We start from the raw sequence: 288,358 nt of genomic DNA, 5'->3' as shown, positions 1-288,358 counted from the left end.
TACTTTAAAAGGAATTAATATTTCAGTCTCCATTTAAGTGTTTTTTCTCCTTCCTATACAGGGGAAATTGAAGAAATAAATAAATAATGCCGGAGTCGGAAGTTTCAAAATCCAGGAGTCGCAGTCGGCAATTTTCCTTCCGACTCCGCAGCCCTGGTCTGATCAATACTGACAGGACATCCAGGGGAAGTCGTTCTGCTCTGTCTCACACCTTTCTAAATATCCAGGGACAGAGGTGCCTACAATGGGGGGGGGGGGGGGGGGGGGGGGGTGCGCCATCAAACATTTGGGGGGGGGGATTTTAAAAAAATTTAAAATTTATTTATTTAAATTTATTTATCAATTTATTTTTAATTCAATTATTTTATTTTTTTTTATTCTGTTTATATTTTATTTCATTTTATTTAGTTGACGTGTGTGTTATTGGTGTAGAACAGAACTTTTCTAATAAAATATTAATAATAATTAAAAATAAATAAATAAATTAAAAATATTTAAAAAAAATTAATTAATTAAAAATATTTTTAAAAAATAAATAAATAAAAAATATTTTTTAAAAAATAAATTAATTAAAAATATTTTTAAAAATAAATAAAATAAAAAAGAGAGCTAAAAATAAAAATGAGAAAGAGGGTTGAGAAAAATTTTGGGGGGAATTTGCGCCATTGAACTATGGGGGGGGGGATGGGCATCCCTGTCCGGGGAAGTCCTGACACCCCTCTTGAAATCATCAATTGTCACCCGCTTCAGGTGGCGGAGACGCCTTGTAGAATTATTATTATGTGAGTAGAATTAATGTTGAAAAGATGTTCTTTAAACTGTTTTCATTTACTTGCAGCACCGTCGGAAATCGTGATCTTGCCTAACTCACGCAGTGCTCAGATTCCTATTCCGACTAAAGATGCGTTATCTATTATTGAAGAGAAAAAGCCTGGACTGCTTCGTCGTTGCTTCCAAGCAACTTGCATGTGTTCCAATAAACAGTTACGGTAAATTTGTTGATTTTAATGGCTGTAGCTGCAGTATATTATAAAGTAAATTATAAAAGTCGTTCCAAGCCCGTCACTGGGGGGGGGGGGGGGGGTCAAGTTTTAACTATGCAAAAAAGCGTATTAATGAATGCAGTTTTGCCAAAAAGAAACTTGAATTCAAATAAAAACACTTGAAGTCTATAAAATGTATATAAATCTATTTTAGACATACATTTTAGCTTTTCTTGCCGTCCAGGCAGAATATTAAAGACTGAAACTCTGATTAGAGACATTGGATAGGCAATGACATTTTAATACCTATATTAGGCCTCGAGATTCCACATAAATAAGTAGTATTTAGAACTGTTGAATTCCTGTAAGTTGTTCTTGAAATTGAGTAAATTAATTTGAATTCAAGATGTCATTATTATTATTATTATTATTATTTTTTTTTTGATGTAAATTATTCTTGTGTGTATTCTGCATAGGTTTAGAGTGGAATTAAAAGTTCTGAGCGATTTTTCTTTTTAAATTATTTCAGACTAGCGGTACCCGCACTGCTTTGCCCGTAGTAGGAAATAAAAAGGTCATTTAGTTTGCTTGTATATTGACAAATAATGAATGATGAATTTCTCGCCAATTTGCTATGTTCATTTTCTCGCCTGTTTTATGGTAATTTGCTCGTACACGTTATGATAATTTGCTCTACCATGTTATGATAATTTGCTCTACCATGTTATGATAATTTACTCGTCCATGGTATGATAATTTTCTCGGTAAAATGTTCTTAAAATTGGAATAGAAAAAGAACAAAATCGAATTTTCGAAAATCGGTTAGAGGTGCCCACCCCTATGTTACTCCTTGGGTTTCCTGATTCTACGAATGGAATGGAATGGAAATGGCCAAGTAATTTGCACTCGTCACATAATGATTGGTGATTTTCTAGAATAGGTAATACGAGTCATATCCATGAAAAAACGAATGCTGATTAGTATGATTTAATAAAGATGTAATGGCCGATAGCCACCAATACACTTATCATAAAAATTACTTACAGCGTATAACGTACTGTATTTTTATCAATCTTAACCTTAAGTGATGGGAATTAGCAATCTGGTGAAGTTTTGCTGTTTAAGTTCATCTGCCAAGGTGTTTTTTCCCAAAGGAACGGTGATCTTCTACTGTAAACTTGTTTCAAATGTCAAGTCTGCTTGAGTTAAGCCCTGAAAAATACATGAATAAAATCAAACCGCAGACGATCTGTAACTATGACGACGAAAATTTCGCTCTCTAAATAAATATTAAAAACAACAGCCGTCATCATAATTTTATGTCGTCGGGCCCTTCTCCCCACCCCCAAAGAAAAGAAAAGGCAGAAAAGAAAAAAATGGGTGCAGAAAAGAAGAAAAAAAAAAGGTTGTGGGGGGGGAAAAGGAAAAAAATCAAAGCTGCTTACTAGAAAACAGTTAACTCCATTGAAGTGCTACACAGTAAATTTTACTTAATCTTTACGTTTTGTCTTATTCGAATTCCCCCCCCCCCCCCATTTTCTTATCCGTCAGTGTCGTCGCCTCCTCCCCTTGGACCTGGACCCCAGTTTCCGACTAGGCTGCCATAGCATCTCGTCGGGCCTTATTATAATTTGAAAAATCAGAGCAACATTAAGTTTGCTCAAGTGAGGATAATAAGCAATTCGTGATTGTTAAAAAATAATATGGCAATTTTAACTCGCATGAGTTTCGAAAGAATTTTAGCAGTTTTTTAGGACTTGAAGATGACTCAAAAACTGACAACACGGAAAACGTTCTCACTCTATATTTGCTACTATATAGGTACGTTAAACTGAAACATAAGAGCTCTTGTACGCGTAATTGACGGCAGTAGTCTTCCACATGTTTTGTGGGCAGGACAACTTTCGCTTGAACGACGATATACCCTTAGAAGCCTGTTTTAAGCTATAGTGCCATTTGAAGGTGAAGTTCTTATTTTGGTAAAATTTAATGGCTATACCTTGTATTTCATGTATTTTTTTTTTAATATTTTTTTTTTCAGGCATAACAAAGAAGAATTTGAGGATGTTTATGTGGCTTACAACCCTTCTTTCAAATTGAATGCATATGTGGAGCATAACAGCAGCGCATTACATTAAATTCTAAGATTTAAATGTTTGAAAATCTATTTGAATTTAGACATTGTTGCTCGGTTTCTGTGTTACTTAAACAAAATCTTAAACAGATGTTTTGAAAAACTATGAAAGCACCAATCTATAAAGAAATGTATTTTATTGTTAATTTTTTACATGCATTTTACAAACGCTGTATGAATAAAACCGTTTTTTCAGCTTTTCTTCTCAGCACATGCCAAATTTTTCATATTTTGCTTCTTTTCTTCAGAGACTGAAAGGAAAAATATTTTATTTTTAAAATATGAACTCGGAAAATATTATATTAAATTGATTACTCTTAATTTGGTTGTTCCTCATAGCCATAAACCTAGTCAGAAATCGTGAAACTTCAGAGGATAAAACAGTGTTCTTAAAGCTTTTCGTTAGAGAAATTGCTTGTACTGTACGTTCTAAGCGACAGAAGAAAACTCATTAAACAGCTCATTCAAGTATAATCAAGATTGTTTTTACGTGTACAGTCGTCCCTCGCTACTTCGCGCTTCAACTTTCGCGGCTTCACTACATCGCGGTTTTTCTAGGTTTTTTTTTTTTTTTTTTTCAAATATAGTAAATAGCCTTTTTTATGCGCTCGTGTAAACTTTTTTCTACAAAAGAATAACAAAGTATATGTCTTTTAAGTGAGGTAAGCTTTTAAGTAAGGTCTGAGGGGTTAGTTGTACTAGTTGAGGGAGTGGAGGTATAAAATCGCCGAAGAAAGTGTAGGAAATCCCATTTTAACCGTTAAGCACCAACTGGAAAGTATAAATCACTGTATTATCACTAGGGGATAAATACATCTGCAAATGGTGTTCAACAATGTACTAGCTTTTTAAGTTGTACACGTAAATGTAGAGGAAGACGGGGGCACCTACGGTCACTAACGGGCAATTGATTCTTTATCGAACAAGTTGAGGTTTTTTCATAGATTAGTAGTAGTGTATAAGAACTGCGTGTGTGTGTGTAGTTTATTTCTCAATAATTAACAATGTGATATCTATTATTTCTAACATATCTATTTTTCCCATATTTTGTGCAATATATTAAGTAATAGAAATATAATGGTGGCTAAGGGCGCTGTTTCATGTCTAGGGGTCTCTTAACTATGATAAAACAAATTTAAATCGCTGTAAGTAAGTTTTATGCGCTCTAATTAGAAAAATATATACAGAATCCTACTTCGCGGAAATTCAGATATCGCGGTCAAGTCTGGAACGAGGGTTGACTGTAATCCTATTTATTCTGAGTTTCAAAAAAGCTCCATACGCTCATGAAAAGCGTGCGGGTAGCCATTACTAATGAAAATGAAATCATTTTTTAAAAATACAGAATGGTGTTTGGAAAAGAAAATAAGCTTTTATGCGCTGAGCATGCTGCATTACATTTTGTGAATGTAATTATGTTTTTAAAAAATATGAACATATAAACCTAGTTTATGACCAAAAGCAACAGCATCAAAATCCGCATCGCTCCTGCGCAGTGTGTACCTAAATGAAATACTCAACACACTGCACAAGTGAGGAATGTTCATAGCTATTAACACACTACACAAGTGAGGAATGTTCATGGCTATTTAACAGTTGTTTAATTCTTTCTTGTCTTTAGTTAAGCCTTGTTTTACGTTTATTAAATAAGTAAAAGTACTTTTTTTTTCTCTTCTATCTTTTCCAAAACGAACTGAACTAAAAAATAAGAAAATACTGAACTAAGATGATTGATGAAACTTTAAAAAACAGAAGTACATTTTTTATGATTTTTCTTTTCGTTCTTAAATTGGATTTTGGTTGGGTAAAAAACTAACAGTTCAAAGCTTTAAAAACAATTGAAAATTAATAAGTTTTGCGATGGATGTTGAAATACTTTCTTAAGGTTCAACCAAGGTGTGAGGGGAAGTTCATGAACTTTAATTTTTTTCTTTTTTAACTTGTTATTTCTTGACTGAACTCTTAACAATTGGTTTCGTATACTTTTACAATTTCGATATTTACTGGGGTTTTTTTACTATTACTTTGTCTTTTAAATACTCATCACCCCCCCCCCCCCCATTGCATCTCACGAATATTATCGTCCATTGAGGAACCAAATCGCCCCTAGGTTGGGAATCACTGGTCTATGGAGATGTTAAATCAGTAACTTTGAAAACGTATTTTTCATTAAAGTTATAATTAGTACGAAATACTAACTTATTTCTTCTTTTTACTCCTACACTTCCGCTGAACTTTGACTTCTTCGATACAGGAATGCTTTGGCTGATCTTTGACTTCATCGGTACCAGAATTATCCACTAAATGTTTTCTTTCTGTTGAGTATTTGCATTTAGCACTTACATCTCTCTGTTTATGGCTAAAACCAAGAACATGATAAACTATCGTTAACATGAAAACGAAACCAGAGAGGAGGATCACAAACACGTATAAAATTTCTTCTGACGTCCTGAAAGAGAAAAGAAAGGTCGAAATGAACATCTTCAACGAATAATTAACATTTTCACACTATGTCAACGCTTATTGAATACTAGTAGCTCGGCGTTGTTCATGGCAGTGTTTAAAGAGGTTAAATGGGGAAAAAATCGCAAAAGTTACATTTGGCAAAACCAAAGTAACAAAAACTTCAAAATCAAATGTATACAAAACTGCATACATTGATGAGATTTTTTTTCTACTTCACCCTCTCCCCCCCCCCCCAAAAAAAAAGGGAAAAGAAAATTTGAATTTTTGTCAACTTGAATTCAAAATATGTGGTTTGCAATCACTAGTGTGTGTGTGTACAGGCTGTGTGTCTGTGTTGCCGCGTGTGTGTATGTAGGCGTTAGTGTGTGTGTGTGTGTAAGTAGGCTTGGGTAGTAATGTGTGTGTGCACGCGTGTGTGTACGTGTGTAAGCATGCGTGTGTATGTGCAGCCGTGTATGTGTATGTAGGTGTGTCTGGGGCATACCTATACTCATGGGCCACCGGCCATGAGTGATCACGTTCGCGGAGGTCGGTTGACAGTGGAGTTCGCAGAGTTAAGCTTTTTGTTTAAGTTAAGCCTTGGATGAACGCAAACGATTTGTAACTATGGCAACGAAAATGTCCTCTTAATAAATATTAAAACAACGAGTTAACGGCTAGACTTATTCTCGTTCTCATGGTAATCTGAAAACTCGAAGAAATTCCTGATTGGTAAAAAAAAAAGTTCAGTAAATGTTATGATACCGATAAATAAGACAGTGAAATATATACCAAAAAGGAAATATGAAGTTTTAAAAAATTCTAATCAAGCGACTAACCTTTCAAATTTCTTAGGTACCAAATACGTATATTGGCTGAAAGTACCTTTAATTCTACAGGGCATCCCAAAGAAAAATACATACGGACATACTGAAAATGTCCTTAATATAGGGTGAGGCAAGAAGAGCGAGTGCTTTTAAAAATAGCCATAAAATCTTGATCTTTCTCCTTAAAAAAATATTGACATACCTGAATTCATATTGAATTGGTATTTGTTAAACTTAAATATGGAAAGCAAATATTTTTCTCGTGTTTTTATTCACGATCACTGATGCGTTTCTGAGAATACAAGTCAATATGGACAATTGGCTTCTTTCAAATTAACACGTTTTCAGTTTTGACAACATTCACGGGAATAGTAGTTTTCTTCAAGTCTTCCAAAATATGGAGCTTTATTTCGTATATACGTGTTGTGACAGGGATAACTTAGAAAAACAAAAATGGATCTGTTTATAGGCTTTTCATAGATTTCCGAGCTTCTAAAAACGGACTCTATAAGCAATTCCAAGGAACTTGCATGGATATTTCCATTAGATTATATAATACAGTCCATAAAAAGCCTTTTTAGAATAAAGAAAACAGTGTCTAAACATTCTCTTTAGAATGAGGACAACAGTAATTAAAAATGTCGTAATAGCCAAAGTATTGATTCCGAAAAAAATCCCCGTTAAAATGAGGTACTGTTCACCTCTGAGAAGTTGAGCTACGGCCTTGAGCAAGTCCATTTCTTTCAAGGGAGAGCAAACAGTAATAAGAAGAGGAATTTTTAGCACAGAGTTAGGGCTACCATCAAGCCTTTTGACCTTCAGCTGTTTTTCCTTACACATATTTCAGCAAATGGAATCGTTTAATCCGCCGGCCAACGGAGCTCAACTTGCCAGAGGCGGAGTACTGTCTGATCGCGGATTGTATGGAAAGACAAACAAATGGACAAATCTATTATTTTTTAGGGATGTCAGGTTTATAGATGTATGTTGGCCTCTAGATTAATCAGTATCATTCAAATGCGCGGATCACGTGCATCAAAACTTCTACCCCCTCCCCCTCCCCATTCAGATAGACTCATCTGAACTGGACGTGAGCGAATTCCATACAATCCACGGTTGGACTGTAAATGTTTCCTAAATAACGTCAACGGTCCCTCCAAAAAATCCCCATCCGAATATGAACCACTTTGAAAAAGAAAAACTTCCTAAAACTCCTCATTAGAATAAGGAGAGGAGTCCCTAAAAAACTCCTATGGCATCTCGACACTAATGGCCTTAAAATCCTTATTAGAATAAAAACAAGTTTCTAAGTAAAAGCTCACATCCCTCAAAATCTCCACTCAAATAAGGCCCTACTCCTCATTAGAGTAGGGCAACAGTTTAAAAATCTCTGATAGAACATGAGCAACATTTCTTGAAGGAATTCCAACAATCCTGCAAAACATTCTCACTAAAATAAAGACAACAGTCTTTTAAAAACTTTATTAAATAGGCGCAAAACTTTCTAAATAACTTCAACAATTTCCTTAAAACTCTCCATTAAAACATGGAGAATGTACAGTTTGTCTATACAACGACATTTTATCTAATCCTCATTGGAATTTGTACAACAAGTCATAAAAATCCTCATTGAAATACGGACGTTATTCGCTAAAAATCTGTCCAAGATAAGGACAATAGTTCGTAAATAATCTCAGCGGTCCCTCTAAAAGTTCTAGTTATAATAAGGATTACAAAAATATGTCTTAGGAAACGGTCAACATAACCTAGTAAATTATTTAAAAATATTTTATTTTTAATCTGAAGACTATTTTTGTAAGCTTGATTCGCACTAATAACAAGAAGTTCCGTCTAGAACTAGACGAGCCTACTTTCCCGTATACCCATACTACTTTCTAGTACCTGATCAATATTCTCAAAAATAGCTAAAATCGCAAATTTTTTCAAACATATTTTTTTTAATATTTTAAGCTGATTTCTAGGAATAAAATATTCCTTACTTTTCTTCAAAAAAACGAACAAATAAAATAGCAGCACCTTTTAAACAAAGCAGCTAATACACTTCTTTCCATTAAAAAATTTTTTTAACAGCTTTCAAAACGAAAAAATAATAATAAGTTCATTAAAATAAATACATCTTATAAAAAAAAATCGTTTCTTTTTCCCCTGTTGCCGAAAATAATTTTTTAAACGAATTAATGCACTTACCAAAATAAAAAAAAAACAATAAAATGTCAACTTAAAGAAATAATTTTCATTGTCAAAAAAAAAAAAAAAAAATCGTCTGCGCATATTTTTCGAGTTTATTCACCGAAAACTAAATACCTAAATTAAAACTTTAGCGTGAAAATAAAAACAAATCATATCAACAATAATTATTTCACAGTTAAAACCACAGCAGCGGAGTCGGAGTCGGAGTCAATCTCATTTTGGGATAAAAGAGTCGGAGTCGAATATCCAAGAATCGGAGTCAGTCATTTGTCCTCCGTGTATAAATGTTTGCCAAAGCTACGAAGTCAGAGTCGAAGTCGGGGAGTCGGAGTCCGATTAATTGTCGGGAACAGGAGTCAGAGTCGGTGTCAGGTCCCCCTAAATTCTCGGAGTCGGAGTCGGGAGTAGGTCGTCAAGAGCTATTTCCAACAAAGTTTGTTTGAAGTAAATCCGCCTTCAAGTACGTAATCTGCATTGACTTTCAGTTTCCCCGTAGGCGCTAATATTAAGGGATTTGAACTGTTAAAAATTGAACGGAAAATTGTTCAAATCAAAAAGATATCTTATATACAAGTTTTTTATCAAAAGCTTTTTCCTACAAAGTTTGTTTGAAGCAAATTCGCCTCACAGTTCGGAATTGCTTTGAATTTCCCCGTAGGCGCTAATGTTAAGTTTTTTTTGAACTGTTCAAAATTGAACAAAAAATAGTTCAAATCAAAAAGTGAAATATGGGAATGAGGTGTCCTCGCCGAGATCTTTCGAACAAAAAAAAGTTTGTTCGAATCGGACTATTCATTCAAAAGTTATTAGGGGGGGACAGACAGACAGACCGACAGACAGACCGACAGACAGACAGACCGACAGACAGACAGACCGACAGACAGACAGACCGACAGACATTTTTCCCCATCTCAATACCCTACTTTCCAATTTTTAATTTTTCAATATTTATTTAATTATTTTATTTATTTTTGACTTTTTTTTGTTTTTCACGATATTTTTAAGATGCATTAAGCCTTTTTTCATGCTTTTTTCTTCTTTTTCTGACTTTTACTGGGAAAGTATTAGGCTAAAAAGGGCGAAATAAAATAAGTATATATGATTTTTTGATTACGACACTCAAAACTTGCAGTTAATTTTTAATATCTCTGTGTTTAGGTTATTTCTAAGCAGTCAGTAATGCTTAAATTTAAAATTCAGAGAAGAACTATAGGTGGTTTTGTAAAAGTGATTCGTATAAAACTGTACGCGGCGTATTTCCTCTCTCAAATTTTCAATTTTTTTTTCTTTGAATTCTTTAGAAATAAACTAAGTATAAAGACAATGCGACTGACTGCAATTTTTGAATGTTGTATTCAAAAAATCATACATTTATTTTATTTCATACCGTTTAGTGCGAACCAAGCTTATAGAAATAGTTTTAGATTTAGAAAATGTTATTTTAAAATTTTTTTAATGCTGTTCCTTTTGAAATTTATTTCAGGAAATTTAAAACATATTTACCTGTTACCTAGGCTTGCCAGATTTCTGAAATGCTCAACTGGGACACCATGATATCCCTCCTCCAGTGTCGAGAATGTTCAAAAGAGTACACACCCTAGACTGTTTTTTAAAGAGTTTTATTGGGAAGTTCATCCTCAATGTTATGAATAAATAAATGGTTACTAATTATAAACCTAAAACAGGGGTAGTGCGCTAATGGCATCAGTGAATGGCATTTCATCACTTGTGATGTCATGTGCAGAGAAGCGTAAAAAATGAAATTGAATCTGCGCACCCATTGAAAAAAAACTGTTAAAAAATACTAAACTGTCAAGTTATTTAAAAAGTGGTCAAATCCTATGTTTAAGCATGTTTTTTCAAAAAGAAATACTTTTAAAATTTCGGAAACCCCCATTGAAAAGGCATAAAACCTGACTTTAGCTAATAGCTAAGGAGAGGCAACATCCCACTATTCACAGAATACTTTCTGGTGTTACTATTAAAAAGAGAAATGTATTAGCTTGAATTCGATACCAAATTCAGCTTAATTGGTTGAAAAATACAGAAGGTGACTCCGAAACATGATAAAAAATCGAATTTTTAAAAAACTTCCCCAAAGCTTAATTTTTTTCAAAAAATTTTTAAAAATTAATTTGAGCTTTTCTCATTTGTATCTATTTGTTTAAAAAAATATGGAGAAAATCCGAAACATGACGGCACGGCCGACTATTTTATTTATACAATTTGACGTGGAATGATCCACATACAAATCAAGTTTCCCGATACAAATTTTTAAAAAAGTCTAATCACCGAAACTTTTATATTGACTTTAGTTGGCAGAATATGATCAGATTTGCTCTCGCTGGCAGACGAAAAATTTCAGTTCATTAAAAGTAAGCACATCAAAAAGGTAATTTCTATCGAAGTTTTCAAAAATAGTGTGTTTTTTAGAATCAACAGTTTAAAAATAATTAATTATCAACTTTTGTGAAAATTGGGCTGAATCAAACGTTAGGTGCAATAAAAAAAAACCTACTATGACGTAATAACACTTTTCAGAAAAATATTTCGAGCACTTGCGAGAAGATCATACAAGGAATCAGGTTACTCGATATATACAAATCAAATAACTGCAACTAATTTTGGGAAACTTAATAACATTTGGGAATAATAATAGAGAAATGTTTATATTCGCTGCATTTATCTCCATGAAATGTTTTAGTTTATAACTTATTCAAAACTTGAAAGCAATATCAAAATGTAAATTTAATATTTTAACGAACAATATAGAACAAAGCATAGATGATAAGAACAAGAACATTACTATATAACTATAGTTGGAAATTATTTCAGACACGTGTTTCACAGTTACAATAAATCCCAGAGTTCATCGCAAAAAAAAAAAAAAAAAAAAAGTGAAAATATGTTGGAAGAACACCCGGATTTTTACATTTAAAAGCACGAAAGAATTTTTTCTATTACTAAATTCAGGAACAGAGAGAGAGAGAGAGAGAGCGCAGGAGAATCCAAGCTTAATTAACGAAGTATTTTATGTGGAAACATTTAAATATTATTGTATGTAATTGAAGGAAAGTATATTTAAAATAGATTTTATATAATATAGGAATAAAAATACTTACAGTTCGGTCATCGAAAATTTTTTTAAAAGCAGTCGTTAGAATTTCTGGGGAAAACGAAACAACACAAGAACAAAACTACAAAAACGATTCCACGACGAGTTTGATTTATTCTGTTGCCAGTAATAAAATGAAACCTTAAAATAAAATATTATTGTTTTTCTTTTTATTTTTTTGTAAGATAAAAATTCGCAACTCCAGCGCTCGAATACGCTACCTTGCGGTGATTTACAAAATTAAAGAAAAAGGTAAAACAATGCGTTCCACGTGTGTCTGTTGGTAAACATAGGCAGTTTGTTATGTATAATTTGTTTGTTTGTCTGTTTGTATTTATTAACGCATTCGATGCGTCTTAGATTGCTTTCAGCTACAGAAATTGTTTCGTTCCTCAATAGTATTCTTATAGCTTCTCAAAATAACGTTAGTTTTCCTTATTTCCTTCTAAAAAGTGAGTTGATTGTTAAATGGTGAAAGCGTAAACACAAGAAAACTCTGGAAAAACAAACTTGAAACGTTATACCAGCTAAAAAATTTTATTGTTTTGTGTGAATTTGTAAGAATTTGTTTTTTTTTTTAATTTTAAATTAATTTAACTAACCATATTTTACAGCAGCATTTAGTTGGAATGGACACTATGCAAAATATTTTCCTGAATATATTATCGTAGAACGAAATGAAAAATGTTTAACAGAGAAAGAATTTACTTTATTTCTTACATTCTTAGCTGAAAGATTTCGCCAAATTTGTTCAAGGTTATAGTTTTAGTATTGTGCGAGCAAAGAACCCTTGGCGAGATTTCGCATGTCAGTTAAACCATTTTTATTTTTTATCATGAGTGGAATAATATGGTAGAAAGAGTACAGAATTCGATAAGAAAAAAAGAAATAATGGTAGATCAATTAAAAAGAAAACTACCACCATATATCAGTGAGAATTTTGTTGATGATTTGCATAGCATGACATAATTAAATCATAACTCAGAAATTAGAAACATACGAAGCAGAAAATTTTAAAATAAACGATTCGGCAATTTGAGAAAAATAACTCAGCTACAAATACAAAACAATTAGCGCTAGCCAAGCAAGGCAAAGAAGTATCGTCTTCTTTTGATAATAATTCGTAATGTCATATTAAATTTTCTAGCATTAATTGTTATTCTTGTCAGGACACAATTATTATTTAGTTTTATCAAGGATTGATAAATATCGAATTCAACATCGTGGAAATGGCTGCTTAGAACTACAAACTACGTAAATTGCATTATTTTTTGACGTTTAGTAATGCTTCTTGAATTTTCATTTCTTTCTACGTGGGCCAGAATATCCACAAGACTTTGAAAATTAATTAAAAAGAATAAAGCGAAAAAATCGTGCATACGAACAAAATTTACTAGGCTAATGAGAATTTTCTACGCTACGGCATGCGTTTGTTTTACCTTTTTCATCCGCCATTAGACAGCGGCTGCAGTGCCCCCTATAGTTTATTGGAGTTGCGAATAGGCGGGCTCTTTTTAGACTACTTTCCGAGTAAAAATCGGAGAAAGAAAAGAAAAGCATGACAGAAGGCTTTTTGTATCTTTAAAATACAGCTAAAAAAAGTCAAAAATAAATAAAATCTATATATATATATATAAATGAATGTTTGTCTATATGTCATCCATGAACTCAAAAACTACCCGGCAGATTTGGCTGAAACTTTCACCGTTTGTTATTTTTGGTACTAGGAATGCTTATAGACCAGTTCGAAAAAAATCTGATCGATAGTTCCTTTTTTATTCCAATTTAAGTCACAATCCATTGGATAAATACGAATAAAATTATCGGCTGCAGAAATGAATTCGCGTGATAGATCTCATTGATAAGAAGTTCGCTGTGGCCATTTTTCTTGAGTTTGAACAAATAAATTCTTTCTTTATTGTTTTATGGCTTTTCATGCAACGGGGGGATTTAAAACTTTTTATATTTGATATTTTTAGCGATTGATTGATCTTGCAAACTGCGTGAGTACAAAATTTGAGTGTAGTCACGGCTTCACTTGATACCTGGACCGATTATTATGAAAATTGCTGTATTTTTCCACTGAGAAGGTGCATAATATGCTCATTGAAACCACTCGCCACCAGGTGGTACTGCAGAGTAGCAACTTCTGCCCCGTTCAACCGATTGTCATGAAAATCAGTATAATGATGTATTTTTTTGTTGGCGTAGCAACGCGCGTCGGGTACAGCTAGTAATTAAATAAATATCGAAAAATTTAAAATTGGAAAGTATCAGGGTTGTTTGGTTTAAACCACGTTGGTTTAAACCATGGTTTTAACCATGGTTTAAACCAATTGTTTTTTTTTTTTAACCATGCGGTTTTTTTAAAAAATGTTTTGTTTTTTTTTAAAAGCCAAAAAAAAAAAAATCCATTTTACAGGTTTACATTGATTTCCCCACACATATTGAAAAATGTAAAATTCCATTTATGCTAAGTTCCTAGCTAAGTTGCAGAGATAAATACTAAAATTGCAAAGTTGCTTCTTCAAAATGTATTACAAGCTTTAATCGAAAAAAAATATTAATATATTTTTTATTTCATGTATGTGCCATAAAGCAGATTTCAGTCAACTTCCATCATTATGCTTAATTTGCATGATTAGTTAAGATTTACTAAGGATTGAATCTTTTATTGTAGATGCAATCCATTATATTGCTCACTCCTGTTGCAGGGGTGTGACATTTTTGCCCATTTATATGCACTTTCCTGGAATTTTAACTTTGACTTGTAAGGTAATCAACAGTTTAACTTAATATTTGCACCTAAAAATTAAGATTTGTTCTGCAGGTGAACACAAATAATATTTTTTGAATCAAATTAAAAAAAAAATGTTTATACTTCATATTATGATACATAATATTTCCTTATATTATAATGTAGGAAGATTAAAAGACAAATTTTTAAATTCCCAGAACAAAATGCAAATGTATGTGTAAAAATTGATTGAAAAATATATAAATCTTCACATATAAACTACACTCTCCATTAGTGTTTTTTTTTTTTTTTTTTGGATTCTTTGTGCTCAAAAGATTTTGATTGGTTATACACCTATGCTGCTTTATGACTATTGGGTGCAGATAATTCTTAGTTTTTTCCCCCCTTTTATTCATTGGAATTGGGATTTTGGTATTTGCTTTGCCTTAGCTAACCTGTGCAGTTTACAAAAGTTACTTACTCATATTGTTTTAAAAAGAATGTCTATGCATACTAATATGTTAATCAAGTCAAACATTTCAATCAATATTTCCCCGAAGAAAGCTATTTTAATTATTTAATTTAGTTACAAGATTTTGTTCTAATCTCTTTAATTAATCAAGAAATTAGGTTTAATGTGACTATTGAATAACTGTTAATTACATGGAACCTTAATTACCGTCCGAAAATTAATTGTTTTTCTCGCAAATAGTATTTAAACCAAAAAAAAACCGGTTTAAACCAAAAAAACCTGGTTTAAACCAAAAAACGGTTTTTTTGGGGGGGGGGGGTTGAAAAAAAAACGGTTTTTTTTACCAATCCTGGAAAGTATGGTAAAGAGGTGTAGAAAATGTGTCTGTCGATCTGTTTGTCGAATCCCTCCCCCATAATAACTTTTGAGTGAAGGGTCCGATTTGTATAAACTTTTCTTTGTTCGAAAGATGTTGGCGAGGACACCTCATTCCCATATTTCACTTTTTGGTTTGAACAGTTTTTCGTACAATTTTGTACAGTGCAAAAAAATTAACATAAGCGACTACGGGAAATTCAAGGCAAATATGAATCCTGCACATAGAGGCGAATTTGCTTCAAATATTTTTTGTAGGTAAAAGCTTTCGATGAAGAACATGTATAGAAAATATTTTTCAGATTTGAACAATTTTCCGTTCAATTTTGAACACTTAAAATCTCTTAACATTAGCGTCTACGACCAAACTAAAAGTATAGATGCCGAACTTAGAGGCGTATTTACTTCAAACAAATTTTGTTGGAAATAGCTCTTGATGACTAACTTCCGACACCGACTCCTAGAATTTTAGCGCAGTAGACTCTGACTCCAGTACCCGAAAACTAGTCGGACTACTCCCCGACTCTGACTCCGTAGCTTTCGTAAAAATTTAGACACTGAGGTAAAAGGACTGACTCCGGCTCTTGGAATTTTAAACTCGGAGTCTTCGACTCCGACTCCTTTGTCCCAAAATAAGTCCAACTCCGACTCCGCAAATATTGACAAGGTGTCGGACTTTGGGAGAAGATGACCGATTCTGGCTCTAAGTCTTTGAATTAAAAACTTTCGAATCTCAACTCTGACTTTTACCCAAAAATGAGATTGAATCCGACTCCGTAGCCATGGTTTTTACTGTGAAATAACTATTATTGATATGATATGTTTTTATTTTTGCTGTAAAGTTTTAATTTATGCATTTAGTTTTTGGCGAAGAAATTCGTAGTCCTTTATATATGCATAAAGATATGAGCAGACGTTTTTTTTATTGTGAAAATTATTTCTTCAAGTTGACATTTTTATTGTTTTTTACTTATTTCAAAAGTACATTTTTTCGTTTTTTAATTATTTTTTCGGCAACAGAGGGAAAAACAAACGATTTTTTCTTTTGAACAAGTTTATTGTTTTTATTACTATTATTATTATTATTTTCTTCATTTCTAAAAGCAACTACAGAATTTTTTTTTTTTAATGAAAAAAATATATATTGGATGCTTTGTTTAAAAGGTGCTACTACTCTATTTGTTCATTTATTTATTTTTCTGCATCTACTTCTTTAGGTAAATAAAGCATATTTTATTTCTAGAAAACAGTTTAAAATGTTAAAACGTTATACTACTTAAAATAATTTGCGATATTAGCTGATTTTGAAAATATTGATCACATAGTACTTGAAAGTTGATATTGGTGTACGGGAAAGTAGGCTCGTTTAGTTCTGGACGGAACTTCTTGTTTAATTTCAGAAATCAATTCAATTTGATTTAAGTAATTTTCTCAACAAATGAAATGTTTTGAAATAGTATTTTTTCCATTAAATTTAAACGTACATTTGCTTTTCTTGATACACTAAATATTTTACTCATTTCAATTTAATTTTTCAATAGTGTTTCCACATTTGTGTTACGTACATGAGCATATCAATCACAATGTAATTATGCTTCTTTCCTCAAACTAATGCTACTGCTACATTTAAGGTATTTCAATTCATTGATAATATTTGTTGATATTTCCTAGTGATTCAAATCACTTAAAAATAAATGTAAGAAAAAAATATTTTTTCTGACTGTCCTCTTTCTTTTCATACTATTTTGTTGTTGTTTTTTTTTTTTCAATTGTTTTATTTAATGATTTACATTTTCGCCTCTTTTTGATCACATTTCATTATTCATCGTCGAGCGATGAAATTATTTTCAGAATTCGTAAGGAGTATGAAGCTGTGCAACTCATAACATTGTATGAATGACTCCCCCCCCCCGTGGATTGCGCGCGTGTAGCCCATTTAAGGTGATCATATATTTTATCGTCAACTTGAGGACATGTCTCTAAATCTAAGGATAATTAGGAGATGCTAGAAATTAAGCTGAAAGACAATGAAAGAAATGTAACCTATTACGATTATGATTACGAGCCTGAAAAAAAAAAGGGGGATTACATATACAATTACGATTACAATCCTCAGCCAAAACGTAATTACGATTACAGCGACGATTAGATCATGTAAAAAGTGTAATCGATTACAATTATGATATGCCGATTACGATTACAGATTTGTGGGGGGGGGGGGAAATACCACATACACAGAGATATTTATATACTTGTATATGTACATTATTTTCATGGCACATTTGTGGTAACAACGTCATAGCTTTGTGGTTTTTGATTTACTAATATTGTAGAGATGACCAGGTCTTATTTATTGCACGAGCACCGGGGGCTCGTGCAATAGGCAGGACATTTCTCAGGAGCCGAAAATTGTTCCGTAATATCGTCTTTTTTTTTTTTATTGTATGCCAACATAAATAAGCATTTTACAGTAGGAAATTAAACTGACTTTTTCCATTTCGCATGTCTTAAATTGAAATTTTCAAAAAATGTCAAAAGAAAAAAAAAATAAGGACAATCAAATGCATAAGAGCACTAGCACGCTTTATAAGGGTTTTGTGGCACCTGACTGGCATCACGGTGGTGACGGTTCTAATCCAGTCGCGCTTTAAAAAAATTTGGCGAAAGGATCTGAAAGCATGTTGTTTGTGCATTTGACATAGTTTTCTTTCCCAGGCGGCAGCTTCGTTCGTTTGCCTACCATTGACAGATGAAAAGGAAAATTGATGACCAATTCTAAAATCTGGGGAGAGGGAGACGTTCCTGTCAAAGGCACGTACGGGCTATTATGATAATGATTACGATTACACAGAACTGTAACCGATTACGCGGATTATAATTACGTAATCGACGATTACTCCAAGCCTGATAGTATACATAGAGTATTATGACTATACGAATAAATACGCATATTTTACTCTACTAAAGAAAGCCTGCCTCAGAGGGATGGATTAGGAGGTCTAAAACTGTATTTTTGGGTCTTTTACTTCGAAAAGTTGTAAAGGGGAAATTAATACTCTATTTGCAGTCGAACAAACTTCGCTTATGACACCTGCCTTTCGTTTTGTGTTCTCAAATTTTTGTTATGACCCCTTAAAAACCACAAACCGGTCCTACCTTGTTGCAAATATGAAATCGTAACCTGTAAAGCAGATTTATACATATTTTCCGCATTATTTATTCATATTTTTTAGATTCATTGCTTGTTATAAATTGAATTACTAAGGTGGTACTAATTTCACACTTATAATAATATTATTCCACAGGCCACGAAATATTATCTAAACGTTCTAAGTTCAAATCTAGTAGCAAATTTGGAGACAAAAACAAATCTTTAATCTGTAAAACGCTTTATGTTTTAATAGTGTTAACACATTTTTGAGGATAACACGGTAAAAATATTTAATTTTTTTATTTATAGTCCCTGTCATTCAGTCATTATTGTCATTTTCATAGACAGCTCGCACAAGGGGGGGGGGAGACTGCCTCACTTCCAAAAGTAACAGGGGCTTTTCCCCCTCACTTTTCAGAGTTAACACTAAAAATCGATTGAAAAATGATTTTTCACAGGGTTAATTGAGTTTTTCCACCAAAGTAATAACTAAAAATTCTGAATAACAAACTTTTCTCATCTTGTTTCATAAAAATGGAACTTTGTATTCGAAGGAGGAAGTCTGGTGGTTTGCGTGACCGTCCACCCGATTTTTGAAGCCATTTTCCGCATTTTTTGGAGGTCAGAGAATCATAAATGTTAAAAGCCTTTAATACAACCCAATTTTCCAAAAAAAAAAAAAAAACAGCTTCAGGGGCCACACTTTTTTACCCTATCCCTTCCCTACACACTTTTTCTGACCACCCACTTTTTTCGTGCACCAGCCGCCTATGGCATTTTTCATCTGTATTATCATTCAGTTTATGCCAATACAGGTGATGCGTATTGTGTACAATATCCGCTAGGTGGCAAGCTGTCAGTAATCTTTACTTATCACTAAACTCTTTTTTAGAGATGTTACTATTTTCTACCAACAGAGGGCAGTAGTTTCCACTTTCGCAAACTGTATCAATCGGCTTTTGTAAATAGGAATCTTGTGAACTTCGCTAATGTCTGTAGAGTGAATGAAAACGGTCTCATGTTAGTGCAGCTAATTTGTGGTTTGATTTGAAAAAACTCTGATAAGCATTCCACTAACTACTTCGGAAGTTGTAAACAAACAATGCCTGGATTATGATGCCGTAAGTTCTTGATTTAAGAAAAATAATTTACCACATACGCTTTTCTTATTATCATACTATGATGATCAAATCTGGTTACATTTTTTTTAGCGTATTGTGAGATAGAAGGCGTGTTTGTGAATTGGGTCATGTTTATATTTCTCTTAATATGGTAATCATGTAAAGAAATCGTAAAGACCGTAAAAAAGATCTCTTTTTCGTCCAATTATACAATTGTTCTCTGATTCTTCTAAATGAAAACAAATAGCTCGTTTTCCTCTTTCCCTTTTTACAAGTATTTTAAAAGTCATTTGATGCACCTATACACCGGATTATTGTTATTTTAAATTCATGTATTTCCTGTGTTAGAAATTTTATTCTATGATTAGATCGTTGTATTTAAATCTTCCTGTAAATTTAAGTTGTGGACAAAGAATAACGCAAATGAAGAATAATATTAGCCATAAAATGTCAGTTTAATTCTGAAAATTGATTGCAAGTAAATTCAAACAAAATTGAAAGTAAATCGAATATAACTTTGATAAAGCTTTGTAGTTTACTATCGACTTTTTTCTGTATAGTGTGCTGTAAAATAAATTGATAGAGATCTTGTTGTGATCTTGCAGAAAGCGCCAACATTTATCAAAATAATTTGCCAGACAGATGTACATTATACACTCATCCCAGTTCATTTAATATGAAGAAATATGAAAAAATTTTAACAATGATATCACTTATGTAAGTAGGTTGTGTGATTGCATGTAAAGTTTAACTCCAATAATAATCGTTTGACTGGAAATGTTTAACTGTTAGAAAAATCACTCTAATGAGAAGAAAAAAAGAAAAATCACCAGAGCTTTATAAATTGTGATCAAAGGACTATTACATTTGTTGTTTTATGTAAATAATTAACTTGGGTAAGCTTTTTTATCCTTTATTAAAAATGTACAATTCATTTAATCTTATTGTTAATCCAGTTTATTTAATGTTTTTTTGTTGGAGAAATATCTGCATGCATTTATGTATTTAAATCAAATGTGATAGCTCAAGTCTATTATTACATTTATTGCTAATTTTTTCATTCAGGAATAAAAATTGGCCTGTATTGTTAGTTTTCCAAAAAGGACAATATTACTGAACATTCAAATTAAATCTTTTTCTTGAAATTAATTTTCAAACCAATGAGAGGTAAAACAACGAACATAAATTTTCGTAACTATGATATATTGAATTCAAGTTTTATTCTGAATAGTAATCCTTTTTAGGAAATGTATTTTTAAATATTTTTTTCAAGTACTAGCAAATATAACCTTTGATATTCTTTCTGAATAGCGCATTCATTGATATTTTATCTCAATATAATCTGTATTTATCTCGTGTTGTGTTCAAAAGCATGTCATTGAATTTTGAAGTTTAATCTGGAAACAAATTAATAATAATATTGTAATGTGAAAGTAAACAATTTTGCATGGAAAAAGCTTTCAAAAATACTTTCAGACTGATGTCGTAAATCAGAGAAAGCTTCAGAAACCTGAATCATTTGATATTCTTCAGAATCCACCAACTTTGCTTGCTAGTGTTCTGCCTTGAAATCAATTGAGCTTTATCAATAAATACTCTTAAAAATTCATATTTTTGACAGTAATTAAAAAGCTTGCCCCATCAACCAACTTCACTTCATTCTCCAGGGTGCTCCGTACATACTCTGGTGGTTTAACCGGTTGAATAGGGCTTTTTTTTATCCATGCCAGGTTGCTGAATAACCCCTTATTACAGGTATCGATTTGGATTGGGAATTTTTCGGACTTAGTGACTATGGAAACATTTAACGTGTGCTGATAACCATTAACGAGCGCAGAGGATTTTCAACCAAGCGGGCATTAAACCTCAGACCCTCCAGTTTCGAGTCCACTTTACCAATTAGGTCACCACAACCCCACCAACCAACTGCAAAGTATATAATAAAAGTAGAGAGAGAGAAAAAAATGATATTTCATGCATTAGTAGAATCATAATTCATGCTCATACCATACAACTTTTGTAGCTCATTCAAGTTGAAATCATAGGGTCATGAAGGGATAAAATTAAAATATTGTTTATTTCCTTCCATTTTTTTTGTCTCCCAGCTGCTGCAAAATTTATCTGAAATAAAAATATGTTTCCCACGGTAGTCCTCAAACAAAGAATAAAAAAAAATTTTCTCTGTAAATGCTGATTATGTACAATTTTTTGGAGGAAAAATAATGAAAACATCCTCTTCCTCATAACAAAAAAAAATACTTTAATTGCTCCCTTAGTTGCATTATCCTTTATGTTCTGGGAATGTTCATTAAATTTACACACACACAAAAAAAGATGAATTTATACAATGAATCAGATTTTAGTTAATTATAGCTTAAATAAAACCAATTTTACAATTTAAAAGTTACAAACTTACTGTAATAGTTAGGATTCTGAAAATTAATTTTTGCTGTTGAAAAGCAGCAAGCACTTATATTATTCCTGGGTAGGGCAAGGGGAACGCAGCCTTTCATACCTTCAGTGGCTTGATAAAATGAGTACCAATCATGCTTGGGAACTAAACACTGTGGGTTCTGCATATGAATGACCATCTGACTGGAACATCTGCATTGCACCCCAGAGCACTCGGTCTTCTAAACCAAAAGTAGGCCTTGGCCCCTCGGGGCTGAGTGTAGTTCTTTTTAAAAGCACTTAATTTTGCAAGCCGTAACTTTTGCAAAATAAAGATATTAGTGATTTTGCAAGGGGAAAATTTCCTAATTTTACGTAAACAAAGTCTAAAATTGAAAAATCCCAAAACTACCTAAATAGAACCGCTTTTTGCATACAGCCATTTTTATTATTGAATCATGAGATAAATTGCAAATAAAGGTGCTTCCTCTTAACAGTTTCATAACCAGGGCTGTGGAGTCAAAGCGTTGGAGTCGGACTGATTTTGGGGTAAAGGAGTCGGAGTCATTCGAGCCTCCTGTCAAGAAAAGTTTTTTGACTAAGCAAAAAAAAAGAAAAAATCCCTCAAGTTACAGCTGTTAAAAATTGAAAGCACGGGATTTGATCAGCATCTGTTTGTTAAACATTAAAGGAGAGCAAATCAATCCTGTTCAATTTTTTTTTTAAATGGGATTTTTAAGTAATCTCACTTTAGAAATCGCAACTATTGGATAATTTGATTTTCAAATTGAATTTCTAACGTTGTATACATCTTAGGTTTACAATAAAATACAAGGTGAAAATTTCATAAAAGGGAATTAATGTTTCAATCTCTGTTTTGGGGTTTTCTCCCCTTTCCCATGAGGAAGGGGTATTTGGGGAAATAAATAAATAAATAATAAAAAATTCAGAGTCGGACGTTTCAAAATCTAGGAGACAGAGTCAGCAATTTTTCTTCCGACTCCGCAGCCCTGTTCAAAACATTATGATTCTTAAAATTTTTGAATGGAGAACAAGAATGAAACTTACTCTACTGGTCCCACAGACCACTAAAACTTATGTTCTGCTGGTTAGATGGATGTTTTTGTGGTCTCAGATTAACAGATCACTGTAAATTTTGAGCCCTGCAACAGGTTTCATCTTTCAAAACACCAAAAGTTATCCAAATTTATTAAATCATCATGCAACCATTAATTTTGGATAGGATGTGATTTTTATGGATTGTTAAATATATTGTTTCAATAGTAACTTAGTTTTTTTTGGTTGTTATTGGTTTGTCTCGGGTGTTTATACATAGGTGTGATATACACACACATTAAATGGCCAGGCGTTAAATATTTTCAATTAATAATGTTATTAATATAATTCTGGCCTGCACAAAAATGTATACACATTTTTCTTTTAGTCAGGAAAGTGAGAAGTAATACTTCTTGATGTATAGATAAAATAAATTACATCTTATTGCTTCCTGCTTTATCAAATTTAATTGTTTTCATGTGGGACATTAGGGTTTCTGGAGGGGTGGGCGTGGGTCTTGGCGCAGACTGCGGCATTGAAACTTTTATAAAGTGCGTGGTCAAAAGAAGTGAGGGGGCTAGGGGACTGATTTTTTTTCTCAAAATTAGGTTTTATTATTGGATTTTAACACTACTAGTTAAAAGACCTCTAAAAATATGGAACATAGCATCAAAAACTAAGATGGATGTTCAATGTAAATTACCTACTTCCAATTAAAAGTTCTATCCTTATGAAATAATATGAGAAAAGTCCATTTATTTATAATTCTTATTTTCATGAAATTTTTCAGTCCACCCTGTAAAAAATTACTTTTTAATAGATTATTAATTTTTAGCTCTAAAAAGCAAAAATTGAATATTAATGTATTGTGAAAAAAACATGAAATTGTAAGATTAATTCATGAGTCCATGACTTTGTGCTAGAAATTACAAAATTTAAAATTTTCCTGGATAGAAAAAAAAACTCCCCCCCCACCTCAATTTACCCTTTCTTTTCCACCAATTCTCATCTCTGGTTTGAATCTATCTTTACTATTAATAAAGCCGAAAGTCTGGATGTCTGTTACATGCACAGCTCCTGACCGTTCGGCCAGTTTTCATGAAATTTGGCACAGAATTTGTTCGTGGCATAGGGGTGAGCACCTCAAAGCGATTTTCCAAAAATTCGATTTTGTTCTTTTTCTATTCCAATTTTAAGATTATTTTACCGAGCAAATAACACAACATGGATGGGTAAATTACCAAATTATCATAACGTGGAACTGTAACGTGATCGAGCAAATTGGCGAGAAATTCATCATCCATTACTTGTAAATATGCAGGCGAACCAAATGACCTTTTAATTTTCTACTACGGGCAAAGCCGTGCGGGTACCGCGAGTATAAAAATAAAACCGCTTTTAGTACTCTCGGATGTTCGTCGATTTCAATTTTCTGGTCATCCTGAGCTTTCTGTTGATAAAAATCAGAAATGTACTGTAATTGAAACTCATATTAGCTCTCACAGTTTGTCGGGTATATTTGAGCTAAAAATAACTCGCGAGCAAAGCATTTCCGTTCATTGATAAAGACGTGAGACAATCAAGTATTCATCCCTTATTTAATTAATGCGTTCTGGAACATATGCGAGGTAGAGAATTAAGAGACTGAACAATTAACGGCACGTTTTCTTCGTTAAGTTTAGATAACAAAAATGTTACAAAAAGTTTTATTTGAAGAATAGCATTTTTTTCTTCTTTGGTATGTGCTGTGTGATTCAGAAAAGGAAATAAAATCCTTTATTTCTCGCTGTTAACCTCTTAGAACAAACTAGGTGCCGTGGTTAGAGACGAGGGGTGACGCGAAGTATCCATGTTATCAATGTATGTACGTTAGTTAGCTTTGCCAAATAAGGTCATTGACTTATCAGGCCTAACTGATGATAAAGCGTTATGAACGCGCAGTTTTAAATAACCAGGCAAACGTTATTACAGAAGACTAATGAGTACCTGACCTTATTTTTCTGTAAGTTTTGCTTCAACATGGTTAAGTGTAGGTTACTGTAATAAAAAAGTTGTATATTGTTCTTGTAGCCTAATTCATGTAGTCGACAAATTCGCAAAGGTGAATGTCGTTATGAACCCTCATTTTTTTCCCTGTGATTTGACTACCTAAAAGAGTATTATTGGCCGTTTAGGCCGTGCTTAGCTTTCTTAGCACTCCGATGTCGTTATAATGTGACACCGGAGTACCTGGTGTTGAATATGATCACTTGCTGCATATAATATGCACGAGCTGTGCGTATAAATGACAAAATAAAAATAAAATAGTGAATGATTTAGCAGTTGGGGGCAGGGTTGGCAAAAACCCGGGTTTTTTTAAAAAAGCCCATGAACCCAGGGTTTTTTAAATAAAACCCAAAAAAACCCAATTAAAGCTGGGTTTTTAAAAAGAAATGTGGTTTTTTTTTTGTCTTTTTTTAGGGAAAATGTAGGGTACTTGTAGCATATTGTAGCGTAAGTATATGAACAAAGCACAAGAATTGTCTTGGGGTAAAAAAAGCTGGAAAACTAGTTAAAAATCAGCGTTTTCTGAAGAAGAGTATGAAAGACGACGAAACCCAAGAATGGTGAAGTTTCAGATTTTTTAGTTTCCATGATTACCAACAGTTAAGGCAAAATTACTTCTTGAGTGATAAAATCTATTGTTCGTTTTTAATTACTACTATTTTTTTTTTGCATTTTACTTTATTGTATTTAATTTTTTTATGCAAAACTACTGTAGAACCTCAAGTAGTTTAAATCCCTATTTCCTGAATTCCAGCTTAATCAAGACATTTCTTTGAATTTTATGTTGCCTGTTTTTCTATTTCTGTGTACAGATTACGAAATATTAAACAATTTTTGGAAGATAATGAAAATACTGTACATCCTATTCTGTTTTCTGTCCGACCATTTGTAAAACCTGTTAATTTCTGAAAAAATATAACTTGTTAATTCGAAATTTGTGACGTGTTGGGTTGAAGAAAATAATTTACATGAAGGCCTTTTAACTAGATTAGTTTCCTCTGTACAATCTACAAATATTGAGAAAACCAGACGTGACAGGACTTAGTCAAGATAATTTGAGTTATTTATTGACCAGTTAAAGATAAAAGTTAAATATATATTTTTTAAATCTTTGAAGTATTTTTAATGCCGTTAAGAGTTAAGAAATACTATTAAAGTTCAAAATTCATTTTTTATGTCCATTGTCTGTGGTGAAGAACAAATAAAATAGAAGTTTAAATTGTAAAAGTATTTAAATTAATTACTTTTTTTAAAAACTTCTCAAAAAATTTAAAAAAACCCAAAAGTGGGCTAAATAATGGGTTTTTTTAAATGGGTTTTTTCAAAAAAACCCATTGGGTCCAATCCGGCCAACCCTGGTTGGGGGGGGGGGGGGGCATCAAAGAAGATGATGGATCTCTCTCCTTTCCGTGGAAGCAAAGATGGAATTTTCGATAATGTTTCTGAGGTCATCGAATGTTATTTAACATAATTAAAGACTATTTCATTTCGTCTTAGTTTGATAGTACTTTTTTGGCGTTTTTGTCTTTGTGTGAAGTTATTTCTGCCCAGTTTTCCTTATTATGGCCCATGATCCTAATGAGACCAAATCGCTCATCGTTGCTAAAACTACTGAAAAGCATAACTGAAACTGGAATTTTCACTTGGTTTTATTTTTTCTTAGTTATATGAATAATCTAATGAATATGTAAAAGCTGCATAAATTCAATCATACAGGAATGAGATATTAGGTTTTAAACCTTAAGGGGTAGTTTTGCACATACACACGTACTTCACATAATAAAATTCTAATTCTTCAAAGGGTGTCGCGAGTCGAAAAAGTTTGAGAACCCCTGTCTTAGAGCATTTTTTTCACTCCTTTATTTAGAAAATTTTTATTTCTTGCAATGCTGCTTTTTAATCTTAAATTTTAATTTGGATTAATTTGCCTCTCAGAATTATTCCACTTTATTTCTGTTTTTAAATACATGAACAAAACTACAATTTGCCGGACTGAAATTAGAACATTAGTAAGTTCTGACCGTAGTTTTCGAGCTAGCAGTATTTCCACATCACCTTTTCAATTCTGAAAAATCCAATTTGAGGAATGCTGTTCAAATTATATGATACGATAATGTAAAAAGCTGATAAGTCTGTAGCAATACAATAATTAAAATGATTATTCTTTGGAATCCTGTTTTATCGAATCTGTGTAGAAAGAATTAAAAAAGAGAAGATCAAACTGATCTTGAAATAAGCTATCCTATGCTATCAGGATCCGCGATCCTTTTGATTTTAGAGGTCAAGTTTGAAGTTCTTTTTATTATTATTTTTTAATGGCAACGTCAAGCGTGAATGTTCGAACAGAATCGTGTATTTTGGGAGATGGCAAAATAAAAAGTTTGAATGTAATCAGGACATTCAATGAAGATTAATTTTTTTTAAAAAAGGGGAGAGGAACAACACTTGGGTTGATCTTAATTCGAATCAGTTTGATTTTGTTTTGTAATAACGCTACGGAATGATGAACAGAAGTGAAATGTGAGCTCAAAGAAGTAATGTGTTAAGATTAGAAAAGTGTATCTGTAATGTAAGGTATAGCTCTTGTGTGTGTGACAAGACTGACGAGTTAATTTCTGCTCGGGGAGGAACAGAAGAAATTCTTTCATTGGCATATGGCCGAAAACAATCCTTGTTTTGAGAAAGAACAAACTGGCTTTTCTCCTCCTTATTTTAACTATGGACCCCCCCTCCCAACATCGATGACTCACCCCCTCAAATGTTACCCAACACTCCCTCCCCCTTTAATGAGATTAAAATCCCTTCAACACTCCCCTAAAAATTAAATACCCATGGTGCAGTCTGCGCCATGACCTCCCCCTCCCCTCACCCTCTCACTTGGGCACCATTGCGGAAGGGAAAAGGTAGGCTTTTTGACTGAAGATTAAAAAAATTCTAAGAAGTATACCTCAATCAAAGAAAAGATGCAATGCAGGGGCGCTCCGAACTTAAAACTTTTGGGACGGGTGGGGACATTTTAAATCATCCAAATGAGACACCGAATTTTGCCGAGTGATAAGTTAAGAACACACACTGTAGATACCACCTGCATCACATGAAGCACCATTATAAAAATATTTAAAAAATTGTAATTGTGCAATGCTCCCTCAGATAAAATTTTCCGAATAAGGAAAATTTTTGAGAGATAAAAGTGACGTCATGTGACCTTCTCCCATAGGGGCGTCCCTAATGCAATTTCAATCTGGAATTAATCTACCTTTGTAAATACCATTGACTTCCGATAAACCGGAATGATCCCGGATAATCCAATTAGTAAGTTTTGCTTATCTTTTTTTTTGGGGGGGGGGGAATAAAGGGGTTCAAGATGCTGTAAAAGTATTTATTTTCGAGTGCCTTAATTTTCGCTAAAACTTTCGCGAATTTCATACTAACAAAACCGAAAGTTGAAAAATATCTCACGAGGTTTGAATTTTTGCGATTACGAAGGGATTTGCGAAAATAAAAGCCTCTGTGCTTTTACAGCAGGGGTGTCCCCCTCCTCCCAAGAACAAGGGCGCACCCCCTAAATATTGCGAAGACCTCTCCAAAAAGCAACCCCCCCCCCACAAAAAATATGAAAAATACCCCTGACAACACCCCCAAAAATTTTCAATGGTGCAGTCTGCGCCGTGATACCCTACCCCCTCTTAAGTGGGTACCCCTTTTTACAGTATATTGTACAATTATGCAGAACGATATTAATTAATCAAAAGAAGAATCATAAAAAATTAGTGAGAATTTTTAATATTTATTTGCATTTACTACTACACTTAGTCCTCCCCCCCCCCCCTACACGCGCAAGGGTACTCCTTTCCTTTTTTTCCAGAGCGGTGTGTCCCGAATAATCCAATTCCGGTTAATCGAGGGTCTACAAGAAGCATTTTTAGCATCATTTATTAAATTTCAATTTTCCTGAGTGATATTTACTGATCATGATCGTGATGTGGTTACTTTGCTGATTACTTGCTGCTTTACGACTCAGTTTTCTGGCATTTTTCGAATTTAGAGAGATCTCATTTTATCTTTTGTGCCCAAATGGTTTTTGAAGAGCAAAAGGTCAGTGCTCTTGTGAGAAGACAAATGAGTTGCCATAAAATGCTAGTTTATTACTCGGCTCTGGCGTGCCAAAATCGATGGGGATTTCTGGGTAGCAAGAAACTGCTAGTTACGGCTGAAAAGAAAATTTCTCTTGAGAAATATTGTTGTTAAAGTTCGTATGTAGTTAAGTGTTTATGAATGTTTCAACGATAAATTACTTTTGTTTTTATGCACCTCAAATTTGCATACTGCCAGTGCTGTAGTTGGAAAGAAACGCAGGGGGGGGGGGGGGGTATTATTATAGAAAGAATCCAAGTTTAATGTAAATTGATTTCATTCAAACCACCTTTTTAAACAAAAATTTAAAAAATTGTATTTCCTTCTGTTCTGATGATATATAGAAAAAAGTATTGAATTTGTGAAATTTTTCGAATTTTAACGGATTTGGACGTTTTGAAGCGTGCTGAGTCCATTTTCACAATTTTTTAAAATCTAAAGCTTCGGCTAAGTAGTTCTTTTTTTTTTTTTGAACGAAAATCCGTCGAACACGACATCTACTCCATACAGAGGAGTGTTCCCCCAAATATTTTTTCTCCAACTACCGTGCTTCATACAGTATTATTACTGATTGTTTGAGTTTTATAATTTTTTTTATCATTATGTGGTATGGGAAAACATGGGGAAAATAAGAAACTTAAAACATATGATTACACAAAAACTGTGAGTGGTGGAAAAATTCTAAGTGGATATTTGAAATCAACGTCAAAAATTTCCCTAGGAATAATATAAATGTAGCAAAACCTTTGTTTACCAGTGTAATTATTACTGACCCAGGCAACGCGACACATTTTTTCCTATAAATAAGCTGAACAGATAAACTAAGTATTGTTACATGCAATATACCCACAGCCTGGTTCAGGGGCGTGCACATAAATTTTAGGGCCGTACAAATGACCTTTACGGGCCCCCTCCATCTTGCTTACCCCTACGTCCCTCTATATATTTCGCCCCTCATTTCTGAAATATCGTGCACCCTTCTGACTCGCCCCCCTCCCCGTGCACGCCCCTGGCCTGGTCAAAACACCCAGAAGCTACCGTCTCTCAAGGATGGATACAAGGGAGGGGCGATCGCATCGCCCCTCCCTTTAGGGACCCCGCCCCGGCAAATTTTCCGAAATGAAGTCTTAACGCAAATGTGGGCCATATTTGACGACGTTAAAGAAAGAAATGGGGTTCGAATCCGAATTAGAATTTCCTTCTCGGAAATTTTCTGCTCCATCATATTAAACTTGATGATTTATAACTGCAACACAACAAATGTTTGCTTTCATTTTATTTTCAATTTCGAGAAATTATGGTATTTTTATTGAACTTTGTTTCTCGCAAGATTTTGTATGTTTAAATAAATAAAGTTTTTGTAAGGAGGAAAATTCAGTAGAATTTAAATGTATCAATATCAAACTGTTTACACTAAAACACCAAACCTTTTACTTTTTTTTTTTTATATTAAAAACGCTCTTTATAGTCTGACATCAAAGTTTCACTCAATTTATAATTTCATATCTGGTTATTTTAATTGCATTTCAGTGTTGAACTTTTTTATATTTTGATTTTATTATTGATTTTCATTAATCTCTAACTATGTAATTGTTATTTAAAATTTGCTTTTTCGTAAAATTTCAGAACTCCTTTTTCCTCGATATTTTGGAAGCACGTTTTTTTTTTTTTTTTTTTTTTATGAATAAAGTAGGCGCTAGTTTCACACTTTCTTGTACGAAAATAATCCCTAATTCCAGAATATTCAGCTTTTTTTTTTTTTTTTTCGAAATTTGTGCTATTTATGTCAAATTTCAATATAATGCCTGATTTACACACAACGCGGGCTTTATTTTTGTTAACCTACAAATCGTTTTTACATGCTGAAATTCCTCCCGTTTTGTTTTTCTAAACATCGTTTAGCACGAATTGGGAGAAAATAAAATCATTCGACTGAAACCAGAGATTTTTGAAAGAACTAGTGAATGAATTTAAAATAAATTATGCTTGAAACTTCCTCAAATAAATAGCTGAATAAACTTTAGAAGTAAACAAATGGGCTACTGGAATATCTATCGTAAATGCTGTAAATTGACCGATTCTGAAATAAATGGGATTATTTATAAGTATTGTAAGAGCTAAAAAAATTTTTTTCCCTAAATCAACGCAACGAAACTTCGTTATTTTGAATTCAATCATCTGCTAGCCATTTCAAAAATAATGGTATATTCAGGTCAACTGCTGAAAAATAAATTTAGATTGCAAAGATGCGGACAGTGGAACTGTGGGATCTTACGGCATAATTGGATCAGATAAGGTGATCTTTCAACGAACGCAAACGATTTGTAACCATGGGCGACGAAAATTTGTCCTCTTAATAAAACAACGAGCTAGATCTATTCTCGCCGTCATGGTAATCTGAAAAATCAGAGCAGCGTCAACCTCGGTCAAGTAAACGTAATAAACAAATCGTGATTGTTCAAAAAAAAAAAAAAAAAAAAACGCGCATTTTATAGTTGAAAGTAATGTATGAGTGTCAACAAATTTTTTCTAACATGAAAGTTATTCCTAATTTTAATTAGCGGTTTCATTTGAACAGCAAAATTTATTATTACCGAATTTTCGGCGAAATTTATCGCAAAACGGATTTTTCTTCAAGTACATCACGTAATAAATCTTGGTTCAGAGTTTTATTATTTCTTGTCTGTTTTGTTAATTTGCTATTTTTACTATTGAAGTTGACTGCTGTCTATTCTCGTTTCTTTAATCGGATATCTTTACATCCAATCATTCTTATGCATTGAAAAGATGGTTCCTTAAAACCCCGAAACACACTTTTAAAGTTCTGAAAATTGTGCGTTTGGACTTTTTTTTCTTTCTTTGAATTTGTTGATTAAGTTGCCAATTTTGCGTTTTGTAGTTAAAAAATCAGCTAATTTTTTATGTAAACGTTCTTCAAAAAAAAAAAAAAAAACTATCTTTTTTTCTTCTAAAATTAGAAACTAATCCCACATCAAACCATTTCCTTTTCCTCTTCTGAATAAAACTCGAGAAGAATTAGTTCCTTTATTTTTTGAAGAATCCATCGTAAGTCAATAAAAAAAATTGAGTTACTTTTGATAAAGCTACACCGTTAAAGCAAATATATTGATTTTTAACTTAAATGAGGGAATTCACTTAATAAGAAGCTAGTTCTAAAAATACATCGAATTAATTTATGACGAAGCTTTGAAATGTAAAGGCTGAAAACGTGTTCATTTCGAAAGTTAAAAACTGACGACATTAAAAGTTTTGAAATTAAATTGACAGATCTTTGAATTGCTCTGTTTTAGATGAACTGGTCTTGTAAAAACGTTTTTCTTTCTTCTAGATCTTATTAAACTTACTGTTCTCGCGGTTATTAATTTTCTTTGAATATACAGTGAAATCCCGTTACAATGAACATCAAGGGACCGCTAATTTTGTTCGTTGTAACGGGAATTTCGTTGTAACGGTATTCAAACAATGTATTGGATATTAAATTGGTACCGAAAGTTTGTTTCGTTGAAACGGAAATTTCATTGTAATGGTATTCGTTGTAACGGAATTTCACTGTGTATAAAATATATTTTTTTTTTTGTTTTCATTGAACTTGATTGGTTATTTGCTGTTTGCCCTCTTAGTTCATTTTTAGTTGCTATGCGTTGCTATTCAGTACCATAAACGCGGGCTGCATTTCCATTAGGGTCCTTCTTTGTCCCAAATAGAGAAAAATATTCAATTTTCTCTGTCAAACTTTAGGAAGTAATTTTTCAACATATTTTGACCGAAACCGCTAGAGAGCATCCCCAAGCTCTCTTTAACATGTACCAAACAGTTCCATGCTTTGTTCAAGAAGCAGCACTAGTGGTTCTGCTTTTCTTGTGCTACCGTGTCTTCATAACCTCTCAAACTTTTCCATGTAGAAGCACTTCTACATCAGCTAAGAGTTTTTCTAATACCTCTTCCTGAGCACTATTTAATACTCTATGCCGTAGTATAATTGCACTTCTCATTTGTGTTAAGGTTTTTATTTAGAAATTTGACAATGACAACGTATCCCTTAACTTAAAAATTACGACCTACTTTGACCCAGCATAAAAACTTGAAAAAATCCGTCAGCGGGATTTGAAAAAGTAAAGAATAGCTAAAAGTAAGACTCTAAACAGGAGAAACACAAGAAAACACCTGGAATTCTTGGCAACGGATAAAGAGAGATATTGCAAACCATCAAGTTTTGGCGGTGGCCGACAGTTTAGTGTCCTTTGTTTTACGAATGGCGTTCGGTTAATAAAATTATTCAGTTTCTGAAACTAATGAAAAGATAACCGTTCTCGACTGGCAATTTCCGAAACAATAACTAAGTATGCACACATTTAAAATAAAAAAAATATATTCTCTTTAAAAAAAAAACAAGGTGTGACTCAAATTTCTTTTAAAATGTATTTTTCTTTCAAATAGTTTTTGGTACGAATATACGTCTATCTTAGATTATAGTTAGTTCTATAATGATTTTAATTAGGGAAAACCACTTTGGACCAAAATAACCTGAACGCAAGGAAAACACTGGCACAAATAAAAATCAATAATAAAGCATAAAAATACTTGGAAATAAAATTATCACTATTCAAAAATTAAATTAAGAGAACTCTAGGTGTGTAAAACAAGTTTCCACAACTTGGAAATATGAGTAGCCATAAAAATATTGAGAAAAGATGAAGAAGGTTCCAAAATGTAGGCCAAAGTATCCCGCCTTTACGGTAGTGTTAACGTTCTACTACCACTAGTGAATGAGTAAAACAACTCCAGTAAAACCTGTCTACAACGATGCTGTTGGGACCTAAAAAAATATCGTAATAGACAGGTTATCGTTATAGACAGTTTGATTATTCATGCTGAGGCTTTTGCTGGGGCCAAAAAAAAAAAAAAATGTTATAGACAGGCTATCGTTATAGACAGTATCGTTATACACAGGTTTCACTGTATAGTTAATGTTAACGAATCAAGCAAAGGCGAATAACTTTACTTTTATAATAACTCAACATGATATAAGCACCATGTAACAAACAATTGTTACACAGCATCTTTGTGCGTTGAATCCTAAATTATAATTAAACAATTCTGGAAATAATGTTCCATCTTCCTTTTTTTTTATTCTCTTTTTTGTGTCGGGCCATAAATCTGTAGTTGGGGGTAAACGTAACCTGGCAGCATTGAAGGCTACGCAGATTCTGATCACTGCTTTACGACGCTGCCTGGTTAGGTTTGCCCCAACCAATGGGTATTAAATAAATTGTTTACTATTCGATTCTGAGCACAACTGTAAAGCCCAGATTTGCTGATTGTGCAAACAATTTGAGTGATACTGAATTTCAACCATAGCCTCTCCCCCTTCCACTGCTCCAGTAATGTCCAGTATGTTATTAAAGCGGTATCGCTACGCTATTGCTACCAAATGAAAATATCTAACATGGGTTTAATGTCTCTGGATTGGAGATACTCAACTCTAAAGTTCAAGGCCGAAAAGTAATTATTCTTTGTATTCGTTTCGTGGAAAGACATTTTCTATTTCAGTATTATTTTACATCTAAGTTCCAAAGTTATTGTCTGGAACATTTATTTCTTTTGAAATCCCGTGAGAACTTTTCCAGTTATCTCTTAAGGCAACTTTGCAGCTTTCTTTGTCGCTCCTTTGTTGAGTCCGGTACTTATTTCTAACCGCAATGAATCTAGAGCTTATCAAGCCGAAGTGTGTTATCTCATTTCTACTTTAGTTTTTTCTTATGCATAGCGTGTATTTTATCTCTTGGGCATCTGTTCAAAATTTAGTTGATCTTGTTGAGTATTACTACGTTCGGGACTGCGGTCGGAACCGCGAAAAATTTGTGTTCTTGGGTTTGGCAGCAGTAGCGTACCGAGGGGTTGGCAGGAGTGGCTCTCGCCAGGGGCGCAGCAGCAAGGGGGCGGCATTTCGACTGATTAAAAAAAATTTTTTTTTCAGAGTTTTTTTTATTATAGAATTTAAAAAATGTTTTAATAATTAAAAAAAAAAAAACTCGCAAGAAAAAGAGCTAGAGGGAGTACATATAATCTACTGAGAAGGAACATTGGGCATCATTGAAAACAATTCTAAAAAAGAAAAGAAAAAAAATTATAATGCTGCCTCCTATTGTCAAATCAATAAATCAAAATGTTCCAAAAAAAAAAAAAAAAAAATTGGAAGGTCACGATGACTTTTCACGTGGGCGACCCTGGGAGGGGGCGCAATTTTTTTTAGTTCGCCAGGGGCGCCAGACCCCTATAGTTACGCTACTGCTTGGCTGTGGTGTTCCCATAGGGTATACTCCATATACGCCGTATACTCTCAAACATTTTTTAGGCATATTTTAGGCATACCCTCAAGCTTCATAAATTTTCATATTATGACATATTATGTATATGATCACATACACAAATTGTACGTAATGGATTACTGGGAGTAATGCCCAGAAAAATTGATGGGAACATCACTGGTTCTCGGTAGCGGAAGTACTTTTTTCTGTGGTATAGACAGTATCGTTCAAGCAATCTGACATTTTTAAGACTAGATGTTTGTCTCCCCCTTTTCTCTCCTAAAAAAGAGAAAAATGTTAAGTACTATAATCAGTGGTGTACCTAGCATGGGTGACACCCGGGGCGGCAATTTGTTTTGTCATCCTCCGCCCCCTTATAAACGCAAAAAGGAAAAAATAATAATAAATAATAATATTTTACGTAAATATGAAATTCATACAATTTTCAGTCTCAGTATTGAAAATATGAAACTAATCCTGAGTATAGTATTCACTCCATGATGTGGGGTGGAAGAGAAGGGGGATTCGGTGGGCTTTCCCCGGAAATATTTCAATTGTAGTCTTAAAAATGCATTTTAGCTTCATATTTTTTAAAACTTTGTAATTCCACCTTGGTTGTTACCCTCCAGATGGTGACACCCGGGGTAGATTGCCCCCCTCCCCCGTAGCGACACCACTGACTTTAATATCTAACAAAGTTGGTATTGAAGTAATAAAGAAACAGAGGAAGATGTCTTCCCCCCACCAGAAGATGTCTTCCTCCTTCGAAAATCACTTTCCAATTTCTTAATGTTACGTCGACATACGTTTCATAACTGATGGTTGCCATATTTCTAGAATTTATTTTAAACCCACAATAGGTTTTCAGTTTGCTGTCTAGCTTCCGAAACTCCCAAGCAGGGGAACAAAGACGCAGACTGTTTTATGCGACCAACAAACCATATGCGCGAAAAAGCGACGTATTATTTTTCTCCTGCTATTCGCGAAGCATTACTGCTACTTCCTACAACCTATACACTGCGCATCTGGAGTTGTCATTTTCAACTAAATAATATAACATTCATTTTATTCTTAGATTTGGTTTCATTTTATTCATGGATTTTTTCTTCCCTTTCCGTTTTACGCTTTCGGAGTTTGGTTCTGTTCTAGTTTTGAAGCTCGGTCTTGTCAAATCCAGGTTCATAGTATTTATTCAGATCCGAGCATTTTTCTGAGTTTTATAAAATGAGCAGAATGAGGTTGTTCAGTCATTTTCTTACGCATCGAAAAGAAGACATTACTGTAAACAACAATAATGTCTTTTACCTACTGTAGTCTTTTTTTTTTTTTTTTTTTGAATTAAAAAAAAATAAAAAAAATAAATCGATAGCTTTTATTACAAATTCAAACAGTTAATAATTGTGGTTTTATAAATGGTTGTATGTTCAGCTATTTAACTGAAGAATTGAACAAAAAAAGAATAGAACGAAAAACACTTTTTGTGTGTGTGTGTGTGTGTGTGTGTTGTTATTTTATGAGGTGGGAAAAGTGGGGGACGCTATCAAAATCATGATTGAGAACTGGTTTTCGAAAGAGAGCTGGATCATATCTACGAAAGAGAGCAGTTGTACTTTTTTCTTTTTAAATTGACTGTGCAAAATCCCCCCCATCCCCCTTGTAATTCCAAAATAGTGTTTTATCTACGAAAGTAGAGGGAAAAAGACCCCCTCCCCCCCAAGATTTTTGGTTTGGACATTTTTGGAAGGAACTCATTCATGCGCTGTGTAGCATGGAAGATTTATTTGCTCTACATGGAAGAGTGGAGTAAAAAATGCTGGTGGAATTAAAAAGTTTCCCGGCACTCCCATTTAACATTTTGCAGTAACAATGGAGCGAAAACATCAAGATACTGTCAACTGTGACTACTTTGAAATTTCGTTGTTTGCCTTTTTGCGAAAATGCTTTTCCTCGAAATTATATATTTCGGCGTAGAATAGTATATTGAAAATGTGTTGGATTTTCATCAGTGTTCATTTCAGTAGAAGTAGAATATGAATTTTGCTTTTAACATCGGTTGAAAAACCTGGAAAAAGTGATTAAAATCCGCCATTTTTAAAAGTCTTCCAGTTTTTTGAAGATTATTTGTTGAACCCGTTTTCCTCGGAATTTGAAGAAAACTTATTGCATTTTAAATTCCAAATGGTTTTGCTATAACGAGCGTAAGAGGTTTTTTCGTTTTGTGAGATGGCGTCACCACAGTCATTCTGATTGGCTCAAAAAAATTTCGCCACGACTCGCTTTTCTGCTGCTCATCCATCTTTTTATTTCAATAGTTTTACGTTTTACATAAAACTTTTATCTAGTAACACGTCAAAACTTTTTTTTTGTTTGGTGTGACCATCATAAAATAACTCAACCTTAAACTATCGCCCTGGGACCGAAGGGCTCAATAAATGCTTTGCTGCTATGCGTTACAGTGTTTCATGCAGATAAAATAGCTATTATTGACATTTTCTTTGTGACGCTTGCTTTTTTTTTCGATTAGTTTTGATTTTATAACTTTAAGAATAGCGAATATTAATAAATAAATTCGTAATACGTAACTTTAAAAAATGTAAAAAAAATTTTTTTGATATGTTTATGTTTAATTTAATTTGTTAAATTAGTTGACTCCGCATGAAAGTTTTCCTTGTCCTTTATATCTGCAAGAGGACATTTGATTCATCAAAGAGCAGTTTATCCTTCACCAACTTGGCTATGTTTGTAAAGTTTGAGGCTTCATTTTTGAGGTCGATAGGAAAGTCGTTTTTGTTTTGTCTACGTACTTCAATTCTTAAGTCATTCTGGGCATGATGCCCATTTTTGTTGAATCACTATTTGATTTGTGTTTTCCTAAAGGTGTTTTTGAATGGCTTTCACTTCTTTTTCCTTCCTGGCGCTCGAGCAGCTTGTGCACTGTGCAGTGTTCTAAATGTCAACATTCGATTTAACTAGACTTGTGCGTGAAGTTTCACTGTTTTTGTTTTGCATTTTTGAAATGGGCTGTGGAATTTTGATTCATTGATGACACACACACACACAAAAAAAAAAAAACTATTGCGATAACGAGTTTATTTTAATTTATGAAAAACAGGAAAAAAAAAACTACTCTGAACGAATTCAATAAAATACCCATGTTAATGACTACATCAGTCGTTAAAAATCTTCGATGGAATTGAAGTAAGTTTTCAAGTAACATCAGCAATTCCTTCAAAAATCCCGTTCATGACAAGGAAAATAGTTCCGAAAAATCTCGTTTTAGAATGGGAAAATTTCCAAATTAAAGTAAGTAGTGCTTCTCAACCCCCCCTCAAATCCCCATTCAAATGAAAAAGGCATCTGTCCTTTAAAATCCTCATCAATGTAAGCAACGACTCCTAAACTTCAAAAGTCCCCCTTAATATCCCAAATAAAATAAGAGCAACTGTAAAAGTTTCTGTTAAACTTAAATAAAATATGGCCTTTGTTGACTTTATGTCTGTTGCAGAAAGCAGGTATTAAGTTATGAGAACAGAAACGTCATTATAATTTTGTTTTTTTAATCCTATGTTTGTCGGAAAAGCCCCGAAATGTGTGTAAAAAACAATTTTTATTTAATGACACGTTGGCAAAACGCAACAGTGAAATTGAAATCATTGCACAATGCACATATCGTCGCCTCAGAGCAACCGTTAAGACAGCTATCGCAGAAACAACAGTAAGGTATCCCACTTGCTCTGAAGCCACAATAGTTTTTTGCATTGTAATTTTTTGCTCGTCAACAAAAATGAAAAGTCAGCTGATGAACGTGATGAATTGGAATTACAGCATAGCGTCAGATTGTAGGAAAAATAGTTATAACTCAAGTTATAATGAGCTCAGAAACACATTTCCTCTTTCACAGAAAAAAAATCGCTCTTTCGATTCGTTAATGAAAAATAAGCTTGTAAATTTGTTTCCACCAAGAATGTAAAGTGCCTCTTTAATTAATGTTTTCGCTAATTAAAATCCTTCAAAGATGAGACTGGACGAATTGTATTCCTTGGAAAATTTCGTTTTTTTGGTACCTGCCTTGACCCCACAATCCTTGTTCTCGAGGAGATAGTGTGACATGCATTATGTTTGTTTAAAAGGATTTTTAGGTATAAAAAATTTAGGTATGTTATGGTATTTAAATAAATAAATAAATGCAGGCTCTGTTTTTTTCATTTGAAGCTGAGAAAACTAGATAAAATATTGCAATGAAGGAGAGGGAGAGAAATAAATCGTGCCCTGTGTGAGAAACTGCTGTTTCTTTCATCCAGAAAAACAAAATTGGTGAGGCCGGAAAGAGAATTGAAATTATCAGCAATAGCACTTCTAAAAGGGTCAATTTCCTCTTTTTCCGAGTTCACTTCGTGGGGTTGATTAAACGTTGTGTTATTTAATAACCAGACGCTTTACTCATGCGTTTCAACCCCAAAGACTGCGAAAGTGGAAGTGCTTTTTTCCCTTTCCCTCTCTTCATTTGGCAGACGATTTTTAGAATTGCTCGTGAAAGTCAAGGCCGATCGTGAGGTTGGTCGGTTAGCCGAACAATTTATGGCTCGTATATTTTCTTCTATCTTTTAGTGCCAAGAATTTCTTAGAAAAGAGCGATGGTTTCTATGCAGAGAAAAAAAGAGGAAAAGAAGTCATTTGTAGTAATTTGCACTCTAAATTCATTTATTTTATTTATTTTCTTGAAAGAAATGCGTTGAAAGTGTGAATTGCCTTTTTTACCTTCCCTCTTTTTCTAGTTCTGATTCTTTCTAATTTATCTCACATATATAGCACAACTTCATAGCTACTTGTTGCTTTCATTGTGAAATGGCTTAATTGAATTTTCAGGGATGAATCTAGGGGCGTGGTCGGAGGCAGGCCCATCATTTTTAAATTTTCCTAGTTTGGGGGAAGGGAGGGGAACGGGCTGTGTTCAATATTTTTTGGGGGAAAAATAACTTAATTTACGTTTAAAAAAAGAGAAAACGATTTTCAAAATGTTTCTAAAATCTGGGTGGGGGGGGAGAGGGGTGTCAACTGGACTCTCCCTGATCAACTCCCCCAAAACCTTTTAAGCCATATTGCTAATCCTAGAAATGGCAATTAAGACCAAACCCTTCCCCCTCCAGAAGGGGAATTCTGATTGCATTTGTGATAATATTAATTTATTGGATAAATTAACTGTAAAGAAAGCAAAAATGGAGTTCAGACCTTCCAACTTCTGGCTTATGAGTTACGATGATATTTTTATTATTATTTTGCTACTGATGCACAAATATTAAATTGTTTTTCTTTTCTATATCTTGCCACAATTCATAAGTTGTCGAGGGAAATAAATGAGGGATGGACTTATTTGTATTTTTATCGGTGCTGATGTATTTCTACGTTTTTAATAATAGCGAGTACATTAAATCTCACGAATAACATCTTTATCAATAAACATGCACTTACTATTGGTAACGCGGAGGACAGAGGCAGAGCTGTGGAGTCGGTGTGTATGGGGGGGGGGAGAGCCTGGCTCCGACTCTTTCACCCCGCAATCAGTCCAACACCGACTCTTGACTCCACAGCCATAGCAGATTGCGGACTCGTAGGGAAAACGACAGACTCTGACTCTGGAATTTCGAAGTCTTTGACTCCCGACTCTGACTCCTTTACCGCAAAATCAAGCCGACTCCATGACTCCGACGCCGCAGTCGTGGATACAGAGGAGGAGGGTGGGAATGCTTGTTTGTCTTGTGTAATATTGGTAATGATGTCATCTTATCTGCATTTAAGAAAAAACGAGTGTTCAAAACTCTCAGCATATGAAGTTAAGTAAATGACCACACCTTATTGAAGGTCAGTCCTGAAAACCAGAACCGTTCCTTTTTGTCTTTTTCTTGAATACTAAAAGTAAACAACGTGCGGAGAAACATTTCTTTTAAACCTCAAAAAATTTTCTAAATTGATTTTTACACCAGTTAGTTTTGAAAAATCTTCCGTTGAAAATTTTCGAAAAACATTCTTGGAAATCACATTAATATATCCGCCGCCTGCCCTGTCTAGTGGTCAGAGAATTCTAACTGTGACAGGAAGGTCAGGGTTCGAATCCCGGTCTCGGGCATGGGTACTTTCTCTCTCCTGTATTTATCCTTTCTTTGTGTGAATGTGTTGTTATGCTGTAAATGGTTAACTACCCAATAAACGGGTCCTTATGGCATGTGTGTACTGTAGAAGTCGGACTTCACACCAAATTACGGTACAGTTGGAAAAGTGAAGCAGCGCACCCCAAATTGCCAGCCTAGCTGGCACACGACAACCATAACAACATTATCAATATACCCGTTTCTTTTTTCATATTCCAACCATTGTTTGTTTTGCATTGATAAAAATTTATCCTTTACTTGGCAAACAATGCTTGGCGTAAGTTCTTTTCCTGGGCGGTCCCACCTCTGTTGTGACATCCATTTAGATTACTTAATAACTAAAATTAAACGGACACTCGAAAGTACTCGCATGTGTCACATTTTCCCGCCTTTTTTCTTCTTTCCATGTGACGTCGGTGTCTGCTTATGTTCACCATTTACGGCGTGATGTCATACTTGAGGGATTACAAGTGCTTGCGCTTAAACGAACTGGAAACTTCAGTGTTGCGATGCGGACGCACTTGAGCTTGACATCAGCGCCCTTGTTGGCAGTGGATGTTCAGTGTTTTTCTATGCATATCTGTTAAAACGAGATGAGCGTCAATTCTACTTATTTATTTTTTCAACCATTGGGTTTTGAACCGTTTGAAATTGATGGCGCGTATACTAGATGGTTACTTTCCTGATGATTCCGAATTGACAAATTAAGATATTGTTTCCCGCCTTGTTTCTTTCTTTCTTATTAGTCCATCAGAGACAGGACCAACGAGAGGCCATGTCAGCCTTGTCGGAAACTAGGAGCCGGGGCCTTGAGGGGGGGGGGGCGCGGCGACCCTGACGCAGAAAAAAAAAAAAAAAAAAAGGAAAGGAAGGAAGAAAGAAAGAAAAAAAAAGGGGGGGGGGGAAAACTCTGAATTAGAAAAAACGTAAAAATTTAGTAAAATTTACTTTTTTGATATTTTCTGTTGTGGCACTTAAAAGAGTTAATTGTTTTCTAGTAACCAGTTTTGATCCCCCTCCCTTTTCCTTCTTTTTTCCCCTTTTCTTATTCCCCCTTTTTATATTCTTCCATCCCCCCCTTTTTTCTTCTTTTCTCCCCTTTCCTTTCTTTTTTTTTCTTCTTTTTTCTTTTATTGGGGGGGGGGGGGGGGAGGGCTCGGTGACATAACTGACAAGGGGCCCGCCTTGGCTCTTTGCGCTCTGATCATCGATTTACATTTGGCCTAAGAGAGATATGTGCTGAAGTTTCCTGTTGCTCGAAATTCTGTTACGCTTCAAAATTTTGTAATGTTTTAAATGTACTTCACACTCATAATCACCACGGTATTGTCTAGAGATGTTCAAGGGGGTCAGTCCAGGCCCGAGTGAGGACGGGGGGGGGGATTGATGGGTGGCCCGTCATTTAGGTTCAGAAGGGGTCAAGTGACCTTCCCTTCGCTTTGAGAAATCAGTGAAAATTTCCATAAATCGCAGCTTGAAAAGAATAGTGACACAAAACACAAAAAAAGTTTTTTCAGGAGATTATTTTTTAAGTTGTTGCGATTTATAATTCATTGTTCTTTCATTCATAACAATTCCTAGTTACTGTAATGCCCCTTAAAAATGAATAATACTATTCTTTTTGTTTATTCCATGAAGTTTTTGTGCTAATCTTTTATGGTTTCTAGAAATTTTAATCAAAATTAGGTCAAATTAGGTTTTAATCAAAGTTGCCATCTACCGGCAATTTTGCTATTTATGACTTGTGTCTTTAATCTATGCAAAAGATCAATTTTTTAAAATTATTTTCAATTAAAAATCTAATTTTCGGAATTTTTTGAGTTGTGTCACTCTTCTTTTCAAACGACGATATGTGGGCGTGGTTTTTGCTTTTTTTTAAATCTGCATTGAGTATATTTCCTCTGACCTCTCCCTCTGAAAAATTTCAAATGATGTGCCTGGGCGATATCACCGTAATTGAATTTCGGTGGTGTTGGCATGGGTCAGTCTCTCCCCACCCCCAAGTTTTGTTCATAGATATGTCCTCATGAAACATTTCAATACATGAAACCTATTTTTGTGTTTGAAGAATTGATGATTTTTTTTTTGATAGACTTTATATTGTTAGTGGTTACCACCTATAATCCTTTGCTTTAATTCGTATTGCAAATCCTAATGTGTCAATAGGCATATTTTTTTGACCACCCCTCCCCCATCAGAAGGATACTCTGGTTGCGCTAGTGGTGTTACAGAACAGCATTAAATCTTTTGTACGAATTTAAACAAAATGGATCAAATTTACGTTTTTTTCATTGACTAATTTTAAACGAAAATGTCGCAACGAGAGGAATCTTTCAATTTTTTTTATGGTTATATCATTGTGGCGGGAAACTTTTTTATATTTAGCTTAATTAAATACGTGGACAAGCAATTAATTTTTTTTTTACTCCTATTAAATTCTGTTAGAAAGTTGCCTTTTTGAAAATATCCATTGCCAAGTGTTATCTTTACACCACAGTTTCCCAGACTGTGGTCCGCCGTCCCCCGGGGGTCCGCGGTGCTATCCAGCTAAAATGTCAAATATAATTGAGATTGAAAGACGAGTAACGATATTTTAATTCAAAAAAAGAAAAAAAAAAGCACATTTATGAGGAATAAAAAAAGTTCTTGCTAGGTACGTGCAGAACGAAGCGCTCCCCCCCCCCATTTAAGCGCATTTTTATAGCTGGGCTTGCATAACTGAAAATAAAAAAGTAAGAAATGTAAACCAGACAAGAGCTCGTAAAAATATACATACGAATGAATATAAATACATTTGAAGGAAAAAAAGCCTAAAAATAGGTTAGAAAAAAATAGATTTAACTGTGTCAAATCATTTTTTTTTTTGCATGCACCGGAAAAGGGGGGGGGGGGGGCTGCGAAGTTCGTAATTTTTTCGGAAGGGGTCTGCGTAGGTCTGAAGTTTGGGTACCTCTGCTCTACATCATCTTATTATGCGACTTTGAAAGTCCGAAATCTGATTTTTTTTACCAATTTTCCAAAAAGAGATAAAATAGCTGAAGTTGCTACATTCACGCATTCCATTTCTTCTGACTGAAAATGTGGCTGCTACAAGAATACCTACGTGCTCAGATAAAACACCTGCAAAAACATAAAATGTGATAAGGAATATTTTATCGAAGATTTCAGAGTCGGTCGGCAAAAATTATAACTTCTTGTTGCAACGGAGTAAGATGTTACTCTTTTGAGTTCCTGGAATATTTTAAAAATACCAAGGTCAGTAATTTTTTTATTAACCCCCACTTCTCCTTTTTGAATGACGTGCTATATTTTCAAATAGGTTCATTACTTCAGAAATATAGATGTGTGTTATAGATTTTGTGCTACTTTTTCAATACGAAAATGCGCGCGTGTGTGTGTGTGTGTTTTTTTTTGTGTTAGTTTTTTTTTCTTTTGGTTTTTAACCCAATTTTTATTTATTGTAAACCCTCTGTGTTTTTGAATTTTAATTTTTAGTCCGAAAAAAATATTTCCCTTAAACAAAAGTTTCTAATGATTCACGATTATGGAGAAAAGATACCGTTGTAAAGGTTTTGCACTTATCACGCATCGATCAATCATAGTTTTCTTCTTTTTGTTTTATTTTTTCAAGTAAATTATTATCAATTTTAATGGGCAAAAAAATAAAGATTTTGTTTTAGGTAGTTAGTGTTGGACGGAGCATCTGTATTTAAAAGACTTTAAACGTACATTTTTTATTTTTGGAAAGACATCCTTGTTATAATTGTTTTGTTTAGTAAATTGTATGTTTGAAAAATATTTTTAGCTGCAGAATTTTCTGAAGAGTTTTGCACATTATAACACCATTTTTCTTTGTTGACTATTTTAATCGGGTATTTGAATTTCTTGTTAAGAATGCAAATGTTTATTGCAATAGTTGTTCAGATCATCTAATCTAAACAAATGCTGTGTGTCCTTACAATTCTGAAGTTAGCTTTTCGAAAGAAGGCGATGAATAAGGCTCCATTCATTGAAAAATGAAATGTTTCTCTTCTAATTGACGGACAACAGTGGAAAAAGTTAGAGAACTCTTGTAGTAAATCTTCTGTCAACTTTCTTAAAAAACGGAAAATGGGGAGGGGGAGAACAATGTCATATCCACCTGCTCCTAGTTTTTTTTTTTTTTTTTCAAAAATTGTTTTGTGTAAATTCAAACTTTTATTGAAAGAACAAAAAGATTGTAAAATATTTCTTAAGCTAAAGCCCTTCGTGGTGTACCCCCATGTAAGGTTTCATAAGGATTGCGTGTGCACAGGGGGGGGGGGGGAGGGACAACTGTTGGCCCGGGCCCAAGCCTGAAGGGGGCCCGAGATTTTCAAAAAGAGGGTGAAATATATGTTGGACATAAGGCATGGAGGGGGGCCGTAAAAGTCATTTGTGACGGGCCCCAAAATTTCTGTGCACACCCCTACGCTCACATCCTCCTGATAATCGGCTTTTATGGCTAAACATATCTTATTTTTGTATCATATACCAGGCAGTCAACAGGTAATTTTACCTGCTAACATCAAATTATGCATCCCTACGTCGATTATTTACTCGATTTTGCAAAATCAAGTTGGCAAATCATTCTCAGGGACATGAAAGGCTGTTCTCATGGTTTATTGCCATCAAAATGACGTTTATGACACTTCCTTCTCATTTACTGGGAGTTATTCGTTCGTCTTGCGCAACGGGTGTCTTACGGAGGTTACGCCGCTAATTGGGATTGGGAAAGGCTTCAATTGCTACTCGACGATATTTTGTAGCTGAATTCTGGTGGAGTCATTGGAGTCGGCCTTGGCTCGTCTGGTTGGTATTCGTGGATTAGTGTTCGAGTTATATTATACACTTTGTGGATGTGTCTAGCGGATAGTGCAAAAAGCTTTTAGTCTGCCACTCAGTATGTCTAGACGAGGGCAAATCTCGGCATTTGGTTTGTTTATTTACATTGAAATCAGTGTTATAAATTATTTTAATATTTTCTTCAGCCGAATTTGTTACCTTTGGGAACGGTGCAAGCAAATGTTTTCTCTTTAATCGAAGCCACAAACTGTCACGGTGCACAGTGGGGCGAAAATGCCAAAAAGGACTTTTAAATGTTTTTTCCCCTTATATTAAACCAATTGAGCATTAATAAATTTGTACAGGCCTACCTCTTAGGCAATCAGAACTGGAATTTTAGATCCCTTCGTCCACTACAAAGTTGAAGGGAGCTTTTAGAAAGTTGAAGAACCATTAGTGCAGGAATTTACAAAATTGCTTTTAAGCAGTCTATTATTTTTTTTCTCATAAAAGGTGGGTATATTTAATTTTTCTCGTGTCCAACGACAGTAATAGGAAGTAAAAAAAAATGAGTAATTGAATTCTTAAACCGAAAATCGGTTTTGAACAGCACCGAAAATTTGGGAATTCAAGGTTATTTTTTTCAAAACACTCTACAAAAAATGTCCTTTTAGAAATGACTATTAAATGGTCTGTAGAAAGACGCTGAAAAGGAATTAGCTGCGTAAACCTGCGAACTTTGGACCCTGAGCCCAAACAAATCGAAGAAACTCCATAATAACATGCATGTGTAAACAAACAAGCGAGAGAGGTTTTAAAACATTTTAAAGCGCTTTTTGGCGTTTTCGCCCCGCTGTGGGGTGCCCTGAAGTCACATTTTTGGGAATGCGGGACTTCGCAATTTGCGGAATGGAACTTGGAATACTGCCCATTGCTGAAAATTTTGCCGAATAAAACTCCAAATTTCGCCGAATGATGATGATTTCACCGAATGAAACTCCAAATTTTGCCGAATCGTCAGACAAAATTTGTCGAATAAGGATATTTTTGCAAGGTCATGGTGACCTCCCATCGGGGCGCACCTGCAAACTGTTAAGAACAGAATTTTCGACTTTTTTATTCAGAAACATTTTGTGCCTTCAAATAGATCTGCCTCATATCAAAATCTCGATCATAAAAGCAGACCGCTTAGAAATTTCAATCGTAGAAACAAGATTCAAAGAATGTTGATTACGAGACATTTCGCAATTCAAATAAACTGAAGTAGACGTTGCAGTCTCTGACTAATGGCTGCTGAAAGAGGTACAAAACAAACAAATTCAGTTCTTTTAAAAACTGCTGTTAAGCTTAGTTAATACAATGGCGTCGCTACGGGGGAGGAGGGGGGCGCACCCCGGCTGACACCCGTCTGGGGGGTGACACCCAAAATGGAATTGCAAGTTTTAAAAAATATGACGCTAAAATGCATTTTTAAGACTACAAATTTGAAAATTTTCCGGGGAATAAACCCCCGCACCCCACATTTATTTGTTTTTTGTACTACCTACCTTAGAATTTCGTTATAACACAAATGTTGTTTCTGTAATCGGTATGAATTTCATGTTTTCACAAAATTTGAATTTTGTTTTCTTTCGCGTTTGTAGGAGGGGGGGGGGGGTGACACCACAAATTACCGCCTCGGGTGTCACCTATATTAGGTATGCCACTGGTTAATGACTGTAATTTTTCTTAGTGTTTATGGGGTTTCTCATTTGTATTCTTTTGAAATGGATTTTTCAAATCCATTTGTTATTTACACCAAAGGAGGAGTGGAATGTTTTCCCTCTTTAGGCTGTTTTCTTAATTTGCCCCAAAAGTGGCGTTTTCAAGTTTTAGAACTATGAGTGGGCTCCACGTAAAGATCTCAAATGCCAAAACAATTTTCACACACCCACCAAAAAAAAAAAAAAAAAAAAACTCGTACTTGATAATACAAATCTTAACCCTCTTCTTCCAAAAAAAATTTGGAGAGGGGATTGTGGCAACTCTGAATCAGAGCCGTAAAATATATCTACTTTTTTTTAACAAAAATTTGATATACAGTCAAACCTTGATATCTCGAACCTCCTTATTTCGAAACACTTAATGTCTCGAAACAAAAAATTTTCCCAGCATTTTCTATAAAAACTCCTATGTATTTTCCATAGTTATCTCGAAATTTATTTTTCGAAACCCTTGATGTGCCGAAATTTTTGCACAGAAGCAAGTTTTAATTGTCGTTTTGCTTTGGCAATGTTTGTAGTAAAACCAGTTTCAGGGACAATTGCTTAAAGTTTTCATCCCTTTTCTTGGAAATTTTGTGAATAGGGGGATTGGGGCAAGATAATAGGGGAGTGTCGGTATGAAGGAGGTGCTGTGTTTTTCCTAGAGTTTAGAATCTTTGCGCATTTCTCTCGAACACGTTGTCCATTTTGAGGAAAGGGTTTCGATTTTTGTCCGTCAGTTTTCAAGCGAAAACGGAAAATGCGTTCCTCATTTTCATCATTCAGCTTTTTTAACTCCTACAAAATGACTGCTGAGAGCTTTTTGAATGTGAGGTTACTGGTTAAAGATAAAATTAGAATTTTAAAATTTTTAGGTAAAAAAAAACAAGTTGAAATTGTTGTTTATTTCAAAATCTCATCCTTTGCACTTTCGACAATTAGAAAATTTCAAATCTAGTGAAATATTGAAGACTACTTTATTGATCGTAATTCGAAGTGGTTCCATAGTACATATATAAATGCATATAGCGAGCGTGTGTGTAAATGTGAGAGTTACTAGTGAATTTTTTTTAAAAACCTTGATAGCTCAAAAACTCAATATCTCGAAAATGTTTCCCATCCCGAAAGATTCGAGATATCGAGGTTGTACTGTATTGAACTTTCTTTTTAAACTGAATCTGGCTTGGAAGAAATTTCCTGTCATTATTTTATTTTAGCTTTGCATTTAGTTGAAAGTAGAAGTACTTTTTCTGATATGAAAACTAAATGAGGCTATTGAATTAGACATGTAAGCTTTTTTTTTCTAGGTTGTCGAACTTTGGAAAGATTATAGAATGATTACATCTTCAAAGTCGGAAATCTCTATTCTCAAAGGATTATATTTTCAGAGAAGATGATAAAAACAATTCACGCCGGAGTATTTTAGAGAAAGAGCTCTTATTTATGCTCAAAGAATTGTTATAAGCTTTCGTTGGCAAAGATACGAATGAAAATTTCATCTTCAAGTTCATTTATTTGGCTCAACATTTTTCTCTGTACATCGACCTGCCAAGGCATGGTGTGTGTGAGAGTTTCCCCCAATGAGTTAGCTAAAATTAGTTCACTTTAATTAGTATACATAAGGAATTTCACGACATATTTAAGCTTTTTTGCGGATTCCGTTAGAGACACTAAAAACAAGTTGACCTCTGCTATCTTGCCTCTCAACAAATATCATTCCGCGAATGTTTCTCGCAATTCAATTAAGAAAGACCAATAAGCAATAAAATATCTTTAATAGGTAATTCTTCGAAGGATATCAGTTAGAAATGAAATAAATAATAGGTTGGTTCGAAAAAATCGATTTTTTTTTCATTTCGGAATCGCATTACCTCAAAAGTTGTAGTTTGGTATCCTCAATTGAAGAAATTAAAAAAAAAAAAATCTAAGTTGACATCTTCAGTTCGCGCAAGATTCTGAAAGTTTGAAAAAAAAAAAAAAAATGTTAAAAAAAGAAATTTTCAGTAAATATTAAAATTATTTTTTGTATTTTTTCATAACGCAACAGCCATAACTTGTCAGAATATAGCCTAGTTTGACCCTAAAAAATATAGCTTTTTAATAAGATCTTTAGTTCTCGCATACACCTTAAATTGGGCTTCGAATTTCAGGAGATTTCAGCCCAATTTAAGGCGTATGCGCAAAGAAAAGATCTTATGTAAAAGCTATAAAATATTTTTTTGAAGTTCAAATTGCGCGATCTACTGATAATTTATGGCTGTTGCCGTACAAAAATATTAAGAAACTAATTTCTCTACTTTTTGAAAAATTCAATTTTTAGCATATTTTTTGAAACTTTCAGCCTCATGCGCAAAATGAAGATGTCAACTTAGAATTTTTTTTCTTATTTTTCCCCAATTGGGGATACTAAACTACAACTTTTTAGAGGTAACGCGATTCTGAAATTAAAAAAAAAAAAAAAAAGATATTTTTTTTCGAAGTATCATAATAAATAAGTCTTAAGAAAACCAAAATGCCTTCATATATACTACCAAAATGCCGTTAAAACAGTCAGTCTATTTAGATAGTTAATAGTAGATCTGGAGGGAAAAGTAGTGCTACCCAAATTTGTAATATTAAAAAGAAAAAAAAATCTTTTACTTTGTTTAAAGGGAAAAAAAAGAAAAAAAAATCATTCCATTTTTAAAACTCGTTCTTTCAGCAGCTTATTTGAGGCATATTTTCCATGCAACGGCTGTGTTTTCCACAAATGTTTATAGTTCTAAAAATATAATTGTAATAAATAAAACGAAATAACTATTCCTCTTCCGCTTATTTATTTGATTGATACAGTGATGCTCAATATTTCTTTACCTGAGGGCCGCACCTTCAACTCATGAAATTGCGATGAATTTCTCGGGCGAGAACACATAAAATTTATGTATGTTTATTTAAAGGGGGGAAGAAAAAAACATAGCCCAAAATCGTAAAAGGTGAAAACAAAATTACAAACCTTATTTACTTGTTGTTATCATTACTTCTAGTATTTTTTGGTTCACAATATGTGAATTCTCACCTCCGTTGCATGCCACACACCTGGTGTGACTGTTTATGTTGCTTAATAACTTGTTTAATTAAAAGTGTATGTTTATTTATTTATTATTCCTTTCACAAGTGTCTCAAATACTAATTGTATGATTATATTTAATTTTTTAATATTGTGTTTTAGTTCGTTTTAGTAGGACAAGGAGTCATGTCACACAATAAATTCTCACCTCCGTTACCTAATCATAAAATGCCGTTCCTCATTAACACGTGACAGTAATGACATCAAATTTTATTTTCCATGGTACACGGGAGCTCCCTTGTTTATTTTTAGCCATAGTTGAAGTTGTGAGATTTTTGTCGAAAAACAAAAAGACAGATTTTGCTTTAAAAACTAAGTATGTTTATTGTGACTTCTCACCTCCGTGAACTTGAATTTCAGGGATGTAAATTAATGTAAAAAAAGACGTGAACATGTTTTCATATGCTTAACCTGTGCAGATTGTAGCTACGAAGAAAAAAACATTTCCCTAAAAAATGTATCTATTAGGCCTATATTAATGGAAAATTCCTTCTCCTCCATGACCGACTTTATCAATGTCAATATTTCTGAGGTGAAAATAAATGATGGAGGGGAAATACGTCAATAATAGGCATTCTACCAAAATTATAAATTACCAGTATATCCTCAAATTTACTAAATACTATTTTTAACATACATTTGAAACTACTAATTAAGCCGTACTTTAACTAAGAGAGCTTAATATTATATTCCCTCTAATCATTAAAATAGCTGATTGTTTGCACAATTAACAAAATTACTTCTTTGATATTAAATTGGCCTCGATTTTTAAATATTAAAAGTTTTTTCTTTTTTTTTTTAATTTTTTTATTTCCTTGAATAAGGCATTTTTTTATTTTTTTTATTTGTGAGTAAAATAATTGGGACTTAGCTGGGTCATTGTTTATGGTTACTTCTAGTAGGTAACACTTTCATGTAAGAATGAAAAAAAAAAAAAAAAAAAAGGGAAAAGAAAAGAAAACAAAACAAAAGGTTTCGAAATTGAAAAATATTTGCGTTCAAAAGTTACGTTTTCTGGAGAATGACCCTTATACTTAAATGCCATTCAAAGAACGTAAATTTTTATATAAAATGTATATTTATAAATGTAAATAATGAAAGAAACATAAATTTTAAAATTCATGCATTATAATAATAGCGTAATGAAATAAACAACATTGATTTGAGGAAGCAATTACTATTCAATGACTTAAGTTTGCACTGATTGAAAATATCGAATATATGTCAAAATATCCGATATATATCAAAATATCGGATATTTTCAAAAATATGATATTTTCAAACCCTGGCTGTGAGGAATATTACAGTGCAATCCGTTTCCCATAGGTTTACAGCAGAGATGCTCAAACTTTTGTTCTGTGGACAACTTGTCTGTTTTTTTTTTTTTTTCTGATTTTCGTAGACTCCTTCCGTATCGTTCTCAAAGAAATTAGGTGTATTTATGTTTGAGCTTGAAAAGGATTTGAGGAGGGTAACGTTTGTTGTAATCAAACAGTCAGATGTAAGCAAAATGTATAGATACATCATATGTGGCAATGGGGTCGTTTCCATCAGTCATAAGTACTACTTTTAGTCACTGAAATTGATAGAATGAGAAAAAAAAACCAGCGAGAAGAATTTTTAATTTTCATAACGTTTAATTTTTAATTATTTTTTTTTTAAATGTCTGATTTTTCCAATGCGGTGTGGTCTTTATGACGTCACAAGTTATGAACTTTGGCGCACACTCCACTGGCGACCGAATGTTTACGCTTACTGTCTACCGCGTTTCCAGGTTATGATAATTCAGAAGCGAATTAAATATTGTGCTCTACGCTTGCTATCAACCATATCCTTAGCAGTACATGTGAGTAAAGCAGCGAATTAAATATTGCGCTCTGCGCTAATTGTATCAATAAATGGCATTTAATCACTTGTGATGTCATGTGCAGAAGCGTAAAAAATAAAATTGAATCTGCGCACCGATTAAAATAATTGTTAAAAAATATTATACTTAATTAATTATTTAAAAAAGGTCAAATCCTATGCTTTGAGCATGCTCTTGTAGAAAAAAAAAATACTTTTAAAATTTTGGAAACGGCCCCATTGTGGAATAAAATTTTAAAGTTCTTTTTGCTATCATTTAGAATTTCGCTTTATTCTTAAATTTTTCCTTTTGTGGGAGGGATCTCTTGCATCTTGCAACTTATACCAAATATGTAAGGTTTTGCAAGTTGCAAGCACAAAGAATATTAACTAAATTAAGGCTTTAAGGCACGGTGACTTCTTTCGAAACTACCAATTTTTAATTTTTTTTAGCCAGTTGCTGAAATCAATGTCAGGTGGCTGAAAAAGGTGAAAAAAATAGTGGCTTCGAACGAAGCAAACGTTCCTGGAAGGATTAAGGCGATAGTTTTTGAATAATTATATGTTTTTTTTTTTTTTCCCCGAGTCCATTTTTGCAATTTTTTAAGTGAATATTTTTTTGAGACTTCGCATTTTCGTGAAAAAGTATTTTTTGTGATTTCGACTCTTAGAAGTCGTCTTGGATAAGTTTTTGCAGGAAAAAATTCCCGGCTCACAGGAGATCCGTTTGCCTTGAAGTAACCAGAAATTTTCAAAAGGCGTGGATTATTTATTTAGTTCTAGTATTTTAGGTTTGCAACATTCTTTCCGTTTACTGCTGCTAAAGAATGGAAATGCTGTAGATGTGCAACTTTGGCACCTGCTGTGGGGAATAAAAGTAGCGCTTCCAAAAGAATTTCTCTTTCTTTTTATAAACTCGAAATGAGCAGCAATTGTGTAAGAAAATAACTTAGGTAAATGGGAAGATCAGTATTCGCATCGCTTGATGCCAGATGCAACAGATAAAATGAAAAAAGACGCGACGCTTTGGAAAAAAAAAAGAGCGTAAAAAATTGTCACAGCATGAATCAATTCTTTGCACTTGTAGTAAACTCTTCTTTTGTGTAGGATCTTGTGTGGGATTGGGCAACAGGACTTATGCACACATTCATGAATGTTGAACGCTGTTCTGAATTGATTCGAGTTTATTTTTTGTTTCCCACTCTATTTTCAATGAGTTAAAAAAGTTGGAGAACGACTGGGAAAGTCGCCATTCTCTTTGGAAAGGGATTTCTGTGGGTTCTCGAGATGTCAAAATGAAGTTAATGGGTTTTGTGGGTGCTGAGTTATATTAACAGTTTTGTTCCGTGCCTGACAGATGGGCGTTATTGAATCATGTGTGGCAAGTGCTATTTAAAGATAGAGGAAGTTTTTGACATGATGTAGGCAATAAATTTATGGTAAGCGTGTAGATTTCGAATTTCGGGAGATAAAGAAATAGTTTGAGCGCGAAGCAAATGGAAAACAGGCGTTCTTTTTGCTGGTGAAGGTTTTTCAGTGTTATCAAATAAACCAAACTGGTTGTTTAAATTAATTTCTCCCTAACAAATTCAGCAGCCTCATAGCAAAGTTCAATTTATTGTTTTTCATTTTGAAGCACGAATAATTAATGTCTAAAATAGATTACAGTGGATTTGCACTACAACGCGATTCGACCGGATCGCGGAAATGGCTAAAACGCGAGTATTTCACGAGTTACGAATTTTAGAGCTGACGCGAATTCCTTCCCCGCAATACGGAAATTTTCATGAAGGAAACTCGAGGCTAAGTATCGGTTTCGTTATTTTGCTACTAAATATTGGATTTGTGAATGGTCTTCGACCCTTTCAGCATCAATGAAAGCGAAAATTTCCACACCGTATGAGCTACATCTATAAGTGCGTTGTTTCATCTTTGAGTTCGTGAAGATGAGAAGTGAAAGAGAAAATTTTGGACAATTAAAGTAAGGTAAAGGCTCTCAATATGCTTGAACAACTAAAAAGTGCGTCGATGATAGTACCACAATTAAGTATGAGTGACTCTTCCACACGTACAATTAAAAGATTTCCCTGATTTCTTGGATAAAACTGATAACGATCCGAGCATAAATCATCATCATCATCAGTTCATCAGTTAACTTTCTCGCCAATCCCATTAGCATAATGTTAAATGGTGCATTGCACGCGAAGTCAATGGTAAAGTTTCAGGACCTACGGTAATTTTAAGCGAAAATTGATAGAATAAACGCCAAAATTCGCAAGATTACAACAGATTAAGCATATATAAACATAAAAAAAAATACTATTTTCAAAATTTGTGACAGTAGTAGATCCAAGAATTTATGATATAGATATAGAAGAAAGTTTCGTATTGGCCACAACACACTAGTTGAAGTTACTTATTGTATCTACTTACTGCACAGTGCTATTATTATAGCAGTTCCTGGGGCGTTAAAAACGTTATAACCTCGGATTTTTCAGGGGGAAGATGAAATTGAATGATTTTTGCGGGAATGTGTAATGAATAATATAAATAATAATCTCTACCTATATAAAATTGTGCATTTGATTTTATTATAAAAAAAAAGAGATGATTGCAGTAATTTTATATACTATAACACAAATTAAGCTATATAATGTTGTTTTTTATGAAAAAAGACGAATCTATTACAAAAAAAATTTTGAAAAAAAAAAATAGAACCGACTTCAAAATTGCTCTAAAAAGTGAAAAATAATTTTATTCTTTAAACACCATCGATAATACTTTTAAACATAATTTTTGAAGTTGGCGCAAAAACGATCGATAAAATCATTCACAGCCATAACTCAACTACAAGTATAAATTTTACCAGGTCCAGTTTCTTTACTACCACATGCATCACGCATTGATGACAGCATATTTAAGTAGCGATATAAATGTTTCGTTCCTAACTTTGGATGATTTTTTGATAAAAATATGAACGAAGCATGGTTACAATGGATTTTACGTTTTGTTTTTGCGCCAACTTCAAAAATTATGTTTAAAAGTATTATCGATGGTGTTTAAAGAATAAAATTATTTTTCACTTTTTAGAGCAATTTTGAAGTCGGTTCTATTTTTTTTTTTCAAAATTTTTTTATTTTATTCTTTTTAGTGTAAATGTAGATATTTCAGTAAAAGTAAGAAGTTACCTAGTAAGAAGTTCGGCTTGATATCACTGTATTGCTTTAGAAAAGCCTTTATTCAAAATTATCATTACAATTACTATTAATGTTACTGTTATATGGCACCAAACTTTTATAACAATGAGTTTCATATTGTCGCGTAGATGAAGATAGCGAAGACAATGTGAAAGCCAAATGAAGCGAATACTCGTTAGTCTCAACTCGAGATCTTTATTCAGAACCACGAATGAACGTTACATCTCCTTATATACAACTTGAGAATGTGCTGGAACTTTCCAGACTTGGAAAGATACAGAAATTAATAGAAGATTCGAGAAAATACGGGAAACAGTAGAAACGAAATTTTAGTAAAATTCACTTTGGCCTAGTCGGGATCTGAACCCGGGTCGCTCGTGTGGGAGGCGAGAATTCTACCACTGAGCCACCGTTATCCACGGATAAAAAGTGCGAACTTCGCTACAATATCATTTGGAAATTGTATAAAATTTACTGTTTTTTGCCCATAACTTTTTTTCTAAAGAACAAATATGGTCGAACAAAGTAATGGGACCTAAGTTGAGCCATCCCCTATCCATTAAAAAAAGAATCATCAAAATCGGTTCACTAGGTGAGACGCTATGAGTGGACAAACAAAAAAAAAAAAAAAACATACATACGGTATGAACTGATAACCGCCTCCTTTTTGAAGTCGGTTAAAAATAAGTAAATTATTAATGTATAAATAAAAAAATAACAGAATTTACAAAATATTTGTTTGTTTAACTAATTTATATTTAAAAAGAAATATTATATTAATTCTGCCAAAGCTTCTTGCAATAAACTATGAGCACGTACTGCTCTAGCATATGCACGTCCAGAAGTTATGTGATCAATTATTTTTTCAGCATTAAATGGTAGAAAGAACTTTTATCCCACTTCCAGTCATAATATAACCAATAGATCCCATATAAGACATTAGAGTGTGAAAAGAGTCCAACCTTACAACAACTCATACTTCATCCGATAAACATACAGCAGAAGTTATATCGCGTGCTTTCATATACAGAAGTTGGTCGAACATTAAAATGCGTATTCTCATATTTAACTCTTTAGCATTATCATAAGAAGTTTTCAGTTTAAATTGTGCCATAATTACTCGGAGCTGTATTAATAAATGGTAAAAGAAAATTATCCGATGAGGTATGAAACTCATACGTATCTTTACTAATAATAAAGCGGAAAGTCTCTCTGTCTGGATGTTCGTAGGATGTCTGTGATGCGCTTAGCGCCTAGGCCGTTCGGCCGATTTTCATGAATTTGTAGCATGGGGATGTGCACCTCGAAGCGATTTTTCGAAAATTCGATTTTATTCTTTTTCTATTTCAATTTTAGGAAAATTTTCCGGAGCAAAATTACCATAAGATGGACGAGTAAATTACGAAATTATCATGAGGTGGAATGGGAGAGCGAATGAACATAGCCAATTGGCGAGAAATTCGTCATCCATTATTTGTAAATATACAGGCGAACCGAATGACCTTTTAATATTTCAACAAATTCAAAAATCCATTCCGCATTACGTTTCTTATCACTTAAAATAATATCTGATAATAAAAAATTTGAAGATTCAGGTATTGACTCGTCCATCTCTTGAATCATTTTGCTACTTGATGAATAATTTTCATTATTACAAACTTGACTAATTATGTCCTTTCTGATAATTTCACTGGCCGTTTTTTATGTTCGAAATTCCTCTTCTTTTTTATCGTCACATTTTTGAATGTACCAATTTTCTGTCAGTATATCATGATTCATTTTTTGAAACAGATAATAGTGTCAAAACCGAATTAACACGAACTAACGTGAAAGCGATCTATTAATCGTTTTGGCATAGTTTTTTCGTCCTGGATATGGTAATTATATTTTTCAGCTCTTCCATCGTAAATTGGCAGTCTTCATTTTCTTCGATGTACTTCTATATTCCAGCCATTGCTGCTCGATTTTCAAAATTAATGGCCTCTCACGAGAAAAGATGCACATTTATAAAGTAGTTTTTTTTTTTGTCCTCCCCTGTAGAGGAATAAGGAAAGGAATTGATCCTATTTTTGGTGCCGTGGTCCGCGGACCCGCAAGACCAGCAGTATAATCAGGCCATGATTATACTGCTGCATTATGTACTTTACCTACCGTACTGTTTTATTTTATGTCTTCTTTGAAAATATAACGTAAAATAGTAAATTATATTTCTTTTCAAACGCTCCCAATGATCATTGATTTTGTTCACCGTAACAGTATTTTATGTTGAATAAATTCAGCTTTTTAAAAATCAATTCTTTATGTAAGAAACTAATATATAGTTAAAAATTGTTTTAAAATATTTTGAACACTATTTAAGCAATAAATATACAATAATTCCTTTCTAACTGCCCGTTTAAAACTGAAGCACTTTAGAACTTTTTCAGCTGAAAATGGAAAATGATAATGTATAGTATGTTATCACATCAAATAAACAGAAAAGTTCATCCGTGAGTTGCGAAACTGGATCTGACTTAGAGAATTCCTCATTTTTTTCTTTTTCGTTTTATCAGTTACCACTGGTGCAAACACAGCGATGTAGCTCTTTGTCAAGGTAGAAGATTTTAATCTTCTTGATGGGTATGTTACTAAATATTTGCTGCTGATAAAATGTTGTGGTGAAAAGATCGTTGGATGAGTTTTTGTCCTTAAAAAATGTCATAAATGACGTGTCCTTAAATGTCATTTTTTCAACAATTTTTACTCCCCTCTCCCTTGTCGCACCCTACGCTATTTTTTATAAACATATTCTTACAAAAAATGCGTGATGCCTCATTTACTGTTGCCCACTCAGATTCCCCTCATCACAAACTGTCACGATTTCACAAACCTCTCACCCTGAAAGCGTGGTAAAAATTTGTAACTTTAATACAAATATCTGTAACCAAATTTTCGAATCTAATTATTTCGATTTAAATTTGAATTAGCTGGATTCCAGTGTTTCTTTTGAGTTCCAGAAAATATTTCAATTAATTCAATTCCATTTTTTTCTGTAGAAAAAACTACTTGATTGCAGAATGCCATTTTGTTTTCATCAAGAATTTTACTAAAAATGGAATTTTAAAGAGAGAGAAAATGTCAGGTCGCTGGACTAAAATTCTGAAGCCTGCTTTTTGTGTATATTCAAGGTTGGGTTACTGACCCGTTCCGATGCTTGTTTATTCTCCAACAGAGCGTATCCGCCATATGCTCGTATGTTTTCATTGAAACCTAAACACTGACTCACGCTCAGCCTACGTCAAAATGGTTTCCACCAATGAAAGACTCTCTCTGTGATCGTATGTTTTTCCACTGATGCCATTTTGCTTGAATGGAGAGCGCAGATATTTTCATTTTCATCCGTAGTTCAAATCTTTTCGAACCAAAAACAAAGTACAACACGAAAACTTCAGATCAAAAACATTAGGAACTTGGCTAGGAGCGTATCCGCCGTTCTGGATTTTTTGTCAATAAGAAAGGGTATATCCTCCCCGAAACGCAGATTTTTTTTTTTTTTTTTGACCATTGAAAGAGCTTAAACTAAACACAGAACCCTCCCTTTTTTTCTGGTTACGCCACTGATAGTAGCCAGTAAAATCAAGAAATGTGTCTTTAGACACCTCCTTTCTTTCCCGAGTTGACATCAGGTCCGACATTTCTAACTTTCCCAGAACTGCAAAGGAATATTATATGCTGATAGCATAGTACATCAAAAAACTACAGATACACTTACAGGCAATTGTTTCCTCCTAACCTGCTTAGTTTCATAACAAGCTCTTGCATCACCCCCCTTTTTTGCAAGTCTATAGCCATCATTAATGTTATTATTTTTGATTGAGGCTTTGCCCAAATTTTCTTATGTTAGAAGCTTTTAATAACACCGTTGTTGTTAGTAATTTTTAATCAATTTGATCATTTTATTGTTGTAAGTACTCGAACAAACCCTCCCATCATCCTGCATTTTATGGAGCGGGAATGCTATCCCTGTTGTAGAAATGATGATAATATTTTCTATCCCCTTTACAGTGACGTATTTACAGGTCTGGGAGTTCGTCTCAATCCATTTTGGGGGGCCCTTTGTTTATCACAGACCTGTGTAAATTATTTTGAAATCCTATTCGGGGCTCCTACGATTGTGAGTGCCCCTAGCAGTTATTGCGACTTTATAAGTCCGCCAGTGCCCCTTTATATAAGTCGCATTTCGTAGCCTGTAAGTTCACCAAAAAAAGCACATTCTGAAACTTCATCCCTAAATTTCAAAATGGGCATATAGTGAACAACTCATTTTTTTTTGCCATATAGTGCCGGATCTACGATTGTTCCGAGTCCGGGCAAAATCTCGAAACTGCCGCCTTTACCCATCAAGTTTTTACATCGAGTTTCAACGGAAAAAGCACCGAAATAGAGTGAATTTGCCGCCCCTCAAAAAGTTGCCGCCCGGGACAAGGACCCTGACTCCCCCCCCCCCTCTTAAGTCCGGCACTGGCCATGTATTCGACGGTATAAATTTCTAAGAATGAACAAAGTAGGCAAAATGTTTTTTCTTTATAATTATTACAATTACTAGGAAATCGCTCGTCAAGGTTACGACGAGTGAAAATTGCTTCTAGATTTAAGGGAAGCAATTGCCTGTCGGGTAATATTTTGATCGTTGAAACTTTAACCCTAACTCCAGTAGATAGCATTCATTGTTGACCACTTTTTCGTTTCTTCATTCACCTAAAACAGGGGTCTGGCCAGAGGATATTTGGGTCCGTTAACGGACCCTTCACGAAAATTCGATCAACCAAAACAGACCTTTCACAAAATTCTGATAACAAGATCGAATCTTTCACAAATTGTATATTGAAAGAGCAAATCTGAAAGCAAAATAACGCATATTTCTGTGTATAAACCGATAATTTTTGGAACCTTTTTTTAAGTCAAATTAGAGGGATCAGCTTATACAAAATCGGCTTATTTTGAAAAAAAAAAAAAAAAAAAAAAAATCAGCATTCTTGCTATGCTCTTGCAAGCGATAAATAATTGCTACTGCCAAATAAATATAATGGTTGTTTGTTTTATCTCAGCTAATTAGCAGCGGTGTTGTTGTAAACTTTTCTGAAAAGGCATTGGTAAGCACTTTTCTCCCCGCTCATGATTTAATGAACAATAATAATATATATCTGCGAAATGAACTTAGAACTGCAAAATTATTTGATTTTTCACATAAAATGGACCCTGTGAAAAATCCTGGACAGACCCCTGTAAAATGACAATCTTACCAGTGAAACAGTTCAATTATCGGATACAGTTCAGCCTTGTCAAAATAAAGCATATCCAACATTACCAAAAATATCAAATTATCATGTGCACGAGCTTCATGGTTGGTGACGCCAGGAGCGTTTCTCAATCAGTGAATTCACTATTATAATATATGAGAATTCAACATTTTTTATTCTTTTATTTTTCCTCTGAAGGAAAAAATTACTCCAAAGGAAAAATCTTCATCCAAATCGAAATTTTTAAAAAATTACTTCTCATTTTCTAAACTTACAAATTTTACATCGCAAACGTTTCATTTAGCTTGTTTCTTTAAATCTTTTGCTCAAAACTATCAGATCTTTCAGAAGGACAAGAAGCGGCTTGTTTTTTCAAAAACGGCGAATTTACCTCTGCAAAAAAAGCAGGCTGAACTAGTAACTCGCGGGTTGAATGTCTCGCGGGAACACCCTACTGGTGTAAATAAACAAGAATCGTTATTGCCTCTCCCCCTCCCCCCTCCTTTGTGTTTTATTCATATTGACCACTATATTTCGAACATTACGGTTCCAATTTCCCCGTAGATGTTTAGCTAGGGTTCGATTTTGTGTAACTACTCTGCCACAGAAATTTTATTATGCAAAATGTTTATGAGGCTGTAAATCTTCCAAAAATTGCTCGATCTGTAGCGTGTATATCTTACAAGTGGATCTAATGTTTGATAGATGTTTTCCTGCTTCATGGTGCATTAAAACGATTTCCTTTCCATAAAATTAGCTTGGTTTGCTGCCCTTTGATTTATTATTTCGTTCTGAATTTTGTCTCGGTGATGTATAAATAAGTAGACTTGATGCGTTTCTAAAATTTTCATTTCTGGGTGAAAACACGTGTAATGCAGTTTTATTAAAAAAAGTGGGAAAAGAAAGTGTTCCACTTTTTTGATGATTTATTTATACTTTGCATATGATCTGACTTTCTAGTAGTCGGCCAACGTTGACAGGGGCGTAGCTAAGGGGGGGGGGTTTGGGGACAAAACCCCCCCCGAAAAGTTAGTCTCAAAAAAAAAAAAAAGAGAAAAAGAAGAGAGAAGAGAAAGAAAAAAATTCCAAGCGATTATACATACATATATATATATATATATATATATATATATATATATATATATATATATATATATATATATATATATATATATATGTATATATATATATATATATACAAAAGAAGTAACCCCCCCCCCCCCGAAAGTCGGGTCTAGCTACGCCACTGAACGTTGATGTCTGTTGATCGTTTTGACAATTATTCTAAAACAGCGAGACAGCGACTGATCTTGGTATGAGTAAGGCGCTTACCTATAGAAAAAAGCTATAACTCAAGACTGGAACATTTTGAGACAGCAAAACGAAATTATTTTTGTTAAAATAATTAGTTATGACGCTGTAAATAATACGTTAGACCCATTCCTGATTGGTATGTTTTCTATCGTTAATTCAAAGCTTTACCATGCTTAAAATTGTTCAACTTGATTTTCAAATGTTATAAGATTTCTTATAATTATGACATTGCAAAAAAAAAAAAAAAAAATCACCTTTTAAGAAATAGTAATGTATTGATGCAAAACACGTTTCTTTAAAATTGTGATTAACTTAATGAATTCCATCTATAAAGTAGTAAAAAGCCTGACAAATGTTTTCCAGTACTGTGTACTTTGATTATATAATCTTAAATTTTTTGTCAAATATATTTTTCACACATTACTGCAGATACTTTCATAACAAAAGCTCTGCGCACTGTTAATGTTGATAAGATATTAGTGTATTTTCATAACGGAAAGAATGTTTCTATTCTTTATAGAATTTTTCATTTAAATGACTGTCCACATATGATGTCCTATTTTTGTTCAACTTTTTTGACCCCTCCCCCCTTTGTGTCACAGTTCACCTTCCCCTCCCCTTGTCACATGTCATGCTGTTTTTCATAAACCTATTGCACTAAAATAATGTATGATGTCACACTTTTTGTTGCTCGCCCCCTCCCCATTGTCACAAACTCAAAATTTTAAATCTCTACCCTTTGAGCATGACATCATTTGTGGACGACCCCTAACTGATTTGTTTCTAAGCAGTGGCAGGGGTTACCCACCGGGGGGAGGGGGGCTGAAGGGCTGAATTTTTTAAGGGTTTGTTTTAAGAGGTATTTTTTTCTTTTTTGGGGGAGGGGAGTCCTTATGGTATTGGGGGTTGAGATTGAGAGTGCCCCTTTGCTTTGGGGGGAATGGGCTTCCTGAGCAGTGGTGTGACCATAATTTTCTTCTGGAGGCCCCATAGCCATCCTTGGTTTAGTGCAGTCCTACTTCTCCCCACAGACATGTCCCTATTTCTAATATAATTATGAATGTATTTGGTTTGTTTCTGTTATTTAAATTTATGTAATATATTTCTTACAGGAGGAACTTTTTGGTTGTTTAAGAATGAAAACATGACTTCATTGGGTGTATGGACGGTATCAAATCCATATCCTATTGGTTTTTTAAAGCCTAACTTTGACAATGGAAGTTTTCTAGAAGTAGCCTCCTCTTCCAAAGTATGTTTCGACTTCAGATTTTTGAAATGTTGTTGTGCTATGAATTTGATTTTGATACAATTATTATTTGTTTGTACACATGAGTTACATATAAGTTTTTGGGTATGGTAATTCAAATTTTTTGTTTTAACTTTTAACTGATTTTCCAGATTTTCTTTTTACTTTAAAATCATAAATGTCTGAAAAAAGTATTGCATTACCAATTGCTACATTACATAAATATTGCTGCAATATTTCACTTCTTTGCAACACGCTTTTTAATGTTCTTCCCTATCCTTTAAAGCAGGGATTTCAACCTTCCACACTTAGGTACCCCTTTCAGCTCAATGTTTTCTTGGCTGAACATCTGGGTCAAAGAGCAAAAAAAATAGGATGTTAAAGCTTTATGCTACTAAAATTTACATACTACTGAATTTTACAAATTTGTTTTATATATATTTAAAGTTAATAAAACCACCCTTAAGAATTTTCCCAAAAATAAATATTCTACTAAGATGTTGGCCCTTTGGTTAAGCAATTTCGTATCACTGCTCACTCAATCAAAAAAGTTTTTATCTGAAAAATAAAACATAAAATATAAATTTAGAAACTTGAGTTTTGATGCAGTCAGCAAAGATTTTTCTTGGACTATTATTGTGTTCAAGCCAGGGGTGCCCACCTAGGGGGGGGGGGGATCAAGGTGCAGACTGCGCTATTGCAATTTTTAGAGGGGGGGTGTTTTTGAGGGGTAGTTTTCACATTTTTGGGGGGAGGGTCTTCCAAATATTTAGGGTGTGTGCCCTTGCTCTTAGGGGGGGCACCCCTGGTGCGAGCAGTGCAGATATTATGCAGTGCAATCCGATTAGTTATATAACTCAGTGTTTGTTGAATCTTCTGAATTAAATTGTTTATTTCTTAGATTAAATAATGCACTGTCATAAATCCTAAAATGTAAAGGGCTACCATTTTAAAATTGATATTTTATGAGAATACCAATTTTTTTTGAGGGAGGAGGGGGGAATGACCCCCCCGAAATTTCCTCTCTCTACGCCACTGAAGTAATGAACAGATGACTAATAATAAACTGATGCTTAAATGATAAAGAACATGAATCCTAATATTTTTTTCTTCTCAAGCAAACTTAAACAATTTTTTGTGACCTAAGAATTAAATTGCATTGTTGGGTACTTTACTTTGACTGTAACATAGTTTTATTCATTTATTTATGTTGGTTTTTGATTTTAAATATGAATGTTGCTTGTTCACTCATTATGTTATTGATCTGAGAAATTTTTAAAGATTGATAAATAAGCAATGTATTTAATGCAGATTTTTTTTTTTCTCAAATCTAGATGTAAATGTGGCAGTGGTACATTGTAGCTAAAGAAGCTTACTAAAATTAACAGTAGTGCCGAGTAGCAAAAACTTAATTTTACCAGCTTAAACAACAACCTTTCTGCTTTTTCTTCATGAAGCCTATGCTCTATTAGATGATGTTCAAATTTCTGTATATTTTTTCTTTCTTTATTAAACAAAAATTGCTGGCTTGTTTCTCATCATATTAATGCTGTTCTTTGGTTCTTGGATACTGTTAATACTCCTTGGCGTAGGATACGTTTATATGATTGAAAAAAAAATATTACAATTGATTGTTATTAGTTATTTAACAGACGTACTGGATAGAATATTTTTAAAGATCTGATTTAAACATGTCACCTGTATTGATTTGAATAATTAGGACATAGTTAAAAATATTGATTTTTTTTTTTTTTTTTGGAATGTTTAAGTTCAATGGCAATATGGCATTTGCCCTTTCATAATTTGGATATGAGGTTGGAGGGAAAAAAATCTTCTTCAACCTTCCGTCCTGAGGTCAGCTGCTAAATGATCAACCCCAGGACTTTCAGGCTCACACATTTGAGGAGCATGTACTGAGAGGATTCATTATGGCCTAAGTCATCAAACCAGTGATGTTCTGTCACAAGTCTGATGTCCTAACCACTAGGCTCCCCAGCTCAAATCATTACAATTTTTTTAAAGCAACTTTTTTTTTTTTCATTTTTCAACTGTTGTCTTAAAAATTTTAAATTTTTGGTAAAATATACAGTATATGTTTGCCTACATATTTGTAATAAATGAAGTGATAATTTTGAGTGACAAATGTTTCTATACTACACTGTCCATTAACCTGTAGGATGGCTTGGCCATTTGTGAAAGAGGACGCTCTGTTAAAGTTCAAACTGAAGGCCCCCATCTTGTTAGTTTGGGAGGTAATGGTGGTAGGCTAAACAGTGCTGTAACTATTCACCCTTTGCCTGAAGGTAGTGTTGCAAGCTTTTCTACTATTGCTTCTCTTTTTAATGTCTCCTTTCTTAAGTGGTTTTCAATCTTTTCTTTCACCACATATGTATTTTTCTTAAACATTAATTAACATTGAAAAACAGGACTGTCGTGTGCAGGTAAACAGCAGTATCTGCAGAAATGAGTTTTCGAAATATTTGAAGAAATGTGTGGTCTATTCAATACTAACACTAGGAAAGTGTTGGAATTAGATGTTTTTTTTCTCGCCTTTTTTTCAGCGGAAACCAAATAATTGAGCTTGTACAATAAAGATAACATACAATTCATGACAAAAATGTAAAAAAAAATGAAAAATTTGCTGTTACTGCCCTTTGCCGCACACGGCTGACGACTCATTTTTAGGTGTTTAAGAGCATGTATTTTTTACTTTGGTACTTTTTTATTCTGGGTTTCTAATCTTGCAGAAAAATAGGATAGGATATCTCAAAATCAGAAGAAAACTCAAAGGAAAGATTGCTTTATTTTTTTTGTACATAACATTTTACTCGTCATTCAGACTCTTAAGTCATACTAGAAAAGAAATCCTCTTTAATTTAAAATCAAGAAAATGCAGAGTTTCAGTAAGCTTTTACTGATAAAAATCAGCATTTTATTTCATATTCAAGTAGTACCCGTGCAGTGCTGCTTGTGCTAAGAAATTAAAAAAAAGTTGTTTACTATGACCTTCTAGAAAAAAATAAAATCAGACAAGAAAGGAAAAAAAGAATGGAGGTTCTTAGTTATTTAATTAAAACTTGCTCCAAAAGTTTTCCAACATAATGGCTTTCAATAATAGGATAAGATTCCTAGTGTTATAAGGACAAGATTCTCAAAGATATTTTTTAGCATTTGGACAGTAATTTCATCAAGTCCGAATCAGAATAAAGACAACTATGCCAACAGATCCTGATTAGAATAAACAAAACAATGCACAATAGAATACGAACACAAGTGCCTAAAACTCTTCATTAAAGTGATCTTATCTAAATCTTTCTTGTTAAAGCAATATAAAAACATGTTAGTTTTACTTATAAAATAAATTAGTTTGTTGTTTTTATTTTAAAAACATTTATAAAAACAACTTTTGAGTAGTGTTTCCATTTATTTTTGTTTTCACAAGTTTTCATACAAATAGCTTCAGCATACTTTAAGAAAAGATTGAATACCACTGTGCTTAGTAACATGCATAGCTTGTAGAATATCTATTATCTTTTTAGAGGTTTTTTATTAGCTTTTGCACATAATATTTTCTGCTTCTAGCAAAGGATTAAAATTTATGTTGATGTTTTTAAATTCTGATAATTATATATAAATTAATACTTTTTGTATTCCAGTAATTTAAACAATGAAATGTATTTTATTAAGTAGTTTTACATTTTTTGGTGCTGAAGAGTTTGAAAACTTTAGCTAGCGTTCGTTTATCGACCGGTAGCTACTGGAGGGTTGATCACATGACAAATAATGACCTCCGTTCCAATGCTTTAGCATGCACTGAAGTCATTAGCTGTTATGTGATCGACTGACTGGTAGCTACTGGTGGAGGTCTTCGAACGTAGCCTTAAGTTAACGCCATGTTTGAAGTTATGTATTTTAATACTATGACTGAACTTCTTTTTCTTTTTTGTGCTGTTATACTGATAGTAAATAAAGGGACAAAATTTTGAATTTTGTTCATTTTCTTCATTATAACTTCATAAATAAAGGTTAATCTGCATCTATTTTATTTATTAATCAGTGCATGTTAATTTTGGGATACTTTGGTTAATTATCTGTGTAATGAGGACAGATCCAGCTTCTATATTTGGATTTTATTATTTTATTAAAATATGAATGCATAAATTAAGAGAGGGTTCATAGTGTGTGTGCACAGACACAAATAGGGGCACAGAAGTCTGGGACTTGAAATATGACAATTTATGACCTGTCCTATGTCCTATCCTTGCTTAAGCCAGAGTGCTTGCCTTTAACTACATAGAAGCTTTAAATAAGAAGTTTCCTAATGATTGGAAAAGTAAGAATGGCTGGATAGCTGAAAGAAGACAAATTGCTATATGAGGCGACGTCCAAGTCTTTCTCTTTCAGAAACCAAAAAGTTAACCAGGGTTTTTAATGCAGAAAATATTGATGTATTTTTGGAAAATAGTATAGATATTATGGGATAAAATCTTATATAATTAAAAACTGAGTGTATGGAACTATGTATGTATGTCCAAGTAACTTCTCTCGAACAACAGTGAACTGACCATCGAACCAGGTATCGTTGGATTTATAATCTTCTCGTCTTCATGTTTGGCTGTTTAACATACTTAGCAGGGATATCAATTAAACTATTAATTATGACATTTAGATTTCGACATAAAATCCCTACTTTTGGAAGGCTTTCCTCCATTCAAATTATTATTCAGTGCTTCATCTCAACTTTCGGCAACAATGCTTTTATTAAAATTTATAGCAGTGAGGAAAATCATTGAGACGAAAGATCTGTTGCCATTTTTTGTCTTGAATATGAGCAAATGAAATTCTAAGTTTTGTTTTAAAGGCTTCTCCTGTAATCGGGGGATTTAAAATGTTTACTTTTTGGTTATTTTTCCGAACTCTGCCGCAAAATTGTACTTTTTTTTTGTTTAAGCCTGATTGTTAAACACGCGTCACTTGACATAACTTTTATTTTCAAGGTGGACCGTGCAAAACTGGACGACACAGCTAGTACAAACTTCTAAATTTATTACTTCTTACGGAACCTCAAAATTTCTACCCAGTCCAAAAATAATTCTTGAAAGCGACAAAAAAAAAAAAAAAAAGTTTAATCAATCATTATTGAGGGAATGAAGGGAGTTTCTTATTCACATGATACCAAACCATTTGTCTTTGCCATTTTAAATTATTAATATTGTTTTATTTAGGGCTCTAAATGTGCCCCAAACATGTCCATATGTTCCCTATGTAGGGGCACTTATGGTCAATTTTTGCATATTTTTAAATATATTTTTTAAATGTTGTCATATCTCCTATGAGCATGCACACTTGGGGAGATTAGGTGTAAGATTATGTTAGTAAAAGAAAATGGAATTAAAAAAGTTACTTTTTTTGCATGAAATTAAAAAAAAAAAGTTCATGTGTGCCCCCTTCTCTCCTTACCTAACATTTGAAAATCTCCAACACTAACAAATACAGGCAAACACCTAACGGCTTCGTTACAACATCCAGAAACTGCAGTTTCGCCCTTGATTTGGGTTTATCAGTCTGAAATAGTCATAACAGAGCTGAAGTCAGATATCAAATACAAATACAATGTGAGGACCAGCAACAGGCTTTAGGCCTAGCTAGGCTGGTCCTAGTCAGTTTATTATTCCTCAATGAAGATCAATGACCCTCTTAAAGCTATCCACCCCTTTGCTCATTACCGCCTCTTTCAGTAAGCTGTTTCAAGTGCCCACAACCCAACTAAAGAAGTAGTTTTTCCTAATTTCCAGGTTAGCCTTAGATTTGAATAGCTTAAAACAATGACCCCTCGTCCTGCTTATGCAAAAAATTAACCTGTTAACATCTTTCATTTTGATAAATTTTAACAACTGAATCATGTCCCTTCTAACTTTCCTTTGCTCCACGCTATATCCTCTCCTTAAAACTGAGATTACCTTCACCCCAGTAGTTAAAATTAATTTAGCACACCAGTGAGAGTTCATAGTAATGGTACGGCGGCTCACCTCAAAAAGTGAAGGTAAAGACTTAGATAATAAGCTGCAAGTTCAAGTTAGTTATTTGCTTATAATGCTACTGTAGCCCCAGCTATGGGGCAGAAACTTGCAGCTTATAACTGTAACAAGTAGTCAACTTTGCTCTGAGCAAAAGCAAAAATTTATTTAAAAATATTTTTCAATCTGCTTTTATTGTCAGTGCATTCAAAATGTTGTTGCATGTACTGTATACTGTGATATGTATCTGTACTTATTGTTGCTTTTGTGTGTGTGGACTTCAGGTAGAATATATGTTGGGAATCCTGATTCCTTATCACCAAAAGATGTCTTAATCCAAGGACCTGGTATAGCCCTTGATCATTGTTTCATTGACAATAACAATGGTCTTGTTACCATTTATCCTCAAGCTGGAGATGTGTCCATTGATGGAGTACTCATTACCGAACCAACTTGTTTATCTCAAGGTAAATTATTATCATTACTATTATTGTAATTTTAAAAGCAAATGATGAAGAATTAAAGAGTGAAGTTAACACAATATCAAGGTTGCCTTGGACACATGAGTTTTTTGAGTTTTAACCCTAGTTTAATGTCATGTTAAAAATTCTATGTCAAAAAACATCAAGAACCTCTAATTTTACAATTGTTGGGGAAGGGGGGAGGGGTACCAATTCAAGAAGTGCTGCTGTGCTCCAGCTCCCACCAAAATATTTTGGAGAGCTGAGGACTAGCTAGCAGAAGAAAAGGGGGGGGGGAGGGGAATGAAAGGAAAACATATTTTTTCTTCCTGATTTCTTAACTAATAGGGGAGCTTTTTTTTCATCGAAACGAATTGAAGTACATAAAATTTTGGGCTCACGAATGAAATTATTGAAAATCAAAAGTGGTAAAATTCAGTGTTATTTATACTCGACAAAAGGAAAATTCCCTTAAGATTAGTCCAAGGTAGGAATTTTAAGACTAGACAAACAGTAGTGATGAAAACATGCTTGCGATAGTTATGAGGGGTTTTCAAGTCAATTGACGAAAAGTATTGAGAACGAGCTGATATGTGCATCACATGACTTCTTTTTACGCCAATTTAATGATAATAGTGCCTTGGAGTAAGCAAAGAAACACTTAAAATATTTTCCCCCAAGTTTGTTTTGAACTGAAGCCAAAAAAAAAAAAACGTTTTAAAAGGATTAATTTTCCCAATATTGGCAATTTTAATGTGATTCCATGGTTAACTCTCTAAATATCGCCAATAGTGGCCAAAATAAAACCAAATTTAAAAAAAAGAAAAGACGCCAAATTTGTCTCCAAGTTGGCGATTAAGAGCTTGGCAATATATCGCCAAGTGTTTGCCAATTTATAACACAACTTGAATTTGCATTGAAATTAACTATGATTTCCCCCCAAAAAGGTGCAAAAGACCCCCTTTGAAACATCCAAATGCAACCAAAAGGGGAGGTGCACAACTAGACCCCACTAGGAGTCTATATACCAAATTGCAACTTTCTAGGACATACTGTTTTAGAGTTATGCGAGATACATACGTACATACATACAGATGTCACGAGAAAACTCGTAACTAACTTGGGGATCGTGAAAATGAATATTTCGGGTGTCTATATGTTCTTAGGCATACATCCATGTGTGGTCAGGTTGAAAAAAAAAAAACTCAATATTCATTCAGGGACAAACTAAATGGAAATTCAGGTCGATTTTTGGGTGAAATTTTTTTTGCAACTTTTAGGTTCTAGAAATGTAGCTGTGAAATTAATCTATAGTTGTAATCAAGGGCACCCATATGGGGGGCAAGTGAAGGCTCAAGCCCCCCCCCTTTGAAATTAGAACTTCCTTGCTTTTAGTACTTTTTCTTCGCAAAAATGTTAAAACATTTCTTCTCCAGCCGTTAATGAATAAGTTATTAAATACCTCAAATTTTAATAACTCTAATCTGTACTAAAATCAGTTTCCATGGGGAAAATATCTGAGCCCCCCTTACAATTTTGCATATGGGCACCCTTGGTTGTAATGGCCAAAAGTCAAAGTTTATATTTTCAATAATGTTACTCTTTAAAAATAGTCTAAAGCACATTTCCTTGAACGTTAAATTTTGAGATTTTAATGCGTTTCTGACACCCAGTCGAAACCGCGCTGTAAAAGAAGCACCCCACTCATTTTCAAAACCTGGCATCACTGAATTTTTCTAATGTCCAGCACAACCAGAATTATTGACATCTGAAACCATGCATTTATTAAGAGATTTTTAATACAATAATATGGGTCAAATAGTAATGTAACTTTTCTTGGAACTAATATTGACTCAAGCCCCACCCTGTGTGTAATAAAGATGGAGACTGAATTATTTCTTCCTTCCATTGCTTACAAAACTTGATTGTATTATATCAACTTAACTAATACCTCAATTTCATTTTTATTCTTTATTACTCATGCATTAAGTCATTTTACTAGCCTTTTTCTTCTTCTTTAATGAAGTATAGCCTATCTACAGTATAAGATTAAATAAAATAGAGAAGAAAATTAAAATTTTAGAAATTCATAAAATTAAAAAAAAGTTTTATTTTTTGGTAATACCTGCTATTATTGTTGCAGTAGCTCTTATTAACTGTAATGGATGTATTGGTCAGAAAATATTGTGCTTTAAATCAAGGGTTTAGGTTAGTTTGGTTTTTCAATTTTTTAGGATGTATGCTGTGCCTTGGGCGCTCAAATTACTTTCGCTTCAACAATCCCAAAGAAGCTCAACTTATGAAGAAGGCTTCTCCTACTCCTAGAAAGTTAAAAAACTCAGCTGGGTTTGTTCCTGGTATGTGAATTATAGCTCTGTAATACATTATTAGCAAATACATAAAATTCTACTGTGTGAATGTTTGAATTTCTTTTGGTTCATAATGATCAATGTAATATTGTCTTACTTTATTGCTTAATGGACTTTAGTTAAACATATACATCACACTTGATTCCATTTTATCAATCAGTTGTCTTCCTATTTAAACTTAGTTTTTGTCCCTTTCTACGCAGTATTTATTGTAGCTTAAGGCTGCAGGTACATACTAGACAGACTTTTTCTGGACGTTTCTACACAGTATTTATTGTAGCTTAAGGCTGCAGGTACATACTAGACTTTTTCTGGACTTATCGTTTCAGATACTCATCTATAAATTAATTTATTTTTAAGAATATATACAATAAATATATCTAAATTTGTTGCCTGCAATCAGAATCTTTTATACTTGGTTCCAAAAAATGAATAATTAATAAGATTAAATGCAAGTAAATAGAAAAGCTATTGTAATTCATTATGAGAAATATTTTTTCCTCCTTAAATTTAAAATACTATCTCTAGTAACCTTTATCAGCCATATTCAACTTTTTTCCTCTCTGGACCAAATACGTCTTGACAGTTGGAAATTTTTAATTTTTGACTGCCGACAATTAGGGCAAATCAGAAAAGGTTGAAAGACATCTATTTCAAATAAATCTAAAGAAGTTCTTCTGCCCTTATATAGAAGTTTGGTAAGACCCCATTTGGAGTATGCTGTTCAGTTTTGGTCTCCTTATCTTAAGAAAGACATTAATGTATTGGAAAATGTTCAAAGGCGGGCTACAAGGCTAATAAGTGGACTTTTCCACTTAGATTATGATTCCAGGCTTAGAAGGCTAAAAATGTACAGTCTTGAGCAAAGAAGAGACCGAGGGGACATGGTTCAGCTGTTTAAATTTATTAAAACGAAAGATGTTACGGGGCTAAAGTTTAGCACTGAAAACAGGACAAGGGGTCATTGTTTTAAGCTATTTAAATCTCAGGCTAACATGGATATTAGGAAAAATTATTATTTTAGCAGGGTAGTGGAACCTTGGAACAGCTTACCGGAAGAGGTGGTAATGAGCAAAGGAGTAGACAGTTTTAAGAGGGCCATTGATCTTCACTGGGTATTGTAAATTGACTAGGACCAGTCTAGCTGGGCCCAGAGCCTGTTGCTGGTCGTCACTTTTGTATTTGTATTTGTATTTGTATAGGTTGAGTAAGGTTAGTCTCTTGATGCTCCATCCTTTGTATTTACTTTTTTTAATTCTTTGTTTTTTTCTCCTTATTTTTTTTACTTATTTAGTGCTGTGATATCAAAGCAATCATAAAATACATGCATGGTTTATGTTGCATCATTTTATAGCATGCAAAATTAATTTATAATTATATTCAAAAAATGCTAATTAATTGCATTTCTGTATTGGCAATAAGAATGAAAACTAGTTTAAAAAAATGAACAAAGTAAACACAGGAAGTTTTATACATGGTTTATGCCTGTTTTGTATTTTCCCATGGAATTCAAGGCAGTATTTTATTGAAAAAGTTGTGAGACTTAAAATTCAATATATGATACCAAAATGATAGTACAGTGAAACATCATTGCAGCAAACTCAAACCAACTGTGTTGAAATCAATTCCTCATAACCTTAGTTATTATCGGATCAACAATAGGAAAGGGGATTTCAAATGGAATTAACGCGGTTTGACTGCAAAATTCTTTTGACGCATAAGGCTTTTCAGCATTTATTATTTTTTCTTTCATGTCTAGCTAAATTACAATACAGGACAAAAATGGAAAATTTTCAGATTCTGCCCTTTACCTACGCACTGCAGTATGTTTTTAAGCATGTAAAGTAAATATACTGTTTTCTCTTGTGGTTTGTTTTTTAAATAGGGAACAGTATGTTAGGTTTTTTTGCCCGCTGATATTTTTGTTTTAAAATATTAGTTTTGTGTTTTAAAAAGAGTTTTTTTTTTCTTTCAGTGGAATCTGTGTCAAATCAGCAATTATTTGATACCGTTCGACCATTTTCCAGTCCATACATGGATGGTATTGATCTTGTTGAAAAAGTGTCCAAGTTCGAGTATATGTCCCATAGTCAGCCTCCTATCATCACCTCACAAGATACCCCCAAATATTTTGTAAAAGAAGGCATACGTATCTTGCATTCCGCCCCTCCTATCATGCGGGTGCATAAAGGATATTCATCTGAAACCAGCATCAAGAATCCTAGTCCTGTTTCCAGGCTTTTCAGTCCCTTGACTACAAAGCCCGGATTTTCTACACCTCCCCCATATCCTCAACGAACTGCTCATGGTAGGGTGAACATGTCCCCTAAGACAACAAGGCTGTATTCGAAGACACCAGATCCTATACTCATGAGTAGGAGGTCTCCTGCTACTGCTTGGTCTGATCGTTGTACTCCAACGTCACCTCTTATCTCCGATTGTAGAAGCCATCATGTGAGTGTGGAAAATTTGAAAGCCTGTGAATTTGAGCTTCATGAACAACATAGAAAGGTATTTCATTTTAGAAAGAAAATAAGTAGAATCTCTTTTGTCTGGCCCTTGTTAGATAATAATTTAAAATTATTGTAACAAGACTGTAACTATAAGCACACCAAATATTATTTTGATTCATTAATTATAAAGCTTTTGCTTAGCCATTCTTTTTTCAAGGTTCTCTCATGTTTTTAACAGAGGACATTGAACCAGTTTTTTGTAGTGAAATGCAAAAAATTATTTATATATTTAATGTTTTGTAAACATCTCTATGTATTTTTTTTAAACCAAAACATATATTTTAGTCATAATAAAGTGTAGAATTTGTTTTGTTTATTATTCATATTACACAGATAATCCAGATTGGCTTTGGGGGACCCCAGTTAGTCCAGATAAATGAAGCTTTTCTGAATTATGCTTTTACAATTTTTAGCCTTTACTTATCCTCATATGAGGCAGTGAGAAGCAAATGGATGTAAGTGGCAAAATTAAAAATTTGGAGATAACCCGCGCAAATGGTAGGTGAACCTCTCCTCTGTCTTGTAGCAAGGGATGATACTAGTAGCCCTGGTAGTTGTTGCTATACAGCATGATTTAGAAAAAAAATTTCAATAAAAGCCCACCTAGGATGTTATCTTTAAACACGTTTTACTCAAAACTTGAAAATGTCCACTTACATCCCTTTGTTTCTCACTGCCTCATATGATCAATGTATTATTTATTTTATACAAATTCTTCATTGTATTGCAACATTTTCCTAATCCATTTTTTAACATTATCCTAATGGCAATGAAAACAGGACTGAACTTAAGTATTATAACAAAGTAATTGTTATAACCAATATTTTGTTGTATTGGTATTTGCTGTAATAAGATTTTACTGTATCAGAGAACTGAGAATTTATTTCTCAGTTTTCTCAGTTTATTTCTCAGTTTTTATTTGAAATTTATTTCTCAGTTTACTGAGAAATAAATCTTTCCATAAACTTCTTGCATAGAATGAGCTTAAGAAATGTTATGGGTTATACAGTTGACGCTCAATTTTATAAACTCTTTGGGGCCACAGAACTTGTTCATAAAGTCGAAAATTTGTAAAATTGAATGGCTTTGTTTCAGTACAATATTCTTCGAGTCTGGTAAGCTTTTTCCTGAGTTCTTAAATTAGAGGTTCGTAAAATGTGTTAGACTGAACTCAGTATGTTTATTATTGCTTATATCATGGATTCCCAAACTTTTTCGATTCACGGCAGCCTTTGAAGGATTCGAATTTCCTCATGGCACCCTATACTATCTCTGTTATATCAGATGTACTGATGCAGTGGATGTTTTGCGGCACCCCAGGTTTCCGTGGCAACCACTTTGAGAACCCCTGGCTAAAATGCTTAAAGAAATTTGCTCTCAGTTTTCATGTGCGTATTAATTTGTATTAAGGAAAAATAAGTGTATAATCGATTTTGTAATTTTATTGCTTCTGTTACATTTTAAAAGCAAAAAGTTGTGACTGATATTATTTAACCCCTCTTTTTTAAATGATTTCCTTAGGCTGTACAAGAACGACTTCGTGATCAAGAGCAAGAGAAGCAAGAGAGACAGCGGTTAGAGGAAATCCTTCATCTTTGCGCTGAATATGAAGAGCAAGCACAGAAAGAAAGGGAATGCAAAGCTAAACTTGCTGTAGAACAAAAAGACCCAGCCTCCTCTTCTTCTTCTTCTGGGGAGTTTAGCTCAGTGTCTACTGATTCCTCTGTTCCTGCTTCTACAGACTCAAATAATTCCAATTCAATTGGTTCCAAATCAGAATCGAACATAGAAGGATATTCTTCAGGTGATTCAAAGTGTAATGGTGTAGCTAAATACACTACATTACCAGTGTTGCAAAACCACCAAAATCATGTGTTATCTCCAATGAAAAGCAATCCTTCTAACTATGTGACTAGTGGCTACCATACTATGCCCAATAGAATAAAAACCAACGGATCTCTTCCTCGAGATCGTAGTAACCACCAAATATCTCCAACGACTGAGTCTCACAATTTCGGTCAGCATTCTTTATCGGAGAATGTAGCCAGTAATAATGGTGCTATGATGTTTGTGAATCACAAAGCTTTAAATTCTGCATCTTCTGAAGATGAACTCTGTGCCATTCTGGGAAATGCTTCCATGTCGAAGCAAAGTCCACAAAATGAGTGCGGTCCAAGTAGTCCATGCATGGGTACTGCATTCCTCACCTATCCTCATTCTCCTAGAACACGAATCAAGACTGTTGCTGGGCAGCGGGAAAGAGGCGTGGAAATGTATGAAAATAAACTAGCTATAAGTGAACTTGCTTTAAAGAAGAGTAACATGACTCTTACTTTGCCTGGAACTGAGCATGCAGCTCCGAGCTCAAATGAAACTAAGTTGAATTATTATGAAAGTGAAAAGTACTTAAATGCCAATTACAGATCTCCAAATCAAGTATGTCTTTTAGTATATTTTGATCTTTAAGTTCAGTCAAACGTAAAAGATACTTTATTTGTACAATATTAATGTTCAATGTTATTTGTACTTTATTGTAGTGATGTTCCGGATATCCGTATCCGTATCCGCGGATATTCGAGGAAAAATAAAGATCTGTATCCGTATCCGTATCCACTACTTTTTTGACGGATCTTAAATGGATCTTTTCTAGTCTAAAAATTCTTAAACATTTGAATAAGACTCTTAAATTCCGTTTAAATTAGATTTTATTCCCTATTTAAATTATAAGGTATCATTTCAGAAGCCAATTTGTACCCCTAGTTCCAAAAAGAAACGGGTAATAAGTTTTAAAAGTGTATCTGTGCGTCTATTTGTGGCATCGTAGCTCCTAAATAGGTGAACCGATTTTGATAGTTCTTTTTTCGTTCAAAAGGTGACTCGATGATCGAAAGTATTCTTAGCTTGGTCTCGTTTTTGTAGAACTTGAATTACCGGAAATATTAATAAAAATCGACTTAATGTATTTCAGAATTATAGTAGTAGAAACTTACCCGTACGTTAAAAATATTGGCCCAAAATTGAAAGAACTAATTTTTCTGCGTTTGATATTTGTTTGGAACTTCCAAGTTATATACAGTAAAAGCTATAATCGTATTAAGGAAATTTTAAATGCAATTCAAAGCCTTTATACGCGTGATCAGTAGCTATTTCATAGTTGGATAAGGAGAAAAGCTCAATGATTTAAAATTTCTATGCTGTCAGTTCATATTTGTTAACAATATGTGTTCTGACTCGCGAAATCCATCTCAATATCAGATTGGCCCTCTGGGACATTTTTTTTTTAAATTTTTAGTTTAATATTAGTTTTTGTTATTGATTTGGGGTTTCTGTTATTCTTCATTTTGGTTTTTCTCGGCATTCTTCAAAAAAAGTGAGACTAAATTCTCTGTTTACTGTTTGTAAAGGCGTTCCCGGTTCTGTTATTCTTTTGGTCGGAGTAAGTTGGGTGGAATGGGTCAGCGCTGCATTTATGCTGAAATAAAATGCGAAAAATATTTCTAGCCTGTCCAGTAGCAGCTTTGCACTCTTGCTCCTGTATCCTGCATCTACCAAGCAAGCTAGAAATAATATATCACATTCTATTTAAGCATTAATGCAGCGTTGACCCGTTCTTTCCAACTCTCCCTCAATTTTAACGGTGATTTCTTTAAAGAGTAAATCATAGTTTTGATTATATTTTCGCCGTAGATGACATTTTTTGAAGAAGCAGTGTTATTATGCTGACGGAAATACCTTCCGCAACAAATTAAACACTTGGATAGTTGAATTGGGTTAAAAAAAAAAAAAAAAAAATATTGAGACACGTATCCGTATCTGCGGATCTTGATTCTAATAATCCGGATCCGTATCCGTATTCGCGGATCTACTTTTTTGACGATCCGGCACATCACTACTTTATTGCTTTGAGAAAGTTTAGTTTTAATTTTGTATTCATTGTGGGTAAGATCAAGTTTAGATTATTGTTACAAAATATTATCACAGAAACTACTAAAGCATCAGCAAAAATTCTGCTACTAAGAAAAACGATATGTACTGCCGATTCCAATTTAAAATAAAGAGTTTATGAAATGCCTTTTCCATATCAAAGAATTATACACATGTTAAAAGGCCTTTAAAACAAGTACATTGTTTACTAGTTTGATGTTTGTAGATGGGTTTGACTTACATTTGATTTGATAAATAGAAAGGTTTGACTTGTATTTGATTTGTTAAAAAGGACATCAGAGGGTTAACAATAGAGCTAATGCAAGAAAGAATCTATGCACAAATGGTAGCTTCTTGCTCTCTTTGTTAAGATTTTCACCTTTTTTAAAAACATTAAAAGTGTTCTTAAATTTGTCTCCCCCTTACAAGTCAAGTTTTTGTGTGCTTAAAAGACAATTTAATGAAAGCATAAAGAGATATAGTCCTTTAGCTCCCCCCCCCCTCCAAAAAAAAGGCTCAACTATTTTGGAGTGGGGTTTTTTTGTTGGAGTAGATTATTATATTTTTGCCAATTTGTTCTTTGGCTGTTCTCATTCCTAGATATGATGAAAAGTCAGAAGATTTAAGGACTGGTGAAGGATCTGGAGTTTAATTATTTTCTTTTGCTTTCCTTTTCTCTTTTCTGAATAATTTATTCTAAAATTTGAATTTAAGTTTGGAATACATATTTTAACTTACAACCTGAAAAAATTCTACTTACATTTTAATTAAATCACAGAAAAATTGAAAACCATAAGCAAATTAGAACTCATACCATATGTTCTGAGATCTTGTTTTTATTGCTGCATGTATATAAATTTTCTCAACCTTTACATTAGGTGCTTACCACCCACTTACCACAATGACTTGTTTCTTTCTTAAAAAGGGGGACTCAAACATTTAAAACAGACTGATTGTTTCAGCAAACCACGAGCATTTGTTTTTCTTTGTAGATTGTGCAATCTTACATTTTTGTCAATTAAGAACTGCAACAAATTGGATTTTTGTATATGTAGTATGATTATTGTACTAAAAATTATGCCCAAGAATTTTTAATGCAATAGACCTCAATGACGTATGATCAACTTTATTATACTATAAAAATACATTTAGTCTTATTCATTTTCGTATTATTAATACAAATTTTGTTATTAATAAATTTTTATTCATTTTTAACCATATTTGAAAGCAAAATATCCTGTAAGCTGAAAAATGGAACAATGTATTAAATTTTCACATGTGCTGTGTATTAAATAAAAATACTTTTCTAGATTGGCATGGATTTAGAAGAAGAAATTAATAAGTTGCAGAAAGAAAAACAGGACTGCTTAGAAGTAATAACAACAATAAAGCATAAAGTGTCTGAATTAGACTGTCAGAAAAGTGAAGCTTTAAATGAGGTATTATATGTTGTTTATTGTTGGCAAAACAGTTAATAAAATTTGAAACATTTAAAAAAACCAATCTTCACTTGATTTCAAGCAAATAAGTAGTTTTTGTAACATCTCTTTGCTCTTATTTTAGCTTGATGATATTATAATGTCATTGCTTCTTTTAACGTTAAAGAGCTTATTGACAGAAAGAAAAATCATTTATTGTCAGCATACTAAACTTTAAGAGTAGGTTTGTGTTGTCAGGGATGTGACAGCTGCGCCAATTGCGTCAAACTGCGGCTATCGCTGATCCTCCGCCAAACTGCTTCAAAAGACTGCTAAATGGACTTTTCTGTGTCAAAATCGGACAAACTTGTGCTAAAAGTGAAATTTTGCAGTTTCTTGCAGATTATCATTTGGAGCTTGTTTTAACGATTTTTTGACTTAGTCCCGATTTTTTATGCATTTCAAAATCCGATTGCATCCACTTTTGAAAAACTCGATCGTTTTAATTTATAATGTGATTCTGTTCCTTTGACTTGAAAAATTTTGTATTTATCATTATTTTCAACCTTTTTTTTTTCAAAAAAAAAAAAAAAAAGTGGAGGCTTGTGAATTTGTTTTTTTGGCATTCCCTTTCGAAAATGTCAATCCAGTTGCATCCAAACTTATTAGCGAATGCCATCTGTAAAAATTTATATTTTTCACCAGTTTTTAATCTTGGGTTTCTTAAGATTTTATTACAGAAAATTGATCTCTAATTTTGGTTTTAGACACTTTAGATAGCAAAAATCGAAGAATTCTCATGCTCTGGTAATGAACATGCAAACATTTCAAGTTTCTCAGATTCAGGCATTTTTTCCGTTTTCTTAGCCAATGTTAAAATTTTCATTTTTTATAATTTTTTTTTCTTCTAATTTTTCATATTTTTTCACATGTATTTTAAAATTTCATCATTTCTCAAAATATTTTTTTAAATTGTAATTTCATTATTAATTTTGTTATTAAATATCAAACAGATAAAAATAAAAGGTTTTAAGGTTGCCTTTTCTTGATCTTCAGATTTGTTAATCTTAAGTAGTTACTGTATATAACATATATGCCAAAATATATATAAAATCAAATACAAGTAAATAACTTACACATACCAAAAAGAAAAAAAAAACAGATTAATTAATTGCTCTTTAAAAACTCACTTGTAACTTGTTGAGGTCAAGTTTTTAAATTTAGCCATTCTTTTTTGCTTTTCTTTTTAACCTTTTTGAACATGTTTTTGAGTTTTATGGTAATGCCTCGCTTGCCAAATCGATTAACTCCATAGAACAAAGTGTAGAGAAAAGTTATGAAGAAGATGGAGTAAATAGGGCCTCGTGTTATATTTTCTGCTATCACATGGTCAGAAATGTACTGAACGAAAACTTTAATATAAATTCACATTTTAAGCATTGATTAAGCACTATTAAAACAGAAATGATGATTTTTTTTTTTAAAAAGGAGTTATTTGATTTGGCAACTGATTCATTTATGTATATATATCTTATATTGTTTACATGCCTATATATGAACTGCGTAAAAGCAAACAAATTTTAAAAATAGGTATCAAAGCACTATAACTTAATTGCGCACTAAAGCAGTGATGTATTAACCAAAGTAAATATGTGAACTAAGTTTTAATCAGAGGAAGTGTAAGAAGAAGGTAAAGCAGGACAGGACTTGCCTTTTTTGAAAAATATTAGACATAACTATCGACAAGTTGCTCCAAATTTGCAATTTTACTGCTCCAGGCTGCTCCAAATTCACTGTTTTACTGTCCAAGCTCACCATTTTCCTGCTTCAAGATTGCTCCAAAAGCGAGTTTTGGTCAACACATCCCTGTGTTATGTATTATGAAATAATTGCCAAATTCTTTTAGGTAGCTTTTATTAATTAAGAGCTTTGATAAGTTGTTGAAAAAACATTTTTTAAAAGTCATTATTATTCTTATAAATTTAAAGTAAGCCAAATCCAAGATATTTTTAATGAATGAACCTCCGGTCATTCATTAAAAATATCTTTTAATGGTGCATTAAAGGCACTCTGACATTTCTGACATTTTTCTTGTTGCGTTTTCCCAAATGTTTGAAGAAACAATCTTGTTCTTGTTATATTTGATACTCTTGCAATATATTAGAAGTCCCCTAACTGATCCCTTCCCTTATTATTATTTTACCATATTATTACATCAAGCATATCAAGAAACCGACAACATACAGTTAAATATCTCATAACTCAGGGGTACTCAGCTTCTTAAGAGCAAAGGCGCACCACCCTGAATATTGCAAAGAGCCCCCAAGAGCAAGAGCCCCCAAGAGCAAGAGCCCCCAAAAAGCGCGACCCCCCCCATTTCAGTGATAAATATTTTTGTTATAAAAAAAGCAATTGTTTTTTTTTGTGTTGTTTTCTTATTAGTTTTTTTTTCCCCTTTTCAGTTACAGTTAGAGCATGCATTATTAGCAGGTGAGCTCAAAGACAAAGAACAGCTGCAAATCTTTGAAGGCAATAAATTTGCTGAACTTCAAAAACAAAAGTCAGCACTTGATCATCGAATTGAAATGACTCAACAAGAAGTATGCATAATTCATATTTTACAGAAATGATATTTTCATTTTATTAATTGAGATATATGCATTCAAGCTTTTTTCCTGCCATTCATTTAGGTTGAGTGTATTACTTAATTTTATTCCGTGAAAAATAATCTGAAAAGGATCACCTTTTGCATTTTTTTTGTCAGTGTAAAATTATTTTCAGAATAAAAAAGTTACATAAACTATTTTTAAAAAAATTTACAAAATTGCAATATTCACAGAAACAGGTATCTTTTCATCCTATGTTCCCCCAGTAAAAGGGAAAAACAAAGTTTTGAAACTTTTAATGTGGAAAAAAATGAAAATTAACACAAATTAGCATAATATTCTTTATTTATCTTTTTGTTTCATAGAGAAAGAGTGCAATCTATCTTTTGCAACCTTACAAGGTACTGCAATTCTGCAAAATAAGAATTTTGTCTATTGTTCTTTCCACTGCAAAGCTAGTGTAGGCGCAGCACGATTATTGGGATGATACTTCACCGTTTCGTAGTGCGGTTCTATCATTGTCTGGTCAGCCCTTTCATTGAATTAAGGAAAAACTATTTTTCTTTGAAAAGTTTTTTTTTTCATTCATTTCCAACATAGATGTAGTTATGAATCAAAATATATCCCTTTTTTTTGGAAAAAAATCGAATTATCCAAAAACTTGTTACTTTGAATGGACTCCGGTCACAATTGATTTAGATCTTTCTCAATCAAAAGTTTAACAAAGATAAACATTAAAACAGATAAACTTTTTAAGTAAAAAAAAATAATTTCCGATGAAAAAACTCCAAGACACCAATTTTACAAACGAAAATACTCAAAATTAATCAAAACATTTGGAATAAAAAAAATCACTGGGGGAAAAATGGGGGAGGGGGGAGCAAAGGAAAATACTACATGATAAATTCAATTTCAATGGTACAACTTTTCTCTTTGTCAATACTGATCAAGAGGGAATTAAAACATACATTGTCTTTAGAATGTACTAGCATGCATTCGAAACAAACTACAATAATGAGATCTAGTGGTTGATTTACCATGTCAAATTATCATGATGGACCTTAATGTCACATTTGTGAGGAGTCTCCATGACACTGAAAAGGATTCAAAACTTCACATGAAAAAATGTTTAAGGAGGAAAAAGGGCTCAAAAAATGTATTACGGTGGACCCCCAAACGTTTGAATCCACCACTGATGAGAAAGAGAAAACTGAAAATTCATTTAGATTAATACTCAAATGTTAAATTGCTTTATCAAGTTCAGAATGTATGCCAAGCAAAGTTTTTTTTTAACACAAATTTTGAATTTATAAATTCATGAATTATCATAACTTTGTTAAAATTTAAGTTTATTTAAAAAATTTTGTTTCATTTTCACAAATAAGCATTACCTCATAGAAATATTTCATAAACTTTTTATTGGAAAACAAATTATTAGATTGATTTCAAAGTATCTGGAAAGTTCAGAAAGTTGGAGGCAATTTCCCCCCCATTAAAGTGTGAAAATCCTACATATTTTGCTCAATTTGATGTATCTTTAGTTCATGTACGAAAATTTAAAATGTTAAAATCATAAAATCTTTCTCTTTTTTTTTTTCAAGCTTGAGGCGGCAAAGCTGAAAGTACAACAACAAGAAAAAATAGTGGAAGATCTTCAAAACGAGATACACCTTATGAAACTCAATGCGTTGAATGAATCAGACATATCTAATAAATTAACTGAACTAAAAGCTCAATCAGAGCTGTTAGAAATTGAAAGGAAAGCTTTTGAAGACCTTGAATTTCAGCAGCTTGAGTCACAAGCACATGAGGAAGAAGAAAAGGATGAATTAGCCCAGGAAATAGAATGTTTTAAAGAAACCATTGCTCAAAGACAGGTAAGTGCATTGCATGCAAACTTTGATTCTTCTTTTGTGCCCTCACAAGCAAGATCAAAAATTTGTACTTTCACAGTCAAGAATGCAGTTTTTTTTTCTTAATTTTCAGTTGAAATTTTAACATGACTAAAAATTTCATTTTCTAAAATGAGTCCTTTTTTTCTTCTTTTTTACATTGGGCTTGGAGTCAGAAAATGTAATCGAATTACAACTTTGATAAGAGCATGGAAATTAGGAGATCATAATTATGATTATAATCCATAGCCAAATAGTAAATTATGATTGCAACATTGATTACAGTTGATAAAATATGTAATTGATTGCAATTATAATATGCTGGTTACGATTACAGACTTCATTAAAATTTCCTTTTACATCTATGAAAATGTATATATCAGTCACTCTTTGTGGCAACAACATCAATAACTCGAAAAATTATGATTTTTGATTTAATGCTATGGAGATAACTGCAATGATTATTTGCAATTATACTAGAGTAGTAACTTAGAAACCACCATTTTAAAATTATGACATTGTTGTAACACATGAGTGATGTAGGTTTAAAAAAAAATGCACATCTATATTTATTTGTGCATTTAAAGTGCATATATGGAATAACTAGACAAGGTGTTTCTGAGCTCTTGGGCAAAACTTTAAGGGGTGATAGCACATATCACATTTGCACCGCATTTGACATGCTGGGTTGTGACAGACACGAGGCAGTGTTATCTTTAACGATGAAGCTTGATTTAGTCCCAGTGGTCATAACCTACATACGCGCTTGCGGAGACGGCCAGGTTAGTTGTTCGATCCGGCATTTGTTATTGAGCGGCATACAAGAATTACACAAGCTGTGACAGTGTGGGGAACAATTTTTGTGTCAAATGAAGGCCTCCAGTCGTCTGTCTAGGCACTATGACAGTTCTTCATAGTTAAGTGAACGACAAATACTGCCTATGACATTGAGTTGCTCAAGTACTATTTATCTGCTCAGCAATGCTCTTTTACATATTGCACGGCATTTCAGATAGTGTTTAAACAAATAGAGTACTCCCATGATCTTTGAAATCACTCGACCTATCTCCAATGGAGCACTTTGAATCATGCTTACAAGGTATATGCAGCCTTCCAGAATATTGGTTGATTAGGGGCCCAACTGCAAAGATTACAACATGATAATCTGCAGGCGTCATAGATGATCTATTTCACTCTGTACCACAGCATGTCTTGTCTTGTATAGCTGCTAGATGAGACTATACTACAAATTTAAGTTTGAGTCTAAACATTAGAAAAGATTTAATGAGATTCAAAATTAACGGAAAAAAATAGTTGTGCTCGTTACTCCAAAGTCTAAATCTTCTCTATTGACACTTTTTAAACTACATCTTCAAAATTTATTTTCTGGAAAATACTGTCAAAAAGAATAATTTTATCTAAAACCGAAAACAAATCGACTAATTTTCTTATTTTTACGATCATTTGAAATTTTGCACCCTAAACTTTAATGGCGCCTATCTCCTTTGAAGATGTTTGGGACCCTTACTTTTTGCTTCATATTGTTTGTCTTGATGTGTACTAACACCCCTTAAAGTTTTGCCCGAGAGTTCAGAAATACCCTGTATTGTCCATGTATTGCATAGAGGTAGGAGAACAGGAGGGAACATGCCGTCTGTACTCCCATTGTCTCGTTAGAAGTAACTGTGAAAGAGCGGTGGCCATGTTGGGTGGTGAGAAAGGAGAAAAGTCTTATTACCTGGGCGAAAATTTCGCGTGTTATACTTTTCTCGCTTAAATTGATAATAAAAGTATTATTGCCTACCTAGGAAATTAAAAAAAAAAAAAAAAAAATGCCCAACACAATTATGTATTAAGCTTTAAATTTCCAAAGAAGAAACAGAAATGTTTTTTGTTTAAATGTATTTGGGTATATCTTTACAACACATGAGCAATTCCATTAGTTTAAAATAAAATAACCTGTAAAAGTCTCTAAAAGAAAAATATTGGTTGATACAAAATCCAAGGCAATTGGAAACTCAGTAAAAAAAAAGAAAAGAAATTTATTGTAAAAACTCCTGATTTTGATTGAAAATCACATATTTGTTGGTCACAAAATTAATTTTAATTAACTAAAGACATTAATTGATATAATTATTTGACCATTGATGTGTTCGATTGGCTTTGTTTTTCATTGTTTATCTATAAACATTACTCTTTATGGTGCTCAAGTTTTAAAACTTTAAGAAAATGCAAACCTTAAAACGAAACTAAATTGTTACTTTGAGCTGAAATTTGGAATTTTAGGTCTGGACAGGAAAAAAAATGTACATCGAAGAATAAATTTTAAAATATTTTATGCTTTTTTTCTTTTGATGAATATACTATAATACCAAAATAGACTTTCATATTAAGTCTTTAAAAAAGGTTCCCCCCCCCCCCCATATTTATTCATCTAACGATTTTTATGTTTTTTAAAACTTGATGACTTGTATAAGGGCCTAGTTTCATAATTTCTTCTTTAAAAATATGCTATGGTTTTAAAATATTTTTATTAATAAAACACAATGACTTTCCCATAGATAAGATTGCACAAAATTATTAAAATTATCAAAACTTTGCAGCCTATGTCCAGATTACAAAATTAAAATACAGCACAATGAAAAAAAAAAAAAAAAAGAAGCAGCTGGAAATCAACAAAGATAAATAAAGGAAGAACATAAATGAAAAACTAGTTTTAATAAAATTGCCAGAATGGGGATGAAAATAAAATAAAACTGTAGCCAAATTTAGATAAGTTTTTAAAAAGGAATTCCATTCAAATAAATGTTAAATAGCATGAAATTAAAACCTTAAAAACCTACCCATCCAGTTATTTGAATTTTTATGAATTATTCTTTATATATTTATTATTATTAGAGATGCACAGATTACTTGGTTGGTATATGGTTTTCTGCATATCGGAAGACAAACCAAATATTGGATTTGGCGGAGCCGATATTCGGCAACCGAATAGTAAACAAATTTGAAACTTCGTAAACAAACATTTTTTATGCAATGAATGAAAGTATCAGTATAATACCATTTCACAATATTAAATTATATTATTACTTATTAATTTTATCACATCTAAATTAATTTTAATGTTTGAAAAAACACTCAACTATTAAATTTAAAACGTAAGCTTTACTATTACAAACAAATATGGCCCAATAACCAAAAAAATAAAATAAAAATAATTTATAATTAGTAATAAATGTAGAACATTGATTTCATTAACTGCTAATTTTTCACATAAAATCATGGATGTAGGAACCTACCTCCATGCATAAAATGTGCAGCTAAAGTTATTTTTTAAAAAAGGAAAGAAGCACTTGGATTTTAAATTTTGTAGCATTTTTATTTCTAATTTTTACACCAGATGAAATATTAAATATTGTTTAAAAAACAACCTATTTAAAATTAATCTTTATAATCAAAGTGTAATTTGCAATTAATAACAAAAAATGAAAGTATCTGACTATGTTTCAAATTTCATTTCACATTTTTATTGATAGAATTATTTATAAGTTACTGAAGAGTAGCAGCATATCATTTCAATAAATTCTAAATTGTAATGAAATTTTAAGCAACTTGAGTTTGTATTTTTACTGGTAAATAAGATAAATGAAATATTATTAATGATATAATATGTTACCATGCATGATTATCTGTTATTGAATCTTTTTTTTTAAAGAAAGAAATTAACTATCCAGATATGTAAAATTAGATAGATAGGAATCTTCTTCCTACATGCATTAGTGCAGTTGAGGGTTACACAAGATGCCATAATGTCGAAATCCGTTGGAAGTTTGAAGAAAAAATATGACCATTTCAGTATCTTACAACATTCCCGAGTAGCATCAACTCATCGGCCGATCATCGGCCGTTCATCGAAATCCGATCAAACTTTGATCGGCCGATGATCGGATTCCGATGAGTTTTCATCGGAAATTGCTTCAATATGTCTCATCGGCAATAGTAGAATCCGATCATCGGAAGCCGATGAATTTTGTTCCCTATACCGATGAGATTTGGAGCAATATACAAGCAGTGCTGTTCCGAGGCGATGAATTTAGGATGAAAATACGATGAGAAGTAATACAGCTGCGATATAGGGACAAGCAGGAGGAAAAAAAATTAACAGTGGGAAGATGAGTCCACCATCTTGGATGATCACGTGACCCTTCCGCCATCTTTAAAACTTTCAGATGGGGTATTTTCGGATGACGTCATTTGGGACAATTTTTTAATGTATTTTAATTTTTTTAATAACTTGTTTACCTAATTTCTAATTTAACAACTTTTGATGAACGTGATTCGTGAGCTCAATCTAAGTCGCTTTAGCCGGGAATCGAACCCTAGACCTCTGGCATACGGGACTTATATGCTAACCACTAGACAAGTAATGCTCTTACCAAGTACCAAGGAGGAAAATAATGTATTAAATGGAAAATCATTTGTGGCGCCATCTATCGGGGGGCAAGGCCATGACAGATTTCTGAACGGAAAGTGAGAATTTTAATCAGTGAATAAACTTGTGGCGCTAGCTAGTGAAGAGTCGGAGTCGATCATTTTGCCCGCAAACCGAGTCGGAGTCGGTAATTTTGGGAGTCAAATTGAACGGAGTGGTTTTTTTTTGGAGATAAGAGAGAAATCATTCAAGAGTCGGAGTCTCATTTTGTTCGCAATTCCAGTGAGGTAATCGGGGTTGGAATCGTGGAGTTAAAGTTGAATTGATTTTGCAGCAAATCCGAGTAAACCCATCCAAAATCCAGGAGTCGGATTTGGAGTCTAAGTCTCAGTCATTTTAACTCCGATTCTCAACCCTATATGTTGATCGGTATAACCTTACGTTTGATCAATAGTCGGATATTCGAATAATAAAACTTATCCTATTTTAACACTTGGGAGATTTCCAAAATCCAAAAATTTTAGATTGGGAAAATTTTTATCGGAAAATTTAAACGCCCTACTTTTTTTAAGATTAAATGTAACTCGGCAAATTTTCATTGTAAAATTTGATCGTTAAGATCTCTTTTTCCGATGAAATGTAGCTCAGCAAATTTTCATCGAAAAATTTGATCGTTACGATTTCGTTTTTCAATGAAATTTCGCTCGAAAATTTTCATCGGAAAATTTGATCATTACGATCTCTTTTTCGGATGAAATTTTGCTTGGCAAATTTTCATCGGAAAATTTGATCGTTACAATCTTTTTTTCCGATGAAATACAGCTCGGCAAATTTTCATTGGAAAATTTGATCGTTACGATCTCTTTTTCCGATAAAATGTAGCTAGGCAAATTTTCATCGGAAAATTTGATTGTTACGATCTCTTTTTCCGATGAAATGTAGCTAGGCAAATTTTCATCGGAAAATTTGATCGTTACGATCTCTTTTTCTGATGAAATGCAGCTCGGCAAATTTTCAACGGGAAAATTGACCGTAAGGATATAGTTTTCCGATAAAAAACAGCTCATCGAAAACCGTTCTCGGATTCTGATCGCAACGATATCAGCGTGCATTACGCGATGAGTTTAGGAGGAGTAATTGATCGGCCGAGCAAAATCCGATGAGTTGATGCTACCTGGGTTGCTGGCATGATTTCACCACACATGCAAGATGGCGACCGATTACGGTTATCGCATCAAGAAATTCCCCCTGTGCTCCATCCTGCTATTTCTACATCCATGGTGTATTACATAAAAAAACTAAGGGGCTGAAGCCCCCTATCCCCTCCATTAGATCCACTAGTGCGAATAGGTATACAAAAACATTTACCACGCTATGACAAATTCACATGAGAGCAATGTCGAAAAATAGCATATGGGTGGTAGATTTTTGTGCAATAAATTTCTGTGCTATATCTGTACTTGTTCTTTTTTTTATTTCAAAATGGTACTTGCTTTTAAAATATCCCTCTTATTTTCAGTAATATTAAACTGGTAACATAAAAGAATTCCACCAATATTGCAAATCTGCTTTAAGAAAATTATAAACAGACCAAAAAATGTCGTTTTTGATAAAAGTTCAAAAACTTAATGTCCATTGGCAGAGCTGCCAACTGCTAAGAAAAAATCATAGTTTTGCGAATTACAGCTTCAAACTACGACGCTACGAAAACGAGTTCAAAACTTACGATTTTCTGCTTTTTTAATTTTTAATTCAAATACAAAAAAAAAGCATGAAAATCAAACCGGTAAGTTCAGAAAATCAAACTTCTACACATGTGCTGATGGTCTCTGCACAACAAACATCGTTCATCAAAAGTTGCATAATATAAAGATGGATCAGTTTTTAGATCGCGACGCTGATCCAGTCATTGAATCTTCGGCAAAAAAGCAGAAAAACTGCCAAAAATTCCGTGAAGATTATAAATTTTTTTATTCCATATTAATATTTTCTGTATAATATTTGAAATTTGTTAAGTATCATTGTTTTTATTCTTTATACTGTTGACAATTCATCACTGTGTTTAAATTTGCGGCAGCAGCCTCGCCCCCCCTCCCCCCCCCGCAAAATGCTGTTATGATTTTGGATTTTCAAAAGTTGGCAGCTCTGTCCATTGGCATTGAAAGATCACCTCAAGTTCTCTGATAGAGCTAATATTTCACATGCATCGCTGTTTTGTTGATTGAAACAGTGGAAGCAAATTTTTTCTAAAGGTGAAAATAAGGGCTACCCTAATATTTGGTGGTCCTGTTATTCATAAATTAAAATGTTAAAAATATGCCATCTGCACCAAATATTACAAAATGGGAGCAACATCTTGAGAAGTAAGTTTTTAGACAACAAAATTTCTGAACTCTTAAAATACTTACACAAATTTTCTTCACACGGCTTTGCTTTCTTTAGGAGGAGCTATTTGATTTTGAGATGATGAATATGATGTCTCAAAAATCGTGTATTTTACTTAATTGTCACATATGATTGTAATTTTATGTTGTCTAAAAACTCATGAGGCAGGAAGATTTTCAAAATTTTACAGCCCCTCCCCCAACACTTTTGATCCTGCCACATCCTGAGACACCTCTATGCAAATTGTTTTGCAAAATTATGAGTAAAACTTTTTCCACTTGATAATATATTTTTTATATGTATGAAACTGCTTGATCTGTTCCTACTCGCTTCTTTGTGAAGATATTTATGGCTGCATATAAAAATGTTTGCCTTCACTTTTAAAGCTGTTAGGAAAAGTTTTCTATTACTATTAACTTTTAGTGTGTTGATTTTTATTTCAGATTGAGTTAAGTGAATTAACCAAGCAAAAGCAATCTCTGACCGCTCAGATGGATAAAGAGAAGTTAAAGTGTGAAAGTCAATTACAAATATTCACTGAACAGCTACGGCAGGTAATTGGATTTTTTTATGTTTGCTTTTGTTATCAATTTAAAATTCATTATTTTTGCTAAACATTTTTATCGTTTTTTTTTTTTTTTTTGGTTTTCTTTAGTACTAAAGGCCTAAAACATGTTGCAAATTTTCAAAATATATTTGTTTTACATTAAAAATGAATGAGTTGCTTAAATCAGTGTTGAACAACTATTTTACTCACCACTTAGGAAATTAAGTACAATTTATTGAAACAAATACTTGTTTTCAGTTAAATTTTGATGTATGGGAACCCTTGATGTCTGGAAAAGTTTTTTTTCTTGTTTAAGCTCTTATACAAAATATATGTTTATTATCTATAATTATTTATATTATCTATAATTATCTTGAAATTTATTTTTCAAAAACCTTGATGAACTGAAATTTTCTCTTAAATGGGGGGTAAAAGATTTGACTTTTTTCTCCTTTACAAATCTTGTAGTAGAATCAGTTCTGGAAGTATTTGCTTGTAGTTTTCACCTCTTTTCCTTGAAAGTATGAGAATAAGGAATTTGAGAAAGATAACATGGGAGTGTGAATATGAAAGAGGCGCTGTAATCTTTTTTTTTTTAATCATCTGTGTTTTCACCAAAGGTTAGATTCTTTGCTCTTTTCTTCTGCTTTAAAACAGGTGCCTGCTTTACTTTTGCCTTTGATGACAGAGTTAATTTTTCATAGCTGGCCACTTTTTAAGCAAAAACATCAAAATGTGTTCCTATTCCACTTTTTTAACTCCGGCAAACAAGACTGTTTAAAAGCTTAAGTTGAACAAGGCATCTATTGAATTTAAATCTTGTTTGAAATGATGTGGATGAAAATAAACTGGAAAAAGTCGAAACTGCTTTTCATTTCTAAATCCCTTCTGTTACACTTGACACATTAATTAAAAAAAAAAAAACATCCAAGTTATTGAGAAAAATGGGATGATGAAAATCGGTAAAAAATGAAAATCTAGAAGTCTGATTGTTCAGAAATATCTAATTAGTCAAAAAATTGGATACTAAAATATTGTTACATTGAATCAGAATTGTATATAAATTTTAAATCTAGCTAAATGTTGAGCAGAATAGCTTTTTAATTGTCATTCAAGGTATAGAATATATATTTTTAAAATTTGTGTAATGTTGTGTAAAACTTAGTAGTGTAGTTTTTTCAAAACCTTTATAACTCAAAATTTTTTTATTTAATGTTTTTTCTCTTTCTGAGAGATTCAAGATATCAAAGTCTTATTTTATTTATGAAAGTTATTAAAAAGAATAAAATAGTTGAAAAGATTTATACCGCTTGTTTATTTTGAAAATAAAATTAATAAATAAGTAGAAAATCACCCAACATTTTTTGCACTATTGTTTTCTAATTTTCACTTGTTTCTAGTTTTTTTTTTTTTTTTTTTTTACTTATATGAAAAAATGGAGAATTTTTAAATAATTCTATATGATCTTCCAATGCATTGAATAGTTCTTTAAGAAAAATATTTTTTTTTGGATATAGAAAGAAGAAAAAAACTGGAAACAAATATTTTATAGTAAATAAATAAATAAATAAAATGAAGTAAATTACTGAAAAATCTTAATTCTGCATTTGTTATGAATGAATGAATATATAAATGAATGGCTATGAATGAATAAATGAATTAAAGCTTTTCATATCATAGTCTATTTCACATTTTATCAATATAAATGGTAGTAAAAATTGAACAAATTCATGTAAAGTGTTTTCTATTATTTAAAGAAGAAAGTAAGCCAAGATTGTTTTAAACATGAGTCTAGCTTTCAATGTTTTTAATGCTGTTTTTATTCAGCTACTAACGCTCTTTTTGATTCTGTTTAGTCTAAATAAGGCAGTAGGACATTACTTCCCACCAAGTTTGATTAAAGTTGTCCCTTAAGAAATATTTAAGTATTTGATAAGATTATACCTTTGCAGAGCTGAGGGAAGCTTAATATATCAATGATAAACCCCCAGGGGACAAAATAAGACTAAAATTAAAAAATTTCAAAGGCTTAAATGAGTTTTGTCAATCAATCTCAATCCGAAAAATAATTTTAATGTTCCTCTAATATGTAAAAAAGGTCAAAATGATTCATACATTAATTATTCTTTCTTCATTTCTTTAATATAGGAAGTTTCAAAACTGGATCAAATTCATAGCAAACTGAAAGCTCTTACTAGTGTGAAACCTGGAGGTACTCCATGCTCTAGTCCAGATAGTAGTCCCCGAACTTCAGATTCTGATATTGAGGTAGGCAGTAATGGAAAATATGCATTTGTCTTAAATTTGAAGAATAGTCATTTAAATTCATGAAATTTTTAAATTTTATTTTTAGTCTTAGAATACTGCTAAAAATTTTGAGTTTACTTCTGCAATTTGTTACTGAACTGTGACACTTATGTCATGTGAGATTTAAAAACAAGGTTTTTGGCAAACTACATTTTGAAAAAACTCACCTGAGTTTTTTCAGTGGATCCACTGGGGAAAAAGTTTTTTTTTTTTAGAATTTATTATTTTTATGTGTGCTACACTTACTTCAGGAAAAACATAATTCTTAGGATAATTTTTGTCATACCTTTAGGTTTCCTAAAACACATATCGGAATAAGCTTTAAGTTAATTTTGGTATTTATGGGAATTTTTTAAATTATTTTTTATTCTTTTCTTTTCTGTTTTTTTCTTTTTTGTGTGTATGTGTGTGCTATATACATTAAAAATTAAAAATATTTGCAATCCAAATCGAAGATTATTTTATATTCATTAATTTGATCAAATTTTCATTTTCGAATTTCTCTGCAAAACATTCAAAAAGGGGATTCTCTTTTGTAATAGCAGCTTGAGACTGATTGGATTAGGCAAAGCAATAGAAAATGTCTCTTTGAAAAGCATAAAGTGAGGATAAAAAGTTATAAAAACTCATTCCATAGTCTGAGCTAAGGCAGAATTGCAAACAAACGCCAAACAGCTCTGTTACTGCATCCAGAAATAGCAGTTTCACCCTTATTTTGGGCTCATCAGTGGTCTGGAGTTGCTATAAAGTATTAGTAATTCTTTTCTTACAATTCTGCCTGAACTCAGACTATGGGGTGGTTATTTGCAGCTTTATATGCCAATTTTTATCTTCGCTTTTTCAAGGTGGATCTGTACTATGTCCGGGATTCTCTTACTAGTGTGCTAAAATATTTTTAGCTACCAGTTTGAAGATATCAATTCATTTCAGCTTAATTTTTAGGTTGTAAATCTATAGTTCGGTTATGGCTATCCCAGATTGATGAGCCCCAAACAAGGGCAAAACTGTTTTCTCTGAACCCTGTAATTGAGTTGCAATTTAACCTTATTAGTTCCGACTAAGGAGCAGTTATTTCTAGTTTTATGTTTAATAGTGGAAGAGCTACATCTTTTTAATCGTCATAAATATTTCATAACCTTTGATATATTTTGTGTTCCAAGTATTAGTTTATACAATTCTTTATTCTAATTCAATTGAAGTTTTTCAACAATTTTTCAAAGAAGAAGACAATTTTTCAAAATTCTCAATTGGAATCCCGGAATTACAAAAAAGTATTTATTGATATAATTTTAAGATTTTCCCTCCTCTGAGTTTTCATGATATCCTTTATGTGCACTTAAAATTTTTTCCCGCAATGCAAAGGATGCAGCATACTTTTAGTTTTTGTACATGATACTACAATGAATGCAAATTAGAAAACTGAGTTTGACCTTGTCTTTTTATGCATGTATGATCTTTATGTAACTAAATCAGTTTTTTTTTTTTTTTTTTTGTAAATGAATTTCTTTTTTTCTAGATCCAAAGAAATGGTGGTTGGAATGTTCAGCATCGTTTAGTTTTAGATGGTAAATATAATAAGCTTCCTTGTTGATTTTTGTGCTGGTTGTTTATGCATAAAACCAAATATCACATATTATAACATAATAAATACAGTCAACACTCTCAAATATTTAGTTTCAAACCTTGAAAGTTTTCAAGGAACTCTCATAGTTCATAGCAAGAATTTATCAAATGAAATATATAACCATCAGTCATATGAGTAAAATGTGAGTAGAAGTGTTTTTTTTTTTTTTTTATAATTTTTTAAAGCATTTACTATGGCTCTTTGTTGCGTGTATTTTATTGACTTTTACTACAAAAAATGTCAATTGAAGGGAAAAAAAAGAAGCTAAATTTGATTAGTCTTGAATCACATTTTGCAAAGAAAAAAAAATAGTAAAAGAGTGCAATATGAACTTAAATGTTAAACAATATCACTTGCATTATTACATTGGGAGACATACTCTATTGTAACTTGTTAGGAGAAGGGCTATTGCTGACAGCATTAAAAAAAAAATACTACAACTTACTAAATTTTGCTCTTTGGTCCCTTAAAATGCTTCCCTTTGATTTGATGGTTTTCCAGATATCCTCGTTTTCATTTGTTTTATCCCATTGAAATCTGATTTAAACATCCCTGTGAAGTTAAATATGATGACAACACTGAAAATAAATATCATCTTGTCATCGAGGAAAAATTAGAAAACATTCCGCTTACAGTTAAAACATCAATTTTCCAAAGCCAAGAGGGGGGGGGGAGCAGGGGCAGGCCCTGGCCCACCTAATTTACAAGCCTGTTAGGGACATCTGAAAAACTGATCAAACTATGAAGAGATATGTAACCTTCTACACTTTTGGGGGGAAAAAACATTTGATTTCTATTCTACTCCATCATAGGCAAATGTGCCTTGTCATTCAATTTCATTTTGATTATAATATATTTTTTTTCTGGAAAAAAAAAACTTTCTCTTTTAAGTTTAAGGTTTAGATTTTTGGAATATTATCCCTTTTTCTGTTTTCTGCATTTAGATTTTTTTTAAAATTGTATTATTATTTTTTAAAGCATAGGGTTAGGACAAAGCATTTTCCATAAAAATTATTATTATTGTTATTATTATTATTATTTTTGTGTTTTCTGTAGAATTTAACAATTAAAAGCTGCAAAATTTTATAAGGAGAAAACATGAAAATAGTGACCTAGTAGGGAGGGGGGGATATCCCAAATGACAACGCATAGGATTCCTCCTAAAAGAGTTATTCATTTTATTTTTAAAAAAACTTTGTTTTGTCATTTTTTATTTACTGATATCCAACATATCAGTATTCAACATATTGTATTCTTTAAAATAATGATAGTTTTTTAAAAAGAAATATGTTAAAAACATAGATAAAATCAATTCTGAATTTCTTTCTTTTTTTTTTTTTATCAGGCTGAGCCAGTTTCAGAGTTGACTGTTTTGCAACTATGCATTGAAACTTTTTATTTATATACATATTTATTTATATCTTGACAGAGCAGTTTCAAACTTTCAAATATTTAAAACATAGGATAACAAAAATAAGTGAAATATGCTCCAAATAGGACAGCACCTGAAACATTCAAGATACCAAACATATAATCATTCATTTGTCACACACTACACACATTACTTTTGTATTGGTTTGTTTTATTTGAATACATGGTCTTGTGTGACTCAAACAAAAGCAATATTTTTTTCCTTTTTTTAGATAATATATTGCCCAGGCAGCATCATTCAGAAGAAAGAAGTGAAAATTGTAATAGTTTTCATAGTTTTGAATCTGAATCATCTAGTCTTACAAGTTCTGATACTGGTGGAGACAAGTAAGTTTTGATTTAAACATTCCTTGTTTGATATATTGAAAAATGTACTGCAGTGAAACTCCGATATTATATCCCCCAAATCTACTTTCCCCCCGCATTTCACGTTTTTTCTTCTAGTCCCAGTTTTTTGTTTACTAATGATGTTAATTTAACCCGAATAAAAAGTTTGTTATTCATGAGTTTCCAGCATTTCACGTTTTTCTTGGGAAGTGAAAGGAAGAAAAATGTTCTAAAATAAGCAATATCACTCATTTGAAAGAAGAGTGCTATATTACAAAGAAATGAAATTTTACAGGAGAAGCATTTGAAGTTGCACGCTTCAGGCAATTTGCATTAAGAAAAATAAGTTTGCTTTGCTCTCCAGTGGTTCATATTCGGATAAAAAATCTGTCATTATTTTCCAAAGAAGACAATGTCATTTGAAGCCCTTTTAGCGAAAAAGAAAATGAAAAATTTCATATTGTGGCACTCTTCTTCCAAACGAGCGATATGTTTCTTTCTGTGTTTTTTTTTAAAGCTAATCCCCTCTGTTGAAAGTTAATCTATGAAAATGGAAATGCTACTACTCCATCCGCAGCCGACCTTATACACCTATCGTCCGCCAATGAAAATGATGCACAGCCCATGCCTTCATTCAGTATTGCATTAATGAGCTTACAGATTGGGAAAGACAATTTTCTTTTTCATAAAGATCAGGAAAAAAACTTACAAAGTATTTCAATCCTGGAAGATGCTTCATTTACTTTGAACTCAATGACTAAAAAACCAATCCACTATTATGGTTTATTTTCAACCCAATGCTTGGATTCGCAACAAAATGTTAAAATGATCTAAAATGGTTGCATTATAATGTTCATTTTATGAAATACAGATATTATACCTTTTAAATGTTTCACTGTAAATTCAAGCTTGCATTAGGAGATATTTTCTTAGTTTTATTTTTTTTGTAAATTCACGATTGTTGTGGTGAACTTGTTATTAATTTTGAGAAATCAGCTCTTTGTTAAAGTATGTAATACAGTCAAGGCTCTATAGAATGGCCTCCTATTACTGCGACCCTTCCATTATAGCGACCGATGCATGAAGTTCCATTTCCAATTCCATAGATGCAATGTTATTTTACCGTCCATTAGAGCGTCCAAACTGACCCTTTATTCCAATATAACGTCCAAAACTAAGTTTCAATTTTTGTATTATCCTCAGGATTACCTATTCGAAAACTAATAGTTAAACATTTTATGTTTCTGAAAGTAAAATATTACCTTTGAAAGAATTATTTGTTGGTGCAGGGTCAAAGAAGTGATGAAAACCAAATGCACATAGTAGACATTACGAATTATATTTTTTTGAAAAAATCAAAAAAGCGGTAAACTTCTACAATTGCAGCAGAAAATTTTTAAAAAGAGAAAGAAACTAACAAAAAACTTTTTAAATTATTTTGTTATATTGTTAGTTTTTCGATTCTGTTTTAAAACGAGCGTAACTATGAGCAATTATGAGCAATTATTGAGCAATTATGAGCAATTATTCGTGCAGTTTAAAAAAGGACTTAAGAACATGCCGCATGTTATAGCGACCTCTCACGTTGTAATGACCTCTCATTAGAGAAAAAGATTTTGTTTCAACAACAGGGGTCATTTTAACTAGCATCGCGTGGACTGTAGAAAACTTTTTAAAAAATAGAGGTACAAGACCAGAATGAAGGTATCAGTATGAAAGTGACATATATACAGGATTTAATGTGTGTGAGAGGGGGGATTGTTTTCATCCTTCAAGTATCAAACTGAATTGAAAATGCCAAATGCATTTTTGAAGATCAAATTGATGGTCTCAGCTCTTAAAAGTACGAAACAAGGCTCTATGCATTGAAAAAATATCTATAAAAACAGTAAATAATAGTGTTGGTGTTCTAAAAGAACAATGATGCAGCTGCTAAAACAAATGTCACAGCAGACCAAAAAGAAGAAAAAAAATATTTGAAATACTTAGTGTGAAAATAAATTGACTGAAAATAATGACTAAGACGTTTCTAGCACATATTCTTTAATTAAGACTTGGGCTTTTTATATTAAGACTTAGTGTTAAAAATTTTTTCAACCTTTAATCAATCTTGTCGTTGTTCCTTCAAACTTTGCTTAAGCAGTCCAGGGACGTAACTAGAGGGGGGCAGACGGGGCTCGTGCCCCGGGCGCCTGATTTTAGGGGCGCTAAACTGACTAAGTAAATGCTCAAATTTATTTTTTGTAAAAGAAAAAAAAAAAAGAAAACATTTTTAAAAGTCCAAAAAAGATCTCCTCAGTGTAGGCGCAGGCAGAAAGCTTGCATGGTTTGTTATTTTTAATAACCAGGCGCAAGTTCGATCCATATATTTAATGAAAGCAATGATTATATACAATGTGATGAATATATTTGCATATGAAAAAACATTGTGAACTAAAATATATAATACATAATCGCCTACCTTTGGTAGTGTGTAGAACGAAACATGTTGTATAGATAATGGCTGACTGGAGAGTACTGCGCAGTTCGATTCGCAAGAGTTACAATTAATATGATATAAGTGCGTTTATTAAAGACGCTTAAGGCGACATCTGGTGATCTGAAAAATAGTGAAAGGCATTAAAGTTCTGCATTAAGTTTCTGTAAGCAAAATGTTCTATCATATCCCCTGGTTTTGTTATAGAAACTTAAACCAGGTTCATTTTATCCCTACAGTACTGGTATTTTACTTTAGGAAGAGGTTTAGTCATTATATCTGCAAGCATCTCATTAGTTGGAAGATAGTCCAAGTCTATAATGTTTCTGTTGATCAAGTCTTTGATGTGATGATACTTTGTATCAATGTGTTTGGTTCGTGAACTGAATTTCTCAGACTGCACCAGCTTTATTGTGGATTGGTTATCTTCAAACACTTTTACTGGCAATGACTGAAAAAGTTCCAAGTCGTTTGTGAGTTTTAGCAGCCATAAAAGTTCTTGCATTGCTTCAGACAGAGCTATATATTCAGCTTCAGCTGACGATAATGAAACTGTAGTTTGTTTCCTCGATGCCCATGAAATTAGTGAGTTTCCGAGAAATATCAGGTATCCAGATGTTGATTTCCTGTCATGCTGGTCTTGTGCAAAATCTGCATCCGTGTAAACAGTTAAAGTTGGTGCTGATTTTGCTTTTAATTGTAAACAAATTTCTTTTGTACAGTTTAAATATCTGATGTCTTTCTTTATTGCGTTCCAGTCCTTTTGGGTAGGATTATTGCATCTTCTGCTTAGTATGTGAACTGCTGAAGTTATATCTGGACGTGTAACAGTCGAGATAAACATAAGACTTCCAATTGCTTGCCTGTATTGATCATTCGAAGTTAGAAGATATTCTTCTTTTTGCAAACTGTAATAATTCGTTTCCATTGGTGTGCTGGTTGGTTTAGCATCATCCAATCCAAACTGTTTCACAAGTTGATCGATTTTATTTTTCTGTGAGAGCATAAAACTTCCATCCTTTTTCCTGTTAACTTCCATGCCTAGAAAATATTTGGTTTCTCTCAGTGATGTTATTTTATAACTTTTCTGCAAATCACCTATTATATTCTTGGTTAACTTTTCTTCTTTTGCTGTTATCAAGATATCGTCAACATAAACGATTAGATTTATTCTATCTTCATTAGTTCCTTTTGTAAATAAACAGGGGTCAGCTTTGCTTTGTGAGAATCCGAGATTCGTCAATGTCTTTTCCATTTCAATATTCCAACATCTTGCAGCTTGCTTTAAACCATAAATTGATTTTCTTAGCTTGCAAACTTTGTTTTTATGATTTGGATCTTCAAACCCATCTGGTTGTAGCATATAAATTTCTTCGTCTAGTTTACCATTCAGGAAAGCTGTTTTAACATCTACTTGATACACTTTTGCCTTGTTAATTGCTGCCCAACTAAGAAAAGTGCGAATTGTTGTATGTCTGACGACTGGCGAATATGTTTGATCAAAATCAATTTTGTACTTTTGTGTAAAACCTTTTACAACAATTCTTGCTCTGCATTTCACTTCTTGACCGTTTTCGTCATATTTAGTTTTGAAAATCCACTTGTTTCCAACTGCACGTTTTCCTTCAGGTAGTTCGGTCAGTTCATAGGTATCATTTTCTTTTAAGGACTGTATTTCTTCTTTCATAGCTGTGAACCATTTTTCTTGCTCCAATTTTGGTAATCTCAGTACGTCAACAAAAGATTGTGGATCTCTATTTTCATGTAACATTGGAAGATTTGTTTCAGCCTTGTATATCAACCTTTCTGGTGGAATACCTTTTGTTTTTCTGCTTGATCTTCTTTGAAGATTTTCTTCTTCCTCTACTTCTACTACTCCTTCATTTGTTTGCTCATGTTCTTTTTCTAACACTTCTTCACTGCAGTCTTCATGTTGCTGAGGCAGATTAAAGTGAATTAAATCCGATTGATCGATATAATAATCTTCTGCTCCTTCCTTCGATTCATGAATCTCTTCAGAAAATTTTACTGTTCTGCTTACTACTATTTTTCTTCCACCTGTATAGATTCTGTATCCTCTACTTCTCATATCATATCCTACAAAGGTTCCTTCTATTGCTTTTTCATCAAGTTTCCTCCGTTTCTGTTTGTGAACGTACATGTATGCTTTGCATCCAAAAACTTTCAAATGACCCAAATTTGGCTTTTGTCCGTTCCAAAGTTCGTAAGGGGTCTTCGGAGCTGCTTTTGTAGGCAATCGATTTTGAAGATAATTTGCTGTTGAAACTGCTTCTGCCCAAAAACTTTTTGGTAACTTTGAGTTTATAAGCATAGCAATAGTCATTTCAAGTAGAGATCTGTTTTTGCGTTCAGCCGTTCCATTAGAAGACGGTGAGTAAGGAACTGTGGTTTGATGAGAAATTCCTAGCTCTTTGAAGTAATTTTCCATTTCTTTGTTACAGTATTCTCTTCCATTGTCGGACCTTATTGCTTTAATCTTCATTCTGAATTTATTAGTTGTTGATGATACATATTCTTTGAATTTATCAAAAACTTCATCTTTTGAAGAAAGAAAATACACATAAGTATACCGCGAATAATCATCAATAAAAGTTAAAAAATATCTTTTTCCGCCTAAACTTTCAACTTCAAATGGGCCTGCTAAATCAGTGTGGATTAAATTTAAAATCTGTTCTGATCTAGAATTAGCATTCTTAGGATATGGTTTCTCCGTTAACTTAGCTTTTATGCATATTGAACAATCTAAGTTATGCGAACAGTTTTTAATTTGTATTCCTCTTGCTAAGTCATCCTTCATTATTTTCTTGATCGCTTCAAAACTTCTATGGCCTAATCTTTGATGCCATTTTAAAATACAGTTTGAATCCGAGCAAGTAACATCTTTTTCAGATACGGTAAACGACCTTTCATCACTTTTAATTATATCCAGTTTGAATAAACCATTAGTTGGTTCTCCTTTCAGTATAATCTTATTATTTTTCGTAACTGTGCATTTATCACTTTCGAATTTAACAACACAACCATTATCAGTACACGCTTTTACAGATAATAAATTGCTATCTAAGTCTGGTACATATAAAACATTTTCCAACTTGATTCTGTTTATTGTGTTGTCAAAAGATTTCACTTTGAAACGTATATCACCAATACCTTGAGATTTTAGTTTCTCCCCATTCGCAATAGTCACACTTTGCTTCTTACTTTTATCTAGCTGACAGAAAAGATTTAAATTACGCGCCATATGTGAAGTGGCACCTAAATCAATCAGAAATTCAGTATCTTCTGCTAAATTAGAATATTCATTTGTTATTAAAACCGATTCATCTAACTCACTACAGTAAGCATCCCCGTTATTTAATGCATTGGTTTCATTCCCGTTATTTATGGCTTCAGATTCCCAAGCACACTTGCTTCTTTCTTTATATTTCACTTCTGCGTTGGAGTTATTTGGCTTGTACTGATCTTGAGCGCTGCGGAATCTGCATTCGTTAGTGAAATTTTTATTTTTGTAGTTTTGTTTCGGCTTTGAATCACGAGAGGCACCGCCTGCTTGTTGATTTAAATAATAGCATTGATCTCGAAAATGGTTATTTCTTTTACAAATATCGCAATACTTTTTCGTGAATCTTTTACTGGTTCCTTTCAAAGCCATAGAATCTACTTTGTTACGAACTTGTTTCATTTCTTCTCTACGCGTATATTCTATATTCGTCTATTAATTTCCCTTTTACATATTCCAAAGTTAATTCATCTTCCGATTTACTTTCTATCTCTATCGCAGTTATTAAGTTACTGTATGAATTTGGCAATGAACATAACAGAATCGCTATTAAGTTATTTTCTTTCACTTCTTCGCCAATGCTTCTTAATTTTTCCGTTAATTCTAAGACTTCGGTAATATGATCTTGAATTTTCGAGTTTTCATAGTATTTAATAGAATATAATTTTCTAAGAAGAAATAACTTATTTGTTAAATTTACTCTCTCATGTACGGATTTCAAGTGTTCCCAAGTTTCTTGTGCTGATTTGGAATGCAGGACATGAATTATTTGCGAATCGCTAATATTTAGGCAAATTAAAGCCCTAGCATTTCTATCACCTTTATTCCATTTTTCATCTACTTTTTCCGGTTTTGCTTCGAACACAACATCATATAAGCCTTCTTTAATTAAAAGTTGTTCTATTTTAAACTTCCAAATTGAATAATTGCCATCATTAAGTTTGTCAATATACACAGCATCTTTTTGAGCCATTGTGATAAATTGAAAGATATATGTGAACACAATTTAAAATACACAATAACAATACTTATAGAGAAAAAAAATTCTTCTTTAAAGAACTAGTTTCTTTTTTCAGTTTTTACACTTGCGCCTTTTTTTTTTCTTTTTAAGTCAGTCATTTGAAAAGTTATACTTATTTTTCAAAAGATTAAGTTTCATTTTGAAACATTTACGACTTTAAATTTACTTAATTGAAGTTAAATACTAAACATCAAAATCTCCAATCACTTCAGTCTCATAATCAAATGTTATTTTTAATAACCAGGCGCAAGTTCGATCCATATATTTAATGAAAGCAATGATTATATACAATGTGATGAATATATTTGCATATGAAAAAACATTGTGAACTAAAATATATAATACATAATCGCCTACCTTTGGTAGTGCGTAGAACGAAACATGTTGTATAGATAATGGCTGACTGGAGAGTACTGCGCAGTTCGATTCGCAAGAGTTACAATTAATATGATATAAGTGCGTTTATTAAAGACGCTTAAGGCGACATCTGGTGATCTGAAAAATAGTGAAAGGCATTAAAGTTCTGCATTAAGTTTCTGTAAGCAAAATGTTCTATCATGGTTTAATGTGGATAAATGATAAAATGTGGTAAAGATAGACGGAAAGAGAGTGAAGAGGGCGCAGCAAATAGCATGAATGTATTTTCTTAGAGTTACTAGTACTTATTATATTTTATCTAAAGAACCTCCCTCTCGGAGGAGGAATATAGGAGCAAAGCCTATGGGGAGTACACACCAATACAAAACAGTGGAAATGCTCAAATGTCATTTTTCTACAATTAAACTTCATAAAGCTGCCAACATGATGTCTTCCTCTCATTTACAATGGCGAGAGCTTGTCTACCCCAAACGTTACACTGTTCTCTTGCTCTAGTTTAGTTTACAATTTTCCCATTCTTGGAGAAAAATCTCGCACTATAACAATGGAGATTCAATTTAAAGTCGAGAGGCTGCCTATTTTTCTTTAGAAAATACTTAGGTTTTTTGGAGATAAATTGAGTTAAAATGAGAAATTTTAGACTTAGTTTCGATATATTTTTGCCACCCACACAATACTTTACATATAATCATCTACTTCAAATTCAATTAATGTGTTAGAAATAAACTATTTGTTCACCTCCGAAACTTCAATTTTGCTTTGGTGCTTTTGATGAATATTTATATTTACAGTAGAATCTCGTTTATCTGGCTCCCGTTTATCCAGATCTCTGGCTTATCTGAATCAAATTTGTAGAGTTAAAAAATATATTCACTTGAATGATAATTCTAAATTGTGATAGTAAGAACAGAACTATAAATGTGCCAAATATTCGCTCTTTATTTTCATTAAATACACAACTGCTATATATAGGCGGTCGAATAAATTATAGTTATCAAATAAACAATGTAACATATTTGGAGTTTCAGTCTGACACCACTGCAGCTAAACTAGAAATGATACAGTACTTGCGAGTAACAATCCTATGTAATTTTGTTACAAAGCATCGTTTTTTGCTGTTAATAAAAGATAAGTCTGCTTATTTGAGAATTGATTACTGCTTATTATCCGTATTATCCGGATTTTCGTTTATTCGAATTGCCTTCGGTCCAAGTTAGTCTGGATAAATAAGGTTATACTGTAAATAGAAATAACCTGAAAAGAAGCGCACTGAAAACATATAATGTTAATATGTTTTTTAAAAGAAGGTTGATGTGCGTTTGATATCACGCACATTAGGTTTCTGTTTTTCTATTAAATGTTTTTCAAATGTATACTTATATACCATAGGTGGGGATCGTGCTTCCTTTATAAAAATTAATTCTTGTAATAATTAATATTTAATTTAAAATGCGTTGCATATAAAATTATCAAGATAATGTTTAAATAAGATAATCTGTCCATTTCAATTGAAAGTTGTCGTAAGTAAGTTCATTGTAAGTTGTCTGCTTAAAGTCAATATACTAAGTATAGTAATATACAATTAATTTCAAGTTAGAAACAAAAACAAATAGCCCACTAAATTTTTCACCGGAGTTAACATTATTTCACGTATTATTGTGACATGTTGCTCTTTTGTAATTGAATACTGTAATTTTTCTTATGAATTTCTTCATAGTAGTATAATAAAAATACTTAAATAATCGAAAACATTTTTGTTTCAGTGTTTTCATTTGAAGTGGTAATTTTAAATTCGTATCTCAATAATATATTTTTAAAAAAAGTAACTTCAAAGAAATTGTGAAGCCTGTGGCGGGCCTGCATCCAGGAGACCCCATAGCACCTACAATCTTGAAATTTTGTACAAAATTACTTCGAGCCCCGAGGATTTGCACCTGGGATTTCTTATTTTAAATTTCAAATTAGTTTTTTTTTTGTGATTAATTTCTTAGGCTAAAATTTCACGTAAATTGCCTATTAAACGGATGAAAGATTTCTCACATCCTATAACATTTCATGTTGTTCCAAAAGATTTTTTTCTGCATCAAATAAAGCATGTAACAATTTTATCAATAAATTAGAACAGCAAATATAAGGGTTTCCATTTTAGCGAAAAGTCCTAGGCTCAGTCCAGAGGTCCTTTAGCACCTATAGCTTTGCAAGTTAATACAAGTTAGTTTGGAAAGCTTGAAAAGGGTGCTGTTTAAAGTGATTTTTTTTCAATGCCTCGGTTATGCATATTTCTATCAAATTCGTTTTATATTTTCGGAAAGGAGTGGGATTATGTTCTAAAAATGAGCTCTTCATTTAAATTCTATTTTCTATGGGAGGGAGAGGGAAATATTCACTTTCTTTAAAACAGAACTTGTTACGTGTTTCTCAATCTGATTCTTTCTGACAGATGATTTAAATCTTCGTGAATCAAATAAGGTTTCAAACCATAGACTAATAATAAGAGTAGACCGAGCTTTCCCAGATTTGCTGATGAAAAAATTGGTTCATGGATACATCATGTGACTGGTGGGAGGCTTGGCGAAAACTTTGGCAGCATGGTTGCTAGATGGCAACATTATCTATAGTTTGGCACTCGACATGTATTTTAAGACGTAATGTGTTTTCATTATAATTTTTTTTCCAGGTGCAGAGATTGAACTGTTTTTCTTTCAGTTATGCATTATTATGACATTAGTAACATTAGTTTTCGATCACAGTTTACAGTAACTTTTATTTCATTTAGAACTGCTACGTCAGCGTTGGCGTGAATGTAATGACGTAAACGTTTTGCTTTAACGCAAAAATGTACTAATCGGTATCTTAAATTGAAATTGTAGGTAAAAACCTTACTGTTTGCCAATTCTTTATGGGCGTTTGCATTTTTAATTGCTTAGAGAGTTATTGAAATTGACTAAAGAAAATGCACAGTACTATCTAAACAAAAGCTCACTATATCAACAAAATATTTACAACATAGAATAACAAATTTACAAATCGGACTCCATAAAAGATCATTCTTCCATGTTCTATCAATTCTATTTATTTTATTTCTCGCGGGCGTTGATCGTCTGCCACGATCAATGCCCGCTGTTGCTAGGATATCCACCAGTCACATGGTTTGGTTTATGAGCAACAAAAGTGTTGCCATAGCTCGGTCTATTCTTATTATTAGTCTATGTTTCGAACCAATCTTCGGGGGTTAGTAAGCGTCAACGAGCAGGGGGCAGAGTCCCCTGGTAGAAAAAAAATAATGCGACAAGTTGTTAATTGCTCTTAAATGGAATTACAAAATTATGTTTTCTTGAAAACCTTGGTATGTAAAATCATAAATAAAATTTAAGGATTTTTACGCCCTATCCATATTTTTAAAAATGCAATACAATGATAAAACTGTAAAGTCGCATTTATAGGATTGTCAACATTTGAGGCATCCTTTATCACTATTTGGTTGTACACAGGGCTGCCCCGATAGAAAGACACAAGAAGTCACTATGACCTCTCAAAAAATCCTTATTTGGCAAATTTTGCTGAAGATTCAGCAGATTTGGAGACAACATTGAGATTTTTAAATTTATTTTGTTTTTAAAAATCTTTTTAATGATGCCTGACGGTACTTCTCATTAGAATCAATGGGTGATATATACATGATATGTGTGCACTGTTTCTACTTTTATTTTATCATCTGTTAAAATTTGAATTTTAATTGTCAAATTGAGAATTTTCCCTCTCCCAAAAGTTTTAGTTGCAGACAGGGTTTCTGAATGCGGGCTTTTAAAAGAAATTTCAGTTGAAAAATACTTTAATGCAGGACTTTCTTGCATCACATCAGTTATTTTATCACATCAGTTAAACTAGATTTTTTTTTAAATCTCTCTCAATTTTTAAAAATTGCACCCTAATTTCAACAGAGGTGAGATTGACTTACTCATATTTTTTCCTATGATGGAAACCCTAGTTTAGGGCATCCCTGGGTGTGCCCCAGAAGTCTGGGTTTTCTTTTCATCCTTCTGGGTTTTAAAACCATAGTTTCCCTTTCAGTTTTATGTTAAAAATTGAGAATTAAATAAATGGGAAATTAAAAAAAAATAAGTCAAACAACACTCAACTTTCTTTTTGTAGCACTGCATACCTGTCAACTTTTGCTCATTATACATCTTGATCTTTTTCCAATTCTTACAATTACGATCAATCAATATGACTTTTTACACTATTTTTAGCTTTAGGTCAGCCGGGGCTGAATATACATCTGATTTTACTGCTGTTTATCAGTACTTTTCATCACAAAAAAATATTCTAGCAAAATAGGCACTTTCACAAATATAATGTAATAAAATCGGCATATTCACAAAACTCTTTTTAAAAATTGCTTTTTTACAAAAGTTTGCATTTTAAAATATAATACAGTAGCAAAAGTGACGACCAGCAACAGGCTCTGGGCCCAGCTAGGTTGGTCATAGTTGATTTATCAATCCCAATGGAGATCAAGAGCCCTCTTAAATTTACTCACCCCATTGCAAGTACTGGGATGCCCCCCACTAAGAGCAAGTGCGCACCCCCTAGATCGCAAAGACCCCCCAAAAGCAAGACCCCCCCCCAAAAAAAAATTCTTTTCAAAACACCCTCTAAAAATTTTAATGCTGCAGTCTGTGCCATGTCTTCTAATGATTTATGGCAGATTTCTGAAGAAAAAATAAAGAAAGAAAAGAAAAGCGGCAGATTGAATATGCAATAAACCTGAAATGTACAATCGTTAAGGTATTCATTAAATTTGGGGAAAGAGGAGGGGGCTGAGAAAAATCAAGGAATTTAACAAAAAAAAAAAAAATCTGGAAATTTAGTTTTATAATATTCTAAGAAAACTTTTTTGAATGGTTTACAGTCAAAAGTTTGATGCCCCGGTCTGCTATTAACTTTTAAAAATCAGCAGTTTTTTCTCAAATTGATCAAAAACGTTCTACTTCATTTTTTAATGGCTGGTAAAATTGCACTATTACATTAAGCAGCAAGAAAAGGCAATGAGGTTTGAGATGTAACATTAGGCAATCAAAGCCATTTCGTAAAGACATCAACTGAACTTTTGTGCAACATGAAAACATCTCACCTCTAATGCAGGAAAACTATTTTCTTACCATTATAGTACTTGGGGATGCCCTGATTGATGGGCACTAATCAGTATCTGTTTTCTCAATTATGTTCAATTGGCTGATTTATACCAATTAATTGGAGAAACAATTACAAATGTGACGAGCAGCAATAGGATCTGGGCCCAACTAGGCTAGTCCTAGTCATTAGTCCCCAATGAATAGGACTAGCCTAGTTGGGCCCAGATCTAATTGCCCTCTTAAAGCTATCCACTCCTTTGCTCATTACTGCCCCTTCTGTACGCTGTTCCCTACGATTTTTCCCCATTTCCAGGTTAGAATGAGATTTGAATAGCTTAAAATAATTACCTTTTGTCCTGCTTTCTGTGCAAAAGTTAAACCATTAACATCTTTCATTTTAATAAATTTAAACAAATGAATCATGTCCCCTCTGACTCTCCTTTGCACATACATATTAAGCCATTTAAGTCTGCAATTGACTAAAATTGAAATCCTGATTTATTAAGACACCCAGCCTGCTTGACTAATGACCAAACCCTGTAAATAATGACTTATGAGCTTATTTCCATGACCTATGTGTAGCACTTGACATTTCCCTGCATTAACTGCCATTACTCACCTATCCGCCCATTTAGTAATATAATCTAAATCCTCTTGAAGCTGTTTTACTTGTTCCTCATTCTCTACAATCCCCATAACTTTTACATCGTCAGCAAAACAATTAATGTTTCCCGAAATATTTTCATCAATGTCATTCATAAAAATAATAAACAGAAGAGGCCCTGAAACTGATCCCTGAGGAACCCCGCTTAAATCATCACTCCATTTTGAATGATTTCCTCTTACAACTACTCTTTGTTTCCTTCCAGTCAGCCAATTCCTAACCCAAAATAAGGTTTTTCCTCCTATTCCTATATTAGCTAGTTTGCTGAGAAGAGCAACATGTGGTACCTTATCGAAAGCTTTTTGAAAATCAATATAAACAACATCCGCACATTTTGTTATCTAAAGCCAAGGTAACCTTGTCATAGAAATGCAATAAATTAGTAGCGCACAATTTACTTTTCCTGAAACTATACTGCAAACTAGTTGACATACATCATTTGGCAAGATCTGAAGTTTCGTTTAGCAAATTCAGAATTTCCGAAATTCCAAAAATCTTAGTTTGTGTCACCCCCGATTTCAAACACTTCAGGTATGGAAAAATTTCTTTCCCTAACTTCTGAAATAAAGAGATCCTCAATTTTTTGTTATAATATCAACAAATTATAGGTTTTCCAGTTCTGCTTTATAAGTAGACTGTAAACGGAAATTCCAAAACGTTCCTGGAAAATAATGAGCTATATTAAGTCAGTAACCTTTCTGATATTGGAACCTTTCGGAGGAATTCAGAAACCTTTCCAATAAAAGCCAGTCAGTTTCTGGAAGAAACCAGGAACTTTCCAAGAATATATAGATATGATAAAGTAAAAGCTTAATACCTTCTTGATTTGCCAGGAAGACTCGTTTAAGTATTTTAACAAATATAGCAGTCACTAAGTCAGAATTGCAAATAAATGCTGAGCTTCTTATTTTCCTGCAGTTGCAATTTATGCAAAACTACAGCACTAGAGCATTTTGCTCTTGTTTGTGACTCAGTCAATCTTAAGGGCCGTAATAGAGCTGAAGGGCAAAACACCTAGTAAAAATGATGAGCACATCTAAATATTTTTCACAATTGTGAGAAGCGGACATCCATGCAAATTGTTGCAATGGAGGAAAATTTTCGCCAAGATACTACTTTTTTTCCACAGGAAACTGATGGAAACTCGTAAAACCCAGTACCGTTATTTGGAAATAATCTGATTACCTAATGGTAAGAGGCCACGGATCTGGACAAAATTATAGATTTTGGTCAATTCCCACTGAATATGAATGCAGGTAAAGCGGTTTGAATGCATAGAGACCCTGGTTTGGTTGCAACAGGATTCCAAAGTTGCTAGTTAGGCACCAGTAATGCAATGGCGTTTCCTTTGGAATTAACCTTTCGTTTTTTTAATCAGTACTGAATGTTATATCCCATAAATTTTTGTTACGTTTTGTTATATTTTACAATTACTTCAACATATTTTAAATTAATTTTTAAATGTATCATTTTCCTTTGCCCCCTTTTGTTTAACCACAAGCAATTTGTTAGCCTATCACCTATCTCACTCTCTTTTAGTTAGAAACTTGGAAAACAATTTTACAGCATTGGTTATTCTATATTTTAAAACACCGTTTTCTATTGCAGTTAAAACTGCATGTTTTAACTAAAAATTAATTAGAAAAGTACTGCAAAGTTGTTGTTTTCTGTCATTAAACTTTGGTTGCCAATATTTTGGCTTTTAAATTAAAAGTGTCCAGTTTAAATGCACGAATGAATTGTTAAAAATTAGACCTTTTTTTCTATAGTAAATACAAACAGTGGGCTGCCATGTTATTACAAAAAAAAAAGTTTAATTACAAAGAAACAGCATTGCATTTTTGGAGCCAAACTAAAAACCACAAGAAACAAATCAGACAACATTTTGGTGCAATTTTCTGTGTTATTTTGTTTTTAATTTTTGGAAGATCCTAATGCTGGGAAGTGGGGATGGTGTAATATTTCGTTGTACGCTGAAAGATACGTAGGGGTATAAAAAAAAAGGTAACAAGAGCTCTGACGGGTGTGCAAATTATCCGTATGAATAAAAATCTCTCTGAAGGTAACGGAAACTATCACAGTATTCAAACGGTGTCTGTAGATGGAGCTGGTAGGCCGGTAATGTGACGAAATTTGAATTGGAAGATGGCCTCCTTGGCGGAAGCATGGTCCGCAATTGAAATAAGAAGTGTGATACGGTTTTTGCATTTAAAGAAAAATTCTCCAGCTGAAATTCATCGCCAATTGGTGGAAGTGTACACTAGGGTGGATCGAAAAAAATGAAATTTCAAATCTTAATTTGGAATACCCACCAAAAGCTGTGCATGTGTAAGAACAATACACATGTAAAATATTATCAAGTTTGAACACCTCCTTGAGGGTCCTACCAAGGCTTGAATTTCTCCAAAAATAGGAAAAAAGGTCAATTTTCCAAAATTTTAATGAAAATAATAAGGTTCAAAACTTTTATTCTAATACCATTAAAATGTTTCCATTTAACACGTTTTTCATGCATCTTCAAAATTATTTACATTCTTTGCAGTATTAGGTTCGCATACAAGTTCGTAAAATTTCGTGAAATTTCTAAAAAAGGCTTGAAAAAAATTTTTTCAAGCCTTTTTGAACATTGCAGTATTTTTTCTTTTAAAGTTCTTTTTTTTTGCAATGACTGTGCAGAATGCAGTTTTAAATGGAAATGAAATTATACTTTATTATATTAACAGCCCAGCACCTACGACAAGGAGCATAATTGCTTCAAACTGGACCAGTGGTAAATTGTCACATCTGTCTAGCAATTTACCTATTGGTCTTGCGAAAATTCACATGGACCATCAGTTTCACCATCAAGTAATGTAAACAGGTGACGCAAAGGCTGCTCGTATGCAGTTCGCAGATTAACCATGGGACAAAATGTCCAATTTACTTCTCTATCGCCGCAATTGCACCGTTCTTTTTTCTGGTATTCGTGGCCGTGCCATCACAGCTAAAAACTAAAATATCCTTAAGGCTTAAACAAATTTTCATTTCAAAAATCACATTGCTGTCTCGACATGTTTTCCCGTTCCAGAAGTTGGCATTACATGACCCAAATAAAGAGAATCGGATTTTTCAGCCATGGATTCCTCGCTTATGGTTCTATGGTATCTGTCTCCAACCATTTCTTTTTGTCATAGTTGTGTCTTTTGGGCTATCGAAAAATACTTTTCAAACCCTTTCACTTCTAGTTTCCAGGTTTTGAACAGAAGCACGTACTTCGTCTGTGACACCTGTGACACTTCTGTCGCTGTCTTCGAATTTTATTCCTATCAACGACTTTAGAGTGATAATTATTTGACACAGTACCAAAATCCTGTAATGTTTCTGAAGCAATTGCTGCAGCACATCGCACATCTGTCAGAAATGCCGTACTGGTAGCACACTCTTGATAGCGTTGGCAGAGAAAGCCTCATTTGTTTCACTTTTGAAGTGACATCAACACCAAAAAATGTTGATGACTCTGTTGGCGGGAGTATAGCCGCGGCAAATTGTTCTTCTTCAGGATTTGAAACAAAACTTTGCTGTTCCTCATCAGTGTTATTACAGCATCTTGTTACGTAAGTGAAAATCTGAAAAAAATATTGATCCTGTCATTCAACGAAATGCCTATTTTTGCCACCCGGAAAATATTCTCTTAACAGTGATCACTGATGAACGAAGTACATCAGAGAACTGCTTTGCGAAGATTTTGAAGGCCAGACAAGTGGCTTCTGTTCATGAAGAAATAATAGAATTCTATAATTCAAGGATTAACTTTAATGCATCAGACTACTCGGATGTTATGAACCGGCAAGAATGTGCAAAAACTGCCACCCCTTCTCCTATTTTAGCTGGCATATCTAATGAAAGTCTTCAACAATAGATTGAAAACACCAACGCCAATTTTGCGTTCGTTTAGTTCCCCTGTCACACTCAGGTGGTGGAACGCTGTGCTAATATGGTGACAGAAGCTTCTTTGTGATTAGTCATTCGGCAAGAGATGACTTCATAAGAGCAAAAATCAAATCTCAAAGTATCATGTCATCGTTTGAATCAAAAAATAATTTCAAAGAGGTTTCATGAATGGATGTGACGAACCGACTATTTTTTGTGGCTTTAACTAACTGATACTTTTCAAGTCCCTCATTTTGTGAAATATTGAAGCTTATATTTCAGAGTGACTGTGTGTGAGTAAATATACATTCTTTGCAACCATTGCACCATTGCACTTCTTTCTATGTTTTTTTAGTTAATACAACTAAATCATTTTAATAGTTTACTTCTAATGTAAAATGAATAATAAATTTATACTTAATACATGTGGCTCAGCAGGTGGAAAAGGTAGAATGGCACTCGAAATGCAGCCACCTGTTTTTAGTGTATTCTGGGCTGTTAATGTAATAAAGTTTAACTTCACTTCCATTTAAAACTGCATTATGTATAGGTGTTGTAAAAAAAAAAACTGGATTTTAAAAGAAGAAATTTTGCAATGTGCAAAAAAGCTTTAAAAAAGTGAGTTTTTGGTTAATTTCGTGAAACTTAACGGCTTATGTGCGAACTTAATGGTGCAAAGACTGTAAATAATCGTGAAGATACATGAGAAGAGTGTGCAAAGGAAGCATTTTAACCGTGTTATAACAAAAATTTTAAGCACTAGTACTTTCATAAAAATTTTGGAAAATTGACCTTTTTTTCAATTTTAGGAGAAATTCAAGCCGTGGTAGGACCCTCAAAGAGTTGTTCAAACTTGATAATATTTTACATGTGTGTTGTACTTACACGTGCACAGCTAATGGCAGGTATTCCAAATTAAGATATTAAAATTTCGTTTTTTTCGATCCACCCTAGTGTACACTACCGGTGCTATGTCCGCAATGCCCGACCACATACGGCCACAACTACGAGCGATTTATTAGAGCGTTTTCGGTGACAGATCTTGGACCATCCTCCTTATAGTCCCGACCTCGCACCAAGTGATTTCCTTCTCTTCAGACCGTTAAAGAAACACTTGGGAGGTCTGCATTTCAGAACTGATGCTGAGGTTCAGCAAGCTGTCTTGATGTGGTTGCACAACCTTGACGCTGATTTCTTCTGTGCCAGTTTGGATGGTTTGGTGTAGCAATGGAACAAATTTATATTGAACAATATTGTCGAAATAATGTTTGATAAACATGGTGACTATGTAGAGAAGTAATATGTACCTGAGCCTTCTTACATTGTATATATTTTTTTAATTCTTGAATAAACGTTTTCTCTGATTCCCCTCGTATTATAGTTCATCTCAGCAATTTTACTTTTCCTGGTCAACATTCTGAAAAATAAAAATAGTGTTCGGCTGGAAAAAGGAAAAATTTGTTTCCTACTCGTAGTTATTAAGTTATTGCTAGTTATTTTACTGATTGATAGTTCGGGCCAGATATTTGCATAACATTTTCGTAATTTTTTTGATACTTTCATTTTTTTTTATTGTCGAAATAATGTACAAGGAGATCTTCGACGGAATATCTGCCCCTGGTGCCATGCTGTCATAATAATGAGGCCCTGCCTGACAGTATTGCGGTTTGTGTTGAATCTAACTTTTTTCTTTCATGCCTCCCCTCTCCCCCACCCCTTAAATTTAGTTGAAAACTGAGAAGTTTTCTGCCCCTTGCTTGAAAGATTAGTGTTTTAAAGAAGAAAAATGTCAGATAATACGTTACTGCTATGACGCCATTAAGGTGAGAAATTTCGATCAGGGGTCATCCACAAATGATGTTACGCTCTGAGGGGAGGAGGGTTTGTGAAAGTGTGAGTTTGTAACAAAGGGAAGGGATGAGAGTTTTACTAGAAGCGTTACATCACTTTTTTTGTTGCAATATGCTTTTGAAAAATAGCGTGACTAGGGGAGGAGGTTAAGGGACAGTGTGACTGGGCGAAGGCAGGGGGGGGGCGGTCAAAAATGTTGAAAAAAATTTACCCCATTTATTGACAACCCTTCAGATCATTACTAGAAGTTTGCGATACAATTCAACAGGGGTACCCACCCACCCCTAAGAACAAGGGCGCACCCACCTAAATATCGCGAAGAGCCCCCCTAAATAAGTAAAAAATACCCCTCAAAACAATCCCCCCTAAAAATTTCAATCTCGCAGTCTGTGCCACGACCAGCCTCCCCCCCCCCCTTCCAGGTGGGAACCCCTGATTTCAACAATGGCTCATAAAGAGAAAGTGAACCTACTCCCTCCCACCTCCAAAAAAAAAAAGATTAATTAAAAACCTTAATGTCGATATTCATGTTTACGCATTTTTATACCCATTAAAACCCGTAAGTTTGAACTTCGAGCTCAAACTGTTTTCTCTCCTTCAACCACGATTTTCAGTCCACAACGCACCTGCTTTTTATCTTCTTTTCAATCATAAATCCTCTTGATAACGTGTACGGTGTTTGAACTTCTGTATCACCTGTCATCGTGACTTAGAAATCAGCTTTATGTTTACATGATCTAGCTGCTCTACACGTACGTGAAAAATCCGCTCATGAAATTAACTACTTCGTGAATGGCATCCATTCAGAAAAAGTAATTTGTTTTTAATTTAGTGCTAAGGGAAACTCTTGTTTCAATGCAAGCATTCTTCATTTGATAATCTGTTATGAGTTTGAATATTCTTACAGGACCCGCATTTCAAATTTTTCCTGCAGGGGGGAGGGGTTTGAAGTAATACATTTTGTTGATATTTGTTACTTTTATATTTTTATGTGCTTAATTCGTTGTAATCTTGCGAAATTTGAGATTTAGGTGCCGGAATATTTCCAAAGAAACCTTCCCCATTCTACCAAACCACCAAAGATATCCTTGAAATTGATTTTAACTTTGAAAATATTTCAATAAAAAAACCTCAGTGACACTCTCTCCCCTGCAATTGTGTCGTAAAAAATAGCCTAAAATTCCATATTTCAGAGTTTAAAGTTTTCAAATTGAGTTTCCGAACATTCCCGATTTCTTTAACGTCTCCAAAACAGCTAAACTTGCATTTTGAAACTTTATTTTCAGGAAATTTCCGTGTGGTGCCTCCAGTCCCCTAACATCAACAAAGAAAATGCTCATATTGCGATTTTTTACTTAAATTTAGCAAGTTTTTCTAAGTGTTGGCCTTGTCCCCCCCCCCCCCCGGGGCCGATAACATATATATATATATATATATATATATATATATATATATATATATATATATATATATATATATATATATATATATATATATATATATCAACGCACAGCCGAAACCGCTGAAGCTTCAGACTTGAAATTTGGCAGGCATGTCCGCATGATTACAAAAGTAAGCACTAAGAAAGGATTTTTCGAAATCTTAATTAGTTCGGGAGAAATTAATTAAAACCCCTTAATTTCTGCGAAATTAAAAACCTGTCATTGAAATTCAAATCCCTTATTTTCGAAGGCTTTCCTCCATTCAAATCATTATTCAGTACTTCATCTCAACTTTTGGTCGATAGCGAACTATAAATTTGATATTGTTTGTGTTTCTCACGTGATTCTTCGAGGCTTTTCTCAAGTCAAATCATAATGTTTCTGTCTTTTGCTTTTATTTTTTCAAAACTAGAAACGAAGTTTTTAAGAACATCATCACAGGCGGACTATTCTTTTGAATTTAGAAGAGTGCAGTTTCCTGTTAAAGTTTGCTTTGCAATAACCATTAAGTAGTCACAAGGACAGACATTAAAAGTAGCAGGGATCGATTTAAGAGAAGACTTTTTTTCACATGACCAATGTTATGTAGCTTGCTCCAAAGCCAGTTCATCAAGCAGTTTAATAATTTTAGCACCAGAAAAAAAACTAAAAATGTTGTATACAAAGAAGTTCTAGCTTAAACATAGGTATAGCAATAAAATGTGGATAACCTGTGTTTGCAAAGATAATCAATACTTTAAAAGGATCATTAATAACAGTTAAAGATCGGTTAAGGACAAGGGCATATATATATAAGGAGTCCAGGGGCCCCGGGATCCTCCCCAAATTAGAAAAAGTTATATAGGTAATAAGTAATTTTTATAGGGGATTTTCGAAACTAGGTGCACCAAGCACTTAACCCCTGCTAATTCCATTACCCTAGCAATGCCGGGTACAGGAATACTATATAGAATAAAATTAATATATTTTTTTTCTTGAATTAAGTTGCTAGTTTAAATTTAAACCGTCTTTGTTAATTTAATGCATTAGCTACTTCACAACAAAAGGGCGGCAAATTGAGAAACCGCACTGGACGTCAAATACTGTACCTACGCCACTGGGCGGCACCCTAAATGCCGTTTTTTTTTTTTTTTTTGTAAAATTAGGATACATTATTGAAATTTAACAAAACTAATGAAGGTACCTCAAAAAATAAGGAATATGGCCTCAAAACTCGGGACGTATGCCAACTGTCGATTCCCCCCTTCCAATTCAATTGGATTCTTATAATATAATATGAGAAAAGTCAATTTATTTGGAATTTTTATTTTTGTGAAATGAATGAATCAATCCACTGAGTAAAAATCATTTTTCAATCGATTGTTAATTTTTAACTATGAAAAGAAACGGAAAAATATCCTTATATATTATTTCTGTAGCCTGTTTTTGGTTTCTACGCCAGATTTCCCTCAATTCTTGATCGATTTCTTTGATTTACGCCTTATTTTAAAGCTTATGGTGTTGGCTACTGACGAAAAATAGACCCACGGTCTAAAAATTATTTTTTTTCAGCCGAAAAACCTGTTTTAAAGAATCAGAATGAGGTTTTCGGTTAAACTTATAACTTTAATTTGCGCTATGACCGACAGAGCTGAATAGCTTGATCGGCAGAGCGTTCTCTTCGTAAACAGGAGAGTGCGTGTTCGGACCCACGTTCGGACAATCTGCAGCAAAAAGTTAGAGAAATATCGCGCATTACATACACACTTAAGGAAGTGAATAACAACAATGAAGAAACAGAATAAATGAGAAGGAAACGCTCCTTGCTGATATGAGAACTTGAAGTGATATTGTGCTAAATTACTTCTGAATTGTACGTTTTTTCTTTTTAAGCTTTGGCTCTGGTAAGAAAATTAAAGCATAATGTAAGCGAAAATATAAGTAACAGGTTTAAGATTTCAGACTACAATAGAATTGTTTTTTGTTCAGAAAAAATAAATAAATCGTATATTGAAATATATATTCTTCTAATGAGTTTTTGACTCTTTGTACAAATAAAAAAATTACCTCAATTTGAAGGGAAAATATACATGATTTCTTCTTTTTGTAAAAAAACAAATAGCTTATCACATTTTTACTACATTCGAAAAGCTACGCATAAAAAAGAGCATAGTTCAATTTATTTTGTATTTTAACCGTGCTGTTAAATGATGAACACGTGCTGCCATCTAAGTTATAACGGTTCAAGCAGCCTGCGGTAACAAATTGTAAAAATCTTCAAGAATAAAAAAATGTTTCTTGTATATATCTTATCTTATATATTATTCCCTTCTCATTTTAAAACTTATCAGGCTGGCTAATAAAGAAAAATAGACTTACGGTCGAAAAATCAAGTTTTCGAAAACGCCCCTTGCTGTTTCAAAACCTTGATGCTGCCTGTAGTTCTTCTGCATTTTTTAAAAGCAAAGTTCTAATGCAGTTTTCCATTTTTTACGTCGCTTTCGGCAAAAAAAAAAAATATATAATAAAGCCTGTGTGTGTGTTCATATTTTAATAAAGCTTAAACGCACTGAACTTAGTTGTTCGGTTATATTGATAAGTTTTTTTCGGTAGAGCGTTCGGCTATAAACTATCTGAAGTTCGGGCAAGTTTAGGCTGTCCTATATAATATCAAATTTATATTAGTATTACGCATTACATGTACTCATAACATACAAACGCTTGGTGTTTCGACTCCTTTATGCAGGCTACAGTTATCATTCGGATAAGTTGACTGTTAATCGAAGGGTGTTCTTCCCTTTTTTTTAAGCTTTGACTACATCCAGATCACTCAGCGTAATGTAAGCATAAAAAAGTAGTAGATTTACCTAAAGGAAATCATTTTTGTGCAGAAAAACATTTTCATTGTATGCTGAAATGTAGATGTTTCTAATAGCAGTGTTCGATCTTTTGTACAAATGAAAAAATACTTGCCAAATTAAAACTACGAGTTTCAATCAGTAAACCTTTAATTTTTGATTCGCGTGAATACGATATAAAGCATTAAAATTATTATCAACTTCATTAGCAAGAAATCATTTTCTACTCCTCTGCTTTCAGCTGAAAAAAAAAAAAAAAAAACATTTTGTCTATGTTCGAAAAATTACACTTAAAAAACGGACTCTGTTTAACTGGTTTTGGTTTTGAATTTTAAGCGTTCGATCAAAAGAGAAACATGTGCGGGCATTTAAGCCGTAACGGTTAAAGCAACCTTCTATGTGAAATAGTTCAATATTCAAAGATAAAAACACTTATTTTCAATCTAATTTATTACTTCTCTAGAATGTTTGTTTCAATCGCTACATGAGATCTTCGTCATTCTTTAATCAAATTCCATGCTTTGCGAATTATTTTAAATCGTATAGTGCTGGTTAATTACAAAACATAGAAGCATGATCTTATTATTATTATTATTATTATTTTTTTTTTTGGCAAAAAGCTTTTTTGCTGTTTTTTACTACGCATTCCTTTAATGAATAGCTTTCGAAAAGGAAGGCGCAATTGCTAGGTTTGTTGGGGTGTCGGGCTGTTAATCAGAATGGCGCCAATTCGAATCCGTGCCAATAAATATCTCTTTAATGTTTCTTTTTTTCCCGTCAGATGCTCACATGGGCAGGACTATATTTGCCACAACCTGTTTTTTTACACGCACAATTATTGCTTTTTCACGAGTCCATACTCAGCCACACTTTTAATGATATTTATGTTTGAATTGAAAATATGTACGACCAAAAGGTGAGCGATGATCAAATTATCACAACGTTGTATTTAACGAGGTTTTGTTACTGATGTCTTTAAATTACATGCCTTCTCTTCTGCGCTTACTTTATTTTCGGTTCTTCTTCATAATGTTCTTCCTTTGAAATTCTTAAAGAGCGAAAACCCTTATAAAACGATTCGAAGCACAGTGCGGAGTTCCGCACGGGTCGACTAGTTTTTGTTTTAAAAAAGTAATGCAAAGAGCAAATTATTTTGTGTTTACGATTTATTTTTCATTTATTTTAGACTTATTCTAGAACAATTTACTTTTTTCTTAGTAATACCGTGCTTCTTTGAAAATACGATACTAGCATGATTTTTCTGGGTACTTCTAAAATATGTCCCTATCCTTCCGTTTCTTAAGATGACCATTGAAATCGGGAAAAGGGTTGAAATTGTAATATTGGGACTCAAATATGGTTTCTTGGATTCTCTACCTATAGTTTTCAATCTGATTTCCTTTAAACGCAGACTTGGTCGTTTTAATGGGAGGTCATGATTTTTGACCGGGAATAAATGTGCTGAACTTGGGCAAATATATTTCTTAAATTTCAATAAACGTATTTCTTGGTTCTGGATAAATATGTTTTTGAGCAAAGGAAAAATATCAATTATGGTGCTTTAAAAAGTTAGACATCCCCTCAAACTAAACCCAATCGTATATTTTTAAACAAAAATTAATATAAGACCAGGTCTTATTTTCGGGGAAACACGGTAATTGAGCAGTTTTCAGGCTCGACGAGAGGCCATGTCAGCCTAGTCGGAAATTAAGGGCCCGGGCCCAGGGGCGGACTGACCCGCCTATGCGCCCTTGCGCCCCCAAGCCTGAACACCTTTTTTTATTTATTTGGTTTTAAATTTATTTTATTTATTTATTTTTTGATGCAAATATCCTTTTTTAAAGCTTTTTTTTTTAATTATCTTTTTTTAACTTTTTGCTGCAATTTCCTTATTTATTTTTTTTTTCATTATTATTATTATTATTATTATTTTTTTTTTTTTTTGCAATCACAAACCTGTGCGACTGTACTTCACTGTTTTCTTTTCTTTAACCTTGTTAACGTTTTTTTCTAACCTTTATTTTATTTAATTGCTGATTTTTTGCACCTTTTTTTTTTGCTCCCTTTTTCGGGACACAGTCCGCCTCTGCCCGGGCCTTGGGGGGGGGGGCGGCAATATTGACGCAAAAAAGAAAGAAAGAAAAAGAAGGAAAGAAAAGGAAGAAAGAAAAAATGGGAACAAAACTCTGAATAAGCGGAAAAGTGAATATAAAGTTAAATTTATTCTTTTGGAATTTACAGTTGTGGCACTCATAATAGAGTTCATTATTTTCTAGTAAGCAGTTTTGATTCTTATTTCCCCCCCCCCCTCTTATTTTTCTTCTTTTCTTTCCTTTCATTGGACGGGCGTCGGGCCCAGTGACAAAACTGACTGGGGGCCCGCCTTGGCTCTCTACGGCCCTAACAGTTTTTCAACTATTTGTGTTGCTATTTTGAATCATTGCTGTCAATAAAGTTGCTGGAAAAAGGTTAGCAACTCTAACTCAGTCTTCTTTTTTTTTTTTTTTTTTCAGTTCCAGCGGTTCACTTTTATCCCGTTTCTCAAGCTATGATTGTGCGATATAAAAAAGAGGCGTTGATTCATTGAGAAAGAAAGTCATTTAAAAGTTGGAATTGCTTACTAAGTCGAGAGAATAGTAGGGATCATTTACGATCCCGACTAAAGGTTTTATTTCGTGTCAAGGACTCGGCCGTCCTTCCATATGCTTTCAATTCCCGCTTGATTGCAATCACATGGTGGCTCTTTCTCTGTCAAGTGGGCGAAGAGCAACAACATTTGCATGTGAGGTCATCTATTAATTCTCGAGGCAAATCGTTGCTAAAAAAACTTTCTAGAATCCCTCTGGGAATTGAAGTTTTGTTAATACTTGTCTCCACGGTCGCCTCGAAATTAAATTTTTGGGAGGGCAGAAATTCTCAATTTACCGAATGGAACTCCAAATTTTATCGAATGTTGATAATTTTGCCAAATAAGGAAATTTTTGGGAGGCCTTAGTGACCTTCCATATGGCGTTCCTGACCAGGGCGAAATTAGCAACTCCTGCACCTTTCAAGTTTGAGTGTACATTTATTACATTTTTGCTGAATCCAAGTTATTTTTTGCATGAAAATATGTTCTGAAGATACTATAGGGCTCCTGCACTTCTTTTGTTAGAAATAAGGCCCTGTTTATCCCTATTGTCGAGGGCATATCCTGGAACGAGGATTTGGGGGAAAATTCTCCCCCAAAACTTAAATAGTATTTAAATTTTAACCGTAGAAAATTACTAAAATTAACCGTATACCTCTCCGATTTTTTTTTTTCTGGCTACACCACTGGCCTTTGTTGCCGATATTTTGTTTAGGGAAAAAAAAAAGTGGTTGTGGAGCAGTAGTGTAGTTACAGGCTGTCCTGAAATAGACCGACTGTTTTCAAAAATTTATAACAGGAAAACAGTTAACAGAAAATTCATGCGGGGGCCGTAAATCCCCCCCCCCCCCCAGTTGCAAAATTTAGTCAAAAAAATTTCCAGTAGATGCGTTGCACATAGTAAGCCCGTAAATCAAAGAAAGAAAATGACATCGCAATATTTCAACCACATGAATTTTATGAAGTTTTTTTTTTTTTTTTTTTTGAATCATTAACGTTTTCCTGCTATAAATTTTTGAAAACAGTCAGTTTATTTCAGGACACCCAGTATATGGATGGCACCCACGCCGGATATTGATGTTGTCAGCCATTGAAGACGGATAAAGTGAAAAAAATAATTCCTCAAGAATGGGGTAGTTTCCAAAATTTTAAAAGTATTTTTTTCTGAAAGAGCATGCTTAAAAACATAGGATCTGATTAATTTTTAAGTAATTCGTTTAAGTTTAATATTTTTTAAAAAATTACTTACATCGGTGCGCTTTTCATTGTTTACGCTTCTGCCGATGACATCACAAATGATGAAATACCATTCAGTGTTGCCATTCACAGAGCACAATATTTAATTCGCATATTTGCTCATGTGTATTGGCAACGATATGGTTGATAGCAAGCGTAGAGTACAATATTTAATTCGCTTCTTGATTATAATAACGTGGAAACACGGAAGAAAGATGCGCCAAAATGCATCATTTGTGACATCATCAAGACCACGCCTTGTTTGAAAAATCGGACATTTTAATAAATTAATTGTAAAATAACTGTTGGAAAAATGAAATTATTTTCTGTGTCCATGTTATTTTTATTTTTTTTTGCTTATTCTATTAATTTCTGTGACTAAAAGTAGTACTTTTGACTAAAGGAAACAACCCCATTGCTTATTTCAGAAATTGAATGAGTTGTTTATTCAAGAGTTACAAGATCTATACCAATTGTTTCCGAAATTTTGAAAATATTTGTTTCTGAAAGAGTGCATAAAAGCATAGGATTTAACCATTTTTTAAATAATTTGACAAAGTTCAGTATTTTTTAACAATTATTTTGAGCGTGCAATTTCATTGCTTACGCTTCTGCATATGACATTACAAGTGATGAAATGCCATTCACTGATGCCAAAGCGCATCGCAAAATATTTAATTCTCTTCTTTACTCACATATACTGGCAACGATATGGTTGATAGCTAAAGCTTGCCAGATTTCTGAAATGTGCAACCGGGCCACCAGAATGCCCTTTCCCCAGGCGTCGCAAGTATTTAAATGGGTACACACCATTGGGTGATTTTTGAAGCGTTTTATAGGTTTTTTTTTTTTAATTCTATGAATAAATGGTTACTAATCATGAACCTAAAACAAGGGTAATCAAAAATGACAAAAGCAGATAAAATTGGAACATTTCACTTCCGAGATGTAAATATTTACAATTTATTTTAGTTAGAAAAAACACTTTGAATGAGGAGTAAAAAATTTAACAATATTTTAGATTTACTTTTCGTTCTATAGCACTTTTTTTAGACAGTCTTTTTTTTAAATCTTATAAAGATCCTCACAAGCTAATGTAGTATTAATTTTGCAAGTCAATGTTACAAATGATAAGCAATTAACCTAAATGTTCCTTCACAATTAATTATTTTTAGACCTTATTGGTCATTTGTAATCAAATTTATCTTTTTCCGGGACATGAAGTAAACCGATCGGGACACCGGGATTCTGTTTGAAAACCGGGACGTCTGGCAAGCCTAAAAGCAAGCGTAGAGCACAATATTTCATTCGCTACTGAATTATCATTAGCTGGAAACGCGATAGACGTCAAGCGTAAGCATTCAGCACGCCAGTGGAAATGCGCCAAAGTACATCATTTGTGACGTCATAAAGACCACGCCTTGCTTTCAAAATTGGACAGTTAAAAAAATTAATCTCGCTCCATGATTTTTTTTTTTTTTGCTTATATTCTATCAACTTTAGTGACAAAAGGTAGTACTTTTGATTGATGGAAATAACCTAATAACCCCTTTGCGTAATATACGGAATAGCTGTAAAACCCTACAAATGCAGTACACACACACACAAGTCCGGATTCAAATCATTCTCAACACTTTTATTTATTGCAGAAACACGATGACTTGTAGTGATACTGGAATTTGCGTAATCAGCTTTTTCTCTTTTTATGTATTCCTTCTATCCGAACCATTAATAATGTTTAGCAGGCTTTTTTAAATGGACGGGCTTCAGGGCCGTCTAGAGGGGGGGGGGGGGGAAAGCCTATGCATTGCACAGGGGCCCGTGAAAGATTGAGGGGCCCGCGATGAGGGCCTAAGATAAAGATAAATCTCTCCCCCCCCCTTAAAAAAACTATTTAGTTTGAAGGAAGTTTTTCTCCTAGAGTTAAGATTAATAGTTAAGATTATTAGTTTTCAATCGTTGTGAATTCAGTGAAAGTGATCAGGCTCGATCACTTATACGATCAAGTATTAAAATGTCAGAGATTGGAAAGTACAAATGAACTGCTTTGAATAATTTTAATTGTTCTAGAGGCCTTGAAAATAATTTAAAAAGTTTCTGATACTGCTTGAAAAGTGCTTCAATTTTATTTCCCATCAGTTGTATAAAGTATGATTTGTCCAAATGGTTAGGCTGTTATTTCCACCATTTCTTTTAAAGCATATTTTAATCTTGATCGTTTTTCAGTTAATTCAGTGTTCCGTTTGTTGGTGAGTTGATAAGAGATGATAGAAAACTAATTATACCGATAGTCGATGTGAGCAAGTGACAATGCGTCATCGTTTCTCCCTCGTCGCTTTTCCTCTCTGTCGATTAATATCAACGATTTGTCGAACCACGAGCAGTTTGTGTTTTGTATTGTCTTAGTTTGCAAAAGAGTAAAGTTTAAGAAATTTTTTGTTTTCCTTTTTTCTTTCCTCATGTTTTTGTAGTTCCTATTATCCCGTATAAGGCCTCAAAATGCAGAAGTTTTTAGTGTTTTTTTCAAAAAATTTCCCGGGGGGAGAAACCCCCGGACCCCCTAAAGTTGGAGATATTCTATCCTCAACCCAAAGGAGATCCCTGCATCACTCTCCTGATATCCCTCCTCCTCCAAAAAGGTAAAAAAATCGCAAATAAATTTTAAAGATTTATGTGAAAACGATGCCTAAAAATAGGAGGTTAAAAATTTAGTAAAAAGTTAGGGGCCCAGAAGAAAGTTGCATAGGGCCCCATAAATCCTGTCGGCGGCCCTGACGGGCTTTTATCGCAAGCAATGCTCGAAGATCTCAGAACGTATTATCAAATTTTCCATTTTTTTTTTTTTTTTTATTGTTACTAAATGAAATATGAAGCCAAGAAGACAGCTTTTTTTACGACATAAATTTTTCCTTATTGCAATTTTGAATTTCAGTGGATACTGAGTGAGAAAGTGTTGATGAACTGATTTATAATTTTCGCGTAAGTTGCAGTTAACTTCCTTATTTGTTGCTTCGAAAAGCTGCTCTTGAATTCATTCGGCATATTTACACATCGGCCCCGCATGTATTCTGGGGCTCCTCTCCAGATCATGTAATGGGCCCCTTCCATCCAAAGTATTGCTGTGGTACCCTTAGCTCTCCCATCGGGGGAGGGGTATTTACACATCATGTTTGAAATGTATTGAAACTCTTTTATTTAAAAAAGTAATTCAGCACAACGGACGGTTCTCGTAAATTTGCGTTTCTCTAGTTCCTTTTGTTACGTGTCTCGTACAACGCATGATGATAAATTAGTTACTACTTTGTCAATTGTTGCAAAAAATGATGTTGACAAAAAAAAAAAGCCTACAACGCTTTGAAATCTTGGGGCGAGGGGAGCAAAGGGGGTATAAAGTCACGCGTTGAAAAATGAAGAGACAGTACAAAAATATTTAAAATAAATTAAAAATCCAACAATGTAGACGACTGCTTGGCTCTCCTCCTTTCTGCCGGCCACACTGTAATAAATTATTTTCTTCAGCCTGTTGCCCATTTCCGCCTTACTTATTACTTCACAGTAAAGAACGTCTTGTGTGTTGCAAAAATGTGGTGTTCGAAGCATAGATTCTTATACCAGTGGCGTCTTACCTATAGCATGGGGGACACGATGGACTCAGAAAGGTTGAGAAACACTGATCTAAAGCATTTCAGTTTGAGCTTTTGAAAATCTTCCTTTTTCCCGTTACAAGAAAACTAAAATTGGAACTTTTTCTACAAAAAAAAAAAAGAAAAGAAAGAAAGACCATGCGCGTGTTGTTGCTTATGACCTTTCGAGCGAAGAATGTTCAAGAGTTTTGTAATTACTATTCGCTGGTCAAGAGGGTTCATTCTACTGACGTGAATAGAATGTGGAATTGTTTTTGTTTCAGAACTACTCTCTTTGTTTAACAACAGTTGATCGTTTGTTTTAGATACTTCATAGAAAGTGCATTTTTTAAGAAGACATAGTTGAATTTCTACCCGCATTGAAGTACCATCATTATTATTTTTTTCCTTTGCTTCAGTGTAAGAGAATTTCTAGTTGGAATGAACTTCTTCATTCTTACATTGATTAAAACAAAATTAAAACTTACTTTCGTTTGTTATTTTTAGTTTTTGTCTATCGTGTGTTCTCTTTTTTAAAGAACAAGTATTCTCCTTTCTTGGTCAAAAACTTAACGAGAAAATTCCACAGACAAAGAAAAGAGAAATTTGTTTCTGGTAGATAGAGATAAAAAATATGCGTCGTTTTCATTTCAGTTATACACGCAGGCACGAAATTGCTTTGGATTATATGAGCTCTTTAAAAGTAAGAAAATATCGTTTTTCAACATGAAAAAGAGAAAAAAAAAATGCTTGCCCCTCCTTTCATACAATTTTTTTTTCTTTGCAGTTCGTTCTGTTTCGACTATGTAATAAAAATTAAATTATTTTTAACTGATATTTCAGCTTTTGAAAGCTACTAACTTTTATTTGTTCATTGATGTTTTCTTGCTAAAAAAATTTGTGTTCGCCATCATAACACTTTTTATTTCATTATAATTGTTTGTTATCTAGGTTTATCAAAAAGTTTTCTTCGATTTTCAAAAAATTGGCATAAGTTACAAGCACAAAATTTTACAGGAGAAAGAAAAAACGATTAGTAGTCATTAAAATAACTGCTGAAACCATTCTAATAAATCGTTTGTTGCCTGTAAATAGTTTGTTAAAAAAAAAAATGCTCCTTCTCAAAGTCAACTCCTCACTTAACTATTGTCCTAATAAGTGGCAATACCCCCAAGGGTGGTAGCGCACCACCTTAAATCCTACAGAGCCCTCCCCCCCCTCAAAATGAGTTAAACCCCTGTAAAATCAATCCCTCCTAAAAATTTCAATGACGTTTATTCCCTTTTTATACTGAGCTTTTAAAATCCCCTAAGAATCGTTCGATAAAATGCCTATGGATCAAGTTCGAAAACTGCTTACTGTATTCTATGCTGCCGTGTGCAGGTAAACGGCAGTATCTGCAGAAATGAGTTTTAGAGATATTTGAAGAAATGCGTTTTGGATTGCATATTAACAATAGAGAAATGTTGGAATTAGACATCTTTTTCGAGTCTTTTTTTTCAGCGGAAACCAAATAAACAAGCTTGTTCAATAAAAATAACGAACAATGGATGACAAAAATGAAAAAAAAAAAAAAAAATAGAAATGAAAATTTGCAGTTACTGCCCTTTACCTGCGCACGGCAGTATAGTATAGTAATTGATAATAGGAGAACCTTTGCAGATAAATAGTTTTTATTAATAGGAAAAAGTGGATTAAATACTCTCTGATCTCTCCCTCTGTTCCTGGCTAAAAATCCAATTTTATGTTATTGTAACATAATTCCCTTTCATAATGGAACCTTTTCATAGGCGCATTACCGCATCATAATGGCCAGGGGGGTGCGGGAAGAAAATACAAAACGTTATTATTTCCATCCTCTAAGTGTGGGAGAGAATTGCTTTTCTTGATTGTTCCCTCTCCAGCCCTTCTCACCAATCGCCTCTTGCGCGTGCCAGCCTGTTTGTTCTGCTCGTGTGGGAGGCCGAGTTGCCCGGTCACTTGACTTGCTACGCTCGTCTCATGCACTCACGAAGCTGCTGGGTAATTTGTAATGGGAAATGTGTGATCTTCCTCGGTGAAGTGTCGCGACGCAAGGTGGTTTCGTAGTTTTTGTTCTCTTGGATGTGCTATCGATGGGATTTTTTTTTTTTTTTTTTTTGTGTGTTGTGAGTGCCCGCGTGAATTGAATTCGTTTTGTGTGGACTAGTTAGTTGAAACCATGACTCTTTTGTGTTGCAGTGGAAGGAGGTCGGAGGACAAAATCAAGGCGGATATCAGGACAACGATTGACGGAAACAAGGTATGTTTAATATTTTTGATATATTTTCTCATAATTACATGAGAAAGGTTGGAACTTTCCCGTGAGAGCATTAGATTCCCTCATTTACAAACATGCAAAATTTCTTAGTTCAGGGGTATCCCCCCCCCCTCCCTCCAATAGCAAAATCCACCCCCAGATGCGACGAAGACCCATCTCAAATCGGGAGCCCTTCTTCCCCAAAAAAATGGAAAAAATACCCCTTTAAGCACCTCCCTCTAAAAATTTGAATGATGACCCCCTGGTGTGCACCCCTGCATGATGAAAGACAATTTAATCTTTAATACTTTTGATGATGAAGCTATTGGTCAAATAGCCTCTCCCCACGGGTAAGAGAAAACCTGGAATTGTCAGAAAATTTTATTTTGGTCAAAAACGTCTGGAAAAGTCGTTAGTGTTGTCAAAACCTGGAAAATTGTGAAAACGAATTTCGATAATCGTTCCCTATTACACCATAACCATATTCAGTAACATGTGCGCCCATAAGCAAAATTCTAAGGGGGGGGGGGGGACTCAGAAATTTTCCCAATGGTTTAGCAGAATATTTTCCGATTTCAGTACAGATTAAAGACATTAAAATTTGACATTTTTAATAACTTATTCATTGATGGATAGAAAAGATTTTTTTTTTATTTTTTTTATTTGCATTTTTACAAAGAAAAAGAGCACTAATAGCAAGGAAGTTCTCATCTCAAAGAAGGGGACTTAAGCCCCCACTTTCCCCCCTATATGGGCGCCCTTGTACGGTAAGCAGGTTATTGTGCTCCTATAAATTTGTTTGAAGTGAGTTTTGAAGGAACTGTTTATGTTCTATGATTTCCAATGGACTGATCAAAACACCATGATGGGCAAACTAATAGAAGTGGTTAATATGGATTCGCACTAAGCAAGTTGTCGTTTGTGCTTCAAAACGTTTAATTAAAATAATTTGGGCAAACAAGCTGCCAAGAATCATACAAAGAGTTCTAAGCACCAAATCGCATTAGAAAAAATCCAAGAAACTGGGAAAGCGTTTGTTTTTATAAATGAAGCCGCAAAAGAACGCTGTAAATTCTGAAATTCGATCTGAAGTTTCATGGAGCATTTTCTCGAAATGCTGGAAATGTCAGAGAATTTTATTTCTGAAACGGAGAGAGAACTTCGAGTAGCTGTCTAGAGTATTTCCTTTCCAGGTTTTTTAATTTTCGGAATATGAACAACAATTTAATTCTTTGAGAAAGGGAGAGGAACAACAATTTTTTGAGACCCTTTTTGGCTCTAAAGAATAACCCCTGTTCTGTCCTAGTTCAGCGCGCATGTAAACTTGTTAATGCTACAGGTAGAAACATAACAGGTGCCTAAATATGTTTTAAGGAAATAGGCGAAGTAGAGGTGAGGGTAAGAAACTGATCTCTGATCCGAAACCTTTTCCTTTGTTTAGAAGTCATGAAAAATGACTTCTAAACAAAGAAGAGGCAGGACTGCTCTAGCACTCAATGAAGATCTATACTTGAATGTTGCAACCAAAACAAGTAAATATCATACGAAAAGTCTGAAAGTTTACGCAGACAGTTGATCAGATGAGGATCATAAACTTCAAATATTGCAACCCTCATTTCGGAAACCAAGTCTGTAACGAGCCACTTCATTTTCCAACCTATTGCGTGGTGAAAACTTAATGACTTTGTATAGCAAGATAAAATTAATTCTGACAGCTTGTTAAAAAATATTGACACAAAATGGTATCTTTTTAGCCGATATTCGCATCAGGTACCATCCACTCTTTTCTCCTCCCCACTGCCTCGCCTATTTGTTCCTTTGAAAATTATTTAAGCACCTGTTGTGTTTCCACTTGTAAGTACAGGAATTGAAAAGGAACAAAACTCAATTATAAAAAATCAGAACTGATGCATAAAACTGTTCTCCGAACAAATAAAATAAAATAAAAACAATAATAATAAACACGAACGTGTGGACCAAATTGCGCTGCAATTTAGTTACGCGACCTAAAAAATCGCGATGGATGGCCTCAGTAGATTCCTCTCGTCCAATTTGAAACTCCATTAAACTTTTCGTGAAGTAATAACTTGAGGTAAAATTAAAGCCCACCATCATTCTTTAAACACGTGATTTCAACATTTTTTGATCGATCTTTAATTTTGAACTTTGAAAAGTGGAGAGGCAAAGCCCTTTTATTTTTTAAAGTGAGAGGATAGTTTACCCCCCCCCCCCCTCCTCCCGTACGAGATGCCTATTAGTCAGCATTCAAAAACTCAGTGATAAACTGAGTAATGGACGCTGAGAAAGAACAATTCGCACTCATTTAAAGTAACATAAAGCTAAAAATAGAAAAAATAATAGTTACAAAAACGTAGACAGCAGATGGCCTGCATCTGTAAACAGATGCAATTATTTACATTACGTTTAATCTCACAGCCATTCACGATGTGGTTCTGCCCTTCTCTCCACCCCATACCGTAATTTTATCAGGCACAGTCAAGAAGAGCATCACTAACAAATGAGTTATGTAATATTACTTATAACTATTATCATTGGATGAGGCACCTCCTGATAGCTGTTCTTGAAATTATTATTATCATTTTACGATTGTAGAAACATCGCATGTCATTTCAAGCAGATGTTTTCTTTTTCATTTTTCTGCACATTATCTGTAAATTATTAGATTCTCATTATTTTTTTTTAAATATTTATTTATTTGTTTTATTTAAAAAATATTATCTATTGCGACTCTTTCCAGGGAAAAAAGAACGAATGTTAGAAAAACTTGATTTTTTCCATTGGTGGGGTGGTCGATGTTCCCTTTAAATATTTCCAAGAAAGAATGCACAATGTTGTCCTCTCCTCCCTGCCTGCTATAAAATAACTACTAGTATATCGTTCTTATCTGTTAATAGTTAGTTTGGTTTTTTTTTCTGGAATGGTTTTTAAAGATGCTTAAACTAGATGAACGAAGAAAAAAGTACATTATGCATTATTTAATAGCATTATAGTGTGTATATCAGCATTTAAATTAAAGAAAAAACAAAACAAACTACACTATCAGCAGGGTGGGGTTTCTAGATTCGACCGAAATTTTTCAGATCCTTCCCACCCACGCCAAATAAATAATTGATAACAATTGGGATCAAGTTGCGGAAAAAATACAACTCATCAAACTATGTGAGTACAGACAGATAGTCAAATAGAATTGTTGCGGTATCTCCCTTCAAATAACTATGATCCCCGCCAATCATAAAGCTTAGAGCTAAGAGAGGAGTCTTCCCTCTTTTTAATTTGAATTATAGCCCCTGCACGTTATTTCATTTTAAAATTTGATATCAATTATTTGTTATGGGATTTTTCAACATTTTACTCCATTATTGATTTCACTCCCTTTTTGATAATTTTCCCCCTTCGTTTATGTTCAAAACTAAAGATTTCAATTGTTTAATTCGTGTAGCATTTGATGTTGAGGTTTCCCTGGTAGGCTGCAAAAGAGTTAGAAGATTGTTTGTCTGCAATTTTTACAGTAACAAAGCAAGTGTTCCGGGGTAGTGGTTTTTTTTTTCAACTACAACCAGGGGGGCGTGCACAGGGAGGAGGGGGAGAAGAGACATCTGTTGGCCCGGGCCCGAGCTTGAAGGGAGCTCAAAATTTTTAAAATAAGGGGTGAAATATGTGTAGGGACGTAGGAGTAAACAATATTGAGGGGGCCCACAAAAGTCATTTGTAACGGGCCCCAAAATTTCTATTCCCGCCCCTGACTACAACACTAGTCCCTACACAGAAGTAGTCTCTCCTCAAAGTTTTATGATATTTACTTACAGTTGCTTTTTAATCTGGACCCTATTAAACCGGACTAATCTGGACAGCCATTTAGATGTACGTGCTGTATAAATAAAAATTGTTTTAGCGCAATAATGCATTTTTGTTGACCGTTTTCGTATTTTTGTAATTTTCTCTTATCCAGTTTTATATTTCATTCTTTTGAGTTCAAGTTATAATTTTTATCGTGAACTCCCCAACATTTCTGTATACGGTAAAATTTGTAGTTTTAATCGACAAATAAGGAATTTCCACCCTCCCAAAAAGTTTGAGTTTGGGATGCCCCTGGGTAAAATAAGGTTTTATTGCCAGTGGCGTACCTAGCATATGGGTGACACCCGGGACGATAATGTGTGGTATCACCCCCTGGAAAATTTTCAAATTTGTGACCTTAAAAATGCATTTTGGCTTTATATTTCTCAAAAACTTGCAACTCAACTCAGGGTGTCACCCCCCTAAGCGCCCCCGTTGTGACGCAACTGCTGTTGCACTTATGTTTTTGTTTCTTGCTGAGTTTTAATGTTTTTATTTTAATTCCAAAGTAGGAAGAGCGAATTGATCCTAATTTATTTTTGACTATCTAACATATGTTTGTTAGTACTTCCTGTTTGCATGTCATGCCGGAAGCAATTCTGCTTTTTGATGCTATTTCGTATTTTCACCTTCGTGCTATCCTTCGCTGCTTTTGGTTTTCCTTTTAATTTATTTTAACAAATCTAATTCTGTTATTTACGTTTAGTTTATAAAACAAATAAAAATAGCTGCGTTATATGCAGCAGCTTTTATGGAGGGCATTAATCTATATCCGGTTCTTTTCTAGCCTATAAGCGATGCAATTATATTCTAAAGCCAACTTCAAAGGAAAACTTTTTCCTAACTCGTTTTTGACCTTTAGGAGTGTCATATTCGGTTATGAAAACTTTTAAGCAGCTGGCATGTGAAAAGTATAAAAGAAAGTCTAAGCCGCTCTTGTGAGATTGGTTTTTTCTGAAACCATTGTGTGTAGTGTATGAATGTGTGTCTTTTTATTTCTTTAATATTACTATTTATTAACGCTTTGCTGGAAATAATTCTCTGACTTAGTGCAGTTGATTTTGACGATTGTTGGATTTTGTTAATTTATTATTTTTTTTATTTAATTAATTTTTTTTTCTGAAGGAAGTAGTTCAAATGAACGAGCTTAGTGAACGGGTCAAAAACAAACGATCCTCTCATGAACGGATTATCAAAAAGAACAACATTGCCCATCTGTAGTCGGAACAGAATGCTCGGCGTTTTGTAAACATTAAATGCTTAATAATTGTCGCAGGCGTAAAACTTTCAAGCTTGGTTGGTAACAAAAATAAATAAATAAATAAATATAAGCTAGGAGCCAACCAAAGGGTTTTGAGAGAAGAAACTATTTGTTTTGATGTTACAGTGAACCTGTGTAAGTTGAGGCAGTACTTCGGTGCTCAACTTAGACAGGTGGTCAACTTATTAAGGGCGGTAATGATTTTTATTTATTTTTTGTCATTTCTTGCACCATGTATTCATTTTTTGAGTAATTCACCCTTATACTTTCTGTTCAACTCACTTTCATTGTTTAACATTATTGAAGGTGAAACAATAATTAAAAATATTATTCAAATAATTTTGTTACTTTTTCCTTTTTTTTTAAAACTATATTAGACACTAGTTTTAGAAATTCCATATGTGCCGGCTAATTTTCTCCATTTCCAATTAATTTTAATATAATATTTCATACTTTTTATTAATCTCAAGTTCAACTAACTTTCTTCTTCAAGCCTTTTTTGTACAATTTATAGCACAAAGAGCAATAAGCGCGACTCTCCCAGTTCATAAAGGCAAAATTAAACTATCCTATCTCTTAATCCCTTGCACCAGAAACATGTTACTTTACTCATTAGCAGGCCCAGATCTGCGTACCCGCAGTGCGAGGGGCCCGCGTTCTTAAAGGGGCTAAAGTAAAAGACTTTGAACTTTTCTACTGACACCTATTTTCATTGAACAGAGTACAAAAAGCTATCTCAAATAGAACAACAAATGAAAAACAAGTTGGAGAAGAAAGAGTTGCATAAGCTTTATGCTGCTGTTTAGTTAGTAAAATGTTAGTCTGTCATCAAAGCATTAAAAACATTTTTGGAAAGCTATAAAGAAAAGAAATAATAATAATAATAAATAAATAAATAATAAAATAAAATAATTTGATGAAGAAAGTTTTAAAAAATAAACCAGGTGGTCAACTTACAAAGGTTTTTTTTACAATACTCCAAACCAAATTTGGCGTACATTAGTGGTCAAGATAGACAGGTGGTCATGATAGAGAAGTGGTCAAGTTACAGAGGTTTTCCTTCATTGTATGAGATAGGACTAATTCCGTTCCTGACAAAAGCGGTCAACATAGACAGATGGTCAACTTACAAGGGTGGTCAACTTTACAGGTTTTACTGTACTATAAGCATTGATTATAGGTGTTTAAGGTCCGTAATTCAGCCAGACAGTTTATCTTCTTGTTTGATTTGGCGTTGTTCTGAAAAGCAAATTTCGTCGAAATATTATTAACACCATGAAAATATTATCCTGTGACTGTCATATTGAAATTTGAAGCTTTCTAAATAGTGAGTTGCATTGAACTTCTCGGCAAAAAAATAAACTTTTGTTATGTGCTTATACTTTTTCTTTCACAATGCGAGATAATCAGGCGCGGATACAGACTACCATTTTAGGGGGGGGGGTATGCCGAACATTGACCCCTCCCCTCCAGGAATGAAACTAGTTTTCAGTCAGAAACATTTCTGAAACTGCTTGGGTGTCAATAAAAAGCTCCAAATTTTGCCAGGAATAAGGTACCTAACAGAGCATAAACGTTGATAATAAACGTAACGTCATAAACAATTTAAAGAAGTTTCAAGTATTTATTTTTAAAAATAATTAATAAATTGAAGTGATTACTGAAATTTTCACATTTTGTTCATAAAGTGTTTGAACACAATGAAAACGAAAAATATTGTCGATGGTTGGGGGGGGGGGGGGGTCATGCCGCCCAGGACTCTCCCCTTGCATCCGCCATTGGAGATATAGGAGTTCGGATGTCATTTGGTTGTGCAGTCGCACCTCAATGCCGTATACAGCGATTAGTAGTCGTTAGTGCATTTTTTAAAGAATGACAAACCGAAGACCTCGAATGATTGAAAAGTCACGTGATACGTTAAATATATTTGCCTAAGCCAACCCATATTACGAAAGAAAGCTGCATTTCTCTAGAAACGCTGCGTATTTATTTGTTTATTTAATTTTATTTCGTTGAATTCCCTTTAAAATGCGCACCAAGTCATGTTTTATTTATTTCTTTTTGTGGTCTCTGTATCATCCAAGAGTAGTTAAACTCTATAATTAACCTTTTTAACTGCAGAATGTCTTTGTAAGAGGTTTTATAAACTGCTTACGCTTTGGATTGCTACTGTTATCATATATTGTATTCAAATGTAAAATCCTATTTTTTATATGATCGCAGTAAGAGAGTAGCAATAGAAGTCTGAAAAATTAAAAGCTCTGTAAAAATCAGACAATTTTGTAAAAAGAGGAAGGAATATAAAGTTTCGTTTATCTTCACATTTTTCGAGCGTTTCGTTTGTTCCAATAATGTATTTTTATTGAACATATAAAAATTATTCATTGCTTTCAAAAGCAAAAAACAAAGACTATTCCACTGACTTAAATAAAACTTTTTGTGCGATTTCGTTTTTCATTTTACTACACCATTGTTAAAATTCAAAATTTTGCATTCAGTAGTGCAATGGAAAGTACTGCGTTTGTGTGCTGCACCTGAAAATGACCTTTCTACCTCCTGAAAAATTCTTTGAATATTCCCAACATACATTTCCCTCGTATGAAGTACAAACCCTGGCTTAGGAAAATTTCCTATTGTTTCACCGCCTCAGAAATTCTGACGATTCCATTAGTGCGGGAAACACCACAGAGATATGAGCTACAACCCTGCCAGTCATTATCGCACTTCTGCGTTTGACTGACAGCGTGTTCACCGACCACCCTCGGATATCTATCTTTCAGTGGGGGGGGGGGTCTCATAACAAGTGGTTCCCTGCGTGACTCATCTCTTCTGGCCCCCGTGTCATATGCTTGGTGGAGACAAAAACATCCGTCAGTTGGGATGCGGGGAGCACCTATACCCTCGTAGCCATGGCGACAGTGAGTGAGAATATGCAGAGAGGTATGAGCTTGGATATTTGATGAAAATTTGGAATGTACTTTTTTTTTTGTGCATCTTTTGCGCATTGAAATGGCAAAGTAACATGCGAGGTGATCGTTCCAAATTACGTGGAACATATTTACTTGTCCCTGGAATGAATGTTAGATATTCAGTACGGCATGCAATACCCTCGTTTGTTCTGGGTTTTATGTGGGAAAATATGAAGTAGCGTTTATTTCGTCGAAAGATTATATTAATGTAAGTGGAAGAAATATCTAAGAAAATGAGTGGTTTGTATGAAATTTAATGTACTTACTTAAGGTACTAAAAACACAAATACATATATACTACTGTAAAAGTCCGACATCTGGTTAATGTCGGCAATAGCTGGTGAATATCAACATTCACATACCAAAGACATCGGCGAAAGACGAATATTTTCGAAGAAACACCAGTGAAAGTCGACATTTTCAATTTTTGCTCTTTTACGATTAAATATATTGGTATCATCGACACTTCGCGGCACTCTTCTCCTCTTCTTGTGGCACCCAATTTGGGAACTCCTGTATTTACGTATTCCTATTATACGTTTTTTTTTTTTTTGGCATGCGGTCCTTTCAAAAACGTATAAACGGTGCTTCACTGTGTTTTATTACATCATCACAAGTTTCAATACTTTGATCTAGAGCCGCTATATAGACCCTATATATAGATATAGAGGCCCCTATATATATATATACCCTATATATAGAGGCCCCTATGTATAGATAGTATATATAGGGGCCTTACTTTGATCTAAGGCTCCTATATATACGAGCCAGCGCATCAGCTTAAAATCCGCCATTTTGGATCGGAGCGCGTGTTTGAATGGTTGTCTTTTCTGGCGAGTTATCGCGTTTGCTAATTGTTCACTGCGAGCGATTATTAACTACACACACTAGTGAATTGTTTATCAAATAAAATATTATTTACGGTAAATTTGGAGATACACGAAACTTTGCTGTGAAAACCCTTGCTCCGCAAATGGCCGCACTTAAGCTGATGCGTCGGCCTATCTATGTAGCGGCTCTACTTTGATCTCAACCCGAACATATGGCGTAGTGAGAAGCAAAGGGATGTAAGTGACAAAATTAAAAATTTGGCGATAACCATCAGTACATATGGTAGGTGAACCTCTCCTGTCTTGGGGAAGAGATAGTACTAGTAGCTCTGGTAGGTGCTGCTTTAGAGCATGACTTAGAAAAAAAAATCAATGAAAGCCTACCTAGGAAGTTATCTTTAAACTCGTTTCACTCAAAAGTTGAAAATGTGCACTTACATCCCTTTGCTTCTCACAGCCTCATCGATCCAAAGCATGTGCTATTTAAAAGCAAAAGCAAAATTTACCCCGCAAACTAGTAAGTGCATGGGGGAAAACATTAGCACACACACTATGTCCTATAAGTAGCCTTTAGTTGAGAATTTCACAACTGTATGAGAAACTGATCTAATTAGTTCATACACGGAACCGATTACAAAACTAGGACGAATTCCTCTTAATATAAAAAATATTCCGGATTAAAATATTCGAAAACTGTCGCAGCCACGGTCAAACCCAAAATACTCATCGCATCATTTTCTCTTTTTCTCTCACAAATTCATGTTTTATCACCAACTCCTTATTTTATCACGGACTAGCTGGTACCCGACGCGCTTTGGTACGCCAACAAAAAAATACATCATTATACTGATTTTCATGACAATCGGTTGAACGGGGCAGAAGTTGCTACTCTGCAGTGCCACCTGGTGGCGAGTGGCTTCAATTAGCATATTATGCACCTTCTCCGTGAAAAAATACATATATATCATATATATAGCAATTTTCATAATAATCGGTCCAGGTATCAAGTGAAGCCGTGAGTATACTCAAATTTTGTACTCACGCAGTTTGCAAGATCAATCAATCGCTAAAAATATCAAATAGAAAAAGTTTTAAATCCCCCCGTTGCATGAAAAGCCATAAAACAATAAAGAAAGAATTTATTTGTTCAAACTCAAGAAAAATGGCAACAGCTAACTTCTTATCAATGAGATCTTTCACACGAATTAATTTCTGCAGCCGATAATTTTATTCGTATTTATCCAATGGATTGTGACTTAAATTGGAATAAAAAAGGAACTATCGATCGGATTTTTTTCGAACTGGTCTATAAACATTCCCAGTACCAAAAATAACAAACGGTGAAAGTTTCAGCCAAATCTGCCGGGTAGTTTTTGAGTTCATGGATGACATACAGACAAACATTCATTTTTATATATATATACTCAATTTAGCGAGAGCTGATAGAGGAAGTAAACAAAGAGGGTTACTACTTTCATGACTTACTCGCCCGATTGGCAATGCTGTTCGCATTGAAAGCGCGGACATTTCGCTTATCTGATTGGCGCTGTTTTCAATCATCCCAGCGCCAAGCAGACAGCGGTAACGCCAATTGTCACGTTGCTTTGTTTACGTCCACTATCAGCTCTCGCTAAATGGACTATAGATAAGTGCATTCTGTAGAAATTGTTTCTCTGCCAGCGTTGTGTTACTGCAGAGAAAACAACAGAGAAAACAACATTTTCGCTACACTGTTGTTTTTGTGTATGTGTGGGGGGGGGGCAATAAAAATTACATTTTGATTCCATTTTTCGTAGGCTTGTTTTTATCAATCTAGTGTCTGATTTTGCACGTCACGTGGTCTATTGATGTGTGTGATTCCCCTTCTTATTTTTGTAAACGATAAAATCTTTCGCCTCATAATCTTTTTTTTTATTTACTAACTTATTTAATACTGCAGACTGTCTCTTCTTTTTAAAGCACTTTTTCAGATATAATATTCTTTGTGCTTTTAAGATACGGTGATTATGAATGATTATTCACTAAATCATATCTAACTTAAGAATTTCTTATAGCAAAGACATTCATATTAGATTCATTTGGAAAATATTTTTCATTTTCATTTTGCCACCTACAAAATAAAAAGATTTTTTTTTTCACTGCATTTTTTTATTTTCTTTTATTTAATATTATAACTACATGTCTTTTAGCATGGATAATTTATTTCCTATGATTGCTTCTTGTATTATGGTATAGCTCATAAAATATCACGATCCATTAGTGTTCTTTTTCTAGGCTATTTAATGTCAATAAAAAAACTGAAAAGAGAGACTGCAATTTTGCAAAATTATAACGTATAGAAACACTGGGCTGCAATGTTTGATTGCACAAGCTTAATTTGTCAGAGACAAAATCAATTTTTCTTATATGTATGTGGCCTTTTTTTTTTTTTTTGGTGATGGAGTGGAGGGGGTGAGGAGCTGATATTTTGAAATAACGATCCTTTTTCATCATTGTTGCGCTTGTAGTGTTATTTTTTCATTCCAATTTACTTCAACCAGTGTTTCTAGTTTAAATCCCAAAATCAATTTCTCGTATCTTATCCTACGAAATTAAATGAATTTGCTCAAAACTGCATTGTGAGCCAACTGTCAGATGGCTTTATTCCTTTCGGAAAATAGTCTGGTAAATGATTGCTTTTTATGAAAATTCAAAAGAATTGTTTTGTAGATTTTTTTTTTTTTTTTTTTTTTTTTTAGAAAATGCAATTTTCCTCTTCGTTGAAGCGGATGATTGATTCTTGGGAAATCGGAAAGGACAGAAGCATTGATTGCAACGGAATAATAAATTAGTGAGATGTTTCTGGATTTCAATTGAAGGAAATTAAGAATTTGTGGTCAAAGATTAAAGAATTTTAACTTCAACTTAACTTCATCTATTTAGATAAATATTTTAATGCAGCTAAAGATGACAACTGGGCCACTTAAAGACAGTACACCTTTATTCAACTGTTAATCGCATCACAAAACAATAAAAAATGTATTAATAAAAAAATAGATATTGTGAAAAAAAAATTAAAAACGCTCAATATATTTATTTCTGTTTTTAAGCGTATTTTAAAAGCAAGTTCCACTTCATTACCGGTAAAAGAACTGCTCGGTACTAAATAAAGCGCCCCCCCCCCCTTCCATCTCTTGTATATATATTGTTTTTGGCACTCTCTATGGATGAGTAAATTAAAGCTTGCTGAGTTGATTCAGTTTTATTAATCGTAATTAATGCTTAGATTCTCTTTTATTTTTGTGATGACTGTTTAATGTGTTTGAGTAAAATGAAAAGGGGGGGGGGGCGGTGGAGCACTTTCCTCGTTATAAATTGATTTATTGCTCTTTTTGTACTTGAGGGGTTTTCTGTAGCCCCTTTTATTGTTTATGAAATGGATTTTTTCTGTGGCATTGCTAAAAATCTTAATTTGAAAAAGAATTCTAGATGACATGAAGCACACATTTACTTATTCCTCCACTTCGTCATTTCCTAATTTAATCCACTTAGCGCGTTATAGGATGTTGTTAATTTTGACCGCTATCATTAACTGGAATGAAAACTGTCTCACACACTGTTTCATTTCATTTCTTCAAAAGGAATGAAAAAGTTTACCTCTGAATTTCCTGGCTTATTGAACAAAATAAGATCTTGATTATTTATATTTTAAATACAGTGAAATTCCGTTTCAAGGAATACAATTACAACGAAATGAATGTTTAGTCCTAATTTATTGCTGGTACATTGCTTGGATTCCATTACAACGGAATCAGTGGCGTACCTGGCATGGGTGACAGTCGGGTGGTAATTTGTGGTGTCGCCCCTCCTTCCCCAACGCAAAAAGGAAAAGTTTAGTGTAGTCAGAAACAACTGTACACATTTACAACGAAATTAATGCACAAAACCAATGAAAACAAAACATTTTTATTGTTTGCCCTAGAAGCCTATGAGGCCGTCGCGAGGTCAAAAAAGTAAGGGTGTATGAAATGATCGCTTCTCAATTATTTCAAACACAGGAAAAGATAATGGGTTTCAGTTTTTTGGTTTAAGAGGAAGTCACTACTAGGTCTAAGTATTGAACAATATGATTCTAGTGCTGAGTATAATAATCTGATCTGGGGGTTTCTCCGGAAAATTTTCAAATTTGTAGTTTTAAAAAGCATTTTAATGATTTTATAATGTAAGGAAAAAAAATCGCCGTGAAGATGCAACTGCGTTTATAGAGCAAATATAATTTTAAATATTAGTGTAAGTTTTTGAATTTCAGTATTTATATATTTCAAAAACATGTACCCTCTTGGTGTTAAGACGGTGACACCTTTGCGGACCGTCCCCGGTAGCGACGCCACTGACGAAATTCTATTACATTGAACACAATTTGTGGTCCCTTGTAAGTTTGTTGTAACTCACTATAAACGTATCAAAAAATAAGTTGCACGTGAAAATAAAGAATCTATGGTTTTGTACTTCCTGGAGAAGAAATTTATTGAAGTATAGTACAACCTTGTTTATCCGGACTTCCTGGAGAAGAAATTTATTGAAGTATAGTACAACCTTGTTTATCCGGACTAACTGGGACCAAAGGTAATCCGGATTAGCGAAAATCCGGATAATTCAAAAGAGTATGAGTGATAAGCAAATCAAATCCTTAACTAAGCAAACTTATCTTTTTTTCAGCAGAAAACAATGCTTTGTACTATGTTAGGAGTTGTACATTTATTCAAAATAAAAAGCGAATATTTGGCGCATTTTAGTTCGTTCTTGCTGTCATAATTAAGAATTATTATTTAGGTGAATATAACTTTTTTAACTCTACGAATTTAATCCGGAGATCCGGATAAACGGTGTCCTGTTGACAAGTTTTGTGTAATCTTTTGATCGCAGTAGTTAAAGCGGTATAATAACACCGCTTTAACTACTGCGTTTTTCGCTAGTCTTCAACGTATTCGAAACTCATTCATGTGTCTAGTACTAATTCATGCGGATGAATTAGTACTGGACAAATGCAAATAGGCAATCAGAAATAATAATATGAACTTCCTATGTATTTAATATTAAATTTCAACCACAAACTGCGGTAAAAAAAAGAACTGGTACTTTTCCCGTTTGCCAGGCGCAAGCGATGAATCGCCAAGCGTATATGCCAACAAGGGTTGTAAGAAAATTGGCGGATTTCTACATCAATTTGGCGAATAATCGCTTGACGTTGGGCATAATCATTTGGCGACTTTTGCTTGCGCCCGGCTAACGGAAACGTACCAAAAAAACTTTATTAATAAGTTTTACTTGCGTATTGACAATAGCAGACACAAAAACTTTCATTGAAATATTTCTAGAATACTGAATATAACCTCACAGAAACAGCTCTTATTTTTCAATGGCAACTCAAACCGGAATACCTTCACTTATTTGAAAAATGACGCAGACTGGTAGTGTAGCCACTTTTAAAAAACAATAATAATGATACCAGCAGCAATGAAGAATTAAAAAAAAAAAAAAAGTGTGGTTCGTGGTTTATTTCTTCAAAAAGTGAGTCTAAACTTGAAAATACGAGAATTTGAGTAGTGTCCCTAAATATTTGGCCACCCACTCACTGTATTAAAAAACTGTTCTGTTACCATTAGTTTCCAGTCATAAAATTTGTTTATCTTTCCGACCAAATGCAGCCAAGATTTGGGGATTTTTCTTTTAACCTTATAATTTTGACCACCACTGTATTCATTAAAAAAAAGGGTGTAAAACAGAGAAAACAATTACCTCTGGTCAAACTTTTTTTCGAAATTTGTTGTTTTATGTATTTACTGTTCTAAAAGCCTTTTTTTTTTTTTTTGCGTCTTACAGCCTTATTTGGAGACACTGGGACAGGATACCTAAAAATGGACATATTGTTGATAAAAGAAAAATGTGCTAATCAAGTAAACGCACTTTGGTTTTACGTAGCATTAGAAACTCTTATGCTGTGCTCAAAAAGTTCAGACATTTATGCTTAATCATTAAACCTTCGTCTTATTACACGTATTGACATTTTTCTGCTAGGCAGGGCTTCCCACCTAGGGGAGTCATGACGCAGACTGCGCCATTGACATTTTTAGGGGGGGGGGGGGTTGAGGGGTATTTTTCTCATTTGGGGATGGGCTCTTGCTTTGGGGGGTGCGCCCTTGCCCTTAATGAATGATGTCTCACTTTGAGGCAGGAGTGGATAACAAGAAGTGTGACATAACGCATTAGTATTTATGTTCACAGCCTTCTATATGTTTATGAAAAATAGTGTGCCGTGTCGCAAAGGGAAGGAAGGAGCAGGGGCCCCCCGATGGGAGGCCACTTTGACCTCCCAAAAGTTACTTTATTCGGCAAATTTTGTCTGACCATTCAGCAAAATTTTTGTTATTCGGCAAAATTTGGTGTTCCATTTGGCAAATTGGGAATTTTCGCACTCCCTAAAATGTAAGTATGGGGCGCCCCAAAAGCTTGACATCATTTGTAAAGAGTCCCTTACAAATTGCAGATGCAGCAATGTTGTGAGCACAGAAATGTTGGGGCCCTTCTCAAATGACTTTTGTCGCCCCAAAATATTATAAAGTTTACCCCTACGTCTTTACATATATTTCACCCTCATTTTAGAAATCTCGGGTCCGAACCAACAGATGTCCTCCCCCCCCCCTTGTGCATGCCCCTGTACAGATGCAAGATTTATCCGGATTTAGAAAATCATAGAGATTTTACTATTTTTGAACTTTGCATGCACTTAACAGCTTTTATCATTTGAAAGCAGAAATGTTCTTGAATGATGTTTTAATGCCAAGCAAACTAAATCGTGATTTAATCTTCTGATAAAACCCCTTTCTGTGTACATATTTTTTATCTCTTCAATCTATATCACTTGATAGTTTTTCAATGTTGGCTTAATGATTAGAATATCTCGCCAAGTGATGCAACTTCGTGTTCGATAAGCTGCTCTTAATGGCGTCACGGTCGGCAGGAAAGAAGGTTGTATCTGTTGGAGGGTAGCAACGGCAGAATGTCGTCATAATAATATTTCTGTTTTGCAAATTATGCAATGTGGTTGATGTCTTCAAATGTGCTCTTTCGCTTTCGTTTAACGTAATGTTCGGTGACCCTATGGTTTTGTACCTGAAACCACAGGTATTTAGTATTTTCATTAGTATTAATAGAAATGATCTTGTAATTGGTTTGTTAATTTTTGAGATCAACCGTGTATTAAATAAAACAAATTTAAAAATACATATGTACCGGGTGTCAACCAATCTGAGAAAATCAGGGAAATTTCTGAAAAACTTCACTTTTATTGTCATATGCCTTGGTCTTTATTGATTTTGTAAAAATTATTTTATTTGCTTTTCCACTAACGTTGTGGTCTTTTATATACTTAAAAAGAAAAAATAATTAATTAAATTTTTTTGTCACTTTTGTATCCAAATGCTATAGATATGAACACAGGCGGCACCGAAATTGATGACCGATTGGTACACCGAAAAAGGAAAAAGTGGGGTGTCAAAAAAAGTTTGTGGAGTTAGGGGGCGTGACCCCTAAAGCTTTTTTTTATTATTATTATTTGAAGAATGAGTTTGAATAAAAGGTCGTTAACATTTATGATTCTGTGACCTCCAAAAAGTATGGCCTCAAAAATCTGGATGGATGGCTAATGCAGACTTTCCCCTTTTAATTTTAAATTCCATTTTTACGAAATAAGGTGAAAAAATTTCTTTTATTTCGAATTTCTGGTTTTTACTTTGGTAGGAAAAATTAACTCACTCTATAAGAAATCGTTTTACAGTCGATTATTAGTTTTTAACTCTGAAAAGTGAGGGAACAAGACCCCTTCACTTTTGAAAGTGAGGGGGCAGTTGCCCCCCCCCCGTACGTGCCGCCTATGTAATAAGAAACATAAATTTAAAAGGTGACCTAGAGTAGTGTTTATGCACAGATTTTAAAAATGCAGTGAAACTCCGATTTTACGTCCCCGAATCTACGTTTTCCGCATTTTATGTTATTGGTCCCAATTTTTCATATACTAATAATTTTAATTTTACCTGGATGGAAAGTTTTTTTTATGTATTTCCCGCATTTTACGTTATCTCTAAGAAATAAAAAAAAAGAAAAAAAATATTCGAAATTAAGCAACATGTTTCCTTTTGTGCTTTTAAAAAGCTGAACCAGAAGCACAGCCAGTCCCTTCTTTCAATATTGCATTATTAAAGAGCTTACAAATAAAAAAAGACTATTATCTTTCCCATAAAGACCAGGCAAAACAAGTGCAAAGTATTTCAATCTTGGAAATGCTGCATTTACACTAAAAAAAATCCGGAAACGTTTCAGTATATCGTGCAGCTGTGGTTCATGAAAGTTTCAAAAACGTTTCTGAGTATTTCGGAATCCTCTTTCTGTAATGTCCAGAAACGTGTCTGAGTATTTCGGAATCCTCTTTCTGTAATTTTCAGAAACGTTTCTGAGTATTTCGGAATCCTCTTTCTGTAATGTCCAGAAACGTTCTGAGTATTTCGGAATCCTCTTTCCGTAATTTCCAGAAATGTTTCTGAGTATTCTGTGCAGCTGTGGTTCATGAAAGTTTCGAAAACGTTTCCGAGTATTTCGGAATTCTCCAAACAATTTTCAAAAACGTTTCCGAGAATTTCGGAATCCTTTTTCCGTGATTTTTTCTAAAATATAATTCTTTATTATAGTATTGCATACCATATCAGTTTCAATTTTTCATATCTAAGAGCAATAATACAAGCAATTTTAGAATCATTCGTGGATTTTTTTTTTTTTTTTGAATTTCTAATGACAAATAGCATGGTTAACAGCATAACATATGCACAGTTATAAATTTTTGAAAAATTATGAAATAATCTAGTAGTTTCATTCCTAATCACAAAATCGTCGGGGAATTGGAGTGGGGGTACCTTCTGAAAAGTGGGGATTGTTTGTTAAACAATCTTAAACTTCAGTTTTTCTCTCAATATTTTCAAGACAAAACTATCAACATATTGTATTTTTAATGCAGAACTTAAAAACATATCTTGTATCAAACTTGATAGCTTTTATCTTCGGATAAAATTTGACAGGACTTACCTACCCTTCGCGTTCCGGAATTCGTTCACCTCAAGTCAATTTCTCTGACGAACAAAGTGTACCGAAAAGTACCAACAGAGAAATTGATGAATTTAAATATGACACCAAGTCCCCCTGCTGGAACCATTCGGGTTGATTCTTCTGTTCTTGCCCTTTTCCATCTCATCACAAATATAAATACTTATTCAAAATAGGTTACTGATTTTATTTTTACAGTGTGCGCAAAATGCATTATATATTTTATTTATTAAAACATTGAACTCTATTACATGATTATTCCATTTCATATATACAAGAATACCCCCCCCCCCACCATAAGAGTGATGGTGCACCCATAAAATGCTATGAAGCGCCCCCCCCCCTTGAAAAAGCAACATCATATACATTATAAATCAAAGTATCATATACATTATAAATCAAAGTATCATATAAATTATAAATCAAAGTATCATAATTATAAGTCAAATACTTTAATATGGTGTAAAAATACAAAATTATTTTATTAAGTCTTTTTTTTTTTGCTTTTGGTAAAATTGAGGCTCGTAAAACGAAAAAAATGAAGACACTTTTAAATACATATATGTATCTATTTGTTAAATAAATTAATACACATTTAACTAATTTAAAGCGTTTCGCTAATGCAAATATTTAAAGAGATATCGTCATTTAGATAATACTGAAGCACTATGTTCCTAATTACAAGAGATAGTTTTTTTTTTTACTTCATGGGGCATTCCAAGGTATTTTTGACATTTATATAGAGTCCGTAACGTGACCTTTTTTGCCATAACTTTTTAATTTACTGTTTGATTAGCATATTATTTTATTTTGATCTTTTCCTACCAACACACCAGCTCAAATTAAAATAATTTGCAAATCTAACGGTAAATTAAAAAGTTATGGCAAAAAAAGGTCACGTTACGGACTCTACATAATGTCCAAAATACCGTGGAATGCCCCTCATACAATCTAGCTACACTGTTTACAAGAGAATGAAAACATGCAACCTTAAAGGCGAACTATCAAACCTGACAATTTGCATATTATAACATTTAATTCATAATGCTTGATACATAAATGTTCAGCCAAATATTAACTGAGATTGACACATAAAAACAAAGTACACAATAACACTTATTTAAATTTTTTATAATCTTCAATTCATAAATTTTACAGAATAAAACTAGACACACTTGCACTTTAAATATGTGTTCTATGTAATGTAAAATATTTTCAAATTGCAATAGTTCACAACAAAAAAATAATACTGAAGAAAATAGTTTTTTTTAACGAGATTTATATGAACTAAATCTCTTTAAAGTAATAGAGTTGCAAAGCGACTTACCTATTCGTCAGTGGTGGTCTTTTGCAGGCTTTGGTCACCAAAAAGGTGATTTTTATGACAGAATAAAATTCTGCCAACAAAAATTACCCATTTGGTGTAGAAAGAAGAAAAGTATCCAAGAAAAAAGTGAATTACCTACACAAGTTATGCGACGCAATGAATTTAGATGGCGTCCTCTCGGCAGTTATTTGGTTTTTAATTTCAGTTTGTATTCCTTCCGCGAGCATGCGTCGATAGCTTCAAATTCAATCTCATGACGATACATATGCAAGAAAATATAAGACTTTAAAATTATCTTCAGTGAATTCATGCGAGGAACAAAACTTCTACTAATCCCCTTGATGAGTGTTACTTCGCATACATGAGTCAGCACTTGTTTTCATTGCGTGCTTTCGAAAGTTTCAGTTTAGTTTTGCTGCTGGACTATAAAATTGCCGTGAGAGCTGCGCATGCGTCGACTCTTACTTTCTTGCTAAACGGGAAACGTTTTTGATTATAGCAGAAAACTGCGGAGGGCGTACGAATCTGTGTATTACGGAAAACTTTTCTGTATATTCAGAGAGTTTTCCGAGATTTTTCTGATGTACGTTGAACCAATGACTGTCAAACAATCCATTATACGAAATTTTCATGTTTGTAATAGAGATCGATAAAATTGAAATCGCCAGAATAAAAAGCACCACGATAGTACAGTAAAAATAGGGGTCGGACCCAAACATCAAAAAAAAAAAAAAAGCTAAACCTGGTGCAAATTGTTTATTACCCTCCCAATAAGAACAGGTAAAAAGTCCCACCCCATTGTGCGTCGGGTTTTGGAATGGGGGCATCTAAAAATTGCTGTTTTGGGTATTTTTCCAGAATTTTTAGAGTAAATTTAAAGTGAGAATATTATGTTATACTAAATTTAAAAGCATGAAATTAAAGGTGTTTGACCCCCAAGAGGGATGACATAACCCACCAATGCTACAGAGCCCCCCTATCCCCGTAAAGCGAAGCAGTATCCCCGAACCCCCCTCCATACATTTCATATGGAAACATTATTTTATGCTAAGAAAATTGTTAGAAATCAAGTGTGTCCATCCTCCAAGAGCGATGGTGCACCTCCTCCCAAAGCTACAACACCCCCCTCTCTGTTAAATAAAAAAAATCCTCACCCCCCCCCCACACCTTTTATTTCAAGTTGAAGTATTATTTCATGCAAATCTAAAATGCATTAAATCAGGACTGTCCACCCCATAAGAACAGTAGCTCACGTCCCAAAACGAAATTATATACTAAAATATTATCCTTCCCTTCCCCCACCCCCTCTGATGGTGCACATTTGATTAAATGGCCAGAAAAATAACGCTGAACTGTTTTTTGCTTTCAAATGATTTCTCCTAAGCTTGTAACAAAAAGTCTTCGTTATCAAGATGTTTTTTGGAATCTAGATCCTCAACAAAATCGTTATTGTTGCAGCTATGTCTAACACAGTTTGTGCATATAATTGAGCACTTCAGTCTACTTTCAGACTTTTCAAACATTCACTATATCCAATGAACCCCTCAGAGCAAGCACAAGATTTGAGACGCAGAAAGTCTTCTAGAGCAGGAGGCTTGGCTGTTGTAATAGGACGCAGATTATATTTCTGTGGTGCTTTCTTTGCACCCATCAAAATGACACTAGCTTTCCCATACTTACAAGTGACCTATACACTGCATTGCTGGCATATTTCCTTGAAGCTTACAGATCATTACCAAAAATATGGTCAAGCAGGTATCTTCCATCTATTACAAATGAGGCAGTGAGAAGCAAAGGGATGTAAGTGGCAAAATTAAAAATTTGGAGATAACCAGTACAAATGGTTGGTGAACCTCTCTATCTTCACTGTAAAAATCTCGGAAGGAAAACTCTCTGAATATACAAAAAAGTTTTCCGTAATACACAGATTCGTACGCCCTCCGCAGTTTTCTGCTATAATCAAAAACGTTTCCCGTTTAGCAAGAAAGTAAGAGTCGACGCATGCGCAGCTCTCACGGCAAGTTTATAGTCCAGCAGCAAAACTAAACTGAAACTTTCGAAAGCACGCAATGAAAACAAGTGCTGACTCATGTATGCGAAGTAACACTCATCAAGGGGATTAGTAGAAGTTTTGTTCCTCGCATGAATTCACTGAAGATAATTTTAAAGTCTTATATTTTCTTGCATATGTATCGTCATGAGATTGAATTTGAAGCTATGTCACTTATTTTTAAGTACGAAGTGCAAATTCTCGACGCATGCTCGCGGAAGGAATACAAACTGAAATTAAAAACCAAAAAACTGCCGAGAGGACGCCATGTAAATTCATTGCGTCGCGTAATTTACTTTTTTCTTGGATACTTTTCTTCTTTCTACCAAATGGGTAATTTTTGTTGGCAGAATTTTATTCTGTCATAAAAATCACCTTTTTGGTGACCAAAGCCTGCAAAAGACCACCGCCGACGAATAGGTAAGTCGCTTTGCAACTCTATTACTTTAAAGAGATTTAGTTCATAATAAATCTCGTTAAAAAAAAAAACTATTTTCTTCAGTATTATTTTTTTGTTGTGAACTATTGCAATTTGAAAATATTTTACATTATATAGAACACATATTTAAAGTGCAAGTGTGTCTAGTTTTATTCTGTAAAATTTATGAATTGAAGATTATAAAAAAATTTAAATAAGTGTTATTGTGTACTTTGTTTTTATGTGTCAATCTCAGTTAATATTTGGCCTGAACATTTATGTATCAAGCATTATGAATTAAATGTTATAATATGCAAATTGTCAGGTTTGATAGTTCGCCTTTAAGGTTGCATGTTTTCATTCTCTTGTAAACAGTGTAGCTAGATTGTATGAGGGGCATTCCACGGTATTTTGGACATTATGTAGAGTCCGTAACGTGACCTTTTTTTGCCATAACTTTTTAATTTACCGTTAGATTTGCAAATTATTTTAATTTGAGCTGGTGTGTTGGTAGGAAAAGATCAAAATAAAATAATATGCTAATCAAACAGTAAATTAAAAAGTTATGGCAAAAAAGGTCACGTTACGGACTCTATATAAATGTCAAAAATACCTTGGAGTGCCCCATGAAGTAAAAAAAAAAACTATCTCTTGTAATTAGGAACATAGTGCTTCAGTATTATCTAAATGACGATATCTCTTTAAATATTTGCATTAGCGAAACGCTTTAAATTAGTTAAATGTGTATTAATTTATTTAACAAATAGATACATATATGTATTTAAAAGTGTCTTCATTTTTTTCGTTTTACGAGCCTCAATTTTACCAAAAGCAAAAAAAAAAAAAAAAAGAGACAATAAAATAATTTTGTATTTTTACACCATATTAAAGTATTTGACTTATAATTTATATGATACTTTGATTTATAATGTATATGATACTTTGATTTATAATGTATATGATGTTGCTTTTTCAAGGGGGGGTGGGCGCTTCATAGCATTTTATGGGTGCACCATCACTCTTATGGTGGGGGGGGGGGGGTATTCTTGTATATATGAAATGGAATAATCATGTAATAGAGTTCAATGTTTTAATAAATAAAATATATAATGCATTTTGCGCACACTGTAAAAATAAAATCAGTAACCTATTTTGAATAAGTATTTATATTTGTGATGAGATGGAAAAGGGCAAGAACAGAAGAATCAACCCGAATGGTTCCAGCAGGGGGACTTGGTGTCATATTTAAATTCATCAATTTCTCTGTTGGTACTTTTCGGTACACTTAGTTCGTCAGAGAAATTGACTTGAGGTGAACGAATTTAGGAACGCGAAGGGTAGGTAAGTCCTGTCAAATTTTATCCGAAGATAAAAGCTATCAAGTTTGATACAAGATATGTTTTTAAGTTCTGCATTAAAAATACAATATGTTGATAGTTTTGTCTTGAAAATATTGAGAGAAAAACTGAAGTTTAAGATTGTTTAACAAACAATCCCCACTTTTCAGAAGGTACCCCCCACTCCAATTCCCCGACGATTTTGTGATTAGGAATGAAACTACTAGATTATTTCATAATTTTTCAAAAATTTATAACTGTGCATATGTTATGCTGTTAACCATGCTATTTGTCATTAGAAATTCCAAAAAAAAAAAAAAAAAAAAAAAAATCCACGAATGATTCTAAAATTGCTTGTATTATTGCTCTTAGATATGAAAAAATTGAAACTGATATGGTATGCAATACTATAATAAAGAATTATATTTTAGAAAAAATAACGGAAAAAGGATTCCGAAATTCTCGGAAACGTTTTTGAAAATTGTTTGGAGAATTCCGAAATACTCGGAAACGTTTTCGAAACTTTCATGAACCACAGCTGCACAGAATACTCAGAAACATTTCTGGAAATTACGGAAAGAGGGATTCCGAAATACTCAGAAACGTTTCTGAAAATTACAGAAAGAGGATTCCGAAATACTCAGAAACGTTTCTGAAAATTACAGAAAGAGGATTCCGAAATACTCAGACACGTTTCTGGACATTACAGAAAGAGGATTCCGAAATACTCAGAAACGTTTTTGAAACTTTCATGAACCACAGCTGCACGATATACTCAGAAACGTTTCCGGATTTTTTTTACAGTGTTGGGGCAAGAAATGGTACTAGTAGACCTGGTAGTTGCTTCTATACAGCATGATTTAGAAAAGAAAATCAATGAAAACCTACCTAGGATCTTATCTTTAAACGCCTTTTATTCAAAACTTGAAAGTGTCCACTTACATCCCTTTGCTTCTCACTGCCTCATATATGACACCAGCTGTTCGTTCTCTGAAGGTGGATGAACCTTTTGCTTCAGATAATAGCACTTTAACTATACAAGATTTCTTTCCTTCTGAAACCAGATTCATCGAATACTAATGGAGGATCAGCGCATAACTCGTACCAAAAATTTTTAACAATTTGTTATTCCATCTTTACTGTTCATACCATTTGGTGTAAAAGATGGTTTGGGCTTACACATCTTTACCAATAGTAACTACTCTCTTAACAGAAGCTAAAACATAACTGTTTACCTCCTTTACAAAGAAATGCCACAAAATTGTTTGCCTTTCAATATCCTTTGATGTTACTACCCGAACGTTAAAGGTCTCATCTCAACTCACCTTATCATCAGCGAGCAATACCACTACCAACTTAAGAGGGAAGAAACTTCTGGGGGCTTTAGAAACGGATTGTGAATTCCAAATTGGGAGACAAAAAGGTGTAAATATTTAGCATTTTGTTGTATTGCTCATTGCTCTCATCAAGACTTGTTCTATCGTTGAATCACTACAGGTTCTAGACCACCTGAATTTGTCACTGCGTTAGATCGTTGGATAGCTGATGTTTTAGCTGATGTTTGATGTGATCAAATTTTTTTTATCGCATAATGTACTCAAAGTTTCAGTTAGTGTTGCAAGTATATGTCCGCATATTTAGCATAATTCACATAACCAGCTGCGTAAAAGAGAGGTAGCTTGGTGTTTGCAAATGAGAACCCCCACCGACTTAGAGGGTGCAGAATTGCAGCATTGCCCGTCTAACTATTGGCAATTCCGGTTTGTCCCACCCTTACGGTGATGGCAAAAGATTGTAGAAAAGTTGAAGTAAGTTAATCAAGAAGAAGTAGGGAAACTTTGGTCAATTTGGACTTTTTTTTTATGCTGCACAGGAATTTTGTTTTCCTGCGCTCTAAACAGTTTAATAACTCCAGTCACAAATAATTTGGTTACTGAGCTCGCTTAGATCTTTTAGAATTATCATTCTGAAGTTACCATATTATTGTGAGGCATTTTGTACTTCGGAAAAGTTAAGGTCAGGGAAATTTTTTCGTGAACTTCACTGCAATAGTTGATTTTAGAATGTAAATTCAGGGTTCCCCCCCCCCCCTCAAAGCGATGGCGCACCCCTTAAGGGTGACGGAGTACCCATCCAGAATAAAAGTCCTCAATAAAGAAAGAAATACCCCTTGAAAAAACTGCCTTAAAAATTCCAATGACGCAAAGCTGCTCCATGGACACCCCCCCCCCATTCCCCCCCGCCTGTGCACCCCTGTTAATTAGAATTTTTTATGTGAGAGTTTATTGTTTTACTATTATAGAGTGGTTTCTGCGAGGTTTCAGAATTTTTTTTTAAGTAATAGAAATTATTTTTATTTAAATAGAGGATTACTTCGTCTCCCCCCCCTCCCCCCAAAACCCGACGCGCAAAGTGCTGGGACTTTTTACCCCTTCTTGCTGGAAGGGTAAGAAGTAATTTGCAACAGGTTTCACTTTTTTTCTTTTGGATGTTTGGGTTTGGCCATTTTTTGGCCTAATTTTACTGTACTACGAGTGCCGTACCTTCTGTGGAAAGGTACCGGAGTGCTTTCTCTATTAACGTCTTTTTATGTCCGAAAACTATCATCAAATGCTGAAATATTTCACTGCACATTATTTTCACACATTGCCAACTTACTGATAAAAACCTAAATATTGAAATCTTACAAGTTAGGGTTATCGTAAAACGTTTTCAATTGTTGCACTAAGCTAACAAAGTGCGAAATCCATTTAACAATAGGTTTTAAAAATTCAATTTTAGATTTACAACAATTAATTTTGTTTAACGATGGCAATAAAGCCGTCTGTTCAATGCCAAGTATATCAAAAATATTTTCTCTGATTAACATTTAGCACTTAATATTTACTGATGGAAAAACGTTAGTGAAAAGAATAACTATAGCGATGGAAACACAGAAGGAATCATTCGAAAGTATGTTCATGGAAGGTCCTTGCTCGGGGATGCAGAAACTGTCTGATGCCACTATGGAAACGGAAGACGGCTCTTCTTTTGCCATCCACAGAGTTATACTCCTTCAACGAAGCAACTATTTTAAGGCACTAATCATGTCAAACAATTGCGAGAGAACTGAATTTTTGATTCCTGGAATTAAAGGAGCGACGCTCAATCACATATTGAGATACATTTATACAAATGAAGTTCAGTTGAGAGACGAAAACGTCACAGACATCTTAGTAGCATCGGATTATCTTTTACTCGACCACTTAGTTGAAGAATGTCGCAGCTTTGCCATGCAGAAGATGTCTGTTCAAAACTGTCTGCCGTTGTTCATTGCTTCTTGGAAGATTGGTAGAATTCATCTGAATAAGGTATGCTACAGATTTATTCAAGGACATTTTGAATCAGTACTACTTGAGCACAGATCAGGTATCGGTGAATTATCACTCCAAGCTCTTAAGCAGTTTCTGGGAGATAAAAGTCTTGATGTATCGGGGGAAAAGGCTGTGTGGATGGCTATTGTTTACTGGGTTGAAAAAGATGTGCCTCGAAGACAGCAACATATACCCGAACTCTTACCGAATGTTTTATTAGAAGAAACCGATGAAGACTTAGCTAAGGAAATTATTTGCCATGATCTCATACAAAAAAATCCCTTTTGCTTTGATCTGCAATTTGACAAAAATCCTGATTCATTTATCAACAGAAAATTGGACTTCCTGAAAAATTATATTGTCCGGTTGATTTTATCATTTTATCAACCGAGTTCCGTTGTAAAACACGGTAGGTTACCAAAATGTCTGCATATTATCGTCAACTACTTTGCTGACCACAACACAGATGGAATCAAACTGTACCTCACTTATGATGAAGATATAGATTTATGGAGAAAAGTTGGGGAAGCAGTTATTTGCCCTAATATTGTCATACCGATAGGCAATTATCTATATGTGTTCAATTCATACGATAATGATTTCATGATGTTCGACTTGGTGCATAAGGAATGGTTTCCAATGGCAACTATGACGTTTCCACGGCATCAGTTTTGCGTAGTGCGGCATGGTAATTATATATACTCATTAGGAGGACTGATACATGATCATGAAATAGCCACAGAGTTCGTTGAATTTTATGATCCGAATACGAATAATTGGTCAATGGTATCTTCTATGACAGCTGTGGATTCTTGTTGTGCAGCATCAGTTAATGGATGCATTTACGTTATTGGAGTTTTAACGGATATCGAAGGTGAAAGCGTAATAGTTCAAGCTTATGATCCAGAATCTGATACCTGGCGTCAAATGAACGCTCCAAGTACTTTTCGGCGCAATTTTGCTCTTGCTGTTTTTGACGAGAAAATATATCTCATTGGTGGTGAAAACGAAATGGGATTCTTGAAAACTGTCGAAGAATATGACCCCTCGAGTAATTCTTGGCGTCAACATGTAGATTTGCCTTTTGTTTATTTTCTACCCAAGGCGATCTTGCTGAAAGAGACTTTGCTAGTATATGATAATCACATAGAAGATCGATGGTACTATCACACCAGTCCTCCAGTTCAATGGGATCGATCTGAGGCTTGCTGGAAAACCATAGATATTTCTTCTCCACTGCATAACATCCACTTATATAATTTTTGCTCCTTGGAAGATGTTGAAACCATTCGAACCCTTGTGAAAGAGCGTAGAGTAGAAGGCGTGAAGTTTTGCAAAAGCTCATTTTCATGAACGTTAAGTTCTCTAATTTTTATCTCTCAACAAAGCGGAAAATTGTTTATGATGTTCAAAAATGCTAAAGTAATTTTTAAAATTGTTGACTTTATTTCGGTTGGTAAACTGAACCTATAAATCCTAAGTTGTCAATAAAACAATTTCCAACATGCATTTCTTTTTTTCATTTTAAGTTAATACGCTCTGCTTAGAAAAATACAGCTCGGTTCCAGGGTAAAATAAAAAATGGCACTCTTTCGTGAAATGAAAATTGATATTAAGATTAAGTTCACAATAGCTTGAGTTTTTCTATAACGAATCTCATGTTTGAAACAAAAACTTTAAGTAGAACACTCCGGAAGGAACTTGATAAAATTCTTGAGAGTACTTTGAGATAAAGTTTTTACAATAAAAAATTGCTGTCCATATAATCTTAAGTTTTTTCTGTTAAATTTTACACTCAACCTACATAGATTATATTACATAGGTACCTTTTGTGCCTATTGTAACAAAAATTAGGCAGTCATGGGACTGCCGTCAGAAGTGGAAACTTAAACAAAATAAAATTGGTATGTATGTGTGTGGTGTGTGTGTTTAATTTTCATTTAAAATTAATTGTTGTTTCAAAAATAAAAATTTTATAATTTGTAAGTTTAAGCTAGTTTTTACGTTTATCAGCAATCTGAGCATCAATTATATACATTTTGGTTGGTCTATTTCAGTTCGTTTATAAAGTAATTAGTAATGCAAATATAGGAAATATTTGAAAAGAAATTCTTAGTTTGTGTTATTCAATTTTCAATGCATAAAAATAATAAACAATACACATACTGAACTTTCCACGCAATCAATTTACGTTACCCATCATTAGCCGATATGCCGTGACATTGATCAGCATGCCGAGAAATTCGAATTTTGAGGCATCAGATAATTTAAGGTTCATTTCAAAAAAAAAAAAAAGATTTAAACTCTTAAAAATGTGATTTAAATTCAAAAAAATCCATTAAAAAATTTTTTTTTCATATTTATTCATATTATTCATTTTCATTATCATGATTTTTTTCCCAATCATCATCATTATTATTATTATATTCCAAAACTGATACTATAGGTTTATGGTAACTAAAATAGGAAATAAAAAACTTTGATTCGAATGTTATTTGAATATCTTTTAAAGAATACTTCAAAAAAAAAAAAAAAAAAATCCCGCAGTTTTATATTTAGATGTGCTAAGATAGCAATCATTGGACATCGTTAAATTAAATTCTCCATTTGAAAATTCAATTAATGATAGTTTTTTACCATCTACAAAGTTGATATTGAAGTCCCCACTCAAAATCATTGGCAAATTATCAAAGCTCTTCCCATTTTATCTTGAAGTAATGCAAATGCGACTTTAGAATAAATAAATACACTTTCATACAGAAATTCTCGTACATTGCAATTGAAGACTTATCCGGTGAAATTTAAACCGCAACCATTACAATTAGCTGTCCGTTTTCAGAGTGGCAACGGCAAGCACAATGTCTCACTGATATCAGAAACATTGTTTTTTTCTCATCTTACCGAAAAAAAAAAAATCTCACGTAAAGGAGCAGAGAGAAGCCACGCATGCGCTGTATTCCAAATGTCGGTGAGGTGACGGTCTTTCGGTGTCGCGAAATGGATGTTTTTTCCCCACTTCGAAGAGGCTTGACGCGCCTAAAGAAGTTACCACTTCAAAAAGCTTTAGTTTCCAAGTATCATCGGCCGAACTTTACTTATTTCTTACTTACTCAGGTCGGCAAAATTCCGCGAACAGTCGCCAAATGGGCCAACGCGGCCTTATTTATCGCCTAAGAAAAGTGAAACAGCCCCCCCTCCCCTTTTTTCTCTCCCAGCGTTATCAAGCACCCAGTGCATATCCTTTGCCAACAAGAATAACTATATTACTGCAGTTTAGGTTTTGGTGAGTGGCAATTACAGCCTTGTATTTCCTGAAAGTAGTTTAGATTTTACAAACAATTGCACTTAATATCCTTTTAAAAATGATGCATTAGCGAAGCAAAGTTTAAACTGGGCAAAGGCGACTTTTCTTAGGTAGTTTAGGTTACTCTGGAATCTCTGAATCATTGTTTTCTGGGAAACCTGCCGTCTTTCTCTGCTTTATGTTCTCTGCAGCTGCAGTATTCCGACGATGTTATTTAATGAACATAGATCATTCAGCTTTTTTATAGTTATTATTTTCATTTTTCTGTAAATGAATATAAAACTTAAATGTATAAATGTAAATAAAGCTAAAAATTGTTTTATCTACAAAAGTGTTAGGCGATTTAATAAGTGTTAAGTTTTTTTTTTTTTTTTTTTTTTTTTTTTTTGTAGGGGTGGGGGGGGGGGGGGGCTGTTCAAGTTGAAAGCAAGATCAGTGATAAGAATTTTTACATCAAACATTTCCTTGAAATAAGTTTTTTTTTTTTTTTTTTTTCAATAAAACACTCAAATGAAAGAAAAATTAAAATTTATTGTTCTCGATTTTATATTACTATGGTCAAATGCATACATCTGCTAATAGTTTATGTAGTCAGATGTAAAATTCTAAATTAAAAAATATTTGAAATTGATTTGGAATGAAAACTTGTCAAAACATTTATTATTTCTCACAAATTAGTGTTATGGTTCTAATGTGTGTTTTCAGTCCTAATTTTTCATATATTCTTAGTTTTGTAATCCCTATGCCTAACTAATCTCCCCCCCCCCCCCTTTTACTTTTTACTTTTTCTGTTTTATTTTCCTTTTGAGCAATCGCAATTGCTTATTGTTTTCACTTAACCACAGTTGATGTTCTTTTGATTTTATTTATCAATGCGTATTATACAAACACCTCTGGTTCACGGACCTTCGCGAGCATGTTCTTCCTTCTACGTGGAGGGGGACATCCGACGCACAACATCAAGCATCCAGCCTCTGGCATTTAAAAAAAAAAAAAAAAACACTCGAACTGATGAAACATTCTCCGATTTTAGTCCATTCCTTTTAAGCCGATGCTGTAAAAGTAAATACTTTAACATTCTGCTATGATTTTACATGGTCTGACTGAAATAAAGAATAAATAATCACAATAAACGGCCAACTAGGCGAAAAGTGCGGGGATTGCTGTATTCGCAAATTTTCTCGATTGTCGCGAATTAATGCTCATTTTTTTTTTTTTTAATAATGTAATATGACTACAGCATGAAGTTTTATCCATATTAAATCAAAGTAAAAAAATCGTAACAGCGAAATCGAACCCTTTACAATAATCGCGATTGCAAAAGCGAGCCCTTTTGGTGCAAAAGAATAAAGATCAGACCTTTTTAAACCTATTCATTGCATTTCATTTTCCTCCTTTTTGTAACTTTTAAACTGAAAATTAGCGGCAAAACGCTTCCCCCCCCCCAAAGTAGGGACTCGACTTATACGCCGGTTTTCTATTTTTTCCCGATTTTTCTCTTAAAAGTAGGGGGGGGGGGGCGACTTATGCGCGAGACCGACTTACACGCGACGCGAGTAATTCAAAATGTCAAGATTCAGATTAATGCCAAGAACACTAGATTATATTTTTATGGTAAATTAAAAGTGTATAATTTTTTTTCTACTAATTTTAGTTCTAATGCATAAGGAAGGAAGGATATGTCTTTTTCCTCAATGTTCATCTAGGTCAGCGTTTCTTAATTTCTTTCATGAGTGGAATCCTTTTCAATGTTCACTTTTTTTCACAGAACCTTGGTTTATCTTCAATAGCTTAGTCTGAATTTAACATTTAAAATTGGCTTACCAGCTTCCTAGCAATAGAAAGGAAAAGGATTTCAAATGATAGATATTGTCATTAAAAAGTAACACAAAGTTTTTTAACATACAGTGAAACCTGTGTATAACGATACTGTCTATAACAATAAACCTGTCTTGTCTATAACAATATTTTCCTTGGTCCCAGGATTTTTTTTTTAAATTAAGCCCACCATCGTTCTTTCAAACATAAGGCGTCTTGCTATCCAGTATAACAATGAAGTGGCTTCAAATTGTGTTAGGGCCTGGAAGTCATCACAATTATGAATATCATGAAAAGAGGAGCAACTATAAAGATGCTCCCCTGTCATTGGAGAAGTCCCCTCACAGAGCACGCAGAGAGGTGAATCTGCCAGGTCGATTTTATGTAAATGGGCCTGTAGATAGTCATGTCCAGTAATGGTTCGGAAAGAGGCAACTCCCAGGGCTCTGGGAAGGAGAGAAAGGCACGTACGCTGTTCATCATCCAGAAGGCAAGCCCAGGGCTTTCCGTCAGTTTTGTTCCTCAGGGCAGAGACTGTAGCATGTTGGATTTTGTTTGCGAGAAGTCGCTTAGTGTTTCTAAGTGGTACCGGGCGAGAAGGTGGATGCACGGACACAGCCTCTTTAGCCAAGATGTCCACTTGTTCATTTCCATAGATGCCACAATGGCCTGGAATCCACTGGAAGACAACCTCTCTTCCGGAACGCAAAAGAGAGTCAATGGATTTTTTAGACTCAAACTCAAGTTCTGAAGGATATAGATTGTTATCAGTAATGGTCTGAATCGCAGACTGAGAATCGACAAAGAGAACAATATTTTGTTCAGCTGGTTCTCCAATAGATCTGATGGCCATAAAAATTGCGTTCATTTCTCCATTGAAGTTATCCGCTCAAGTGTCGAGAGGCTCCTGAAGACTAAAATGTTTGGAGTAGGCACCGGCACCTGCTCTACCAACTGAAGGAGTGACCGATCCGTCAGTATAAAACCTACACTAATCCTGATCAGGGTGCCTCTCTTATATTGTAACCAAAGCAATGGAGTACATCTCAGTCTGATGAGAATCTGATTTCTTAACAGGCTGTACCAGAACAAACCTAACTTCAGCATATCTCAGAAGGCCAGTATAAGAAGATGCTCTATAGATGCCAAGTCTGGAGTTGGAGACCTCGAAGGCCTCTGCAAGTCTTTGGCACTCAAAAAGAAAAGAATGTTGAGATTTTAGTCTAGTATGTGGAAGAATGTAATCAGGCCAGAAATGCTCTTTTCTCAATAATCTTTCAGCGAGAGAAAGGGAAGCCTTGATTCGTCTGTCAGTTAAATTAAAAATTTTTGTCTGTAGCTGCATAGCAGGAATAGGGGTGGACACCGCAACACCAGTGATGAGTCTTAGTGCTTTATTTTGAACGAGGTCGAGCTTTGAAAATGTGCTGTCAGAGGCAGTAATACCCAGGAAAATGTCAACATGAATAATCAAACTGTCTATAACGATAACCTGCCCATAACAATATTTTTTCATGTCCCAACAGTATCGTTGTAGACAGGTTTTACTGTAATTAAATGTCTTTCAATTAAAACTTCGTAATATTGTACTGATATAGTCGGAGGTTGTACATTGACAATAAATGGGGTTTTAATTTATACCTTATTTTTATGTTTCCTTTGCTGTTTATTCGGAAAATACTGATTAAAAGCTTCACTCAAACCTTATTTTTGTCGATTTTAAGCGTAACTAATCTGGAATAAAATGAGTGGAACAAGTTTCATGGAACCCTGGGGTTCCGCGGAACACAATTTAAGAAATGCTGATCTTAATACAAATAATATTGGATGAACTTGTATAATATTCCACTTAGAAGGGTGCCTAACTAAGAGGGGTCATGGTGTAGACTGCGCCATTGAAATTTTTAGGGGTGTTGTTTTGAGAGGTATTCTTCACTTTTTAAGGGGGGGTTCTTGCTTTGGGGGGTCTTCAAAACTTTTGGGGGGGTGCGCCCTTTTTCGTAGGGGGGGGGAGGTGGTACCCCTGCCACCTAGATTCATATATCCCATAGCTTCCATTGGATCTTTAATAATAACACACATAATAACATTTTATTAACAAAAGTTTCATTCACCTTTTCCTCCTCTATCTCTGGAAATTGATGTTTGAATAATTTTTATCATACATGATTTTGATATTTATTTTATCTTTAGAAAAGTATATGATGGTCTTATTTGTTATGTATTTAGTTTTTTCCATTCGTCATCAGTTTTCTTTTATTTATGATAGTGGATTTAACAATTGTTTTATCTTATCTAAGACTGAACTATATCTCATTCTTTCTTTGTCATTTTGTTTATTGACTTGCTAGCGTAGATTTTAGTTGGATTGTTTACATTTTTTAAAGATTCATGGAGGTAATTTCATGCAAAAATTGTGTCTACAATGTGCACATTGATTTTCTTACAATGTTTTATTTCATTTTTCCAGGTGTTGCAAAAAGAACGTGCCATACAGTCAGCATTTCAGGACCAAGCTCCATTAGTCAATCACCATCATGAAAATGGCAATTTTCAAGTTAAAAGACGGGATAAGCCGAGAGCTCAAGTAAGGGTTTTTTACATGGAATTTATGTTTTTTACTCTATCAATTTAGAAAATTGAGAACTAAAATTATTTTAAAAAATTTTAAATAAAAAATGCAGAATTGAAAAAATATGAAAAATTAAAGCATTAAAAAAATTTACTTGTGGGATGTATAACAAATAGCGATTTTTTTTTCAGAAACATGAATCGAAACGTATGCATGAAAATGTATATATATTCAAACAAATAATTCTGGTGACATAAAAAATAAAATATGTAAAATAAAAAGAATGGATTACAAAGAAAAAAACCTAGCAAACATATGAACATGAGTGCAGTTATTTTTTAGAAAAAATATCAGTAAATGTTTTCAAATCAACCCCCCCCCCCCCTCCCCTGTATAAAAAGTGTTTCTTTTTTTCTTACTGATTGGTATATTTATTGAGTAAGCAGACAAAAGTACTGATGAAAATTAGTTAAAACTGAATATTGCATTGTAATTTGCTTTGAATAAATGAGAAGTGATATTTCAAAACTCACTATATGCATATTTCACTAAGTTTAACTTAAGCAATGCTCTTAAAAGTTTTTGATAGGTTCTTTTAAAATATGGCACTCATTCCCTTCAAAATTGGATACAAATATAGTAGAAGACCGTTATAACGCACACCTTGGGACCAGAGTTTTTGTATTATATAGGTTTTTGGTGTTATATAGGTCATTTCACAAATTTTGAAACAAATATTCAGAATATGTCTATATATTAGCACTTCAGAATAGATTTTATCTGCAATGAGTAGTAAAGCACTAATTATAGAATTAGTCATTCACTAATACATGTTTCGCAATCAAAAGAAAGTGAATTATCTTGCACTTTTGGTAGCTTCATGGTTTACATAACAGCTGCATTTTCAAGAGAAATGTGGTATTTTCTTTTTATTGTGAATAATAATTTTCCTTTAAAAGCTTTGAATTATGATGGAAAGATGAAAAACTGTTTCAAAATATAATTTGCCTAACAATTTTTATGTTTACAAGGCAAAGCAGAAGGATGTTTTAAACTTCAAAACCTATTGTTTACTTCTGAAAAGTTGTGCAGTTTATAGAGAATTGCGTTATATAGGTATTCTTCTGTGTTAGAAAATATACATTGAAAACTGATTGCTGGTACAAAATTGTCTGTATAATATTCAGACGCTAAAACAAAACAGGTCTTATCCAAATTCGTTGAAATGGATATAGGGAGTGTCGCTACTCAAATGACAGTATGAAATGTTTTTTGTGCTGAATTTGTGATACATGATTATCTAATTGTAACATACAGTCAAACCTCCATATATCGAACTTCCACGTTTCGAAATTTATTATATATCGAAATCACGGCAAATTTCAATGTTCATTACATAGAAAAATTGTTTCTATATATCGAAAAAATCTCTATATATCAATTTTTTTTTTCGAGACATTCATAGATTTTTTTTCCACTTTAGACTGTTTGTCACATGAAAAATGAAGGTTAGGGGAGAAAACTATGTTTATTAAAGGTTGCTACGAAACTCATAAGGAATCTGGGAATGAGGGTTGTGTAGATAGGTCGTTTTTCGTTCTGGAGTTCTTAAATTCCCTAAATTTTATTTCAAGTCTTAGTTGTAACCAGTAACATTGTAAAATCTGTTTTAAGTTCTCCCTTTGGTCTGTTGATTATTATTCCTAGGTCTTTTTAGCTGCAGTAGAAACCATTTAAGTTTTTTCTTTTCTTTCGATTACATTGTCAAAATGAAAATCCCCTAATGTTGCGTATCAAGTTGAATTGAAGAAGAATGAAGATGTATGAAGGCGCAAAAATGTAATTTCTGTTATTTTTTTAATCATTAACTTTTATTTAATCCGATGCTCGTATCAATTAGAAATTGAGTTTCATACACGTAAATTAGCTTTAATTTTAATGTTTTAGGAGACTTTTAGGATAAAATAAGATCATTTCTATATATCAAAATTTCTATATATCGAATTTTTTTCCCGACAATTTGCTACTTCGATATATGGAGGTCCGACTGTATTTATGAAATTTTCACCCAATTATGAAATGTCCAATGTGAACCCAAGTCCCTTTTTTTTTCTTTCTTTTTGGTTTTTTACCTTTTAACTCAAAGTTAATTTCCATAGCTCAGTTTGTTTACAGAAAGTGATGGGGCTGCGATCAATCTAAAACCACTTAGATATTAAAAACTAATGGCATAATTACCTTTATGCTTATCTTTTTGATGATAATGAGGTTGTTGTTGCAAGTTGGCATTTTTCATCTCATTATATGTAAGCTCATTAAAAACAAGTTTCTACAAAGGTCACTGAAGAATGTTTTGGAAACTCTGGACAGTATTAAATTGAGATATCAGTATTCTTTAATCAGCTATCTTATCAATATCAATCACTTGTCAGGGGGGAATTTAGCTAATTTGTTTTTATGCTTCGTAAAAATATTTTATTTTTATGAAAAAAAGGGGGAAAAAAGCATATCTAATGAAAAGAAAAGATATCGTTCTAAAATAAAACATAAAAAAATACGGATATTTATACTGAAAAATATATGAAGAGTAATATTTGTTGGCCTCAGGCAACTGCCTACTCTGCCTACAGAACGTCAACTCTCCATAACTCAGAAGTCCCAAGGGGCCCCAGCAAAAACATTTGAGTTATCCGGAAGTTCCATTCCCAGCCTTCTCAAGAGTAATAATTTTCTTTTTCAGGAATAGTGCATAATGGATTTGTTTCTAATTACTAATAGTTTGGATAAAATTAATTATCAATGCTTTTTCAAAATATCTTTACGGAGAATAAATTTTATTAAGATAGTTCAAAAAAGGAATTTATTGCCGAGTGCTTCTGCTTACATTTTTAATCTTATCTCAAAAGTCATGAAGTTTTTATGTCTTAGACCCAATTTCTTTTCTTTTGCTTTCAGTTCATATTGGTCTTTTTGTTCTCAAAGCAGGTTATTTAAGACATCCAGAAAATAAAGGTTACACTATTTAATTTTGGCCAAAATTTTAAATTTTGGCCAAATTGTTAATTTTGGCCAAATTATTAAGTACCACAATTGGCTTCTTCTCATCTAATCTTTCAACACTGTGCGCCTGAAAGAGCACTATTGTAAATAATCCCCCTCACACAAGTTGATGCAAAACAATGTGTTAAAGGCAAAAAAAAACTTTTTTCCTTTTTTAGCTGCATTTTCATGCATAAAATGAAAACGAAACTTTTGTAAAAACTTCGACTTAAAATGAGTACATTCGAAACATTGAGACAATTTTGTATTGAAAACTCTAAATTATTTTGGGACTGAAGAAAACTTTAAGATAAAGGAATATTCAAGTTATAAGGCCTTTGAGTTATCAAGAGTCGACTGTATTTATAAAAAATCATCTCTATCACTTGTTGATCGTTGAACTTTGTTTTAGTAACAGATCAAAGATACAATGAAACAGAGATTTCTGTTTTTGTTAAATGAATATTTCATTTTAGGCACTCGTTTTATGTACTATCAGTCCCGCTTGATCGAATATCGTCGGTTCCAAAAAATTTTATTCGATTAAATGGGTATTTGATTAAGCGGAGAAATTTTCTTTGCCTTTCTAAATCGACAACATTTGTCTTAAGATGCAATAATAAATCAATATTTATATAAAGGAAATAATTAATAATATTGGCAAAAAGTTTTTAAAATAAGTTAGAGAACAAAATTGTTTAATAATTTGTATGTATATTACAAGTACGTATGATGATTATAAAAAGTAACTTATAACTTGAATTATGAAATCTGTTTTGGTTCCTATTTTTCAGTACATTCATTTTTGAAAAATTCCAATATTAGGCTGTGGGACGAAGGCATAAAAGATGCTTAAAAACATGGTTTCGTTTGCCAACTTCGGGTACTACGAAAAGTGATATTTTTCTGAATCCTTAGTGTCTATAGATGAAAAAAACCTAATGTTCACAAAAAAATAATGTCTCATAATTTTTTTACAGACCATTAAAGATATATGAAAAGGAGTGAAACTGACAAGCAAGAGGAAGACAAATTTTAAATACATAAAAAATATTATACATGTACATTTAAAATATTATGCATGTACGTTAAAAACATTATGTATGTACATCAAAAAATAGTTTTTTTCAAGAAGCAAACTCTTTATTCTGAAGTATCATCGTCAGAATCACTGAATTCATTTATCCTGTTTTTGCGTACGGAGTTATTTTCCTCCTGAGAGTTTATACAGCTACTGTCACTAGAGGAAAATTATGTGCATGAACAATTTTATGTCTTGCATGTACTACATCTCTTCGAAGAACACCGAGTTTTCCGGCATGTACAGGAGACTAGTTTTTGAACATTATCTGATGCAATGGAAATAGTGCTAAATTGTATTTCAATACTGCCCGCATTTATAGTCCATCCAATGTTCTGATGAACTAGGAGCATTGATTAAATCAGTGGTGCTCAACCTACAGCCCGCGGATCAAATGATGACCCATGTGCCCCGTCGTTGTATTCAGTGTTAAAAAACGAAAAATATATTCTAAAACCTTCCAAAAATACTAGTAATCTTCTTTCGGTGTTATGAATTTTGAAGTCAAGTAGTCATAAATTGATTTCTGAAACACAGATGCAATAAAATAAGCATGTAGTAGACAGCAATTTTGGTTTGTAATTGTCTTTTGTTTCCCTTGTTTTCCCATGCTATCTAGAAAAACTTAAATCATATAAATAAATTTGATATTTGTTCTGGTCCACGAGATTCCTATTAATGTGAGTTGTCACCCGCAGGTAAAAAAAAAAAGGTTATTCACCACTGGATTAAATTATTCAAGCATCAGCAATGAATATTTGCTTAATAGTTAGTGCACAAACGAGGGGATAGGGTAAGAGTCACAGTTCGGAATTGGTTCTTTTTCACTCCAGCTCCGCAGCCCTGGTAAAAACATTTGCGCTTTAAATTCATTTCATTTTGATTCAGTCATATTAATCTCTGACTTTCATCAATGTTAAGTCTATGAGATATGATATTTCTACATTTATTAATAACTTTCATTTTTATTTCTTGTCACCAAAAATTGAGAATGTATTCAGAATCTACTCCATTTTGTCAATTTTTGGTGACATAAAATAATTTTTCGCGTTGTCGTTAATGTTAAAAAAAAAGAAAAAATTAATTGTCGAAAAATTGCCCTTAAATGGCTAATTAAAAATTTTTTTGTAAAAATATTCTCATCAAGAGCTTTTTCCAACAAAGTTTTTTCTTAAACAAATCCGTCTTTAAGTTCGCATTTTATATTTGCCTTAAATTTTTCCCGCAAGCGCTAATATAAAGTCCTTTGAACTGTTCAAAATTGAACGAAAAAATATTCAAATCAAAAAATGAAATACCGGAATGAGGTGTCATCGGGAAGATCTTAAAAAAAAAAAAAAAAGAAAGAAAGACGACTTCCTTTTACTCCAATTTAATGTAATTTCCCCATTATTGGCAATTTTAATGTTATTCAGTAGTTTACTCTCTGAATATCACCAACAGTGGCGATAGAAACCAGATTTAAAAAAAATCGCCAAATTTGTAAACTTGGCGACCAAAAGACTGGCGATATATTGCCAAGTGTCCTCCAAATTATAACACCACTTGAGTTTACATCGAAATTAACAATGATTTCCTCCAAAAAAGTGGCAAAAGACCCCTTTAGAAACACCCGAATGCAACCAACCAAAAGGGAAGTTGCACAACTAGACCCCACTAGGAGTCTACGTACCAAAGTTCAACTTTCTAGGACATACCGTTCTTGAGTTATGCGACATACATACGCACATCCGCACATACGCACATACATACGTACGTACGGACGTCACGAGAAAACTCGCTGTAATTAACTCGGGAATCGTCAAAATGGATATTTCGTGCGTCTAGGCACTTATCCACGTGAGGTCGAGTCGAAAAAAAAAAAACTCAACATTCATTCGGGGCTGAGCAAAATGGAAATTGAGGTAATTTTTGAGTGAAATTTTTTTTTCGCGAATACAATACTTCCTTTTTTGAAAAAGGAAGTAAAAAAGTTTGTTTGAATCGAGCGATTTGTTATTTTTTTTTTTGGGAAGGGGGAGGGGGGGGAGCACATAGGTCGACCGACAGACAAATATTTTCCCCATCTCAAACCCCTACTTTTGAATTTGATATTTATTTAATTATTGTATCTATTTTTTTGACTTATTTTTTGTACTAAGCAATATTTTTACGATACATTAACCTTAGCACAGTAAACCACCTTTTATGTCCTTTCTTATTTTATATTACTTTGACGAGAAAGTAGGCTAAAAATGAGCTCAAAATATCGTCTGTAATCAAAAAGCAAAATTATTAAAAAAGGAAAAGATAAAACATCGTGATATGAAATATACTTTTTAGTTTTCAATTTATCGTCTGCTAATGTTTAATTTTATAATATTTTTCAAACATCGAAGGCATCTGTTAGAGTTGTTTATGTTCTTAAGATTTTGTAGGTCAATTATTGCTATTCGGTGATTCATTATTGTCTTTTTTGTGAAGTAAAGTGCCTTCTAATTTTTTGTACTTAACAATGTCTATGTGCGCTGGCTCTAGTGTAATAAACGAAATCTTGAGATGATGATCATTCAGAGCTGCGGATTGATACAATTTTTGATTTCCTTTTAGTTACAAAATTACTAAGCGAAAGTAAGTAATTTAAAACGTATTAATATATTTTGCAACGAAAAATTGAGCAAAACAGTAAAATTTCGGTTGGAAAACTGTTTATTAAATTTTTAGATTATAAATATTGTGTTTAATAGCGCCATCTAGAGACAAATTTTTTTGTGTAAGTGCTAACAGTCCACGGAACATAGTTCCTATTTCAATTACTAATTAAAACTTAATGAGACAATTCCAGCTTGTGAACATTGTATTTTTCTATTGAGTTCATCATTTATAATAGATTTCAAGCAAGTTCACGTAGTCCCTAAGATTGGTAAACGAACTTGAACGATATTTGCACTCGGCCCATAGACTATATAGTGGATTGCTTGCTTAAAGTCTTTTTGGGAATACAATTTTTTGACTCCCTTTTCCCCTCCTAGTTTATCGTGTTTTACATTTTTTTTTGTTAATGTATTATCCTTTAAAATGTGTAAATTTATTTGTGTTGTTTAGTTTATTTATCGAGTGTTTTATCTTTTTACTTTCTTCTATATCTAATATATAGAAGAAAGTATTGGATTCGTGCAAATTTTCGAATTTCGAAGGATTCGAACGTTTTGAGGTGTGCTGAGTCCATTTCGACCATTTTTGGAAAATGTCTGTCTGTCTGTGTGTGTGTGTGTGTGTGTGTGTGTGTATGTATGTGTGTCACGTCTGTGTGTGACCAGTTTTTTGTGGCCGCTCTACAACAAAAACTACCGCATGAAATCGAACGAAATTTAGTACACATATGTGCCCCTATGTGAACTTGTGCCCATTAGTTTTTGGCGCGAATTCCTCCAAGGGGGGTGGAGCAATGGGACGTTTTTCGAGTTATGCGTGCTTGCTATTCCTCAGGAAGTTACTGGCGGAATCAAACAAAATTTGGTCCATATGTTGGTATTAACAGGAACAGGTGCTGATTCAATTTTGGTGTCAATAACTCAAACGGGGGTTGAGCTATAGAACGTTTTTTGTCGTCAATTGTGACTGCTGTATCTCAAGAAATAATGAACGGAATGAAAGAAAAATTTATCGGCAAGTAGCCCTTAGTGGGTATAAGAACTGATTTTATTTTTGTGTCAACAGCTAAAAAGGGGGTAGCGCAATCGCCCGTTCTTTTTTTCCATTGTGAGTACCCTATCTCAAGAAGTAATGCTACGTTCTGGTTGAAATTTGGAATATATGTGAATCCATACGTAAACAGGCTTTGGTTCAATTTTGACGCCAATCGCTCCAAGAGGTGTTGATTTTTTTTTTTTTTTTTTTTTGCGAATAAAAATAGCTTTATTAATGCAACAATAAGAAAGATAAATCGTAATAGATTGTCGTCTGCGTATTTCTCGTGATTTTAATTGTATGGAAATGATCGGAAATATTATCTCAATGATTTAAAATTTTTAACTGTTGCCATCTTATGTTTGTTAACAAATAAAATATTTGTAATTAATTCAAGCAAGGCTTTTAAAATAACTTTCAATTTTCGCTCTTTGCTTTGCTTTTGCAATAATGCAGACATTGGGATGGTCGTCAAGTTTTTTCATGTGTAATTTGGTTTTTGTTGGGAATATTGCTTCCTCGTCAAGCATGGGGAGGGATCAGAAAAAAAAGAAAAATATAGAAGAAAGTTTCGTGATGGCCACAACATACTAGTTTTTTTTTGTTATGGCAAAGAAAAAAGAAATTTGATGGAACATTGGAAATGTTTTATGGAATATGAATGTTTTTTCCGTGCCCGTTGTCGCAGAAAAATATTACTTTATATTTTTTTTGTCAGTAAATATTCATACTTAATTTATTCAAAAATTTTCTCAGAAAAAACATTTATGAAAGCTCATCAATATTATTCGATTATCCGGGGAAACTGTTCAATAAAGCAGGGATCTTTAACATTGTGTCTATGGGGAAATATATTGTTCCGAGAGGTTTTATTCCTATAAGTGGGTTATTTGTTATCCGTTACCTAATTAAGTGGGGCTGATAGTAATTTCTTTCTCTTTTCAGCGTCCATTAACTCGATACTTGCCTGTACGAAATGCAGAATTTGATTTGCGGCAGCATGTAGAATCTGCAGGTCATCAGATTGAGCTGTGTATTCATATTCATTTAACGTCCTCTTCGTGTCATGGCTACTTGCATAAGCTGGGAGGAGCATGGAAGACATGGAGGAAACGTTGGTTTGTGTTTGATCGCATCCAGAGGGCTTTACTGTATTATAGTGATAAAGGAGAAACAAAGCTTAAAGGAGGTGTTAATTTTAAGGTAAATATATTTTTTAATACCTTACGTAAATGTACCTTTACTCTGTACTCTTTATTGGTTCCTTTTTTTCTTTTTCTAGCTAAAGGGCTCATTTTAAGTTTCAAGTCCTTAAGGGGGGGAAACCAGTTTAGACAGATAAAAAAATCCTTTTTTTTAATGTCGTAAAATGTTAGTAGAACTATTCAAGAACATGTTGCGCCAAAATTTCAATTCAAAATTCTGTTTAGTTCTCTCTCTCTCTCTCTAATGCTATAAGCTCTTAAAAAACTAAAGATTTGAAAATGTTCAAAGCAGTCTTTTTTTCAATTGCGTTTTTATCGAAACGACTTTTTTTTCAACTGGTGTGCAAATTTTGTGTAAATATTCTTCACTCTATATGAACCTAATTCTGGGATGATATTTTATTAAAGAAATTTTTTAATGCATAAAAGGTGAACAAAAATTGGAGAAGAACGTGAATTTTGTGATTAAACACTTCAAAAGCATAAAATTTTATATTTTTTAAACCAAAATTAGGTTCATATTCTGAGGAAATATGTTGTTAACGATAAAAAAATTGTAATGAGTACGGATAAAAATTGTGACTTTAGGAATGCACGCCAGCAAAAAGCTTGGATGGCAACCATCCATGGACATCATATTCTAACTCCTCCAATTTCTGGCAGAAATGACTTGAAAAATTACAAAAAGTATTTCAAAATATGAAAAAAAATGTCATTCAAGTTTGAACAAATTCTGATTATTCCTTCCCTGTTGAAAAAAATTCACGAAAAACACTAAAATGTCTAATTCCTAAGCTGGTTTCCCCCCTTAAAAGTCCGCTTTTTCAAAATCTGATCCCCCTTTTCCTTTCAAATTTCATTTTAAATTTTCTCTGCGACTTTTTTTTTTATATCCGTTGGGTTTTTTTTTTTTTTTTTTTTTTTGTGTATGAATGTTGTTCAGGATGATTTGTTTACAAAAGTTACAATGTAACTTTTGTATCAAATGGTGGCACTAAAATTAGTGTTAGAAATTATTGGTTATGTGTAATAAATTCATTCAGCAAGTTTATGGTTCTAGGTAATAGCAATTCTAATTTTTAAAATATTTTTTCAGCTGATTAATCGACAAAAACTGCCCAATTATTAAATAGTTTGCAAAGGAACTGATTGCTACCGATTAATCCATGCATCCTTAACTTTAACTTTGAAATATTAAAATAAAAATCCCTTTTCTTCTCTAGGGATAAACTAAAATCTCTTTGGAAACCTGTTTATTACATTGATGATTCATATTTTGCTATGTTCTGAATAGGTTATTTAAGGTTCAACATTTTAAAACAATTGAATTAGTAACGAGTAACGAATAAAAAAATGTTATTTACTGACTTCTAATCAATTTTTTAAGTTTATATTTTTAATACTATGGGCACAAATTTATATTGAAATTAATTGGGATGATCAATCAGAACCCGCTTTTTAGAAACACAGTAAATAATGTCTCATTTTATCCCGGGTACATTAAAAATTTCAGATATCTGACAAGCTGTAAAAAAGGATTCCAAAGTTCTTTAAAAAAAATGTTTCATGTGCTTCAGAGAGAGGTTGATTTTAATGTCACACATTAAATGACATTCCAATGAACAAATGAAATTTTGTACTTTTTAGTGTTGTATTTATATTTTAGTTTACTATTATGTGCGTGTGTGTGTTGTATTTTGTTTTATGTTTTGCCGAAGCAGGTTTCTCGAATTTAAGAATTTTTTATAAATTTTTTTTCCAATTGCCTGCGTTTTATACACAACCGAAATTTTCTTCAGTTCAATTTCCATTTTATTTTACATTAAAAAAAATATTTCTAAAATTAAAAAGTTATTTCTGAAGTGTCACATGACACCAAACATTGTGTAATGACTCATAGTTTGCAAAAAGTTGATTTTGGGTGTTTCAAAACCATTAACTTGCTCAAATTAATGAATGTTCTAAAATGGGATCATCAGTATATTATGTTTACATCAGGCGGAACCATTACTGTTGTAAACAAGGAGAATATTTGTTTAATTTTCAGTGCGCTATACCATAGAAACCTAATATTGTTAAAAGGCTATTATTTATGATAAATTATGCATGGGTGAGGCTATTGACAGATTTCTTTTGAGCAGTTTGAAACAGAGTGAGACAGAACAAGATAATAAACAATCCAAATGAGTTAAAATATGGAGAAAATTCAGACAAATGAGTTTTGTATATTTGATTTGTATGATTATAGTAGAGAACCACTATTTTATCCCTAGTGATAAAAGTAAATTATCCTTAAAGTGAGACAATTAGTTACAGGGTTGGTTGCTTTAAATCAAGTGATTTTTTAATGAAATCATTAATTAAAATCAGTTTATTTATTTTTATGAATCAGACATGTGATTTTTCAGTATTTTTACTGAATTCAGTATTTTTTAAGAGAGCAAAGTACTGTATGCAAAAAAAAAAGAGAGAGAAGGGACTTTGGAAGTTAAATTCAACTTGTTGCAGTTAATTTCATGCATCCAATTAAAGTATAGATACAAAAATACATGGGAGAGCTTTCAGTTGTAGTAAAATATACTAACATTGTTGTGTTAGTTCACACAGCCTAGCAATTTCAGTATTTTTCATCCTGTTTGGGCTACATGACTGATAAATTAATTTTGAATTTTCAAACTGTGTTGCTCTAAATTTAACTACACCACATTATACAATCTTAACTTCAACAAGCAAAACTACATAGATCCCTCTTTCAGTGCATGAAACATATTTTCACTCTTGCAATATTGCTTTTACTCCAAAATTACAGTTCAATTCAGTACAGAACCAAACAAAAGTGTGCAGATTTTCTTATACACCATCACTAATATAGTAAAGAAAAGTAATTGCTCAACAGATTCTTTTACACTAAAACATACATCATGATGGAAACGTTATTTTTAAGCAAAGCATAAAACAAAATCACATACGTATTTTAACATATTTATGAATCTTAAAAATGTATTGAATAGTTTGAGAACTTATCTTAGTTTTAAAAGTAAACTGAATGGATTCATCTACTGTATCAAATAAATTATGTTTTTAAATGTAAAGTAATTAACTGCAAATCTTTAAAGATTTAAAAAAATCAAAAACATCTAATTTAAATTTTAAAAATCTAATTTAAATTTAAAAAATCCAACTTTTTTGATTTAAAAAAAAATCACAAATTTTGATTAGTTATAATTTTATTTCTTACGCAAGCACCATAGTTTTTCAGTGTGTTTATTCAAATTTTTTTATTTTGGAATACTTTTCGTTTCATAGAAAATTAGTTTTTTATTTTTGAGTATGAAACTCTGCATTCAATCCTTTTATTTACTTAAAAATTAAATTTGGGGTGTGCCCCATTTTATTTTCGAAACTTCCATTTTGCGAATTTTGGCAACATTCACCCCTGAGATCACGTTTTTCATCTATATTATTTAAATATTACACCTATAATATTTTTTTTTAATTGTTTAATACCAAACTTTTATAATGTATTCTTTTTTATTCTTTTATTCATTTATAGGACATAGAGGAAGTCTATGTAGACCATCTTCATTCTGTGAAAAGTCCAAATCCACAATCTACTTTCTGCGTGAAAACTTATGATAGAGTTTACTACCTTATGGCTCCTTCTCCTGAAGCCATGAGAATCTGGGTAGATGTAATATTTACTGGTGCTGAAGGTTATCTAGATTTCTTAGGCGAGGCAGAATGAACCATATCATGAAATGCTAATGGAAACTTGTGAGTGGATTTTTCATTGAATGTTATGAGTAGCACCCCAGTTCTATGCAATTGCATATCTGCATACTCAATGGGTTCGTTTCTGAAATTTTAAATTTTTTTTTTTTTTGAAAGAACAGAGGGTCTGACCATTTTCTAGATAATTTGACTAAGTTTAATGTTTGAAAAAAATTTTTTTTTTGAGTAGTGCGCTTTCATTGTTTACGCTTCTGCTGATGACATCACAAATGATGAAATGCCATTCAAAGAGCGCAATATTTAGTTTGCATTTTTACTCACGTGTACTGGCAATTATATGGTTGACAGCAAGCGTCGAGTGCAATATTTAATTCCCTTCTGAATTATCATAGCATAGAAACGAGATGAACATATGCGCCAAAGTACATCATTTGTGACGTCATAAAGACCATGCCTTATTTTCAAAATTGGACATTAAAAATTAAGCTTTCAGAAAATGAAAGCTTTTTTCTCTCTCCATGTTTTTTTTTTTTTTTTTTTTTTTTTTGCTTATTCTATCAATTTTAGAAACTAAACGTAGTACTTTTGACTGAAAGAAACAACCCCATTGCATTTTTTGCTTCTTTAGTATGTTAATGCATTTGTTGTGCATATTATCACCAAATTAAAATTTATTGCCATCGGTGTTTTTATTCTGATGTAAAAACTTTTATTTGCATGAGTAAGAAAAAAAAATTGTGCACATATAATACATTTTTAGTGCATATTTTGATGATTTTATTGTGCATTTACTCAGCGCTCTAGTTATGTGTATTTGGGTATTTATGTTGTTATGAAAATACTTGTAAGAAGAAAAAACAAAAGAAAAGTAGAATAGGTCATTATTGTCTTTGGATGCGTTTGAAAAAAAATAGTATGATTTCTTTCCTCTTGTTTTGCGCTTCATTTCTGGTGCCCTCCACCCCCCCCCCCTTCTCCATACCATGAAGACCCCCTCAAGAGCGAGAGGCCTACTCCCCACAAAGAGAAAAATTCCCCTCAAAACAACCCCTCTGCCCCCCAAAAAGTCTGTGAACACCGCTATAATATAACTTGAAACTGGAAGATCTCTATTGAAAATCTCCCAGTTTTTGAAGATCTCAAAAAAAATTCTTTATTTAGGGAATTTGGTTTAAAAAAAAAAAAAATGTCTTACAGAATTATTTTTGCAAAGATTGTCCCTCATTATATCACTTTAGCGAACGAAAATAATCTGTAGTTTCTGAAGTATATTGAAATCTGACAGCATTGTCAACGTTAATTAAGTTTGGTTTTAAATAATGTATATTATGTATTAAATTAACTTTTATTCTTCCGTTTTATGTTCCAGTAAATTACCCTATGTGTATGTGGCATAAAGACAGGCCCAAAACTAAAAATTTTGGGCCTCCGTAACCTGCCACTGTTTTGTCTCCCTTCACAAATAACTTTCCTTTTTTTTTGGAAAATGAGTGATTGTTGCTCGTTTTGAAATGCAATAATATTTTCCCCGGAATTATGAGTACCCCGTTAATTATGAGTTCTGTTTTTTAAGTGTTTTAATTTATTTATTGTAATTACTATTTTAAGGTTTTCATTAGTTATGTGAGACTTTTAATCTCCTGATTTTTATCATAAAGTTATAAATATTTTCGACTTGAAAAATGAATGTGTTGGCTATTTATTTATTTTTCAAAATATTCTTTGGTTTCTCGAGCCGTGGCTCCTCTGTAGTGTGGACCCCCTTCACTGCATTGTCTGAAGGCACGTAGATCCAGGCTTGCCTAAAGAACTTGCATATGATTTTACTTAGAGGAATAGTTACAACATTCCGATTTTCCCTGTAGCAATGAAAAAATCTGTTCCTCAATATCATCTCCTGGATGTTAAATCAGAATGTCAGCAGCTATCAAAGTGTATAAAGGGAAAGTGTGTTGATATTATTATATTTACCATATTTTCAGGGTTTCTGATAAATATCAATCGATATGTATCATGATATATATCAAGATATATATCCAATAATTATTTTGAAAATATCATGATATTTTGATATTTTCAATATTTATTTTTTCAACCACGGTATTTTCAATATAAAAATTATTTAATCATAGTTTTATTGTTCATTTATTTTTTAAAAGAACGAAAAAGATACGTACTATATTTTTAAGATGTATTATATCATTAATATAACAAAGTAATATAGTATTGGTTTTTTATTTTATATTAATAAAATTATTAGCAACGTAACAATTTTAATTCTGATTAAAAGTGGTTAATTTAATATTAAACGTTGATCAGAAAAAAAGAAAATGTCCTATGACTGTGCACCAACTAATACATATATTTTTTGTTTCTCAATCATATTATAACTGTAAAACTAGCTAACAGAAGAAAAATGAGCAAAACAGCTAATGCTAAATTAATTCCATTAAAATTGATTAAAATGTCAAATGAAATGCTAGATATAAATAATAAAAGAAACCTTAATTTTAAGTCTACATATTGTAATAACAATATAAGAAAATAAAGAGTGTTTTGAAGTTGCATTTACTATTTTGAAGACTTGAGTTTGAGCTGATTGAAAATATTGGATATATATCAAAATATCAGATATTTTGATATTTTCGAAAATATCATATTTTTTAACCCTGCGTATTTTTCTGCACATTATCTGTGTAGGCCTATAATCCGTAGGTCGTAATATTTGCCTGAAGAAAAACATCATCATCTGATCAGTGGAAAATAAAGTGTATAAAAACAAAGTTGTTTTGATTTAACTTACAAATTAAAAAAGTGAAGTAATAATTTTTGAGAAACAATTTTTGAGTAATAATTAACCAAAATGAATCCAAAGAATAATGATATCTTCTTGAAATGGTGATTATAGTTCACTAATTACTTAAAGCCGAAGAGTCAAGGCAAAGGAACAAACGGTTTAATCTTGTGCAAATGGAGGCTTCTTCCTTGACCATATGGTTGTTTATTTTACTTAGCCTGAATCGCTTAAGAGGAGAATTAGAGGTGTGTAAAATAAACCAGGGTTGGCCGGATCGGACCCAATGGATTTTTTTGAAAAAAACCCATTTAAAAAACCCATTATTTAGCCCACTTTTGGGTTTTTTTTAATTGTCTGAGAGATTAAAAAGAAAATTAACTAATTTAAATACTTTCACAATTTAAACTTCTTTTTTATTTGTTCTTTACCACAGACAATGGACATAAAAAATGAATTTTCAACTTTAATATTATTTATTAATTCTTAACGCATTAAAAATATACTCCAAACATTTTAAATAAATATATTTAACTTTTTTCTTTAACTGGTCAATAAGTAACTCAAATTATTTTGACTAAATCCTGTCACGTCTGATTTTCTCAATATTTGTGGAACAGATGAAACTACTCTAGCTAAAAGGCTTTCATTTGAATTATTTTCTGCAAACCAACACGTCACAAATCTCGAATAAACAAGGTATATTTTTTAGAAATTAACAGGTGTTACAAACGGTCGGACAGAAAACAGAATAGGATGTACAGTATTTTCATTATCTTACGAAAAAGTTTAATATTTCTTACTCTGTACACAGAAATAGAAAAACAGGAAACATAAAATTCAAAGAAATGTCTTGATTATGCTGGAATTCAGTAAAAAAGATTTAAACTACTTGAGGTTCTACAGTAGTTTTGCATAACAAAATGAAATACAATAAAGTAAAATTCAAAAAAAAAAAAAAATGGGGTGATTAAAAACAAACAAAGGCACAGTAGATTTTATCACTCAAGAAATAACTTTGCCTTAACTGTTGATGATCATGGAAACTAAAAAATCTGAAACTTGCCCATTCGGGTTTCGTCGTCTTTTATACTTTTCTTCAGAAAACGCTGAATTTTCCAGCTTTTTTTACCCCAAGACAATTTTTGTGCTTTGTCCTTATACTTACGCTACAATATGCTACAAGTATCCACATTTTCCCTAAAAAAAGACAAAAAAAAAAAAAAAAAAAACACATTTCTTTTAAAAAACCCAGCTTTAGTTGGGTTTTTTTTTAAAAACCCAAAAAACCCTGGGTCCATGGGCTTTTTTAAAAAAACCCGGGTTTTTGCCAACCCTGAAATAAACAGCCATACAAGCAGCAAAAAATCTTGGTAAGTCCTGCAGTAAATTAATATTCAATGCGTTAGTGTTTAGAAAAGGAAAGGCACAGATATCTGCCGCTTATTAATTTTACGCATTTTTAACAGAAAATCCTTGGATAATAAATACACAGGGAAATGTGATAATTAAACTGGTTAAGGTGAAAAAACAACATAAATAAAGCACAAATATTGGAGAAAATACAGCATATAGCTATTTCAAGGCTACAATGGAGCCTCTTCATCAGTGCTAAAAGCTCACCAATGCAACCAGAAGTTGCGAGAGAACTGACAACAAGCAGGTGGACACCGGTATTTATACCAAAGAGGACCAACCAATAAAAATGCAGGAACAAGACATCAAACAACCAATCAGCGAACAGCATGTACACTCCGAGCTCAAAGCAGGGGGAGAGACAACCAATCAGACGATTCTGATGTAGCCTTGAAATAGCTATATGCTGTATTTTCTCCAATATTTGTGCTTTATTTACGTTGTTTTTTCACCTTAATCATATTGTAGCACAAAGCTTATATGATAATTTTTTATTTAGATCATTAAAATGGTTATATAAAGATGTATATTTATTTCTTTTTCGTTTCAGGAAACTTATGCATATGAATCAAACTCAAGTTGAAAGAAACTTATTGTATACTGGTGCCATGAATCAATTCCTGGGAAGGATGCTTATTGCATCGTATCATTTCATTTAATGAAACCCATATCGGTTAAAAAGTATGTTCCTGTGAAGAGTGCTAATTACGTGCAAAGAGTATAAGAGTATCGAACCGAGCTGCTAGGGCTTGTTAAATGTTTGAAACCCAATGTGAGATAATCATGTGAGCATTCTGTAAATTTTATCATCGATTTGTAAGTTTGGACAAAGCATTTTGTTTGTCATTTTATTTTTTGATTGTATTTGTGCAATCTGTAGGACGTCTTGTTGTGGTTTTTGTTCATCTTGCATTGTTGAAATGTTAGTTTACATGCTGAATGCGTGTATTTTTTTTTAACTTGGTGCCCATAATAATAGTTAATACAACTATATTTAATATTTTGATCAAGAGATATTCAGTTATCTCAATGATTTAAATGGTCTATGTTGTTTTAGATCCTTCATTATGTTATTTAGAAGTTGCTTACTATTATATTAAAAATTGATTTTTTATCTTTAGCCAAACAATGAAATCTAAACAGTTATCTTCATAACTGTGCTTTCAGCATTTGATAAGTTTGTACATTTGTTCATGAAACTTCTCAAAAAGAGATACAGCATTTACTTATGAAATATTAAATACTTGTAAATGTTTGGTAAACATTGTTCTTCAAGCATGAGAATAATTTAAAATATTGAACTTGAATGATACTATTTTTTCTAATTGTTTTGAAAGGATTTATGATTTAAAGGAGTATATTATATGCTTCCATTCAAGTCGCAAATCTTTTACGTCTGTGCTTGTGCAAAGAAGTGTTCCTTTTGTAGGGCAGGCTAGCATGCAATAACTTTTTTTTTGAAAAAAAATAAGATGTACGCTTATTTTTTTAGTCTCTTTTGAAGCAGAATGAAGCAGAAGTATATAAGTGGATTTTCTAAAGTTTTGAGTGAAGCACGATCGAAGTCTGAACCCTTGATGCACTTTCATTAAAAAGAAAAAAGAAAGAAAACTTCTAAATATTGCTGTGTAGCCACACTTAACTGAGTTATTATTACTGTCTCTTACCTCAAAAGCAGGCGATAGTTTATCTGCTAGTTATACTAGTTACCTCCAAATTTTTAGTTTTAACACTTTCATATGATTTGCCTTACATATTCTTCATTTAGTTTTAAAAAAATAAAACATTGTTAAAGTGACTGACGGATGTGATCAAAACAATGCGCAATATTTAAAAAATCCCCTGAAAAAAAAAAATCATTGTAAACTTCAGCTACTGCATGCAGGGACCGATACGAGGCCACCCTGACCTTCCAAATATTTCCTTATTTGGCATTTTATTTGGCTGATTTTTGAGTTCCATTTGGCAAAATTTTGAGCTCCATTCAGCCAATCAAGAATTTCCCGCCTGCCCAAAACGTTTGGGACGCCTCTGACTGCATGTATCATGATTAAGTTGTTATTTTTGATGATATATTTAATCATGTAGCATAATTATGCATTTTTGTCATTCAATTTTTTCAAAATATCCTTATTAAAATGACTAAGAATCTATCCAGTAATTCTTAATTTGAATTCTGGATTGTTTTTTATGTAGAAAAAAAAGCAAATAACCGTTTAACAAACTGCTACTTTTTGTCTGGCCTGCCCTTCCATGCCCACACTTTTACTGTTGTAAACTGTTTGTAGTTTTATTCTGCATGGCTAGAACATAGTGTCTAATCATGGTTATCATAATAGTGCAGACATTCAAGTAAATTTTCATGACATTCATCTTGTTTGATATAATGTTTGCACTTAGTTTAGTTAATTGCATATTTATCTTATAAAAAGATTTACAGTTGCTATACATCATGTCTGAATCATTGTATGATGCTGTTAAATTTAGATCTCAGTCTTTTTGATCAGTTTGTAGTCTTATATATTTATGAGGACAATGCCAGTATTTTGATGTTTTTAACAGGAATTTTTTTGAAGTTATACATGTACATATTGTATATTGTTTCATAGTTGGAATTATGTGTATTGTTTTGCTTTCAGCGTGTTTTCTGTAGTTGTTAGCTTTGGTACTATCATTATTTTTTTGCAACTTAGTTCTACTTTGCTTTTTTTTTTTTTTAAATATATATACTAATATTAAAAAGATTATTATCCCCTGTTTTTAACTTTTTCTTTAACCTTTTAAGGACTAGAAACTGTGCAGTAGAATATGGAAGTTTTAGGTGCTTTCAAAAAAAAAAAAAAAGTTACTGTAGAATGCAAAAAATCCAAACACATTCCCTATAAGCTGAAAAGAACTTGGAATGTCTTCGAGCCGAAAATCATGATTTTTTTAAAAATGAGTTTACCAGGATTTTTCTTACAGAAATTAATTCAAATTTCTTTGCATGAAGTCAAGGTCTTTCTTGGTAGTTCCCATTTAATTTTCTTAGCTCAATTGCTGCAGAATAGTTTCTCACAGTGTTCATACAGTACTGTCAATATTTTTCAATTTTCCTTTATGTTCAGTAAACAATAAACGTTTAGTTTTTTTTTAAGTTTAATTACTTCCTTTTACAAAAAAGGAAGTATTGTATTCGCGAAAAAATTTTCACTCAAAAATCGCCCTTAATTTCCATTTTGCTCACCCCCAAATGAATGTTGAGTTTTTTTTTCGATTCGACCACATGCGGAAAAGTGCCTAAGAATGTATAGACACGCGAAATATCCATTTTGACCATCACCGAGGTAATTACAACGACTTTTCTCGTGACGTCTGTATGTATGTGCGTATGTGTGTATGTGCGTATGTGCGTATGTATCTCGCATAACTCAAAAATGGTATGTCCTAGAAAGTTGAAATTTGGTACATAGACTCGTAGTGGGGTCTAGTTGTGCACCTCCCCTTTTGGTTGCTTTCGGATGTTCCTAAGGGGGTCTTTTGCACCTTTTTGGGGGGAAATCATTGTTAATTTCGATGTAAACTCAAGTGGCGTTATAATTTGTCGGACACTTGGCGATATATCGCCAGTCTTTTGGTCGCCAAGTTTTGTCGCCAACTTGGCGACAAATTTGGGGGAGTTTTTTTTTTTTTTTTGGTTTCAATTTGGCCATTGTTGGTGATATTTAGAGAATAAATATTGAATCACATTAAAATAGCGAATAATGGGGAAATGACATTAAATTGGAGTAAAAGGAAGTCATGTGATGCACACATCAGCTCGTTTTATATTGTTGTACTATGTACTGCATTGTATGTTACGTACATATTGTCTAAACACTTTATTTGTTTAAATGGCATACTATTTCCCTAAGTGACATTTTCTTGGTTATTTTCGAAAATCTGAACTATCTATACCAGCAGTCAGCAACCTAAATTGACTGAAGATCTACTTTCCAAGTTCAGTGAATACGAAGATCGACTTGAAGGGGAAGGGGGGGGGGGGTCAAACGGTCATGTTGCATTCACAGTTAAGTTGAGATTATGCTGAGTTCAAATTATAGGCAAAATCTTAACAAAATATACTTTACTACTTATTAAATAATTGCTTTAATTTGATAAAATAATGTTATACAAACACTGTTAACTCACATAGAAATATTTTCACCATAAATATATTGCTTGTTCTAAAATTGATAAAATAGTGACCATAAAAATTTCTGCTGAACATAAAAAGTTCGGAAAATTTTCAAATAATTTGGATGTTAAACCTGATTTTGTTTCAGAAAATGGTACACCGATTGAAACCAAGGAAAACATATAGTTGCGATCGACTGAAAATAGGGATCGACTGAAAATAGGCTCGAGATCAAGGGGTTGCCAACTGCTGATCTTTACAGCCCCAATTAGTTCAGATTTTTGACATTCTACTGTACAGTGTATTGAAAAACAGTAATGTTTTTTTTTCTTTTAATTAATATTCTGATTTCTTCAATGTGAAAAAAAATTAATTTATGAATTATTTGTATTCAATAATTTATAAAATAAATTTTTAACTTTGGAGTCACATAATATATGTCTCAATACTGTCTTTAAATGGTTAAAAGCAAAATTACAAAATCTTTGCATTTTTCTTTATTTTTTTAAAGAGTTGCATTTTTCTTTCATTAGTTTGCATTCAAGCACAATATATAAAGCAACTTTTTACTGAATGCTGTGCTTGGGGAATGATATCCTTATAAATTCTAATACTTTCAGTAACTCGATGATAGGTATTGAGCAATTTGGTTTTTAATGTACTGATAAAAAACTCACTGGTTATAGTATGAGGGCATAAAAATTGTCTCTTCATTCCATCTGCTGCCTTTTTACGATGGATTTTTTGTGGGTGTTCATTGTAAATATATATGTATTATAATTATAACAAACCAATTCATAATTGTAAAGTAAAATATGAATTATAGTAAATAGATGGACAAAATTTCAAAAACCATTTTGTATACATAATTCATTAACCATTCTTATATGTAAATAATGTTTTATTTCAATTATGGCCAAAACGTTGGATAAAGATATTATCAAATTATATCATAAAAATTGCAATAAATAATCAAATGTATTGTCGTGTCCAAACTGTGTCACGACCTGTTTGACTAATATGATTTATCACTTTCTGCAATGAAAAAGAATGAATAAATGGAAATGTATGATCAGTATAAGTTAAAACTTCTCAAAAATTTAAATTTTGGAATACATTTTATATCAATGAATTTTATTAAACTTTGTTTGAACTACTAAATTTGAAAGAATGCTGAGCAAAAATTATTATTTTTCAAGAAAATGTGTGAGTTGTAATGCTTCAACAATGAAACAGTACTGTTTAAAGTCTGGTATTTTATGGTGCCAGTTATATTGTTGGTGACCTCAGAGCATTACTGGATCACAGATTTGGGCTATTATGCATATAACTAGAAAATTGTCAGTCAAGGTATGATGGATGAAAATTAATTCTACATTTGAACGAAGCCATTGCCTGTTTGGTGATATTTTGATAGTTGAAATTTCAATCCCAACTCCATTGGATTAACCCTAAACTCCAGTAGATGCCGTACATTGTTGACCACTTTTTCATTTCTTCATTCTCCTAAAATGACAGTCTTACCAGTAAACCAGTTAAGTTACAGGATACAGTTCATCCTTGTCACAATAAATCATTTCCCTGCTTGTCAAATAGTATCAAATTATCATGCTCTGGCGGGAGTTTCATTGTTGATGACGTCAGCGTTATTCATCAGTGAATTGGCTATTATATATGAGGGTTCTTGTGAATACTATTTGCAGTCTGTTTATTTATTGAAATGTTTCATTTGTTTTGTTTTATAAAGAATTTTAAACAATCATGAACCATTTTAAGAGAGCCTTTAATTAGAAAACAGCCTTATGCCATGAATTGAAAAAATAAGGTTAGTTGGTTTGTCATTCATAATTTTTTGTCAAATATTATTTATGTTAAATAAGTTGTATGATTTTTTTTTAATGCTGTTTTGTTCAAACATGTACAGTCAACTCTCAATAACTCAGAAGTCCCAAGCGACTGGCCAAAACGTTCGAGTTATGGGACCTGATGAAAACTTCAAGATAAAGGAATATTCGAGTTATAAGCTTCGAGTTATCGAGATTCGACTGTACTTTGTTCTTAATGCCCGGTTATTTTATTATTATGTTGACAAATTTCTCCTCTCTTTAATTTGAATATCTGCATTTAAAATCTGCGGAGATATCAATAATGGAAAAATGCTATATGTTGCCTAAAAATATAGCTAGGTATACAACGAAGTAGGCACTCTCTTATACAGTGCTTTTTATATTGCCTTTTCTGAATTCTCTTGAAAAGTGAAGCATAAAAATATGCATATTTTGAAATTTATACAGGATTATGGTAAACAAAAAATCATGTTTTGAATACCATGTTTTTGTGATACATAAAGAAATTGCTATGTAATTAAATTTTGTAATTACAGAATATATAAAGCTGAACATGTATATGTTCTATTAGTACGAAATGCAAAATTAGAAAATATATTGTGATTAAATGTAAAATTCTTTTAATGTATATTGCTCAATATTAATTTTCAGCTGCCTGCGTCTATACAGTATCAGGGGCTGAAATTCAAGTTGGGATTCACGCTGAAATTACACAGCCAATTCAGATGCACTTCAAGTGCAAGGCTTCACTTGCTCAGCGATATTCATGCTGGTCTATTTAAACTGCCAAATTAAGTTAATTTTAGAAATTTTATCATTTTAGTGGAATTAAAATACTTAAGAATTTAATTAAAGCTGCGGAAAAAAGTAACCCATCAAATATTAAATTTTAGAAATATACTTGTAGGAAGAAAATGAAATACAGAAATAACATTTGGATTTTTTCTCTGTAAAAGTTTAGTGATTCGTCCCCCACATAAGGCTTTGAGGAGAGTCTTCTCTACATTAAAAAATCGGATTTTTGCCCCTGAATATCTAATGGAACTTTTTACGCTTTTGTATTATTGATTTTTTGGTATCATTTTCTTACACATTCACATAATTTTTGCCACATTAAAAAAAAAAAAATTAAAAATTATATTTAAAAAAAATACAGTGGGGGGGGAACAGGGGGCACCGTTTATATGAATCACGTTTGTTCTAAGCAGTTTTGATTCCGTAAAGCGGCTGGTTCAAAAAAGCGCCTAATTCAATAAAGCTGGATTTTGTTCTGTTTTTGACAGTTTGATTCAGTAAAGCGATTGATTCAATTAACCAGTGTTAATGTACCACTGTACATTACTAATTAAAGCAGTTTTTAAGCAATTTATTTAAAGTGAGTAATTTGTCAGGAAGGTAAGGTCTTTTGAATCTATTCATGAGTAAAAATACAGATGCCAATTTCGGAACACATTTTTACAAAATTAAACAGTTTCAAATTGTGTCAAACTTCTGCTCTGCTTTTTGCGACAGAAATTTTTACATTAAAATGCAATTTAAAGAAAGAAACGATAGATTACATTAAGGTTTTCATTTTAATGATTACAAAATACATTTGAAGTATCAGCTTTCATCAGTTTGAGAGCGGAGTTTTCCTTGAAACTTTCTGTAGAAGTACCAAACAAAAAACAAAAATTCCATTTTGAATTTCTTTTTGTTCTGAATTGAATATCTCAAAAACATTGCTTTGAGTAGTTTCTTTAATGTGGTAAGCCACAAACGCAAATTTTGTTTTTGATGAGTTTAAAGAATTGTTTCTAGTTTATATGCATACTGGTATATTTTAAAGTTTTTTTCCTCAATCTTTTTGTCTTTTTTATGGATTCTTGTTTCTAAAATACATGCTACTTTTGCCATCTAATTGCGTCAAAATTCATGTTGGACAGGATGTTTCGCAGCTTACGGGATATCCACTAACTGTTAACAAGTTCTTTAAAAAAAATAACTGTTATGCATACAGATTTTCATTTAAGGTCCTTTTGTATTATATATGTACACACTTGTATTAATAAAAGTGTAGTGGAGTCAGCTGAATGAAAATAAGACTAATTAATATTTCAACGTAGTGGTTGACTTAAAGCTTCTAGCTGCCGCCCCAAGGCCAAAGCTAATGCAGAACTGCAAGCAAATATTAAACATCTTATCGCAGCCTCCAGAAACTGCAGTTTTATCCCTGTTTGCCGCTTATCAGTCTGGAATAGGTATAAGAAAGTTGGAACGAAAAAAACATATAGAAGCTGACTATATCTTTACACTGGTAGCTAAAAATATTTCGGCACACTTGGATTTCGAGCCTGAAAAATTAACAAAAGTTTCTGATTTCATTGCTAACACAAATTACTTTAAAAGATTATTGAAAGCTGTGTGATAAGTTTAAAATTTCAGGATTTTGAAAAACGAAAACTGTGCCCCTACATTATTACATGGCTAAAAGATTTTTTTATTGAGAGATTCCACTATGTGTGTGTAATATACATGTACAATTTATTGCATGAAATTCATTAAAAATTGTAACGTTTGCATATTCTTGTTAAATATTTTCTATGCTTTCTATTTATAATTACAGGTTATATTTTTTATATTTAATATATTTACGATAATTTTACACTAGTGAATATAACGGAAAATATAATTTCGCCTTCTAAAATTTAAATAACGTTGGATAACTGTGCGTACAGTCATCAAAAGATAATTTACATTTGGAGCTTATTTTGAATGTTTCAATTTGTTAATTGATACTCAGGGAAACAATACTTTGGTTTAATCTTCACCAATGATGTAAAATAAAGGGAGTTGCCAATTTTTCTAATAAATAATTTTGAACTTTGATTAAAAACTTGAGCATGCATTTCTGTCTTCAAATGAATTTTTATAATTCAAGAACAAATTCATAAAAATGAATTTTAAAGTTTACTTAAAAATAAACCAGAAATCAAATTATAATTTGTCTTTCTGAGAAGAAAACAGTGTTGTATTATTATATGAAGTGTATATATATATATAATTCGCAACTCTAATAAACTATAGGGGGCGATGCAGCCACTGTCTAATGGTGGATGAAAAAGGTAAAACAAACAAATGCCATAACTTGCTTTGAAGCAGAATGAATGACAGTAATTTTTCATCATATTTGTGGGAAGCTTTCTTTTCTATTCTTCTGAAATTACATTACACCATAAACAGTCTGAAGCCTGTAACTTACCCCAAAGAAAACACATGGAATGGAATGTTTTACCTTTTTCTTTAGTACTGTTAATCACCAAGGTAGCGTATTCGAGTCTGGAGTTGCAAACAATAAAAATTATGGAGTATGTTACTTTGACAGTGTCCAGATAAATCTAATGCATTGGTGTTTCTGATTAATAATGATCCACGTCTTCTTCGCTGTATGAGTTTTTTGTTTATTTTTATAATCTCAATTGAGGCACTGAGAAGCAGAGGGATATAAGAACCAAAATAAAAATTTGGAGATAACCAGTACAAATGGAAGTCTCCTCTGTTTTGGGGCAAGAGATAATACTAGTAGCCCTTGTAGGTGCTACTGTATAGCATGATTTAGAAAAAAATTTCAATGAAAGCCTACCAAGAACTGCAACTTGAAAACTGTTTTACCCAAAACTTGAAAATGTCCACTTACATCCCTTTGCTTCTCACTGCCTCAATTGTGCATTGTTTTGTATAGTGTGGGTCTGATAGCTTGATGCTTGACCTTGAGTGAGCTTGTTTATGTGTGTTGTAAGAGGAGAAATTCTTAGATAATAACGACGCCAATCGTAATTGCAACACAAACCAGTTTTTCTCACCCTTATGTTAACAGATGGAGTCGTTTAACCCTCTGAGGACCAGAAGTCAACTCTTCAATGCCAGACTATATAGGACATTTCTTTATACTTGGTTTTTACCGTAATCTTTGTTATAATTTTTTATCCAAATAAAATATGTAGGAATTTTCAATTATATTTAGTCTTGAAAAATTTAACTTCAAGGAATTTTTGAAAACGGCTTGTTGTTAGTCCGGCACATTCATTTATCACACTTAAAGTTTTATGGAGCTCATGTAAATTCTTATGAATATACAGTTATGAAAAGGCCATGCAATCAGGACTCAACTGACGACAATCAGAAATTAAATTAACTTCTAACCTGAAAAACGTGCTGGCGTGGAGATATCCTCTTTACAAAACATTTTTAAAAAATAGTAGTACCAGCTTTAGCTGTATGAACATATCATTTTTTGTAACCAACAACTATAGCTCAAGATCTATAACTATAACTCAGTAGATTGGTTATTGGATACTTTTATAGATTGTGCAGTGAATTAATTAATATAAACGCATTTGCTAGCAAATATGGAACATTTTGTACTAAGTTACCGCCCTAAGCCAGGGCTAAGGCAGAAATACTTAAAATATATCGCCAGCTCAGTTATTCCATCCGAGGACTGCAGTTTCGTCGTGCTTTTTAGCACTCATCAACCCGGAATAGGAATCACATGAGCTGGAGGCGAAAAACCCCTTAAGGGAGCCAAGAGAACCAAACAAACTGGTAACTAATGCAAGAATTAGCAGTCCTCGGATGGAATAACTGAGCTGGCGGTATATTTTAGATATGGAACAGTTTGTTATAGTGGCATAGCTGGAGGGGGGTAAAAACATCCCCCTGAGATGTTGATTTTTACATTAATTGCCAATCCTAATTTAGTAGTTTATTCTGATGTAAGGGCCTTTTTTTTAAAAAAAGAAACCCGATGGAATGCAATTCTGCCCGTGTTAGTGGTTTGTTACAGTGTATACCTAATTTAGTTTTGCCCTTGTTTTACGTTCATCTGTCTGGAATTACCATAACAAAGCTGAAGGCAAAAAAAAAAAAAAAACTCATATAGGAGCTGAGTATATCTTCTCACTGGTAGTTAAAACCATTTTAGCACACAAGTGAGTGGTCTACAAGCATGTTATAGCTCCATCTCAAAAAGCGAAGGCAAAAGCTTAGGTTTAAAGATATAAGTAAACTGCCCCAGAGCTCGAGCTAAGGACAAAATTGCAATGCTGCCTCAGCTCCGACTATGGGGTAAGAAAATAATTGCTCACTGTTACCAAATTTTTAATCTTCAACTACTACTAATTTTTTTTAATTTATAAATCTAAAAGAATTCTACAGTTTGTAATTTGTACTTGAAATTCGCATTTAGATCTATCTAGAAACTAAAAAAGATTTGAACGTTTGAATTGAAAGTTGCTGAATAGGTTCAAAAATGTATAGAATGGATTTAGATTTGAACTTACCTTAGAAATTGAGGCCTATAACTAGGCTTGACAAACGTCCCGGTTTTCAGACAAAATCCCGATGTCCCGGCCGGTTTACTTCACGTCCAGGAAAAAGATAAATTTAATAACAAATGACCAAAAAAGTCTAAAAACAATTTACTGTGGGGGATTATTTAGAATAATTACTTTTTTATTTAAAACATTAACTTGTAAAACTAATATCGGATTAGCTTTCGGGGATTTTTACAAAATTAAAACTAAAAAAGGCCTAGCGAATGAAATATTGTTCAAACTTTTATTCCCTTTTCAAAGTGTTTCTTCTTACTAAAGTAAATTATAAATATTAACTTGTAAGAAATAAAATGTTTAAATTTATCTGCTTGTATCATTTTTACCTACCCCAGGTTTAGCTCATAATTAGTAACCATTGACTCATTGCATTGAGAATGAAATACCCTTGATAACACTAGAAACCAGCTAGGGGTGTGTACGTTTTTGAATACTGGTGACCCCGAGAAGGGGGGGGGGGTCCATTCCGGTGTCCCGGTTGAACATTTCAAAAATCTGGCAAGCCTACCTATAACCCCCATATTATCTATATTCAATAAAGATTTCAATTCGATTATTATTATTCATTTTTTTTCTCTTTCCTGTAATAACGTAAGCATTCAAACCACAAATATTTTAAGCACCATGCTTTAACTAGTAAAAATCTGAATTATTATGCAATCTTAAAATTTGTGTAATACTGTAAAGCTATAAAATGTTTGATTAGTATAATTACATTAAAGTAGGCAGTGCCGTTAGAAGCTTTGTTTCGCATCTTAATGAACTAGATGCTTAATTGAGAAGTACGTTTTGCAAATTCAAGTAAACAAATATTGCATAGCAATGGTTTTTAAATATTTTTTCATAAACTGATTAAATTCTGTGACTTTTTAAAAAGTACTTTAAATGTATGGGAAACAAATTTGCTGTAAACAAATACAGAGAAAGAGATACAAAATGAAAACAGTATTGAAAATTCAACTTTCTGAAGAAGAATATTATTTAGGGGGCAGAAGAGTATAATATGCAGTCGTATTTTTATCCTTGAATATTCATTTCCGAAAATGTTTAATTAAAGTAGAAAATAAATTTTTTAAATGCAATGGTTTCTAATGTTTAAAATTTTTGAATTCATGAATTTGAAAACTTTTTTAGCAGCTTTTTTACAATTTTCTTGTAGGGATACTTTTATATATTTTAGCTGATATACTCATAACTGTGTTTTATAAGTAGTTTTTAATTAATTTTGTGACTATTAATTATTGAAAGCCAAAGTGCTATTTCAAACCATGGTTTGCAATATATTTGATGATAGAGTTTCACGTGTGTACTCAAATATGTATTTGGAACTTTAAAAAAATAATTAAAATTTTTTTTTTTTTTTTTTTGTTATTTAAAACTTTTATATAAAAATATTTTTAAAAAAAAATTACGTTGAGTTGATGTAATCGTTTGAAATATGCTAAGGGCATTGATTTATTCATACAATTTCGTTTCAATTTTATGTCTGCATTGAAATGACGACTATTTCTCATCATCATTTTGTATTCATATTGGCATTTATCTTAATTCATATTGTCACAAGCATTTTGTTTGTTATCAAATTAAAGCAAATAAATATTTGAAAAAGAAATTCGGAGTTCTTAGTTTGCAGTGTGTTTATTTTTCATTCTTATCAGATTACAGTCTGACCACGAAATGTGTGGAATTGGCAATCGGCCAAGGTAATACGATTCTATCTGAATGAATCTTGCAGGAGAGCAGGGAAAATAACGATGGCGTTGTATAATGTCACTAGTGCTTTGTTAATTTATTGCATTCTATAAGTTGAAAATGAGGGGAAACACAGAGTTAACAACAAAAAGAAAATAAAATGTTTTCATTTCGTCCGGAAATGTAAAAGCAAAATGGAAAGCTCAAAACTGTCGTAAAAAATATTTATCAATCTTTTTTTTTTTTTTAGTGAGAGTATAGTAGGATTGAATATAGCTCAGATTTTAAAAAATATTGCCGTGAACAAATTGCCATTTGTACAAAACTGCTTCTGAATAATTAAAAGGTAAAAGCGCACATCTGTTACGAACAAACTACCACCCCTGTAAACAAATAGATGCGTCCATTTCCGCCTATGAACCGGATGTCTGGCCTTTCCATATTATCGGTGGTCAGACTGTATATACTCTTCACTATTTCATTTCCAACTCATTCATTCAAGAAGTTTTGATTTAATGTATCTAAATCGAAACGATTTAAGGCCATAATTTGACAGTGCTTTGAATATGATTTCATTGTTTTTCTATGCGTTTTGATGATTCGTTTTATGATTTAAAAAAAAAAAAAATGACCCCGAGGAATCGAAACCACAACTCTGTTCAATGTATACTATAGCCATATATTTTCTGTCGAAATATGACCAGAGTCAGATTTAGGGAGGAGCCCTTGCTTCGGGCGGCTAGTTCACCCTATTTTTGTAGGAGTTTTTTTTTTCTTTTTCTTTTTTTTCCTTTGGAGCTCGATATGAAATCTTGAAGGAAGATTGGTAGAGGCAGCAGTTTCAAGATTTGCCGAGGCTAGGAGAAATCAAAGATCCTGCACTGCTGATGATACATTGAGTCACTCAAGAAGTAAATGTAATTCTGTTATAAAATCCACTGATATACTCTAGTTCTAGAAGAACTACGCTTTTTTTCCCTTGTGAACTAGACAGCATCTTTACTTGCAAATTACATTTTGGAGGGCAACAAGTAACCCGTATTTGGAGCAGCTATTTAGAAGCAATCATTTTATCTTATGCGTCGATCATGTGGTTTTGAAACACTAAAATAGGTCCTTTGTACTATGAACTTGGGAACACATATAGACTTTCAGGATGCTTTAAGAAACAAGTGTTGCAATCCGTTGTAAGTGCGGTAGATGCGAATCAAAGTACTAGTACCCACTAGTAGCCCATGGTCGTTTTTAAACATTTCCGTTATATAATATATATATATATATATGAATTGAATGATAATTTATAAATAAAATCATTTTGATTAAATTGATCAAAAAGTTTTCTGAAAGCATAGTGATGAAAAGTAGCTATAAATGTAATACAACTTGACTGACTGCTTTTACCGCAATATTATAAACTCTATTCTTTGATCAGCTTTGGAACTCTGCTATGAAAATGGTGAGGCATCAGCCAGGTAGCACATATTACCTGCCCTATTGAAGTATAGCTTATGCACAGTTAATGACTTTCATAACCACTTGATCCCTCCCGCCAGAATGTAATTTCTGGCTGCATTTGTGGCAACACTCATTCTTTTTCTCTTTACTTTCTTTGAAAGTTACACAACGGGATGTACTCCGAAAATTGCACAACATTATCTCTCTCTAAGAAATACCCTTTTAATCAAAATATCACTAAACGTGTGACGATATCGTCCAAAAAATAATAATATTTTATTTCACTTTTCATTGAGCCTGCATTTCCAACAGTTTATGTCCCTACGTCAAGCCATAAATCTCGGTTTGTCGTCATCCAATTCATCTTGATCCTTCAATTGCTGTTCAGATGTTGCCTGATTTTCACTGGACTTGAAGAAGCTGAATCTGCGCCGGAGGGACTGTCGCCTTGCATCTATTTCTATCTGTTGCTATAAGAAGTGGAGAGAAATTGTGAATTTTTCCCCAACTCCGAATTTTTCCCTGTTTAAAATATTTTCTTACCTCTTGTGTAATGCTGGCTCGTCTAATCTTGTGGACCAGGCACAATCCTTTATACGTGATCTGCTCGAGTGACTCCCACCGGAGAATAGCACTAGAATGCAGCTTCTCTTCCCGCAGAAGAATCATCACTATCAAAGGTCTGGTGCGTGGATTGTCCTGAAAATATTTTGTCTGTTGAGTTTCATTCGATAAGCAATAGTTGAGATCAGGGCCAGATTAAGAGAGATCACGGGGAGGGGGGTCAGGCCGAAATGCTCCTTTATTGCCCCCTTGGAGAACTTACATTTTCAGCCATTGGCATAAAAAATAGCCATGTGGGGGCCCTAGACCATGGCCTATTTAGTAAACAGGCCCTAGTTGAGATAAGTCAATACGATGATCGTCCAATCTGTCTCAGGAAATGGTTGCTTTTGAAAAAGAAGAACGGTTAACCTGAGCGATTGATCACTCAATGGTTAATGATGCACAGATTAGCATCTAGTCGTTTTGAATTCGGTTGCACGATCGAACGCTATTGGTTAATGCCGCAGTTTCTCTAACAACCAAATGTGCAAACACTTTTGGGGTTTTAATTTAAGTTGCTGACATTTGATTAGTCAAACATGCCACGCATCCTTATCAATCGGCCTGAAGATGCGGTTACTCTACTACCAGTCGATCGAACGATGAAACTGCAAGTGTGCAAAGGAATGTAATTTACGTCCCAAAAATGTCAACTGAGGCAGTGAGAAGCAAATGGATGTAAGGGTCAAAATAAAAAATTTCGAGATAACCTGTATAGTAGAAGAACCTCTCCTCTACGTTGGTGCAAGCGAGAGTACTAGTAGCCCTGGAAGGTTCTGCTCTACAGCATGATTCAGTAAAAAATTTCAATCAAAGCCTACCTAGGATCTGAACTTCAAATGCACTTTTCCCGAAACTTAGAAGTCCACTTACATCTCTTCTCACTGGCACATTTTAAATTCTTTCGCTAACTGAAGCTGTATAATGGTACAAGTGAGGCGCGAGCCCCAAAAGTACCCCTTCGGTACTTCCAGGAAATAGAGTTATGCGCAAACCTGCTGTTAGGCGGATTTGGTTAGCCGCCATGGATGACGAGGCCGATGCTGCGGCAAGAAAGGGGCGAAACTCCTGAGGTACACATTCGAAGGCTGCGTACACCAACCCGTCGTAGGCGGCTAGGTCGAGCCGGGCGCCGAGGGCGGTTAATATAGCCACTCTGGTAAACTGTATTAGCCAGAGGTGTTTCTGATTCGAAAATTTTGGACTGACAACACATTTTTAAACTGAAACATTATTTTTCGAAAACACTTTTAAAATGTTTTTTCCCCCCAATGGTTTCTGTATGCATATTTGAAATTTTTTTAAGGAGGTCGAGCTTACCCATTGTTTCCGAAAATTTCACTGCTTGAGTCCACCATCACCCGATTTTGGTATAGTTTTTGGAATTTCAGTTATGAGGGGAGGAGGGGAGCTAGGAAGCGGGGGGATAGGTAATAGTTATTTTTAAGGAAGTGTTATGCAAACAAAGTGTAAACGATTTGCTTACATGTTTATTTTGAAATTCAAAATATCAAAATCAAATTACATCAAGTGACATTCCTACAAGTATAAGAATGGCTAAAAACTCAATGAAAACGGATAGATTACCTCTTCCACCACCAAGCAACTGCTTTATAATAAAGAATTACTAACAGATCTATGACTAATCTGGTATGATTTGTCAAAATACACGACGTGGTTTACACAAGAAAAATGCTGCACATGTAGTGCTATTTAGTATTTATCATAAACAAGTTCAACAATAATCTAGAATATCTATTTTTGCTAGAATGAATCACAGACGGGAATTAGAAATAAAATAACGTACGACGCAAGATACCTGTGTAAGTCACGGACATGCTCAAATTTACTGGTAACTTTCACTCGTGTCAGACCCAGGCAAATGCGTTAAATGGTTAAAAGTGTAGAAAAAATATGAACGGAATTTCTTTCACTCGTGATAACTTAAAATTAACTTCTCCATCCTATTGTGAATTCCCAATCGGATTTACATCATGGCTAAATGAAAAATATACAACAAACTAGAAAGTTGCCCGTCAAGGTATGACGAGTGAAAATTGCTTCTACTCTTCTACATTTGAATGAAGCAATTGCCTGTTTGGTGATACTTTGATAGTTGAAATTTTAACCCTAATTCCAGTGGATTAACCCTAAACTCCAGTGGACAGCGTTAATTTTGAACCACTTTTTTGATTCTTCAGTCTTCTAAAATGACGGTCTTACCAGTAAAACAGTTAAGCTACCGGATCCAGTTCAGCCTTGTCACAATAAAGCCTTTCCCTGCATGCTAAACATTTCTAAAACATATCAAATTATCATGCCATGGCGCGAGTTTCATTTTTGAAACTCGCGGGTTGCTCGATCATTGGCTATTATTTTAATGAGGATTGTTTGAAAACTTACTTCAAAAACCAGTCGGTTGACAGAGCCAGGTATGTACGTAGGTCCGACGTATGAGACATCAGTTTCGCAATCACGTGCTCTTCCCTGAATCAAAACTATTCCCGTGACAACGGGATGCTGCACTTCCATTTCTGTGGCAGTTTTAAGATCAGGGAGGATCCCTTCTTCCAAATGAATTTTAAGCTTGTCATCAGGCCAGTCCTGAAAATGATTTGACATCAATTTTGATCATGCTGAGTGATGAATTTCTTTTTATGTACTTATTGTATTAACGCAAGGGCAAAAAACCCGAGTCTTTCCCGTAACTCGCAGGCGTTAAGGCGGAAGAAAGCGGCTTAGGGAGGCTCCATAAAGATGGATTACGACTTTCAGCCTCGTCCAACAGATGGCAGCACCATATATCGCCACTTCGACAATTTAGGCATACTTCTGAAGAAAAGGGAAGTACTCCAGTAATCCTTCATCAATGGAAACATTTATAAATTGCTTGCTCTTGTGCGTTTGTTATCGAGAAAAAAAAATTCATACTAGATGCGTCGCCCGGCTTTGCACGGTCCGCCTCGAAAGTAAAAGTTATGTCAAGTGACGCGTGTTCAACAATCACGCTAAAATAACTAAAAAAGGAAACATTTCAAATCTTACGATTACAGGAAAAGACTCAAAACAAAACCCATAATTTTATTTGTTCATATTCGTGAGAAAAAAATGGCAACAGATCAATAATTTTCTTCACGCTACAAATTTCAATAAAAGCATTGTTGCGGAAAGTTGAGCTGAAGCCCTGAATATAATTTTAAAGGAAGAAAGCCTTCGAAAAATAGGGATTTCAGGTCGAAATCTAAGTATTATAATTAATATAGTTTTAACCGATATCTCCGCTAATTATTATCGGAGGATTATGTTAAATAGATAAACATAAAGACGGGAAAAATTAGTTTACTGGCGTTTGGGAGAAGGAATTCAGACATAGAGAAATAGATAATAGATAGATAGATAGATACATGCGCTCAGTTTTTAATTATGTAAGACAATGTTCCGAAAGTGCCAAATTTAAAGGGTTAGCGAAAAATGGAAGCTTCCACGGGACTTCACCGTTTGCGAAGTGTGTGAAAGATGTCGTTCATTACTCGTCGAAACTGGCTAAATTTGTCGACTTTTCTTAAAATTTTGGCAGACATTAATACCTCACATTTCGATAACGGGGACACGAGGGCAAATAATTTATGTGTCCATAAACATTTTTTACCATGCTCTTTTGATAGTTATTAATTTAGATCTTTTTTCATTATTACATTATCGTATGGCTTCCTGGTTAGTAGTTTTTCATGCCGAAATGAGTACAACTATGAGAAATAACAAATGGATTTTAAAAATATCCGGATTTGAAGATGGTAATTTAAATATGTCACTTTTCATCGACGTGGGTAATTTTACTGCACGTGTTTCTGCTCACACTAGGGTGACTAGGTGAAGGGCTGTGAAAACAACCAAACAATGTCAACCTGTGTGATAATTGCTTTACCTTTCGGATATTTTTGAAGTGAAACTTTTGGTATCAGGGCTTTGAAATTCTGTTCAGCAAACTTTTTGTGTGACGGAAGTGAAATAGTTGTTTCTTGCCAAAAACCTTGAAAAATATTAGTGATTATAGAGTTAAAATACGTCCGCTTTTTAATTATTGCCAAAACTGCTGAAATGTAAGATAAGTCGCCAAATTTAAAGATTTGGCAAGAAATGGAAGAAGTCGGAAGATTTCTTCCATTCTTTGCATGTGGCAAGACATCCATTTGCAAAGGTGTGTTCCAAACGCTCCGAAAGCCCGAAACTATCTCTTTTTTCAGCGACTTTTATTTAAGTTTGGGAAGACTTTAAGACCTCTCACTTCGATAACGGGGACACGAGGGTAAATAATTTGTGCGTCCGAAAACATGTTTCACTATGCTCTTTTGATTTACACTATCGTATTGTTACAAATTCTGTAAATAGTAATTATTGTAGTAACGTAACCTGTAAATAGTTTCCCGTTATGAATATACAACCCCTTTTCATATGGCTAAAGTATACGACCCCCTATTTCTTTTTTGTTCATTGATAAAATTTGATAACGGTTTACTATTTTCCAGAAGCGTTTGGAATATTTGAGAGATTTCTTTTCGGTGTGTATATAAGCCGTTAGCGATGGATAAAAAGTGAGTTTCGATTGAGATTTCGAACTGAGAGCGTATTTGCTCTGTTTATAGCGAGGCATTTCGCTGTGTTGTTTTCGCAGTTGGAAGTAAATACGTGTGTAACCGTTAAGTTTACCGTGTTGAGTGATATTTGCTTAATTGCTGATGATTATTCTAGCAGTTGTTAACGATTTCTCCTGTACCTAGTGTAAATAAAGCTCCTGTGTTTTTATCAAGAACTGTGTCTTCATTTCAAGAAAGTGGAAGTCGCACCGAATCCGTTACAGTATTGTTTCCTGGTTAGGATTGCCCTGAACGGAGCGAGATAGGTGGCTAACAATCGTTGTAGTGAACGCACTGCGAAAAAAAAATCATCCCTCAGTTTGGAATTTTCCCTTTGCAGATCAAACTTTTTTGATCTAGACCAGATGCTCGAGCAACCACTGTACCAGTATCCCTTCAGGTACTGATTTGGAATGGGAACTTGGAGCACTTTGTGATCATAACAGATTTCGCGTGCACCAGTCACCATTAGCGAACGCGGAATGCTCTCTTATACTAGTTTAATAAAAAAAAATACCATGGCTTTTCCGATTGACGGCTCATTGGCATTGCATATCACAAATCAGTAGGGTGTCATTGTAAAAGTAGCCGATCCGATGGACTGTACTCAACTGGTGGTGCAACTCATCTGGTGTCTCAACTCCTTCCTCTCATTATGATAATTTTTTCGAATGTGTTCTTCATAAATTATAGTAATCCTATGTATGCTGAGCAGAAGCCCACTGGCTTAGAGGCAGCGCTTCCACGCCGCAGACCTGGGCTCGATTCTCGGGTTGGGCATCATTGGCTTAACCTTTCATCCCTTCGGTCGGTCGATAAAATGAGTACCAAGCGTGCTTAGGATCTCAAAACAGGGGTTTCTGCGTCTGAATAGAACATACCTCATAGTCTTCCTCCGAAGATAATACAGTCAACGCTATCTCTAATGCGATAGATCTCCAGACGTGGAAAAGGAAATCATCAAACTTTTCTTCAGCTTGCTTCAGAGTTGCATGCTCAATATGAATGAACTGGAAAAGAATTTTTAGTGTTTGTGCATTTTCTAGGACAGTCTGATACAAAAGATTAGGCACTTAACTAATTTCTCCGCTTAAATTGTAAGCTTTTTGCAAAAAGATTTTCCTTTTTTAAGCCTTTTTTTTTGTGCCTATTTTCCTAAGTATTTCTTTTTTGAAATATGAAAGGAGGGTTAAAACATCGTATAAATGTCACAATAAACAACGAGGCGGCTGCCCTGGCGGTAATTCGGATATATAATAAGGAAAGACGGAATTAGTATTACATTAGTTATTATTATCATACTAGAAAATCGCCCGTTACGGTATGACGGGGGCAGTGGTAGCCCGATCGGTAGAGTGTCGGATTCGGGGCCGGAGGGTCCTGAGTTCGAACTTCGATGGTCGAAGATCCACCGTCGTCATTAAAGGGGACTGGGCGACGTTAAATATACTCGTGGTCTCAATGTCCTCCAAGTGAAACGATACCTATGGGGGTGCTTGCACCAGGTAGCTATTAGCTCCTGGTCTAGTTCTAAATTCTCATTAACTGTTCGATCTGGTGATGGTCTTGCCATCTATCGGTATAAAAAATAATGGAGGCAAGGCACTTAGTATGCAGTCTTCGACATAATTGCTCGGTAAAATTTTCTTAAAATTGGAATATAAAAAGAACAAAATCGAATTTTCGAAAAATCGCTTCGAGGTGCACACTCGCATGCTACAAACCAGTTTTGTACCAAATTTCATGAAAATCGATCGAACGGTCTAGGCGCTATGCGCATCACAGAAATCCTGACAGATATCCAGACAGACTTTCAGCTTTATTATTAGTAAAGGTAAAGATATAGATAACAACGGGCTACGTAAGGGGGGGGGGGGATCGGGTTCGCGGGCCACGTTTGCCCGCGGGCGGTAGGTTGGACTGTTTTTTACTATCAACTTCTTTACCGGGAGAATGTTGTAGTCAGTTGCGACTCGGAATCGAAATCGAAAAGGGATGACGGGTGAAAATTGCTTTTACATTTGGACGCATCTATTGCCTGTTTGGTGATAGTTTGATAGTTGAAATTTTAACCGTAACTCCAGTGGATTAACCCTAAACTCCAGTAAGTAGCGTAAAATAGTTAAGTTACCGGATCCAGTTCAGCCCTGTCAAAATCAAGTTTTCCCTGCGCGTCAAACATCGCCAAAAAATATTAACAAATTATCATGCCGTGGCGCCAGTTTCATTGTTGATGAAGTCAAATTACTCGATCATTTGCTATTATATATGTTACCGTTAAAGTACGAAATCCGTTATTTTGTAGAATGCCTAGTTATTTCATGGAATAATTGATCGTGTCCGTTAAAGTGTAAAACTCTCTTGTATTTCATGGTTTAACTAGTTATTTCATAGAATAACGATCTGCAGCCCTTTAAAAAATAAAATAATCTTTATCACATATCTTGCACGACAGATACATTTACCTTCCACTCCTGTGTCACCCCCAAAATGTTCGTGTAAAACCCAGTCTGTCAACAAAAAATGTTTTTGTTTTAGAAATAATGTTCTTTGTAATTCCAAGCGTCATTTTAGTAATCCTTGTTATAACAAAAGATTTTATGGTACGTTTCCATAAATACCATTTATACGCTGCATTAATTAGATAAATTCCTTTAATATATTAGATAATTCCTAATATACTAGCTGCATATATTAGATAATTCCTAAAATTTCACTTTAATTGTCAATCATTAGTTTATTTATAGAATATCTAGTTAACTCCATTTTAGATAAATGGTTTATTTTACACTTTAACGGTCCCTTATTAGTTAATTTATAGAATACCTAGTTATTTCATCGAATAACTAGTTAAAGTGTCAAATTAATAATATATTACACACCTTAACGGACACGATCAGTTATTTCATGGAATAACTAGGTATTCTATAAAATAACTGCATTATATACCTTAACGGTAACACGTGTACTATGAGGATGGTGCTCGTATAAAGCCATTTACTATACAGGTAACAAACTTATGGACTGAAATTCCGGTAGAACAATGGACAAACGAACTGTCTTTTTTTTTTTTTTTAATGAAACAGTTTGCTATTTCCTAGTTTAACAAATCGTTAGGTGAGAACACAACAGTTTCATTGGTCATTTTTAACAAAACTAAAGAACATAAAATTCCTTAGGTTTTTAGAGATAATTCTTTAAATTCAGGCAAATAATATTGATCTGAATAGTGTACAATGCGCATGCATGAAAAACATGCACATGACAAATTTCATTTTGATTAATTTCAAAAGAGCAAGAATTGGGAGTTAAAATGTTTGTATTATCACCAGAGAAAAAAAGTCCTACTTAATTCCGATATTCAATTTTTTTTTTTTTTTTTTTGCCATATTGTATCACAACCCTGATGATCTTAATGATCAAATGAAAAAAATAATACATTAAATTTTGTATTTAACTTAAACAATAAGTGCGAGTCGTATGTTTATTATATTGCTTGTAAACTTTAGTTTATTAGTTTGTTTATGTTTATACTATTTGTTTGTCACTTATTTGTTTCATGTTCTACCTGTGGAATATCATGTATGTGACCATACCTCACAGTTTGTTGAACACAATGCAGTTGTAGCTGATGGTGTACCCAAGAGATATCCCAACATCCCAATAGCTTTCGGAGAAATTGTATTTGCTAGAAATTCACCATAAGCAGCAAAATACCAAAAGGAATCTGCATTGGGTAAGGCCGACGTTTTCTCACCATCATTCCTTCCTGAAATCTACAAGAAAATAATATTTAGTTAGTTTCCTCGTATTTTTAAGTTAAAAGCAGATGAAAATATCTTGAAATAACCTCCCATTAGACTTAACTTCACACTTTAGAGTTCGACGTGCCTACCTTTTTTGATCGAAATCGGAAATTGAGTAGTTCCAGCAACCCCCAGAAATGGGCGTATCCAAAGAGTGCAAAAAAGATCAGCTCCCTCCCCCCCCCCGCTTCCAAAAATATTTAAAATTAAATTAAAAAAAAAAAACTTGACGGTTGCCTGTTTCAATTTCTAAATGTATCAGTGAGTTCGGCTGTTAGTAAATTTTTTTTGGCATTCTATTTTCATTTTTTGAAAATTTACTTATTATTTTCTTTAGCCCTCATCATCAAGCTGCTTCCCCCCCCCCCCCAAGATTTTGTGATGAAATCCCATTTGCTTCTTGAACTTAAACTCTCACTGCATCAAATTTAGTACATTGCGAATGAATTACTAGTTTGTTCTAGAGATCTTTTTCTATACAGTGATTGGTCATTTGCCCACAGTTCCATGCGGCGCTCATGTACCTCTACTCTAAAATTTGCATAAATTTCTGAACACTCCTTCTTGGTGTTGCATTTTCAATGTCAAGCAGTGTATTTCTACACTTGTTCATTGGGTAAGTGCCGATTTGAGACCAATGCGCATTTTTTTTTTTAACCTCGCCTCCGATTTTACCTTTTTCCCGCTTGGTACGTTCTCACCACTGGTCTGATAGCAAACGTAAAATCGGGGTTCCGCTGTATCTCTAATTATTTGCCTTTCAGGCGCCATCTGATGAAGACCACAGACTAATGATCAACTAGACTGAGCTTTAGGATTACTTTTATTCACAACTTCGAAAAGACCAATTGCTGATCTCGTTTCTCTTAAAAGTTTACTTGAAAAATCAAATGTTGTATCACCTGTAAAACGCCTTTGGACAGAATTCGCAAGTCCTTGTGTTTTTCTCCACAGTATTGTGCAACATCTCGCACTGCCATTGTAGAACAAGACGCAGTATCCTTTAAATAATTATTATGAAAAAGTTAGTGAATATCATAATTAGCTTGTAACAGGAAAAAATAAATAAATTTACGCGTAATTTTTATATGAGTTCATAAACTGAAGCTCATAGTTGTTTTTTCCCGTCTTTTTTGCAAATACATTATTTGCTTAGATGGCAAAATCAAACACAGTGGAAGCCGGTTTATTGAATCAACCATTCCAATGAATCAAATCGTCAAAAACAGAACAAAATCCAGCTTTATTGAAATAGCCGCTTTATTGAATCAGCCACATTGTGGAATCAAAACTGCTTAGAACAAACGTGATTCATATTTGCGGCGGTTACTGTATAAAACGCGGTGGAAGATGTTTAACTTCCATACATACTATGAATTCAAACCATACTTTTCAAAAGACACTTCTTTGAGTTTTGTATACATACTGTTACAAATTCTGTAGATAGTAATTATTTTTGTGATTAATTTGTCGTAATCTAGCTAAATTTGTGCGTTTATTCCATTATCTTTCATCTAAAATTATTGTAGCAACGTAACCTGTAAATAGTTTCTTGTAATGAATATACAGCCCCCGTACATTCGACTGAAGTATACGGTCCCCTCATTTCTGAATGATAAAATTTGTGAATGGAAAGAAATAAAATAACGGTCTACGATTTTCTGGAATCTTTTGGAATATTGTGGAAACTTTTCGATGTCTATAAATAGCCGCCCCGCATGATAAAAAGTCAGTCTCGAGTTAGTTTTTGCTTGTGAATCGTTGCAGCGGTACGCTGGAGAGCATTTATTGCTCTGTTTTGTGAAGCCTTTTGAACTGTATTTTTGCTTATTTGGATGTAAATACGCAACCGTTGAGTTTACGGTGTTGATTGTTATTTGCTAATTGCTGGTGATTAATTTAGCAGTTATCAACGATCTTTCCTGTACATAGTGTAAATAAATCTCCTGTGTTTCTCTCAAGAACTGTGTCGTCCTTTCAAGAAAGTGGAAGTCGCACCGGATCCGTTACAATACTAAAAAATCGCCCGTGGAGTTATGACGAGTGAAAATTGCTTCTACATTTGAACGAAGCAATTGCCTGTTTGGTGATATTTTGATAGTTGAAATTGTAACCCTAACTCCAGTGGGTTAACCCTAAAGTCCAGTAGATAGCGTTCACTGTTGACCATTTTTACGTTTCTTCATTATCCTAAAATAACAGTATTACCAGTAAAACAGTCAAGTTACCAGATCCAGTTCAGCCCTGTCAAAATAAATCATTTCCCTGCACGTCAAATATTACCAAAAAATATTATCAAAAAATATTATGCCGTGACGCGAGTTTCATTGTTTATGACGTCAGCGTTACTCGATCATTCGCTATTATATATATGAGGATACCAATATTATACGTACAAGAGCGCGCCAGCTCTTTTCGATTTCCAGTGGAAAGAATAAATCGAAACCGCTTTTCTAAACATGAACTAAAACATTGATTAAAAATTAAAAGATGAAAGTTTGGAAACTAATCCTACCAGCATGAATTCAATAAGTTCCTCGCTTGTGATCCAAGGCACACTCTCCAATGTATGTCTCGGTCCAATTTCAATCTCCATAAATCTTGGTGCGCATAGCGTATCAGTCAGTTTTACAGCTATTTCCTGAAGAGATTTAATGTTCATGGTAATTTTAATAATTAAAAATACACACACACACACATTCACATTTGATGAAAACAAACTTGATTTCATGTTCTAAAAATTTTTTAAATATTGTCCAGTTAAAAAAATCCCCATATTCGCCTGTTTCTTTAAGGGTAGCTGGTACTCTAGAAAAAATCAGTTTCTTAAAAAAAAATAAGTTTTTAGTGTTTATATATTCAAAATATTCAAATCAATTTCAAGCGACACCGAATTCACGTTCCTATGTAGACAAAAAGTAACTAAATTTAAATATTAATGGTGCAGAGATGCATTAAAATGTACGTACGTACAATTTTACTCTCAAACACGATTTTCTCAAAGCATCAATCTTAAAAACTCCTATTCCATTTTCAAGAAACTACTTTAAATATGAACAGGAAATAGTCAACGTTTTTTTAGCACAAAAACATTGATATTTCCTGTTATTTCTCAGCACAAAGGTATTTATTCATTCCTGACTTTACAAATTACTTTGAAATTTCCATTACATCTTATTTATATGCTGATATTATAATGAAGTGAAATTTTTACTTCAGAACTATTTTTTGGCAGCTGTTTTTATGGTCAAAACGGTTCTCTTTTTTCATGTAAAAAGTGACTTTTGGGTTAAAGTTTAATAAGTCGTGAAACAAACAGAATGGGGTCGTTTCCAAAATTTTAAAAGAATTTTTTTCTGAAAGAGCATGCTTAAAAACATAGGATCTGACCATTTTTTAAATAATTTATTTATTTAAGTCTAATATTTAAAAAAAAATTACTTAAATCGGCCCGCTTTCATTGTTTATGCTTCTGTCGTGTGACATCACAAATGATGAAATGCCATTCAGTGTTGCCATTCACAGAACAAAATATTTAATTCGCATCTTTACTCACGTGTATTGGCAACGATATGGTTGATAGCAAGCGTAGAGCGCAATTTTAATTCGCTGCTTGATTATCATAACGTGGAAACGTACCAGAAAGATGCGGCAAAGTGCATCATTTGTGACGTCATCAAGACCGCGCCTTGTTTTCGAAATCGGACATTTTAAAAAATTAATTAAAAAACATATGTTCGGAAAATGAAAGTATTTTCTGGGTCCATGTTATTTTTTTTACTCATTCTATCAATTCAGTGACTAAAAGTAGTACTTTTGATTGAAGGAAACAACCCCATTGCCTTAAAACTTAACTTCAGAAGACTATTGATATCTCTTGAAAACACTGAAATTTAGTTTTAATGTAAGTCATAAGTGTTAAGTAAGTAATTAGTTTGAAGTTTTAATGTACATTTTTATAATGAAAACTTATTGAGAAAAAGGTATATAAAGTTTATCAATTTAACATCACGCGTACACAGGTTACCGAGTTCCCTTAAATTTCATTTTAAGAGATAGGATCATATAATACAAAGAGAAACAGAATTTCAATGATTCAATTGTTGTTGCTCCTCTTTTATTTATTTTGAATGAATAGAGAGGTATAATTTTGATCATTGTGTGCAAGAAAGATAGCACTGTGTAAGAGTAACGGAATATGAGCACTCGGTTGTCTTACTTTGTTAGCGAATGAAATCCCGTTTACACGTTTTCGTTTCTTCATTTCCTTGATATGACACAGTCTTAGAAGTAAAACATTTAAGTTATCGGATCGAGTTCAACCTTGTCACGATAAAGCCTTTCCCTGCATGTTAAACATTACCAAAACATATTATCAGCCGTGGCGTGAGTTTCATTGTTGAAACACGCAGGTTACTCGATCATCGGCTATTATTTGTATGAGGATAATATTGGAATATTTTACCGAGTGGAGTAACTCTGCATCGGTTTCATCAATGATGAATAGTTCCACCATGTCTTCGATCACTCGCTTCATATCCCTCAGAATGTAAACAGCAGCCCTGTGAGTCCTCCACGCAAATGTCACTTCCGGGCACTCTTCATCCAACGAATCTATGTAAGTCAGCATCTAGCAGATTTGAGCAATAAAAGGCCTATGAGTTAAATGTCTAAAAAGAAATTCTTACTAAGTTTGACATTCGCCCGTGTGGTGGCCGGTTGACTGCATTCATTAATTATGACTGGAGCACGTTAAATATGTTCATGGTCAAAGTCGTCCAAGTTCCCATTCCAAATCAATACTACCGTTCCGACGGGTAGATCTGTAAATACTCAAATAAAACAGAGGAACACAGCCGGATCGCTGGCTGGCATCATACTTGTGGTTAGACGACGAGAGGCTCCCTAGCTTTAGCTAGTTCCCTGAAAAGCCTTTGGGTGGAGCAGGGCGGGGAGTCTCGATGGGTACCTCTTTGGGTCTTGGATGCATACAAGCAACCTTTACTCAGCTAGGGACCTTGTAATAGATTTGGGACTCCAGATTGGCCAGCCGCAGTAAATGTTTTTTCCCTTACCCAAAGCAAGAGAAAAAATTTCGTTCCCAGAAGTTCTAAATTTACGTTTGAATGTTTTTAATTCCCCGCTCCTTCGAATAATGTCTAGAAGATCTTGTTTCGAAATGAAACAATAAAAGAAGCATACAAAACATGCTATAAATTAGATGGATGACGTTTTTAAGTGGTAGCCAATCAGCCGTCTCTAATGTTTTACATGGTCTCTATAGCAAAGTAAAGGTTGTTTGTACGCGTCCTGGATCATATGTTTCTCGGTTCCTGGTTCGAATTGAAAAAAAAAAAAAAAAAAAACAGGGCTGTGTTCATGGCCCCATCCAACCGGTTAAACTACGTATAGTGGTAGATATGTGGGACCCTGGAGTATATTGTAATGTAATGTTACAGGGTGTAAAAGAATGGTCCCATACCTATCACAAGATGTGACAAAATAGGGTACTCAGGTATAGCTGGACACCCTCTCCTTGGAGATTATATCAGAGTACTAGTCCTCTAAGTTGGGGGCTTAGCGCGGGGTTGACACCCTCCACCCGGTAAGAACATCCTGTTCAGAAATTCCAAATAATATGTTGGATGGAGCCTTCCCAGATGACTTGGCAAAAACATGATATGATTATTAAACATGGAATGAATGAACTCATTTAGTACATTAAGGAACGTAATTAACTGTTTTAATGAATACAAAATTGACATCCTAGCGTTGCAAGAAATTCGTTGAACTGGCCAGTATGTCTTAGAAAACCATCAACACCATGTTTGTTCCAGCGACCAGGATAAACTGCATCAATTTAGTACAAGATCCATTGAGAACAAATAAGAAAGAAGAATTTCGTTGAATTCTAACCTGCTAATGAAAGAAGATGAACATTTGTTAAAAGAGAAAACAGTATAACGTTAGCATTCTTTTTGCCGGTGCCCTCTCACCGAAGAGAAAGAAAGCTATGAATATGAAAGTGGAAATTTATTGAAAAATACTTATGAGAAATGCCAGTCTATAGATTTCAATACAGAAATTGGAATGTAAAACGCAATAAAGCCTAATATTAGAAAGCAGGACGAAGATCATTTACGTAATGACTATGGTACTTAATTTAAGCCGCGAGGTTCCTCAAATTGAAAATAGTAGTAATGCAAGAGTAATGTAAGACTGTAAGAATAATGCAAGAGTATTTTTCACTTACCTGCAGTACATTGTTTTCTGACGCAAACTGCACTTCTTTAGCACTCTCCTCCCATTCGACAATTTTCGAAGCTCCTTTTACAGCTTTTCTGCTGATCGCAAGAAAACCAATGGCTAGATCAAATGCTTCATAAAAGACAGCACTCGCTTGATCCAGTAGATTCATCAGAACTGCTGCCAAAGTCATCTAGATGAAAGTTATGCAGTTGAGAGTATTTATGAGAGCGAATTTTTTTTCAGAAAGCATGACACCTTTATCTTCATGGAATCAGTTAGCCGTTCGAATGTTCAAGCTATTGGCAATCGTTTTGATGTACTGAACCTGAGTTAACTAAGCTCTGCTAGTAAAAAGGGGATCCGAACAGAAGGTCCAAAACCAAAAGATCCACCGACAGATCTACGTCCAAAAGATTCGAAGGACAGATGATCCGAGGGACTGATGGTCCGGCGGACTAAAGATCCGAGAGACAAAAGATCCACGGACAGATCCACGTCCAAACGATTCGACGGACAGTTGATCCGAGGGACAGATGGTCGAAGGTCTTAGAGACAAAAGATCCACGGACAGAAGGTCCCCATTTTTGAACAAAAGATCCAGTTCTCTAATCGGGGTGGACATAAGGTCTGGATTTTGAAGTTCATCCTTTGTCTCGGGGAATTGGAGATCGGGGATTTGGCGCTAGCCTCTGAATATTTAATGTAGCAGTTCCTGCTATATAATGACTTAAAATATTGGGTTGGAGGGAAAGTTCTGCCGTATTATAAAGAAAATATTTGAATTCATTTATAAAAATATGTGTTTAATATTAACCAATTATATATGCTCCGTTATTTGTTTCAACTTGTTGCCACTTTTCAGGTAACCTGTAAATTCCTGATTTGTAAAATTTCTCGTCCTTGGAGTTAAAATAGTCAGCAACTACCTTAGAAACACTTTCAAAAGACTCGTATTTTTTCCCCGTTAGATAACTTTGCAGAAATCTGAACAGGTAATAATCAGATGGTGCAATGTCAAGTGTATACGGTGGGTGACTAAGGACTTCCCATCCTAACGTATTCAGTTTTTGTTGTGTCACCATTGCAGTATGCGGTCGAGAATTATCGTGGTGGAAGACTTCCTTTTCTGGACGCTAATGTTGGCCTTTTTTTTCTTTGATAGCTGCATTTAATTTATCCAGCTGATTGCAGTACAGGTCCACGTTGATGGTTTTTTTCCCTGTTTCAGCAACTCGTAGTACACTGGACCTTTCCTGTTCCACCACAAACAAAGCAGTACTTTTTGTTGATAGATACTTGGTTTTGGAACTGTTACTGAATTCAAATATTTTCTTTAAAATACGACAGAACTTTCCTTTCTTTAAAAAGTACGACAGAACTTTCCCTCCAACCCAATATTAGCAGTCAAAGTTAAGTGAGGGTAAATGCTTCAATTTTAGGGTTGAAGTTACAACAATCACAATGAAAATTAGAAGATTCGAAATTTCTTTTGCAAATTTTTTTAAAAATTAAAACAGTATTTTAATTAATATTTTGTTAAGCTTATTTCGTAACTTATCAGCTATAAGTTAATGTTCGTTACCTCAAACAAAATCATTGAATAAACATATTTTTGTTCCCTTGCATGTGATAAGTTGTCGTATGAGGAGAGCGGTTCAAGTACGCCCATCTTGTGTACATCCTTCGGAGCCCTGCCTAAGTCATTAAGAATTAATTGCTGTATTATAATACATTATTAATGTATTACTAATATTTTCAAGGCACACTGGTTTTGATTTGAATAAAATGTAGCAGTTTTTGTACAAGACACAAAATTTCAAAACTCCATCCTTGCGAATCTGTTGCAAATAAATTTTTCCAAACCTAATTATTGCATTTTTTAGTTTTTAGTTTTATTGTAGCGTCAAAGGTCTACGTCAACTCAACTTGAGACAAAATTTGTAACACTTCTGAAAGAATCTTCTTTTAAAGCACAAAAGTGATAAAGACCCTAATAGCAGAGTGACTAAAATGGGATCCTTATCTAAAAGTCGCGTGACGGTCATACAACGGTCCCTGTCACATGACGGTCATGAAACGTTTCTGCAACGTCGCGAAGTGATGTTGCAGTGACGTCTTCATAATGTCGTACAGTGACTAGTCACAGGAAATTAGAGTGACGTCCCAGCGAAGTTCCATGAAACGTTCCACAAATGCGTCACAGCGTGATTCTTGTGCGACGTCACTATACTTTCACTTTGTGACTGGTCATTTTGACAAGCAGTGACGTCCCTGGAACTTTGAAGTGACATGTTGTGGGGAGAAACATTGATTTCAGATACATTTAACTTTCAACGTAAGGAAATCATAATGTCTTCATCTAAAGTTTCCTTCTCTTCAAAAACGTGACTTAACATACTATCCATTAAGCTCTTCAACGGATATTTTTATAAACGAAGAAAGCACAACTTACTCTGAAAAGTCGGATCAATCGTAATGCACCCAAGGCCACTAGGGCATTCGTGCCCTCTCTGGAATGCGTGGTAGGATATTTAATTAACAAAACGGTCACAACTATGCCTTGTGTGACAGCAATGAGTGTTACGAAGAAATCGAGTTTGTTTCCATGGCATCGAAAATATCGTCGGCAGCCCAAAGCATCTATCTAAAAGAAAAAAAGAAAAAAAATGCTGCAGAAATTAATGCAGGTATTAGAGGGCTTCCCCCTGCTCGCTTCGCCATCCTGCATTCGCCGCCTATGGCGGGTTGGTGAACATAACCTTTGGTTGTATTTCGAGAGTTTGCTCCCTCCGCGCCGTAGAAAACTGGTAAATTAATGAAAGAATGTTAACGTTTTAACTAATATCTTTGCTAATTAAAGTCGTGCAAAGATAAGACCGGGGAAAATGAATTCCTCGTAAAATTTCGAATTAATCGGTATCTCTCGACCTTCAATTTGACGAGAAGAGGCTTCAGACAGACGCACCTAAGCTTTACTAGCATCCGCCAACAATTGCTCCTCCCAATTTCTTGGGGAAGGGTTCGGTTTGTGCATGAATCCTTCTCCGGTTTACCTCTGGTTCCTCGCCCCTCCTTGTTACCTACTGCTACTACCTCGAGTGGTTAACTTTAAGGGCAGGATCATGTTTCATTGGAAATGATTTGATGCAATCACGAATTGCAAAAGGATCCAACTCGTTGGGTTTCTTGCTGCTACAAATGGCTCCTATCGCAATCATAATTACGAAAAACATAATTTGAATTTAAAGTGTCAAAATTTAAATTAAAGTCAATGTCTGTATGCTGAATATTGTGCGCTGGATGCCATTTTTGTCTAAAGAAGATTGTGTTAAGTCAAGAGAGTCGGGTAAAAGTACAGTCGATTCTGCGGGACATGGACGAGGAGCACTCAGTCGGTGAACCTCAAAAATAATAGCACGCCATCAACCGGGTAAGTCAAAATAATAAGCAATCGGGGTTGCTCAAAAGAATTTTTATTAAATCTACCCTAAATGATCTAATATTATTAATATAATATAGTTAGTTAAAAAAAAAAAAAATCCAGAGTTTTCTAGACATTGCTTTTCAGTGCAAGAAATACCAACCTTTTATTATAGACTATGTAACGAGAATCGGCGAGTCAAGGCTAAATAATTGTACCCCTTCTACTTGTCATGGTTATGGCACTATGAAAATTTCCGCCACGTTGCTTCTGCAACACATAACATTTTCAGAAGCAATGTGGGAGAAAATTTCATAGTGTTGTAACCATGACAATCAGAATTGGGAAAAAAAAGGGGGGGGGGAATTATTTGACGTTGACACGCCGACTCTCATTATATAGGCCAGGACCAAAGAGGGTGCCATGGCCCGGCCCTGGAATGCCGCCTGCTGAGGCGAGAGTTGCCGCAAAATGGCCATGGTATCTATGTACAGTACATTCATACGTATATACAGGGTGTCCCAAAATGACCGCATAAACTCTGCACAGCTAAATTCCTCGTTGGAAGTACATAAAAATTGCCCAAAGAAGCGTTTCTGTACAATCAATTGTTTACGAGAAAAGTACGAAAAACAAAGTATGACGTCACTGCCGGTGCAAGAAGAAACACTTTATAGAAAATCTTCACAGCAGTTTCCGTGCATTACGCATAACAACAAATACGTGTTATGACGTTTTAAACATTATAGTCTAGAAAGATATGCAAATAGTGTTGTTGACATGTCCAATAAAGTGTTTTTTCCTTCCACTGGCAGTGACATCATACTTGTTTTTCGTATTTTTCTCGTAAACTATGAATCGTACAGGAACGCTTCTTTGGGGCAGTTTTTGTGTAGGGGAAGCTGCTGTACCCACGGACGGTTGTACCTACGGACGTTGGTCGGGAAATTCCGGGTATCTTCGAGAGAGATCCTAATTGGGGTTCAACGTGTGTGTCACAGACCTCTCCATTACCCCAGAAAGTTTCAACGCTATCAAACGAACATTTAAGATTCTATCACATTTTTTCGGTTTTAGAAAGATCTAAGTAATAAAAAAATGAGCAATTTCTTTTTTTTTTTCATCCATCGTAGATTGAATAATTCATTCTTGTTGCAGGTATCATAATTCCCTATATTTTGAAGGTTTTGTTTCTGATTTTTAATGTTGTAAAACTGTGGTCCTGTTGATGTGACTGCTTTGCAAAACCAAAATGGCATACCTTTGTACCCAAGGACACACAACCATGTGTACTCATGGACAGCAATTTTTAGTCTCCTTGGGTCACACCTGAATCTTCTTACAATGTGAAGTACCTCAAAATGGTGCCTTGTCATAAACGTCCGAATTTGCTTTTAATAATGATGATGAAATGGAAGTATGGATTGAAGATATAGTGGTGAAGTAACCCCCACCTGTTGCAGGATCTACAGGCCGTCAATCCCACCTGTTTTCATTTGATGTCGACTTTTCTAGATTTTTGTTTGTTTAATCTAAACTGAGTTTTTTGTAATGGGTTAATTTTGGTTAAAGGTTTCAATCTCTACATAGTATAAAATGAAGTCTCCATAAAGCGTCTGTTTGTTTGAACTCGCAAAACTCGAGAACTACCCGGCCGATTTCGCTGAAATTTTCACAGTTTGTTCCTTTAAGTCCTGAGAAGGTTTGCAGACCAGTTCGAAAACAATTCGATGAATAGTTATTTTTTTATTCCAATTTAGGCCCAATTTTCACATAAATTCCCGAATATGGGGGTGAAAAATTAGTCGCAATTAGTAATATTATATATCGTTGGAAAGGGAAGAATTTTCCGCGTTCTACGCAATTTGTTCCAACGCTCTAACTTAATTGCGGCGGGAGTTATTTACGTTTTTAGCTCGAATTTGTTTAGGCTTAGCTGAAATTTAGGCACTACTTTCTTCATTAAACTTATCAATAAAAAGTGAAGGAATTGTCCTACAGTTTTCTCTTTGACACCATTGAAAAGAGCTACCTTTTTTACTCCAGATCTAACTCGACCTATGGTCGGAAGTTTAACCCTCTATCTCCATTAGAAAAAAAGTTACAAGCGAAATAAATAAAGTTCAAAAATCTGTTCTCTATTCAAGTTTTTAACCATTTTATTTTGCGTTTCCACGGTAACGCTTTTTGAATCCATTATTTCCATCTTTCTCATTTTCAAGTCTGAAACTTATTTTATTTTTGTTTCCATGGTTACGCTTTTTAAATCCATCTCTCTCATTTTATTTTAATTTCTTAAAAGTATTTTAATATCTGTCGTCATTGCTCGGAGGGGAAATTTTGCATGATGATTTTTTTCTTTTATTTATGCCTGATTGTTGAATATACGTCACTTGACACAATTTTTGTTTTCAAAATAGATCGGGCAAAGCCGGGCAACGCAGCTAGTTTGCATATAAATTGAAGTTATTATGTAGGTACATAGAGAACCATACTATCATGAATCTAGTTATTTTTTGTTTAAAAACATATTAATTTTATTCATAACATCATTAACTCTCTTAAAACTAATAACTTTTTAAAAAAGTTCACTGATGTTAAAGAGTAAGGAAAATTAAAAAAAAGGGGGAAAAACCTTCGATTAATTTTCAAAGTTTAATTTCTATTGGATATTTTATTTAATGTTATTTTCAATGGATGTTTGAAGTAGTATTTCAATATAAAATGGCTTATGAAAATGTATTGAGTATAATTGAGTTTCTCAGACCTATTTATATATTATTTTTTTACATGTCCATGGGTACAAAGGTACTTGTCCGCGGGGTGAACGGGTTGTTGTACCCACGGACAAAAAAGATGGTTTTTAAGAAAAAAAATTTTGAGGTTGAAAGCTTTGAGATTTTCACCTGACAAAAATTGCCAAATTAGATGATAAGTTGCATATTCTGCCAGAATTTTTTTTTTCCGATCGATTATCCATTCCCAGAGACCAGCAAAAATTGAAAAGTAAATTTTGTCCGTGGGTACAGTAGCTTCCCCTATATAATAGAGTAGGTGTCGTGAGAAAATTCTAATTTTACAAAGGTTGCCGCGAGTCAGAACACAGTTTGGGAGCCCCTTACACATACTATAGAAAATTACGATGCGCTTTATATGCATCCAACAGAAAGGAAATCTTTTTCGCTTCAGTTGTGTGAAAAAAAAACCGTTCCTTTTATCATTTCAAGAAGAAAGTTAAAGTCCGGAAATTCTGTAACTCGATTGCTGTGAAGTAGAAATTATCCAATTTAACAATGGAACGTAGGTCGATTGCCTGTCCATCATTCCGGTAATAATATTCACAGAAAAGGGAATGGGAAATTTCTGAGAAAGGCTTAAATCATTCTCATTGATTGGCTGTTGAAGCGGGAGAAGAATTTTTTTTTCTGAGAAGTCAATTGTAAGGTTATTTCGTAGTGAAAAACGAGCATCTCAACGTGAATCTTCATTTTTTGTTTTTGTTCACTAGAAGTAAATTAGGTGTTATAGACATTGTTAACTTTTAAATACACTTATCTTTCAAAACTTTGAGAATGTTTCCAAATGTGTGCAAAAACAATTACTATAGCTAAAAGGAAACGTAAAAGTCCCCCCCCACCCATTTCAACCCCTCTCTCTTTCTGTGTGCGTGACTGCTCAATTTTTTTTCAACGAAGTTGGTTCAAAATGTTCATTCTTTTAAATCGAAAAATCAATGTAAAATGTATGTATGGGAATATGGGGCAAAGTGAATTAGCGGGGCAAAGTGAAATGGTGAAATATTTACCCTGTTTTTTGCACCATTTATATGGTAACATTTTAACTATGTCGTAACACATGTAGGCTACACTTGTCAAGAAAAATTTGTAACGGAAGACAATCATAAATTATGATATGCTTGCCTTGATGGATATTATGATACTCTTGTGGAGAACAAGCATATAATAATACCCCCCTCCCTAAAAGAACCCCCCTCAGAGGTCCTGGTTGTAACCTTGTTGCCAATCCTAATACAGTAGTTAATACACGCGTAAGGACTGTTGTGACTAAAAAAACCTCTCCAGAAGGAATTTATGGCTGCGATAGTGTGGAACGTGCACGTTTAAGTACTTACTTACGCTTCAAAAAAACTTGTACGGTTTATCTTTATTTTAATGTATCATTTATAGTGGTAAGTGTAAGAGTTTATGAAATATAAATTTTTAAAACTGGGATATTCTTTTATGCTAACCCTGTATCTTGCTCGAAACAAGTACATTCGTACCCCGATTTAACGGACCTCTATTGAACGAATTTCGCGATTTAGCGAATTTTTTTTTCTCCGATTAAAATGAAGGCAAAAACTCTATTTACCGAATAATAAACTCCGAGTTAATGAATTATTTTAACAGCCGATATTTATTTATTTATTTATTTATTTTATTTATTTATTTATTTTTTTTACTTCGAACACTACCATATTTTTCTCAAAGGCGAATTCCGAAAGGTGATGTTCCATATACCAAATGACTGTCATAATTTCGCCAACCACCGGGATTACATTAATCAGTAGGATCCAGAGAGCAAAGGTGCGTATTTCGGGTTCAAATAAAACCCCAAAAAGTTTTAAATTTAGTATCAAAGAAAGTAAAATAGTTTCTCACTTACCGTAATTACAGCATCGAAGACGTAGAATAGTGCCAAAACTCCGTGGAACACTTCGAACACTACCATCTCTTTCTCGAAGGCGAATTCCGAAAGGTGATGTTCTCTATGCCAAATGACTGTCATGATTTCGCCAACCACCGGGAATACATTAATCAGTAGGATCCAGTAGAGCAAAGGTGCGTATTTCGGACTTAAATAAATTCCCAGACAGAATTTCTTGAATCCTGTACTTTCTTGCTGCGTCATAGCGAGGTTTAGTTCGGCTATGCTCTGCCGATGTTTGATGTCAAACTTGGCTATCAAACGCTTCAGTCTTGGTCTCTAATTTGAAAAATATTAAATATGCATTAAAATTAAAAACTTTAAATAATAACAGCTTAACTGGAGCATAAATTTGAATTTTTCATTGAAAATATTTGATTAACTAGCAAAAATACCCGGCGTTGCCTGGGTCAGTAATAATTATTAGAAAAAATCGTTACTTGCTTTTGTTTTCTGTTTTAAGTAAAAGAATTTAAAACACATCTTTTTGACGTGATTAAAAATCGAGTTTCTTCCTTACCCATAAAACTAAAATAGCAATAAGTATAAAGAACAAAGTAGTATTGATTTAGAAACGAAAGCACTATATTTAAGCATATACAAATTTAAAAAACATGAAATTAATCTTCTCATGTTTAAAAAGATTAATCTGTTGATACTTTTTTTTAACATGGAGTCTAAAACCTTCTCTGTATGGCTAATGAAGTACGAAGTGTTTAAAAAAAAGTAGCTGTGCTCGTAATCCCCTTATACTTGCTTTAGTTATTTCGGGAAATTTCAATCATTGTGGCTCTTGGTGCGATTTTACCGAATTTGCGAAAGTCGTTTCGGGGTACCTTCGATGATGCTCCCCCATTCTTTCCTTACTTTGTAAAACGATATGATATTAATTTTCGTTACAGAGATATCGTCGCCAGATGCTGAGATATTTTTGGTCACCATAAAATGGCGCTAAACAGTTTCATCCGAAATGTTACCAAAATAAGTAATAAAATTAGGTGATTGTTTGAAATTGTGCAAAAAGGAAAATTAGTGGAAGTTTTTGTGCTGTTTATGGATTTGCCTAATTGAGTTGCTGGATTATTTAACACAGTAAAAAAAGTCTTTTGAAAATTCTTTGATTGGCGATATTTTGTTTACATGGTGAAAGCTGAGAAACATTATGACGTAGTCTTCGGCTTCAAAAACAGCAACGTTGAAAAAACTGCCATCAGCTACGGAAATCTTTCTGCAAAAATTTTGGCGATCTGCTGGTTGTTTGGATAATGAGTAAGTGTTCAATTAGCATAAATAATAATAAAAACCATTAATTACATTAAAGTTCCGTTTAAATGGAAAATCATCAGCCAAATCATGTATTATTTGCCAATCTTGTGCAAAAATCTTACTTCAAGATTTGACTTGAGAAAAGCCTTGAACAATCACGAAAAGCAAAGAAAGTCAACAATACAACAATTGTCGCTATCGACAGGGAGTTGAGATGATACACTAAATACTGTATTGAGTTGAGGAAAGCCTTCGAACATGGATCTAAAAAGCTCATAACTCGTTTTTTATTCTACTTAGAAATTTCGAACAGGTGCCATCTTCAGCAGAAAAATCAGAGCTTTCGATGGACATATAATGTATATATGTGCAAGTATTTTTTCATCCCAATATTAGAGAATTTATAAAAAAAATTGTGTTTTATTGCCCCGCTAAGGGGGTTTTCCCCCCCATAACGGGACGAAAACTACCCTATGTGTTATTCTGATGCATAAGCTATATTATTGTAAAGTTTCATCAAAATCCGTTCAGTAGTTTTTGCGTGAAAGAGTAACAAACATCCATACATCCATCCATACATCCATACATCCATACAGACAAACTTTCGCATATATAATATTAGTAAGATTTACGTTGGATTAGCCCCGACAGAGTGGTGAAGTGATCTTTTACGTCGAAAGGCATAGGTTGTGTCCTGGCTATCTTCGGTGGATTTTCAAGATGCAGAAATTCGACAGCGTCCATGTCGTATGATTATGCGGCTAGGGCCTGATTACCGCACAGGCCTACTAGGCCTTGGCCTGGGGCCCTCTCTTCCTAAGAGGCCCCAAATTACTTCAAGAATTATGCATAGCATTACAACTATACAAAAAATACACACATTTTTAAAATAATAGCCTTCAAGGGGCCTCCAAATTATTGTGGGCCTTGAGCCTCACTTTTAGTTAGTCAGAACCTGTATGCGGCATGTAAAAGATCCCTCGAATACTCGTTTTGCATGGAGTATCTCTTGATAAAAATAAATTCCTAGTGCTGTTTCGCATCAAATCGAGCCCAGGTGCCTCCATTTAGTGGGGAAACTGGGCGACAAAGTTCTCGTGACAATGGCATCCCACCGATAGTGGTGCCATGTGAAAGAGTGGTTGCTATGCCGGGAGATCGCATCAGGTCTGCAAAAAAGACACTGCCTCTACCGCAGCCCCATTAGAAAGAAAAAAAAACGAGAGAGAACAGAAGCTTTTGTAATAAACTCCAAATTAATTAATATTTAATTGAAATTTGTTCTCTTCTTTATGAAAAGGAATCTTTCAAAGTTGTTCATCCTCGTTCGGGCAAAAATTAAAAACATTTCAAGTACAGTCAATGAAAATTATTATGAAACTAGCAAAAATACCCGGCGTTGCCTGGGTCAGTAATAATTATGAGAAAAAATCGTTACTTGCTTTTGTTTTCTATTTTAAGTGAAAGAATTTAAAACACATCTTTCTGACGTGATTAAAAATCGAGTTTCTTCCTTACCCATAAAAGTAAAATAGCAATAAGTATAAAGAACAAAATAGTATTGATTTAGAAACGAAAGCACTATATTTAAGCATATACAAATTTCCAGAACATGAAATTATTCTTCTCGTGTTTAAAAAGATTAATCTGTTGCTACTTTTTTTTTAACATGGAGTCTAAAACCTTCTCTGTATGGCTAATGAAGTACGAAGTGGTTAAAAAAAAGTAGCTGCGCTCGTAATCCCCTTATACTTGCTTTAGTTATTTTGGGAAATTTCAATCATTGTGGGCTCTTGGTGCGATTTTACCGAATTTGCGAAAGTCGTTTTGGGGTACCTTCGATGATGCTCCCCCCTTCTTTCCTTACTTTGTAAAACGATATGATATTAATTTTTGTTACAGAGATATCGTCGCCAGATGCTGAGATACTTTTGGTCACCATAAAATGGCGCTTAAACAGTTTCATCCGAAATGTTTCCAAAATAAGTAGTAAAATTTGGTGATTGTTTGAAATTGTGCAAAAAGGAAAATTAATGGAAGTTTTTGTGCTGTTTATGGATTTGCCTAATTTAGTTGCTGGATTATTTAACACAGTAAAAAAAGTCTTTTGAAAATTCTTTGATTGGCGATATTTTGTTTACATGGTGAAAGCTGAGAAACATTATGACGTAGTCTTCGACTTTAAAAACAGCGACGTTGAAAAAACTGCCAAATGCATCAGCTACGGAAATCTTTCTGCAAAAATTTTGGCGATCTGTTGGTTGATATGATAATGAGTAAGTGTTCAATCAGCATAAATATCAATAAAAACCATTAATTACATTAAAGTTCCGTTTAATTGGAAAATGATCAGCCAAATCATGTATTCATTTGCCAATCTTGTGCAAAAATCACACTTCAAGATTTGACTTGAGAAAAGCCTTGAACAGTTACGAAAAGCAAAGATAGTCAACAATACAACAATTGTCGTTATCGACAGGGAGTTGAGATGATACACTAAATACTGTATTGAGTTGAGGAAAGCCTTTGAACATGGAACTAAAAAGCTCATAACTCGTTTTTTATTCGACTTAGAAATTTGGAACAGGTGCCATCTTCATCAGAAAAATCAGAGCTTTCGATGGAGATATAATGTTAATATGTGCAAGTATTTTTTCATCCCAATATTAGAGAATTTATACAAAAATTGTGTTTTATTGCCCCCCTAAGGGGGTTTTGCCCCCCATAACGGGACGAAAACTACCCTATGTGTTATTCTGATGCATAAGCTATATTATTGTAAAGTTTCATCAAAATCCGTTCAGTAGTTTTTGCGTGAAAGAGTAACAAACATCCATACATCCATACAGACAAACTTTCGCATATATAATAGTAGTAAGATATCGCATACATTTTAAAAGATCTCAATCAATAAGTAAATTTGCGTACCCAAACTCTTGCTGCACGTGGTATATTCAAATATTTTTTCTGTATGTCTTCTGCCAAAATTATCCTAAAGGAAAAGAGATTTAGAAGGTAAATTTAATGAAATGTCATAAAACTTCGTGTTCAAACTTCGAGGGGGGGGGGGAGAGCATGAAAAAAGGCACAAATCGTATAGGAACGAACGGATGCGAAACAGGTTATAAATAATGATAAATCATTACACAAACACGATTTCCCACAACATTTTAGTTTTTATGGAAGGTTTAAAGCAGTCTTTAAAATTTTGCAGCTTGCACCTACACTGCTTGACAATTGCTAAGGAGCAATTACGTTTTTACTTTCTTCTATATCTAATACATAGAAGAAAGTATTGGATTCGTGCAAATTTTCGAATTTCGAATTTTGACGGATTCGAACGTTTTGAGGTGTGCTGAGTCCATTTCGACTATTTTTTGAAAATGTCTGTCTGTCTGTGTGTGTGTATGTATGTGTGTGTGTATGTGTGTGTGTGTGTGTCACATCTGTGTGTGACCAGTTTTTTGTGGCCTCTCTACAGCAAAAACTACCGCATGAAATCGAACAAAATTTGGTACACATATGTGCCCCTATGTGAACTTGTGCCATTGGTTGTGTGAATTCATCCAAGGGGGGTGGAGCAATGGGACGTTTTTTGAGTTACGCGTGCTTACTATTCCTCAGGAACTAACTGGCGGAATCAGACAAAATTTGGTCCATATGTTGCCATTAACAGGAACAGGTGCTGATTCAATTTTGGTGTCAATAACTCAAACGGGGGGTTGAGCTATAGAACGTTTTTTGTCGTCAATTGTGACTGCTGTATCTCAAGAAATAATGAACAGAATGAAAGAAAAATTTATCGGCAAGTAGTCCTTAGTGGGTATAAGAGCTGATTTTATTTTGGTGTCAACAGCTAAAAAGGGGGTAGCGCAATCGCCCGTTCTTTTTTTCCATTGTGAGTGCCCTATCTCAAGAAGTAATGCTACGTTCTGGTTGAAATTTGGAATATATGTGAATCCATATGTAAACAGGCTTTGGTTCAATTTTGACGCCAATCGCTCTAAGAGGTGTTGATTTTTTTTTTTTTTTGAATAAAAATAGCTTTATTAATGCAACAATAAGAAAGATAAATCGTAATAGATTGTCGTCTGCGTATTTCTCGTGATTTTAATTGAATGGAAATGATCGGAAATATTATCTCAATGATTTAAAATTTTTAACTGTTGCCATCTTATGTTTGTTAACAAATAAAATATTTGTAATTAATTCAAGCAAGGCTTTTAAAATAACTTTCAATTTTCGCTCTTTGCTTTGCTTTTACAATAATTCAGACATTGGGATGGTAGTCAAGTTTTTGCATGTGTAATTTTGTTTTTGTTGGGAATATTGCTTCCTCGTCAAGCATGGGGAGGGATCAGAAAAAAAAAAGAAAAATATAGAAGAAAGTTTCGTGATGGCCACAACATACTAGTTTAAAATAGTTAAGAATAGATAATGACTAAAGAAACAGAACGAAATATATAGTTAGTAGGTAGGATGTGCCTTTATTATAAGTACAAAATAATACAGATATTACTGCATCAATGAAGTAAAAACTTAAAAATAAAAAAAATAATCCTACTTAGATGATTTTCATACAACCACAAAAAAAATAATCTAAGTCAGAATGATGGAGACATGAGTACCTTAATATGATGTATTATTACCAGGGACACTAATGGACATTTTACATATGTTTTCCATACTCCCCACTAATTATTGAGGAGTGCTTGGGGGATGTTTTCCCACTCCTCTCTCAATCCGGATTTGAGTTCTTGTACTGTTCTGGGAGGGACGGTTCTTCGCGCAACATGTCTGCCAAAAGCCTCCCAGGCAATTTCAATTGGATTTAAGTCGGGAAAGTAAGCAGGCCACTGCATACGGAGAATGTTTTCACTTTGCAGTGTGTTTGACACTTCAATGGTCCAGTGTGACCGTGTATCGTCGTCCGTAAAGAGAAAGTCTGGACCTACAGCCCCCCTAAAAAGATGAACATGGTACAACATAACATCTCTGCAATACATTTGCGATGTATCGCTCTCTTATTCAAAAATGTGAAGCGGTGTTCTGCCATTGTGCATGATGCTTGCCCACACCATGGCGCCTGGGCCGGGCCGATCACGTTCGCAAACAAATTTTTGTGCATAACGTGTTCCACGCTCTCTCCATAGTAGTTGGCGACCAGAATCACTTGTCACACTGAAACGAGATTCGTCAGAGAACATCACTCTAGACTAGTTTTGATGATCCCACCAACATGTTCCTTATACCAGCGTAATCTCTCTCGACGATGGCGGGGTTGAACTTGGATGCAACGTACGGGCTTCCTTGCATACAAACCAACATTATTTACGCGCCGTGAGATGGTTCTTGCAGAAACATGCGTACCGGTAGCGGTTGTTAGATTTACCTGTATCTGTCCAAGAGTGAAATTTCTGTTCCTTTTTGCCACGAGGGCTACATAGCGATCCTCTGAAGGTGTGGTGCTCCGACCACGACCCCCGGAATGCTTTTGTAAAACATTTCCACCTTCAGCGGCCGTCTTTAATCGGGAGATGGCACTTTTTTATCCACCCATTGCAGTAGACACACTGGTGACACTTTGACCTATACTTCCAGTTGTCCAACCGCTCGTCCACGATCGTAGATACTCAAATGATGTCTTGCTGATATTTTACTCTTAAGTATTTCAAGAAACAAACAGAATTTTAAAGAAAAACTTTTTTAACATCCAGCACTATTTTTGTTAAAAACCAGACAGCATGAATTTTCGTACGAATCTTGAGCGTGTATGCACTGTCTTTTATACAGATAACGAGTCTTGGTCTACCACGCCATATGAACTTGAATTTATTTCCATTGGCCAGGTGGTTGAGGTACAAATTTGCATAAATCACTTGTTCCTTAGCAATTGTCAAGCAGTGTAGATTACATGCTTCACGATGATAACGCATCGATTGTTGCAATGACAACCCATTCTGGTCATAAAGCACCGAAAAAAAAAAATAATTTGAATTCTGAAATTTTTAATTCAAATTATGTTTTTCGCAATCACGAGCTGCGACAGGACCCTACTCATTTGAGCTATTGTTTCTAGAAACGGACCCCTCCTAAGCCTGCCCCTCCTCTTCGGTGGTTACGTGTGTATAGCTGTGTATGTCTATGTGTAGACCTGTGTGTATGCATGTTGGCGTGCGTGTAGTGTATGTGTGTAAAGGCGCGCGCGTGTGTGTGTATGTGTGTGAATGTGTATGTATGAGCGTGCGTGTGTGCAGGACATGGACGCCACCGACCAGGAGAAGTGGATTCCGGGGGACATTGCTCAGGACCGGAGGAGCCGCGCCTGCAGTGGACGATGAGGTTGAAAAAGGAACCGGAACTTCAATGACAGTCAAGTGAAAGCAATTAGCAATCGTGATTGCTCATAAAAGTCAGAGCCGTTCCACGAAGAGAATAAGCAGTCAATGTGCCTAAATTCTTTCAGAAACATATCTGACAAAAAAAAAAACAGGAAAGTTTCCTGCTAAAAGTCAGTAACCTTCCTAAAATAAATCTGGAATTTTTCTGAAGAATTCAGAAACTTTCCCAACAACTCCTTCAAGTCACGTTTTTTGAACTAAACCATGAACCTCCCAAGAAAACTCGCACTGTAAAAACAATTCAGAAACGTTCCTGGAAAATAATAAGCAGCTGAGTGCCAAATTTCTGCCAGTAACACATCTTGCAAAAACTAGGAACGTTTTCCGTTAAAAGTCAGTAACCTTTCTGAAATTATCCTTGAAACTTTCTGAAGAAAATGGGAACTCTCCCCTGCTAAAGCCCAGTCATGTCTCGGGAATCTTCAAGAACATTTAGAGAGGTTTAATGTAACTAGTCGACCCGTGCGGAACTCCGCACTGTACTTCAAATCGTTTCATAAGGCATTTCGCTCTTTAAAAATTTCAAAGAAAGAATATTATGAAGAAAAACCGAAAAAAGTAAACGGAAAAAAAGTAAGCGCACAAGAGAAGGCATGTAATTTGAAGACATCAGTAACAAAACCTCGTTAAATACAACGTTGTGATAATTTGATCATCGCTCACCTTTTGGTGGTACGTATTTTCAATGCAAATATAAATAGCATTAAAAGTGTGGCTGAGTGACACGTGAAAAATCAGTAATTTTGCATGTGAAAAAACAGGTTGTGGCAAATACAGTCCGCCCATGTGTGAGCATCTGACGGAAAAAAAAGAAACATTAAAGAGATATTTAGTGGCACGGATTCGAACTGGCACCATTCTGATTAACAGAACGACGCTCCAACAAACCTAGCGACTGTGCCTTCCTTTTCGAATGCTATTCATTGAAGGAATGCGTAATAAATCACAGTAAAAAAGTTTTTCGCCGAAAAAAATATAATAAGATCTTGCGTCTATGTTTTGTCATTAGCCAGCACGATACGATTTAAAATTATTCTTAAAGCATGGAATTTGATTAAAGAATGAGGAAGATTTCACGTAGCGATTGAAACAAACATTCTAGAGAAGTAATAAATTCGGTTGAAAAAAAAAGTGTTTTTATTTTTGAATATTCAACAATTTCCCATAGCAGACTTCTTTAACCTGTACGGCTTAAAAGCCCGCACTTGTTTTTCTTTTAAACGAACACTTAAAATTCAAAACCAAAACCAGTTGAACTGAGCCCGTTTTTTAAGTGTAATTTTTCGAGCGTAATTTTTTTTTTTTTTTTCAGCTGAAAGCAGAGGAGTAGAAAATGACTTCTTACTAATGAAATTGATAATAATTTTAATGTTTTATATCGTATTCGAATAAATAATTAAAGATTAACTGGTTGAAACTCGTAGTTTTAATTTGGCGTAGTATTTTTTCATTTGTACAAAAGTTCGAACACTGCTATTAAAAAAATTTCAGCATACAGTGAAAATGTTTTTCTGCACAAAAAGGATTCCCTTGAGGTATAACTAATACTTTTTTTATGCTTACATTATGCTCAGTGGTCTGGACGGAGTCAAAGCTTTAAAAAGAAGGGAAGAAAACCTTTCGATTAGCAGTCAACTTATCTGAATGATAACTGTAGCCTGCATAAAGGGATCGAAACATCAAATAGCATTCCCACTGCATTTATTTTATTACGTGTGTTATCTGTTGTATGTTATGAGTAAATGCAATGAGTAATATTACTGTAAATTTGCTATTATGTCGGACAGTCCGAACTGGCCCGAAGTTCAGACAGTTTATAGCCGAACGCTCTACCGAAAAAAAAAAAAAAACCCCACAGGTAATTTTAATTTTTTTTTCTTGCCGAGAAGTGTTTTTATTTTTGAAAATTTTTACAATTTGCTATCGCAGGCTGTTTGAACCGTTATGACTTAGATGGCAGCACGTGTTCATCATTTAACAGCACGGTTAAAATACGAAATAATTTGAACTAAGTTCTTTTTTAAGCTTAGCTTTTCGAATGTAGTAAAAATGTGATACGCTATTTGTTTTTTTTTTTTTTTTTTTTTTTTTGCAAAAAGAAGAAATATATATATATTACTTTTTAAATTGAGGTAGTATTTTTTTTTAATTTGTACAAAGAGTCAAAAACTCATTAGAAGAATATATATTTCAACATACGATTTATTACATTTTACTGAACAAAAAACAATTCCAATGTAGTCTGAAATCTTAAACTTGATACTTATATTTTCGCTTACATTATGCTTTAATTTTCTTCCCGGAGCCAAAACTTAAAAAAAAAAAAAAAAAACTTACAATTTAGTATCCATTTAGCTCCGTGTTGCATAAAGTTTTCATAACAGCTAAGAGCGTTTCTACCTTATGTATTCCCTCATATTTGTTATTCGTTGTTCATGTAATGCGCGATATTTTTCTAATTTTTTGATGCAGATTGTCCGGACGTTGGCCCGAACACGCATTCTCCTGGTTACCAGTCGAACGCTCTGCCGATCAAGCTATTTAGCTCTGTCGGTAACACTGCAAGTTAAAGTTATAAATTTAACCGAAAACCTCATTCTGGTTCTTTAAAACAGGTTTTTTTGCCCGAAAAAAACAATTTTTAGACCGTGGGTCTATTTTTCGTCAGTAGCCTGCACGATAAGCTTTAAAATAAGGTGTAAATCAAAGAAATCGATCAAGAATTGAGGAAAATCTCGCGTAGAAACCAAAAACAGGCTACAGAAATAATATATAAGGATTGATTAGAATCTTCCTGATTTACCAAGAAAGCTCCAGAAGCATTAAGGCAACCATGGTCAAAGCAAAGAGAGAATTTCAAGTAAGAGTCAAGCACCTCCCCTTCCTTGCAAAGACTGCAGCTATCCAGTGAATTTTTCGCTCGCATTGAGAGCTTAGTCAATTTTAGACGGATCCATAATCAAACTGAAGCCGAAACTCTAAATAAACATGCTCGATCAATCTTTTAACTAGAAGCAAAAAATATTTTTCACAACAGTGAAAAGTATGCATTCGAGCAACTTGTAGCTATTTAAGAAACTTTTTTCTAAAATTGTACTTGCTTTTATGGGGAAACAGTTGACAAAGATACCGCGAAACGTTCCATGGTAATAACCAGTAACGTTTCGGAATTCTTTTACAGTGTACATAAATGTTTCTAACCCTAGCTTGTCATCAATCCGATTTACCAGGAAATCTTCTAATGCATTTTTTTTACTAATAATAAAGCTGAAAGTCTGGATCTCTGCATATCTGTCTCTCCGGATGTCTGTTACGCACATAGCGCCTAGGCCGATTTTCAGGAAATTCGGCACACAATTAGTTCGTAGCATAGAGGTGAGCACCTTGAAGCGGTTTTTCGAAAATTCGATTTTGTTCTTTTTCTATTCTAATTTTAAGAACATTTTATTGAGGAAATTACCATAACCTGGACAAGCAAATAACCATTACGTGGACGAGTAAATTACAATAACGTGGACGAGCTAATTACGATAACATGGGCGAGCAAATAAAGATAGCAAACTGGCGAGAAATTCATCATCTATTATTTGTAAAGCTTTAATCATAGGAACAAAAGAAAGTGGGATCATTAAAATAAGATTGTCTTACTTATTTGTCGAATCAGTAGCATTTTCTATTGCAGTGAGCAAATGACGAAGCGTCCTTCTGAGAATGCCATACCTGCTGTGTTGGTTTGAAGCTAAATTCTACAAAAAAAGAAACTAGCGTTGTCGAATACGCAATTTGTATTGAAATATCAAAATATGTCCGGTTAAAACTTGCTCATATTATTAAAATTCAGTTTCTATACGCTCAGTAACGCCAAAAGAAAGTTACCGTTGTCGAACTCCCATTTACAGAACTTTATCTTTTCAATTATACTTTAAAATCTTCCAATGAAATTTACATTACGTTATATATATATATATATATATATATATATATATATATATATATATATATATATATATATATATATATATATATATATATATATATATATATATATATATATATATATATATATATATATATATATATATATATATATATATATATATATATATATATATATATATATATATATATATATATATATATATATTTGCTCAATTCTGAAAGCTTACCACATAACCTAAATTGAACGTCAAAAGTACGAAGTTGACTACAAATGATTTATTCGTTTTCAAAACGCTATACATCCAAAAGTACAGCACGTATAACGATGGGAAATATATAAAAATAACCACAAACTCATGAAGGTTTAGAAATGTGGTGGTAATACGAGTGCAATATTTTTAAAATGGCGACAAAAGAAGAAAAGCGTGTGTGTGTGTGTGTTACGTCCTGGTTGCGTCCTGCGTCGTCCTGGTAAAGTCATCACTGCTGCATGGATGCTAGCATTGAGTTCTTCTTCGTTTTTTGCTGTGGGGGTACATAAAGACCTTCTAATCGAGAATTTTCTAACTAAGTTAGTAAACTTGTTTCTCTGTCTCTTTCTAGAATCTATTAGGTATTATATCGTTTTCCACGTAAGGTAGAATTTATGGGATATAAAATAAACAAGCTATCGTTTTTTTTTAAATAGATATAGAATTTGTCAATAATCGATTCATTCTCTATCATAATGAATATTAGTTATTACATCGTTTCAGTGAAAGGTATAATTTATAGGATATAAAATAAATAAACTATCGATTTTTTTCCCTAATAGATATAGAATTTGTCAATAATCGATTCATTCTCTATCATATTAATCTGGATGCACATTTCTCTTCTAAATTGTGCAATTTTAATGATTTGTCACTATCGAATATATAGTTTTACGCAACCACGCACCAGCACACGAGACCCCCGTTCTATTTGATGTGTCAAAATTTGAAAAAATTTAATTAAACACGCCTGTCAAAAATATCACACATAACTTTTCACTGGAACATCTTATTTTCAAAATACTCAGAGTACATGAATTTTAAAATTAATTTACGCGATTATTTTTGAGGGAGAAAGAAATTCTTCACTTTCAAAACAAACATGAAAAAATTGAAACTGAAAATGAGGTACTCTCATTACATTTTTCTACATCCCCTGTGCCATTTAAGTATGTTTATTGTCAGACTAAAAGTCTGTTAAATGTCATTTTTCGCTTCATTTTTACTTCCTTTTACAAAAAAGGAAGTATTGCTTTCGCGAAAAAATTTTCACTCAAAAATCGGCCTTAATTTCTATTTTGCTCACCCCCGAATGAATGTTGGTTTTTTTTTGTTTTTTTTTCGACTCGACCACGCGTGGATATTTGCCTAGGAACGTACAGACACCCGAAATATCCATTTTGACGATCCCCGAGTTAATTACAACGAGTTTTCTCGTGACGTCTGTATGTATGTATGTATGTGCGTGTGTGTATGCGTGTATGTATCTCGCATAACTCAAAAACGGTATGTCCTAGAAAGTTTAAATTTGGTACGTGGAATCCTAGTCGGGTCTAGTAGTGCACCTTCTCTTTTGGCTGCATTCGGGTTTTTCTAAGGAGGTCTTTTGCCCCTTTTTGAAGGGAAATCATTGTTAATTTCGATGTAAACTCAAGTGGTGTTATAATTTGGCGAACACTTGGCGATATATCGCCAGTCCTTTGGTCGCCAAGTTTTGTCGCCAACTTGGCGACAAATTTGGCGATTTTTTTAATTTAAATCTGGTATAGATTTGGCCATTGTTGGTGATATTTAGAGAGTAAATTATTCAATCACATTAAAATTGCCAATAATGGGAAAATGACATTAAATTGGAGTAAAAGAAAGTCATGTGATGCACACATCAGCTCGTTTAATTAAACATTCAAGTTGAAACTGCGAAAACCAGGAATGATTCGAAATTGAAAAAGTGAAAAAAAATCTTACTTCCATTGTCCTCAAAATTTGCAATCTTGTTTCACTTTGAGTCTCCATCATTTTTTCTCTCGGATCAACAATGAATTCTGTATTGCATTCTGAACAAATAGCAATGAAACTTTCCATCATTGTATGCGTCCTTGATTCTGCCTAAATAATACCAAACCTCAGAAACGAAATCAGCAGTTAAGAAAATATACTGAATTAAAATTAGAACTAAAACAACGCAGAGATTAATTTCTTAAGATCCTCTCTCAAGCAGAAACAAATCAAGCAATTAGTCATTCAATCAACTCTTGTTGATTCGTCATGTGTCCTGAATGCACCATTAAGATGTAAAGATTTGTGCAAGGCCGTCTAAGAGAGAAGGGGAGACAAGCTACAAGGAGCTAGATTGAACGTTAGAGCTGCTTTTAGTCCGTCAACAAGAAAGTGTTTTTCGCAAAAAAACCTCCTAACCATTTTTTTGTGGTAAACAGTCTACCGTTCAACCAAATTTGTGTTTTAACAATGCTGTTTCTTAAATTTAGTTAACCAGATGGAATGAAACAATTTTTAGCCTACTTTCCCAGTAAAAGTCAGAAAAAGAAGAAAAAAGCATGAAAGAAGGCTTAATGAATCTTAAAAATATCGCAAAAAACAAAAAAAAGTCAAAAATAAACAAAACAATTAAATAAATATTGAAACATTAAAAATTGGAAAGTAGGGTATTGAGATGGGGAAAAATGTCTGTCGGTCTGTCGGTCTGTCTGTCTGTCCCCCCTAATAACTTTGAATGAATAGTCCGATTCGAACAAACTTTTTTTTGTTCGAAAGATCTCGGCGAGGACACCTCATTCCCATATTTTACTTTTTGATTTGAACAATTTTTCGTTCAATTTTGAACAGTTCAAAAAAACTTAACATTAGAGCCTACGGGGAAATTCAAGGCAATTCCGAACTGTGAGGCAAATTTGCTTCAAACAAACTTTTTAGCAAAAAGCTTTTGATGAAAAACTTGTATATAAAATATCTTTTTGATTTGAACAATTTTCCGTTCAATTTTGAACAGTTCAAATCCCTTAACATTAGCGCCTACGGGGAAACTGAAAGTCAATGTAGATTCCGTACTTGAAGGCGGATTTACTTCAAACAAATTTTGTTGGAAATAACTCTTGACGTCAAACTCCAGACTTCGACTCCGAGAATTTAGGGGCACTTGACTCCGACTCCGACTCCTGTGCCCGACAATTAATCGGACTCCGACTCCCCGACTTTGACTCTGACTTCGTAGTTTTGGCAAAAATTTACACACGGTGGACAAATGACTGACTCCGATTCTTAGATATTCGACTCCGACTCCTTTACCCCAAAATGAGATTGACTCCGACTCCGACTCCGCAGCTATGGTTTTAACTGTGAAACAATTATTGTTGATCTGACTTGTTTTTATTTTTACGCTAAAGTTTTAATTTAGGTATTCAGTTTTCGGCGAACAAACTCGAAGTCATTTATGTTTCTACATAAAGATATGCGCAGACGATTTTTTTTTTATTTCATTATTATTATTTTTTTGACAATGAAAATTATTTCTTTAAGTTGACATTTTATTGTTTTTATTTATTTTGGTAAGTGCATTAATTCATTTAAAAAATTGTTTTTGGCAACAGGGGAAAAAGAAACGATTTTTTTTTTTTTTTTTTTGATATGATGTATCTATATATATAATTCTCTTACGTGCCGGCAAATGAAGGGGTGAATTTCTAAACCTCTGTTGGCAACACTTCGCCGATAAATCATGTAAACAAACTTCTACGTTGTTTTGAAATCTTGAATCACAGAATACTCAACGAACTTTTTTTTTTTTTTGAGATGAGTTTGAGTCGGGCTGTGGCCCATTTCAACCTTAATCAGCAAAGAAAAGCTCAAAGAAGGCAGGAAACCGTTCTTGAATCCAATTTAAGACGAGCCATTTCCAGAGTTGTATTCTCTGATTCGCTGCCGATAATTTTTAGCGGCTGGGGAATTTTCAGTCAGCAGTTCCTTCAACAGATCAGGTGCGTCACACAATGCCGGTAACCGCACCTTTCCGTCATGGCAACATTTAGTATATTTATTTGCAGTATTACGCTCTTTCTGCCAATAAAGAGCACCACAAAATTCGCATTCTTCACACATTGCTCCACAATCATGTTCATCGGCAATGTTGTTTTGAACGCGTAGGCGCTTTGAGCGTCGTCTATTCTCTGCTTCAGTACGACAGTTCAGTTCAAAATGAATAACCGAGAAAGAATTTACTTTATTCCTTTTATTCTCAGCTGAAAGGTTTCGCCAAATTTGTTTAGGGTTATAGTAGTTTTAGTATTGTGCAAGCAAAGTAGCCTTGGCGAGTTTTCGCGTTTTTAGTTAAACCATTTTTTGTTCGTGACGTGGCAAGGATTCAGAATAACAACAAGAAGGACAAACGTTTGAGAAAATATGTTTGGTGCTCTCTGAGCCTGTTTTTAGTCATGGCCAGCTCTATGTGGCATTATCAAGAACAAGATCTTTTGAAGCAGTGTCAGTTGTGGCTCCCAAACGGGACATTTTTAATTGTGTATATGAGGAAGTTTTTGGTTAAATGGATGGTGACCTAAATGCAATTACCAACTTTAATTTTTACGGAAAATTTTAGCTAGGCTAATGTATTGGCATACAGCGAGCGAGCGAAGCGAGCATGGATCGCGAAGCGATCCACAGGGAACTGCGTAAGCAGTTCCGGGGGTTGGCGAGCGATAGTGAGCAGGGGGCGATAGCCCCCTAGTTTATTTTAATGAGCTTATTAATTTTAATTTTTATTTTTTCGTTTTGAAAGAATTTAAAGATTTTTTTAATGGAAAAAAGTGTATTAGCTGCTGTGTTTAAAAGTTGCTGCTATTTTATTTGTTCTTTGTTTTTTCTTTTTTACGCATCTAATTTTTCTTTAGATGAGTGAGGAATATTTTATTCCTAGAAATCAGCTTAAAGTATTTTAAAAATATGTTTGAAAACATTTGCGATTTTAGCTATTTTTGAGAATATTGATCAGGTAGTAGAAAGTAGTATGGGTATACGGGAAAAGAGGCTAGTCTAGTTCTAGACAGAACTTCTTGTTTACTATGAGATAGTGATGAAATCACCAGATGCAGAATGAGTGAATTACTCGACCAGAATTTCTTTCGTTATGAAACCTTAAGTTTAATGCAAGAGGTAGTTAATACTTTGGGCCTGTGGTACAAACGAGTCAATCGTCTCAACACTGGATTGTGAAGCAGCTGGAAACATATTGCATAATAATGTGTCTGAAATCAAATTCTGGTGATGCTCAAGCTTCTGTAACTGCTATAGCATCTTAATTTTCAACAAAATCAAAATGCCTATTGAGTCTTTCATGTACGAACGGCAGGGGTGCCCACCCTCCTAAGAGCAAGGGTGCCCCCCCCTAAATATCGCGAAGACCCCCCCAAAGCAAAAGCCCCCTACAAATGACAAAAATACCCCTACAAACACCCCCCCCCCCTAAAAATTTTAATGGCGCAGTCTGCGCCATGACCTTTCCTAGGTGAGCACCCCTGCGAACGCAAAAAGTGTACTAATTGCTCATGTTTTCCCATATGAATCAGGAATCATGCTTGATTTATAAATCAGTGTCACTAAAGGATATGTTTTAGTTGTATGAAAAAAAAGACAAAGATTTTTACATCATAACAAAGGGTAAATGTTCGATTCAGGAATACCTCATTTGATTAAAGCAACGTGTTTAGTACGTTGGTTGGCAACACCCTTTCTTATCCAAGTCTTCCCACCATTCTTACCAGGATACCAGGAACTCTTACGATAGGGTAATAACGAAAAAAAGCTAAATAAGTAGCAATCAAACGAGAATAGTAAAGCATTTTTCTGGCAAGGATTTGGTAACTTCAATTTCTCGCCAGGCCTGGAAATTTGATGCTTTTTTTAAAATCTCAGTAACGGGAGCACAAGGGCAAATAATTTTTTGTGCCAAAAAATGTCTCAACTTGCTCCTTCAATATACTATCGATTTTAATTTTCTTCATTATTACACTACTTGTGTAGTTCGCTGTTTAGTTCTCTCTCTCGTAATGGCGTTAAGATCTGGCTGTAGTTGGGGCAAACCTAACCAACCAGCGTCGTAATCTTAGAGCAAGAATAATTAAATGGAGGGATCAAGTCCAACCACTCGCTTAAGCAAAAGCAAAGGCAAAATCCCCAGGTCACGTGACTTAATAACGACGAATGGTTGACGCGTTTTGGGTGAAACTTGCGAAAGAAACCTGATTTCTTCCAACAGTTTGCTTAAAAATCTATCAAGTGACTTGGGGGGTCTGAGCTTCACGAATGAAAGTCATCACCCCCTCCATTTTATCTCTTTTCAATGGTCGTAATACTGTGACTAGGATCTGCGTAGTTCTCACAATGCTGTCAGATTAGGTTCTCCCCAACCGTAGTATGTAGTGCGACCTAGTGACTACCATGGCTGAGGTCATTTGAAGCACCAAGTCTATAGACAGTTTCAACAACTCTAAAATAGTACAACGGCTCGAGGTAGAAATTGAAAGTGTTATCAAGAACAACGATGAGAAAGTGAAAAGGTGATTGAAATTTTCATCAGAGTTTACTGCAGACCAAGTCGGGGGAGAGATACTGAACGCTTTTTAGCAATGTTTATCCACTTGCACTAGCGTTTCCTAAAGCCCTACATCGCAGCTTAAGTAGCGACACGTCCGCCATCTTGGGGCTAAACTCGCTTTCTTCCTATGTTTGCTATGATAGAGTTGCCTGCTTTACTTCTTCATTGTAGTGCCTCTTGATTGTGGATTAACATCTTACATAATTAAAAACTGAGTGTATCTATGTATGTACCTATGTACCTATGTATCTATGTACGAGTTACTTCTCCAGAACGCCAGTAAACTGACCATCGAACCAGGTATCAATGGATTCGTAATTTTCTGTCTTTATGTTTGGCTAATTAACATAATCCTCCGTTTATAATTATTGGAGATATCAAATAAAAACAATTAATCATATGATACTTAGATTTCGACATAAAATCCCTATTTTCCTTAGGCTTTCCTCCATTCAAATTATTATTCAGTGCCTCATCTCAACTTTCCGTAAAAATGCTTTTACTAAAATTTATAGTGTGAAGAAAATCATATTGAGACGAAAGATCTGTTGCCATTTTTTCCTCTTATATGGACAAATAAAATTCTAGCTTTTATTTTAAAGGTTTTTCCTGTAATAGGAGAATTAAAAATGTTTACTTTTTGGTTGTTTTCCCGCAATCTGCAGCAGAATTTTACTAACTTTTTTTTTTCCTTTTTGTTCGAGCCTGATTGTTGAATACGCTTCACTTAATATAACTTTTATTTCCAAGGTGGACTGTGCAAAGTCACTCGACGCAGCTAGTAGAGTTAATAAGAAACCATAATAAAGAAGCAAAGCAGGCTCGTTCACCATGTAGGAGGTATAGGAAGAAAGCATTGTTAAGCCCCAAGATGGCGGACGTGCTTAAGCTACGATTTAGGGTTTTAGCACAGCCAGCATATACTCCTAGAAAGAGACGGTGTACGACGAGTAAAAAAGAAAAGAGAAAGAAAATAAATAATAATAAAGTCATAAAACATTTCTTTCACCTTTAAATCATACGGATTCTCAAGCTTTACGATATCGTGGACCCATTTTCGATCCATTCCTTTCAGGTACCTATCCATTCTACAAGCTTTTTCAGCGCTAACTGCTACATCTCTTATTAACTCTACGGCATTTTGCATGGAATCAACATCCTGCGTTGATACCTTACCGAATCCTGCAAAGAAAGTAGTAACTTGATAGTACTTAAAGTACTTAAACTTCAAAAACTGTAAAGATACTTTATTTTTAAACAAATGTTTTGCTATCAAAAGCTAAAAATTATGTTATAAAAGTTATAAAAGTGTGTCCAACTGTACTCTGAGCAAAATGGAACATTTGAAAAAATTAGTTGCTTTGGTATTTCTTTTGCAAGGAAAAAAGTGTTCCATCTTACACCAAAGCGTCTAGTCATGGAATGCTCACAGTTATATAGTTTTCACTGAGAACAGACATAGAAATATATTACTAAGAGTAACATTTAATGTGGATCAATTTATTTAAAAAATTTTATACAAAGACAAAAAGTAAGGCATATTAAAAATTTTCAGTAGAAATATGAATGGGAAATTATTTGAAAATTCAGTACTTATTTTGCTGAGGACTATCTACTTCTGTCTTATATTTAGTGGCAGAGTGAGCTTGCATTAGGTTACATATTCTTTTTAAGTCCAGCAATATGAATGTTATTTGCTGTTGCATTTCATACGTACGAGTATTATTCTTCTCTGTATGTTTATACTATATTGTTACAAATTCTGTAAATAGTAATTATTTTTGTGATTAATTTGTTGTAATCTAGCTAAATTTGGCGTTTATTCCATTATCTTTTATCTAAAAGCATCTTAGTATCGTAACCTGTAAATAGTTTCTTGTAATGAATATACAACTCCCTTACATTCAAATGAAGTATACGGTCCCTCCATTTCTGCACGCTAAGATTTGTGAATGGAATAAAAAGAAAACATCGTGAAGCATTTCGAATTTTGTGGAAACTTCTCTAGGATTTATAAATAGCTACAGCCGACGGCGGGAAGAGTTAGTTTCGTTTTAGTTCTTGCTTTGGAATGTGCGTTTAGCCTTGCGCTGTGTTTTTGTGTAGTGTAAATACGTGGTTTACCGTTGAGTATACGGTGGTAATCGATTTTTGCCTAATTGCTATGGTTAATTTAGCAGTTGTTAACGATATTTCTTGTACATAGTTGTAGGACTCGACCGATGCATCGGCCTGGCCGATGCATCGGCGCCGATGGTTCAACACCCCTGAACGAGTTTTTAATACTGCATTCAGGTACCAAACAAGTTAATTATTGCGCTTTTTTCTTGCGGCTGGAAGTACGTATGTATCTCTCATCAGTCATAACTCGAAAATGGTAAGCTGTAGAAGGTTAAAATTTCGCATGTGGGGTGTGCGTACGTTCCAGTTGTGCACTTCCCTTTTTCTTTTCGATCGGGTGTTTTAAAAAGCTTATTTACTCATTCTTTTGTGGCTATTAATTACTTATTTCAATACAGAACTAATATAGCGTCTCAGACTGACGATCATTTGGTGATACACTCTATTACAAAAAAATCGACGCACCAAGAAGGAGTGATCCGATTGAGACGAACATTGGTGGATAGAAAGACAATGCACAGAATAGTAAATGATTAAATTCTAAAACGATTGAATAATTTATGTAAGAGTTACAGTAACAAGTTCAATAAGGTATTGACCCGCCTCTAGCCTAGATACAAGCTGAAGCACGACGTGGGAAACACCGATAAAGCTCCCGGAGGTTGTCTTGCGGTATTTCCGGCCAAATTCGCTCAAATTGTCGGACGAGGTTATCAAAATTCCTTGCCAGATGCAATCGCTATCCCATCATATCCCATACATGCTCGATGGGAGAGAGATTTGACGATCTGGCAGGCCACGGAAGAGTTTGACAAGCTTGCAGACAGTTCATAGCAACACATGCTGTATGTTATATGGCATTGTCCTGCTGAAAATCAGTCGAGGGTACTGCAAAAGGAACGGCAACAAAACAGGTCTTAGAATGTCGTCGTCGCACCACTGTGCAGTAAGTGTACCTCTAATCACGACAAAAGGGGTCCAGTTATCAAAGGAAATGGCACCCCAGACCATAACGCCTTGTGGAGGGCCAGTGTGGCGTGCGAGGATCCCTCCTCTGCCCTAGGTGTCTCCAAACACGTCTTCGATGATCATCATGACACAGTTGGAAGCGGGATTCGTCGCTAAAGACTATACATCCCACGTCGGCACCATTCCAACCTGATCGAGCCATGCACCACTGTAATCTGGCTCGGCGGTGTGTAGGCGTCTGTGGCAGATGGCGTAACGGTCGGTGCGAGTGTAGAGTTCGTTGTCCCAACCTTCTGTAAAGGGTCATGATGGACACTGGTGTTTGGGTTGAATGTTTGATGGTTCATAGAGATGAAGAAAGCGCTGTGACAGCTGATTGGACATTCACTCTGTAATCACGATCTGTTGTGAGACTAGGTCGACCGCTAACATCCTGACGCTGAACTCTGCCATTTTCCACCCATCCTTGCCAGTATTTTCGAATCGCTGCATCGCTTCGACTCAAATTACGAGCGATTCTCCGGTTTGACCAACCGGCCTCTTTCAATCCAATGATATGACCTCGATTACAGTTGCTCGTAATGAGCACGAATCATACGGCGAGGCATTTTTTAATTGTTGAAAGGTAATTTGAATCGCAATCAAACAGAAAGTTTTAACAACTGTTGAAAAACTGCTCTTTATATACATCTGCTTGATGGGCAGTTTCGATGCGCTGGAGATCAAACTATTTATTCATTGGACACCAAATTTAAATCATTTGCACATCCGGTCAAAACAATCATGCATAGAAAATTTCAAAGCAATCGAATGATTTTTCTTGATGCGTCGATTTTTTTGTTATAGAGTGTATATTGCTGAATTGGAGAACATGGAAACAAATATGAGATGGCGAAACCGGTTTTTGTGTCATTTTGTTAGATTTCCGTTGAACCGACGGTAATTTTTAAAACACTTGCGTGCCCCCCCTCCCCCTCCCTGAAACCCTTCCGAGGAGTTGGTGGTAGCGGTTCTGTACTAAACAAATGAGGCCGAAGTTGGGAACGAAGTTTATTGTTGTTACTCCAAAATCAACGGGTGAACCCTCCCCCCCCCCCGCCCCTTCCTCGTCAATTCAAGCATTTCTTAAATATTTAGTGATTATTTATTTTGCTCAAGAAATGTCATTTTGCGTATTTCTCATTCTTTTTTCATCTTTATTTCGTAATGCGCCATCTTTTTTGCATCATTTATAGTGATCGATTTTTTTCTTTTGTAAGTAACTATTTTCATGTATTTTCATAAAATCAATGAACGAGTTATTTTTGTTTTCATCATATTTTTAATAATATGTTATAGAAAAGTTTCAAGGATTTTCTATTAAGCATTTTTTTTTTAATTTCAGCAAATTATTGTTAAATTGAAAAATTTTATTTGAACTTGTTTGTAGTGCTTCATAAAAGATTTTAAACAATCAAATTGTTCAATATTATGTGTGCAAACATCAGATCACGTAGTATATGTATTCAGTTATTATTAACTTGGAGTTAATATCGAGTTTGTTTATTGGTACCTGCGTTTTAAGAACCTCACTATTTTCATGGCTATTTCTTTTTTCAGAAAAATTTATGTCACTGTTATAGCTTTTATGAAAAATGAAAAATTTTCTATTCATAAATTTTAAATAAGTATAAAAATACTAGCATTCCCGTACCCGGCATTGCTCGGGTGATGGAATTAGCAGGGGTTAACAGTGCTTGGTGCACCTAGTTTCGAAAATCCCCCATAATAATTACTTATTACCTATAACTTTTTCTAATTTGGGGAGGATCTCGGGGCCCCTGGACTCCTTATATATATATATATGCCCTTGTCCTTAACCGATCTTTAACTGTTATGAACGATCCTTTTAAAGTATTGATTATCTTTGCAAACACAGGTCATCCACATTTTATTGTTATACCTATGTTTAAGCTAGAACTTCTTTGTATACAACATTTTTAGTTTTTTTTCTGGTGCTAAAATTATTAAACTGCTTTATGAACTGGCTTTGGAGCAAGCTACATAACATTGGTCGTGTGAAAAAAAGTCTTCTCTTAAATCGATCCCTGCTACTTTTAATGTCTGCCCTTGTGACTTATTAATGGTTATTGCAAAGCAAACTTTAACAGGAAACTGCACTCTTCTAAATTCAAAAGAATAGTCCGCCTGTGATGATGTTCTTAAAAACTTCATTTCTAGTTTTGAAAAAATAAAAGCAAAAGACAGAAACATTATGATTTGACTTGAGAAAAGCCTCGAAGAATCACGTGAGAAACAAAAACAATATCAAATTTATAGTTCGCTATCGACCAAAAGTTGAGATGAAGTACTGAATAATGATTTGAATGGAGGAAAGCCTTCGGAAATAAGGGATTTGAATTTCAATGACAGGTTTTTAATTTCGCAGAAATTAAGGGGTTTTAATTAATTTCTCCCGAACTAATTGAGTTTTCGAAAAATCCTTTCTTAGTGGTTACTTTTGTAATCATGCGGACATGCCTGCCAAATTTCAAGTCTGAAGCTTCAGCGGTTTCGGCTTATATATATATATATATATATATATATATATATATATATATATATATATATATATATATATATATATATATATATATATATATATATATATATATATATATATATATATATATATATATATATATATATATATCAACGCACAGCCGAAACCGCTGAAGCTTCAGACTTGAAATTTGGCAGGCATGTCCGCATGATTACAAAAGTAACCACTAAGAAAGGATCTTTTGAAATCTCAATTAGTTCGGGAGAAATTAATTAAAACCTCTTAATTTCTGCGAAATTAAAACCTGTCATTGAAATTCAAATCCCTTATTTTCGAAGGCTTTCCTCCATTCAAATCATTATTCAGTACTTCATCTCAACTTTTGGTCGATAGCGAACTATAAATTTGATATTGTTTTTGTTTCTCACGTGATTCTTCGAGGCTTTTCTCAAGTCAAATCTAATGTTTCTATCTTTTGCTTTCATTTTTTCAAAACTAGAAACGAAGTTTTTAAAAACATCATCACAGGCGGACTATCCTTTTGAAGGTAGAAGAGTGCAGTTTCCTGTTAAAGTTTGCTTTGCAATAACCATTAATAAATCACAAGGACAGACATTAAAAGTAGCAGGGGTCGATTTAAGAGAAGACTTTTTTTCACACGGCCAATGTTATGTAGCTTGCTCCAAAGTCAGTTCATCAAGCAGCTTAATAATTTTAGCACCAGGAAAAAAAATTAAAATGTTGTATACAAAGAAGTTCTTGCTTAAACATAGGTATAACAATAAAATGTGGATGGTCTGTGTTTGCAAAGATAATCAATACTTTAAAAGGATCATTAATAACAGTTAAAGATCGGTTAAGGACAAGGGCATATATATATATATAAGGAGTCCAGGGACGCCGGGATCCTCCCAAACTTAGGAAAAATTATAGGTAATTAGAGGACCCCACAGACGTTGTTCTGTTCAAACTTTGTAAATTGAAAAATAAAAAAATTTCAATAAACTATCAAGTGTTTGAACCGTTTTGTTGAAAAAAATAAGTAAAAAGAAAACGTTTTAAGCTGCTTGGTGTCAGAATGCGTATATTTATTACAACTTGATTTATTTAATGCCCACTGAGCAGTTTTATTAACTATTTTTTCTCCCGTACTTGATGGTTTGTTCTTTCAGCCATACTCAAAGGATAAAAAGCGTCCTCAGATATTGAGTGTAAAAAACTAACTACCCATCTAGAACAAACGGGAAATCCCGTTGCAACATTCCCCATATGAAAAAGAATAAAACAATGAAAAAGATATCGTTTAAAAAAACGATAAAGGTAAAAACAGTTCTCTGAATAAGCGAAAATCACTTATCCCTCCCCCCCCCATAACGATGTAAAATAAACGCTTTCTTCAACTAAAATGACTAAAAACTCTTTAAAAACGAAAAGCAACTCTTTGCAATTGGAAATAATTCGCCAAATAAACAAAATATACAATAAATTACATTAACAGTAGCTTTAAACAAATGATCACACAACTCTATTGTTTACAGCCAAAGTCGCCAAGCCACCACGTTACTGTAATTCAGCCGATCAGTGAGCGAAGCCAACTCCGACCGATTAGCGCTCCGATCTTTTGAACGAAAACTTTTTAAACTTCATATATTGCCTAATTTGTTCTTTCCACCAAAGATAAAGATCTCCCACTCCACTGATCTTTCGTCTACAGAACTACCCTGTTGTAATTTATCTGAACGAAAATAAAATTTGTTTCGTCTTTAAATTCCATCATCTTTTCCTTTAATAATGTACTGATTAGTTAGATAATCCTTAACGTATTCTTGACATTGGTGCCAAAACTCAGATGGATTTCAGTCGAGAAACAAATGTTGCTAAGTATGGACGGTACTTTCTGATCATTTGGTTAGGAAAATCTAAAGCACCGATCCGGTCACATGGTTCAACTACGACGACAGAACATACGTTTTGCGTGAACCTTCCAGTACTTTACTTGAAAATATATCACGGGAACTAAAATCGTTGCTTTTAAGAAATGGAACGCTTCATTCTCTCTCTACGTTTTATCTATTCTCAATTGACATATCACAGTAGGAAATTTCATTACAAAAAGCAGAGTTGGCTTTCTTATTGTCCTTTGGCAACAGGTTAAATATTTATTTCAGTTCTCGCTCAACAATAGATTAAAATAAATATTAATCATTTGAGAGGTATAACCATCCAATGTTTAAATTAATTAATTAATTAACAAAAATGTTTCCGATTCGATCCATCGCGCTTCGAAACCATGCTTGCACACAAAAAATTTGATCAAAATTGGTCCAGCCGTTTAAAAGCCTTATGGTGACAAACGTCAGCACAGAAGATTTTTATATATTAAGATAAATAATTATTATTACAGGGGATTTTCGAAACTAGGTGCACCAAAAGCACTGTTAACCCCAGCTAATTCCATTACCCGAGCAATGCCGGGTACGGGAATGCTAGTTTTTATATATTAAGATTCCTATTGTGATTTAATATTGTAATTTATCTGTTACCCTTTTTGTTTAATTTCATGACTAAAAAATGCCTACGTGCAATCTTTTCACTTCAATTGCGTAATTTGTTGACAGTTTCATATTTTTATTCTTAATTTTTTTTGAATGATTAAACAACATAATTTAAAGTTTTTAAACAATGTATAGTGTACATAATCCATACATTATTACAACATTGCTGAAATCTTAGTTATATGGTTATATGTGCAATTAAAAAAACAAATCAGTTGGTTATTAAACAGTGTCTTTGTTTTTCTTCCTTTTTTTTTGGCTGTTGTTCTTTCTCTATCATCATACAACAGTCAAAAAAGAGAAGCATAACTACATCCATTATAGATTGTACTCAGTACGATCCAAAATTTCGGGGACAAGCTGTATAAAACTTTAACTCAGAATAGTTCACATTACCGAAGCACATCCACCTTCAAAGGGTCACCTTGAGGGACTATGTACTTCTGCAAGTGTTCATATAACTTTTGGAAACACTCCTGGAAGCCTTTTTCGCAATCTACTATGATGCAGCTTTCTCTTTTCCTGACGGTAGAAAGCGGCGTCCATGCAAATGTTTTTTGCTGGGAACAGGTAAGAGTCACACGGAGCTAAGTCCGACGAAAAGTTATGTTATTTGTTTTTCATATCAGAGCATTGATCAATCAAACCGTGCATCCTCAACATGAAAGTCGCCTTCTTCAGCGTAAGATGCCTTACAGGAGGTTGCGAAAAATGGCTGCCAGGAGTGCTTCTAAAAACTATACGAACGTTGGCAGAAGTGCATAGTCTTTCAAGGTGATTATTTTGTAGATAAATGTGCTTCGGTAATGTGAACTATTCAGGGTAAGGTTTTATACTGCTTGTCCTCAAACTTTTAAATCATACTACGTACGTATGAGTTTTCAACTTACTATTTCATAACGTTTCTGAGTGACGCAAGTTTACGCGAATGAAGACATCACAAGAGAACTTGCGATAATTAACTGAGGAGGTGTTCAAAATGGATATTTTGGTCATCTGTATGTTCTTTGGTACATATGCGTGTATACATGTGCCGAAGAAACTTGTGAAGTTTAAACTGTGTGATCGTAAAATAGAAATTAGGTCAAAATTTGATTTTTTTTTTTTAATTTGCTTTTTGATTACAAGTCCTTATTTGTAGAAAGAAAGCAAAGTGAAATGAATAAATGATATTTTAAATCCCTGACAATCTTATCAATTTATTTCCGTTAGATTTTTACTTTCTTCTATATCTAATACATAGAAGAAAGTATTGGATTCGTGCAAATTTTCGAATTTCGAATTTTGACGGATTCGAACGTTTTGAGGTGTGCTGAGTCCATTTCGACTATTTTTGGAAAATGTCTGTCTGTCTGTGTGTATGTATGTATGTGTGTGTGTATGTGTGTGTGTGTGTCACGTCTGTGTGTGACCAGTTTTTTGTGGCCGCTTTACAGCAAAAACTACCGCATGAAATCGAACGATATTTGGTACACATATGTGCCCCTATGTGAACTTGTGCCCATTGGTTTTTGGCGCGAATTCCTCCAGGGGGGGGGTGGAGCAATGGGACGTTTTTTGAGTTACGCGTGCTTGCTATTCCTCAGGAAGTAACTGGCGGAATCAGACAAAATTTGGTCCATATGTTGCCATTAACAGGAACAGGTGCTGATTCAATTTTGGTGTCAATAACTCAAACGGGGGTTGAGCTATATAACGTTTTTTGTCGTCAATTGTGACTGCTGTATCTAAAGAAATAATGAACAGAATGAAAGAAAAATTTATCGGCAAGTAGTCCTTAGTGGGTATAAGAGCTGATTTTATTTTGGTGTCAACAGCTAAAAAGGGGGTAGCGCAATCGCCCGTTCTTTTTTTCCATTGTGAGTGCCCTATCTCAAGAAGTAATGCTACGTTCTGGTTGAAATTTGGAATATATGTGAATCCATATGTAAACAGGCTTTGGTTCAATTTTGACGCCAATCGCTCTAAGAGGTGTTGATTTTTTTTTTTTTTGAATAAAAATAGCTTTATTAATGCAACAATAAGAAAGATAAATCGTAATAGATTGTCGTCTGCGTATTTCTCGTGATTTTAATTGAATGGAAATGATCGGAAATATTATCTCAATAATTTAAAATTTTTAACTGTTGCCATCTTATGTTTGTTAACAAATAAAATATTTGTAATTAATTCAAGCAAGGCTTTTAAAATAACTTTCAATTTTCGCTCTTTGCTTTGCTTTTGCAATAATTCAGACATTGGGATGGTAGTCAAGTTTTTGCATGTGTAATTTTGTTTTTGTTGGGAATATTGCTTCCTCGTCAAGCATGGGGAGGGATCAGAAAAAAAAAAAGAAAAATATAGAAGAAAGTTTCGTAATGGCCACAACATACTAGTTTTTTTTTTGGCCATCGGACAACGGCATCGGCCATCGGCAATCGGCCATTTGGAGGAAAACAATCGGCAATCGGCCATCGGCCATCTTTGGACAATCGGCCAACAATCGGCATCGGCCCATCGGCCAAAAAATGCCATCGGTCGAGCCCTACATAGTTGTAAATAAATCTCCTGTGTTTTCTCAAGAACTGTGTCGTCATTTAAATAAAGTTTGAAGCTGCAAGGAACTGCTAACAATATTTTTTTACTAAATAAGTGCTAGCCTATTAGTGTGAAAGCTTTTTTTAATCCCCCTTCCCCCCGCATTTTAATTCTGACCAACCGCACTCCAGAGGTGAATTAACTATCCTCGAGGTTCCGTGAAACAGGATTTGAAGACAATTAATTTCGGCCATAAAAATGATTTTTCAAAATAATTACACATAACGTTACCTAGCAATTTCAAAAGTAAACTCATGGTTGGAGCATTGATGACGAGAGTGAAAACAATTATGCCGGATACTTGGATTAGAATCTGAAAAAGATGAGAGGAAAAAAACAAGATTAATGGTTCATCGAACGAGAGAAATTGACAAATACTCCTTGCAGAAAATGTAATCGTTGCAAATAAAGTCCTTAAGCATTTGATATGATGCAAAAATGTAAAAAGTTTTTTTTTTCTTTTTTTTCGTTTTAAGAATCCAGCTGGTACCTTTTATCCAATTTGGCTAGAAGTGGTTGTTAAGGAGAATGTTTAAAATAAAAAACTATCGTTACGTGTCCCCCCCCCCCCCCCGTTGTTAAGCGACTTCACGAGCTCAATATCTTTCTTTATATCCGACGAATATAGAAAAAGGTTTTGAATTCTTCTCTTTTCTATGTTTATGCCAGCAAAGTGATGAGTTGTTAGGCGTTGGCTTCTTCCGCCAAAAGGTACAAGTTAAAACCTGGCTCCAGTCGGCGGATTTTCAGAGCACGCAAAATTGACACTGTCACTATCGTATAATTATGCGGCATGATTTGGCGTGCAAATGGTGAAAAACCGATGCAGAGCTTCTTATAAAACGTGTCTATACATTTTCTGCAAATGGAAGAAAGTAAAACCGGCAAATGACTTTTGTATCAGCTTCAGTCAAACAGCACAGCATTCCTTGATATTTGAAAAACAATATTGAATCATCGGTCCTCCGATTTCTTTAAGAAATAACTTCTTTATATTTCATTGAAATACAATACACTTACTTTATCTCCTACATCCCTGGGAACATAAGATTGCGTGATCATTACCAGAGCTAGACCAACAGCTCCTCTTAGACCTCCCCAAGTCAGAACAATTCCATAATTCCAGGAAAAGCCGTATCCTCTGCTTTGGAGCAGCGGACTTAATAGAAAGATCATCAGCCCTCTGAAATTCACGCACAAATCGATAATAACGAAATTCAACCTGTCATATTTTAAAATTAAAAGTACAGAATAGTAATACATAGTAAGAAGAACAACTTTTGGATGTGAAGTCACTCCATCCAAAAGCTCAATTTTCTGCATTGAAAAGGATGATCCTTAAAATTCCGAATCATGAATTTGTTATTGGTTAGAAATTTGATCATTTATTAGGTATTAGGTTGTTCTTCGTGCTGTTACTTTGTTATGCCGTGGGAAGGTAAAGCCCAGTGTCTGCAAATTTTTCATTTTCATTTTTGAGCAATCACGATTGCTTATTGCTTTCATTTGACTGTTTTGATGAGCTATTATTTTATTTTCCCGCCAGCACCCTCTGCATCACCACCGTTAACCGGATCCTCACGATACTGCTCCTCCAGCGAATACCGGCTCCAGGTTGCGTCCATATACTACACACACACACATACGCATACATACACACACCTACACACACACACATATACACACAACCACATACACACACATATATCTACACACACATGCACAAACACATACACACAAGCATAAATACAGACACCTACACACAAACACATATACACACATACACACAACTACCCACACATTCATGCCTGCACACACACACAAACACACATGCCTACACACACATACACATCCCCTACGCACAAACACACATCCTCCCCCCCACACAAGCATACACTCCTACATACACACACACACACACACACACACACACTCTTGATTGCGAAAAACATAATTTGCATTCAAGATGACAAAACTCAAATTAATCTTCCTTTTTTTTTTTACATGCTTTTCTTTAACTTCACTCGTTGTACGTAACTTTTTATTTTCGCTTTTTCCTAAAGTTTGGAGTGCTGGAAACATGTTTACATACATGTATATACTGAAAAAAAATTGTTTGTTTGTTTGTTTGTTTGTTTGCTTGTTTGTTTGTCTGTCTGTATGACCAGATTTTTTCAAATCTTGCAACTTTGATTAAACCAACTTCCAGATGTCCTAGGGTACTATTTTTTTTTTTAAACACTCGTCATGGATGACAATACAAGGTTCCATCATGAGTTTTGGACCCGGATAACCAGGTCGATGATGACGGACCGGTATACTCGCGGGTTACATGCTCTTCTTTAACTTCACTCGTTGTACGTAAATTTTTAATTTCGCTTTTTCCTTCAGTTTGGAGTACTGGAAACATGTTTACATGCATGTATATGCTGAAAAAAAATTGTTTGTCTGTTTGTTTGTTTGACCAGATTTTTTCCTATCTTGCAACTTTTTTTAAACCAACTTTCAGATATCTTAGGGTGATAATTTTTTTAAAAAAACATTCATCTTAGATGACAATACAAGGTTCCATCATGATTTTTGGACCTGGACATCCAATTCGATGATGACGGGCAGGTATATTCGAGGGTCAAAAAAAAAAAAAAACATAATATGTAACTAAAATTAAAAAGTCTTCTTACAGACACTCTAAACCGCCAAAAAAAGTGACTAACAACGAAAAGAGAAACAGCAACACAGCGCAAAAGAAGGTTGGAAAAGGCTCGTGTGAAATATACAGCTAAGAAGCTTAATAATAATGAAGATGTTCAACCCAAGTGACAGAACGGGAACGTTTTTGACCACGTCGTTTAAAAGAAACCGCCTGCAGAACGTAAAGTTTGTTTAGCAGCAAACAGGTTGAAAAATTCACAATCTCGCTCAATCGAGATTTCTGAAGAACGCAAAGCTCGCCAAGAATCAGATCGTCAAAGTAATTCTCAACGTGAAGCAAATGAATCCGATCAAAAACATAAAGCTCGCTTTGTGATTGTGCAAGCTATATGTCAAGCTACTAATCCTTTCAAACGACGGACCATTGAAAATAACCCCTGTTTTGCCTGATCTTTGATGAATTGAGTTTCAGTTTAAGTAAGTTTGTTTCTATTCTTGGTAGTGTGAACTTGAAATATCTTTAAGTTGTCGTTAACCCCACTAAGTACTTTACAGCAATCTCTACTTGTTTCTTGTGTTCTTTTTTCAAAATCAATTGAAAAGTCAAGCTTGCTACACTTTTTTGCTGTTATTATTATTACATGATTTTCTTTAACTTCACTCGTTGTACGTAACTTTATAATTTCGCTTTTTAATTCAGTTTGGAGTGCTGGAAACATGTTTACATGCATGTATATACTGAACAAAATTGTTTGTCTATATGACCGGATTTTTTCAAATCTTGCAACTTTGATTAAACCAACTTCCAGATGTCCTAGGGTGCTATTTTTTTAAACACTCGTCTTAAATGACAATAGAAGGTTTCATCATGACTTTTGGAACCGGACATCCAGGTCGATGATGACGGACCGGTATATTCGGGTGGTTACATGCTTTGCTTTAACTTCACTCGTTGTACGTATTTTTTTAATTTCACTTTTTCCTTCAGTTTGGAATGCTGGAAACATGTTTGCATGCATATACTGAGAAAAAAAATGTTAGCCTGTTTTTTTTTGTTTTTTTGTCTTTATAACCGGGTTTTTTTCAAATCTTGCAACTTTGAATAAACCAACTTCCAGATGTCCTAGTGTGCTATTTTTTTAAACTCTCGTCTTTGATGACAATACAAGGTTCCATCATGATTTTGGACCTGGACATCCAGGTTGATGATGACGGAGCGGTGGTCAAAAAAAAATATATATATATATATATATATATATATATATAACTAAATTAACTATTTTGTAACAATAAGCAGCACGAAAATTTTTTTTCTTTAAGTTCATTTTATTTTTTTTAATACAGTTTTTAATTTATGAAACCATATTTAGTTTTAAAAATAAAAATAATTTTGAATTTTTATCAAATCTTACAATTTTGATTAAACCAACTTCCAGATGTCCCAGGGTGCTATTAATTTTTAAACTTGATGCATGATGCAACCTTGTATGGACTTGGACATCTAGGTCGATGATGACGGACCGGTACATTCGGGGGCTAAAAAAAAATATAAAAAAAAAACGAAATATATAACTAAAATTTAAAAACATTTCTTACAGACACTCTAAACCACCAAAAAGAAGTGACTAACAATGAAAAAAGAAACAGCAACGCAGCGCAAAAGAAGGTTGGAAAAGGCTCGTGACAAATATGCAGCTAAGAAGCTTAACGAAGATGTTCAATCCAAACGAAGAAAATTAGTGACAGAAAGGGAACGTTCTTCACAACGTCGTTTAAACGAAACCCCTTCAGAACGTAAAGTTCGCTTAGCAGCAAATAGGTTGAAAAATTCACAATCTCGCTCAATCGAGATTTCTGAAGAACGTAAAGCTCGCCAAGAAAGAGATCGGCAAAGAAATTCTGAACGTCGAGCAAATGAATCCAAACAGAAACGTAAAGCATTGCACAGGCGATTCAACAAATCCGCCGAGATGAGACAAATATTTCTCGCAAACTTTTCAAAATATGTATGCGTCTAATGAGTGAGCGACAAGTTTCGGCATGCGAGTGTGTTTTTAGACTCTGCCATTTAAATTTACGAGACAGTTCAAGACAATGTGTTTTCCTCAACACTAGAAAACCCGAGCAAAGATACAGAGTATTAAAATTCAACGAAGCGGGAGATAACACCGGACTGTGCGCAAACATCTTTGATAGATACGAAAAAAGACCTCTGGAGCATCAAAATTTCAACTTTGCGAACATGACCTTGATGGAATTCGCCATGAAATTTAAACCATATTACGCGAAACCACAAAGCAAAGAATTTGTTGAGGAGAGTATTGACATTGACGTTTATAATGATAATGTTCCCCATAAGAGAAAAAAAAAGAATTGATTACTTTGATGGACAATTGTAAAATAGAAATAAGAAATGTAACTGCTGTTGTAAGAGTTCCATACTTCGTTGCCTCCACTGATCCGGAGAATTTTTACTATAGTCTTCTTCTGCAATACATGCCCTACCGCTCGGAGCAAGAACTACTTGAAGGATTTAATTCTTCAAAAGAAGCCTTTCTTGCTCGAGAAGAGGCTTTAAAAAGAAACAGCGAGCAAATGGAAGAATATCGAGAACGAGATAGACAACTGGAGAATGCCTTTAACCAAGCTCACGCATTCGAAATACTCGATGCAGAACCGCTTGAATTGCAGGAAGACGTTGACGAAGAAGTTTTGGAACAACAAATAATGGACGACATTCAATTTCAAAATGCAGTCCAAGCAATGAACTTGCGTCAAAAAGACATATTCAAGTACATTACATCAAGTATTCAAGACCAATTGGGTGGCAGCCAACACCGAGAAAGACTTTTCATCACTGGCCAAGCTGGCACTGGAAAAACATTTCTTTTCAATCTACTGAAAAATCAAGTCAACCGATGTTACGCCAAGCCAGTAGTCAAAGTATGTGCTTTAACAGGTGTAGCTGCACGATTGGTTGGAGGATCCACATTACACAACTCGTTGAAATTACCAGTTCAAAAAGATGGTCGTATTGTGGAAATGCCTTTACTAACTGGAATATTTCTCCAAACTATGCGTCGACTTTGGACAGACATTGAATTCTTCTTCATTGATGAAATATCCATGGTACCGTACGAGATGCTATGCATGATTGACTCGCGTTTGAGGCAATTAAAGAACACTGACAATTTTTTTGGAGGCCTTAACATTCTAGTATTTGGTGATCTAATGCAGCTTCCACCTGTGAGAGGAAGACAAATATTCCAACAGCCCGAGCACATGATTCCTGCTACTGACTTATGGAAACTTTTTTCTTTGGTAGAATTGGTGGACAATATGAGACAGCAAGGAGACATGTTGTTCGTTGACCTCTTAAATGCTCTTAGAATTGGTGAACTCTCGGCACAGCATATGGCTGTTTTACTTGAGAGAGAAAGTTCCGATATGGATGGAGAGTTTTCCATTGAAAGAGCCTTAAGAATCTACCCAACTAACAAGCAGGTAGATGAACATAACAATCGAGTTCTCCAGTATTTCAGGAGCAAAAATACTAGTATCTACAAAATTCGTGCCCAAGATCAACTAATCGATGCAACAAAAAAACTCAACGAAAATACAAGTATCGATAGCATCATTTCAAAAGACATTAACAAGACCGGAGGTTTACCGCGAGAATTAGAAATTTTCGTAGGAGCTAAGGTTATGTTAAGAGCCAATATTGACGTCACCAAAGGTCTTGTTAATGGAGCTATAGGATTTGTAAAAGAGATTGTTTGGCCATATTTTCGCAGAGCTCAAGTGTATGCCGAGGACATACCATCTGTTCTCATCAATTTCGGTAAAGACGGCATACACAAAATCGAGCCGAAATCCATTCAATTTCCAGCTTTATACAGTTATGGGAACTGCCGAAAGGCGAATGTTGCCGTTGATTTTGTCGTGGGCTTCAACTGTACATAAAATGCAGGGAAGTACTGTGGACTATGCAGTTGTCTATCTTGGAAATAAACTATTTGCTGAAGGACAAGCGTACGTAAGCTTGAGCAGAGTAAGATCTCTTGCTGGACTCCGGATAGAAGAGCTCGACTGCACAAAATTAACTGGCAAGAAGCCTTGCAATAATGATGCTCTTGTGGAAATGAAGAGAATGTACAGTGAAAATGATGAAAGAATACGAAATAGTACTGTCAAAAATGCTTGAATTTTCAATGTGGACTAGACCTACTGGGCAAACCACAATTAAAAAAAAAAAAAAAACGTTTCTGACTATTTACCTCTCAAGTGGTGTGGAAAAAGTAGCATTTTGCATGTGTCTAGTGATGTGATATACTAGAAATATTGGTATTTTGTAATTAAAACTAAAAAGTAGAAAATAAAAATAATAAAAAATTTTTTAAAAACATGCTTTTCTTTTTTTCATTCAAAAAAATGAACTAAAAAGTGGAAAATAATTTTCTTTTATCACAAAAAATTTATCCTATATAACACATAAGTTAACATCAGACCTATTGTATTACGATACATTGAAATTATCATTTAAATTTCTGACTCAAAAGAAAAGCGTGGGCGCCTTATCATAAAGTTATCGAAAATATTTTTGATTATCTTATAAGGATAATTAATAAGTATATGCGAACATTAAAATTCAATTTTCAATCGACTACTATTTATTGTTCATATTACTAAACTTACGTGTCAATAACCACTGTACCTTGCAATAAGGTTCTCTTTACAAGTGGAAACATTTTTTTAAAATCAGACATTAAAAATTAGTAAAAAATTTACACTTATGATACTTCAGAGCCGTAATATAATAAAAATTAATTTAGTAATTTATTATAATGCTGGTGTGTGTATTTATAACACTCTTAATATTTTTATTGTAGTTTTATATGAATCTTGATCCATCTTAATGATTTAATCTTCAATTCAATGTTTATGTTTTAATTTTTAATGTGATTTTTTTATAATTCTATTCTAATTTTCTTAAGTCTAATATAATAAATTAATGCATACCAATTTATTTCTTTAAATTTAATTCATCTGGTAATAATTGCTTTTCCATGTGTATGATGTTAAATTTTTAATTTTCATTAGTATAAAACGGGTTATACGGCGCCCACGCTTTTCTTTTTAGTCAGAAATTTAAATGATAATTTCAATGTATCGTAATACAATAGGTCTGATGTTAACTTATGTGTTATATAGGATAAATTTTTTGTGATAAAAGAAAATTATTTTCCACTTTTTAGTTCATTTTTTTGAATGAAAAAAAGAAAAGCATGTTTTTAAAATTTTTTTTATTATTTTTATTTTCATTTTTGTTATCTATTTTACAATAGCTTTATTGCATACAAGCTTGCTTATTTGGCTTCTGCTGCAAATAAAGCACGAAAAAATAGCCAAATTCCAACATTTCCCTATTTTTAGTATAGAGTCCAAAATGCGTTTCTTCAAAATGCTATCTCAAAAACTCATTTCTGTAGATACTGCGCTTTAACTTCCACGGCAGGGTAACACAAAGGTAGTATTTATTCCTACAAAGCATAAAAGTTTTTAGAACTTTTCATTTATTTTTGATTTACACAGACACCTTTTTAAAGGGAAAAATATATCTAACTGTGTACGGGGGAAATTTAATGGTTTTTATTTTTCACTAAAATGAAATAGCGATCGAAATAAAATTCCTTCAACAGAAATTCTCAGAAATTACAGACCTTTGGACGTTTTTGTCGACCAAAGAATATAAACTGAAACTATGAGATAAATCGCCGTTGGCTTAACATTGAAAGGCAAATTGCTTTAGAGGCCTGGCTTCATTTATGAGTTTCGAAAATTCAAAACGTTTTGTTTTTCGTGTGAAATAAAGAGCTTAAAAGGTTTTATTCTTCAATAAAAATTATTGTTATTGCCGTGGACGCCTGTTAAATGAATCAATGCTCAATTGAATCAACCACTTTAATGAATCAAATTGTCAAAAACAGAATAAAATCCAGATTTATTGAATTAGCCGCTTTATGGAATCAAAACTGTTAAGAACAATCGTGATTCATATAAACGGCGGTCACTGTAGTTTATTTTGTTCTGAATTATAATATTTTGTATCTGTAATGCTTGGTTTGGAAGCAATCAAAGCAAAAGCAAGTATAGTTGAACTCTGGTAAAAAGACGCTTGACCTTGGGCCAGGGGCGGCATTTCGGCATTTCATTTGGGGGGGTCGAGTATCTTAAATATGAATTATCACAGTATGGAACCAAAACACATATTGGCTAACAGCAAGTAATCATGATATGGGTTTAGAATTAATAAAAATACGTGTTCAAAAACAATTAAATTTTTATTACAAAATTTTTCGCTCGTTTTAGAATATGTTATCATACCAAGTGTTTTGGTGCTACAGTTTTCACCTTTTGATAAAGTTTTGATACTTGATTTTTAAAATACGGAAGAACAGGAAATCTTGTTACTAATCCAGCAATGCCCAGTGTCATGCTCTCTTTTCAGCTAAGTTTTTTTTTTCCCCATTGTGCTTCGAAAATAATTCTCTAAATTTCTGAAACACGAAAATGATTTTTTCTACGAACTGAACTGATTGGAATAGAAAAATAATTGAAGTAACAAAGTTACGTATGAAAACACACCTTTCACATCTTGCTCTTCAAAATCACCCAGATAACTTTAAAAATTGTGATGATCTTCATTTTTCATCATTGAATGGTCTATCTAGGCTAATCTCTAAACAATTCTTGCCTCATGCTATAAATTTTACTCAAAATTAAAACAATTTATTTTTTGTTTTCAACATCCAATCCAGATAATATACAGGGTGTTCCGTTTTAACCTGCAAAACCTTTATTTTCGCAATCATTAGTCCTAGATGTATACTTCTAGCTGCAATAATGTTCAGAATTAGATGCAGAGTTAAGATATCGAAAGTTTGAAGCAAAAATAAAAATGAGTCAAAAAATAACAAAATTTAACTTTTTATACGGGCTCTAGGTCCCCTAACTAATATTTAGAGAAATAATCTCCATTAGAAACCATTACTGACACAAAAAACGTGACATTTGTGCGATCAACAGCAAGATTTGTTTTTCATGAAGATTGGTTTGCGATTTACGTAAATTGAATTTGCTCGCTTTTTATCACTCCTCTCAAAAAATTTGGAGGTGCGACCGCCCCCTCTCGACCCCCCTATTTGCCGCCCCTGCCTTGGGCTGAAAGAGGAAAAATTGCTATGGGGCAACGCTAATAAACGTTATCGAAGCACAAACTAGCATTCATCACCCCTATTTAAACAAATAAAATTATTTGAGACCAGAGCCAGGCTATCTGTTTTGTAAACTATGTTTGTATTGTAAACAATATTGTTCAGTTTAATTTTTCTAGCTCCTACCTGAAAACAGATACAGCAAAATACGTTGCAATGATAAATCCGATGTCACTCACAGTAAAACTTTCGGCTGCACTTGTTGGTATGATTATTCCAACTATAGTAAAAATGAGTGTGTTAGCCCAAAAACTTAGTGATTTCCAGAACCTGAAAAAAAATTTAAAGAACCTTAAAATATCGTCAAAGATATTTTCAAAATCAAAAATACTCAATATAGATTATAGTTCCCACACCACATCATTTCACGGCAAAGTAACTGGAGCGTCAGACGCAGTTACTTTTTGACTGCGGATTGTAAGTAATTTGGCAATCTGCCAAGTAAAGACTATTCCATCTTAATGAATCTAACAGGGGAGAAGGAAAAATAGCGATGGGATTTTGATGCACGAGTTTTGTAATATCACCAGAGCCTTATTCATTTATTGCATTCTCTAAAATAAAATCGGGAAAACAAAAATAGTTACCATAGAAACAACAAAAAGAAAATAAAATATTTTCATTTCGTTCAGGAACGTAAAAGCAAAATAGTAAGCTCAAAATTTTGTTGTGAATAAATAAATCAATTAATTTTTGCCTTCAGAATATAGATCGAATATACTTTATATTAAAAAAATGTTGCTGAGAGAAAATTTTCATTTTTACAAAACTAAGGCGAAATAGTAGAGAGGCAAAAGTACACATCTGTTAACAAACAAACTAACACCCCTATAAACTAATAGATACGTTCATTTCCGCCTTTAAACCGGATATTAGCCTCTCCATGTAATCGAAGGTCAGACAATATAGACTATTATTTTAGGGGGAAAGAGGTGGGGGGGGGGAGACTGCGTAAGAATATAATTTTGAGTACGAAAATTTTCAGGAGCTGTTTGGGTGTTAATAAAAAGCCCCGAATCGAGCAGGAATAAGGTACCTAGTATATCATACACTTAAAACATTAATTTCGTACGAAATAAGAGAAAATACTTTTTTAACAGTCAAAATTGCTTTAAAAATTAATTTTAAAAACTTCTTTAATTACTTGAGGTTGTTCTTAAGGTACTATTTGAACATGTTGAGCGAAGCATATTTAAATGATATTCGACATCCATCCATATTGTACGCAGAAAAATATTATTAAAACATTAAATAATAATACTTCTTTTAAAATAATACTTTATAACAGGGGTTCTCAAACTGTATGCCGCGGCACCCTGGGGTGCCGTAGGAAGAGACGAAGGGTGCCGCGAAGTGACCGTAGTATCAATATAGTTATAAGAAGGCTGTGCAAAATAAGGTCACATGCACCAATAAGGTCATCTCCTCATTGATGTAGCATGGTAAAACTTTGCTAGATCGTGACTTCATCGTCATCAGAAACATAACTTTCGGTGCATAATATTGCCAATGGCTTAGAGTGGATCATGTCTTCCATAGCCCCTGTATCCGCCCCTGTGGAGAACTTAATTGAATCACAATGGTCACTGTCACAAAGTGACAGAATTGAGACGCCTCACATGAGTCACGCTGTGATACATTCGTAACTTCAGAGCGTCGTCTATGCAAAAATCAATTTATGGCTGGTCAGTTGTCACTTTGCGACATTCTGAAGACGGTATTACAATGTCATTTTGTGACATCACCGCCGACTGACATTCGTCATCTACTGCTAGCTGCTGATGACTTTTCGGTGTTGTTTTGTGACGTCCCATTTTTGTCACTACTACGGTGAAAACCGGTTCAAAAGAACTTCAAAAGACCGCATATTTTATTCGTTGTAACGGTAATTTTGTTGCAATGGAATTCAAGCTATCTAATGGAAGTTCAAGCGGGAATGAAAATTCTTTCTTTCAAAGAGACATTTCGTTGTATGAGTATTAGTTGTAACGGGATTTTCCTGAAAAGGGAAAGCGCAGGTCTATTATTCATGGGAAGATAGGAGGGGCAATTCCCTGTTTGTAGAATCAGTTGAGGTATACATATGTGGGAGTGATTTTTGTTGTTTTTCAACAAAATATGTATTGTGTATATACCTTTGTCCCCTGGAAGAGTATTAATTGGCGGGCTTACCATCCTCATATAAATGATAGCCGATGATCGAGTAACCCGCGTGTTTGAACAATGAAACTAGCGCCACGGCATGATAATTTGATAATATGATTTGGTAGAGTTTAACATGCAGGGAAAGGCTTTATTGTGACAAGGCTGAACTCGATCTGGTGACTTAACTGTTTTACTGGTAAGACTGTCATTTTAGGAGAATGAAGAAACGTAAAAATGGTCAACAATGACCGCTGTCTGCTGGAGTTAAGGGTTAATCCACTGGAGTTAGGGTTCAAAATTAAACTACCAAAATATCCCCAAACGGGCAATTGCTGCGTTCAAATGTAGAGCAAATTTTCACCCGTCATACCAAGACGGGCGACTTTCTAGTTAGTAATAGTATAAAATTACAACACCATGATAGAAGCTTGCAAATTGAACGAAACTTTTATTTTCGTTTAGTTTCAACGTCGAGAAACCATTCATCTTACTCGAAAGAATGAATAGTAACCCCACTTAAATGGGAACACACTACACTACACTCCAGAGTCCCTCATACCTACCACTACGCGTGTTTTAACCGGTTAGATGGAACCCTGAAGACAGCCCTATTTATTGGCTTAGACCAGGAGCCGAGCAAACTCTGATCCAGCATCTTCTGAGCTACTGGTTTGAAATGGGGACTTGGAGGACTTTCTGACCACGAGATATTAAACGTGCTCCAGTTACCGAGAGCGAACATGAACTTACTGGTGAACAGTCGTCTCTTCTTCCTCGTAGCTGATGTTGCTTTTATAAGCTCCTACCGTCACTCCTAAGACTACAACCGCCAGAACTCCAGACACGTGGAGAGCAACTTCACTCGTGAAGTACGTAATGTACGCCACGGTTAGGATGAAAGTGACTTCGACATCTGTGTCGTTCTCTGTACGTCTCAGCAGTGCTATCGTACCCAGAGAAATGAGATAGCCGACAGCAATTGCTCCGAAGCACAAAAAGAAGAATTTTTGCACAACAGATCCTATGAAAGACGACACATTGAATCATTAATATTATTCATATGGGATAATGATTCGACATTGCTTTAAAATCAGAAAATTCAGCTTTTAATTATTTTTGTTTGCTAATTTAAAAAATATAATAAACATTTTCAGAATTTTTGAAACAGTTTTGCTAAACATTAGGTTTTGCTAAACAGAGGGTTAAACAATATAAAACACGTATGTATATGAGGAATTATATTAGATTATTATCGCACTTTGTATTTCACAAAGTGAATTTAATAGCATTTGCTTGTGATACACATCCCCGATTGTCCGAAGAATCCTAAACTTTCTTTCTGGAAGTTTCAAAAATGATAATAATAATGATAATAATAATATAGGTTGATCAAAATGTGAGACTTTAGTGTATTATATAGGGAGATCCTTTACCTGCTGTGGCTTTTCCTTCAACCATATCCAATAAAACTTCAAAAATTACGATAGCAGCCCCATCGTTCAATAAAGATTCTCCTTCAATAAGAGTTGTCAAGCTTGGAGAAATACCTAAAAGGAAAAGTTTATAGTTAAAAATCCATTTTTAGAAAATTCAGTTTTGTATATTCACTTATGTATAAGTACTGTACACAGTTAAAACTGAAGGGTGTAATAGGGTGTCGTAGGAGTGCAATAGGGCCTCAGTTTTAACAGCGTATAGTTTGGCTATGAGCAAGGTTGGATACAAGGGCGTAGCGATGGGTGCGATCGCCCCCTCCGTGACCCGATTTGCAGGAACTCTTGCTCGGCATATTTTCGAATCTGAAGCTCCAAAAGCTTAATTTTAGACCATTTCTATCAATAATGTTACGAAAAAGAGAGCTCTCTTTCAGTTTTTTTTTTTTTTTTTCAGAATTGTGGTCTTAAAAACGCCACTGTAGCATACCTCTTAACACTTTAGTACAATATGGATCTGATCTTACAGCAGGAAGTTTTTCGAAGTTCCAAAAACTCGATTTTAGGCGATCTTAGATGTACATGTTTATACGACTAGTTGATAAGTTTTGTACATTTGACCAAGCCCGTCATTTCATACTTTTCCAAGTTTCAAATATTATATGCTCAATGAATATTGTATCGAAATACAACAAAAACAACGCCCACATAAACAAGGTGTTCCAAAAACACGGACACATTTGAAAAATCAATAAAGCTAAAGGGGCAGCGATAAAAATATACCGTTTGTTGCATTATGCTTGGGACAACGGTAAATTTTCAGAAAAACAAACTTTCAAAATTAGTTACAATGTTCCTCAACAGATCGCACTGCAGGTATTCCAGAGGGGGCTTCAGGTGTGTCTGTCCAAAAACTTACTGTTTTTTCAAGCATATTGCAAAAAAAACTATATTTCTGTCGCTGCCCGTTTAGTCTTTATTGATTTTTCAAATATACCGGTCATTTTGGCGACCTTACAGACTGATTTTTCTTTCATATCTTTTGAAATACCTGCAGCGCCATCTGTTGAGGAACATTGTAACTAATTTTGAAAGTTTGTCCGTATGAAAATTTACTGTTACCCCAAGCATAACGCAACAAACGGTATATTTATATCGCTGCCCGTTTAGTTTTTATTAATGTTTCAAATGTATCAGTAATTTTTAAAACACTCTGTGTGTGAGTACATTGATTTTCCAAAACCAGAGGGGGTCTATTGCCCCCTTCTGAACCCCTAATCCCTAAATGTCAGGCTTGTATTTGGAGATCAAGGTAGTTCTGCATCAGCTTGATTGGATTGAATTTGGCAAAAGTCATTTCCTTTTTAAAAACGTTTGAACCTTTTTTTCTAAAATATTGTACTTCCCGATGGACTCTCATCTAAATGTCACCGCGTGACAGGAACAGGGGAAACTCGGGGGCGATGTCCAAATTATTGCATGTTTTTTTTGCAATGAATCACTTTTCATTTTTGGGCTAAATCCCTTCCTTTTCAAAAATAATCGAAAGTTTTGTGTAATTTTTCCTACCTTCTTTAGAACGAGTACTTTATCATTTTTAGGATTATCCCCTCCATTCAAAAGTATACAGGTAGTTACCAAAATAATGGAAACACTCTGACAACTGTGTTGGGAATCGCTACTCTGCCGTAAATGTACTGTTAATACAGGTGTCTTCTGACTATAATTACTCACACTGGTGAATCCAAATGGTGATTGAGTTCTGTGGTCACTTTTGTTTCTATTGTTCGCTTTTTAGACATTACAATCCGCTTCAATACCCGTCGGTCTCTTTCACTGAGCTTTTCTTTCCGCCCACTTTTTTGCTTTGCTGAGCTTGTCTTACCGCACTGTGTGTATGCTGTCATGACTTTAGATACTGTACCTCTAGAAACGCCAAAACGTTGAGATGTTTCTGTCACACTTACTCCAACTAGACGTGCTACAACAATTTGGCTTAAAATTTGAGAGGTCCAACATTTTACGCGCTTGAAAAAAATCCAAAACTTCCAGAACTTCAATTAAGCCACCATATACTACCAAAATATATACATTGCTATTTATATTAAAAAAATCAGAAATCTAGTTTTATTCTTTATTACTTACGAAGCACATTCAAAAATCACTTTTATTCACAGGTGTTTCCATTATTTTGATAACTACTTGTATGAACGTTCTGACTAATTTAAGCTACCTTCCTAAGAATGATTCTTATTAGTGCTTTTAGATACAGCCAACTGAAGAAAAAAAAAATTATGCGGAAATATAACTTAGGGAAAAAATCCTACGCCTTTAGATACAAATGGGAAATAGTAAGTTAAATAAAAAATAACAGCGTCAAAAAAAAAAAAAAAAAAAAACGCAAATTGCATTCCATCCCTGAGATCATTTCTTTTGCATTGAAAAAGGCATTCCACGTAACACCGACACACTTGGCCACATTAATCTGCAATTTGTGTTACTTGACGATGCTATTTATTATTTTACTTTTTATGCACAGGTATTTATTTAACTTAAGAAATAGGAAGTTTTTAAAAAATTATCGACAACAATGTAATGAAACTCTTTACCTCACAACTCCTCCTCTTACTACTTGTTCTTCCTTCAAAGAAATGTACTCCCTCAAGATCAAGTGTCATCTTAACAGAGCTAGATTGAATCTTTCGAAACTGATGAAAAATGTACCGAAAAAGCTACAAATTAGTATTTCGGTGTGGCTGTTCCGAGACTGAGGCTTAAAAATGTCCATTGATTTGATGAAAGACAATAAAGATGACAAATATTTCGTACCACATTCTTTGAGAAGAGCAACAACAGCGACAGGATCGGTGGCACTCAGTATGGTCCCGAATATGAAACAGATAATCCAGTTCCAGCCGTATAACCCCAAAACAGTTTTTGCAAAAACAGCAGTCAGGATGGTACAGAAAACTGAAAGGGAAAATAAAACGAAAAGGAATATTCTTGTTGAAGAAAGAATCAAAGGGGAGTCTTGTTTTGAGAATTTGGTTTTAAAAACTAAAAAAAATAGATTAAAATAAAAGTTTGAAAAAACTGACTCAAATAAAGCTTACATAAGGGCCATTCATTAATTACGGGATGATTTTGCAAAATTTTGAAAACCCCTTCCCCCATGTAAGGGTACGTAAGATTTCTCAAACCCCTTCCCCCTATTCTTAGGTAAGATTCCATTTCGTTTTTCAAAACAATAAAATGTTGTCAGAAAAGGATCATCTCGATTAAGCCACCTTAGAAACTAAAGAAAGAAAGAAAAAAAAGATCAAAATTGGTTCATCGTTTACACATAGTTCACAACTCCACAAGTATACAAAATTGGCATCGTGTCCCAAATTTGATCTGGATTCATCTCTAAAAACGATCTGGATCCATTCGGTGGGAGTCCAATTCCGTCCAACTCGACTCTAGTACAAGTGGAGGGTGGAGGCGACAATGTAAATGCCCTAATAATACCTTTGTTTTTCATCGACACACCGTGCTCACAGCTGGAGTGACGTTATGGGTGCTGTCGTATACAAAACACGGTCGCCGCAGTCAACCCTACCATTGATCCTTAGCACCCTAACATCCCCCCTCCCCACGAGGGGCGCCTCTGCGCCTTTCACAAGACGCCATTTTGAATCCGTATGTGTTGGACGCTCAATGTATTGCTCCGACTTCATTTTACCACAAAGCCGGAAATAATCCAACTAGAGAGCTGGTTCTTTTTTCCTCTTAAAGTGCTTAATTAGAGCTTTAATTTGAGTGTTCATATGCCTAGCTCAATTAACCAATTCAAGTTCTAGATTTTTGCTAATTTATCAATACGAAAATGACATAGCAGTGTCGCTTCATAAGCATTGGAGCATCAAAGAAGCCATATAATCGTCTCTTTTCAAGCAAATCATCAAACGAATTGCATTAAAGGGAGCCTGAACTGTAGCTTTTTGAAGATACGAAGAATTACTGGACAACCCAAGGGAAATCGGGAAACATCTTACATCAAAAAGAAATGTTGTCAACTTTGGTAAACGATTGCGCCATCACTGATTTCATCTCAAGATGCATTTCTCCTTTCAGTGATTCCCGATCATCGCCTTCAACGCTCTTGGACCCTCACGGAGTAAAGGAGTAAAAATTATATATATTTTCATTTATTAAACTTGTTTCTCCGTTAAAAACTCAGCATTTGGTTTTGAACTTCAATTTAAATATCTTTAGAACGCCATATTGTTGGCGATACTGTTGCTTTATAATAAGCCTAGAGTGATTTAGCTCTCGATATTTCAAACGCCAATTTCTGAACCAGTTACATTGTTAAAATATTTTACTTGGCATAGTTATTACTTTTAATACCACGTGACCAGTGCTAAGTGTTATGACTAATTTTCGCTGCCATTTTATTTTACAACAATATTTCAAAAAACAATAATAATAAATAACTGTTAATTGATATTAGGCTTAACCAGTAAATAACACAATTTATACTCGATTTATAATAACTAGTGCTAATAATGGATGAAAATAATCGCGTCAAAACTCCTCTTGATCCAGGGCAAGTTATTTCAGATATTGAATCAGTACCTCAATCTTTGGGAAAAGTGAATGGCAAAGCTAAAATTATGAATACTCCAACAAAGAGGTATAATCTTAGAAATACTAGCTTTTCGTCAATTACTTCATCGGACCAAGTGATAGAGGTCCTGGAATCACAGAATGCTAACGATTTGATTGGTCCATTTTCAGAATACTTTCACAAAGATTGCCGTCCTACTGAGAATTATCTGTCGCCCGATAGTCCTAACGACGATTTAATCCAGTTTCTAAGAGAATTAATAACTGGAAAAGACCGGAGAAATAGGTTTTTTATGAGCCAAGAGCTACAGAAAACATCCCTCTTAGTTGTTGAATTAATAGAAAAAAGGCTTCATGAACAAGAAAAGTCTCGAGTAGGAATAAATGATAATATCGAACCTCTGTTGAACTCTCCAGTTTCAGTGCAAACAGAACCAGAAGGGAATCAAGATCCAAGATCATTCCCACGTTCTAAAACTGATTTCCCTATACTTGAACACACTAATGTGCATTCTAATCTGAATCACGATATTACAGTCCCGATGCAAAAGCCAAGCTACGCACAAGTAACTCACGTAGAAGAACACACACTGCTATTATATCCTGAGAGTACGAAACAAAACCCACGATCTACTGATTTGAGAAATGCTTTAGAATCCAGCTACAACCCCTCAAAAGATGGAATTTCTATCAATCGAGTCAGGTTTATTGGTAAAGGAGGACTTGCCATTGATGTTCCGTCGATTCGTGATTTGAATTTTCTAAAGCAAAAAATCGTGGAACATCCAAAACTTTCTCAAGAAATTACAGTACGTATTCCATCAAAACGCAAACCTAAAATAATCATTTATGATTTGTCCAAAGATTCTGAATGGGAGGAAATTGCCTTAGCCTTTTCGCGTACTTATGGTCTAGAAACGGAAGATGATTTTCAATTCTCATTTAAACTTAGTGGAAAAAGAAATAGGGAGAATTGGGTCTTAGAAGTCACTCCTCAAGCATTTAATATTATAATGTCATCTCCAAAAATCAACATTTCGTGGAGAGTTCATTCTTTAAAAGAATTTATTGGAATAAAACGTTGTTACAAGTGCCAAGGTTATGGCCATATTGCCTCAAAATGCTTTTTAGAGGGCATATACTGTGGATTTTGCTCAGAATCCCATAATGTAAACTATTGTGATTCACACAACGCTAGCTGTATTAACTGCCATATTTATAATAAGAGGAACAAAACTAATAACAATATTGAACACCCACCTTCTTCCACTGATTGCCCTTGTTACCAAAGGGCTGTTGTTCTCTATCGTAAAAATATTTGCTATGTCTAGTGAGATATCAAATTGTTCCTCTAACCCTTTGACTTTTAGAGATTTTTCATCATTTTCTCATGCTCCTTCAACGCTTCTTAACACTACAACTCAAACATCAATTAAATTGGTTCAAATCAATTTACAAAGAGCATATGCACCTACTTCCAATTTAACTATGTTCGCAAATGAAGAAAAAATTGATATTTTTCTGGTCCAAGAGCCATATTTGCACAATTCAAAAATTTCGGGTATCCCATTATCTTGGGGAAGTATTCTTTCCAATAGTGGCAGGGCAGCGATTGTCTTTGCAACTAATCAAATTACTCCGTATGTAACATTTGTTTCTTACGATTTTGTTTCAGCAAAAATTTCACTAAATAACTCTACTATAATTTTAATTTCCGCTTATTGCTCTCCTTTGGAACCTCTTGAAGAACTTCTGATTGAACTTGATGATTTCTTAACTTCAACTTCTCCAACACCTTTAATTCTTTCAGGTGACTTTAATGCTAGATCAAGATCTTGGGGGTATCCACATAATGAATCAAGAGGTGAATTATTATTAGATTTCATAGCAACCCATAACTTGGACATATTCAACAATAGAAATTTTCCTCCGACTTTTGAGACTCCACACGGAAAAGGTTGGCCTGATTTAACGTTCGGAAGAAACTTTCGCCTCCCTATCTTATGGTAAATAAGTCAAGAAATTTCTCTAAGTGATCATAAATATATAATAGTTGAAATCCAAGCTGCTTTTTCAAAATCTCGCTTCATTAGGTATAAAACTTCATACAACACTGCTAAATTTAGAAGATGCTTAAAACAAAAAATACCACCAATAATTCCAATCTTACCAACAATTCAGAATACCACTGAACTTGATAGTTACGTATCTACTTTAGTACAAATAATACAAGAATGTGCAAATGACTCTTTTAAAAAGAAATATTTTACAATCGCAAGTCCAGCAACATGGTGGCACGAAGGCCTTTCTCAACTAAAAAATCAAACTAGAGCAGCAAGAAGAAGATTTCAACACTGCAATGACCCAAATATGCTCATTTACTATAAAAATATTTATAAAAAAATATTAGCAAAATATAAAAAAGAAATCCGTCTTTCCAAAAGAAAATCTTGGCAAAATTTCTGCACAAACAGCAATAAATCTTTTGGGAAACCATACAAAATAGCTTTCGGCAAATATTTTACTCCTGTTCAGATGCAAGAAAGATTCCCTCAATATGAGACAGAAAACTCTTTTCTTCAAGATCTTTTAAATCATTTTTATCCAGCCTCTCAAGATTCTTCAGCTATCCCAATAAATAATCATAGAAATATTTCACATGGATTATCAACTCCCTTCACAATACAAGAAATTGAATATGCATTTAAAATTATTCCCAAAAAGAAAGCGCCGGGTAAAGATGGACTTGACGGAATTATTTGGACTACCTTTCATGAGACTTTTCCATATTTTATTAGCAATTTATTCAACACCTGTTATACTCTAGGTCATTTTCCAACTTTATTCAAAGAAGGCGTACTCATTTTATTCCTTAAAGATGGAAAAGACCCAAGAGAATTCTCTTCTTTTCGCCCTATTATACTATTACCTACTATCTCGAAAGTCTTGGAGAAAGTCATGCTTTTTCGGCTCCAAAGTTATTTAACCCTTAACGGATATCATCATCCAGATCAGTATGGTTTTGTACCAAGAAGATCCACTGAACATGCTTTAGCTAATTTTTACTCCAACATTCAAAATGGTATTCGTTCCGGGGAATTAATGGTTGCAATATCAGTTGATATTTTATCAGCATTCGACAACCTGCCCTGGACCAAAATTTTATTCTATCTGCTTCAAACTAACTGTGAATCATCAATTTATAATCTTTTTTCTAGCTTTCTCTCAAATAGGTTCATTTTCATAAATTCCACAAATGGTTTTCTTAAAATTCCACAAACAAAAGGTTGTCCACAGGGTTCTTGTAGCGGTCCCGAGCTATGGAATTTAGTGGCAGCCTCGCTGTTATCAGCTCCATGGCCGGAACACACTAAGGTGCAAGCCTTCGCTGATGACTTTCTCCTTTTAGTCTACGGACGCACTAGGGAACTTCTTCAAGCTAATGCCAATTTTTCTCTCAAAATCTTCCATAATTGGCTCCTAGAACATAATCTCAAAGCTTCCGAAAGCAAAACTATGGCTCTTCCTTTTAAAGTTCCTCGCAATCTGGTTCGTCCCCCCATTTTACGTCTGGGTGACAAGTTTATTAAACGAACAAAAGTTTTAAAGTATCTTGGCCTACATTTTAATCAATATCTAACGTGGAATGCCCACATAGATTGGATTAAGCACAAAACTTTCTATAAGCAAAGCTGTCTGCAACGCCTAGCAGGTAGAAACTGGGGGATTCGAATGGCAGAAAGAAGACTGATTTACACTCAAATTTTTGAAAGTACAATACTTTATGCAGCAGGATTGTGGGGTAGATGTTTACCAGTTAAATTAGAAAAGCAATTACTAACTCTTCAACGCAGGGCACTTCTCACTATAACCGGAGCATACAGAACTTGCTCGCACACCGCTTTGCAAACCTTAACTGGTATTCCTCCAATAGAACTAACAGTAAGGGAAAAAGTATGGATTTGGAAAATGGGAATAGAATCAGCAGAGATTATTCTAGATGGAACTACTTATTCACCTTCAGATTTTGAAACTCCTGCACCTAAATGGTTTTCCAATTCACATTTACAAATCAAAGAATATCCAATCTCAATAAATTCCAATTCTACAAATCTTTCCTTTCATCGCTTATACACAGATGGTTCTCGCACTTCCACCGGTATAGCATCAGCATATGCTTATTTTGAGGGCGAAACTCTTTCATCGTCTTGGAGTATCCGACTTCATCCCGATAATAATATTTTTCAAGCTGAATTATTTGCTATTCATCAAGCATTAAAGTTCTCGGATTCACTAAACGCTGATTCCATTCAAATTTTTTCGGATAGTCAGTCTTCTCTCTTAGCAATTAAAAATCCTCTTCAACGGAATAAATCAGTATCTGATATTCAACAGTCATTATTAGGTAATTCTTCTGTCTCAATTCATTGGGTAAAAGGGCATTCTGGGGACGTCGGCAACGATCTGGCTGATCGCTTAGCAAGAACTGCAGCTGACGACCCGCAGTTTCCTTCTTCATCTATTCCTCTTCCAAAATCTTCACTAATTTCATACATTAAAAAACAAACATTAGATGACTGGCAATTTAGGTGGAATGAAGCGGATACTGGACGAAGAGTCTTCGAATTCTTCCCCACCGTTCGTTTTTCTCCCCGCATTAAAAGTAGGTTTGAGACAATTTTCTTTTCTGGCCATGGACCATTCCCACAATATCTTCACAGATTTAACCTTTCTGATTCTGCTAATTGCTCTTGCGGCGAATTAGGTTCTCCGGAACATTACATTTTTTTCTGTCCACTAACATCGCATTTGCATATCAGACGTAATCATAGTCTTTCACTCAATAAAAACATATTAATTGCCTGTTCACAACATCATACCCGCATCAAACTTAACTCAATTTTCAGTCTATTGTCTAATGAAGGCTTCATGTTTCAAGGCGTTGATTAATACACATATTTTTTCTTTCTTCAATAGTTAATACCGTTTAAATTCAGAGCTTTTTCTACACTTTAACACGTTATCATCTGTAACGCAACAACTCTCTAATGTGGTTTATGTTCAATTTATCATTGTAAAGCTTTTATGCATTGGTTTTGTCTACTTTATTACATATAATAATGTTAAATTACCAAAATTTTTGTCAAAAGCAAATCAAAATTGTAACAGATAACAATGTATTTTCCTGTATTTTTATGTAATTAAATAAAGTTCCTCAGAGACCCATTTGCTCAGATTTATCTGAGCATATAAAACCGATAAACCAAGTAATTGGTAGGTGCGGGTGGTCTCTGAGGGTGTCAAGTGTCAAATGTAACAAAAGCAGTAAATAAGCTAGAAACAGAATTGGCAAAGAGTGAGGTAGATGCAAACATCGTGGAAGAACTTTTAGAAATATTAACTTTAAAATTTGAAATGCTAAGCGCTGTAGATAGCGAACTAGAAGTTAATTTTGAACAGGACGAACTCGAAAAAGAATATGAAATTTCGGAAGAATATCGCGACAAAGTGACTGTTTGGAAATTTCGAGCTACTAAACGAATTAATGAAATGCGTCAGAATTCGTTAGAAGTGAGTCGCATCAGCGAAAATCACAACAGAAGCTTTGAAACAGCCAGCAACAATACAATACGCGTTAAACTTCCGAAATTGACTATCGCGAAGTTTCACGGAGATGTGAGCCAATGGTTAACATTCTGGAACAGTTTTGAATCTGCGATACATAAAAATGAACTTTTGAATAATGTTGACAAATTCAACTACCTAAAGGCGTATTTAGGTGGAACTGCCATGAACACAGTTGAAGGATTTCCAATTACAGCTGAAAATTATGATAACGCGATAAAAGCATTGAAGGACCGATATGCTGAAACTGACTTATTAATTAGTGCTCATATGAATAATATCATCAATATGCAACCTCTTAGAGACTCTAATGATGGTCGTGCATTTCGAAGATTTTATGACAACTGTACAACGCAAATACGGTGTTTAGAAGCATTAGGTTTGTCATCGGAAAATTATACTAGTGTATTATGCCCCCTGCTATTAAAAATCCTTCCTGTGGATTTAGTTTTAGAATATAGCAAATTAGAAAGTAATACCCATTCAAATCTGACAAACTTACTTGATTTTCTGTCAAAATCTTTGATGTCGCGAGAAAGAGCAATGCATATTATGTCAGTTAACATAAATCAAATTTCCCCCAGCGAAATTTTCCCGTCACATAGGCAAAGCACTAGGGAAAACCGTGTTAAAAATGATTCAAGGAAGAATAGGAAACAAATCGCTACCGCGTCTGAACTGATTTCTACCGATGAGATAGAAAATCTCAGAAAAATTAAATGCGTATTCTGCGATTCATTTACCCATTTCAGTTCTGAATGTGAATCCGCTAGTAATTTGTCGCTAGAAGAACGGAAAAATATCCTGATGAAAAAAGGAGCGTGTTTCAAGTGCTTAGAAATTAGAAAGCATATTTCTCGGTTTTGTAAAGCAAACGTAAATTGTAAGCATTGTAAGGGAAAACATTCTTCTTTAATGTGCTTTACTAAATATAAGCAGAAACTTAGCGTAGATAAGAATGTCCCTTCTGAAAATTCCGTCCTCTCAAACCAATCTTCGTCGAATGAAGTTTATTTGCAAACTTTAATTGTGCGTATTCGAAATCAAGGTTTAGAACATTTACTGCGTGTAATTGTCGATTCAGGGTCACAAAAAAGTTACATTTCGGAATTTGCTGCAAATAAAATGGGGTTAAAGAGTTCGGGAACTGAAATTGTTAAGCATGGGCTTTTTGGAGGGATAGAAACTACAGAACAGCATAATCGTTATTCTGTGCTCTTGAGTAGTCTTGATCGGAAGCATAGTTTTAAAGTTGAAGTAATGGATCAGAAGAAAATTTGCGCTTTTATTCCGAAGGCTAAGACAGTTCAGTGTATTAAAATTTTGAAGCGGGCTGGTATATTTTTGAGTGATATATCGTCAATGGGTAAAACATGTTTGTATAAAGAAAATAATAATGAAATACACATGTTGTTAGGAGCGGATATAGCGGATAAATTATACACGAATGGAATCAGACATTTTTCGAACGGTTTAGTCGCTGTTAAAACTAAGTTGGGATGGACACTCATGGGAAATGACTCAAATAAAGCTAACGTAGATAATTCACTGTTACTGTTATCTCTTCATGTTAATAACGCTAAAATAAATGATTTGTGGAATTTAGATTCTTTGGGAATTCTTGATCCAAGTGAGAAAATAAATAAACAAGAAGTCCAAGAATTGGCGTTAAAGCATTTTAGAGATACAATAGGAAGGCAAAAGGATGGGAGATATATTGTTTCTTTACCGTGGGTAAGAGATCCCCATTTGCTAAATGATTATAAAAATTTAGCGGAAAAAGTTTGAAAAATACGGTAAAAAATCTAAAGTACACAGGAAACTTAGGGGATTATGAAAAGGTCTTTTGTGAATGGGAAACAGAGGGAATAATAGAAAAGATTCCAATTTCTGAAAATAAAATTGAAACTGCTTCTCATTATCTCCCACACAGAGCAGTAATTAAGGAAAGTTCGACTACTAGAATTCGTCCAGTTTTTGACGTATCCGCTCATTTACCAGGAGGTTTATCTCTTAATGATTGTATCGAGAAAGGGCCTAATTTGATAGAATTGATCCCTACCATCTTAAACCGTTTCAGGATTGGAAAATTTGGAGTGGTTGCTGACATTCGTAGAGCTTTTTTACAGATAGCTTTACAATCAGTCGATAGGGATTTTTTGCGTTTTTTGTGGTGGGCAGAGGGCAATCCAGAAAAGACAGTAATTTATCGCCACGCTCGTGTTGTTTTTGGCGTAAGTTGCAGCCCTTTTCTTCTGGCTGGTACACTTGCTTACCATCTAGATGAAGCCCCAGATGAACTTAAAGAAATTGCTCAAAAACTTAGAGATTCTCTTTATGTGGATAATTGTGTGGCCAGCGTAGACAGCGTAGCAGAATTAGAAAATTTCCGTGAACATTCTTGTAGACTTTTGTCATCCGCAAAATTTGACCTTAGAGGTTGGCAAAGTAATGCATTAATTCCTGAAATCGCTAACTTGGAAAATAGTGAACCGGTGTCGGTTTTAGGACTTTTGTGGAACACCGCTGAAGACACGCTGTCGTGCGATGTCAGAAAAATAACAATAGATGGACCAATCACAAAAAGAACTATTTTGTCCGTTACACATCAAATTTTCGATCCGATTGGTTTTACTTGCCCAATAACTTTGATACCCAAAATAATTTTACAAGAATGTTGGAAAATCAAAGTTTCGTGGGATTCTCGGCTTCCCGATGAATTAGTGAAGCGTTTCGAAAAGTGGAAAAATGAGATTGCAAAATTGTACAGTCTAAAAATATCCCGACGTTTATCCAAATTGCCATTTACTCTTAAAGACATAACTTTACACATTTTTTGTGATGCTTGTCAGACATCTTATGGTACGTGCATATATTTTCGGGTGGAACAGGTTGGATCCCCAGTAACTTGTCAGTTAGTTGCTGCTAGAGCTAGAGTTGCTCCTTTAAAAAAGGTTACGATCCCTCGTCTTGAACTTTTAGCTTGTTCGATTGGAGCTAGATTAGCAAACACCATCATATGCGACTTACGTCTCGAAGCCGTAAAAACAGTCTTTTGGTCAGATTCTATGGATGTGCTATTTTGGATAAAAAAGGAAGGCCCGTGGGCAACATTCGTAGAAAATCGTGTTCAAGAAATCAGAAGACTGACAAAAATTGAACAGTGGAGATTCGTACCAGGAGTAATGAACGTAGCTGACATTCCGTCCCGAGGATGTACCTTAGGAAAGCTATTGCGTACGGAATGGCTGTGCGGACCGGACTGGTTGAAGAGATCTGCCGAATATTGGCCGAAAGACGAATTTCTGCCTGACATGGAAGTAGTGAACGCAGAAAAGAAGAAAGTTATAATCACAGCTACTAACTCCGAAGATAAGGGAAAATACTACTACAGATATTCTTCTTACGTTAAACTACTACGAATCACCGCGTGGATTTACAGATTTGTAGAAAATTGTAAAAAATCCAAAAAAGATAGACGATTTGGTGTTCTTGACAGTAAAGAGCTTCAAAAGGCTGAACAAGTAATTTTAAAGCAGATTCAATCAGAAGCTTTTGGAAGAAATCCTGACGCAAGATTAAGATCGATCAATACAATCGTAGGCGACGATGCCTTGATTCGAGTGAAAACGAAGATATTTTTTAGAGATGATGACATGCATTTTCGGCTTCCAGTTGTACTTCCCTCCGAAAACCCGGTTGTCCTTAGTCTCATTCGGTGGAAACATAAAGAGTTAGGACATTGTGGGGTACAACTGCTTATGTCAGCGCTTCGAGAAAAGTACTGGATTTTGAAGAGCCGGAAAACCATTAAGAAGGCATTCAAGTCCTGTATTGTGTGTCGAAGATTCAACTCTAAACCTCCCGAAGTTCAGGAGAGTGTTTTACTGGAAAATCGTGTAAAAGATGCATCAGTTTTCGAAATTCTAGGAATAGATCTAGCAGGACCCTTGATCCTCAAAGATAACTCAAAGGTTTGGATTTTGATTTTCACCTGTGCTGTTTTTAGAGCTGTTCATTTTGAGATGTTGACTTCAGTGTCTACAGATAACTTTCTTTTGGGGGTGAGGAGATTCATCGCGAGAAGAGGCAGACCGTCAATTATCTATTCCGATAACGGTAAGAACTTCGTTGGCGCAAAAAATCAATTAAGTAGGATTGATTGGAAAAATATTCAAGATGAAACTACTGCTTCTTCTATTGCTTGGATTTTTATCCCCCCTTCTGCTCCCTGGTGGGGAGGATTTTGGGAAAGGTTAGTAGGAGTTTTGAAGAGAATTTTAAGAAAAGTTTTGGGTCGAACATCATTGAATTATGAAGAGATGTTAACAGTCCTCTGCGACTGTGAGAGTATCATAAATTCGCGACCGTTGACTTACGTTAGTGATGACGTTCAAGATCTTACCCCGATTATACCTTCTATGTTTTTGCAAGAGATTAGAGAAATCGGTGTTCCAGACTTAGATGCGCTGGATCATCAGAAATTAAATAAACGTCACGCGTATACACAGAAAATACGAAAAGATCTCCGTTCGAGATTTCGAGTGGAATATCTCGGACAGTTGCGACAACCTGTGACTAATAGAAATAATTCTCCAGTTCTAAAAGTTGGTGATTTAGTTATAGTGTGGACAGATAACTGTAAAAGAATTGACTGGCCACTCGGAAAAGTTCTAGAAGTGTTCACAAGTAAGGATGGATGTGTGCGAGTTGCTAAAATCAAGACAAAAACGGGTGTCTTCATTCGTCCTGTTAAAAAGTTGTGTTCTCTGGAGTTGGGAGCAGTGTCATCTTGTGAGCTTCAAAAGTTAAAACCCCCTCCTGTGACTGTTCTTGAGGATTTGTGTTGCACCACCACCACCAGTTCATCACCTAGTCTGACGGCATTGAATTTGAGTTCCGGAGTCCTGAGCCCTGAACTCAAGGTGGGGAGTGTGGAAAACGCCCAAGAACTGAACTGAACTGAGTAGTTAAGTTTCGATAAATTAGCCGGACTCGCGCACCTCGTAGCAGTTCTTATCGCAGTTGTTATCAGTTCTTCACATTTCGGGCGAGTTCGTCACAGATATCTTCATTATGTTGTGTTTATTAATTAACAAGTTTTTATTTGCAACTAACGTTCTAGTTTATTGTGCTATAATTAAATTTTTCTAAGTTAAAAAGTTCAAGTGTTTGTGTCACAATTTCTACACGAAGGAATATCTGAAGACTACAGTACAAATGATTTCATTGCCCCACGACTTTTGGAAGCCTTGAAGAGGTTAAATACATGGTAAGAGTTTTTGAATTTAGAAACTTACTTTGACGCGCAACACAATCGTTTGGTCGGCGGGGAGAAAGTCAAAATACATTATGCCCTTGCAATCCCACCAAACACAGAGCATCACCTTCATCGGGTGCAAACTGGCCTTTGCCAATGCGTCACCATGTTCACCAGCCTGTTTCCATGTGCGTTTGCACTGAAGGTTGTTGTACAGGACCCATTTTTCATCGCCCGTCACTAATCGATCCAAAAACAGCCCGTTTTTTAGCCGCCCGAGTTAAGATACGGCAGCAGAAATTCGCTGGATTTTGTTGCTCTCTGTCAACAAATGGGGCACACATATATCGAGCTTTAAATCAAATCCGATTTTTTTTTACGCCGAAAAGCGGTTGATCGGTCAACGTTGAGTGCTGTAGCAATTTCCTCTGTTGAAATTCGCGGAGTATTCTAAACTAAAGAACGCAAAACGTCGTCATCGATGTCGAAAGGTCGACCTGAGCGTGGCTCGTCTTTCAGCTTAAAATCTTCGCAACGAAATTTTGCAAACCATTTTTCCACAGTTCCTTTAGCTGGTGCTTGATCTTGATAAACGTCTTGAATGTTTTTTACAGCTGCTGCAACGTTTATTCCTTTCCGAAACTCGTAAAGCATAACATGCCGTAAATGCACTTTATCAACACTCATTTTAAAAGTAATCTTTCTGGAAGCAGTTTGTATCTGCACAAATTATTTTGATTGGAATGAAAGCTGCACACGTCACCGTTCCAACGATCTGACTTACGTAGATAGTGGTATTAATGACAACACGCTACGCCCGTTCTAACGCCATTTATTGCAACTCCGCACGAACTTTTGCACTTACCCAATACATTACTGCATTATAATAGCACTGAATAGTAGATATCGTAATTTTAATTATAATTTTTTAAATTATGAAGATGATGGTTTATGCAGTGTGGGAACACCCCTATTTCTGGCCATGCTTCCATTTTCCTGATGTTTGTATTTTACACAGACAGGGGTCGATCCAGGTTTTATTTTTTGGGTCCCCATTTTGTGAAAATGCAAAATATTTTTGTGAAATTTCGTTATTTTTGTGAAAAAGCAAAATATTTTTGTGAATTTTCTTTATTTTTGTAAAAAAAGACCTTCTCGTGATTTTTTTCTTGGAAAAGATTATATTAAAGCATTTTTAGCTGTCGTATCGTTATAGAAAAGCCTTAGACAGGTTTCAGGGGTGATTGCAAGTTCTTGAAGAATACCTGAAAGCTGTCAAGAGGAAATGCGCTGGGGGAGGGGGGAAGTAAGACCCCTAACATTTTATTCGTAATTTGACACATACATTACATTTATTGCTTTTTACAAATATACATGTGCAAGGCACACTTTCATAAGGTGAAAGTCTCACAACAGATTTCCTGTTTGCTCCTCTCAAATACTTTTAGAGCAATGAAAATTGCACATGCTGCTGAACGTAATGATAACTCCTAATAAATACAATATGAACAGACTCAAAGATATCACATATTTCTTAACACAGAAGTGAAATACTCATTAAAGATTCCATGTATGTGTTTAAAAAACTTAAAAGTAATAAAAACCCAAAATAATACTGCACCAGCATTCAGCGTTTATTTTTTTGACTTTTGACGTTCTTACAGAGTAGGTATTTCGTTTAAAACTTTGCAGTTTAATGATGTTAATAAATATTTAAGAAATTTTATTTGTTTGCCTCTTAACAAGGTACAGTAAACATCAAAAATGCGAAAAATTCGTTTACCATGGCCGATGTAAAGAAATCAAGATCTTCAAAACAAATAAAAATATAAAAACAGCATGTAAAATAATTTTATTAAAGTTATTTTAGAATCGGATTTTGAAACTCAGCACAAATTAATACTAAATATATATTGCGTAATCAAATTAAATTTAAGATTTTCCTGAAAACAAGCTACCAATCACAAGTGTCCCTCTCCCGTCCCCCCTCTGACGCTCTCGAGCAAAAACACCTCACGCAGCAAGCAAAAAGATAAGATGGGGGAAGGTGGAAGGTACACATTTGCGGTTAAAAAATATTGTGAAAAGGCTGCCTTTTTATAAATTTTTGTGAAGGGGCTGCTTTTACGACGCGGAATTTTGTGAATGGGGCCGCTTTTGAGATGGGGAATTTTGTGAATGGGGCCGCTTCTGCGACGCAGAATTTTGTGAATGGGGCCGTTTTGCCATGCGGAATTTTGTGAAGGGGCGGCAAAGCGGCCCCAATTCGGCGCTGGATCGACCCCTGACAGACACTACTCTGCGAGCTTCACCGTCAGTGGCGCCGACTCCATAGGGCTTGAGGGGGACCGAGCACCCTCAATAGTTTGTTTTGGGGGGCAGAGCCCCCTCAATAATGTAAGAACATTATTTGTCATATTATGGTTTCTAAAATCACAAAATTATGTTGGTATTTTTTACTTTCCTTTTTTGAAGATAGTTACATTGTAAAATACATTCAGTAATGAATTTAAACAAATAACTATTGCGTTAGTAAGCAGGTTAATTGAAAACGAGTGGTGTGAATAATGATAGTGTTACGGTGCTGAGAGCACTCATAGAATTTGTCCAAGTGCGCAAACCTTCGGGTGAAGTCTGTTGCCGGCGGCGCTTTCATCTAATAAGTGTTGCTGATCTGGAAAAAATATATCAGGGTTTGATTTGTACATTGAATGGAAGGCGTGATAGTTTTCTTCAATTATTAGAGTTAATAAAGTAATCTGTATCAACTTTTTAAACTCTATTAAAGCATTAATTTTGAGACATTATTTTTATTTAATGAACTCTGAGCCTTATTCAAAGCAAGCTTAAATTAGTTATTTCACCTATAGTAATCAAAGTGCGACAGCAAATTTTTATGCTTTATTCTTTTAATGATAGTTTAGATTTATTTAAATATCATTTCAATCTTTTCAGAGCTATATATTCACCGCTTTGTAATAGACTTAAAGCGTAATTATTACTGTAAATTTTTACAAATTACAATGCGTTTTTTTGTTGTTGTTTTTTTTTCAAAGCCAAGAAATGTGTCGGCTTGTCGAATTTCTCAGAGTGTCAATTTACCGAGAGTCGAGTTTTTGGGGTTCTAATGTTGATCATATGACTCTAAAATGCTTAAACTTTAAAACTCACTATTTTTTATCTCAAATTTAGAAAATTTCCCTGGAAAGGCCCCGGTTATGGCACCCTTCCCTCCCCCTAATAGTTGTTATAAATTGGTGCCACAGGGTGCCTTTCCATGCAAGTCAAATGCACTACCTTGTATAGTGCTGTAGCCTAGCTATGGCACTGCACGGCTCCCCACAAAATGGAACTGCAAAATTGTCCCTCACTTAAGGCAAGTGACATGATGTAATTGAAGCAAAAAATTTGTGTACCAGTTTTTAGATTGTTTTACTTTGAAAACGCCATGTCACATATTGTTTGTTTGTATAAATAATACGCACCAGAAAATATGTAAGTTGGCATTTTCAAAGCACAAAAATCTGAATTTTTTTTTTTGGGGGGGGGGGCTCCATGCTTTAACATTCTCCCTAGACCCCGGTGACATCCGGCCCCCCCAATAATTTTTCCAAGTCGGCGCCCCTGTTCACCGTTAAGATTAAAGTTCTCGTTCGGGAGCCATTCTGTTTTATCAACGTTCATATGTAGAGGGAAAAAAAAACTGTTAAGAATCAAAGCAGTTATTTGTATAAACAAAAGCAAAGCGTTGTTTAGACTAATACAGTGTGTGAACTTCCGCTTTCAGTGATGCTAAATTAATGAAAGTCAATTCACAAAACCAATATTTAGTGTCAACGAAGCCCACTCCAAGGCTCCTTCCGCTCCTTTCCAAAAAATTTCATGCTGCAAGCAAGCAATTTGCGTCAACAATAGAAAAATTCATTACTCATGAAAAACTCGCGTTATAGCCATTTCGCGCAAGTCGGATCGCGTTATAGCGGGATCCGACTGTACTTACGTGGGGGATGCGTTCCAAGACTCCTCGCATAAGTTGAAAGTTTGCGTTGTGGAAAAATGTTAGGTATATGATTTTTTATTAACATACCCATTCATTTTAGACATTGTAAACTGTTTTAGACCATTTTTAACTATATATTAACATGTCTTACATAAAGAGCAGAATTTTTACTGTATTTTTTAAAAAAGCTGCATTATTCAACATAAAAACACTGCTATGATGTACAAAATCAATGTTCAATGTCAGAGACAGGCATAAAAAGTACGTTGCGTGGAGGATGTAGTAGTAGTAATAAAGTACTACACTGTAAGTACTATACAGTAGATACAATAAGTTACATTTATAACTTCTGAAAATGATGATTTATGCTGCGCAATCTGATCATCATTCTAACATATTTTTAAACACAGTAGCTTCACATATATTTTTATAACATTCACATTTATGGTAACACCCCTCTTTCAGTGACTCTATAATCTACAATACAAGAGCAAATCTGATTTCATATTGTTTGCATTTTCTTAAACACTACTCTGCGAGCTTCGAATTAAAACTAAGGTCTGGACTTATATGAATTGCCTTCTCATGACTTTCTAGTTGTTCAAGCGTATTAAGAATCTTTTACCTTTTCTTAAATTGTGGCAAACTTTCGCTTTTTTTTCCATCTTCAAACTTTAGATGAAACAGCGTGCTTTTATGTGCCACAATATTTCTTCACCTTTCATATTTACAGAATAAATAAATGAAAAATGAGGAGTGATGATATATACACACTAATAAAGCTATGTTTATAGTGCTATGTGTGGGGGCTTGCACAGTCAGTGATGCTGAAAGGATGAAAATTGATTCACGAAGTCGATGTTTAGAAGTCAATAACAACGTCGAAACTTAGCATGACCATTCCTTTCCAAATAATTTCATGTTGAGAGTCAGAAATTCGCTTTAGCTCTAAAATTCGTTGCTCCCGAAAAACTCGCGTTATAACCATTTCGCATAAGTTGGATCGCATTGTAGTGGGAGTCGACTGTATATATGTTTTTTTAGCAATAAACTTAAAACATGCATGAAAAATGATACAACATTGTATTTAGAGTAAAAAATTTACATTGATAATTAAATATTATTATTATTTGTTTCACTAACTCTGGGATTTGTTTCAAAGAGCAAATCTGTTAAAGAGAAATTATTAAATAGAATTAATTTTATTTACATGATTAATTTTGAGTGAAAAAAAAGATATTTTTATTAAATTATCACAGTATGGTACTTGCTAACTGGGAACAAAGGCAATATGGAGAATTAATAATCCATATATCCAAGTCATATGTGTATTTAACCAAAACAAACACTTAAATAAGAAGACTGACTATTTATATACAAGATCCAGCTATTTATTTTCAGGACCGACGTAACTGTAGGAGAACGGAAACCCGGAAGCTGGGGCTAATGATTGTAAATTGAAGAGCGTTTTCCTGTGCATGTGCAGAGCAATTGGTGTCATTCAAAAGTAAGTGATTCTCATGGAAAAGTGCATTAAAACCTAGCTTTCAAAGTCCAGTTGTCAAAGAGAAAATGGAGCAAAAAATTAACATTAATTGCTGAAAGCAATTGAAAAAGTTTGCATTGTAGTGACAACAAGAATTGAAGAGCTATGTTTTAATGCACCTTTCCACGAGAACCACTTACTTTAGAATGGCGCTGATTGCACTGAGCATGCGCAAGAAAACGCTCTTCAATATGCAATCATTAGCGCCATATTCCGGCTTTTCATTTTCTTACAGTTAATTTAGTCCTGGAAATTAATAGCCAGACCTATTAATATAATTTTTTTTAGAAATGTATAAATTTGAGGAATATTATTACGATATACAAGGTGCTACTATATGTGAGAAAAAAAAACAGCATTATTCCCGCTCTAATAAATCAAAAATCTATTTCATCTGATTCTAAATGTTGCTTACTCCCACCAGACCCCAAAGTGGTTTTTTTTGGGGGGGGGGGCGGGGGGAAAGTTGGAAATAAGGAATCAAAAATTTAAAAAGTAGGAAAAGTAGGAAAAAATCACTTAAAAAAGTAAGAAAAAATAGGAAGAGATAGGACTACACACATGTCAATAGGAAACAAATTTAGTGAACATTTTATTTCTGATGTAAAAAAAAACTAACAGTATTTTTGATTTAAAACTGTCCCAAAAATAAACTAACAGTACTTTTGAAGTAAAGGGATTTTATGAAAGACCGAGTCGCAAAAACAAAATGAAAGAAACAAGCTGACAATGATCAGTATGGAAAATAAACTGGTGGAAACAAAGATATTAATTCCAAAAATATGAAAATAAAATCCAAACAAAGAAACACCTTTCAACAATACAGTAATAAAAATTTTAAGAGTTAAAAAATAAAATGCAATATAGCGATCCAAAAAATAAAAAAATAAATAAATAATAAAACTCATATTTTGGTGCAATAAAACCATTTTTGTTAAAGACTTGTTTTATCAAAAATGAAAACATTCCTTCGAGAGCATCCATTTATCATTTGAAAATACTAACACTTTCAGCTCCTGTTGTCACAAACTATGATACAAAAAGCAAAGCAAAAATTAAATTAGTTTTTAGTTAAAAATAATCAGCAGCTGACATGCATTCTTGCATAAACAGGGGCAGTTGTTTGAAATAAAAGAAAAAAAAAAAAAATTGAATTTTGACATCTTGAATTCAAATTATGTTTTTCGCAATCACGAGTGTGTGTGTATGTAGGCATGTGTGTTTGTGTGTGGGGGGTATGTGTATGTGTGTTTGTGTCTTTGTGCAGGCATGAGTGTGTGGGTAGTTGTGTGTATGAGAGTGTGTGTGCGGACGGTGGAAAGCGAGGACCTCAACATGCTAACACACCTTCAAACCGAGGACGCACCTGCAACCGAGGACGTCCTCGGTTTGAACTAACGCTGTTTTCGCTATCAGGGGATCTGTCTTATGGTAGAAAATTGTTTTTTATTGAAATTTAAAATTGTCCTCGGTGGCCGGTGTTTACGCACTGGTGTGTGAAGTGTCGAAAAGTTCGTGTGTGAACTCACGTCCCCGTTTTCACGTTATTAATCAACACGAGTGTAAGTCCTCGGTAATGCGAAGTTAATGTATGTCCGATACACACCTTTTTCGGAATTGATTTTTCTTCTCATTCTGGTTCTTTCATTGATGTTCATTAATGGATAAGTTAAAAGTTTTTGTATTTCAAAGCACGAATTTCCTTTTGAAATGTCCCGTTAAAAAGAAAATCGATATAAGGAAGGGGTTTTTTCTTTCTTTTTTCAAACAGTTTTGATATTTTTTATTCTACTTCTTTTTGACTCAAAATTTGATAAACTAAAACAACATGGACAAAGCATAATAATTAGTTATGTATAACCTCGTTATAACGAATTCCTATACGACGTAATTTCCACGACGGCGAAACACATTTAAAGTTTTCTTTCCACATATTCAAGCATACTTCGACCATCGGTCATTTCTCTTTGCGAAAATTGATGTTTACAACATATTGAACATTTTTTATGTTTTCAGTTGCAACAAAGCAAAATCTAAAAATAAAATTAAACCAAAAAAAAAAAAAAAAAGAAAAAAAAAAAGAAAAAAAATGTTCTCAAAATATTTTTTTGTGTTATAAATACAGTCATAGTGCTTCAAAAAGTTTATTTACATCGTTTTCTTTTTTTATTTGTTAAGTAAATATGATTTGGCATTTCGTTTAGCGGAAAATGTTTTACTGAAATATGCTAAGTTTGATTTTGTATTGTACATAAAAAAGGAAAACACGTTTGTGCAACTTCTACTGAAAATTTAAATCAAATTTTATTCAATTTGCACATTTGTTTTATATTAAATTTATAGTTTTGCAATGTCCCGTTAAAAGTAAAAGTGATATAACGATGTTTTTTTTTCTTTTTTGAGACGATTTTGATATTTTTTTGTACAGTTGCTTTTTGACTTTTAACTAGATAACCTCAAACTTCGCGCACAAAACAAAAACTTATCATTGTTAAATCTCTTTATAGTGAACTCTGATAGAACGATATTTAAATTGCAAAGAAGCACATTCTAAAGTCTTCTTTCCACATATTCGTTTATCAATCATCTCTTACAACAAAAATTGATGATTAAAGCGTATTGATCATTTTTTACACTTTTAGTTTCGACATAAAGTAAAATCTAAAAGTAAATTTGAAAAAAAAAGAAAGAAAGAAAAAAAAAAAAAAACTCACATTTTTGTATTACAGATACAGTCATAGTGCCTCAAAAAAGTTTATTTTTCTCTTCTTTTCTTTCCCTTAAAATAAAAATCTGTAAAGTTTATGTAATTTTTTATTTTGTTCAGAGTGAAATGTTTTTCTGAAATAAACCTATTTTAACATTAAATTTGATTTTTGTCTTACACTAAAAATGGGAAACTCCCAATACATTTGTGCAACTTCTGCTGCAAATTTGAAGCAAATAACGTTTGTTTCATATTCAATTTAAATTTTATTAGTTCTTGTTAACTTGATTCTAATTTTAATAGATTCTGGGTTCAATCTGTCACTGAGATCATAAATTTCATACACTGATTGAAATTTAAACATCTTAGTGGGGAAAACACTATCGCGCTTAACATAAAGAGATCGGACATGAAAAGTATTGAAAAATTGATTTCAATCTGCTGAATTTTATGAAAATGATTAATGATCTTTAAAAACTGATAATATACTACTTTATACGCGCAATGTATGACGTATCGCTAGAGTTGTACACCTCTACATAAAGTATTCATTCTCCCCGTCGCCTAAAATTTGCGGAGACCCACCACAACCGATGACCCTAATGCGTGAAAACGCTCATACAAACTCTTAAAAATTCCATATGTGCAGTGTCCGCCATGACCCCCTCCCCGCCACTTCTTTTAGTTTTATTGAAGGTTATGTATATAATCGCATTTGCTAAGCGGCTACATAGTCAGATACACTCCGGCATTCGAGGACCTGGAGCATACACTCCGACCTCCGAGGACCTGGAGCATACACTCCGACCTCCGAGGACCTGGAGCATACACTCCGACCTCCGAGGACCTGGAGCATACACTCCGGCCTCCGAGGACCTGGAGCATACACTCCGGCCTCCGAGGACCTGGAGCATACACTCCGGCCTCCGAGGACCTGGAGCATACACTCCGACCTCCGAGGACCTGGAGCATACACTCCGGCCTCCGAGGACCTGGAGCATACACTCCGGCCTCCGAGGACCTGGAGCGTACACACCGGCATTCGAGGACCTGGAGCGTACACTCCGGCCTCCGAGGACCTGGAGTGTACACACCGGCATTCGAGGACCTTGTACTCACACACCGGCAATCGAAAACCTGGTACTGAGCCGCCGGTAAATTCACATCGACAATTCAATACCCTTGGCCTGGTACTTACCTTGGCGCCATGAAGAGTGAAATATGAAAAGTTTTATAGTTAATATTTTTAACAACAAAATTATTTTTAATCCTTATAAATTACGAATTTTTTTTTAAAAAAAACTATAATTGTAATACGGATGAAAATTATTGGAAGTTGCCAGTTTCTACATTTCTTCTTTTTATATATTTTTTAAACAATTGTAATACGTATGAAAGTTATTAAAAGTTGCCAGTTTCTTCTTTTTATTACTTGCTACTCCCGCAGAATATTCAGTGAAATTTTTTAAGTGCTTTTTTTTATCAGTATTCTGCGGAACTGAATACCGAATAGTCAGTAGCCTATTTTAGAGGAGGGGACAGGGACCCCGGGCTCTCCCAAAGGGATAAATTAATTTAGCTATTTCATTTATTATTTGCATTGACTTCTCTATTATATTAAGATTCTCTTTTTTTTTTTTTTACAGTTATTTAAAATGAACACAAAGCATACTTGAGTAAAAGCATTTTTGTCTGTTAAAGAAATAATACTGGAGTCAGAGGCCAGTGCGACAGAATAAATTAACTCACTG

The 288,358-nt window shown here is 34.0% G+C and overlaps 2 protein-coding genes across 2 annotated transcripts; both read left to right on the top strand.

Moving 5' to 3' along the window:
* Window positions 1–64,103: 64,103 nt before the first annotated feature.
* On the top strand, window positions 64,104–184,945 carry LOC129227296 (pleckstrin homology-like domain family B member 1). The gene is made up of 18 exons (XM_054861834.1): window positions 64,104–64,208; window positions 66,382–66,508; window positions 70,507–70,689; window positions 72,918–73,040; window positions 75,028–75,563; window positions 77,087–78,001; window positions 80,800–80,928; window positions 83,370–83,507; window positions 85,115–85,390; window positions 92,666–92,776; window positions 94,918–95,037; window positions 96,593–96,641; window positions 98,344–98,458; window positions 131,181–131,241; window positions 165,366–165,482; window positions 174,202–174,459; window positions 178,015–178,235; window positions 182,954–184,945. The coding sequence occupies exons 1-17, from the start codon at window positions 64,104–64,106 to the stop codon at window positions 178,204–178,206; spliced, it is 3,555 nt and encodes a 1,184-aa protein (XP_054717809.1). The 3' UTR covers window positions 178,207–178,235; window positions 182,954–184,945.
* A 69,446-nt stretch (window positions 184,946–254,391) lies between these two features.
* LOC129228549 (ATP-dependent DNA helicase PIF1-like) lies at window positions 254,392–255,969 on the top strand. The gene has a single exon (XM_054863231.1). The coding sequence runs from the start codon at window positions 254,392–254,394 to the stop codon at window positions 255,967–255,969; it is 1,578 nt and encodes a 525-aa protein (XP_054719206.1).
* The last annotated feature ends 32,389 nt before the right edge of the window (window positions 255,970–288,358 follow it).

This window comes from Uloborus diversus, chromosome 8 (assembly GCF_026930045.1).
Source record: "Uloborus diversus isolate 005 chromosome 8, Udiv.v.3.1, whole genome shotgun sequence".
NCBI classification, from domain to species: Eukaryota; Metazoa; Arthropoda; class Arachnida; order Araneae; family Uloboridae; genus Uloborus; species Uloborus diversus.
The sequence above is the reverse complement of the archived record's forward strand: the minus strand, read 5'-3'. Positions and strand labels throughout refer to the sequence as shown.

Excerpts from the sequence above, each read along its gene's own strand:
- LOC129227296 (XM_054861834.1), top strand. The coding sequence starts at position 64,104 with ATGACTTCATTGGGTGTATGGACGGTATCAAATCCATATCCTATTGGT. Across the intron at positions 64,209-66,381 it reads AAGTAGCCTCCTCTTCCAAA|GATGGCTTGGCCATTTGTGA; the intron begins GTATGTTTCGAC and ends ATTAACCTGTAG. Across the intron at positions 85,391-92,665 it reads AAACCATTGCTCAAAGACAG|ATTGAGTTAAGTGAATTAAC; the intron begins GTAAGTGCATTG and ends TTTTTATTTCAG.
- LOC129228549 (XM_054863231.1), top strand. The coding sequence starts at position 254,392 with ATGGACAATTGTAAAATAGAAATAAGAAATGTAACTGCTGTTGTAAGA.